This window comes from Rhinoraja longicauda, chromosome 5 (genome assembly GCF_053455715.1).
Source record: "Rhinoraja longicauda isolate Sanriku21f chromosome 5, sRhiLon1.1, whole genome shotgun sequence".
Classification (NCBI taxonomy): Eukaryota; Metazoa; Chordata; class Chondrichthyes; order Rajiformes; family Arhynchobatidae; genus Rhinoraja; species Rhinoraja longicauda.
This window is the reverse complement of record NC_135957.1, coordinates 51,386,694-51,675,051: the sequence shown is the minus strand read 5'-3', so window position 1 is coordinate 51,675,051 and position 288,358 is coordinate 51,386,694. Positions and strand designations below refer to the sequence as shown.

The following is a 288,358-nucleotide window of genomic DNA, read 5'->3' as shown; positions in this document are numbered from 1 at the left end:
AGAAATAGTAATTGATTTTTGAGTGATGTGAATTTTGGAGAAATAACAATCTGCTCTTCGGGTAGTTTATTAGATGTACGATTTGTTAAGATTGTAGTTGATATGAAACTTGTATTCCTCAATTCCTTAGGATTCTGGAGAAACAGCATTCATTCATCAACACAATTCACTATGTGAATGGGTGTGGGTGAGGAAAGCAGGAAGTTATTTATTTTATTTTAATAAATATAATTGCAAGAAATCATTGTGGCAACGTATATTCTGTCTTTTGCTAGCTCGTCCATTGATGGATAATTTCTGATTAGATTTTCTAATTTCTAAAATGGATCTACTTTGTGAACTTTGAAAATGTAAGAAACAAACATAGCAGTTGCACCAAGTTCCAAAATGGGATGTGACTGAGTTCTGCACTAAATTATGGGCAACATTAGCAACAGCTCACAAAGTACATGTTGCAATCCCACTGCTATCCTCTCACCAGCTATCATTAGTCCACAACCAAATATGTCATTGGTAATCCTAAATTTCACAAAGCACTTCAATGTATAGCAGTTTAACTTATTGTAGGAATCATGTGAAAAAAACACCGACTAATCATTGAACAGTAGATAATTTGTGGAGGAATGTCTTTAGCCAGAGGGTGGTGAATCTGTGGAATTCATTGCTACAGACGGCAGTGGAGGCCGTTATTAGGTATTTTTAAAGTGTAGATTGATAGGTTCTTGATTAGTGTGGGTGCCAGATGTTAGGAGGAGAAAGCAGGGAGAATAGGGTTGACAGTGAAAGATAGATCAGCCATGATTGAATTGCAGAGCAGACTCAAAGGGCTGAATGGCCTAGTTCTGCCCTGAGGTGTTATGAACATACTTATAATTTTTAGAGAAAATATTTGATTGTCTTCCTTAACTGTTCCAGATCTGATGCTCCAGAACAAAATGATATGGGCCTGCTCTCTTGGGAAATCAAACATACCAAATGTTAACTTCTCCCATAGTGGAAAAAAAAGTACAAAGTGGAATTGAGTACTAATTGATGAATGTCTTAAGGTTTTTGCCTAAGGTTTTTCTCCCATGTTTAATATTTGAGTAGGATCCAGAAAGTAAATCTTCTGGGGAACTATGCCTGCCATGAGCTGATCCTGTCTTATTGAATGTCACAAAACAAAATTACACAAGGTTGTGCAAAGATGATCTTCAATGTCCAATCTTTACTGTCCTTCTCTTCCATTTTCAGCATTTGTACCTTTCTAGACAATTTGTTCAAACATTTGCATTTGAAGGCGGCTTTAGTTTGCAAAAGATAGGTAAAAAATAGACTGTAGAATTAAATCTGGTCATAATCCCATCTCGGGTGTCAGAGGTTATGGGGAGAAGGCAGAAGAATGGGGTTAGGAGGGAGAGATAGATCAGCCATGATTGAATGGCGGAGTAGACTTGATGGGCCGAATGGTCTAATTCTGTCCTATCACTTATAATTATCTGTATGGAATAATGTGTTAACTAATCCCTAAATTGTGAATTAGTTATAATATATTTTTCTGGAGGATCCCTGTAGTAAACATTATGCCGACATTCTGTGCATGGCTTTCCTTTTGACAGGGATAATTTGATTAGATTTTATCACTTTAAGATTCCATGCACTTCATAAATTTGGAAGATCACAAGAAAGCAAACATAGCCCCATTAAGTTACAGAACAGATAAACTGGTCTCGACTAGATCAAAGCAAACATTAACAACAGTTCACAATGGTGCCTGTGACCTACTGTTGCTGTCATCTCACCAGTCCAAATATTTCACTGGTTATCCAAAATTACACGAGTCACTCTACCGTACATAACACCCAAGTCAGCGGAAAACAAACAATGCAAGATACCACCACGCTTCAGCTCCAAGCCATATTCGTGAGAGATAAAGCAATCACTTTCAAACTCAATCGTACAACGTCCCAATACCATCAGAAACATCCTACTTCGTGTTCCTGCAGGGTATACGCCGGCCCCAAACACAGATTTCCAAGCAAACGGATTCCCTCTCAGCCAGAGGATTATAAATGAGACATTTTAGGGAGAAGTCTCAAACACTTTGAAAGCAAAAACCTTACCTCAAGTGAAGGTAATGAACCAATTTGGTGACCATCTTGACCATTGTTGAGATTTCTCTTCCACCTTTCAGTGGATCAGAACATCGTCACTTTCCGAGTCCCCCTGCTTATTTTTCTAATCGTGGAACGTGACGAACTCTAATCCCCCTGGAAATCCTGTCTAAAAATACAAGCATGAACCAAGGCACTAATTAAACAAATACAATTAAAGGATGATAGTCATTACAGATGTTGCCATAGGTCAGAGTAAGGTGGTCTCCCGCCTGTACCCATGGAGTTGCATAGTTTGAAGTATCTGCTCGGTTTTGTTTTCATCCGACTACCGTTAAAGTCCAGTCAGGAGCCGCCTTTTCCCAGTGTAATATATGGGCGATTTCGATGACAAATGAACGAAAAATTGCAGAAGAGATTTGTTCCCGACGCATGCAATCTGATAACATCCTACGCTGCCTCCAGTGAGGGCGCTCAGGCATTTCCCCCCACTGCGCTTCCTCAACTAGATACTCCATTTCCCCCCTTTGGGCAGCATCTGATGCCGCCTGGAAAAGTTAGTGCAGCTCGCTGGTTGGGCGATATTTCTTTGTTGGTTCTATTCGTCGGTATAAAATGCAATGCAACCAAGTTGAAAAAAATATCGCAGCCCCTTCGTGTAAACAGACACACTTTCATTATTTAGAAAAATAAGCATGATCGTTAACTAATGTTTTGCTCTTTATGTTCAAACCGCCCGACAACTCATCTGCAATTAACATGCCTTTATCACAATTTCTCAGCAATATCACTATCGTTTGCATTATTTAGTCCATGTTGGTCTCCGCCCTATCACTTCTCTTCTCTCCGCCTTCTCCCCATTCCCTGCAACCTAAACATGCCCGTTATCTCGCTCTTCCAAATTAGAACCAGAGGTTATTGACCTGCAACGTTACCTTTGTGTGTCCTTCTCCACAAATGCAGGCTGACCTGCTGAGTGTTTCCAGCGTTTCATTTTTTTACATTTCAAATTTCCAGCATCTGCAGTTTTAGTTGCTTTTGAATATTTAAATTTTTTTATATCTCTTTTACAGATTTCAAAATATTCATCAATTGCCCAATGTTCAAAATAACATATAAAACTCTTTAAATAAACTCATATCAGTTTGACAGGATGTTTGAGTTCATTGAATTTTATTTTATGTTCTTAAATTAAATTTAAATTAAATTAAATTATAATGTTTTATTTTTAATGGTCTACTGTATATTGTGTTTTTATCCTTGCGAGCAAAGCACCAAGGCAAATTCCTTGTATGAAAGAGTGGGGATAAATGAGTCCCTTTCAGAATGGCAGGCAGTGACTAGTGGGGTACCGCAAGGCTCGATGCTGGGACCGCAGCTATTTACAATATACATTAATGACTTGGATGAAGGGATTAAAAGTACCATTAGCAAATTTGCAGATGATACAAAGCTGGGTGGTAGTGTGAACTGTGAGGAAAATGCTATGAGGTTGCAGGGTGACTCGGACAGGTTGTGTGAATGGACGGATGCATGGCAGATGCAGTTTAATGTGGATAAGTGTGAGGTTATCCACTTTGGTGGTAAGAATAGGAAGGCAGATTATTATCTGAATGGTGTCAAGTTAGGAAAAGGGGATGTACAACGAGATCTGGGTGTCCTGGTGCATCAGTTACTGAAAGGAAGCATGCAGGTACAGGGATCTGTTTTGGGGTAAGGGTGAATTGTACAAACGGTATGGGTTGCACCTTAACAGGCAGGGGACCAGCATTCTGGCAGGCAGGTTTGCCACTGCTACACGTGTGGGTTTAAACTAAATAGTGGGGGGGGGGGGGGGGGGGGGGGGGGGGGGGAGGAGACAAATTGGAAAGATGAGGATGTTAAAGGGAAAGAGAGTATAGGAAAAGTTAAGAAAGACCCCAGAATTAACGGGACAGAAAGCTCATGAAGGGATAGGAGAGTATGGCCAAGTGAAATAGGATCGATGTGAAAGGTGAGTGAGCAATGAATTAAAAGTATTATATATGAATGCGCGGAGTATAAGAAGTAAAGTGGATAAACTTGAGGCTCAGTTAGGGATTGGTAGATATGACATTGTGGGGATTACAGAGACATGGCTGCAGGAGGATCGGGACTGGGAACTGAATATTCTGGGTTATACGTCCTCCTTAAGGGACAGGCAGGTGGGCAGAGGAGGTGGGGTAGCTCTGTTGGTAAGGGATGAAATTCAGTCCCTTGCAAAGGGTGACATAGGGACTGATGATGTAGAGTCACTGTGGATAGAATTGAGGAATTGTAAAGGTAAAATACTAATGATAGTTATCTACAGGCCCCCTAACAGTAGCCTGGGTATAAGTTGCAGCAGGAGTTAAAATTGTCATGTAACAAAGGTAATGCCACTGAGGTTACGGAAGATTTTAATATGCAGGTAGACTGGGAAAATCAGGTTGGTTCTGGACCCCAAGAAAGGGAGTTTGTAGAGTGCTTCTGAGATGGATTCTTAGAGCAGCTTGTACTGGAGCCTACCAGGGAGAAGGCAATTCTGGATTTAGTGTTGTCCAATGAACCAGATTTAATAATGGAACTCAAGGTAAAGGAACCGCTAGGAGGTAATGACCATAATATGATAAGTTTTAATCTGCAATTTAAGAGGGAGAAGGTTAAATCAGAAGTGTCAGTGTTGCATTTGAACAAAGGGGACTATGAAAGCATGAGAGAGGAGCTGGCCAAGGTCGACTGGAAAAGGATCCTAGCAGGAATGACGGTGGAAGAGCAATGGCAAGAATTTCTGTGTGTAATCCAGAAGATGCAGGATCATTTTATTCCAAACTGGAAGAAAGATTCCAAGGGGAGCAAGAGGCAACCATGGCTGGCAAGGGAAGTTAGGGATGGAATAAAATTCAAAGAAAAGATGTATAACATAGCAAAGAGTAGCAGGAAGCCAGAGGATTGGGAAACTTTCAAAGGACAACAGAAGGTAACAAAAAGGGCAATACGGGGTGAAAAGAAGTACGAGGGTAAGCTGGCCAAGAACATAAAGAAGGACAGTAAAAGCTTCTTTAGGTATGTTAAGAGAAAAAGATTAGTAAAGACAAATGTGGGTCCTTTGAAGGCAGAAACGTGAAATTATTATGGGGAACAAGGAAATGGCAGAAGAGTTGAACAGATACTTTGGTTCTGTCTTCACTAAGGAAGACACAAACAATCTCACAGATGTACTTGAGGACGGAGGATCTAGCAGAGGAACTGAAAGAAATTTGCATGAGGTGGGAAATAGTATTGGGTAGACTGATGGGATTGATAAATCCCCAGGGCCTGATAGTCTGCATCCCAGGGTACTCAAGGAGGTGGCTCAAGAAATCGTGGATGCATTGATGATCATTTTCCAATGTTCTATAGATTCAGGATCGGTTCCTGTGGATTCGAGGGTAGATAAATGGCTTGTCCCACTTAGGCGATTTAAAGGCGACTGCCGGCGACTAGGCTGTCGTCGACAGTTCGCCGGGGTGTCGCAGGCATGATTACGAGGAGTTTTCCAAGAATCGTAGTGGATCTCAGCGCGTTGCTGAGAAATCATCCGGAGTGAAATTTCTCGGCGACAGCTGGCTTATCGCCAGGTATCGTTGCTTATTGCGGGCGCTGTCGCATGCTGTCCCCAGGTTTGCCAGTTTCTCTTAGATACATTTAGAAGCACATAATATTAAAATAAGTAAAGTCATTTCAAGATACCATAAAATACCTGTGTTTAACTAATTTATTTACCGTCAGGACATTTGACAGGTAGATTGGAGGGGACAGTTTGACGGTCAAGTAAGCGTGGAAATTTTCGCGATGTTTATGGCCATCAACAATCACATTTAAAGAAGGCTCACAACCCAGATATGCAACCCTGAAACCAGATATGCATCTCCCGTACATTTTCAAAGAATGCCCACACACTTTTCACAAAAATCCATTTAACCACTTTTAAAATTAAATTTCTTAATACTGCCATTAGTAAACTGGAAGTCAATCCAGTTTATGCCTTGTTACCGTGAAGCTTGGTTTTTAAGTAACCCATACAAGATGTTATAGTTCAAAACTCTCAAGTACTTGTCAGTGACTTCAGCAAAAATTAGGACGCCGGAGAAGCATTGACAGCATGGGAATTTCGCGATGTTTCCAAAGATGGTGTAATCTCGACCTGACTCGGCATTGTCGTGGTCATTGTCGTAGCGTAAAAGAAAATTTTGGTGATCTGCTACGACTTTGACAATCTCCGGCAGTCGCTTAAAAAATCGCCTAATGTTATCCCACTTTTCAAGAAAGGAGCGAGAGAGAAAACGGGGAATTATAGACCAGTTAGCCTGACGTCGGTGGTGGGAAGATGGTGGTGTCAATTATTAAAGAAGTAATAACGGCGCATTTGTATAGCAGTAAAAGGATTGGTCCAAGTCAGCATGGATTTATGAAGGGAAAATCCTACTTGACTAAACTTCTGGAATTTTTTTGAGGATGTGACAAGTAAAATGAATGAAGTAGAGCCAGTGGATGACGTGTATCTGGACTTTCAGAAAGCCTTTGATAAGGTCCCACACAGGAGATTAGTGGGCAAAATTAGATCACATGGTATTAGGGGTAGGGTATTGACATGGATAGAGAATTTGTTGGCAGACAGGAAGCAAAGAGTAGGAATAAACATCTCCTTTTCAGAAATGGCAGGCAGTGGCGAGTGGAGTGCCGCAAAGCTCGGTGCTGGGGCTGCAACTATTTAAAATATATATTAATGATTTGGGTGATGGAATTAAAAGTAACACTAGCAGGTTTGCAGATGACACAAAGCTGGGTGGCAGTGTGAACTGCGAAGTGGATGTTAGGAGGTTGCAGGGTGACTTGGACAGGTTGAGTGAGTGGACAGATGCATGGCAGATGCAGTATAATGTAGATAAATGTGAGGTTATCCACTTTGGTGGCAAAAACAAGGAGGCAGATTATAATCTCAATGGTGTCATATTAGGTAAAAGGGAAGTGCAACAAGACCTGGGTGTCCTTGTACACCAGTCACTGAAAGTAAGTGTGCAGGTACAGCAGGCAGTGAAGAAAGCTAATGGCATGTTGGCCTTCATAACAAGAGGATTTGAGTATAGGAGTAAAGAGGTCCTTCTGCACGTATAGGGCCCTGGTGAGACCACACCTGGAGTATTGTGTGCAGTTTTGGTCTCCTAATTTGAGGAAGGACATCCTTGCTATTGAGGCAGTGCAGCATAGGTTCATGAGGTTACTCACCGGGGTGGCGGGACTGTCATATGAGGAATGATTGGAAAGACTGGGCTTGTATTCACTGGAATTTAGAAGGTTGAGAAGGGATCTTATAGAGACGTTTTAAATTATAAAAGGACTAGATAAATCTAGATGCGGAAAAAATGTTTCCAATGTTGGGGGAGTCCAGAACCAGGGGCCACAGTCTAAGAATAAAGGGGAGGTCGTTTAAAACTAAGGTGCGAAAAAACCTTTTCACCCAGAGAGTTGTGAATTTGTGGGATTCTCTGCCACAGAAGTCAGTGGAGGTCAATTCACTGGATGAATTTAAAAGAGAGTTAGATAGAGCTCTAGGGGCTGGCGGAATCAAGGGAAATGGGGAGAAGGCAGGCACGGGTTCCTGATTGTGGATGATCAGCCATGATCACAATGAATGGCAGTGCTGGCTCGAAGGGCCAAATGGCCTCCTCCTGCACCTATTTTCTATGTTTCTTTGTTTCTATTCTATTCAATAACTTCAATCACCTTTTTAAAAAAAATTAAAAATGCAGATACTGGGAAGATGAAATAAAAACAAAACAAAAAGCAGGAAATTCTCAGCAGGTCAGGCATTAGATGTGGGAAAATAAACTGAGAATATTTCCGGTTAAAATTGATTGGTCAAATCCAGGAGAGACAACAAGTTAGTTTTAAATTGAAGGGAGGGTGGGGGCAGGATTTTAGGAAAAATGGACTATCTCTAATGAGGTGAAGTCTCAATTAACAAAAAAAATCATAGCAAGACAAAGGATGAAAGTAACAAATAAGATCATTTGGGTTCGATGTAATAATCTAATAAAGGTGTAATAATCTAATAAAGATGTAAGTGTATAATGACCATGAACTGAAACCAAATATTTGGATGTACCTGATATCGAGAAGGAAAAGACAAAATGGAATGGATTTGGTTTGGGTTGGGAAGAATAATTCTGATAACAAAAATTGGCGCAAAGAAACAGTAGTCAATGATTTTCTTTGGAAAGGTCGGAAAGTGAAATAAGTTTATGTGCAGAACAATAATCAGGGAGGAAATAAAACTCTGGAGGAAATCTTCTTAGGCCCCCTCGGTCATGGCTGACCATGGGTGATGCATCCTAGTTGGCTGCTTGCTCCACACCTCAGCTAGAGCAGCATTGCTTGTGGCTGAAGAATTGCAGTGATGTGTGGTCGGATGCAAGCCTGGGCGATGTCATATGAAGGACAGGCTGTTGCCCATGCAGCACGCCCCCCCTCTCCACGTCGCTGATTGACCCAAAGGAACAGCACAGCCATTACAGTTTGGCACCAGCGCAGGAGCTGCCAGAACGAGGTTGTAGAACTGCCTTCGGGACTCCGACTCCGGATTTTCTTGAGGTTTACTCCTGGAGCCTTTTCCATGACTGGATATAGCCACAAGGCAGTGGAGGTTTTAGATCAGAGTTTTCCCTCTCCGAGATGAACTGCCTTCCCAGGCTGACGAGCCTCATCTGCCCGAGACTCGTGGGGGCAGGAGCGTCTACCTTCCCGTGCAGGTCTATTAAACTTGGAGGAAATATAGACCTTATATCAGCAGTATTGTTTGAGGAACTATTATTTACACCATTACAGAAGCCTGTAGCAAGGCAAAGATGTAAGTGTCATATAGAATGAGCAATAATTACTAAAAGTATTTTGGAGTAAGAATTGTGACCATTCAGGAACAGGTAATTTTACATTTTGTATAATAAGGCAGAATTATTAAGGGACTTCTTCGTTGAAATAGACTGGAGGAAGAAAAATATTTTCCATGAAGTTTAGTTGTGACATATTTAAGTTGAAAACTGAAGCTTGAAATAAAAATGTTAATATTAATGGAGTATATGTTAATGAATATAATATCATTCAATAATAATAATTCAATGAATACAATTGAAACACAATTAATACTAATGGAGAGTCTTAAACATGACTCCAAATATTTTACTGTTGTTGATCTTTTGGTTGACTATAAAATTTAATTTCCAGGTTTACTATATTCCAACTTGCATTCTCACCTATCCAAGACCTATTCATTCTATTAAGATACCAAAGAACCCTGGGAAAATGAGGCATCCTATTCACACTAAGCCAAATGAGACAAATGTTATATCGTGCAGATGCACGAAATCTGCAAGAAAAAAATAAACACTGAAAATACTGTGTTCAGGGGGATTTTTAAAAAATGGTTAATATTTCAGGTGAATAACTTTTCATGAAGAAAAGTTAGAAATAAAAAATATGCTGAGAAAGGCAGAGTTGAGGGGAGAAAAAATAGAGAAGAGAACAGATTAAAAAAACAACAAATAGTGGTGAGCCTATCCAAATGTTGGCCCACTTAATCCGATCTCTTGTTCAAAATTAGAGTGTCCATTAATTACCTTCAACATTTCATCTTGACAAAAATAATACATCAAACTTATCTCTTGTTCAGATAAAGAAAAAAAGTGCTTACATTATAAATCAGTGTGTTGAATTATACATTGCGTTTAGTTGGCTATGTTCATTGTCCCTCTGCATTGAAAAATAATGGGCCTGAAGGTTTAACTCACTAGCTGATAGTTAGCGCCATTCATACTTCCATTAAAATTATGCATGGGATAGAGTGTATTAGAGAAGTTGGACAGACTTGGATTGTTTTCTCTGGAATGCCAAAAACCTGATTGAAGTAAATAAAAGTATGAGAGGTATAGACAAGGTAGACAGTCAGAAACTTTTTTCCAGGAAGTATCAAATACTGGAGGTCATAAGCTTAAGGTGGGAGGGGCAAAGTTTAAAGGAAATTTGTAAGGCATATTTTTTACCAGAGGGTGACGTGTCCCTGGAATGTGCTGCCAGGGTGGTGGGGGCAGATACGATAGTGGTTGTTTAAAAGGAACAGCAGCTCATTTTTCGCTTGGGAAGCTTATAACCCAGCGGTATAAATATTGATTTCTCTAACTTCAAGTAACTCTTGCATCCCCTCTATCTCCGTCCCTCCCCCACCCCAGTCGTTTTACTAGTTTCAAAGTTGTCTTTTTGAGTCTCATTGTCTGTAACTCGTTTTCACCTAGCCCACAGCTAACAATGGCCTGTTTCCTTTATTACTTTTTGCATATCTTTCATTCATTTGTTCTATGTCTCTGATGATGTTCAGTACTGTTCTCAGCAGAGGATGATTAAAGAATTTAGAAAGATTGTATTGAAAATATCTAATTATAGGTATTTTCTTATTTATTGAAATAAGAAAAATAAATATGCAGTATTAAAACACTTTATTCAGCAACTTATTTCAAATGTAGCAACTATATGCTCTGGCGGACATGTGTATCTGGTGAAAGAGTGTAAGTTTTACAGCAATTGTCATAGGTTGAAAATTAAAAATATACCGTAGAATTGAGAATATACTTTTATTCACAAAATGCTGGAGTAACTCAGCAGGTCAGGCAGCATCTCGGGAGAGAAGGAATGGGTGACGTTTAGGGTCGAGACCCTTCTTCAGTCTGAAGAAGGGTCCGACCCAAAACGTCACCCATTCCTTCTCTCGCGAGATGCTGCCTGACCTGCTGAGTTACTCCAGAATTTTGTGAATAAATCGATTTGTACCAGCATCTGCAGTTATTTTCGTATACTGAGAATATACTTTGTTCATTTAATTTGCATACTTCAGTTAAACGCACCAACCTTGTGAAATATCAAGTTTTCTATCGGAAGTAGCAACTCTGCTAGATCTGGTCATTTGGCATTGGGGACAAACTATTTTGATCTGTATCAAAAGCCCAACAAAAGTAAATTTTGACACATTAATATGACAAAGGATATATGAAAGGATATATGAAAAAAATATGAACAGGCATATTTATGCAATATTCATTGTGTTACTATGTATCAATTTTTAGGAAATAAAGCAGGAAACATTTATATCAACTAACTGAAAATAAAATAAACACGTCAATCTGCATTTCATCGGAGTCAGATTTATTTTATACGAACACTTGGTATTTTGTTAGACAATAGACAATAGGTGCAGGAGTAGGCCATTCGGCACTTCGAGCCAGCACCACCATTCAATGTGATCATGGCTGATCATTCTCAATCAGTACCCCGTTCCTGCCTTCTCCCCATACCCCCTGACTCCGCCATCCTTAAAAGCTCTATCCAACTCTCTCTTGAAAGCATTCAGAGAATTGGCCTCCACTGCCTTCTGAGGCAGAGAATTCCACAGATTTCCAACTCTCTGACTGAAAAAGCTTTTCCTCATCTCCGTTCCAAATGGCCTACCCCTTATTCTTAAACTGTGGCCCCTGGTTCTGGACTCCTCCACCATTGGGAACATGTTTCCTGTCTCTAACATGTCCAACCCCTTAATAATCTTATATGTTTCAATAAGATCCCCTCTCATCCTTCTAAATTCCAGTGTATACAAGCCTAGTCGCTCCAGTCTTTCAACACAGGACAGTCCCGCCATTCCAGGAATTAACCTAGTGAACCTACGCTGCACGCCCTTAATAGCAAGAATATCCTTCCTCAAATTTGGAGACCAAAACTGCAAACAGTACTCCAGGTGCGGTCTCACTAGGGCCCTGTACAACTGCAGAAGGACCTCTTTGCTCCTAGACTCAACTCCTCTTGTTATGAAGGCCAACATTCCATTGGCTTTCTTCACTGCCTGCTGTACCTGCATGCTTCCTTTCAGTGACTGATGCACAAGGACACCCAGATTTTATTGTATGTCCCCTTTTCCTAACTTAACACCATTCAGATAATAATCTGCCTTCCTATTCTTACCACCAAAGTGGATAACCTCACACTTATCCACATTAAACTGCATCTGCCATGCATCCGCCCACTCACACAACCTGTCCAATTCACCCTGCAACCTCATAGCATCTTCCTCACAGTTCACACTACCACCCACCATTGTGTAAACTGCAAATTTGCTAATGTTACTTCCAATCCCTTCATCCAAGTCATTAATGTATATTGTAAATAGCTGCGGTCCAGCATTGAGCCTTGCGGTACCCCACTAGTCACTGCCTGCCATTCTGAAAGGGACCCATTTATCCCCACTCTTTGCTTTCTGTCTGCCCCAATTTTCTATCCATGTCAGTACCCTACCCCCAATACTATGTGCTCCAATTTTGCCCACTAATCTCCTAGGAGGGACCTTGTCGAAGGCTTTCTGAAAGTCAAGGTACACTATATCCATCGGCTCTCCCCTGTCCATTTTCCTAGTTAAATCCTCAAAAAAATCCAGAAGATTAGTCAAGCATGATTGCCCCTTCATAAATCCATGCTGACTTGGAACGATCCTGTTACTGCTACCCAAATGCTTCGCAATTTCGTCTTTTATAATTGACTCCAGCATCTTCCCCACCACTGATGTCAGACTAACTGGTCTATAATTTCCTGTTTTCTCTCTCCCTCCTTTCTTAAAAGTGGGATAACATTAGCTACCCTCCAATCCACAGGAAATGATCCTGAATCTATAGAACATTGGAAAATGTTCACCAATGCGTCCATGATTTCTAGAGCCAACTCCTTAAGTACCCTGGGATGCAGACCATCAGGCCCTGGGGATTTATCAGCCTTCAGTCCCATCAAGTCTACCCAACACCATTTCCTACCTAATGTGAATTTCACACCATTTCCTGCCTAATGTGAATTTCACACCATTTCCTACATAATGTGAATTTACAACGTTATGAATGTACAACAAAGTGAAATGTTACAACGTTACTCACCGTATTTACCTGCATAATTAAACGGATATTATTTCTCAGCATAGATTTTATTTCTGAATGTTTTGACTATTGTGGCCTGGTTTAAAACAACATCTTCCAAACAATTAGTTTGCAATAACATTTCAGTCAATCTTGCAGCCCTGGTGCAAAATTAAAATATTGTTAAATTCAGTATTGTTCATTTTAGGTCAGGGTTTCATGTGATCTTTGTAAAGCAAATTATATAACTACATTAATCTCTACCTAAGCTATTCATTTCCTATTTGTTTACAAGATGAAATATGTACAGTATAATCCCTCCCAAATATTGTAATTAAACTTATCTGGTTTATTTAAAACCAGGGAATAATTGATGTTACAGTTAAAACTTGCAACGTGTAATAACATCATAATTTTTCTCCTGATATTAAAAAAAAGAAAAATTGGGAGAGGAGTAATCGGCAACAGCCAGTTTTTGACACACACCCAAAGTAATAAAGTAAACAAAGTAAGCAAATTATATTTATGATTTTGTCTCTTCACCTAATATGAATTAGATATATAGTTCATCAATTGTGTGCTTAAGTACCCTACTGCCACAAGATAAATCAGTAAAAATCATTACGGGTTTATGTTTTGATTCTTATAAATATAGCCAGTTAGGATCACTGCTGTTGTGGAATAGGCGTCCATGGTGTTGTTTTAATGATTCTTTTCTCACACAAAAAAGCAAACTGAAAGGATGTGAATTTTCAAAATAGCAAAGACAGCTGATAAGACCTAGAAAGCTTAATTTATGCCCAGCATGTGCATTTATGAACCGTGATCAATCCAGTTTCAGAACTAATTTTGAAAGTCAGAATTCAATGAACCTTCACCCAGAACACTCATTCACACTTCAATTAATTAACTCCCAATAATGAAAAGATTATAGAGATTTTCATTTTACCGCCTAACATGGAAGTTTATATAACTGCACACCTTATGCAGAGAAAGATCCCAACTCACTCCAACCACAATCAAAGTGAATGGCAAGTACAGTTCATCCAGTGTAACTTTGTTAAAAAGTGTCGTCCCTATTTAAAAATCCTCCGCACTTATATAAGATGGACACAAAATGCTGGAGTAACTCAGCAGGACAAGCAGCATCCCTTGTCCTGTTGTCATGTTGCCTGTCCCGCTGAGTTAATCCAGCATTTGTGTCTATCTACGGTTTAAACCAGCATCTGCAGTTCCTTCCTACACACTTGAATAAATAAGATTGTTTTGGAATATAAAATGCACAAGAGGTTGTCCAGTACAGACCATTATTAATACAGCACAGCCAGTATGGAAGAAAGAGGAAACTTAGTAACATACCAAGAAAGGCTTTAAAATCTAACTACATTTTGTTTTCACCAGCCAAGCAGCCACATTATTAGATTCAAAACAACCTAACGAAATGGTGTTTCTTATTTCTTCTCACAACATGGAAGTGAAATGTTCACTACCTTAAGGGTACAGCAATTATAAGGTTATTCAGAAGTTTGTTCATAACTTTGTAAGGAAAATCTAGAGAGGATTTTTTTTCCCCTTCATTTTATGTTCAATAAGCAATTGTAAGATTAGAATGGCATGACTTTGCTGCAAGGTTAAGTTATTACACTGCATAAAGAGGAACAGGATGCTAATTATCCACTAACACAGGAAACCCATGTATTTTAAACTGCTGTTAATAAAATTAAATTTAGTTACATTTCACGGATTACTTTACAACACATCTTCCAAAAGAATTTCTTCAGATTGTAACTAAACGCAGAGTCAGAAGCTCATTATGAATTTGAATTGATTGTTGTAACTATTTTTGTTATGGCATCTCATAGCACATTTCACGTAGTTAATAGAGATTTCAGTTAGATTCAGAAAGGAAAGTCATTTAGATTTTATTGTTACCATACAAAACACAAAACAATCTACTATATTATGGATTCTCATTCGACATAAAACATTTTAACACCAGCATGTGTTTAAGACTGCTGCTAGACACAAAAAACTGAGTAACTCAATGGAACAGGCAGCATCTCTGGAGAGGAATGGGTGACGTTTCGGGTCAAGACCCTTCTCCAGACTGAAAGTCACGGGAACGGGAAACGAGAGATATAGACAATGATGTAGTGAGATATCAAACGATGAATGAAAGATATGCAAAAAAGTAACAATGATAGAGGAAACAGGCCTTTGTTTGCTGTTTGTAGGGTGAAAACGAGAAGCTGGTGCGACTTAGGTGGGGGAGGGATGGAGAGAGAGGGAATGCCGGGGCTACCTGAAGTTAGAGAAATCAATATTCATACCACTGGGCTATAAGCTGCCCAAGCAAAATATGAGATGTTGTTACTCCAATTTGCGTTTAGCCTCACTGACAATGGAGGATAACTAGGTCAGAAAGGTCAGTGTGGGAATGGGAAGGAGAATTAAAGTGTTTAGCAACCGGGAGATCAGGTAGGTCCAGACGGACTGCACGAAGACTCCTGCTTCAGCTTATGCATGCCAGAGGCAGCCTTTTCTTCCATAAATTGTTTCCTATCCTTTCTTCCTCTACCTTGGCCCAGTGAATTCATTCGGATGGTCTAACTGATCACCACCTTTATAATTTGACTCCTACACCTTGTGTTCTATATTGATGGTATTGTCACATAATATCTGTCAAAAAATAATTAGCCAGTGTTTTCTTCATGTAAACATCCACCAACAAAATCCATTAGTTCATAAATGCCATTGCAGAATTATCACACTGGAGCAGGAATAAGATAGCAAATGCTTTGTAAACAAACAAAGTTTAAACCTATAAGCTGATATACTGGGGCATTGCACACAGTGAATGCAGATGTTTTGAGTCAAATGCTTATTGAGTAATGTTGGTGAAACCATCAATGTTTCTCATCCTGACTCTATGAAACCTTCAGAAACTCCTGGCTTTCCATCTATGCTAACACGAACCTGCTTGTTGCGTTCCGACTAAAATAAACAAAGAATACGGGCAAAGGAATATAGATATTACAATTTAAAAGATACATCAAGTGAAAATTACAGGCACTAAGTATAAGTATTTGACTGAATTGAGAGAAAAGGCAACAGAAATACGAGGAGCATAACTTCAAAGGAAATTAACAGAAAGATTTGAAATGAAATAATATACAGGAAAAGGAAGGAGCCTAGAAAATATAAAAGCCATGGGAGAGATGACAATGCAATGCAAGAGTAGAGTCATACAGTTCAGGAACAGACCCTTTAACCTACCATGTATATGATGGCAATCAATTAATCTCATTTACCAGAACATGTTTAGCTTATTCTGACTTGACAGTTCAAGTGGCCATTTAGGACTGAGATGAGGAAAAACATTTTCACCCAGAGAGTTATGAATCTGTGGAATTCTCTGCCACAGAAGGCTGAGCAGGCCAATTCACTGGATGTTTTCAAGAGTGAGTTAGATAGAGCTCATAGGGCTAACAGAATCAAGGGATATGGGGAAAAAGCAGGAATGGGGGACAGATTTTGGATGATCAGCCATGATCATATTGAATGGCGGTGCTGGCTCGAGGGGCTGAATGGCCTACTCCTGCACCTATTGTCTATGTTTCTAAGTGATCATTGAGTTGCTTCTTAAATGATGTGGTGGGGGGGGAGGGGATTTTCTTCCACCACCTGCTCAAGCAGCCTGTTCGTCATAACTGTAATATTCCATTCCAAGCAAGATCTTGGTGAGTCTCCCCTGCACCCTCTCAAGTGCAATCACATTTTTTTCTATAGTGTGATGACCAGGACTGCGCACAATGTTCCAGAAACTGCAACTACCGTCAGGGTGAAAAATTCTTCCTCAGACCCCTTCTAAACCTATTACTCCTCATCTTAGGAGTAAGAGGTCTCTGGTCTTAGAAGCCTTTGCCATGTCGAAAAGTTTCTTACTGTCCACTCTATGACTTTTATAATTTTGAAAACCTCTATCAGGTCCACTGCTCCAAAGAAAGCACACCTGGCCTCTCCAGTTTCTCCTCATTACTGTAACTCCTCATAACTGTAGTATTCCATTCCAAGCAAGATCTTGGTGAATCTCCCTGCACTCTCTCACGTGCCATCACATTATTCCTACAGTGTGATGACCAGTACTGCACACAATGTTCCAGGAACTTCAGATATTAGAATCTGGAGCTGAACACAATGTGTTGGAGGAACTCAATAGGTCAGGCAACATCTGTGAAGGAAATGAACAGGCACTGTTTCAGGTCGGGACCCTTCTTCAGACTGAGAATAGCGGGGAGGTGGGGGGGGAGAAAGCTGGATAAGGGAGGTGGGTGCAGGACAAAACCTAGCAATTGATAGGTGATAGGTAAGGGTTTAGAGATACAGCGCGGAAGCAGGCCCTTTCGGCCCACCAGCAATCCCCACACATTAATACTATCCTATACCCACAAGGGACAATTTTTTTAACATTTACCAAGCCAATTAACCTACAAACCAGTATGTCTTTGGAGTGTGGGAGGAAACCAAAGATCTCGGAGAAAACCCACGCAGGCATTGGGAGAACGCACAAACTCTGTACAGACAGCACCCGTAGTCGGGATCAAACCCGGGTCTCCGGCGCTGCATTTGCTATAAGGCAGCAACTCTACCGCTACGCCCATATGTAAGCTATCCAAGTGGAATAAAAGGAGCTGTTCCTCCAGTTTGCTTGTAGCCGCACACTGACAATGGGGGAGGGGAGAACAGGAATAGTTAGCAACGAATGGATCTAGCAGTCTTTGACAGACAAAGTGCAAGTGGTTGGCAAAACTGTTGCCTAGTCCATGCTTGGTCTTGTCAATATAATGGAGACCACATCAGGAGCACCAAATACAGTAGCTAAGGTTAGAGGAGGTGCACATGAACCTCTGTCTCTAGGTGGGTTGCTGGGGTCCCTGGATGGAGGTGAGGGAGGAGGTGTGGGGATAGGATCAGGAATCTTTAGATTTGTTTACCAAGGTTTCTTTGTTCCTCAATACTCCCCGGGGCTCCATCACTCATGGTCTATGTCCTGCCTAATTTACTCCTCCAATATGCATTACATCGCATTTTTGAGGGTTAATCCATTTACCAATGTTCAGTATTGAGCTGCTCAATATTATTTTATATACTACAATTATCCTCCTCACTATCAAAAACACCACCAATCTTCATGCCATCTGCAAACATATTAATCATGCCTCCTACATTCACATCTAATTTTGGTAATGTTTGTAACAAACAGCAACAGTTCAAGTGGTACACCACTAGCCAGTGACTACCAATCGGAAAAACAACCCTCCATCATCACCCTCCCTGCTTTCAGCAAATTAATTTTGGGATCCAATTTGCCAACTTGCAATGAATCTCATGGGTTCGAAACTTTTGGGCCAGTCTGCCATTTAAGACCTTGTCAAAGGTCCATCTAAAGTTCATCTAAACTGTGTCATCTGCACTGCCTTCATCAGAAAGGAACTCCCACCAACAAATCTGTGCTGAGCATCCCTGGTCAATTCTTGCCTCTGCAAGTGCAGAGTATTCTTTCACTCAGAATAATGATGTGTGGGCAAAGTTTTTTTTACAAAGAGTAGTAGGGGCCTGACCGATGTGTTGGTGGAAGCGGATAGGATAGTGGTGTTTAAGAGGCTTTTAGACAGACACATGAATGTGCAGGGAATGGAGTGCAGGCAGAAGAGATTTGTTTGCTTTGGCATCATGTTCAGCACAGACATTATGGGCCGAAGGGCCTGTCTGAGCTGTACCATTCTATGTTCCATTAACCTGTTATTTACCAGCAGTTTTAAGTATTAGGTATTTTAAATGATGATTCTATCAATTACGTGGACTGCGAATGGAAAATACCCTCTCTCTGCTGTTCCATTGTATTACAATTAATGACTGTAAAATTACAGCAATATTTCCCAAGGGATTTTCCTATTAGAATTAATTTAATAGTTCAACAATAAAATCTGGAAATGTTCTGGTAATAATATAACCCTGAAGCAGCAACCTAAATCTTGCGTTAAGAACGGCAAAAAATTAATTTGAGTGTACAACATCATGTCTCCTTCACAAGACGTTGGTAGGGAGGTCCAAATCAGTTTAGATCAAGGCTTCATTTAAGTTTAATCACTGTGTTACATGTGCTGCCATACTTTCCTACCTTCAGCTTTTGATAGTTTGATCCTATCAAAACTTCAGCACAAAAATATCTTGAAGGTAGTACCAATAGACAATAGACAATAGACAATAGACAATAGGTGCAGGAGTAGGCCATTCAGCCCTTCGAGCCAGCACCGCCATTCAATGTGATCATGGCTGATCACTCTCAATCAGTACCCCGTTCCTGCCTTCTCCCCATACCCCCTCACTCCGCTATCCTTAAGAGCTCTATCCAGCTCTCTCTTGAAAGCATCCAACGAACTGGCCTCCACTGCCTTCTGAGGCAGAGAATTCCACACCTTCACCACTCTCTGACAGAAAAAGTTCTTCCTCATCTCCGTTCTAAATGGCCTACCCCTTATTCTTAAACTGTGGCCCCTTGTTCTGGACTCCCCCAACATTGGGAACATGTTTCCTGCCTCTAATGTGTCCAATCCCCTAATTATCTTATATGTTTCAATAAGATCCCCCCTCATCCTTCTAAATTCCAGTGTATACAAGCCCAATCGCTCCAGCCTTTCAACATACGACAGTCCCGCCATTCCGGGAATTAACCTAGTGAACCTGCGCTGCACGCCCTCCATAGCAAGAATATCCTTCCTCAAATTTGGAGACCAAAACTGCACACAGTACTCCAGGTGCGGTCTCACCAGGGCCCGGTACAACTGTAGAAGGACCTCTTTGCTCCTATACTCAACTCCTCTTGTTACGAAGGCCAACATTCCATTGGCTTTCTTCACTGCCTGCTGTACCTGCATGCTTCCTTTCATTGACTGATGCACTAGGACACCCAGATCTCATTGAACTCCCCCTCCTCCTAACTTGACACCATTCAGATAATAATCTGCCTTTCTATTCTTACTTCCAAAGTGAATAACCTCACACTTATCTACATTAAACTGCATCTGCCATGTATCCGCCCACTCACACAACCTGTCCAAGTCACCCTGTAGCCTTATTGCATCTTCCTCACAATTCACACTACCCCCCAGCTTATTATCATCTGCAAATTTGCTAATGGTACTTTTAATCCCTTCGTCTAAGTCATTAATGTATATCAATGTATATTAGGAATGGGGAATAAACTCTGTGGCTGAGGAATTAGGGATAGGGATGCTAGTGATGTCTCCACTGGGGAGAAGGAATACACTGAAACAGGGCTGTTTTGATGATTTTAGTATGAGGGCCAATATTTGGTTTCACTGGCATTGGGTTAATATTATAGTACAAACAGCCTGTCAATATTGTTTGATGTATTTCTCAGAATAGTGGAATCAAAGGATATGGGGAGAAGGCAGGCACAGGTTACTGATTGTAGATGATCAGCCATGATCACAATGAATGGCAAAGCTGGCTTGAAGGGCCAAATGGCCTCTTCCTGCTCCTATTTTCAAAAAATAAAAAATAAACAAAAAATAAACCAATAAAAAGGAATCTACAAGTTAAACATGTTCCATATTAATATGGAATAATTAAATAATTTTTAGCTGCTGAAGAAGTATTTAGAACATAGAAAAGTATAACGACTCCCAGTGCCTCCACATGATCTGTATCCCTCTATTGCTTGCCTGTTCATGTGCCAGTCTAAATGTTTCTTAAGCATGCTGTCGTATCTGCTTCCACCACCCTGTGCAGCATGTTCCAGGCATCTACCACTCTCTGTGTAAAAAAAAAACTTGCCTCATAGATCTCCTTTAAACTTTCCCCCTCTCTCCTTAAAACAATGTCCTGCAGTGTTTGATATTTCCACCCTGGGAGAAAGATTGGTTATCTACCCTTACCATGCCTACCATAATTCTATACACTTCTAACAGGTTTCCCCACAGTATCCAACACACAAGGGAGAACAATTCAAGTCTGTCCAACTTCAAAGGAAATTTTTGCTTTTGGCAATATCAGAGGAATTGACTGAAAACCTACTCAATTTACTGTCTTCTACATAAACAATGTTTCCTTTGCACATGGTTAGCAATACTTACGTTCCATCTCTCTCACAATGCACTCGTTCTCTTATATTGTCAGTGTGTGCAGCCCCTATGAAGCCCATTGGGCTGGTTTGTTTTTTGTAATTCTAATTTTGCCCAGCAATATAAATTCTAAAGTGAAAGATACTGAGAGTTAAAAGAGATTATCTTTTGATGATTTAAAAATTCTCTCAACCATATCGTTATTTGAGTCAGGATGTTTAAAAGCTATGTTTAGCCAAAATAAATATTATCTAAAAAGCATAAACAAATTATTTCCGAAGGGCGGAAAACTATTTACTGAAAAGTGATTTGAGTTCTGATCTCTTGTTTGCATATACAAAAATTATAGTAAACCAAATGAAAAGATAATGAAAAAAACTTGTGCTGCATTAAATTAGTAAATACATTCACTTTGTCTGACTTGAACCTGACCATTGAATGGTGGCACTTGACTCCATTCTACAGCAGCAAAACAAGTAATGTGGTGATGAGCCAAACACAAAGTGCTGGAGTAACTCAGCAGGTCAGGAGCATTTGTGGAGCCAATGGATAGTTGACGTTTTGAAGAAGTATCCAACCTGAGCCGTCACCTATCCATTCCTTCCACAATGATGCCTGACCTGCTGAGTTACTCCAGCACTTGATGTTTTATTATAGATTCCAGCATTTGTGATTATTTGAGTGTCTAATAATGCCATGAATTGATGCAAATACATAACAAACATAATTTTGAAATTTCACTCAGCTATTTTGTAACACTAACATTTCCTTCAGTGGTAGCTACCACTTGGTATCATTAAACAGTGGTATCATTAAATAATTGCTTGGTTTGTGTAGGGTGTTTTGTATTATTGTTGCAGTGCAAAGCTCATATCATTCAAAAGCCAGTAGCTGAAGCTTCCAACCACTGAAACAGCCATTAGATTTGCATTGGCAAAGAACTTGGGAATTATGGATAAACATAAGAAGGTAACATCAACAATTGCCAGTTGCAGTCACATCATGCAGACCAACCTATCCACAATTGATTATATCTACATTTCATGCTGCTTTGGGAAAGCAGCCAACATAATCAAGGGCTAATTACACCCTGGTCTTTCCCTCTTTTCCCCTCTCCCGTCAATCAGTAGATACATAAACTTAAAAGCACTAGATTCAGGAACAGTTTCTTCCTCGTTGGACTCTTGAAAGGACCTCTCATATGCTAAGATGTGTTCCCATTCTTCTAATCTAGTAGAAGGGGGTTGCAGCCCTCATGCATTTTTTAAAATCTGCTCTTTCTCAGCAGTTGTGACACTCTAGTCTGCACTCTGTTTATTTTCTCTTTGCCCCACATACTATACTAGCATATGGTTTGTCTGTACTCATATTTGGTACAATATGCTGACAGTGTGTAAAACAAAGTGTTTCATAGTATCTAGGTACATGTGACAATAATAAATCAATACCAATACTGAAAAATCAATGTTTTTTACATTGTTTTAATATATAATTTTTAGATGTAGGAATTATCTTCTTGGGGAAAGAACTTTAATGTTAACTGAATTGTGAATGAAGCTGCTTTTCAGTGATTCATTCATCGATGGAATTGAAAATCCCTTCTGCTGGAAGGAACATTCTATAATGAACATTAAACACAATTCAGCTACAAATCTCCTGAAAAATATTAATGCAACCACAACAGTAATTCAGAATAGTAACAATAGCAAATAAGGATAGTGGTAAAAATAAACATTTTGTTTTTAAAAACAAATGACCATATTTCATATCTTGAAACCATCAGTTGCAGGTTCACAATAAAAGTTACATAAATGCACCACAAGATGGTACTATTCAACTCTTACACATACACATTCAATTTAAAGAAATATTAAATGAATGCTCGATTGAACATTCACCATTTTAACAAAATTAATAATTTTTATTGCTAGCCAATTTGCTAATTTTAATATATTTTGTTCATGGCTGTGACTTTTAGGATTCATGGGATTTTTGTTGAGAGGTGGGGAGAGTGTTGTATTTGGCCTTAGGTAAAAGCGAAAACTCCCGAACAGATGTGACACTTCAGACATGCAACACATGACCTTCATGCTGAAAGAAGGGAGAGGCCAGGTAAATTATCTTGCACAAGCACAATACTGTTTCACAATGTTTTTTACCAAGATTTAATATTAGAAATTGCTACGTCATTGTGTTGTCTGATTGTAATTGCTGATTCGGGATTCACTAGTCAAGCTGCTGCAGTCTCCTTTACTCCTCTTAAAGTATCCAGCCCATTGGCACATAATTTGTGGGAATGGAAATCAGATTGCAGAAAATTAGTTGAAAATAATACCTAATTTGAAAAAGTTTTTCTTCAGAAACTTGCTTCCTGATCTTCCAGAATACAATAATGCTAAACATCATAGATGCACTGCACACTCTGTCTGCCACACTCACTTCTCGTTAAACTCTCCCTAACATACTTGCATTCTCTTTTACTGTGAGAATTATGACAGGAGATTTCCTCAGATTTTATGGCTGGTAGCAAAATGTCAGCTTTCTGGAGAAAGCTGCTCGCCTCTGTCGTACGAACTTTCACTTTACCATCAGTGATTGCTGTCAGGTTACAGGGATCCCTTACGTCCAGAAGGTATGATATCATCAAATAGGGAGTCGAGCCTATCATGTTAAAGTGTTAAATGCAGAAAGACAAATGAGGAAGGGCAGTATATAGACAAGGCAAAAATCCTTAAGGGATACAACAACATAAATATCTGGGGTAAGTGTACATAAGTCACCGAAAACAACAGGCAGGCTGAGAGAGCAAATAAAATGAGCTGTAAATGCAAAAGCAAGGAAATTATGATGCATCTTTATAAAGCAATGTGAATACTCCGGCAGTATGAAGAAGGTCCCAACTCGAAACGCCCTCTGACCATTCCCACCAGACATGCAGCCTGCTCTTTCCTAAAGGACTTATTTTGCAATTTTTTTGGTTAAGAAAAATGCACTTTGAAACATTCTAAAAAAAACAATGAAGTCTGATATAAAGATAGGAACATACACGTGGGATGTAGGTAAACCAAATACATTTTAAATACTGTTTTAGAACATCGAACAGGAGAGTACAGGAACGGGCCTTTAGGCCCATAATGTCTGTATCGAAAACTAACTCTTATCTGTCTGCACATAATCCATATCCCTCCAATCCCTGCATATCCATATGCCTATCCAAAAGTCTCTTAAAGGCTACTATTATATCTGCCTCCACTATTACCCCCGTCAGCGTGTTCCAGACACTCATCATCCTCTATGTAAAAAAACTCGCCTCGCACATCTCCCTTAAACTTTGTAGTGATACTACACTCACCTCTAGTATTTGATTTTTCCATCCTGAGAAAAATGTTCTAACTTATCTTCCCCTCTCATAATTTTGTATATTTCTATCAGGTCTCGCTGCTATTTCCAGCATTCCAGAGAAAACAATCCACGTTTGTCCAACCCTGTAGCCAATAGCCCCTAATCCAAGCATCATTCTGGTAAACATTCTCTGCACCCTTTCCAAAACCTCTACTTTCTTTCTGAAATGGGATGACCAGAACTGCATACAATAATCCAAAAGCAGCCAAACTAAAGTCATATAAAGCTGCATCATGACTTCCTAATTCTTATACTCAATGCCATGATCAATGAAGGCAAGGATACCATAATGCCTTCTTTACCACTCTACTTGTTTTGCCACTATTAAGGCGTTATGGACCTGGAACTTAAGATCCCACTGTTCATCAATGCTGTTAAGGTTTATGCATTAATTGTATATTTTCCCCTTATGTTTGACCTCCCAAAGTGCAACACCTCACACTTGCCTGGATTAGATTCCATCTGCTATTTCTCCGTCATTTCTGTAGCTGATCTAGATTCTGTTGTGTATTTTTACACCCTTCATCATTGTCCACAACCTCAGCAATCTTGGTATCACCCGCAAACTTACTAACCAAACCATCTACATTTATGTCCAGGTCATTTATATATGTCACAAATAGCAGAGGTCCCAGCACAGATCCCTGTGGAACTACTTTGATCACAGACCTCTCGCCTGATTATTGCCCTCATTTTGAAAATGGTATTTTTAAATTGTTTACATTGAAAAAAAAGTGTGGAAAAAATATACCACTCACATAAAATAGTTTAACACCTTAAACATTGGCTTGGTGTTTAAAACAACCACTTTGACTTTAAGTAAGCAATGTAAATATTTTCTGGTATTTTACACCAAAAATATTTTGCATCTTGTGTTCATGTCAGTATTTCCCTCGATTCCAGACTGAAAAGTCTTGAGAAGACTGAAAAGCAGCACTAAAGGAAAAGGTGAATCACTGACAGGCTTCAGGATTTCAGCAATGAATTGTTTATGTACGGAAATCTTAAAGTTAGTAGTACTTTCATGGTGTAAGTTTTGTCATTTTCCATAAGCAGACAATGTTTTCCATCATTCATCCAATACTTTTAATATGCTGCATTAGCTAATGCAGTTTTATCTCATATCCACCCCCCACCCCACAAGAATTATCAACAGTTCTTAACATTGTACAAGTAATATTATGTTCAATCGTTCATGACGAGTGTGTATGCATGTGTTTACTTTTCGGCAACTTGAGTGGTTTTGCTGCAAAACTATTTTCTTGTTTATTTTAAGTTAGAATTTTTGATTACTCTTTTAAAAAAATTTCAACCCTACATTTTACTGCCAGATTTTAATATATCTTGAATTGTATTAATATTTATAAATTACAGGAATTACAATTTGCTTAAATGATACCAGGAGACTTTAATCATAGTTCATTTATTTATTATTTTTACAAAAAGTGTAATATTATATTGCCTGTTATAAAGAAAGTTCCTTGTTTGCAGTTATTTGACATTATGAATCTGTTTTTTAACTTTTGTTAATTTAACTAAACTAAACCTCCTAATATGTAGAAGGTTTTATAATCTCAGGTCATGCTAAAGTAGTTTTGAAGTGAATCTGTGTCTGATCAATGGGTCAGATAACTTGCATGTAGCAAGCTCCTACAAACAGTAATGTAATATTAATCAGATGTTATTTTTAGCTATTGGTCAAGAGATCATTAGGAATAATTTCTTTGCTTTTCTTCAAAATGTTTCTTCAATGTTTGTTTTCACTCCAGCAGAGAGAGCTTGTGGAGCCTTGATTTAAAGTTTTCATTCATAATGTGTACCTCTTATTTTCTCAGTACTACAATGGAGTATCAGTGCAATGATAATAATAAAGGTAATTGTAATGTATCACAAACTTCTTAAATGACATGTTTAACTCTTCACAAAATGCTGGAGTAACACAGCAGGTCAGGCAGCATCTCAGGAGAGAAGGAATGGGTAACGTTTCGGGTCGAGACCTGAAACTCTTCATTTTCTTTGACACTTTCTGAATTTTGTTAGTGACATTTTCAATTTTATGTAATGTAAAACAACTGAATTAAGGAAGAAACCTTGCACACATGGTGGAGTGGGTGGTTTTGCAGATAGTGAAGATGGATCGACTGGTCAGGTGAGCGGATGAATGGTTGATGGAATTTAACACAGAGAAGTGTGAGGTGTTGCATTTTGGGATGTCGAACAAGGGCAGGACCTACACAGTAAATGGTAGTCCTCTGGGTAGTGTTGTAGAGCAGAGGGAGTACAGATGCATGTTTCCTTGAAGGTCGAGTCGCAGGTAGATAAGGTGATCAAAAAGGCTTTTGGTACTTTGGCCATCAGTCAGAGTGTTGAGTATAAAGGTTGGGAGGTTATGTTGCAGTTGTATAAGACGTTGGTGAGACTACATTTAGAATATTGTGTTCAGTTCTGGGCACCATTTTATGGGAAAGATATTGTCAAGCTTGAAAGGGTTCAGAAAAGATTTACGAGGATGTTGCCAGGACTAGAGGGTGTGAGCTATAGGGAGAGGTTGAATAGGCTAGGTCTCTATTCCACGGAGTGCAGGAGGATGAGGGGGGATCTGAGAGGTGTACAAAATCATGGGAGGAATAGATCGGATAGATGCACAGAGTCTCTTGCCCAGAGTAGGAGAATCGAGGTCCAGAGGACATAGGTTCAAGGTGAAGGGGAAAAGATTTAATAGGAATCCGCAGGATAACTTTTTCACACAAAGGGTGGTGTGTGTACGGAACAAGCTGCCAGAGGAGGTAGTTGAGGCTGGGTTAGACACGTATATAGATAGGACAGGTTTAGAGGGATATGGACCACGTGCGGGGGAAAATGGGACTAGTGTTGCTTGGACATTGTTGGCCATTGTGGGCAAGCTGGACTGAAGGGCCTGTGTCCACACTGTATTGCTCTATGAATCAATAACTCTATGGCATTGCATAATTTAACAGAAGACATTTACTGGTCCATTGATCACTGATGTTAATTACATTGAAGAGCATGAGCATCACATTTTTCCCTCCTTCAACAGCACAGCACAGCAACACAAGCTCACCACACCGCTGCATTCACCACGCCGCTGCATTCACCACGCCGCTGCATTCACCACGCCGCTGCATTCACACCACTGCTGCATTCACCACACCGCTGCATTCACCACGCCGCTGCATTCACCATGCCACTGCATTCACCACACCGCTGCATTCACACCACTGCTGTATTCACCACACTGCTGTATTCACCACACTGCTGCATTCACCACACAGCTGCATTCACCACACTGCTGCATTCACCACACCACTGCTGCATTCACCACTCCACTGCATTCACCACACCGCTCATTCACCACACCGCTGCATTCACCACACGCTGCATTCACACCACAGCTGCATTCACCACACCGCTGCATTCACACCGCTGCATTCAACACTCCACTGCATTCACCACATCGCTGCATTCAGCACACCACTGCATTCACCATGCCGCTGCATTCACCACGCCGCTGTATTCACCACCACTGCTGTATTCACCACACTGCTGCATTCACCACACCGCTGCATTCACCACACCATTGCATTTCCAATCACGGCAGCAGCCAAATGGTCTTGCATGTATTATTATCCTACATATATTATTAACATGCAGTTAAGTCTATAGCCTTTCAAAAGTGTGACTGTCCAAAAGTTTTCAGTTGTGGGTATATGATCATGAAAGTCATTTTATTAATGTAAGCATAAATGGCATATCATCATTCAAATTTGTTTTAAAAGAGGTTTTTGAATCTAAGACATCACTGGCAGTATCTGAGTATTACTATACGAAGTAAATGTTCAGCAGATTAAAAGGAGCATTAGCTACTTGTTCCCTGATACATTACTCTACTTTGTGGTGAAGCAACTAACCATTTTAGTAACAGTGCTAAGGCTTTGTATAATTTGATCTTTAAAAATTATTCAACTATGATTTTAACAGAATGGAAACATTTACTACAAATGCAATGTTCAGAAAGAATCGGGCCTCTTGAGGACCAGAAAGATAAGTTAGATGTGGCAAAGGAGGACACAGATTAGACTCTGAAGGAATACTTTGCAACTGCCTTCATAAGAATGGAATAGGGTGTCAATATGATTAAAAAGAACAACTATGAAATTGTGATTAATAAATATTTACTTAAATAGGATAAATTTAGTGATTCAGTAACTTTGAAAGTTGATAAATGACCAGGCCTGGTCGAAATATATCCGAGGCTGTTACAGAAGCAGGAGGGGAAATTATGGTGGCACAGACCATTGTTTCCCAATCTTTCCTAGATACAAGAATGGTGCCGGAGAACTGCAGAATATATAAACGTGTCATTGCTTAAAAAGGGAGAAAGAGATCATCCACGTGGTCCATTTGGTCAACTTTGGCATTGAAGAATAACCTTCCAGATGAAGTGGTAGAGATGGATACAATACAACATTTATGTTACCTGGACAGGTACATGGATTGGAAAGGTTTGGAAGTTTATGGTCCAGGTGCAGACAAGTGGAGCCATCTTGTTTAGGCAATTGCTCAGCATGGACAAGTGGGCTACACTACCTGTTTCTGTGCTGTATCTGTATTGCTTTGACGCTTTGACCCTATGTAGTTTGGAGTTAAATACATATTAATCTGGATATAACTATCTTTGATAAGTAATGAAAACTGTAAAATTCCTTGCTGGAAATGCCCATTTGCGATGTCTGTTAAATGAAATGCTGCCTGGCAGTTTCCTTAAATTGTGCCACCTATTTTTGTTCTCAGGTCTTGCAAAAAATGTATTTGTTGCCACCTCCTGGCAGGCATTTTACACTTTTGTTTCCAGATTTGCAAATCAGTATACATTTATTTGCATCCAATTTCTACAGTTGTACCGCTGCTTCGTTATTTATTAAATACCGGATTCAACTACATATTCACTCATTTTTTTAGCCAGATATTTTTTGCCACTTGGACAGACTAAAATATGACTTTGAATTATTTGCAGCTTTCCAGCAGCTGCAGTAATTTTTCCTTCTGTAATTGACGTCTCGAAATGTCTCCTTGTCTTTTAAACTGCAGCATTTCATGTGTTCCCCTTTGTAGGTACCAAAGCAAATTGATTACAGGTGGATTATCCGCAATACATTTATTCTTTGGAATAGTTTTAGAAATCTCAAGATACTGGACTCATTGTGAAACTTTTATTTCGGTGCCAGGACTGTAAAATTCACCTTAATAGGAGAGTGGATGTTAAAGCATAATTTCAAGAGATTAAGAAATTCCTAATGAAAACATCATTAGCTTTAATTCAGCAACATCGAGAAAATTGAAGAATTAATACTTTTGTACCATCTAATACTTTAGCATAAGATTGGAACTCTTACCTAAAGCCAACCACCAGTGCCAGACTGGTGTAAATTCAGCCATAACTGAAAAAAATACATACATGTTTTTATTTTAGTGAGGCATTTTTAATTTGATCAGTTACAAAATAGTGTACCAATATTGGTTCTAAATAGAATTCAGTCATATATTTTCAGTCAATAACTCGAACCATTGGTAATTTATACGAAACAAGTCATTAATGAATACTACTTTTAACCAATATGATAAACTATTTCAGCCGCCAATGTATTTAAGAACTATATCCAAATAGGAAGTGCATTACATATATAGGTGGCATTCTCTGGATCATGGACATTTTTCTGGAGTGCTGTGTACAGTTGGACTGGCTCATAAGTCAAGAAACCATATACTTATCGGAGAGAGTGTGCAAAGATTAGGTTCATAGTCATACAGCACAGAAACAGGCCCTTCAGCCCAAATTGTATGTGCAAACTAAGATGCCCCATCTGAGCTAGACCTACTTACCCATGTTTGGCACATATCCCTCTTAACCTTTCCTATACCTGTCCACATACCTGTCCAAATGTATTTTAAAGGTTGTTTTTGTACCTGCCTCAACTACTTCATCTGCCAGCTCTTTCCGTATACCCACCACCGTCTGTGTGAGAAACCTGCCCCTCAGTTTCCTATGAACTCTTCTCCCTCTCATCTGAAATCTATGTCCTCTAGTTCTTGATTCCCCTACCCTGGGAAAGAGGCACTGTGCATGCTCGTCGATAATTCGTTTAAAGTATGATGAGCATTTGACAGCCCTGGGCCTCTATTTGCTGGAATTTAGAGGGATGACGGGAGACCTCATTGAAACTTACCAAACAGTGAAAGGCCTGGATAGAGTGAATGTGAAGAGGATATTTCCACTAGTGGGAGAATCTAGGACCAGAGGGCACAACCTCAGACTAAAAGGGCGTACCTTTAGAAAGTAGATGAGGAGGAATTTCTATAGTCAGAGGATGATGAATCTGTGGAATTCATTGCCACTGACAGCTGTGGAAGCCAAGTCATTCGATATTTTTAAGGTGGAGATTGACAGATCTTTGATTAGTAAGGATGTCAAAGGTTATGAGGAGAAGGCAGGAGAATGGGGTTGAGAGGAAAATATAGATCAGCCATGATTGAATGATGGAGTAGACTCTATGGACCAATGGCCTTATTCTGCTCCTATGACTTATGAACTGATTATGAAATTTTAGTAGTGCCTTTACTATATAATTTATTCACTTCAATTTCACTGACCAAACCCAAAAACATTGCTCCTACATCTTTACAAATATTATGTGCGTTATAACTTTTGTTTATTTACAGGCTGGTTGTTAATTCATAGACAGGCTAGCAAATTTTTTTTTAAAATTCAAGTGAATTTTGCCTTAAGAATTATTCAGGAAATTGGTTGAATCCAGCTATACCCAACTTCCTGACCCTGATGAAACTAGTCGACCAGAGTTAATTTCAAGTCACTGCCAAAATATCAAGAAATAAACCTCATTGCATAATGATAATTACATATCGTCCTCTCCCAAGCTAATTAGTCAATTGTCTCAATTCTCACCAGAATTCAAATGGAAGCAGGCATGTTTCTAGTTTCCTAAATTGTTCATTTAATCCTGCCCCTGCTCCTGTTACCAACCCTTACATTCCCTTCCTACATGTCATGGGATGATTAACATCCTCTTACTGGTGCATCTGTCACTCACATGGATGGAAGTTCTGTCTGAGAACGTCATATTTTAACTCTTCAGCCTTTAGGTTCACAGACACAAAATCAAAGGGAAAACTCGCCTGCATTACCAGCATTTGCTTCTTGTCGGCAAAATTCTTCATCGGACACTGGTTTGCAAATTTCCCTCCAATTTATAAGTTAACAGTCCTTGCAAAACCCTGATCATACACATATCCTCACATCAGAAAATTACTGGTTCATATATCCAATTGAATATCACAATTAACAATAGTGCAATTTTTATTGCTATTTACAAATACAGTGAATATTGAGTGCATGTATGCCTTTAAGAACATTGTAACATGTGGTGTGACATTTGTTAATTAAAGTTAGAAGGGCAAAATTGAAAGGAGATGTGTGACAATAGACAATAGACAATAGGTGCAGGAATAGGCCAGTCGGCCCTTCGAGCCAGCACCACCATTCAATGTGATCATGGCTGATCATTCTCAATCAGTACCCCGTTCCTGCCTTCTCCCCATACCACCTAACTTCGCTATCCTTAAGAGCTGTGGGGCAAATTTTTACACAGAGTGGTAGGAGCCTGGAACACGCTGTCAGGAGTTTTTCCCTTCTTTCCAATAGAACAGCATAGCAAAGCAACAGAAGCTCACTACGCCGCTGCATTCACCACACCGCTGCATTCACCACTCCATCGCATTCACCACTCCACTACATTCAACACACCACTGCATTCACCACACCGCTGCATTCACCACACCGCTGCATTCACCACACCGCTGCATTCACCACACTGCTGCATTCACAACACTGCATTCAGCACACCGTTGCATTCACCACACCACTGCATTTCCAATCACAGCAGCAGCCAAATGGTCTTGCATGTATTATTATCCTGCATATATTATTATCATGCAGCTGTCTATAGCTTTTTGAAAGTGTGACTGTCCTAATGGTTTCAGTTGTGGGTATATGATCATGAAAGTCATTTTACTAATGTAAGCAAAAATGACATATCTTCATTCAGTTAAAAAAAATAGATTTTCAAACTAAGACATCACTGGCAGTATCTAGGTATTACTATACAAAGTAAATGTTCAGCAGATTAAAAAGAGCATTAGCTACTTGTTCCCTGATACATTACACTTTTGTGTGGTGAAGCAACTAACTATTTTAGTAACAGTGCTAAGGCTTTGCATAATTTGATCTTTAAAAATTATTTAACTATGATTTTAACAGAATGGAAACATTTACTACAGATGCAATGTCCAGAAAGAATCGGGCCTCTTGGGGACCAGAAAGATAAGTTAGATGTTGCAAAGGACACAGGTTAGACTCTGAAGGAATACTTTGCAACTGCCTTCATAAGAATTGAATATCATATCAATCTGATTAGAAAGAACAACTATAAAATTTTGATTATGAAATATTTACTTAAAGAGGATAAATTAAGTGATTCAGTAACTTTGAAAGAAGATAAATCACCAGGCCTAGTCGAAATATATCCTAGGCTGTTAAAGAAGAATGGAGGGGAAATTATGGTGGCACTGGCTATTGTTTCCCAATCGTTCCTAGATACAAGAATGGTGCCGGAGACTGCAGAATATATAAATGTGTCATTGCTTAAAAAGGGAGAAAGAGATCATCCAAGTAATTGCATGTCCATTTGGTCAACTTTGGCATTGGAGAAATTATTTGAGTCAATTCTCAGGCCCAATGTAATTCTCTATCGAGAATTGGACAAATTAATGAGAAAGGGGATTTTGTAAGGAGGTCTAGTCAAGACTGACAGTTTTTGATTTTTTGAAGTGGCAATAAGGATGATCATTAATGGCAGTGCTTCAGCCTACATGGATTTGAAGAGTGATTTTTGCACAATTCCACATGACAGATTGGTGAAGAAAGTGAAAATCAAAGTGCTGGAGGAACAAAGTGAGTCAGGCAGTATTTGTAGTTGGAGTGTGGGGAGAAAACTGGAAAAGAGCTCTTGGTGTGACAAAGTAGCCTGGCAAATGATAGGTAGATACACAGAAGTGGAGTGGGCTGTGGAGACAATGACAAAGTTATAGGTGAAAAGGAAACAATCGGGTGTCAGATAATGATAGAAAAAGAGGAGTGAAATGTTAAAGGGAGGGTGAGATTTATGGGGAAGTAAACGGGGAAGGGGAAAGAGGGGAGATGTATGGGAAATGGGGGATGTTGGCGGGGAAGGGGAAAGAGGGGAGATGTATGGGAAATGGGGGATGTTGGCGGGGTGGGAGATGAGCATTTGAAGGAGGGAAAACAAACAGGATAACAGGGGTGATGGAAGTAATGTGCCTGCAGAAGGGGGAGGAGGTGTAAAAAAGAGGGGAGTTCAGGGGGTTTTACTTGAAATTGGAAAATTTAATGTTTTTACTATTTGGCTGTAGGCTACTCAAGCAGAATATGAGGTTTTGTTCCTCCAGTTTGCGATAGGCCTCACCCTGGCAGTGGAGGAAGATGAAGACAAAGAAGTCAATATAGGAATTGGAAAGTGAGTTAAAATGATTAGTAACTGGGAACTCCACTAGGCATTGGTAAGCAGAGTGCAAATGTGGATACAGATGATATAAAAATTGACTGTATGGTTAACATCAAAGAGAAAAGTATAAAATTGCAAGCAGTTATAAATAGTCTGGTAATTTGAGCAAAAAAAAGGTAAATTGGATTTAATTTAGAGAAACGTAATATAATGATTTGGCAGCAAGGCAAGCAGACATTAATTGGAAGGATATTGAGTGGTGTGGATTAATAAAGAGAGCTTGTACTTGATGTACTTCTATCAATCTTTAAGGATCTTTTCAAGAAAAATCAGGTGCTTAAAAGACAAAGATACTTTATTAGCCAAAGCGCAGAATGTAAAGATGGGCCTAATATACCCTAACCATATTGAACTCTTGTTCAGCCACAGCATGAGTGTTGTGTTGTCTACTGCCGGACCCTGACGTGAGAGGACGCTGGCGCTGTTTGTTCGCCGCTTCTCCGTCAGGATAGTTTGTCTGTTTGTTTTTATGTTATGACTGGAGCGATTGGGCTTGTATACACTGGAATTTAGAAGGATGAGGGGGGATCTTATTGAAACATATAAGATAATTAGGGGATTGGACACATTAGAGGCAGATAACATGTTCCCAATGTTGGGGGAGTCCAGAACAAGGGGCCACAGTTTGAGAATAAGGGGTAGGCCATTTAGAACGGAGATGAGGAAGAACTTTTTCAGTCAGAGGGTGGTGAAGGTGTGGAATTCTCTGCCTCAGAAGGCAGTGGAGGCCAGTTCGTTGGATGCTTTCAAGAGAGAGCTGGATAGAGCTCTTAAGGATAGCGGAGTGAGGGGGTATGGGGAGAAGGCAGGAACGGGGTACTGATTGATAGTGATCAGCCATGATCGCATTGAATGGCGGTGCTGGCTCGAAGGGCTGAATGGCCTACTCCTGCACCTATTGTCTATTGTCTATTGTCTATTGACTGTTTTTGTAAAGTGCTTTGAGCACCTGGTAAAGCGCTATATAAAATAAATGCTTATTATTATTATTATTATATCTCTGATTACCACTTCACAGAAATGATATGCAGAGAAAATGCAAGAGAAATTTTGAGGATGTTTCTGGAATTTGAAATTTGCAATTGTGAAAAAAGAATAGATAAACTAGTTTGTGTTGAGATAGGGGAGAAACATTTTGTCGAGATAGGGGTAAATACACACAGAGTAAATAGGAAGGATTGTTATACATCACAGCATTATCTTAAATTGATGAGCATTGATTAAAAAGGTAATCTGTAGAAAGAATAGTAATCACTAGAAATGATTTTACCCAGATGTTTGGAAGAGTGTGGATCTTACTGCCCATAGCATACAGAGGCAGAAACCCTCATCACATTTTAACTAAACTTCAATGTGCAATGCACACCTCTGACCTGGTACTGGATGTGGGAATTTGCCTGGATAGTACTTCTTTGACTGTCACAGACAAGATAGTACAAATAAAACAGAAAGCGAATAAAGAAATATTCTGGAAAGGCTATTCTTTAAGCCTGATATCCGTTTTAGGTTCAGATAAATGATGGAGATTTAGCAATCAATATTATGCATATTGACCCATAAACAAAGAAAACAGAGACCTCTTTTATCCATTTTAAGATGCTGATTGATTGTGTTGAATTTCTAATATTTTATTTATTTTATTTTGGATATCAAAATTGATTTCACAAAATTATCTTAATAATAATCTGATAATAAAATAATCAATAATTAAATATTGGTATTTTTCAAAGAAACTTTCTTTGATGCAAGATTAGATTTTCCTGTAATCCCCCAAGAATATTGTCTCTCCTCACCGCTTCCCTTTCTTCAGAATAGCAATATTAAGGATTTACATGCAGGATATTGAAATGGCAGAATGACATCTTTGGTGGAAATTAGAAATAACAGAGGGTGTTATAGTTTTAAGTATCCACAAAGTGATATTGCAGAAACATATAACGCTTTGTGAAAGTGTAAATAATTACTGAAACTCCCATTTCAAACATCATCATCATTAGCTAATCAACTATGTGCTATTGTGTCACAGTAGCATTTCCAAGAGCAAGCTATATTCAGACAGCATTCCAGCTGACAGACTGAAGATACATATACCAGAGCCAACAGCTTATTCGAGTACAACCAAGGTAGTTAAACTCAAATGAAAATATGAGACAGTGCCTGTGTGTCCTCTTGGCAATACCAGAATATATCCAACCAGAACAATTACCATCCATTGGTTTTCTCACAATAATTAGTAAAATGGTGAAAAAGATTATTAAGTGATAAATCACAAGATAATTTATTAATGATCTGATAATTAGAAGTGGAAGTGTTTTAACAATTCTGCAAAGCTCTTTTCAACTATTCCATACTTAATCCAATAGTTAGAATTGACAATTATCACTCTGGACAAAAATGAAAGTTAATTATATTTATGATAATAAATCTGATTTCCACAATCAGTAACCTGGGCCTGCCTTCTCCTCATATCCCTTGATTCCACTAGCCCCTAGAGCTCTATCAAACTCTATTTTAAATTCATCCAGTGAATTGGCCTTCAATGCCTTCTGTGGCAGAGAATTCCACAAATTCTCAACTCTCTGGGTGAAAAGGTTTCTTGTCACATCAGTCTTAAATGGCCTCCTCTTTATTCTTAGACTGTGGCCCCTGGTTCTGGACTCCCCCAACATTGGGAACATTTTTCCTGCATCTAGCTTGTCCAGTCCTTTTATAATTTTATACATCTCTATAAGATCCCCTCTCATCCTTCTAACTCCAGTAAATACAAGCCCAGTCTTTCCAATCTATCCTCATTTGATGGTCCAGCCATCCCAGGGATTAACCTCGTTGGTGATTCTCCCGTTCTCTGGAACTTTGCTTCTAGTGAGAGAAGATACAATGATCTATGTCAATGTCCCTGCAACCTCTCACAAATATAGTACTCAGGGACACTGAAAGTTTCCCTGACTTCCCACATCCTGCAGGAGGAACATACTAGTGCCCTAACCTGCCATCTTGACTAAGCTTAGGCCCAAAATCATGTATAAAATCATGAGAGGAGTAGATCGGGTCGATGCACAGAGTCTGTTGCCCAGAGTCGGTGAATCGAAAACCAGAGGACAGAGGTTTAAGGTGAAGGGGGAAAGATTTAATAGGAATCTGAGTGGCAACTTTTTCACACAAAGGGTGGTGGGTGTATGGAACAAGCTGCCAGAGGATGTATTTGAGGCAGGGAATATCCTAACATTTAAGAATCAGTTAGACAGGTACGTGGATAGGACAGGTTTGGAGGGATAGAGACCAAATGTGGGCAGGTGGGAATAGTGTAGCTGGGACATGTTGGCCGGTGTGGGCAAGATGGACCGAAGGGCCTGTCACTCTATGACTCTATGTCTCAAAGAAGAGCCATGAAAAAAAGACTTACCTTATCTTGCCTTCACCCTCTGCTCCGCCTGCTTGCTGAAGCCTCTCGAGTCACAGCCTCGACACGTACCCTCACACTCCAAAGACGTACAGGTATGTAGGTTAATTGGCTTGGTAAATGTAAAAATTGTCCCTAGTGGGTATAGGATAGTGTTAATGTGCGGGGATCGCTGGTCGGCGCAGACCCGGTGGGCTGAAAGGGCCTGTTTCCGCGCTGTATCTCTAAACTAAAACACAGCACTCCACCTCACTGTAGCCTCTCCCGAAATGGCTGCTCTTTATAAGCCTGTCCAGTATTGCCTACCTTCATGCAATACATCACTAAGAGCATCCACTCCTGGACACTAACAGCTGCTTTTTAAATCTCCTGCACTGGTCCTCCTCTCAGCTGCTCGCTCGACAGTGAAACTGAAGATAGAGGGAGCTGTCAATTATGCTGATCTGGTGCAATGATGTCAAATTTGATCTCAACTTGTATGGAGGCCAGGTAGTGATATCCACCACCATCAATTACGTGCAGTTTTGTTGCATTTGAATTTGGTGAATGCTCGTTGAAGTAAGTGCTGGGTTAGTTTTTGTCCAGAGGTAGCATTTATATTGCAGAGGATATTAATCTATATTGACTTTAAGCTTCTGCAGAGGATATTTTTCCCAGAACGTGCAATAATTTGTTGATTTCGCTCGGCATGCAGCATGATAGCAAGATTGAGGAGAGGGTGCATGGAGCAGGACACCTCTAATGGAGGAGAGGCCCTCAGCCACAGTCTCAGTCTAACGTGTGCTGAGAGACCAGTTCTATTCTCAGTTTATGGAGGGTGTTATGTATTCTTCTTACTATATTTTTATTATTTTGTGGGTGCCACATGTGAACGATGAGATGTTTTACAACCGCAAGACATTTTCTCCCTGAATGTGCACCTGGTTTTTTGACCACATCGGAGCATGATGATGGTCACAAGGCTTTACGTCGGCAGTGCCATTGGGTAGTCTGCCCACTACAGTTAAATAAATAGCAGAATGGACAAATTGTGAGATGTGTGTATGCTGTGTCTAGCAGTAAATATTTAAGGATTTGCTGCGTAGGAAGGAACTGCTGATGCTGGTTTACACCGAAGATACACACAAAATGCTGCAGTGACTTAGCGGGACAGGCAGCATCTCTGGATAGAAGGAATTGGTGACGTTTCGGGTCGAGACCATTCTTTCTATCCAGAGATGCTGCCTGCCCCGATGAGTTACTCCAGCATTTTGTGTCTATTTAGGGATTTGTTGTGTTCAATGAAAATGAGGTCCATTTTCGGAACATTCGAGATTGAAGATAACAGAGCGATAGTGGAAGGAAGTTTTGTCTGACGAGTGAAACAGGTGGTGCAGGTTGGTGGGAGAGAGCACTTGATGATGCACTTATTAACCTTGACTACATGTATAAAGTCACTGAGTTTGATAAGGCACAGCATCCATGTTATTGTAGCTGCAATCATGCCACTGTGTCTTCCTTTAGTTTAGTTTATGATACAGCATGGAAACAGACTCATTTCTACCATGAATTGAGCAAGCTAATGAGTTATTCGCAAAGAAGAATGCTGATGGTTTTGTCAAAAACCGGCAGAGTAAATATTGGTGCTTCCTAGGATCACAGCAAGAAGCTTCAGCCATTCCTCATCTGCTCACATCCACACATAAGGATTTTTTGTACCCATATAATTGGATCTGGCCCAATTCCCATCATCCCAGAAATAATAATGCACAGTCAGCCAATGATGAAACCTGGACCTCAGGAAGATTCAGGACTCACGCTGGAGTCATGAGATATGTCTCTCTCTTTTATGGTCACAACATCAAAATGAGCATATTGTCCTTGAGAGTCATTACTCTCTGGCATGTGGATATTCAATGCCATTAATTTTAAAAGTAGATTGAAAATACTCCAGCAAAACATCCAAAGACTATACCACACACAATTATACTGGGGGGACTTGTAGAATTGTATCTATAGAGAGAGCTTTATTCATATCCCCACAAAAATATGCATGCATGGCTATAATTTATTTAAAGGATAAAGGTATTTTCTAAGTGAACAGAATATAAAGAAATCTTGGGCACACCCTCTTCAATGTCTAATTTTAACATATAATTAACTTCAGTTGCATCAACTGTTTAATAAAATGGTGTCACTTGTTTGATTCTGTTTGCATCCAGAAGCTCTGATAATCAGGAACCAGGCCACATTTACAACAAAACAGATGCTTTAAATGTCAGAGAGTGGTGCATCCAGTCTAATCACCTAACAGGTGCTAGTTTAAAATTTTGTTGCTAAGTATCCGATACCCAAGAGCCAATTTTACAAATGTACATTCTCCCCAGGGAGGTCTTGCCCAGTGGGAGTGCAGAGGAGGAAAATTAATGGATGGAAAATCGTGTTATACATGATTTGTAACCTTGGAATAAAAAGATACTTGCCAATATTGTAAATTTCAAGAATAAATCTTCTAAAGCAAATATCCATTCCTTCAGGAATTATGTGATCCATCCCATCCAATCTGTGTTAGTTTCCTGAATGTGCAATTATTCTTGCAGACCATGCAAAAATAAAAATTTAACTGGGAATATTAGTAAATTGTCCACAACAATTTTGTGAAGCCTTCAGCATAACTATTTATAAGAAGATACATGCTGAACAAATAAAGCAACTGGGGCACGAATTCTACTCAGCAATAACAAGTAAAACTAATATAAACAATATACAATACACACCTTGTAATATCTTCTGCATAAATTTAATTCATTCGATCTACTGTATATTAATAACTACATTTAGCAAACAGTCACAAGCTTACAATAACAACTCATTTATCAACAGACCATATGGGAATCAAGTCTAGACTGGACTGCTCCTTATTTTAAATGACCAGTTGTGGCCTAATGAGAATGTTACAATCAGATAGAACATATGTTAGAGATTATTCTTTTTGCTCATTTTGTCTACTGATTTTTACATAACCGAGAGTCATGCTATTATTAATAAAATTGGAAAGGGCTTATTGCTGCCTGGCCTTTTGACTGTCTGTGGGTGCACTAGTGTGTGTAATTATGTCTGGTATTGTAGTCGATGACAGGTGTCATATCGTACCTTCAGGGCTGAAATCCGAAGTGTGAAGTGAATTGAAACAAGAGAAGCAATTATGAGTCAGACAGATATAATTTTGGAGATTTCAGACTGAAGATACTCCAAACCTCAGGCTTTGCAGCCCTAACTTGCCTTGCTCCAAGTGAGTGGCAAAGAATCGGCAGAACATTTGATGCCCAAGTCCACAGATGTTGGTTTGTGTTTCAATGATATCTGTTATTGCACTTCAATCCTCAGGACTAACTTGGAACAAGTTTGTAGTGAGCAATAAACTAGTCATTCAATGTAGAAAGAAGGAACAGCAGATGCTAGTTTATATCAAAGATAGTACTGGAATATCTCAGTCGGTCAGGCGGTCTAGAGGAAAAGCATGGGTGACGTTTCGGGTTGGGACCCTTCTTCAGACCAGCTATCACTTAATGGTTATTTCACTTCATAATTTCCAAAAAAATAAACAGAAGAAAATTGGAGCAGAAAGTTGTCATTAATTACTTGCACTAGACAAGCAATTTAGGAGCAGTGACTTATTGTCCTTCACTGCTGAAATTTGGATCGAGTGATTTCAGTGACAGTAAACAGTATAAAAAGAATTCTAGAAACAAACCAAATTGATCCTTCCACTAATGTGGATACTTGACTTCAGCCAGAAGTGCAGAACCGAGGATTGAACAGTGATGAAGGGTGAAAGGGAGAGAGGGATAAGAGACTGGGGAAAGATGTAGGAAAGCTGAGAGGAAGAGGGGCAAAGGGAATTGGAAGAGGAGAGATTCAGGAAGGGGGTGATTAGGAATACTGTAAGAGGAATGGGATGCAATGAACTCTGGGTGTGGCAAGAGCATGTGTGTCAGTGTTCATTTCCGTGCATATGCGATTGCTTAGAGTGCAAATGGGCATTGGTGTCTGATATGTCCACACAGGAGAGTCTGGTCTCTTATCATCTTGGGACTCCTCATCAAAGCACCAAGATATCAGGCTGATTTGTTGTAGGCTGATCAGGCTGGTAACGGGTGTGCAATGATTAATGCATAGTCTTCCAACCGTCCAAGGGAACATGTGGACACTCATGGTGAATTTCAACCTCCACAGACACGTTGGTCTATCTTGAGACACTTTGCCATTGACATCACCAAATGATTCACAGAGGACAGGAGAAGACCAGCTCAACGCAGCAGGTGATGGTCGCAACTTCTCTTGAAAAGCAGACAGAACAAAAAACACAGTTTCACAGACCAGAATGGGCTAATCTGACATCTCAGAACTCTCCCTAATGTTCTAGATGAATGTGTCATGAGCATCTAGATCACTCTAACATGGAACCACCATTATATGGTTCTCAGTGCACATTTCTCAATCTTGAAATCAATGAAAGATTCCAAAGACTAATTACAATCTGACTTTGAGTAATCCCTGGCCTCAATCCTAATGGAATACAAACTGATGTTCTTGATGACTTCAATGTCAGAGTCAGAAAGGACATAAGCCGTCGACCGGCAAAAGGAGTTAGAAAAGCTAACTCCACGAGGAGTTCTCTTCCTGATGAAATGCTTGGCATATAATCTTGTCAGAACAAACACCCTGTTTCATCACAAATGCAAGTACAAGATTTTATGACAACTCTGTACATCGAAGTTTGTCATCTGTTACATTACAGCATTGCCAGAATGAGAGACCAGGAGGCCGTCCTCATCATTAGCATTAGGATGCTGACAATGATTGCTGGACTAGCCATTGCCAAATCACCTTGCAGATTGCAGTCTGTCATCACCATCAATCTGTCCCTGAAATAGCAACTGAAACACTGCATTTAAAAAATAAATCAATGTTGAAAGTCCCGAAAAAAGAAAGCACTTCATAAAAATCATTATGTTTCGTCGCTTTAATTTCATGTTTCATGTATTTTGTGCTTTACGACAGTGGCAGATGAATTTCCCTCCTGGGATAAATAAAGTTCTATCGTATCATATTGTATCGTATCGATTCCAAACCAATGGGAGCTGCAGAATCATGATATCCTCAGGACTGCCTTGAAGTCCACCATAATTAGTACTTATGAAGAGGCTCTTGGTATCACTCTTGGTATCACCGATGGATGAGAAGAGAACCATCAGGAGTTGCAGGAGATACGTAACTGTAAACTGCAGGATGTTTATGGATGAGAAATATCATCATGTCTCAAGGGCAGAAGAAAACAGACTACTGTATAGGCATCTGAAAACTGAAGTCCGACAAAAACATCACAGTCGTGCAGAGGTAGTGCTGCTGCCTCACAGAGTGAGAGACTAGGATTCGATCCAGACTGTGGATACTATCTGTGCAAAGTTTGTAAGCTCTCCCTGTGATTGCGTGGGTTTTCCTCGGGTGCTCCGGTTTCTTCTGACATTCCAAAAACATGCAGGTTTGTAACGTAATTGCTTTCTGTAAAATTGCCCCTCGTATGCAGGATGCAAAAGTGGGATAACAGAATTAGTGTACGGGTGATCGATGGTCTGCGTGGACTTGGTCAGCTGAAGGGCCCGTTTCCACACGGTACTACTAAACTAAACTAAAACCCCATGATCAGAGTAGCAGATGGTGGATGAAACTGGAAATTGGGTTTTTGCTCATACCTATGCAAATGGATCCTTGTCACCAGGCCATAATCAGTATGAATTGGCAACAACATTTGCTCCTCGATGATCATCAACACAGGAGCACCTCAAGGCTGTGTCCTTAGTCCCGTGCTTTACTCTCTATATCCATGACAGTGTAGCCAGAAACAGCCAGAAACTTCATCTTTAAATTTGCCAACAATACCATGGATACTTAATTTATTACGGGTAACAATGAGTCAGAGTACAGCAGGGATATTGATTGAATAGTGCTAGAACAACAATCCTACTCTCAAAAGTAGCAAGACCAAGGACCTGATTGTTAACTTAAGGAAGAAAAAGTTGAGGATCCATGAACCTGTCTTCAATGACAGGATGGCAATGGTGCGCTAATATCTTTATGTTCCTGGGCATGCAATCTGTACTGGACCCAGCTCGTTGATATAATCACAAAGAAAGCTCATCAATACCTCTTAGAATATTGAGGAGATTTGGTATGTCACGAATACTCTTTGAAACCTCTGCAGATGTACTCTAGAGAGCATACTAACAGGTTGCATCATGGCCTAATTCAGTACTCAAACACCCAGGAATGAATGAGGCTGCAGAAAGTGGTAGACATGCCTGATTCACCACATTGACCTCCACATCATCGAAAGAATCCATGGGAGACGCTGCCTTAAGAGAGGGGAGGGTGCTGCAAAAATGCAGGAGAGGCACCCTAGGGGGGAGGGGGGGGGGAAGGGAGGGGGAGGGGGTGAGGGGAGGGTGAGGGGGGGAGGGGAGGGGGGAGTGGGGTGAGGAGAGGGTGCTGCCCCAATGCAGGAGTGGTTTGGGTCCACTTGGTCTAGTTTATACTAATTCTACATTTGTCCCTTTATTGTATTAAATTTATATTCCCATCAACTCCCCCCAGATTCTATGACTCACCTGCACACGATAGGCAATTTACAGTGTCCATTAACCTGCATGTCTTTGGGATCCAAACAGGGACAGTCAGAGTAACAAAGTCCACAAAGTCAAAGGAGAGCAATGCAAGCTCCATATAGGTAGCACCCAAGGATAAAAAGCAGAATCTAGTGCAGTGGTTGTACTACTTTTAAATTCTGGACCACCCCACAGCAGACTATCCAGTACAAATTTGATGCTGTCCCAGTTCAGCAAAAAGTTCAAAAGAACTCTGGAACAGATATTCTTGCTAATGTACTAAAACAGCTGCATAAGACTACAGAAAGAGGTTTACCTGAATGCTGACACTAGGAGCAGCAGAAGTTGGAATTTTCCATAAAACACATAGTGGTGGAGTAATTCAGCGGGTCAGGCAGTATCTCTGGAGGTCGTGGATAGGCAACGTTTCAGGTCGGGCTCCAACATTTCTACTTTACCAGAATGCTGCCTGTATTAGGAGGTATTAGCTACAAGAAGAGGTTGGACAAACTAGGATTTTTTTTCTCTGGCACAATGGTGGTTGAGGGGAGACGTGATAAAAGTATATACAATTATTAGAGGCATAGACAGGGTAGACATTCAGAACCTTTTTTTCAGGGTGGAAATTTCAAAGATGAAACAGCATAGCTTTAAAGTGAGAGGGGTAAAGTTTAAAGGCGATGTGCGGGATAGATTTATTTTACACAGAGAGTGATAGGTGTTTGTTATGCGCTGCCAGAGGTGGTGGTGGAGGCAATTAAAATAGTAGCGTTTAAGAGGCTTTTAGATAGTCACATAAATATTGCAGGAAATGGAGGATTATGGATCAAGTGCAGGCAGTTCAGATTAGTTTATCTTGGCATCATGTTCGTCACAGATACTGTGAGCTTGTTCCTTTGCTGCATTTTGCCAGGTTCTGTTCCCACCCTAGGTTGATGCTAAGCTTGTACTTGAGGCCCCACACACTGTTACCAATATCCTTGAAACAAAGTACCCCAAGGCCTTTTTTCATAATAGCTGGTGATTTCAATCTGGCCAACTTCAAAAGTGTGTGTCAAAAAACTATCAGCACCACAGCACAAGAGGCCCAAGCACCCTCGACCACAGTTACACAGTGATCAAAAATGCCTACCGCTCCATTCCCAGACCACACTTCGATAATACTGATCATCTAGCTGTGCTTCTACTCCCTGCTAATAAGTATAAACTGAAATGGGAGGATCCCCCGTTTTGGGAAGTGGATAGCATGCCCTGGAATGTCGAAGACATCATAATTGTGCCATCTTCGCCAAAGGAGGCAAGCACTATTGCCTCACTTAGATGTCTCTGCATTCTGCTGTCTGACACAAGAATTCTCCTTAACCATCTTCTCCTGTTGGTCAAAGAGCTCCTCCCAGAAACATAATGTGATGCTGCCCAACAAGATGTATGCACAATGGACAAGAATTGGTAACCCAGTTAAATTAAAGAGCAATATAGAGTGCCACACCATCCACTATGCTGGGAAAATTATTATGGTTTAGTTTATTTAGTTTAGTTTAGGGATACTGTGTGGAAACAGGCCCTTTGGCCTAACGAGTCCGCACCAACCAGCGATCCCCACACATTACTAACCCTACACACTAGGGACAATTTACACATACACCAAGCAAATTAACCTACATACCTGTACGTGCTTGGAATGTGGGAGGAAACCAAAGATCTCGGTAAAAACCCACGCAGTCACGTGAAGAATGTACAAACTCTGTACAGGCAGCACCCATAGTTGGGATCGAACCCGGGTCTCTGGCACTGCAAGCGCTGTAATGCAGCAACTCTACCACTGCACCACCGTGGCCGCCATGGGTTAGATGTAATACTGCAGCAAGAACAGAGGGTTAGTTTCATGAAAACATTACTCTGCTCTGAGCTGTCATTGCAATGGGTTCCCATGTGAACTGTGAAAATACATCAATTATGTTCTGAAAGTCTTCTTGAAATAATTGGCAATCAGCAACATTCCAAGCCATTTTTGACAGGACTTTCCAAACCTACCTATGTTATCCAACAGTTAAAATGTTAAAACTGACATAAATGCTTCCACCTGCAAGTCCCCTCTAAATCACACATGATTCTGACTTGAACATACATTACCACATGTCCATGACTGTTGAGTTAACTTCTTAAAACTCCCTTTATAATAGTATTATGGCATCTTTATTGTAAGGTTTACAAAAGATGATCCTATCACAATCCTCCCTCATTGCCACACATAACTCTTTAACTAAGGACAAGTAGGATTTCTTCCAGATTTTCTATGTTAATTGAAAGAATCTATGAGAATGTAGTGTGGATTTACGTATGTCATAGGAGCAGAAATAGGCCATTCAGCCCATCGAGTCTACTCCTGATAAGAGTTTCTTTGACTCCTTCACTGATAATATTTTAATTTATTTTTCTGAAAGCAATTTTCTATGCCCTCAGTGGTCTGTGCCCTCAAATGAGTGCACTAATATGGTATACAAATATAATAATTTACTCAAAGATGTAGATACCATTGAGAAAAGAAACTTCCTACATCAAATGCAAGTGAAGCAGCCTTAGATTTGAATGGATCACTCACTGTTGCGACAGAACACAAATATATCCAGAAATCCTTCACTCTATTTCCAAAATACCGTTGCCATGGTAAAAGCCTTTGGAATTGCTCATCATGCTTAAATACAGAAAGACTAAGGAGTAATACAAAGAGTTGATAAATGCATTAATATAACTACATATGCTAATCCAAATTATTTTTGTTTCAGTTTCAGGAAAAGTGTGAAAATCATATTACAGAAGTTCACTCTACAACAATGAATACATAGTCAACATGCTGAAATGGGTTTCAAATCAGGCTTTCTCTGAATATTGCTAACCTACTTGAACTGCAATGATGATTGGAACCAAAACACAGACAAACCATCTGAGGCAATGAAAACAAGTTGGCATGGTAAATACTTGGAATAAATTTAGGATTTTGATTTAGTTCTTTAAACATTAAGATCGTACAAGAAAAAGATTGTACAGAAATGGGACTTAGAAAACTGTGAGGCAGCCTGAAAGCCCATTTATTTCGTAAGGCCAGGACAGCTCATGAACCTGCAGCTGGTTGCAACTGCAATGTATAGCTGCCAGGCTCTTAATATCTGTCAACTGCAATCGGCAGAAAATCATTCAGAAACACTTTGCTACTGGTACTGCATTCTTTACAGCAACTATTAAGTTAACAAAAATAGCAGATTTTTTTAGATACTGATTTATCTCACAAAGTACAGCAGTTTCAACGTAATCTGTCTGCTAACTGTAGCAGATCAAGCTATAAGTCAAAGCGACAGAAAATTAACATAAAAGCAGATCAAACAATCTGGAAATTGAGATACTCAATAATTATTTTAGTACTGATTTTAACTCTCGACATGCAAGAGGCAGGTTTCACGTTTCTCATTAACCACCATTAAATCTGACAGTGTAAGTCAAACATCTCCTCAAAACGAACCAATTTCCATTAAAATGTATGAGTTTATATCAATATGTGACCTAGTTTTTTAATAGTTTAGAGGGGAAGAAGCTCTTCCTGAGTTTGGTGGTGTGCACTTTTATAGTTTAGTTGAAATCTAAACACGTGCCTTGTTATTGGTCCTTGAATTAAAAACAAGCCCAAGAAAACAAACCTCGAGGTCGGCAGTACGGGTCAATAGACAATAGGGTCCTATGTAAAATAAATTGAGCTGTCCCAAGCCAGCTTTCAATATATGAAACATTGCTGCACAGATCAGATCCCCTTTTCTCAGAGATGGACAATTTCACTTCGGGTGCAAGAACTAACAATGGTGTCCTATGGAGCAAAATGGATATGCCCTTTGCAAATGCAACAATTTAGGCCTACTGTTTCCTTTGTTTGGCTTCTTTTCACTCTTTTCTGATGGAATTCATATTTAAAATATTCAGATGTTTTTTGTTTCCTTTTCACCTCCATGACACAAATAAGCAATACTACAAAATAAATTTAGAAATGATTTTAGGAAAAAAATGTTGTTTACATAAATGTATATCTAAAACCTCTGAGCTAGAGTGATATTTGTTTGGAGAGCACCACAATTGGCAAGTAAATTAACTAATCACTGTCATACTTGTACATTACTAATTAAACACTGGATATACAGTACTAGGCCCACTGAGGTGAATAAGTGTGACCAAGAGATTAGATTACCTAATGCAAGTTTTTAAGTTCTCTGCAAATCAATAAAAAATGAAAAAATGAAGAAAATGGGGGGATTTCTTTGAATTATCCAGTTTGTATTATTTCTTCTGAGTCTTCCATGTATTTGTCTTGCTAGTACAAGGAGAGGTCAGGACCTTTGCAGTGGATCAAAAGCACACTTTACAAAGAGTTGGTATAAGACGTTGTGTAAGAAAATAACTGCAGATGCTGGTACAAATCGAAGGTATTTATTCACAAAATGCTGGAGTAACTCAGCAGGTCAGGCAGCATCTCAGGAGAGAAGGAATGGGCGACGTTTCGGGTCGAGACCCTTCTTCAGACTAAGACGTTGGCGAGACCGCATTTAGAATATTGTGTTCAGTTTTGTGCACCATGTTTAGATTTAGATTTAGAGATACAGCGGGGAAACAGGCCCTTCGGCCCACCGTGTCCACGCCGCCCAGCGATCCCCGCACATTAACACTATCATACACACACTAGGGACAATTTTTACATTTACCCAGTCAATTAACCTACATACCTGTACGTCTTTGGAGTGTGGGAGGAAACCGAAGATCTCAGAGAAAACCCACGCAGGTCACCGGGAGAACGTACAAACTCCGTACAGACAGCGCCCGTAGTCAGGATCGAACCTGTGTCTTCGGCGCTGCATTTGCTGTAAGGCAGCAACTCTACTGCTGCGCCACCATGCCACCGTTATAGGAAAGATATTGTCAAACCTGAAAGGGTTCAGAAAAGATTTACGAGGATATTGCCAGGACTAGAGGGTGTGAGCTATAGGGAGAGATTGAGTAGGCTGGGTCTCTATTCCATGGAGCGCAGGTGGATGAGGGGTGATCTTATAAAGGTGTATAAGATCATGAGAGGAATAGATTGGGTAGATGCACAGAGTCTTTTGCCCAGAGTAGGGGAATCAAGGACCAGAGGACTTAGGTTCAAGGTGAAGGGGAAAAGATTTAATAGGAATCTGAGGGGTAACTTTTTCATACAAAGGGTGGTGGGTGTATGGAACAAGCTACCAGAGGAGGTAGTTGAGGCTGGGACTATCCCATCGTTTAAGAAACAGTTAGACAGGTATATGGATAGGGCAGGTTTGGAGGGATATGGACCAAGTGCAGGCAAGTGGGACTAGTGTAGCTGGGACATTGTTGGCCGGTGTGGGCGAGTTGGGCCGAAAGGCCTGTTTCTACACTGTATCACTCTATGACTCTATGAGTTCTGTTTCCCACACGCTCTAACATGGGGCCTTCATATCTGACCTGTATCCCAGACCAACCTGATTCTCTTTGTGTGCTCAATAGTGATGGAGTGCACTATGAAAGGCCTTTGCTCTTGGAATATGGATTCAGCAGGTCACAATATCTTGGGCCTCATACATTACCTATTTCCTAATGACAGATCCTCAAACAAAATATTTGTTGGTCACCTATGAACTGATTTTTTAATGTCTCTAAAGTATACCTTTAAATTTTTAGGCAGAATTTTTTGGTGGATTCATTGTTAGGAATACTTTGGCAATAGTTGGAAGTAAAGGTAGTTAGTTATTACCATAACAATTTCAATATCTACTTAAATATAACCTATTGACCAACAACTACGACAAACCTACTGACTCCCATAGCTATCTAGACCACATTTCTTTCCATCCTGCTTCCTGTAAAGACTCTATTCCCTACTCCCAATTCCTCTGTCCACGCCGCAACTGTGCCCAGGATGAGGTTTTCCATTCTAGATCATCGGAGATATCCTCATTCTTTAGGAAACAGGGATTCCCCTCTTCCATTATAGATGAGGCTCTCACGAGGTTTTCCTTGATATCCTGCAGCTCCGCCCACTCCCTTGACATCAGTCTGAAGAAGGGTCTCGACCCAAAACGTCACCCATTCCTTCTCTCCAGAGACGCTGCCTGTCCCATTGAGTTACTCCAGCATTTTGTGTCTACCTATACATAACATTAGTCGGATGAAGAGCAAGCCCATATATTGCCTTTAATTCATATGGAGGTCAAATCATAAACATCAAATTTGGTTGTAGAACCACAAGGGATAGTAAATGCTGGAATCTTGAACGAAATACAAACTGATCAGTCTGAAGAAAGACTCTGACCTTAATCGTGTTTGTCCATTTCCCATCACAGATGTTGCCTGATCTGCTGAGTTCCCCCAGCACTTTGTTTTTTTCTCATTTGGGTGTGTTGACCTTTGTGATATAATACTCTATCTATTCTCCATTTCCAACTCAGATTAAAAATGATTGCTTGGGCAAAATGTAAAGATGAAAGAATATCATTGATGATGAACAGTGAATAGAATTATTGTTTGAGACCACTGATTTTGAAAGTGAATCTTCAGATTTGTCCAGTAGACACTAAATTCTCACCTGAAAAATTCCAAAAAATATGATACCCAAAACAGTGCAGAAGGTTGTCAGACACAACAGTAGCAGCAAGAGAAGAGTCTGCCAAAACCAAATCAAAGTAGTAGAGGTGTTAGATTAAATAAAAATGTTTAATTATGTTTAATTAATTTTGACATAAATTCAAAACCAAATACAATAATTTGCATGCAATAAATTTAAAAAAATCAACACAGACTTTTAACAGCACAGTAAAGCTGAAGCAGTCATGCTGGTGTACTGATTACTGAGTGCAGACAAAAATTATGCAAAGTGAATAATTTTGAGTTCAGTGGGAACTATAAACTATAAACAATGTTGAAGAACTACAGAGTACTTGTTCAGCTCAATTTGGCATTCAAATTCTGCAGTGCCATGTCAGTTAAATGTTTGTGTTTTTACATAGATACATAGACAATAGGTGCAGGAGTAGGCCATTCAGCCCTTCGAGCCAGCACCGCCATTCAATGTGATCATGGCTGATCATCCACAATCAGTACCCTGTTCCTGCCTTCTCCCCATATCCCTTGATTCCGGTAGCCCTAAGAGCTGTATTTAACTCTCTTTTGAATGCATCCAGTGAATCGGCCTCCACTGCCTTCTGAGGCAGAGAATTCCACAAATTTACAACTCTCTGGGTGAAAAAGTTTTTCCTCATCTCAGTTCTAAATGCCCTACCCCTTATTCTTAAACTGTGGCCCCTGGTTCTGGACTCCCCCAACATTGGGAACATGTTTCCTGCATCTACCCTGTCCAATCCCTTAATAATTTTATATGTTTCTATAAGATCCCCTCTCATCCTTCTAAATTCCAGTGAATACAAGCCCAGTCGCTCCATTCTTTCATCATATGACAGCCCGCCAACCCGGGAATTAACCTTGTGAACCTACGCTGCACTCCCTCTATAGCAAAAATGTTCATCCTCAAATTAGGAGACCAAAACTGCACACAATACTCCAAGTGTGGTCTCACCAGGGCCCTCTACAACTGCAGAAGGACCTCTTTGCTCCTATACTCCTCTCGTTATATAGGCCAACATGCCATTAGCTTTCTTCACAGCCTACTGTATCTGCATGCTTACTTTCAGTGACTGATGTACAAGGACACCCAGGTCTCGATGTACTTCCCCCTTACCTAACCTGACACCACTTCATCCAAATCTGAGGCGTAGCTATGGGTATTCGCATGGGCCCCAGCTGTGCCTGCCTCTTTGTAGGGTACGTCGAATAATCCCTGTTCCAGGGGTACACTGGCCCCATCTCCGAACTTTACCTCCGCTACATTGACGACTGCATTGGTGCTACCTCTTGTACCCATGCAGAACTCACTGACCATAAATTTCACCACTATTTTCCATCCTGCTCTTAGATATACTTGGACCATCTCCGACTTCTCCCTACCGTTTTTGGATCTCACCATCTCCATTACAGGAGACAGACTAGTGACCGACATCTACTACAAACCTATTGACTCCCAAAGCTATCTTGACTACACCTCTTCCCACCCTGTTTCCTGTAAAAAATCTATCCCTTGTTCCCAATTCCTCCGTCTACGCCGCATCTGCGCCCAGGATGAGGTGTTTCATATTAGGGCATCAGAGATGTCCTCATTCTTTAGGAAAAGGGGGTTCCCCTCTTCCATTATAGATGAGGCTCTCACTAGGGCCTCCTCTATCTCCCGCAGCTGCGCTCTTTCTCCCCCTCTCCCCATTTCCACCCCATCAGCCGTCGTATACAATAAATTATCCTCCAACATTTCCGCCACCTCCAACGGGATACCACCACTGGCCACATCTTCCCATCTCCACCTCTTTCTGCTTTCTGCAGAGACCGTTCCCTCGGTAACTCTCTGGTCCACTCGTCCCTTCCCACCCAAACTCTCCCCTCCCCAGGTACTTTCCACTGCAATGGCAGGAGATGCAACACCTGTCCCTTTACCTCCCCCATCGACTTCATCCAAGGACCCAAACAGTCATTCCAGGTGAGGCATTTCACCTGCACCTCCTCCAACTTCATCTATTGTATCCGCTGTTCCAGATGTCAACTTCTCTACATCGGCGAGACTAAGCGTAGGCTCGGTGATCATTTCGCTCAACACCTTCGCTCAGTCAGCCTTAATCAACCTGATCTCCCGGTGGCTCAGCACTTCAATTCCCCCTCCCATTCCCAATCTGACATTTCTGTCCTGGGCCTCCTCCATTGTCATAGTGAGGCCCAGCACAAATTGGAGGAACAGCATCTCATATTTCACGGGCAGTTTACACCCCAGCGGTATGAACATTGACTTCTCTAACTTCAGATAGTTCCTCTGTCCCTCTCTTTGCCCTCCCCTTCCCAGTTCTCCCACTAGTCTTCCTGTCTCCTATTACATCCTATCTTTGTCCCGCCCCCTCCCCTGACATCAGTCTGAAAAAGGGTCTCGACCCGAAACGTCACCCATTCTTTATCTCCCGAGATGCTGCCTGATCCGCTGAGTTACTCCAGCATTTTATGTTTACCATCCAGATAATAATCTGCCTTCCTGTTCTTGCCACCAAAGTGGATAACCTCACACTTATCCACATTATACTGCATCTTCCATGCATCTGCCCACTCAAGTCACCCTTCATCGTCCTAGCATCCTCTTCACAGTTCACACTGCCACCCAGCTTTTGATACAGTGATTGTAGATGCAAATGCAATGATATATAATACTTGATACGTTTCTAAATCTTTAAAACTTTTGAGAAACTGTAAATGTCCGGCCTTATCAAAGCGATAAAAATGCATCGCGTAGACTATTTACAATGTAATGAGTGGATTTTGGAGGTATACATGTAAGTATAGTTGCAGGATTAGGCACAACAGAGTAAGCTGTAATCACACTGCTTTTTACAGCACAAAGGTCTTGTACAAATCTCCAGGCATTTTTATGTGGCCTTTTAATCAGTAAGATAGGAGTGTTCCATAACAGTGAGGAACGTGGTGAATCCGCTGTTGTGGATGTTTATGTTAACTTTTATGTAGTTTTGTGTCTTGTTGCTTTTTTTGTATGGCTGTATGGTAATTCGCATATCACTGTACCTTAATTGGTACACGTGACAATGAAAGACCTTTGAAACCTTTGAAGCCTTTGAAACGTTATACAGGGACTGACAGTCAAAACATTGTGACTTTACCGGGTTTGGCTGAGAGTACACGGCCAACATTATTAGAATATTTAGCCCAAAAGTGGGTGGGTACCTGAGCTATCAGATCTTCCTGTAATGTCCTTTGAAGTGAGTATTCTGCTAGAGAGCGGAGTTCAGAAACAGAGTCGCATTCAATAGGTTGAATGTTTAATTGGAGAGCATTTGCATCTACAGTAGATCAGCTATCTTTCCTCCCAACAGTTGAAAATCCTTTATAATTATGCTCCTGGAAAGTTGCAGTACCAGAGGTCCCACAATTCTAGTCTTGTATCCTTTATTAACTATTGACATAGAGGATTACATGTGGTGTGGCGATCCCCATCCCAAATACAACAATTGCTATTCCAAGCGCGATTCTACTGCTGCAGCTACACCTTTTGGCCCACTGTACACGGAAGTAATTTTGAACAATTCACAGTCAACTAGGTACGGGGTTGCAGTTTAGGCATACATTCCATTTTGTCCCATAGGATCGTAAAAGGCTGTGCTGTGTAAATTGGTGCATCTCCAAAACTGGACAGTCTTTCAATCTGATGAAACAAATGGCTTGAAAGATCATCAGTCAATATATTCCAACACCAGACTTGAGGCCCTTGTTTTCTTTTTGATACTAAAAATGCCATAACATGACTTTTCTGTACATCAGGGATCTGAAGAGTCATTCCAGTCGGAGAACATATGATGATGCATTCCAGCTTGGTAGAAGAGGTCTCTCCCCAAATGATTAACTGTTACATCTTCTCCAATTAGAAACTAGTGCTCACTCTTTATGCCTTACGAGGCATACGAGGCTTTTTTTCTGATAGCGGCATGGATAACGGCTGACTGGTGAGGCCAACTACATTTATCATTGAGTTATATTTTGGCAAACGAGGAGGTCTGAAGGTCGTATGGTGCAGTGCGTTACTCCAGTGTCAATTAGGAATTCTTTACTGAGACCATTAATTGTACGAGTGTTCAGGGGCTCATTAGGAACTTGGTTCTGGATAGAAGTTGCGATGATGTCTCAGGGTTGGCATAGTCATTTGGAAGACAGACTTCAGTGCTGTCTGGGTCCAAAGGGATTATTCATGGTGTAGGGGTGGCCTGGCTTACGTCATTATTGTAACCATTAGGATGGTATCTCTAGCTTCTGTTTGAAATATATTGTTGTGGGCAGCTTCTAGCCAGCCCAGTGTCCACATCGACCACAATTAATGCTCACATTTCTTGCTTGCCTCCTTCCCGGTGACCTGCCTCTTCCCCTTCTATTTCCAGCCATCCTATCCTGCGAGGCATGGGAACCCGCAGAGTAGGATGTCTCCACCAGCACGCTTCATGGTCTCTCACTGACTCTGCTGCCGTTGTTCATTCTGGTGCTGACAATGGTGTAAAACAAGCAAAACATCATCTGCATTTTTTTGTTTCCCATTCTCTGCAAGTTATGCAGAACATCTGTTTTATACAAGGTTGACAGTGTACAATCGCACTAACTAGAGTGCACTTGCCTGGAACTAATTCTAAATCAGAATATTTTATAAAGGCATGATGGACACGATCAACATAATCCTCAACTTGCTTCTGAACAGTGGAATAAATCTTCAAATCTACTATGGGCGGATAGTATTCATGTAACACATCTTTCAAGGCATTCCAAAGTGCAGTTAGCTACTGCAAAACTGTACCAATCAAATCTTGTTTGAATAATTTTCCATTTAGGTGAATGAAGGGTCACATCGAGAGCCACGTCAATATCATTGGTAGTTGGATTATGAAATTTGTGCAATATGTCTAGTTTATGAATACATTTTGCAACATCATCTTTAGGGTTAGGCATCCCTTCAACTATAGCTGTCAACTCTGAGGGTGTCCAGCGTCTGTAAACTGTAATTGGATTTCCCTGGGGACCTGGAAAGGCCTGCATTGGTGTTTCTACATCAGGTTGAGCTGAGGCTTCATTGCGACTGTCCCTTGATTGGATTTTTGACTACGTATCTTTGGTGTTGTGAGATAGGAGGAAGAATCTGGTGTTGCATAGGTTGTATCTGTGGGTGATTGGTGTATGCACTGTTGAAGGGGTGCTCATGTGTTTTGTCCAACTGGGGGTTAGATGGAGATCGATTTGCGGGTTGAGGATATGTGGGAACCCAATCATCACAGTCATTGTCATCTTCATCGTTATTTGTCTTAATTTTAGTTCTAGAAACCATTACCCATTTTGTTGATAGAGAATAATGTGGGGGAATATGACCATGGCCATGGATTTGTAAACTGTATCAAGATTCTAAATTCAGCAGTTTCTGTTTCTGGCTATTATTCTGATGCCCCACTACTTTATGTTTTTGGGCCTCATTTTCTCTACTCTTCCATCTAGACTCTTCTTTTCTGCCTCGTTATGCTAGTCCATATATTGGGACCGGGCTACCTCCTTACAACCACACTTTTCCTTAACTAGCAACACTTCTCGAAAATATTCTTATTCGATCCCAATTAAATGTCCCTCAGGAGGAAATCTTTTTTCTCTCTTCTGTGTCCACTCTACCCATTTCTGTACCTTCTTTACACTTTTTCATCCTTATTGAATGTACAGTACATATACTCTATTGGAGTTCTTCTGCCATGGCTTCTTTTCGACTCTGAATTACCCATTTTAGCTAACCTCAATGGGACTCTTACCCACTTAACCAAAACCACCTTCGAAACCACACTCCAACAGTGGGACAGGGACCCACTCTCACAGGAACCTGACTTACTCTTGTAGTGGGACATGAACCCACTCTCTCAGGACTTAAACCTGAAGAACTAATCCGGGTGAGATTGAAACCCACCCAAGCAGGAACCTGACTTGCTCTCAGGATCACTCACATTTATTCCAGCTTTGGCAGCGCCCTTTGCCCATATGGATTCAAATGGGTACAAGCAGCAGAAAAAAACACCCATTACTTTGTATCTTGTATCTTGTGGTCATCACTTCCGAAGAGTCCACCAGGGATATACTGGTAGTATTCTGTACCCACTAGGGACAATTGTTAACTCTATCCTATACCCACTAGGGACAATTTTTACCTTTAGATTTTTTAGATTTAGAGATGCAGGGCAGAAACAGGCCCTTCGGCCCACCGGGTCCGCGCCGCCCAGCGATCCCCGCACACTAACACTATCCTACACCTACTAGGGACTATTTTTACATTTGCCCAGCCAATTAACCTACATACGTACGTCTTTGGAGTGTGGGAGGAAACTGAAGATCTCGGGGAAAACCCACGCGGGTCAATAGACAATAGACAATAGACAATAGGTGCAGGAGTAGGCCATTCAGCCCTTCGAGCCAGCACCGCCATTCAATGCGATCATGGCTGATCACTCTCAATCAGTACCCCGTTCCTGCCTTCTCCCCATACCCCCTCACTCCGCTATCCTTAAGAGCTCTATCCAGCTCTCTCTTGAAAGCATCCAACGAACTGGCCTCCACTGCCTTCTGAGGCAGAGAATTCCACACCTTCACCACCCTCTGACTGAAAAAGTTCTTCCTCATCTCCGTCCAAAATGGCCTACCCCTTATTCTTAAACTGTGGCCCCTTGTTCTGGACTCCCCCAACATTGGGAACATGTTATCTGCCTCTAATGTGTCCAATCCCCTAATTATCTTATATGTTTCAATAAGATCCCCCCTCATCCTTCTAAATTCCAGTGTATACAAGCCCAATCGCTCCAGCCTTTCAACATACGACAGTTCCGCCATTCCGGGAATTAACCTAGTGAACCTACGCTGCACGCCCTCCATAGCAAGAATATCCTTCCTCAAATTTGGAGACCATAACTGCACACAGTACTCCAGGTGCGGTCTCACCAGGGCCCGGTACAACTGTAGAAGGACCTCTTTGCTCCTATACTCAACTCCTCTTGTTACGGGGAGAACGTACAAACTCCATACAGACGGCGCCCGTAGTTTACCAAGCCAATTAACCTACAAAGCTGTATGTCTTTGGAGTGTGGGAGGAAACCGAAGATCTCGGAGAAAATCCTCGCAGATCACGGGGAGAACGTATAAACTCCGTACAGACAGCACCCGTAGTCAGGATCGAACCCGGGTCTCCAGCGCTGCATTCGGTGTAAGGCAGCAACTCTACCACTGCACCACCGTGACTTTTTATATGCCTGGCCGAGTCGTCTGTCGCCAGCTCTTAGTTTTCTTGAAACCTGGTCGGGGGAGTGAAACTTGTCAGAATAATTTACACGAGGTCTTGCACTTGTTCATTTGCTGAGAAATTGCCAATGAAATTGAACATTGTGCAATCAACAGCAAACATCTCCACTTCTGCCCCCTTGACGCCACTCAATCAAATTCTAATGGTAACAAGGGAATTCGTTTTCAGATCAAGTTGCTAATTCAACTCTGTACATGTTTAGATAAAAGTTATGAGGTCTGGAATAAAGTGGGCCAGGTACATCCCAAACTCAGCATTGGTGAGCAGGTTATTGGTGAATACATGCAACATGGTAATTCTAACAAGAGTGCCTCCCATTGCTTTGCTGATGATTAAACATGGACTGATTGGGTTTTAGTGCATTTAGTTTTGGAGATATAGCATTTAAACAGGCCCTTCAACCCATCGAATCTGTGCGGACCAATGATCAGCTGTACACTAGTTCTATCCTACACACTACAGAAAATTTACAGAAGCCAATTACCTACAAACCTGCACGTCTTCAGAATGTGGGAGGAAACGGGAGCACCCAGAGGAAATCCATTTGGTCACAGGGAGGACATACAAACTCCAGATAGATAGTACCGATAGACAGGAGTGAATCCAGGTCTCTGGTGTTGTAAGGCAGCAGCTTTACCACTGTGCCATTGTGCTGCCCTGGTAATTAGCCAGAATGGATTTGACCTACGTTTTTGCGAACAAAACCTCATATTGGGCAATTTTTCATATTGCTGGATTGATGCCAGTGTTGTAATTATACTGGAAAAGCTAGTCTAGAGATTCATCTGGTTCTGCAATGGTGATATTCAGTAATACAGCTGGTATCTTACCTGGTCCCATTGCTTTTGCTGTATTCAGTACTCTCAGTCATTTCTTGATATCATCTGAAGTGAATCTAATTGCTGACGACTGGCTTCTGTGATGATGGGGATCTCAAGAGGAAGTTGAGATGTATCATCTTTTCAGCACCTCATTAGCTGTGTATTGAGCACAGAGGTGCTGGGCTATGTTGAAGAATGAGGATATTCTTGGAGTCTCTTCTCCTGTTAACTGTTTAATTGTCTTTCACCATTCATAATTAAATATTATAGGAATGGAGAACAATCTAATCAATTGGTTATTGGTTTGCTTAGCTCTTTCTATTACATACTGTATGATTGTTTAGCTTGCTTGAGGTCCTGTGTTGCAGCTTCATGTAGCTGACACCTCATTATTTCTAAAGGTGCCTGGTTTAACTCCTAGCATACCTTTCTGTACTCCTTACTGAACTGGTATTGATCTCGTGGCTTGATACTAATGATAGAATTTAAAAATTGCAAGGCCATGAGGTTACAGACTGTGTTGCCATATATTTCTGCTGCTGCTAAAGGTCTAATGTTTTCATGACTACCTATTTTGAGCTTTCAATTCTATTCTGTTATGCCACACAATTTGATGAAGATACTCCAGGTATGAAGACAGGATTTTATCTCGTCAAAAAATATCTAGTGCCATTTCTACCAATACTATCACAAAGGGATGCATCTGTCAAAGATATGAATAAGGTAAAGTAGTATTATCTCTCCTGTTCACTCACTATTTGCCACAGAGCAGCTTGGTTAGTGGTGGCATTATTAACCTAGAGCTTCTGATGGATAATGAAGACCCTATCCAGAGTGAATTATGTGCTTTATGGATAATGAACATTATTTTTTTGAGGAAACTGAATTTTCTTAGCTTTCGTAATTTATTATTTAATCCAGGTTACAGATAACATTGAAATTAATTATTATCAGAAAGTTAGATTGTGTAACACTCTACAGGATATTATAATCTATCTGTAATGGTAATTATATACCAATGTTTTAATTGCTATATTTCTCTCTTTAAAAAGGTACCTGCCTACAATGTTAATCAAAGGTTTAGGAATATCCTGACGCTTCAAAGAACATGCCTTGATCAGAATCCAAACTGAAAAGAGCTTCAGTTCCATATTTGATGTTGTTATATTAGAATGTATTCGTGGGCCTATAGCCTCAAAATGTTAAGGCTACTCTGAAGAACTACTGGCTGCTACTGGAGAAAATGAAGATTTAGTGATAAATGTAAAGTGCCACTTGGTCACTCTAGGATTTTGTTTCATAATACACCGGTTCTTCCTAGGTTAAAGTATCTTTTCCATAAACTAATTTGATAATTGGGTCAAAGAAAATTACCCACATTCTCAACAGTCCAGAAGGAACATAGCAATTGAGACCAGCAAATGCTCACTATAGGAGAGAAAAATAGAATAATCATCACCAGTTTATGCTTCTGCAGTCCATCCAATTATAATTAATACCAGATACATAAGCATCGGTGGAGTTTACAATGTCACTGTCGGAGAAATGGTTTACAATGTCACTGTCGGAGAAATAGGTCAAACTGACCCATTGGGTCAGAATGGGTCAGAAGACCTAAATGTCTTCTGACTTGAATATGTCTAAACCTTGCTGTCTTTCTCATTTGCACAGACAACCACTGGATTGCCACTCAGATTAATGCAAATATCAATTGATGAATCAGAAACATTATTTGACAATTTGTGATCATCATTTGACCAAATAATACATAATTTGACCAAACTTAGTATGACGTGGTAAAGAGAGAACATCTATTGAATAGGGCTGGGAATACACCTATATAATGGAAAACAACTTGTGAGTTGTTGCAAGTCTTAAAGGACATCACCACTGCACTTTGCCTAAAGATTTTCTCTCTTTAATTTGCTAAGACCAATATTATTCAAATGCCTCCCGGTATTCTTCCATCCAGGCTGCAAAAGTATAGAATAAATCTTACTAGTGATTGAGGAATTTAAAATCAGCTTTTGATCTCCTTTTTTTCTGCATAGGCTAATGGCATCAGTAACCTATTCCACACCTACGCATGTCCTTACAGTCCCTGACAACCCTGTGATCTCAGTTGCTGAGGCTGACATCAGAGCATCCTTCAAGAGCATGAATTCACACCAAGTGTTGCTGACCGGTGAGGACCAACGGGCTGGAGTATTCAAGGTCATCTTCAACCTCTCACATCTCCAATCTGAGGCTTCTGCCTGCTTCAAATGGCCATCTATTGTTTTGATGCTGAAGAAGAGCATGGTCTCTTGACTCAATGACTACTGTCTAGTAGCACTTACATCCACCGTTATGAAGTGCTTCATAAGGTTGGTTATGATGTGAAGCAACTCCTTACTGTGAAATAACCTGGATCTGGTTCGGTTTGCCTACCTCCTCAACAGATCAACAGCAGATACCATCATCTAGCTCTCCACTGTGCTGTGGATCACCGGGATAAAAGTAGCACATACATCAGGCAACGACTAAGGCACAGCATTCATCAAAAATCATCACCTCCAAACCTAACAACAATCTCCAAGACTGGGCCTCCCTACCTCTGCAATTGGATCCCTGACTTCCTCATTGGCAGACCTTAATCATGCAGATTGCTAACAACGTCTTCTCCTCTCTGACTGCACTTCAAGGCTGTCGGTGAGGCCTTTCTTCCTGCTATATTCTCTTTACACCCATGATTGTGTGGCTAAGCACAGCTTCAATGCCATTTTCATAACTTTGCAGACAACACAACTGTTCTATTTTTGTCAGCATACAGGCAGGGAGAGATAGAACACCTGGTTGAATGATGCCACGACAAAAACTCTCGCTCATTGCCAAGAAACTAAAAAACTAATCGTTGACTTCAGAAAGGGAAGTTAGGAGACTACATGCCAGTTTTCATTGGTGGGTCAAGCATGAAAAAAGTTAGCAACTTCAAATTCCTAGATGTTAAAATTTTGGATGATCTCTCCTGAAACGCTTGCAAAGTCATACGTTTGCTCAACAACCACAGTGGCTTTAATAACCACCGACAAAGTACTCCTCACTCTGTTCTGAGCATGGTGTTTTGAGTGGACCAGGTAGTATTTTTCATTGAGGATACCTGGACATTTTTCTAATAGTGTTTTTCGCTAATATCTTGTTTATTACACAGTCTTATTCATTTTGCTGTCTTGCGGAATTTATGTATAATTTAAATATAATTTATGTTTGTGTGTCTTGCTGAGTCTATGTGCCTGTGATTCTGCTGTAAGCAAGATTTTCATTGTATCTGTACATCATCTTACTTGTGCATATTGCAGTAATAATTGACTCAGCTTGACTCTGGATACTGTTCAGGTTAATTTCCAGGAAAATAAAATGGGATTATGCATAACTTGACATGAAATTTAAATAATCTTGCTGATCACCTCCTCTCAATAAGGATTAAAGTCAGAAGAGAGTCCTCACTCCAAATATTTCCATCCTAATACCTTGAATGTGCACAATTGGTTTTTAGAGGAAGAAAGGTGTTTTGGTTCTCTCCCCATCTTCAGGTTAATTGAAATAGAATTCAGTCTTCTAAGAAGAGGATCAGATTAAACCATAGGGTACAGAATATCATACTTCTTCCTCTGCTTATTGGGTAGTTATGCAAGGATGTGGAATCCCTTTTGGTTGCAGCACAGATCTAGTTTACCATACAGCTACTGCAATTTGATCTGCCTGCAATTAATGGAACCCTGCACCTTGAAAAGCCTTCAGGAATCACATGCTTGTTCACAACCACAGTGGCTTTAATAACCACTGACAAAGTACTCTTCACTCAGTTCTAAGCATTGTGTTTTGAGCACAGGTGGTATTTGTCATTGAACAGCACCTTTATTCAACCACATTTCTTTCCCCGGTATAGTTCATATTGAAGAATTGCTGGGAATACTCTAGATATATGTTCTCCATGCGAGAGCCAGGTTGTCCTGTTCTCTGTTCACATTTCAAGACAAACTGTATTCCAAGCGAAAAGTCAGCTAATGAGACTATGTAAGACAGCAATTCATTAACTGGTTCAAACTGACCCAGGACTTAGTAGTTGGCATCTTCAAACAAATGTAGAAAGGTCTGAATAATGTAGAATCATAGCAATAGCCAGCAGAAACCAATCAGTAAATCAGTAACTGATTTGCAAGCAGTTGATGGACCCTCTAAATAGTCTTGATTAGGTATTGGTATTGGTTTATTATTGTCACAAATACTAATAAAAATAGTGAAAAGCTTTGTTTTGAGTGCTATCCATTCAAACTATGCGATACATGAATATATCAGGTGGTTCAAAAGAGAACAAAAAAGGGTGTAGAAAATAGTGTCACAGCTACTGAGAAAGTGCAGATAAAAAAGGGCAAGGCCCACAACAAGGTAGATTGGAAGATCAGGAATTAATCCTCAGCATTTGAAAGATGTGTTCTCGAGTCCGATAACAGTGGGGAAGAAGCTGTCCTTCAATCTGATGGTATGTGCTTTCAAGCTTTTGTAGCTTTTGCCCCATGGGAGGGAAGAAGCGGAGAGAATGACTGCAGTGTGTGGTCCTTAGTTAAGTTAGCTGTTTTCCTGAGGCAGCCTGAAGTGTGGATGGAGTCAAGAGATGGAGGGGCGGCAGGAAACTGGTCTGTGTGATAGACTGGGATGCATTGACGACTCTGCAATTTCCTGTGCCTTGGACTGAGCAGTTGCCCACCAAGGTATGATGTATCTGAATAGGATGCTTTCTATGGTACAACTGTAGAAATTGATAAGAGTTCCAGGAGACATGCCAAACTTCCTTAGTCTTCTGAAGAAGTAAAGGCATTGGTATGCTTTCTTGGTGACAGCAACAATGTGGCTCGACCAGGAGAAATTGTTGGTGTTATTTACACCTATGAGCTTTAAGCTTTCGACCATCTCCACGTCAGTACCATTGAGACAGACAGGGCTGTACACACAACCTCTTTTCCTGAAGTTGATGACCATCTTCTTGGTTTTGCTGACATTGTGGGAGAGGTTGTTGCCTTGACACCATGTTATTAAGCACTTGATCTCTTTCTATACTCCGTTTCCTCATTGTCTGAGATCTGGCCCACTATAGTGTAGAATTTGGCTGCACAGTCATGAGTGTACAGTATATATTGTATAGGGAGTACAGTAAGAGGCTTAATATGCAGCCTTGTGGGGCACAGGTGTTGAGAATTAGTGTGGAGGATGTTTTGTCATCTAACCTATTGATTGTGTTCCATTGGTCAAGAAGTCAAGGATCCAATTGCAGAGGGGGGGGGGGGCTGAATCCTAGATCCATGCACTTTGAAGAGTTTTGTTGGAATTATGGTGTGGAAGTTGGAGTTATAGTGAATAACAGGAGTGTGACGTAGGTGTCCTTATGATCCAGTTGATCCAAGGATGCATGTAGGGAAAGGGAGATGGTGTCTGCCGTGGATCTGTTGCGATGGTAGGTGAATTTGCAGTGGATTGAGAATCTCTGAGAGGCTAGAATTGACGTGAGATTTGACCACCTGCCAAAGCACTTCATGGCAGTGGATGATGGAGACATCATGCAGTGTTCTTCTAAAAGCAGATGGGAACCATAAATGAGCATAGGGAGAGGTGAAACATGTCCATGAATACTCCTACTAGCTGGTCCGCACATGTTCTGAGGACACAGCCAGGGCTTCCATCAGGAAGGTGATCTGACATCTGCAACACGCCCATATGTACAGGTGCACCTGAGGCTTTTGGGGCAGGTGACATCATTCCTCTGTTCAAATTGAGAAAAAAATGCATTGTTCATGAAGGAGAGATGCATTATTGCTAGCGATATTGCCCAACTTCACTTTGTAACCTGTTATAGCATGCAGGAGAAGAGTTGGGCTCTTCCTGTCACTGATATCCAATTTAGCAATGAACATACAATCATAATTCCATGCTGATTATTGCAATCATCGTACTCAATTTCAGTGACTGAAACAATGCATATAAACAATGCATTAAAGTGAAACTTATGTGAGGATCTGAAGGAGAAGGAAGAGAGATTTATACTGATAAAGAAGGCCAGTAGGTAAAAGTGGAGCCATAAATACTGGCATGAACAGGCTTTGCCAAATGGCTAGTTTCTGGTCTCTATGTAGAATTATTTCTATTTTAAAATTAATTTGCATTTATATAATTAATGAACCTCAAAAGGCCTTGGAACTTTTGCAATAATATTGCAGGAGAGCTACATTATTGAAGTCAAGGTTCAAATGTCGGCATGTAATTCAGATGTACGAGAGTTACACGACTTTTAAAACCAAGGAGAGTAGAATTTCCATGGAAATTCCCCAAACACCAGATATATTAAGTTTATGACAGTTCCCAACATTTTCTGGCTTTTGCATTGACCACCTGTTAAAGTTAGAGCTCAAACCCAAAGTTGGGGTGGTGCGGTGGTGCGGTAGCGCAGCGGTAGAGTTGTTGTTTTACAGCACCAGAGACCCATGTTCGATCCTGACTATGGGTGCTGTCTGTATGGAGTTTGTACATTCTCCTGCATGGGTTTTCTCCGGATGCTCCGGTTTTCTCCCATACTCCAAAGACATATAGCTTTGTAGGTTAATTGGCTTCCGTAAATTCGTAAATTGTCCCCAGTGTGTAAGATAGTGCTAGTGCATGGGAATTACCGGTCGTCATGGACTCGGTGGGCCGAGGGGCCTGTTTCCACGCTCTATCTCTAAACTTAACTAAACTAAACTTGTGCTAATTTGTAAATACTATGGCAAAAACTCTTGACCCAGGAATTCTCCCTAGCAGAAATCACACATGACTTAAAGTAAACTGGTACAAAATGCCAAACCAGGAAGTGGTTAAAACATTTTACAGTCTACAGACGCAGCCTGAAATATCACCTTTGACTGAAGTGGTTAGTAAAATCTTGTGAGCTATGCAACTCAGGAAAAATTCTGCAAACTGTCTCTCAGCTATTTGAAGCATCCCATCGTTGAGTCACACAGCTTTTAGCATAGAGCTAATTATTACCTTTGCCTGGTGTGCTTGTTGATAGAGGTAGAACAGGACCTAAAGGAAATGGGAAGGACAGAACCACGAAGGATAATGGTTAACAGTGCAGTTAACAGAGCTGTTGCCTCACAGTTCCAGCAATCCTTGTGGTGTTTTATCACACTCCCCATAATTGTGTTTCCTCTGGCTGTTCTGTTTATTCTGATGTTCCAATGACATGCTGGTTGGCAGAATAATTTGCCTGTGAAAATTGCCCCTAGTCTGTACGTGAGTGGTAGAATCAATAAATAGTTGATGGTTTAGGTTCATTATTGTCACATGTACGGAGGTACAATGAAAATATTTGTTTTGCATGCTATCCAAACAGATCAGATATACTATAGATAAATGCAATCAAGTCAATCTCCAGTATAATAGATCAAACAAAGGAGAAGATACAGCATGCAAAGTATAGTTTTCAGCACTGTAGCACATCAGTTCCATAGACAAAGTTCAGCAACCAATTGTATTATTTAGCTATACTTTCTGTTCCATTGAAATCAACTGTACAAGAAGTGGTTAGTACAGTTGGAACCCAATGCAATAACACTCATTTAATGCTAGAAACAAAACTCAAATTTCTCCAACTCCTCCCATGCCTATCTCTAATATTAATCTAATCTCCAAGCACATACAAGCAACATAAAAGAGGAACTGTCCTTATAGCTTTCTATTTAGAGTTTAGCTGATTGCCTACTTTATTCTATATCTATATTTTTAATATCAACAATCTGGAAGAAACAGTAACCTCCCAATGTAGAGGATGTGACAAGTTCATCGATTGTTAAGAATAACTACTAACTTGCTTGTTATTTACTAACCCTGAGGGAAATAACATTAAATCTTTTCTCGTTTATATCATAGCTTTCCTGTCATTTCAATTTGTGCCTTTTTCATTCAAAAGCCTGACATAATAATAATCCCCATTTTTCCCCATAGTCCAATCTATTGAAAAATGATTTAAAAAATCCTAAAATATGTTCCTTAATCTCAAATGCGATATTACTCCTGCTCTGTTCGAAGAGCATACTAGTTTTATGTTCTGTTCCTGAAACGTGTCTCTGGCTTTCTATTGGGTTTCTGCCTCTCTTTGAGGTATTTTCTTATTTTCTTCGAGATACTTTCCAGGTTTAATTTAGCTCCATCTCCCATTAAGGTATTTTCTCTTTGCTAGCCATTCCCATCCTATCTGAGGCATGTGAAGAAATATGTTTGCAACATATGTAAATTTCAAAATATAACTGGCCATAGCTTATTTTATTACATTACAGGGACCCATAAATTACAGCTGTTATGGTTTTAACGGCAATGCAGCAAGTCAAAATGAATGAATTTTGGGTCACAATTGCCAATGGAGAAATGCCCATAAATCAGGCTATCCCAGAGATGGTTGGTGTTTAGCTCTGCAGACCCTTTGTACCACTGTCCCTTTGGATCCATTGCAGCCTTTATATGAAAATTAGCTGCCTTGCAATTGGTTGAAAAATTAAGAGCATAATGGCATTGCACCAAGCACAATGTCCACAGACAATAAATTAATATACTTTACTCTGAGCATCAAAAGCATCATACATGATGCTTTTAAAAATATTGAAACCACACAACAACAAAAAAAATAAGGAATTCCAAAATGCAATTTTAGTAATTCTACACCAAGTTTCATTCTTTATTTGACAACATCACTGATAAAACAACAATTTGCATTTATGTGATGCTTTTAAAGAAATAAAATATTTGAAGCCCAGTCACAATAGCATCTTCAAATAAAACTTGACAATGAATGCAAGCCATGTAATAATAGGGCAGATAACTGCATTTTTGGCAAAAGGGATGTGCTTTAAATAATATCTTAAAGAGAGAAAGAGAGGTACAGAAGTGGAACCATTAACAGAAAGAATTCCAAAACTTTGGACCTTGGCAGCTGAAGGCATACCCACTTAGAGCAAAGCAATTACATTTGTGAGGGACAAGAGGCAGAGTTGGAGTAGCATATGTCTATTGGTGAATTTGTTGAACTCGAGAATGTTACAAATATAGGTAGGGGCAAGGCAATGAATAGATTTTAAAAGATTTAAAAAAATTAAATCTGAGGGAGTATTTTCCCAGATATAAAATAAAATAGCAACTGCAGGAGTGACAAGAATACAGGATTTGGTGCAAGTTAAGGCAGAGGCACCAATGTTTTTGGCAAGCATGATTTATGTAGGTTGAAAGATGTCAGACATATCTTTATCCTGCAATGCAGGAATGAGAAAAGTGTAGGCATAAAACATAAATAACTTCAAGTGCTTTAAGTTCAGAGAGTAAAGAAGTGCAGGAGTGGGCTGTGCAACTAAGTGGGAACAACTCCCGTGTCTTCAGGCTATATGGTTATAAGAGAATATCACAAATTATGGGGAGGGTGAGAGCTTAGCAAGCCATGGCATCTGACTTCCTGGTCATCCTTTGATGAGAAAGCACTGTGGATAGTGGTAAAGAATCATCTCTTTGATTTTAATACCACGTTATTTATAGCTCAGTCTCTCTTGCTTTTTCTACTACTAATTAACATCTCAGCTAGCCAATGGCTCACACTGAAAGCTCCAAATAACTGGCCGAGAAAATGAGAGGAAAGGTACCTCAAAGACCATTTATGCACTGGAATATTGGTGATGTAAGACAGACTTTGTAATATTAGTGTTTGTAAAAATATTTAGTTAGGCAGCATCTTTTAGTCAACAGCGATTCAACAAATGTATAATTGAGGGACTGAGTAGGCAGTAGGATGTTTTCAGCTGGAGTCTTTACAGGGAGTGGAGAGCAGGAGGGTAATCTTTGAGAGGTACTGGGCAAAGATTGTTCTTCCCATGTTTTCTTAATCTTGACTTGCAGTGTTGACAGCACCAGGAGCATTGCCTTCCCCAATTACGTTTACACCCGAGCAGTTATTGCACCAAACTGAATTTGACTAAATCTTCCCCTACTCATGCTTGTACACTGAGCGTGATTACCAGCCTCACTTACCCACAATTCAAATCTTACTTAGACGATAGATAGGGTAGATGCACAGAGTCTCTTGCTTAGAGTAGGTGAATTGAAGACCAGAGGATATAGGTTTAAGGTGAAGGGGAAAAGATTTAATAGGAATCTGAGGGGTAACCTGTTCACACAAAGAGTGGTGGGTGTATGGAACAAGCTGTCAGATGAGGTAGTTGAGGCTGGGACTATCCCAACATTTAAGAAACAGACAGGGACATGGATAGGACAGGTTTGGAGGGATATGGACCAAACGCGGACAGGTGGGACTAGTGTAGCTGGGACATGTTGGCTGCTGTGGGCAAATTGGGCCGATGGGCCTGTTTCCACTCTGTATCACTCTATTAAATCAATGACTCTATGGCAATTCTACCATGACAGCTACATTCTCCCAGCCCTTTATAAGCATGGAAAAGAGTTCTCTAGCCCAACTCGTCCATGCCAACTAAGATGTCCCCTCTAAGCTAGTGCCGCATTTGGCTCATATCCCTCTAAACCTTTCCTCTCCATGTACCTTGTTCAAGTGCCTTTTGAATGCTGATAATCTATCTCAAATACCTCCACTGGCAGCTAGTTCCATATATCATCCTCTGAGTGAAAAAGTTGCCCCTCAAGGGCGGCACGGTAGCGCAGCGGTAGAGTTGCTGCTTTACAGCGAATGCAGCGCCGGAGACTCAGGTTCGATCCTGACTACGGGTGCTGCACTGTAAGGAGTTTGTACGTTCTCCCCTTGACCTGCGTGGGTTTTCTCCGAGATCTTCGGTTTCCTCCCACACTCCAAAGTTGTACAGGTATGTAGGTTAATTGGCTGGGTAAATGTAAAAATTGTCCATAGTGCGTGTAGGATAGTGTTAATGTACGGGGATCGCTGGGCGGCACGGACTTGGTGGGCCGAAAAGGCCTGTTTCCGGCTGTATATATATGATGATATGATATGATATGATATGATATGATTAAACCTATATCTTCTGAATTTTGATTCCAATAACCTGGGTAAATGCATTCACGATATTAACTTCATGATATTTATACACTTCTATAAGATCACCCCTCAGCCCGAGAATCCTCACCTGCCCTTTTCCTTTAGCTCAGCCCTTCAAGTGCAGCCTTACTAACGTCTTGTGCAACTGTAAAATAACATCCCAACTTCCATATGCATTTCTCTCTTTTCCCTTCCACCTGTTTCTTTCTATCTATATTCTTGCGACTGCTTCACATTTTGAGCCTCTTCTATATATTAAGCCAATGTACAGTGTAATGGTGTGGTGGGAATGAATTCATTTCCTGCTGCTATCTTTCACCAAAGCACTTCACAAATGAGCACTTGTCAGGTTTAGGTCAACAGGATGACAGAACATAACTTCAGAGTGACTCTAATGTGAAGGTATTGAGCAGATGTTAAAGAAAACGCTTCTGCAGGCTTGATGTGGTGATAGAGACACCCAAGGTTAAAAAATAAAACATCTGAAGGCTTTGTTGCTGATGATTGGATTCATGGTGAATATTTCTGCACAGCTAGAAAGTTGCAATTTATAACTAAACTTTCAGAAATTCTGATAGTTCGCAAAACAATCATTTTGTCACTGGGTTCCCAAGGAAATGGGAACAAAGGATTTACACCAGCAAACAAGATATTCCATTTATGTAATGACCTTAGTATTCCCAAGCTTTTTCTTCATGACCCATATAGAGAAAGATCAGTAAAGATGATAAGTGGGTCTGAAATTGATGAGTTACAGGAGCACAGGAAGGGAGATGGAGATTAAGTGATTGAGGAGAAAATAAAAAAACTACAGATGCTCAAATAAAAGAAAAACAGAAAATGCTGGAAATGCCTAGCAGGTCAGGCAGCATCTATGGGCAGAGAAATAGCATTAATGTTTCAGGTCAAAGACCCTTTGTTAATATGCTGAGTATTTGAAGATTTTCTATTTTTATATACTTGATTTAGGAAGCAAGCTCCAGAGCTTTAAGCTGCCAAAAGCATTGTCATCAATTGTGGGGATTCATGAGATACCACTCTAGGAGTATAAGGAGGTCAAGAGGAGACTTTAGAGGTGCGAGGAAGAATCCACAGAGGGATTAAAATGCTAAGATTTGGAGTTTAGAATTGAGGCACTACAAGACAAAATGTGTGGGCCATCAAGCACGAGAAGTACAGGTGCACTATTAGCAGTAGAGTTTTGATGGTCACTGTTAATATTTGATTGACGATGGCACACTGGCAAGAGAGTGGTAGAACAAACAGTTCTGGAGGTAACATTAGCATGATGGGGGCCTCAGAAGCAAGTAGATTTAGCTGGAGTCTGGGGTGGCAATATATAATGGAGTAAAACTGAAGGAATTTTTCCCCCACTTTCCCACTGTATCATCAAAACTAGTTTTTTATCATCAACTCGTGGATGGCACTGTGGCGAAGCGGTAGAGTTGTTGCCTTACAGCACCAGAAATCTGGGTTTGATCCTGATGACGGGTGCTGTCTGTGCAGAGTTTGTATGTTCTCCCTGTGGGTTTTCTCTGGGTGCTCCAGTTTCCTCCAACACTGCAAAGACGTACAGGTTTGTAGATTAATTGACTGATAAAATTGTTGCTAGTGTGTAGGATGGTGCTAGTGTATGGGGTGATCGCTTTTCGACGCAGACTTGGTGGACTAAAAGTCCTGTTTCTGTGCTGTGTCGCTAAAACCTAAATGGCATTGGAATTCAGGTTACTACCTGTAGTAACAAGCACAGTAGTTAGTTTCAGGAAAGTACCGATGACAGCAAACTTGAAAAGATATGGTACAGTACTTGAGAAGAGGAAGTTACCAACAAATCATTGTACATTATGTATCGGATAGGAAGCTAGCAGGTTAAAATGAATTTGAAGAAAGCTGAACTGAAAATAGGAAAGAGACTAGAGAAAGATATGAATTTAGGGCTAGGGCACCAGACAACATGAGACTGTCTGGGTTAAAGGAAGCAAGGAAGGGAGGGGAAAAGTAAATGTGTGAGTCCAATATCAGTCCTCAGGAGGTTGCCTTTAAATATTTGTGGGACAGAATTAATCTACATTTGGAAAGGCAGGGTTAAATTAATGATAGCAAACATGACTTTATTAAGGATAGGTTCCATCTGGCCAATTTGGATGAATTTTTAGAAGAGGAAACCAAGCATTTTGATGGATGCGGTATGGTTGATATAATCTGCAATGACCAATAATGTCTTTGGCAAGCTTTCATGTGGGAGACTACCCCAAACTTTAGAACTATGAGATCCAAAAGAACCTGGATCCAAATGTGTCTTTATTAATTGTTAGTTGATTTTTTTAAAAAATGAATTGAAGTTAAGCGGAGGGTTGTTTTTGTTTTAGTGATTGAAAGCCTGAGAACAGTGATGTGCCACAGTGAACAGCACTGATACCCTTACTGTTTAATTTTTATATTAACAGTTTGGATATGAAAGTGGAAAATATGATTAGGTATATACAGTTGACTCAAAATTGACAATGTTGCTGATAGTGCAAAGGGTAGTCTTAGGCTACAGGACACTACTGATGATTTGGTGAAATTGATGGAATGGGCAGATGAAATTTACTCAAATAAGGATGAGGATTAATTTTGGGAGAACTACGATGGCTAAGACAAACACAATGTATAGTAGGGTTTAAGGGAGCTTTGAGGAACAGTGGAACTTTGCTGTACAAATCCGAGGATCCCTGAAGGTGGTATCACAAAGACTTGGAAAGCAAATAGAACATTTGCCTTCATTAGCCAGGAAACAGAATATAAGAGCAAATTGGTTAGGCCTCAACTGGAGTTCTTCCTTTTGTCAAAAATCCAACCCACTTACAATAAAAAGCCAGGATGCCTTTGGCAGTCATAACCATGCTGCACCTGCCTACTATTTGTTTTGCAATTCATGCACAAGAACAGCTAGATATCTCTGCACTTCACTAATCTACAATTTTCTCCATTTACCTAATAGTCAATGTTTAGATTCCGCTTACCAAACAACATGTCCTCACATTTGTGTAGGAGGGAACTGCAGATGCTGGTTTAAACCAAAGATAGACACAAAATGCTGGAGTAACTCAGCGGGACAGGCAGCATCTCTGGAGGAAAGGAGACTCTGAGTCTGAGGAAGGGTCTCGACCCGAAACGTCACCCACTCCTTCTCTCCAGAGATGCTACCTGTCCTGCTGAGTCACACCAGCATTGTGTGTCTACCTATGGCCACACATTATCCCAGAGTAAGTATCTAGATGATCACTGTAATCACCAAGGCATTGAAGGGTACAAGCCATGTGCTGTCAAATGAGATTACTGTGGATGGGTATCCAGTGGTTGGCATGGACATGGTAGGCTGAAGGGCCTATCTCTGTGCTTTATGTCTCTATAGCTCAAGAAAGCAGAAGCTGGTCACATCTTTTAGCACAATATATTCCTTGCACTTATTTCTTGGGCAGAGGGTAAAGTATGTATAAGAGGGCAGTTTAAGAATTTAGTTTGTGATAGGGATTATAAAGTGAAGATTGTTTTAGCATAGAGCAGCAGTATGGAGTGGTTGTTTACATTGTCTTAACAGATCGGCAATGGACTTCATTGACAAGGATATGACAGAGTAATGGTTGTCATGGAGACAAGTATTAAAAGTGGAAAAGAAGGGTGAATTTAGTTAATTGTTAGCTGCAGAAATGTTATAATAATCAGAGAGGATCAGGAATTGGACATTTGGGAATTTCTACTTGCATAGGAAAGTGATTTAAAGGAGCATCTTTGTCCAGTCAGATAACAAAGAAAATAGGCTTTGAAGAGGAAAAGGGAAATGTTTATGGAGAGCACAGCAAAGAGATCAGAGTTGGCCTTAACGTTGACAGTCATCTCTATGTAAAATTGTCACCAGACATGGTGAGACTAATTTTGTTTAGCTATGAATGGTGATAGAATTGTATATTGTGGTATAAGATCAGCTTGGTAATGTTCCTTTTCCTCCCTTACCTTCAAAATATACAGAGAATCTAGTCATCCATAACCCCTTTCATTTCAAGTTTACTCTGTCAAGACTGTAATTGCTTTATATCGTTATGAATTGTCACAAGTGTAAATTAAATGATAACAAATGTTAATGTGATTATTGGGCACCAAATTAATATTGTTTAATTTCAATATGACTTCATGGTTAAGCAATCCTGCCTCATTTCCTTCCCACACTAGTCCCATTTACGTCACCATTATGACACTAAACAGGACAATAACCTAGGCTATTAAACTTACATGTACTTTGTGGCATTAGGGTGAACAATGTAGTAGGTCACTCGAAAGAGGTAATCTGAGATATCAGAGAATGAAGGATTTGGTATCTTTAGCTGTGTGGTAGCAGGGTAAAGAATACTGATGAGTATAATATACCTGTCCACTTTACTGATGTGAGTGAAGACCTTTTGATTTTAGGAAGTAAACTCATGGGAAATATTTTACATATGAAACACTCCTGCCCTGATCAATTTGACTATTCTTCAGGCCTATTGCGATCTTGTTACAACGTAGCATTGTTTGGTTAGTGTTACCGGTGCTGTGGTGAATGTCCAGTAAGGAATGCAATATGTTACTATTTAGTTACATGCTAATTGAGAAGCTAAGTGATATCTAACGATACAGACTTTTCTAGGTGAGGTGGAACAGGGTTTGCCCAGATATTTACTGTAAGAATCTTCATAGAGGAACTATCAAGATGACAGATTTATGTCCGTGATCCATGGAAATATAAATTTCTAAAACATTTAGCTATTAGGGCCAGTTTGATAAGAGCATAATTCTACAATAAGCCCCAATCATCAAGAGGATACTAAACCACTGTGTATGTGCTCTGCCCTATGTGTGGTTGGAAATTTATCATGAGGTTAAGTTTATTTAAAAATTCACAATTTGTATTATTGTTGTTCAACGATATCAGGAGTTGTAGAACTGATGGAGACAGTGGCATTGAGGGAGGTAAAGGTATTTTCTAAAACTTAGCCCTTTCATGTGTGAACTTTGGAAACACCAACAGACATGGGAGAATACAAAATGCTTCATTGCAAATGGAAATTCGTGCTAGGCCAATGTTAATTTATTACAGAGATATTTGTAAACGTTTTCCTTGAAAGTGGCGTCACAGGTAGTCTAAAAGGCTTTTGGCACATTGGCCTTCATCTGTCAGAGTTGAGAGCATAGTTGGGAGGCCATGTTGCAGTTACAAAAGGTGTTAGTGAGACCACATTTAGAGTATTGTGTTCAGTTTTGGGCACCATGTAAGAGGAAAGATGTTGTCAAGCTAGAAATGGTGCGGAGAACCAAGGAGGTTGCCAAGACTCGAGAGCCTGAGCTATAGCGAGAGGTTGAGTAGGCTTAGACTCTATTTCTTGTAGCACCGGAAGATGATGGGTGATCTTATAGAGGTGTACAAAATCATGAGCGGAATAGATTGGGTAAATACACAGTCCCTTCCCCAGAGTAGGAAAATCGACGACGAGAAGACATAGGTTTATGGCGAGTGGGTAAAAATTTAATAGAAATCTGAGGAGTAACTATTTTTACACTGGTGGGTGCATGGAACGAAATGCCAGAGGAGGTAGTTGAGGCAGGTATATCGCAACATTTGAGAAACATTTGGACAAGTACATGGATAGGATAGGCCAAGGTGAGATTGGTGTAGATTGGACATTTTGGTCGCTGTTGGGCGAGTTGGGCTGATGGGCCTGTTTCCACGCTGTATGACTCTACAACGCTATAACTATTAGTATTAAGCAATTGGGAAAAGGGCAGGCAAATGGAATTAGTCACAGATCAGCTATTGAGTATAAATTTCTAATACACCACATGGCGCTGAACGATGGCTGCCTCGCAAACTACATTGTAAATAGGCAGAGGGTACATTCCAAACAAGACCTCCACTGGGGTTTCCATAAAACATTTCTTAAATGAAAATTTCATTTACTTCCAAAAGATTCGTTTATGAAGAAGGAATGGAATTGCAGAGCTGTTGCCAAGTTTGCAGAGACTTTGCTGGAGAACTAAATAGAAGAGAGGTTGAAAATGGTAACCTGTTCTCCACATATTACTTGAGGATATCTCGAGAAAATTATGCCAGTTTGGAAATGTGGAACTTCCCAGGCAAGTCCTAGATTCAATGTGAGGATTGTAATGTACACAAAAGAGCAATCTCTTTAGTACCTGCCTCTACATATGTTGCAGAAGCTTATATGTAATTGTTTCTTAATTTATGGTTTTTATGTGTTGTCTGAGTCATAGAAACATAGAAACATAGAAAATAGGTGCAGGAGTAGGCCATTCGGCCCTTCGAGCCTGCACCGCCATTCAATATGATCATGGCTGATCATTCAGCTCAGTAGCCTGTACCTGCCTTCTCTCCATACCCCCTGATCCCTTTAGCAAAAGGGCCACATCTGACTCCCTGTTAAATATAGCCAATGAACTGGCCTCAACTACCTTCTGTGGCAGAGAATTCCACAGACTCACCACTCTCTGTGTGAAGAAATGTTTTCTCATCTCGGTCCTAAAAGACTTCCCCCTTATCCTTAAGCTGTGACCCCTGGTTCTGGACTCCCCCAACATCGGGAACAATCTTCCCGCATCTAGCCTCTCCAACCCCTTAAGAATTTTATATGCTTCTATAAGATCCCCCCTCAGTCTTCTAAATTCCAGCGAGTACAAGCCCAGTCTATCCAGTCTTTCCTCATATGTAAGTCCCGCCATCCCAGGGATCAATCTGGTGAACCTTCTCTGTACTCCCTCTAAGGCAAGAACGTCTTTCCTCAGGTTAGGAGACCAAAACTGCACACAATACTCCAGGTGCGGTCTCACCAAGGCCCTGTACAACTGCAGCAGAACATCCCTGCTCCTAAACTCAAATCCTCTAGCTATGAATGCCAACATACCATTCGCTTTCTTCACTGCCTGCTGCACCTGCATGCTTGCTTTCAATGACTGGTGCACCATGACACCCAGGTCACGTTGCATCTCCCCTTCTCCCAATCGGTCACCATTCAGGTAATACTCTGCTTTCCTGTTCTTGCCGCCAAAGTGGATAACCTCACATTTATCCACATTATATTGCATCTGCCATGCATTTGCCCACTCGCCTAATCTATCCAAGTCACTCTGCAGCCTCCTAGCATCCTCCTCGCAGCTAACACTGCCACCCAGCTTCGTGTCATCCGCAAACTTAGAGATGTTGCACTCAATTCCCTCGTCCAAATCATTAATAAACACTGTAAATAACTGGGGTCCCAGCACTGAGCCTTGCGGTACCCCACTAGTCACTGCCTGCCATTCCAAAAAGGACCCGTTTATTCCTACTCTTTGCTTCCTGTCCGCCAACCAATTTTCTATCCACCTGAACACTGAACCCTCAATACCGTGTGCTTTAAGTTTGTACACCAATCTCCTATGTGGGACCTTGTCGAAGGCCTTCTGAAAGTCCAGATATAACACATCGACTGGTTCTCCCTTATCCACTCTACTAGTTACATCCTCGAAAAATTCTATAAGATTCGTCAGACATGATTTGCCTTTGGTAAATCCATGCTGACTTTGTCCGATGATATCACCACTTTCCAAATGTAATGCTATCACATCTTTAATAACTGACTCTAGCATTTTCCCCACTACCGATGTTAGGCTAACTGGTCTATAATTCCCCGTTTTCTCTCTCCCTCCCTTTTTAAAAAGTGGGGTTACATTAGCTACCCACCAGTCCTCAGGAACTACTCCAGAATCTAAAGAGTTTTGAAAAATTATCACTAATGCATCCACTATTTCTGAGGCTACTTCCTTAAGCACTCTGGGATGCAGCCTATCTGGCCCTGGGGATTTATCTGCCTTTAATCCATTTAATTTACCTAACACCACTTCCCGACTAACCTGGATTTCCCTCAGTTCCTCCATCTCATTAGACCCCCGGTCCCCCGCTATTTCCGGCAGACGGTTTATGTCTTCCTTAGTGAAGACAGAACCAAAGTATTTGTTCAATTGGTCTGCCATCTCCTTGTTCCCTATGATCAATTCACCTGTTTCCGACTGCAAGGGACCTACATTTGCCTTAACTAATCTTTTCCTCTTGACATATCTATAAAAGCTTTTGCAGTCTGTTTTTATGTTCCTTGCCAGTCTTCCCTCATAATCTATTTTCCCTTTCCTAATTAAGCCCTTTGTCCTCCTCTGCTGGACTCTGAATTTCTCCCAGTCCTCTGGTATGCTACTTTTTCTGGCTAATCTGTATAATAATAATAATAATGCATTTTATTTATATAGCGCTTTTCATATACTCAAAGACGCTTTACAGAGATTTTGAGAACATAGGGAAATGAATAAATAGATAAATAAGTAAATAAATAAATGAACAGAGAAAGGAGACAGAAGGTGAGGTGACCTTCAGTGGTTGAAGGCAGTACTGAACAGGTGAGACTTCAGCGATGTTTTGAATGTGGTGAATGTATGCTTCATCTTTTGTTTTAATACTATCCTTGATTTCCCTTGTTAGCCACGGATGCACTACCTTTCCTGGTTTGTTCTTTTGCCAAACTGGGATGAACACTTGTTGTAGTTCATCCATGCGACCTTTAAATGCCTTCCATTGCATGTCCACCGTCAACCCTTTCAGCATCAATCGCCAGTCTGTCTTGGACAATTCACGCCTCATACCCTCAAAGTTACCTTTCTTTAAGTTCAGAACACTTGTTTCTGTATCGACTTTGTCACTCTCCATCCTAATGAAGAACTCTACCATATTATGATCACTCTTGCCCAAGGGGCCTCGCACAACAAGACTGCTAACTAACCCTTCCTCATTACTCAATACCCAGTCTAGAATGGCCTGTTCTCTCGTTGGTTCCTCGACATGTTGGTTTAGAAAACCATCTCTCAAACATTCCAAGAAATCCTCTTCCTCAGCACCCCTGCCAGTTTGGTTCACCCAATCTATATGTAGATTGAAGTCACCCATTATAACTGCTGCGCCTTTAGTGCATGCATTTCTAATTTCCTGCTTGATGCCATCCCCAACCTCCCTACTGCTGTTAGGTGGCCTGTACACAACTCCCACTAGCGTTTTCTGCCCCTTAGTGTTTCGTAGCTCTACCCATATCGATTCCACTTCCTCCAAGCTAATGTCCTTCCTTTCCACTGCTTTAATCTCCTCTCTAACCAGTAACGCTACCCCACCTCCTTTTCCTTTCTGTCTATCCCGCCTGAATATAGAATATCCCTGGATGTTGAGCTCCCAGCCTTGGTCACCCTGGAGCCATGTCTCCGTAATCCCAACTATATCATAATCATTAATAACTATCTCCACATTTAATTCATCCACCTTATTACGTATACTCCTTGCATTGAGACACAAAGCCTTCAGGCTTGTTTTTACAACTCTCTTACCCCTTGTACGATTATGTTGAAAAGTGGCCCTTTTTGATTTTTGCCCTGGATTTGTCTGCCTGCCACTTTTACTTTTCACCTTGCTACCTGTTGCTTCTACCCTCATTTTACACCCCTCTGTCTCTCTGCTCCAGCTCCCATCCTCCTGCCACATTAGTTTAAATCCTCCCCGACAGCACTAGCAAACACTCCCCCTAGGACATTGGTTCCATTCCAGCTCAGGTGCAGACCGTCCTGTTTGTACTGGTTCCACCTCTCCCAGAACTGGTTCCAATGTCCTAAATATTTGAATCCCTCCCCCTTGCACCATTTTTCAAGCCACGTATTCATATGAAATATCCTCCTATTCCTACTCTGACTAGCACGTGGCTTTGCTGCTGCTGCACCTCACAATACTTGTGCATATGATAATAAGCTGGACTTGGCTTAATTACATCTGTCCCTCCCAACAATTTATGTTTGTAAACTTCTTACTTCATCACTATGAACTGATAATTTCATGGCAATCACACCCTTCACCACCAATCACAAGCCATTTTAATTGTTCTTTGAAACAAACTACTTCAGATTCCAAATATTGACCCCTTTTGAATTCAGGGTTTCCTGCATGCCTGAGGCACATGGTTGCAAGAGCTTTACTCTGACACAATATATATGATGGGTCCATCTCCAATTGCTCTTCTAGACCATACATCTGACCACTTGAACCTGTGCTTCAGGAAGCTAGTTCTGAATGTGCTGAATGATGTTACTGCTGGTCATTAGGCTCTAATGGAATTGTGAGTGCCAACCAGTATGTATGGAATGGCTAGAAACATATCCCCAGGTATCTATCCCCTTACAACCACATAATAGTGGGGTAATGACTGTTACAGGGGAAAAGAATTGTGGTTAAAAAAAAAAGAATACCAGTAAGATCATTCAGCTGCCTCTGAAACTGGCATAGGCATAAATATTTTGCTCTGATCACAGTCTAGCTAGTTACTAATGCAGTGAAAACTTATCCTCTAGAGCAAGGCTCTTTATCTGGTGCCTTGATGGCTATGCAAGTACAATTGACAAATTCCTGCCAAAGAACCCATTCATTGTTAATCTAAAATTCAGCATTTTGACCATGGCTAAATACAGTAAAGACAATGCATTGATTAACCCCAACAGATAGAGTAACAGTGATCAGCCAGCGGGCTCCTCAAACAATTTAAACAGTGTGGAGTTGAAGTCATGGGTAGAGTGAAAAGAGTATCAGGTGATGTGAACCATGCACTGCCCCCCTTCCTATCAAGGTTAATAACAAACCCTCCTTCCTATAAGTTTTTACACAGGATATTTTATCTTTTTGGAGAAACAATAAAATTTCAGTAGTCCAACACTCACAAGAGACTGATGGTGCCAGACCAGCAGATTGTCTCGACTATTGGCTATTACTCCTATTAGTAGCACAACACATTCTTATTTCAATTTTTTTTTACATGTTACACAATTAGCATAACACATTTTCCAGTTAAGTGGTGAGTTTAAATGGAGCAGGAAACTTTTTAAGGTCCCACGTGGTAAATTGGCCTGGAAGGTAAGATCACATGGAATCCAGGGTGACTAGCCAATTGAATACAAAGTTGGTTTCGAGTCAGTTATAGAGTCATACTGCATGGAAACAGGCCCTTGCTGACCAAAAAGCCCATCTACGCCAGTCCCATCTACTCAAAATTGACCCATGTCCCTCTGAACCTTTTCCATCCACCTACCAGTTCAAATGTCTTTTAAATGATGTTATAGTACCTGCCTCAATCACCACCTCTGCAATATTCCTCTTTCCTTATGCACACCACCCTCTGTGCAAAAATGTTACCTCTCAGGTTCCTATTAAATCTTTCCCCTCTAGTTATTGATTCCCCAACTCTGGGAAAAAGACTGTATGAGTTGGTGGAAAGAGTCAGGGTGTGATAATGGAGGCTTATTTTCACATTGGAGGCCTGTGACCAATGGTGTGTTGCATGGATCAGTGCAGGATCCTCTGTTGTTTACGATGTATATTAACGAATTGGACGAGAACATCGGTGGCATGATTAGTAAGCTTGTGGATGACACTAAAATTGGTGGTGTGGTGGACAATGAGTAAGGTGACTATAGGATTTACATCATCTGGGAATGTGGGCAAAATAAAGGCAGATGGGATTTAACTTAGACAATTGCGAACTGATGTATTTTGGGAAGTTAGATCAAAGCCGGACCGACAGTAAATGGCAGAGCCCTGGGAAGTATTGTTGACCAGATCAAACTCTGTTTCCAGAAATGGGTAGAAAATGGTGAAGAAGGTGTATGGTATGATTACCTTCAACAAACAGGTCATTGAGTGCAAGAGCTGGGATGTGATGTTTCACCTGTACAAGATGTTGGTGAATATTGTGTGCAGTTCTGATTACCGTACTACAAAAAGTATGCGATTAAGCTAGAGAGTTTGCAAAAAAGATTTACAAGTATGTTACTGGGACTGGGGGACTTGAGTGATAGGGAGAGACTGGATAGGCTGGGACTGTTTTTCCTGGAGCTTTGGGGGATGAGGGCTGACCTTGTAGGGATATATAAAATCATAAGTTGCATGGATAAGGTGAATGGTCCCAGTCCTTTCCCTAGGGAATCTATAGTTAACAATCATAGGTTTAAGTTGAGTGGGGAAAGATTTAGAAAGGATTTGGGGGGCAAATGTTTTGCACAGAGTGTGGTGGGTGTATGGAACAAGCTGCTAGAGGAAGTGGTAAAGTGGTTACAATTACAATGTTTAAAAGACATTTGGACAGATTCACAGATATGAAAAATGTTAATGAATATGGGTTAGATGAAGGCGAATGGGAGTAGCCTGAGGAAGACATTTTGGTTGGCATGGTTTAGCTGGGCTGAAAGGCCTACTACCGTGCTGTCCGTGACTCAATACCAACACTCCTGTCCCTTGCTCAAGCAACAAACCTATCTGTGCTCCTGTCTCCGGTGTTCCAGATCCTGGTTCAGGCCACACACCTGGTCCACAATCCCGACCATGCCCCCCCCCCCTGCACTCGACCGCCGGCTCTGACCACATGCTTTGCCTGCACTCAAGAACCTCTGAACGAATGAGCAGCTCAGATGCTGAACTGTCAGACCAATTTCTGAACAATTTGATACTGCATTATCAGAGCTTAAGTATATTTTGAAAATTTGTCCAGGGCTACATGTACTAGTGGTGCACGTATAGAAGCTTATCATGTTGAACGTATACTCTGAAGTTTTGTTCCATTTAAATTAGTTTAGTTTTAGTTTAGTGTAGAGATACAGCGCGTAAACAGCTCTTACAGCCCACCGAGTCCACGCCAACCAGCGATCCACACACACTTATAAACTCTAGGTATAATTTACAATTTTACCAAAGCCAATTAACCTACAAACCTACAAGTCTTTGGAGTGTGGGAGGAAACCGGAGCACCCTGAGAAAACCCATGCAGGTCACAGAGAGAACGTACAAACTCCGTACAGACGGCACCTGTAGCCACGATCGAATCCGGGTCTCTGGCGCTGTAAGGCAGCAACTCTACCTCTGCGTAACTGTGCTGCAGAAGGACAGAATTTCAGATGGCAAGGACAAAACATATCCACCACATTTTTGCATTTTTGTTCACTGACTGAAAGCATCTGGTTGAAATTCTACACCTCTATTTTTTGTCTTAGAAATTGAATGATTTCCTAATGGCTTCCTTCAAGTATAGGTTTAGCTTTATTATTGTCACAAGGACCAAAGTGCAGTGAAAAGCTTTGTTTACATGCTACCCAAACAAATCAGATAAAACTACACACAAATACAACTAAACCAAACACAAGTACAAAAGATAGAGCAAAGAGAAAAAATACCAGGGTGCAGAATATAGTTTCTCAGCATTGTGGCATAACTATTCCAGTGGGAAAGTTCAATGTCCAGAATGAAGTAGAGTGGAAAATCTGGACTTCTGAAAGACTCACTACTTCTGAGCTTCTGAAAGGACCATTCAGAAGTCAGATTACAGAGGGTAACTGAGAACAGATAACATAAGCTGTTCCTAGGTCTGGTGGTAGGCGCTTTCAAGCTTCTGTATCTGTTCCCCATCGGGAGTGGGGAAAGGAAGGAATGACTGGGGTGGGAAAGGTACTTGATTATGATGGCTACTTTCCTGAGCCAGTGCGAAGCACAGGTGGAGTCAATGGTGGGGAGTCTGTGTGATGGACTGGGCCATATCCACAACTCTCTGCAAATCTTTGCAGTCTTGGGCAGAGCTGTTCCCAAATTAAGAAGTAATGCAACCTTATAGTACAATTCTATGTTGCATCTGTAGAAGTTTGCAAGAGCCATTGGAGACATGGAAAATTTCCTGAGCAAGAAGTGCCCAGTGTGCCTTTTTGGCTGTAGCTTCAATGTGTTTCATCCAGCACAGATTGATGGTAATATTTACACCGAGGACCTTAGAAACATAGAAACATAGAAACTAGGTGCAAGAGTAGGCTATTCGGCCCTTCGAGCCAGCACCTATCCAAGCACCCTGCAGCCTCATAGCATCCTCCTTGCAGTTCACACTGCCACCCAACTTTGTGCCATCCGCAAACTTGGAGATTTTATATTTAATTCCTTTGTCTAAATCGTTAATATATATTGTAAATAACTGGGGTCCCAGCAGTTGGGACTTGAACCACCTTGCACCACCTTGGTGCTGATTGGGGCATGTTCGTTCTGCACTACATTCATGAAGTTAATAACTAGCTCCTTCATCTTGATGACATTGAGGGAGAGGTTGTTGTCCTGACATCATGTTACTAAGCGCTTTGCCTCCTTCCTTTACTCCATGTCATCATTGTTTGAGATTGGCCCACTATAATGAAGCCATTTGCAAACTTGTAGATGAAGTTAGATCAGAATTTGCCAAACAAATGAGTATAGTGAGTGCACAGGGAGTATAGTAGGAGGCTGAGAATGCAACCTGTGTTGAAAATTATTGTGGAGGACACGTTTCACTGATTGTGGTCCATACATCATGAACATTGAGGATCCAATAGGCAGATGGGGATGCTAACTCCTAGATCCAGGCGTTTAGAGATGGGTTTGGGTGTAAATCCAGAATATCCAATGGTATCATTTTAGAATGCTCTGGTTACTTATGTACTTCCGCAATCAATAATGGCAAAGGATTTATTGGAACGAAGAGTACGTTGCAATAATGGAACAAAGTTAGACAAGGCTTGGTTTGGAAGAGATTAACTCTCATAACATGACATGTACTCTCAGGTACATGTACAACATCTCAATGTCTTGGGTTCACATTTGTCCCTTAATGAACCTTCCAAAAACAGATCTTCTGGTCAGTTCTTTTTATTGATGTGTGGGGAGACTATTGCAGCCAATTTGGCAGCTATGTTTTTCCCCACAGACTAACACTTCATTGTTGTAAAGTGCTTTGAGCATCCTAAGGTCATGAGAAATATTAATTAAATGCAAAATCCTTCCATTATTCTTCAAATGAATATATCATGATTGTTACCTTGGAGTCAGCAGTTATAGACTTAGTTCTTCGCATGTTGTCACAGAGCAAATTGAATAAAATGTTTTTCCCATCATGATTGATATGTGATTGAAAGCAAAGCCCACTTTGGTTAAAGGAGTGCCATTTGCAATGTCTAGCCACACGGATCTTTTTAGCTGCTGGTGACTTTCCATTTAGAAAATAATGAATAAATCAGTAGTTTCTGCAGTTTTCTGCAATTATACATTGTGAAGTTTGGGATATTTCCCTTGTTTAATGGTGTAGGGAATTCAATGATATGGCCATGTGCTAAAAGGAAAGGTTTGCACTTCTACAGCATCCAAAAATGTCTCGAGCTTTACAGGCATGGAAGAACTTTGAAGGTATACCAATGTAGACCTTTTGGATCATTGTCACAAATGAAAACCGGCAGCCAGTTTTATGCTCAGATAATCCTAAAGGCAGCAAATGATAAAGGACTAGATAATCACTTTTTTGTGATTTATATTGAAGGGTATCTTTAAAGCAGAGATTGGCAGATTCTTGATTAGCAAGGATATCAAAGGTTACAGTGTGAAGGCAGGAGAAAGGGGTTGAGAGGGAAAGATAGATCAGCCATGATTGAATGACAGAGTAGATCTTATGGGCCAAATGGCCTAATTCTGCTCCGATTACATGAATTTATGAAGATGAACAGGATTAACAGTGACTTGGTTATATGGATTCATAACTGGCTTACTGATAGAAGACAGAGAGTTGTGGCGGAAGGATGATATTCAGGCTGCAGATCTGTGACCAGTGGTGTTCCGCAGAGATCTGTGCGGGGACCTCTGTGTTTTGTGTCACTTATGAATGATGGGCATAAATGTGGATAGTTTGGTTAGTAAGTTTGCAGATGACACCAAGATTGTTGGAGTCATGTACTTTGAGGTAGGCTTAAAAGGTATACAGCAGGATATAGATCAGCTGCAGAAATGGGCAGAGAAATGGCAGAGGAGTTTAATCCAAACAAGTGTGAGGAATTGTACTTTGGGAGGTTCAATGTAAATATACAATTGATGGCATGACCCTTCACCACATTGTTTGCAGAGAGATCTTGGTGTCCACGTCCATAGTTCCCTGAAAGTGACAATATAAGTAGAAACAATGGTTAAACAGACATATGGTAGCTTGCCTTCAATGGTTGAGGCATTGAGAGGGGTATTAGCGATCGGGAGAGGTTAGACAAACTTGGATTGTTTTCTCTGCTTTTTCAGCAGATGAGGGGAGACCTGAAAGAAGTATATGAAATTATGAGAGGTATAGATATGGTAGATAGTCAAAACCTTTATCCCAGGTTGGAAATATCAAACACTGGAGGGCATAGCTTTAAGGCGAGAGTTTAAAGGAGATGTTTGGGGCATGTTTTTTTGTACACAGAGGGTGGTGGGTGCCTGGAACGCACTACTGGAGTGGTGGTGGAGGTAGATATGATAGTAGCATTAGAGAGACCTTTGGATTGGCACGTGGATATGTGAGGAATGGAGGGATATGGATCATGTGCAGGTAGATAAGAGTTTGTCTTGGCATCATGTTCGGCACAGGCATTGGAGGTCAAAGGGCCTGTTCCTTTGCTGTACTGTTCTATGTACTACCATTTAGCTCTAACCAATGCTAGCAAAGTTTAAATGGTTGCTCATTAAAATGGTGTATTCCCTGATCTGCTCATGGAACAATAAATTACCATATAATATTTTTAATACTTCATATTTAAAATGTTAATATTTGTCCCACATGAAGTGTTCCAATCTATTTCAATTCCAGCACAATTGGGTCGGAGAATGAGCAATACTAAACTTGTTTTCCTTCTTATTTCATATTGCTGCATTCACTGCATTCACAACTATTTTATTGTCATTCTAGTGCTCATGTCAGGAATGCTACATTTGCAACAAAGAAAGTCCAGTGAGGTTCGCCAGCGATTTATGAGTATTGTAGTTACATTGAAGCTGATTTAACTGTGGATCATTTTGAGATAAGTGGGCTCATAGGTAATTTAGTTTTTTTTAAAAAGCTGAATAGAATTGATGGGAGACTATTTTAATTCTGGAAGAAATGAAGAATATAATGGGGGGGTAATATCTTAAATTGTAAAGTTGAATCCTTTACATAATGGATCATCAATGCATGGCACCAGAATAGGACACTGACACTCATTGGGCAGATAATGGCATCTATATACTAAAACCCTCATTTGTTCGATTGTTCCTGAACTATAGCCAAAACAGTACACGATAGCATGACAATTTTAGGCCCACCTCATTCACCATTGGCCCGTGGTCCCATGGAAGACGTTTCATTGAAACCGGTGTTATATTTTTAGTTATTCACATTTTAAAGTTTAAAAAACTGCACATGCGCAGTTGGGGGAGGGGGGAGGGAGGGGGGAGGGAGGAGGAGGAGAGGGGGAGAGGGGGAGAGGGGGAGAGGGGAGGGGGAGAGGGAGGGAGATGGGAGGGGGGAATGGGGATGGGGGAATGGGGGAAGAGGGAGTGGGGGAGGAAAGGGTGCTGCACCAATGCAGGAGAGGCAACCCGAGGGGTGAGGGGGAGGGGGGAGAGGGGGAAGGGGGGCCAGGGAGAGGGGAGGAGGGGGAAGAGGGAGAGAGGAGGTGGTGGGGGGAGGGGTAGAGGGAGGGGGAGAGGGAGAGGGAGAGGGAGAGGGAGAGGGGGGGAGAGGGGGAGAGGGTGGGAGGGAGGGGAGGGAGGGAGGGGAGGAGGGGGGAGTGGTGGAGGAGAGGGTGATGCACCAATGCAGGAATGGTTTGGGCCCAACGGGTCAACTTGGTCTAGTAAAAACTTAAAATCAGGAACAAAGAGGAATTCCTTTAAATGGAGCATTCCTGAGTGACAAAATGGCTCAGTGGACATGATTCTTCCTATTCTGTCTGTAACAGAACCAAATAAGCAGGCCAAGATTGCAGGAATTGGAGGTGCATTTAAGTAGATATGATAGGAATCACCTGGGAAGCCTTGAACACATAGAAAGCATTTACGTCACATTAAAATCCAGCACAGTTGAATTGCTGGACTGAAAAAGTTGATTTTTGATTATACTTTCAATCATTTGTTTTAAAAGAGCAATTAACTGAAAATGAAATCACCTAAGCCTCCATATTATGAAGAGGAAATCATTGACACAGTTGGCTAGATAACATTTCAGGCTGATGCCACCACAGAACATATTTTCCTAAATGATCAAATAATCATACTTCCAGCATGACACAATAACTTAACAGATGCCACATTCTTTCAGTCCTATTATCATACAGTTAACAGAGCATTCATTATATGAATTTTATGCATGAATAACATGCAAGTTCCTGCTTCCCTTTTTAGATTATCTGTAGAAGAAAAAACATTACAATCTCTTCACAGCTGATTTCACCACAAACAAGGATGGCTCCAGATACACGCATTTAAAACGATCTGAGCAATATGCCAGAGAATGATCACAATGTCATGCACCTAAACAAGATGGAGAAGAGTCAGAAATAAGTACCTAGGAAGGAGAATCCAGTTGACGGAGAACTTATATCACCACTGTGATATAATCATTGTACTACAGAAGTCATTTTAACTCATCAATCCATATCACCTTCATGCAGAGTAATACCTTCAGTCTCATTCACGTACTCTTTCTAAATTATTTTCCCTTGAGTACCTTGGATACACTCTTTTATCACCTTTTCCATCTACTTTAAATCTGGGTTCTGTGATTTTTGAACAATCCATGAAAGTCCATAAGCACAGAGATTAGAGTCATAATAGAGTCAAACAGCACAGAAAAATGCCCTGAGGCCCAACTCATCTCTGCCGAATAAGATGCTTCATCTAAGCTAGTCCTATTTGCCCCTGTTTGGTCCATAGCCCAGCAGATGATACTAAGCTGGGGGGTAGTGTGAATTGTGAGGAAGATGCAATAAGGCTGCAGGGTGACTTGGACAGGTTGTATGAGTGGGCGGATACATGGCAGATGCAGTTTAATGTAGATAAGTGTGAGGTTATTCACTTTGGAAGTAAGAATAGAAAGGCAGATTATTATCTGAATGGTGTCAAGTTAGGAGGAGGGGGAGTTCAACGAGATCTGGGTGTCCTAGTGCATCAGTCAATGAAAGGAAGCATGCAGGTACAGCAGGCAGTGAAGAAAGCCAATGGAATGTTGGCCTTCGTAACAAGAGGAGTTGAGTATAGGAGCAAAGAGGTCCTTCTACAGTTGTACCGGGCCCTGGTGAGACCGCACCTGGAGTACTGTGTGCAGTTTTGGTCTCCAAATTTGAGGAAGGATATTCTTGCTATGGAGGGCGTGCAGCGCAGGTTCACTAGGTTAATTCCCGGAATGGCGGGACTGTCGTATGTTGAAAGGCTGGAGCGATTGGGCTTGTATACACTGGAATTTAGAAGGATGAGGGGGGATCTTATTGAAACATATAAGATAATTAGGGGATTGGACACATTAGAGGCAGGAAACATGTTCCCAATGTTGGGGGAGTCCAGAACAAGGGGCCACAGTTTAAGAATAAGGGGTAGGCCATTTAGAACGGAGATGAGGAAGAACTTTTTCAGTCAGAGAGTGGTGAAGGTGTGGAATTCTCTGCCTCAGAAGGCAGTGGAGGCCAGTTCGTTGGATGCTTTCAAGAGAGAGCTGGATAGAGCTCTTAAGGATAGCGGAGAGAGGGGGTATGGGGAGAAGGCAGGAACGGGGTACTGATTGAGAGTGATCAGCCATGATCGCATTGAATGGCGGTGCTGGCTCGAAGGGCTGAATGGCCTACTCCTGCACCTATTGTCTATTGTCTATTGTCTATTGTCTATCCATGTATTTGTTCAAATGCCTTTTAAATTATTATTGTATCTGTATCAATACATACTCTGGCAGCTCATTCCAAATTCATACCACCCTCTGTGTGAAACAATTGCCGCTTAAGTTTCTATTAAGTCCTGCCCATCTCACCTCAAACCTGTACCCTCTAGTTCTTGATTCCCCTACACTGGGAAAGAGATTGTAGGGTTTGATGGATGGAGTAAATCCTCACTGCACTCTTTCCACCTTAATGCCATCTAGCAAGTTCACGCAAACCAAACACAATACTTCAAGTGTGGCCTCATCAAGTCTTAGTACAATCACAACTGTAACTGTGGAAACATGGAACTGCAGGCACTGGTTTACAAAAATAAGAGATGAAGTGCTGGAGTATGCTGCCTGACTCACTAAGTTACTCCCTTTGTATCTTTTCTTTACAGCTGTAACATAACATCTCAACTTCCAAACTCATTTTCCTGACTGATGAAGGCCAGTATACCAAAACCCTTCCTCACCACTGTCTAACTGTGATACCACTTTCAGGGATCTATGTATGTGCACTCCAAGATCCCTCTGCTCTACAACACTCCCCAGGAACCTACCGTTCACTGTGTATATTCTGTCATGCTTTGACTTCCCAAAATGCAGACCTCACACTGATCTGAATTAAACTCATCAGCCATTTCTCAACCTACTTGCCCAGGACCAGGACCATGGATCAACATCCTACTGTAATTTTTTAATAACCATCTTTACTGTCTATGATACCGTCTACTTTACCGTCATCTGCAAACTTTCTACATTCTCATCCAAATTATTGATGCAAACCACAAACAGAAATGGGCCGAGCATCAATCCCTGAGCCACCCCATTAGTTACAGGCCTCCAGTCCATAAAACTACCTTCCACCACCACCCTCCACTTCCTACCATGCAACCAATTCTGTTCTCCCTGAATCCCATACAATCTAACTTTCCATGCAGAACCTTATCAAAAATCTTGTCGGTCCTTATAGACTACATGTACAACCCTGCCCTTATGAACCTTCTTGATCACTTCTTCAAAAAACTCAATCACATTCATGATACATGATCACCCACACACAACACCATGATGACTATCCCTAATCAACCCGTCTTTCCAAATACATATTATTCTTAACCCACAGAATCCTTTCCAGAAATGTTCCTGCCACAGATGCTAGATTTACAATTCGCAAGTTTTTTCATTGCAGCTATTCTTGAATACAACAATTCTTGAATACCACAATGACCATCCTCCAGTCTTCCAGTACCTTATCAGTGTCCAATGATGAATCATATATCTCAGCCAGGACTCCTGCATTTCTTCTAAAGCTTCTCACAGTGTCCTTGGATATATCTGATCATGCCCAAGAGATTTTTTTACCTTCATACCGCCTCAGACATACAGAGCCTCCTTGACTGTAATACGGACTGTCCACAAAACATTACCATTACTTTTCCTTGTCATAATGTCTTTATCCACATTAAAAATCAAGAGAAATATTCATTGAAGATCATGTCCACCTGCTGCAGCTTTACAGATTGATAACCACTTTGGTTTCTGAGGAACCCTATTCTCTTTCTAGTCATCTTTTTTCCCTGAATATAAAAATTCTCTTTGTATTTTCCTTATTATCTGCCAGAAATATCCAATCACCCTTATTTGCACTCCTGATTCGCTTCTTAAGTGTGCTCCTCAATTCCCTATATTCCCTGGTAGATATACTTGATTCCAACTGCCTATACCTGAAATATGCCTTCCTCAATTTATTTCATCATCTAGGGTTCGTTACACCTACCTCATTGCCCTTCACTCTGATGAGGAGGCATACCTTGAACTCTCACTACTTTTAAAATCATCCCACTTTCCGAACATCACTTTCCTCACAAACAAGCTACTACAACCACATATTTGCAAGCTCTTGTCTAATACCATCAAAGTTAGCCTTGCCCCAATTTGAAACTTTAACTTGTGGGTCAGCCTGGTCTTATCTGTAACTATTTTAAAGCGAACAGAACTCCCAAAAGGCTCGCCCACAATGAACGTCAACTATGAAATTCTATGAACTGTATTTGGTTGCACTAAAGACTATGGGATTTTTAAAAATTGTAGTTATTAATTTATTGAGTTTTTGCTTATTATATATTATCTATGGTTATTGTGCCTCCCAGCCTGTTATGCTGCTTCATTGTTCGGTTGTTAATACCAATGACAAACACTCATGGCTCTCGACACACTGACACTTCAGTCACTTGCTTTGCCCAATTCCCTAACAAGAGGTCAAACTTTGCCCTCTCCCTTGTAGATCCATCTACAAATCGCCTGAGGAAACTTTCCTGAACAAACCTGACAAATTCCACCCCATCTAAGCCCTTGGAACTATGGCAGTCCCAGTCTATATTGGGAAATTTAAAATCCCCTACTATGACAATCCTATTAGTGCTGCAGCTGCCTGCAATCTCCCTGCACATTTGCTCCTCTGTTTCACTTTGAATATTTGAGGATCATTCCCTTTTTATTTCTCAGCTCCACCCATATAGCCTCACTGGATAATCCCTCAGTAATGTCATCTCAGAATACTGCCGTGAAGTTATCCTTCATCAATAAAGGACCTCTCCTTCCTCTTTTATTTCTAATTTCATTTTGCATGGCATTAAGATGCTAGTCCAGACTCTCCCGTATCTGTAATGGCTGTAACTGCTCACTTTCATATACCTATCCAGACCTCTTGTACATCTGTCTTACCTGTCAGGTTTCCAGCATTGAAATATATGCAATTGAATTAATCTGTCTTTCCCTGCTCCTGGCCATGCTCAAAAACTAATACTATCTTCTGAACTTGCTGTCATTGCCTTCTATACTGACTTCCATTTTCCCACCTGTCTCCCTATGCATTCTATCCCATGTCGCTTGCCAATCTAGATGAAACCCTTCTGAGAAGCATTGGCAAACCTGCCCTGTCAGGCTCGGTCCCCTGCTCCCAATTCAGACGCAACCTGTCCCTCTGGTATAGGCCACCTCTGCTCCAGAAGATATCCCAATGGTCCAAAAGTATGAATCTTTGCCCCCTACACAAACTCCTCAACCAACCCTTCATTTGTCCCATCTTCCTATACGGCAGCGGTAGAGTTGCTGCTTGAAGCGCCGGAGGCTCGGGTTCGAACCCGATTACGGGTGCTGTCTGTACGGAGTTTGTGTGTTCTCCCCATGACCACATGGGTTTTCTCCAAGATCTTCGGTTTCCCCCCACACTCCAAAGACGTACAGATTTGTAGGTCAATTGGCTTGGTATTTGTCCCTAGTGTGTGTAGGATAGTGTTAGTGTGCGGGGATCACTGGTCAGTGCAGACTTGGTGGGCCGAAGGGCCTGTTTTTGCGCTGTATCTCTAAACTAAATTAAACTAAACTAAACCTATCACAGGCAGACTCAATGGTCCAAATGGCTTAATTCTATGTCTTATGATCTATCTTCACTAACACGAGGCACCGGGAGTAATCTGGAGATTACTACACGAGGTCCTGCTTTTTAATATGTTTTCCAATTCCCTGTATTCAGTCTGCAGGACCTCATCCCTTTTCCTATTTATGTTATTTGTGCCAAGGTGCACAACGACTTCTGGCTGAACAAGCCTTTGTAAATATTCTGCAGCCGTTCCAAGACATCCTGGATATGGGCACCAAGGAGGCAACACACCATGCTGGAATCCTATTTGCTGCCACAGTATTTGCTGTCTGTTCCCAAACTAATCAGTCTCCTATCACTATCCCCCTATTTGTCTTCACTGTAACCCACTGTGCCTCACAGAGCCATTCCTGATGCCATTGGCCTGACTGCTGCTGCTGTTGCTCTTCTCTGAATGGTCACCCCCTAGCAGTAACCAAAAGGGTATACTTATTTTTGAGGAGAAGGGCCAAATGGGATTCCTGCACCCTCTGCCTACTACCTTTCGTGGTGGTCACTCATCTACTTTCTGCTTGTGTATGAGATGCGACCACCTCACTGTAATCCGATCTATAACCTCAGGGCGGTAGAGATGCTGCCTTACAGCGAATGCAGCGCCGGAGACTCATGTTCGATCCTGACTACGGGCGACGTATGTACGGAGTTTCTACGTTCTCCCCGAGACCTGCGTGGGTTTTCTCCGAGATCTTCGGTTTCCTCCCACACTCCAAAGACGTACAGGTTTGTAGGTTAATTGGCTGGGCAAATGTAAAAATTGTCCCTAGTGGGTGTAGGATAGTTAGTGTGCGGGGATCGCTGGGCGGCGCGGACCCGGTGGGCCGAAGGGCCTGTTTCTGCGCTGTATCTCTAAATCTAAATCCCATATCAGTCTCCTCTGATCCAGCCGTGGTCATCCAGCTGCAGCTCCAATTTCCCCACCTGATCTGTCAGGACCTGCACTGCTCCAGGAACAGTTACTCCCAGGCACTGAAGGCTGCAGTGTAAATCTCCCACACTGCTCCTCCTCTCTTAATAGGAACCATTCATGAAGAGAATTGCTCATTCAACATTATCAAATTTCCTCCCAACCCCGGTTGCTGCTCAATGAACCCATGCTCAGCACAGGAGCACCTCAAGGTTGTGTGCTCAGCCCCCTGCTCTACTCACTCCATGCACAAAACTGTGTAGCTGGACACAGTTCCAACTCCATCTTCAAATTCGTCGATGACACAACCATTATATTATGGATGATGATGAGTATAAGAGGGAGATCGATCGACTGACCGAATGGTGCCAGAACAACAACCATGCTCTCGACATCAGTAAAACCAAGGAGCTGATTGTTAACTATAGAAGCGGTAGACTGAGGATCCGCAAACCTGTCTTCATCGACGGAATGGTTGTCAACTTATTTTTTGTTGTTGATTCTCATGTTTACAGATTACTATGTTTACATACCTGTTGTGCTGCTGCAAGTAAGAATATAATTGTACTGTTTAGGACATATGACAATGAAAAACTTTTAATTCTCTCTTGTAAGAATTATTTTTCCACTCTTTGTAGATGAAATTGTTTAAATTGGAAGCCATTTTAATAAATATTTTCTGTACCTTCACTGGAACATCCACCAACGTCCCAAAAGTGTGGAGTCCAGGACTAAGCTTAGGTCAATCCAATGTACTATGAAGATTCAATATAACCACTCTTGTGCTCTGTGTGTCATTTTATGAAGCCCATGATCCCACATGCTTTCCTAACCATTCTATCAACATGTCCTGTGACTCTCAAAGAACACCCAGACCTTTTCAGCCAACACAGTCTCTTCTGATTCTCGCATCATCTAATGCTTCCTTTTATTAATTTTCATCTGTCACTTGTCTGACCATTTGCAGTCTACTAACCTCCTCACAACTTACTGCACCTTCATTTAAAAAAAAAAAATTGTGTCCCCAACCCCCTTCCCGCCCACTCACACGTGCACACACAAGCCATTGATATGAGCAGAAATAATTGTGTTCTTTGCGCAGATCCCTGAAGAATGTCACTGTCTACCATCTTTCATTCTGAAGAGCAACTATATCCCGCAAATATCTACTTTCTGTCCTCATGCTAATCTTTTATTTATGTTTCCACTGACCCTTTTATTCCTTGGGTGCTTAGGGATTCAAAACACTTGCTTTAAAAAGGAAGTTTCTGCTTCTGCTCCCTCTATCACCTACTGGATAATGGAAAAAGTGATGCATTTGAATCATATGTTCAGGTCACAACACCCAGACCTAGGCTACAGATTTCATCAGTGTATAACATATAACATATAACAACTACAGCATGGAAACAGGCCTGTCCGGCCCTACCAGTCCACGCCGACCATTCTCCCTGACCTAGTCTCATCTACCTGCACTCAGACCATAACCCTCTAATCCCCTCTTATCCATATACCTATCCAATTTACTCTTAAATAATAAAATCGAGCCAGCCTCCACCACTTCCACCGGAAGCCCATTCCATACAGCCACAACCCTCTGAGTAAAGAAGTTCCCCCTCATGTTACCCCTAAACCTTTGTCCCTCAATTCTGAAGCTATGTCCCCTTGTTGGAATCTTCCCCACTCTCAAAGGGAAAAGCCTACCCACGTCAACTCTGTCCGTCCCTCTCAAAATTTTAAAAACCTCTATCAAGTCCCCCCTCAACCTTCTACGCTCCAAAGAATAAAGACCCAACCTGTTCAACCTCTCTCTGTAGCCTAAGTGCTGAAACCCAGGCAACATTCTAGTAAATCTCCTCTGTACCCTCTCCATTTTGTCGACATCCTTCCTATAATTTGGCGACCAGAACTGCACACCATACTCCAGATTCGGCCTCACCAATGCCCTGTACAATTTTAACATTACATCCCAACTTCTATACTCGATGCTCTGATTTATAAAGGCAAGCATACCAAACGCCTTCTTCACCACCCTATCCACATGAGATTCCACCTTCAGGGAACAATGCACAGTTATTCCCAGATCCCTCTGTTCCACTGCATTCCTCAATTCCCTACCATTTACCCTGTACGTCCTATTTTGATTTGTCCTACCAAAATGCAGCACCTCACACTTATCAGCATTAAACTCCATCTGCCATCTTTCAGCCCACCCTTCCAAAAGGCCCAAGTCTCTCTGTAGACTTTGAAAATCTACCTCACTATCAACTACTCCACCTATCTTAGTATCATCTGCATATTTACTAATCCAATTTGCCACACCATCATCCAGATCATTAATGTAAATGACAAACAACAGTGGACCCAACACAGACCCTTGGCACACTCCACTAGACACTGGCCTCCAACCTGACATACAATTGTCAACCGTTACCCTCTGGTATCTCCCATTCAGCCATTGTTGAATCCATCTTGCAACCTCACTATTAATACCCAACGATTTAACCTTCTTAATCAACCTTCCATGTGGAACCTTGTCAAATGCCTTACTAAAGTCCATATAGACAACATCCACAGCCTTGCCCTTATCAATTTCCCTGGTAACCTCTTCAAAAAATTCAAGAAGATTAGTCAAACATGACCTTCCAGGCACAAATCCATGTTGACTGTTTCTAATCAGGCCTTGATTATCCAAATAATTATATATATTGTCCCTAAGTATCTTTTCCATTAATTTTCCCACCACAGACGTCAAACTAATAGGTCTATAATTGCTAGGTTTACTTTTAGAACCTTTTTTAAACAAAGGCACAACATGCGCAATGCGCCAATCTTCCGGCACCATCCCCGTTTCTAATGACGATTGAAATATTTCCGTCATAGCCCCTGCTATTTCTGCACTAACTTCCCTCAATGTCCTAGGGAATATCCTATCAGGACCTGGAGACTTATCCACTTTTATATTTTTCAAAAGTGTCCGTACCTCCTCTTCTTTAATCCTCCTAATTTCCATCACTACTCTACTTGTTTCGCTTACCTCACATAATTCAATATCCTTCTCCTCGGTAAATACCGAAGAAAAGAAATTGTTTAATATCTCCCCCATTTCTTCCGGCTCAGCACATAGCTGTCCACTCTGACTCTCTAATGGACCAATTTTGTGTGCCTGCCTGGTGTTAAAGCTAATGGTGGGTGAGCTGTCACCTGGTGGAAAGGTTTAGAGCGAAAAAACGAGGTTGCTGAATGTTTTGCTGCTAATATTGAACCAGCGGGAGACGAGGACATTCACCGGGAAACGCAGATTGTATGATTTATGGATGAAGAGGTTGCAAAGAGCCTGCTATGGCAGAATTGCAGATAGTGTCACACTGGTTGCATAACTGGATTGGTGTTCCTGGCCAGAAGCCTGTTCTAATAAACCAATGATGAGTTCAAATCTCAGCATGGCAATTAGAAGTTTAAAATCATGCTATTGAAAACATCAAAATGGTAATTAGAAAACAACTAGATTGTTTTTTTTAAACCCTCCAATTTATTTGTTTACTAATTATCTGCTCCTATTGGGATTTATGCATATTGACATATGATGAAAGAATGGGTCGACTGGGCTTGTATTCACTGGAATTTAGATGAGAGGGGATCTTATTGAAACATATAAAATTCTTAAAGGATTGGACAGGCTAAATGCAGGAAAAATGTTCCTGATGTTGGGTGAGTCCAGAACCAGGGGTCTCAGTTTAAGAATAAGGAGTAGGACATTTAGGACTGAGTTGAGGAAAAACATTTTCAGGCAGAGAGTTGTGAATCTGTGAAATCTCTGTCATAGAAGGCAGTGGAGGCCAATTCACTGGATGCTTTCAAGAGAGATTTAGATTTAGCTCAGAGCTAAAGAGATATGGGGAAAAAGCAGGAACGGGGTACGGATTTTAGATGATCAGCCATGATCATATTGAATGCGGTGCTGGCTCGAAGGGCCGAATGGCCTCCTCCTGCACCTATTGTCTATTGTCTATTGAATGGCGGTGCTGGCTCGAAGGGCCGAATGGCCTACTCCACCTATTTTTTTGTGTGTAGGAAGAAGGTCTGAAGAAGGATGTCGACCCGAAACATCACCCATTCCTTCTCTCCGCTGAGTTACTCCAGCATTTTGTGTCTACCTTATTTTATTTTCTATGTTTCTAATGTTTCTATTAGTGCTTTTTGAGGAAAATAATATTTGTGGCGCAAAGCACAGGTGGACTCTATATCTCTCCATATATTTCCTCCTAGATGTTTTCCCATCTACATGCAATTTCAGATTGAATCATTATGAAAAATCATATTCATGTTGTGTATGAACAAATCTCTGATGGAAATTCATCTGACACTAGATCTCTTGTTATCTTATTAACATATCAGCACTTTTCCCATCAGTGATTTTATTTGTTGTAAAACAAGAACTTAACGTGACACAAACAAAGTGACACGAATATTGACATAAAATAAATGTTTTTGAAGTACAAAATGGGACAAATCAAAGTACTGCAGACTTAATTTGCAATTTGTAGTCCCTTCTGGTAAAACAATCAAAATCAAAAGGTTGTAATATTTGCATACTTATTGTGCAAACTTCAACATTTAGTCAGGTATTAAATGTAAAATTAAAGTATTAATCTTTGTAGGAGCCATTTATGTTTAGGCTAGCTACTGTTGGCATATTATATTATTTTGTCTAGATATATCTTGCCGAATTATTTTGTTCACTCGGGTGCGGTCACTAGATGTACAGGGTGGTGTATATATATGGGCATAAGGGACTGGGAGTGGCCAGATAAAGGGAGGGAGAGTATACAGATCTTACCAGATCTGGGAACAGACCTGGAGACAGACCTGGGAACAGACCTGGAGAGAGACCTGGGAACAGACCATCGACTGGAAAGTCCCGAGACTTGGGACCAGACCAGGGACAGAGCAGCCAGCTACAACTTGTATGCAAAATAAGTATAGGCTGGTATGTTCATCTCCTTCTTTGTACAACTACTTCAATAAACTAATTAAACTGGAAAACGACTGGAAGATCTGTTCTGGGTTTGCATAAGATCGCTCTGACTCCCTGTGTAGTAATGCCAATTGGAAAATAAGTTATTGGAAAAGTCGGAAAGTTGCCATTACACCTTAAGTAAGACCTGGCTCTATGAGTGAGACTGGAGCTTGTGAATCAACTGGACGGAACAATGATTGTTTTATTTCAAAATCCTGATGCCAAATCCCACAGACTAGACAAGGTCGCCACCTGCGCTAATCTGACTAATGGAGATTGAAAACCTCGAAAGCCAACGCGCAGGGAAAGTGAGTACGTACAGCATTAAGCTTTATTGGAGAAGCTATATGTGATAAGCTGTATTGGAAAACGGCTACTGTAATGGAGAATTGAGAATACAAAGAAGTGGCCTTGAGAATCGCACAATATCAGTTGTTTTGAATACTTGTGCTGCCACGATTTTACGTCAACGCGTCTTAAAGGGATAGTGTACAAGCATGTCTGTGGTTAGATCTGATGCTCAGCCACAAGAAAGGATTCTGAAAAGGAAAAAATGGTTACGGCCAAAGGAAAAAAGGGTCACTGCCAAAGGCTTGGAATCGCTCATTGAAAAGCACCAGAAGACAAAAACCTCGAGATATAAACAAGCTATCAAGTTAATGGAAATGCTGAAAGAGCTTATGGAATCAAGGGAAATGTAAATGAAGTACAATCTAACCTGATTCAATTAATCAAGCTCTGTGATGGTCAAAGAAAATTACGAGGCATTGGTGAAGTTACCATTGCCTGAAGATGAACTCGAAAAGCAAAATCAATGGGTTCAACAAACAATGGAAGCTTTTATCGGGTTTATGCAAGATGTAAAGGTGTGGTTATCTCAGGTTGGTCAGCAAACTATGCACTCCATTGCTGAGAGTGCCAATACACAGCGTGTTGTAAACTCAGATGACATTAGACCTGATGACATTGTTTCAAATGTCTTAAAACCTAAATTGAGCCACAAATTCAGTTCTTCATTATGTGCATCTTCAACATTCTCTGCTTGCATGAAAGCTCAGGCAGATAAGGTTGCTCTCATGAAACGGATTGCCACCCTGAAAGGCAAGATTGAGGAACAAGAACAATTAGAGGAAGAACAGAAGAGAAGACAATTGGAAATAGAGGAGGAACAGAAAAGACAAAAAGAACAGCTGAGAAGAAAGAAAGCACAACTGGAACTAGATGCTGAACTGGCATCAACCATTGCAAGAATCAATGTTCTAAAGGCCATGAGATCAAGAATCAGCTCTAGAGTATCTGATAGGATGAACACTTATTTGAGAAAAGGAACTGCTCAAAAGGAAACATCAGCTAAATTAGATCCACATGCAGATGAATACTTGCCTGATCAAGTGCAACAAAGACAGAATGTGTTGATGGGAACTGAATCTTCCTCCCAGCAACAGGTTGTTAGACCAAAGCAAACAAATCATGGACCATCTGTTAGAGCTCATGATATGACCCATCTAACTCAATACTCCCTTCAAGGGCAAGATGTACAGACTCATATGCAAAAGGGTGTGCAGGGGCATGTTCGCACTACACCCCCCCCCCCCCCCCCCACCGAATGATGGAAACCAAGTTCATACCTGTAACCTAATTCAGAAGCAAAATGACATCACTGTTCTTCTGCCTCAACAAAATCTCTCTTCTACTTTACCACCAAGAAATATTCCTGTTTATGATGGTGATCCTTTGCAGTATGAAGTTTTCATCACGGATGACAGAGGAGTGGAAAGAAAGACTAATGATGACAGTGACTGCTCACATTTTCTAGAGCAAGACATGAGGGCATCCAAAAGACTTAGTCCACAGCTGCCAACACTTGCCTCAAGCCCAGGGCTAGCAAAGAGCAAAAGATCTGCTTAAGGAGCATTTTGGTAATGAACAAAAGATTGTCACTGCATACATGGTCAAGGCATTTGCCTGGTCAGTGATCAGATCAGAGGATGTGAACGTGTAGCAAGCGTTCTCACTGTTCCTTAGAGGTTGTTGCAATGCAACGGAACATCTCAGCTATATGGAGGAAATGAATGTCGCTTCCAATGTGAAGACCATCCTTCTAAAACTGCCTTACAAGCTCAGAGACAAGTGGAGGGATAGGGCATGTCAGCTACAGGAGCAGCAGACATCAAGCTAGATTTTCTGACCTGGGAGACTGTGCTGTAGAAGCACAGGTGCAAGAAAATCTGGCAACAAATGGAATGAAAAGAGATGTGTCTGCCACCAAGCCACAAGGTTCTTGTTCGTCCTGCAATAAAAGTGGTTACACATTGGGGCGGTGTCCACAGATCAAGAATAAGGGGCACAAAGAAAAGATAGACTTCTGAAAGGAGAAGGTAGTCTGTTTTGGATGTTTGAAAATAGGTCACATGAGCAAAGACTGCAAGAGTTGTTTGGCTTGTGATGTGTGCAACCAAAATAATTCTGAAATACTTCACATTGAACAAAAGGACAACGGAAAGAAGCCAGAACATACAGAACAGAATGAAAAAACAATTGTGAGTAATGTTGTTCTCTCACCTCAAATGTGTGGGCATATTGGGGCCGGTGATGAAACCTGCATCTTCCCCATTGTACCAGTACAAGTAAAGAGCCACAAGGGGAGCGCAGTGTTGCAAACATACGCAATTTTGTATCATGGAAGTTCATCTACCTTTTGCACAGAAAGCTTGATGAGAAGGCTGAACATTACCGGACAAAAGACAAAAATTCACTTGCCTACCATGAACCAAGTGAAGCCTGTGATCAGTCATCATATCTCAGGTTTGGAAATATGTAGTCTGGACAAAGACGATTTTATTCAACTATTTTGTGTGTTCACACATAAGACCATGCCTTCGGATCTGGAAACAGTTCAGATGGTAAAAGACCTGACTGCCATCTGCCAAAATGGGAGGATTCATGCTGTCAAAATGGATCAGCAACAGCCGTGCTGTATTGGTATCCATTCCACAAGAAAATTGAACCAAGGAGATCAAGGAGTTGGAGTTAGACAAAGAAAATCTGCCAATGGAAGGAGCACTGGGATTGCGCTGGTGCGTTGAAACAAATGTGTTCAAGTTAAGAATTGTTGCACAGGAGCGATCATACATTAGACGTGGCATCTTGTCCATGGGCAGATCGTCATACTATCCTTTAGGATTTCTAGCACCATTTACTCTGCCAGCCAAGCTGATTATGCAGGAGCTCTGCAAGGAAAACCTTGAATGGGATGAAAACATACCCCAAACCTTCTCTCAGCGATGGACAGGATGGCTAGCAGATCTCAACAAGACTGCGGAGTTTAAGGTGGACTGGTGCATGAAGCTCACAAGCTTTGGTCAAATCAGATATGCACAGATTAATCTCTTTTCAGATGCCAGCGAAAGTGGCTACGGTACTGTTTCGTATCTAAGACTGGAAAACGATAGCAAAGAAGTGCATGTTGCATTCATAATGGGAAAATCCAGAGTGGCACCATTAAAACAAATGACGATTCCCAGAATGGAGCTTACAGCTGCAGTCCTAGCTGTCAGAGGTGACACAATGCTGCAAAAGGAATTACAGCTTCAACTGGACAAATCCACCTTCTGGACCGATAGCACAACAGTGCTTAAGTATATCAACAACTAAATCAAATATTTCTAGCAAACATTATCTCTTTTGTAAGGGATGCTTCTGATGTATCATAACAAAGATATGTCTGCTCCAATAAGCTGAGAGCTGAGTACAGCAAAGACTGGTGGACCTAAAGATTGATGAATCACTAAAGTAGATTAGATGCCAACACATAATACATACCTTTTTGTTGATAAGCTGTAAAGTTTTTATAGCTCCTTTTAATGTTACTGTACCTAGTGGATCTGTTGGGCCCAAACCTCTCCTGCATTGGTACAGCACCCTCTCCTTCTGCACTCCTCCCTCCCCCCTCTCCCCCTCCCTCCTCCCTCCCTCTCCCCTCCCTCCCTCCTCCCCTCCCTCCTCCCCTCCCCCTCCCCTTTCCCTCCCTCCTCCCTCTTCCCCCTCACATCCCTCTCCCCCCTCCCTATATCCCCCTCCCTCCTCTCCTCCCCCTCCATCCCCCTCAACTGCCCCTTATCCTCCCCCTCCCCCCCTCCCTCCCTCCCTCCCTCCCTCCCTCCCTCCCTCCCTCCCTCGGAGACAGATTTAAACTTTAAATAACTTTTAAAATATAACACCGATTTCAATAAAATTTCCTCCATTAGCACCAAAGGGACGACGGTGAGTAAGGTGGGCCTAGAATTGTCGCACTATCATGTACCGTTTTCGCTGTAGTTCAGGAACAAACAAACAAACAGACGAGAGTTTTAGTATATAGATCGGTAATTGTTTCGTTATTTACGTAGAACAATAAGGGGCCGATGTGTAGGAGCCATTTACGTTTAGTCTAGCTACTGTCGGCATATTATATTATTTTGTCTAGATATATCTTGCCGTATTATTTTGGACACTTGGGGATGGTCACTAGATGTACATGGTGGTATATATGGGCATAAGAGACTGGGAGTGGCCAGATACAGGGAGGGAATGTTTCCAGTTCTTACCAGACCTGGGAACAGATCTGTGAACAGACCTGGGAACCAAAGATACTAGAGGAACAAGATAGACCACTCGACCCTAAAAACCCTAGTACGTCATGGCGCCATTTTAGTAGGCAGAAACTTGCAGAAACATTTAAAAAGAAAAGTAACAAAAAATCTGTGAATTGATAGATGAGATATATTCTGCATTTTTATGGTATCATCACACATACTGTTCCCCCAAAACACTGATTACACTGCGAGAGGCATAGCGAACGGCGGGTTTTTCCTACTAAAATGGCGGACGTTCCGCTCCTTTGCTTACTACGCTTCAGTATAGGCGATTTCAACAGAGTGGTTCATCTTGTCCCTCTAGTATCTTTGCTGGGAACAGACCTGGGAACATACCTGGGAACATACCTGGGAACAGACCATTGACTGGAAAGACCTGAGGCCAGGGACCAGACCAGGGACAGAGCAGCCAGCTACAACTTGCATGCGAAATACGTATAGCCTGGTATGTTCATCTCCTTGTTTGTACAACTACAATAAACAACTAATTAAACTGGAAAACGACCGGAAGATCTGTTCTGTTGGGTTTGCGTAAGATCACTCTGGCTCCCTGTGTAGTAATGGCAATTGGAAAATAAGTTATTGGAAAAGTCGGAGAGTTGCCATTACAACCTTTTTCAAACTGTTGGAATCATAGAATCAGAGTGATACAGTGTGGAAACGGACCCTTTGGCCCAACTTGCCCACACTGGCCAACATGTTCCAGCCACACTAGTCCCACCTGATCGCTTTTGGTCCATATCCCTCCAAACCTGTCCCATCCATGTCCCTGTCTAACTGTTTCTTAAACGTTGGTATAGTCCCTGTCCATTTGAAACCTCCTACATACAAAATTGATGAGTGGATATTAAGAAATGATTTCATTATTTCTGCAAGGAGACAATTTAAAATGTTCTCAAAATTTTGCTTGTTGAAGTTTCTGATTCTATAATTATGCAAATAATTTTAAAATTCTTCAATGAACTAAGGTAATTCGGCAGTGTAACAAAATGTTTTTTGCCTTTAAACAGTATTATTTGCGTTATTTAAATGTGATAATTGCTGCAGTTTTATTGTTGAAAGGAAATATAATTTAATTACAAAAAAATTAAAACTTTGAACAATGGCTGGTACCAGACATGGTAACGCTTTGTTTTGAAATCAACTAACATTAACTAAAAACTATAATAAACTATTTACTAGATTCTTAGAATTTTATTGTGAATAAACTGTTAAAACATGTCTTAATGTCTTTGAATTGAAGAGATCAAATACTGGTTGAATACATTCCTTAACTAAAATCTAGCAATGTCATTGGCCTATTTTGCTGATAACGCCCAGGTCCGAGGATTCTACACAGAAATAGGCCCTCCAGCCCATCATGTCCATACCAACCTTTTCCCCACATTTGGTTGTATTGTTCTGCACCTTCCCTATGTAAGTGCCTATATAAGTATCTTTTAAAATTAGTAAATGTGCCTGATTCCACCACTTCCTCTGGCAGTAAGTTCCAGATATCAACTACACTGTGCAAAAAATATTTTCCATCAAATCTCCTTGAAACTCATTACTCTTACTTTAAACCTATCCATTGTTTTTGATACCCCTACAATGGGGAAAGATTCTGACCATTTGTCCTTTCTATGCCTCTTATAAATCACTGTCTGGTCACTACTCACCATCCCTAGGCAAATTGAGATTTAAACCAGCATAAATGGTCGCATAAACAAAATCTTCCTTGCCTAGTTTGATAATAACTTAATGTCTGTGTTCCCTGATTTCTGATCCTTCTGACAAACTTCTCTGTCAGTTCAATCTATCCATATGCATGTCTCTTTTTACTGGAACCATTCTAATAAATTCTCTTGGTATCCCCTACCTTGTAAGATCTTCACATGTTTGCCAAAATGCAGCCCAAAACTGGACGAAATATTTAGATGTGGAAGAAACAGTGTTTTATGGAGATCCAACATAATCTTTGTTTTAGTACTTATTAGAATATCAATGCAACACTTGTTCACTTTTTAAATCATGCTCTGAATCTGTCTTGCGACATTCATAAATTTGTGCACATTCCTCGCAGATTTCTCTGCTGCTGCACCGTTTTGAAAATGTTGCACTTTCAGATTATATTGCCTCCGCTTACTTTACCCCCTAGATGTATACATGATTTACACTTTCGTGCATTGAATTTCACCTGATCGCATGTCAGCTCATTCCATCAGCCCATGCACAAATTTTGAAGCTGTCCAAATAATTCATCTAAATTTTAAAAAGCAGTGGTTGTCGTCTTGAGAAATACCAATGTACACCTTCCTTTATTCAAAAGCAGTCACGTACTGTTGTTCTTGATTTTCTATCCCTTTTCTGTCCCAAAATTATTGCAAATGTGCCACCACTGCCACATGGGCTTGATGTGTGCTGACAAGTTTATTCCATGGTAGCTTAAAATATCTTTAAAGTATTTATGCTTACAATATCAACAGCTTGCTTTCATCATCTCTCTTTCTTACCTCATCAAAAGACTCAATTAAATTAGTTTAAAGCAATATTAAATAATTCATAGGTAGGCACAAAATACTGGAGTAACTCAGCAGGTCCGGCAGCATCTCTGGAGAGAATGAATGGGTGACGTTTTGGGTTGAAACTCTTCTTCAGGCTGATGTCAGGGGAGGGGGCGGGACAAAGATAGAATGTAGTTGGAGACAGTAAGAACAGTGGGAGAACTGGGAAGGGGAGGGGATGAAGAGGGAAAGCAAGGGCTATCTGAAGTTAGAGAACTCAATGTTCATACCGCTGGGGTGTAAACTACCCAAGCAAAATATGAGGTGCTGTTCCTCCAATTTACGCTGGGCCTCACACTGACAATGGAGGAGGCCCAGGACAGAAAGGTCAGATTGGGAATGGGAGGGGGAGTTGAAGTGTTGAGCCACCGGGAGATCAGGTACGTTAAGACAGATTGAGCAGAGGTGTTCAGCGAAACAATCGCTGAGCCTGCGCTTGGTCTCGCCGATGTAGAGAAACTGACACCTGGAGCAGCGGATACAGTAGATGAGGTTGGAGGGTGTGCAAGTGAACCTCTGCCTCACCTGGAAAGACTGTTTGGGTCCTTGGATGGAATCGAGGGAGGAGGTAAAGGGACAGGTGTTGCATCTCCTGCAGTTGCTGGGGAAAGTACCTGGGGAGGGTGTGGTTTGGATGGGAAGGGCTTAGTTGACCAGGGAGTTTCGGAGGGAACGGTCTCTGCGGAAAGGGGTGGAGATGGGAAGATGTGGTCAGTAGTGGGATCCTGTTGGAGGTGGCAAAAATGTTGGAGGATTATATGCTGTATGCGATGGCTGATGGGGTGGAAGGTGAGGACAAGGGAGACTTTGTCCTTGTTACAAATGGGGGGAGGGGGAGCAAGAGCAGAGCAGTGGGATATCGAGGAGACCCTAGTGAGAGCCTCATCTACAATGGAAGAGGGGAACCCCCGTTTCCTAAAGAATGAGGACATCTCCGAAGCCCTGGTATGGAGCACCTCATCCTGGGCGCAGATGCAGCATAGACGGAGGAATTGGGAGTAGGGGATAGAGTCTTTACAGGAAGCAGTGTGGGAAGAGATGTAGTTAAGATTGCTATGAGTCAGTAGTTTTGTAGTGGATGTCAGTCAATAGTCTGTTTCCTGTGATGGAGATGGTGAGATCTAGAAATGGTAGGCAGATGTCGGAGATGGTCCAAGTGAATTTGAGTGCAGGTTGGAAATTAGTGGTGAAGTTGATGAAGTCAGTGAGTTCTGCGCGGGTGCAGGAGGTAACACCAAAGCAGTCGTCAATGAGCGGAGGTAGAGTTTGGGGATAGGGCCAGCGTCTGGAACAGGGATTGTTTGACGTACCCTAAAAAGAGGCAGGCATAGCTTGGGCCCATGCAAGTGCCCATAGATATGCCTTGGATTTGGAGGAAGTGGGAGGAGTCAAAGGAGAAGTTGTTGAGGGTAAGGACCAGCTCTGCTAGGCGTAGGAGGGTATTGATAGACAGAAATTGGCTGGAAATAATTTGTTCTTGTTTTACTTTGTTTATTCACACACGTTTAAGTGACTATTCATTTTATTCTGCATTTTTGTTTCTTGGGATTGTGGGCTGGAATTTGAATTTCACTACTCTTGGGGGACCACTTTAGATAGACATATATTATACACATCCATGCATAACCTTAACATATATAATGATTATTGGGGATCTTATTCCTCTGTTACCCACCTCACTTCATATTCCCCTAATCTTAGTTTAGTTTAATATTGTCACGTGTCCTGAGGTACATTAAAAAAGTTTTTTTAGCATGCTATCGACTCAAGGAAAAGACTATAATCAAGCACAGATAAAGGATAAATGATACAACATACCCACTAGTTGCTGGTTTTATTTTTATATGAATCTATGCAAATAATAATATAATACAAGGGGAAATTATATGACCCCATTGTCTCTCAAGGTTGAGTTGGCATCCAGCAAGATAGTCTCATTCTTAGGCCGGAAAACTACCATTGTGCCAGAGAGTCAGGAGAACTTTGCATTGCCAAGTTTGGAAAGCCGGACAAGAGGTGACCGGAGTACCAGTTCTGCATACTGGTTGGGCATTTAATGCTGTGTTTCCACCCGATTGGTGTAGTGGACTTGCTGCTATAAGAATAGGTTTGGTTGTAGAACATACTCTGAGGATTTTTAAAAAAAGAATGAAATCATTTCAACCGCTGTTCAACAGTAAGTGGCTCAGGAATCTCAAATTCAAAACTTGAGTTGAGACTTGTCCACAGGGAACAACGCGAAGGATGGACGACTGTAATCAATAGATTGGTTCTCAAAACCTTGCCAAGCAGTCTATCATCTTGGAAGGATCCACAGTGAAATATGTTTTCTTCATTAATAAGAAACTTTAAAACTTCTTTTTGTGATTTACTATTTTTAAAAGACATGTATTTGTTTGAAAAATTACAAACGTGTGAAAATGGACTAACAGTTTCTATCTAAAAATGTAGATTTTTGCTGATTTCATCAAAAACCAGGCAACCTGTTTTGATTTTCACTAATATTATTACAGGTAATTCTCAATTATTGAACATTTAACATGAATATTTACCATAATACAATTTTGGGTATACGTCTTGATTTACAAATCTATTTTCTTTGTTTAAGGAATAGCTTGCAACTCTCCGCCCACAGAAATATATGAAGCAAATTACTCATAATTTATTTTACCTAGCCTTTACCATTTATGGAATTTTACTCAAGAAACCATTTTCTAGGAATTGCCCCTTCGTATACTGAGGAAAGGTTGTATTGCTAAATGGGTGTTTAGTTGTCATTCACCCACTCACTTCTGCCCTAACAATAGTAATTATGTTCGCAAAAATATCCACAAAAAAAATCGTTTTACACGTGGAATGACGAACAGTAAAATCGACCCGGAAAATAAATTAGTCTTTCCACCAAAAACAACTTAGCCCAACACACAAGAAATATGCGTCAGAGACATCATTGTCTTCAAATAACTCAACATTAAATGCAAGTTCCTTCCTTCCAAAAGACATTATATAAACGTAGTCCAGATCTAGATCTGGTAATATGCTCCAATAAAATTACGACCACTTATTAGGCGGATAAAGTTTAGAGTGGAAATAACACAGCAATAATATGCAAATGAGAAATGAGCGACTGAAAAGCAGACGTTTAGAAGAAAGCTCACAGAAGGTGGCTGAGTGTCTAGTTTTTTTTCCTCTCTGCAGTTCCTTGCTAGCAGCTGTCCTGCGCGCCTGCGCATTCTCGCCCTGGAAATTTGTCTGCTACTCGTGACAGAATTTGGGTAAGAAACGGTGCAATTTTTAATTAAAATAAATAAATTGGGACCACAGGTTTCTGACAATGAATGGTTCTTTCTGTGCGTTTCCTTCACCTGAACTGGTATTTAACTCTACTCCACCTAACACCCTCTTCTTTCTTCTTTCCCGACGTTTATCCTAATTGCATTTGCTGTAACTTAAATAAAGTAGTTGCAGAGAAGCGAGTGGCCGGGACTCTCTCTTTCTCGCTGGGTATGTGTCTGCCTGCGAGAGCAGCAAAGTAAAACCCCCTCCTCCCCAGCAGTCAGAAAGAAATTGTTAATGGTAGAAAAAAACAGGATAGAGGGGGGAAAACAATGCAAATGGAAGTGGAAAGGGATTGTTTGACTTTTTTGCTGGTAAATAACGAGTGATGGTATTTTGCAGTTTGGTATTATTGAGGATTATTCCAAACAGTGTGACACACACACACACACACACACACACAGACCATTTTGTGGCTCCGAGCAAAGTGCGAGGGTTGCAGAGGAATGGCAGCGAGCTGCCTGCCGCTCGACACGATGTTTCTGGCCGACTCGTGTTCTGCTCTCTCATCTCTCTTTCTGTTTCTTTTTTCTTGTGTGGGGGGAGAAAAATGCCACAAATTCACGTTTGAATGCAACGTGTCTCCTTTTAGGCCCTTTTCATGAATATAGACTCCGCCATTTTGAGAAACTGCCCAAATAAAATAACAAGAAGTGTTTGAGGAAGAGAAATCTCAGGGTGGATTCTGACTGCGTGAGAGAGAGAGAGAGAGAGGAGGGAGAGAGAGAGAGAGAGAGAGAGAGAAAGAGTGAGCAGGCAGGGGAGATATCACACACAGAAATACACATTGCGCTCAAAGGGACGAGGTTTGAAGAGGTCGGTGAGCGAATTTCAGGAAGTCCGCACGCGATTGTGCTTCAAATTTAAATTAATACATTTTTCCAGTAGGTTTAAGTTTTTTAATTTTTTTTTATTGTTACGGGGAACCTTATTGACAGTGTAAGCATTTAGTTGTAGAAATATGATCTGCGGCGGGTTTGAAATTCAATAAGTTGAATTTCTGTCAAATGTTGGACCCATCGGACCTGACCTGAGTGACAGTAAGAAAGTCCGACGACGATTTGTTTAAGCTTCGTTTATTTATTTACTCAAACGGTTTATAGTAACGTTAGTTGCTACTCGTTATTTAAAGTGAGATGGTATAAACGCGGATAAAAGGTGCGCTGGTCGTGCAACTAAGATGTATTTTCTTTTGTATTCATTATTTGAAACTACTGTACATAGTTGAGTGAATTCAGGAAACTTTCAAGTACAAAACATGTTTTTTAAAAGGTGATGCAGAGCGACCTCAAATGGTTTTTGTCTAGAGGTGCAGGAGAGGATACTGCACTTGGCTGTCAAGTGTTCTCCGGCAAGGATAGGGATTTAATTGTTCACATTTAAAGGGACTGTACTTGTCTAAATGTTTGCTTTTGTTCTTCATTGAAATGGTTTCTCTGATTCTTCCTCCTCCGCCCTTTTGTTGAAATGTTTGTGAATCATTTTCTTAATCGTGGCAGTTCTGCCCAGCATTCATTTTCTCGCTATTACTTGATCTGGTTACTGTAATAAAGGGTTTAATGAATGTACCTCTAGTTATATGCTTGTTGAGAAATCTTTTCTGCCACAAATTTGAGGGTCAAGAAATGACTGCCAAAACATTTATTTAGCATTTTATGATATTTTGTAAATTACTTTACGAAAAAGTGAATTTAATTTTCGAATAGATTTCTGTCAATATTATCATTACTGTTGGGTGATAAAACAATTTCCAGAGGAAGACGAGCAAACTGCAGTATACTAATCTTGCTCCAATATTTTTGAACAGGACAAAGAAATGGGATAACTTATTATTTTTAATTGTCATGCTGTATGACTGAAAAAGTATGATTGTACTAAAAAAAAAACTTAAAAAAAAAAAAAGTATTAATTGAAAACTGAAGACCTTTAGTTAATTTTCTTACATACCTGTATGGAAGCCTGTCAAGAAGAGATTCACAAGACTAATTACTGTGATGAGAGGGGTGTCCTATCGCAAATGTTTTAAAACATTATATTCCCTCCCTGGTGTTTAGAAGGAGAGGTGTTCTTATTGAAACAAATACCATCCTTCATAATCATGGTAGGGTAGGCATTGAGATGTTTTCACTGGCGTGCGAGTCTCAAACAAGGGAACATAGTTACAAGCTAAAAGGGTGGCGGTTTAAATCTGACGACAATGGATGTTTTTCTCATAGGGTGATGAAATTCTGGTATTCTACCCTGGAGGGTTGGGGAGATTAAGTCGATGAAGATATTTGAAGAATAATTAGATGTAATTGGATAATAATTTGAAACATTGAGGACAATGTGGAACTGGCACAGATGGATGCATTGAATCCAGAACAGATTATCCATGACTATGTTGAATGATGGATTAGACTAAATGGGTCCGATAACCTGCATTCATTCTGATTTTCTTATGTTCGGTGTTTTGAAGGATTCACCTGTGGCATTAAAAAAGATACGTGCTACACTTTTCTGGTAACATGTCTAACAAAGGATTTGTATGGTCAATGTTGTCTAGAATTGATTCCAATAAAAGGTGCACTACAGTCATGAAGCATTGAAATTTGTTCTTTAACTTAGTTGAGCTGATGTGACTCATACTATTAAATATACAGGTAGTGGGTGTTGCTGATCTGTAAAATGCTTACTGAACTCCCAGTGCTTAATGGATCTAACTGACTGCTTTTGAGGTTGTATAATGTTGGCAATGGTACCCAAAAGGATCTTGGTATTGGCAAACTGATTTCTTGGAGGACTAATATCTAGTATACTTTGTGTAAGATGTTCTTCTGTCAATTTGTAGCTTTTCAGTGCTTCAAAGCACTGAGCTGATCTTTTCAGACAATTTTTCAGAAGTTATTTTTCTTCTATTCCTCTGTCTGGGTTCCTTTCTTTTATTTGTATATTGATTTTTGGAAGAGGTTGACAGTGCCTTTGATTGCAGGGACTGCCAGAATACAGTTTGAAATTGGTTGTAAAAAGTATTATTTTCACCATGTCGATCATTATTTGAAAAAGTTTTTAAAGAACAGTTTGAACTGAACAATTGTCTTTTGAGCATTTTGGTAGAATGATGGATCAGGAGCACAACCTGTAAGAAACAAAAACAAAAAAAACTTTGCAAATCCTTATAGGAATATTAAAGGACAATGTTATGTATACCCGTGATAACTGAGGCATACCAAAAACGCTATAATTATGTTGGATGGGCACAATCTCAGTTTAATCATGCATCAGAAATGTGTTGCAAGGGGGAAAATTAAAAGTCATTTGCTTTAGGTTATTGGAATGCAATTTTGTTACACAAAATTGGGATCCTGCACCTGTTTATTAGTTTTCATTGAAAAATAAGTTTTCAATAGTGCATATTTAGCAATAGCTAAATTAGAGATATTATGCCATATATTTAGTGATTTGACATCTGTAACATTGTAATAAATTAATCTGTGATCATACTGATTGAAGTGTTTCATAACTTTTTAATGTACTACCCTTTAAACGTGCAGATTAGAATATTTTCCATTGTTTAAAAAAATTCATGTTATGGAAAAGAGGAAGGCTGCTGTTATAATATATTACAGTTTTTGCCTGCTCATGCATACTGGGATGTAACACCTAGATATCTATGTTTCAGAAGAATAACGCAAATATCACATAAAGTAACTTTGTCATTTCTCTAGAGAGAAACAAATTGATTGTTATTACTTTAGCCTTATTTTGTGTTTTAGTTATTATTTTTACACGATTATCTTTGTGAAAATCCACTTAATGATGATATTGAGGTACTTAATAGTACCAAATTCAGCACTCATGTGAAGTGAAGCGAAGCATGATAAATTGATAGAAAATAACAAGGGGAGAATATGAGCATTTTGCAGAATTACACGGATAATGCTCCCTATGTTCTTGTTACAGAACCAATAAGCTGATAATTTCTAGTTTGATTAAATTAATCAATAATAAGTTATTTAATTGCATTCTTAAATTGAACTAGTTCTCCCAACAGAGGAAATATTTGTGATCTGTTTCTGCCAATTGATTGAAAGAGTGGAAGATTAAAAATCAAAGGGCACAGGCCGAGTTTGATTAGTTAATACATTGATGTGCATTTTCTTGTTGCAACATGCTGGGTAGAGACGATTGTTAAATGAGTGTATTATTGAAGTCTTGTGTTTTACATATTATATGCAGAAGTTTTCAAAAACAAACTATTTAAAAATATTTACATAATTTGGGGGGGGGGTGAAGGGTGTAGTTTCTACAAAAAATAGTTGACAATAGTTAAATTGTGCGACCTCCTACCCCTCAAAATTGCTGATTTAGATAGATTAGCCCATAATCATTTGGAGGACCAAAGTTGTTTTTATCACTTCTGCTTTTCAAATATGACAACGTTGTGATTGATATCACTTCTGAAATTTCCTGTAATTATTAAACAAAATGTTTTTAGTAAATTATTTTTACTCCCTAGTTATCAAGAATTGTTTTTACTGTGGAAACCTATGGATAATTGAAATGTTGATCACTGTATAGCTGAGAAATGGGAATATTTCACATCTCTATTCGGATACGAGAGCTGTCTCTTGCGTTGAGCCAAATGCTTCATGATTTTGTTTTTTGTTCTTGACACACACTGAGTACACACAAATTATGCAGTATAGTTCTTTACTTGACCATAGGAACATGACAATATTTTGTAATGCATGGTATTTCTTGCAGTTGACAATGCAAGTTTGCATTCGATAATGAAGCTGTTCAATACTTGCAGCCACCAGCTGAACTTAATCACTGTTATCAAAACCTTATCAGTAACTAAGAGTCTACGAACAATTGTGTGAAGGTGCAAGTTCAAATCCTAACACAGCAGAATGTAAGTTGAAATTCCAGATAGTTTAATTTTCTAGAGGTAAAAACCTAGTATGGTTAATAGTTGTCATGAAAATGAATGAATTGTTATGAAAACCCGTAACAGCTATCCACCTTTCACTTGCCAGGCTTTGTCCTGTTATCACCATAGACACAAAATGCTGCAGTAACTCAGCGGGACAGGCAGCATCTCTGGAGAGAAGGAATGGGTGACGTTTTGGGTCAAAACCCTTCTTCAGACTCTCAGGGGAGAGGGAGATACAGAGATAAGGAAGTGTACGGTGTGAAAAGGGGAATGGAGATCAAGGAAAATGTACAATGGATCATTGTTAGGAGAAGGTAACAATCAAGCAAACAGAGATAAAATGTAACCAGGGACAGTCAGAGTGGTCGGAGAACTGAGAAGGGGGGAGGGATGGAGAGAGAGAGGGAAAACAATGGTTATGAATTTACAGAAGTCAATGTTCATACTGCTGGGGTGTCAGCTACCCAAGCGAAATATGAGGTGTTGTTCCTTCAATTTGTGCTGGGCCTCACTCTGACAATGGTAGAGGCCCAGGATGGAAAGGTCAGTGTGGGAATGGGAGGGGGAGTTAGTGTTTAGCAACTGAGAGATCGGGTAGGTTTAGGCGGACTGAGCGGAGGTGTTCAGTACTACCACAATCAGTCTAAAGAAGTATTCTGACCAGAAACGTCATCTACCCAAGTTCTTCAGAGATTCTGTGTACCTTCTGAGTTGTGCCAGCACTTTGTGTACTTTCTTTGTACCAGATGGGTTTTCATAACCAATGTACTCTCAAGAAGAAATATACTCCAAGGAAGAAATTTGCCATTCTGTGGTCTGACCTATAAATGACACTGGAACTGAGTAATGTGCTTTATTTTAACTGCCCTAAGAAATGGTCTTGTAATCTACAAAATTGTATCAGTTAGGAAAACTATTAAGAAAACTGAACAAACCATTTGAAATCTGTCTGGGTACTAATGATGACATAGCCTGACAATTGAGCCGCCAAAATCTTCATCTTGAACATCTGTGGATTTATTTTGTTAAGTAACTTTTTGTATTGTTTACTATTATCATGTGTACTGATAAACAATGACAAGTTTGTTGCATGCTATCCAATCAAATCATACTATACAGGAGGTAGGTTGAAAGATTGGGACTACTACCCTAGCTTAGGTTTAAGTTTAGGTTTATTATTGTCTGATGCACTGAGGTACAGTGAAAAGCTTTGTTTTGCATGCTATCCAATATATGAGGTAATGTGTTTTATTTTAACTAGCATAAGAAGTTTGCTGATAATCTAAGGATTTTGGGGCAGAAATTGAGGGAGATAAATGCACATTGCCAAGAATGGGCTATGTGATGACAAGATTGGGTAAGTCCTAAATGCATGTTTCCGACTGAGCCTGTTAACCAACTCTCCATGTTTGTAACGAAAAGTAGGAAGAGGATCCATGAACTATTCCATTAACATCACTGTTAAAGCCTACCATGTGACGAGAGAAGACAATGTTGAAGCATTCACAACTGCATTCAGCTAGAAGAGTTATGCATATGATTCATGCTCCTCCAGATGCCCCATAAGCACACATTAGATTCAACCTGCACAATATCTAGAAATCAAGAGCAAAATCTATGGGTGAGGGAAACATAGAAACAGAGAACTGCAAATGCTGGCTAATGCACAAAAGGAAACAAGGATAGGAAACAAGGGGTCTTGACCCAAAATGTCACTTATCCACGTTCTCCAGAAATGCTGCCTGACCTGTTGAGTTACTCAAAACGTTGTGTCCATTTGATGGGGGAAACATAGCAGCTGTAGTCCCGAAGATTCAGAATTCAGAACGACTGAGGTCTCAACCAGTACTGTTGCATGGATGGAGTACCCGGCAACTTGTACAAATATTGTTTGTCCTGGTCACAAAGCAGGATGGTTCCAATGTATTGCTGTCTTTAGTCAACAATTAATCATCAGCAAAATGATGGAAGATGTCATCTATAGTATAGTCAGGCGCCCTTCATTAAAAATCTGTCTATCAATAATGTTTTTTTGAGAAAATAAAAAATCCAGATGTAAGCTGAAATTGACTGCCTTTGATACAAATGTAGTACAGCCATAGTGAACTGAAGTTCATAGAAAACCCTCCACTGATTTGGAAGATGGTTGTGGTTATCGAAGGTCAATCTTCTGGACATGGTTGCAGGAATTCCTCAGCAGTATGCCAGACCTGACCATCTTAAGCCATCATCAAATACCCTTTTTATCATAAGATCAAAGTTTAGTTCCATTCTGAATTCCTCGGCAAATGAAGCAGTCCAGCTTGCAGGCGAGTAGATTGTCAAAATATCATCTGTTGATAGTGGCAAGTAAATTCATTACTCTCAAGTGCCAGGAAATTATAATTTTCAAGAAAGAGAGCATTTTAACTACTCATCCTTGAAGTTCAGTTGTCATTTTCCCACTCCCCATCATTAACATCATAACCATATAAATATTTCTTGCTGCAAGAATAGTTTAAAGGCTGAGTATCCTGCAATGAATAGCAATATATTTTCAGTTTCCTTGCCCTTCCTTGTTTAAAATGTGTAAATTTGGAACATGCTGATGAAATAACCCGGGTGAGTAACTTCAATGTAATTTGCAAATCCTAATTTGACTCCTGGCTTGTCAATGCTGTTCCAGTATCTGCAAAACACAAGTGAAAAGTGTGATAGAATGTTCCTACCTGAATGAGTGCTGCCACAACAATACTGACACCACTCATGGCAAAGCAGCACTATTGTGATTAGTATTCACTATCCCCTGCCCCCACAAGCAGTGCACATGTATAGAATTTGATCTGAATTGTTTTAATATCCCCAACATTATGAAATCAGATTCTGGCTCTCTTCAAGTCCCCAGAGATAAACCTCCAAATGCTGTGTCAATCTATATATGGCAGGCAGCCAGGAAACCTATGGCAAATATGTAAACAATTTCAACCATGGTTCAGCCGAGCTTGGAATAATCTACGTGCAATAAAAGGCAGACCCGTAGCCTTTCTAATGTTGTTACAGTTCAATGGATTTTGAGTGCACATTTTGGAAGTGCTGGGCCACCGGGAGATCAGTTGTGTTAATGCGGACCGAGCGCAGGTGTTCTGCGAAGCGATCGCCGAGCCTGCGATTGGTTTCGCCGATATAGATAAGTTGACATCTAGAGCAGCGGATGCAATAGATGAGGTTGGAGGAGGTGCAGGTGAACCTCTGTCTCACCTGGAAAGAATGTTTGGGTCCTTTGATGGAGTTGAGGGGGGAGGTAAAGGAACGTCGACTTCTCCAATTTCAGATAGCTCCTCTGTCCCTCCCTTCCCCTCCTCCTTCCCAGATCTCCCTCTATCTTCCTGTCTCCACCTATATCCTTCCTTTGTCCCACCCCCGACATCAGTCTGAAGAAGGGTCTCGACCCAAAACGTCACCCATTCCTTCTCTCCCGAGATGCTGCCTGACCTGCTGAGTTACTCCAGCATTTTGTGAATAAATCGATTTGTACCAGCATCTGCAGTTATTTTCTTATACTTCAGTTTCACTGGTGATGGATTCGTTTAATTTTCCACCATTGACAAAAACTAGAGTTCTCTGTGGAACTGTTTTTTTTCAGCAATTACTTTGGTTGAAACGTTTTCAAGGTGTGCTGGGTTTTCTGGTGCAGGACCCCGTGATGTTTCCAATTCTATCATTTCTTGATCCGATGATTCATGATTTTCTGATGCTACTTCAACTGAATGCAACAGCGATCTATTCTCCAGCACTTAATACGGTGGTTGTGGATTAACATTAGTATCCCGAACAAAACTCTCAACTGCTTCATCGTACACAGTCAGTTTAACATCTGGTATTAGTTCAAAGTTGGTCTCAGTCATCTCTGTGCTCGGATGAGTATTTTCAGGACCAAATTCTCCAGTCAATGGATCAGCTTGGACTGCTTTGGAGGAATGCAGGTTTCATCACCGGCCCCATTATGCCCACACGTATTAGATGGGAGAACAGCATCACTCGTAATTGGCCTTTCCTTCTGTTCTGTGTGTTCTGGTTTCTTTTCCTTGTCCTTTTGTTCAATATGAAGTATAGGATGGTTTTCTTGCACTTGTGCTTCTACAGGTTCTGCAGTCATTGCAAAACTGCTTTTGGCTGTTTGCGGCTTTTCTCTTGCCTTATCAAAGGTAGGGCCTTTGACAGTTCCTATTTCCACACAAGATTTTCATCCCGTCAGATACTATCGAGCTGTATCTTGAGTTCACAGCATCAAGTACATTGAGTCTTGTCTTGGTTGCTGCCATTGCAGCATCTGGTTCCAATTGTTCCTTCCGTTTTCTAGCTGTTCCTTCTTTCTCTTCTGCTCTCTTCCATTTCCAATTGTCTTCTCTTCTGTTCTTCCTCCATTTCCTCTTCTTGTGCCTCAATCATGCCTGCCTTTCATGAAGGCAACCTGTTCTTCGAGAACGCCCAGATCTGCCTTAGCTTTTATGCGCGCAGAAAGCGTTGACGATGCACACGATGAACAACGAGATTTGAGGCTCAATTTAAAGTTTGAGACATTTGAAGCACTGTCTTCAGGTCTAATGATGTCTAAGTTTACACCACTGTCGTGAAGCACTCCTGACAATGCAGTGTATAGTTTTGATGACCAGTCTTGCATAGCCATGCATTGGTATCTTGTGTAACACATTAAAAGCGTCCCTTGTTCGGTGCATCCACTGATCTTGCTTTTGTAGTTCATCTTCAGGTAGTGATAACTGTTTCAATGCTTCGTATTCTTCATTGATTTCATCATTAAGATGGTTAAACTGAATCAAGTTGAATTGTACCTCATCTTCATTTTCACTTTATTTCATTAGCTCTTTCATTGCTTCCATTAACCTGCCAGCTTGTTTATATATTTTCTTTTTCTTCTTGTGCTTCTCAAAAAGCAATTCGCAGTCTTTGGATGTGAGTTTGACAATCCTTTTTTCCACCTTTTCAGAATCTTTTCTGATGTCGCCACCTTGTGACTGAACATCAGTTTTGACTACAGACATATTTGCACACTATCCCTTTAAGCCGTGTGGAGGTAAAGTCATATCTTCAAAGAAATTCAAAACAAGCTGACAACTTGCGATGCTGAAGGTCACTTCTTTGTTCTCAGCATTTCCATAATTTTTCAGTGGTAGCTTTCCAATACAACTTCTGAAAACCAGCATTTTCTTTGTCCACATCACAAGCCAAACGACTCTTGCAGTCTTTGCTCATGACCTATTTTTAAACATTCAAAACAGATTTTATTCCAATTATAACTTAAAATGACTTTAGAGATATCTACTTTATCTTCATTCACCGAGGATAGCTCTTGATTAATTCACTCCGGCTGAGGTAATTTTTTACTATGTAGCAGCAACTTAGTCCTTCCCAATAAAGTCCTTAAGCTTACCACTTTCATAAAAGTAGTGGAGTGAACATTCTTGACACAAACAACAACAGAGCGATCTTCACGACGATCTGTTAAACTAGTCGTTTATTGAAGTAGTAATACAAACAGATTAGTATATCTCTAGTCATAGATCTGGTAAGAATCTTGCCAGGTTCCTCTCGTGTGTCGCACATAACGGCACTGCCTTCCTAATTATACTCATAATTCTGGCTCCTCCCTGTCCATATATGCACATATGCCCCTATATGTAAGCCTAGTATTCATCGAACGACAACCCCCAAGTGCCAAAAATAATACAGCAGGATACAAAATAATATAACATGCTAAGACAGCTAGTAAACACACATGGCTCCTACACTCGCAATAGCGATTTCAAACATATTTGTCAAAATGTATAACTCTCACTACATCAGAAGAAATTTGGCTTGAACAGAGGTGTATTACAAACTATTCAACTGGTTAAGTCAATGGCAATGTAAAGCATGAGATTTGACTATCTTTAACAGATAGTATTGAACCTGAAAATATACGTTCTTGTTTTGGTATTTAGGAATATTCTGATTCTTGTATTCAATGTCCATCTTGATTACTGGTGCTTTTCTGAAATGTGTGAAATTTCAGGGTGTATTGTAGCTATGGACAAAGATTGCATCAGTTCAGCTCCAAATCCATGACCTTCATGATGAGAAGAATGTAAGCACGAATGCCGCTAAAACATTTTTCTTTCCCAGTCCACATACTGACTCAACATGGATTTATTTCGCCATTGCCTTGTAACATCCTTTTTATCAGTCCTTGTGGCATTGTATAGGTCCTCATTACACATATTTTTGAAGGCAGTCCAGCAACACCGTGGGAATACAGGAGATGAAAAATGTGCTTTTATTCTTAGTTTACATTAAATATTTTAGTTTCCATTGTCTTCAAATTTAAATAGACGATAGTGAGCCTTTTCAACAAAACTCTGGGTTTTCATGATCCAGTGCATTTCAGCTTTTTTTTCCTCAATGTTATGAGTCCTGTTCTGTAACTATTCCATAGAAACCTAGTTTTTCTTTCCTTGGCTAAAGATTGACCATTGGACAGTACCTGGAGGCCCTGATATCTCGCTGATTTGACTAATTAGTCAACAAAGTTTGCACTCAATGATTTAATACACTGATATATTTTCTGAAATAATTAATTTCCACAGTTCAATCGTGTTTTCTTTGTACTTCCATGTTCATATTACAGTTTACGGTCATATTACAATTACAGTCAGTATGTCAAAAATATGCAATGCTTTCCTCTCCATTAACTGATTTATTAGTGCTCCTGATTTATTAATTCTATGAAATTGTTGTGATTTAATTCCCTTGGGATCATGAAGGCTATCCGTTTAAGGAAGCAGTTATTTCAGAAGAGACCAATTCTGACAGTTTTGTTTATATTAACAAGGAAAGCTAAGAATTTTAGAAACAGGAGCAGGTGTTTTGGCTAGTTGGTCCCTGAAGCCTGGGGATCTGCCATTCAGTCAGTTTATGGTTGATCCAATCTTGGCCTCAATACCATTTTCCTGCTCTTTTCTTTAATTCCCTTGACTCCCATGTAGTTTTAATTGACTGGCAATCTCTTGTGCTGAATAGCCCAACATAAGAGCTCTCCGGGATAGAGAATTCAACCTCTGATTTTCAGCCTCTGACAGAAGTTATTCCTGCTCATCTTTATTTCATCCTCTATTTTGAAACCTAGTTGTGGATAGTTCTGCTCAGGGGTGTATCTTTTCAGTAAACACCCCAACAAGCTCCCTCATTTCAATGAAACGTCTCATTTTTCTACATTGCAGCGAGCACAGGGGTGATCTACACAGTTTCATTCCACACATCAACCTTGTACATCACTGTTTTCAATGCATACAAATCCTCTAAATATTGAGATCAAAATTATGTACAGTACTCTCGGTATGGTTTTGCTTGCAATGTTTTAAAATTGCATCAACATTTTCCTGCTTCCTATCCCTTGCATAAAGGCCAATATCCCTGGAGCGTTTCTAATTATTTGCTTTACCTGCATTCAAACTTTTCATGTACTAGGACTCAAATGTTTTAGTCTTATTCCATTTAAATAATTAGCATTTTAGTCTTATTCCATTTAAATAATTAGTTGTGGGTGGGTGAGAATGGACAGGGAGAAAGCACTGACCTCTGCCCCAATTCTCCTGCGGGCCGGCCGTGAAGCAGAAGCCTCTCCTGCAGCTCGGCTGTGATCAGCGGGCATGCCGGGACAGGTGCTAGTCCTCTGGGGGGGGGGGGGGGGGGGGGGAGAGCATTTATTAAAGTTTATAAGGTAAATAGTTTGGGGCGTTACTCATCCAAAACGGTACACAATAGCACCACAATTCTACACCCACCTTACTACCCATGCACGGTGGAATGGGTAGTAAGGTGGGTGTAGAATTGTGGTGCTATTGTGTACCGTTTTGGATGAGTAACCCCCCAAACTATTTTTGTCCACAAACGTCCCCAGAGTTTTAGTAATATATATATGTCCTGACCCGAAGCGCCACCTATCCATGTTCTCCAGAGATGCTGCCTGACCTGCTGAGTTACTCTAACACTTTAGAAACATAGCAAATAGGTGCAGGACGATGCCATTTGGCCCTTCGAGCCAGCACCGACATTCATTGTGATCATGGCTGATCATCTACCTGTGCCTGCCTTCTCCCCATATCCCTTAATTCCACTACTACTAGAGCTCTATCCAACTCTTTTTTAAATTCAACCAGTGAATTGGCCTCCACTGCCTTCTGTGGCAAAGATTTCCACAAATTCACAACTCTCTGGGTGAAAAGGTTTCTTCTCACCTCAGTTTTAAATGGCCTCCCCTTTATTCTTAGACTATGTCCCCTGTTTCTGAACTTCCCCAACATTGGGAACATTTTTCCTGCATCTGGCTTGTCTAGTCCTTTTATAATTTTATACGTTTCTATAAGATCCCCTCTCATCCTTCTAAACTCCAGTGAATACAAGCCCAGTCGTTCCAATCTTTCCTCGTATGACAGTTCCTCGATCCCAGGGATTAACCTCATGAACCTACTGCCTCAATAGCAAGGATGTCCTTCCTCAAATTAGACCAAAACTGCACACTATACTCCAGATGTGGTCTCACCAGGGCTCTATACAACAGCAGAAGGACTTCTTTGTTCCTGTACTCAAATCCTCTCATTATGAAGCTTTCTTCACTGCCTGCTGTACCTGCACGCTTACTTTCAGCGACTGGTGTACAAGGACACCAAGGTCTCATTGCACTTCCCCTTTACCTAATCTGACACCATTGAGATAATAATCTGCCTCCTTGTTTTTGCCTCCAAAGTGGATAACCTCTCATTATACTGCATCTGCCATGCATCTGCCCACTCACTCAACCTGTCCAAGTCACCCTGCAACCTCCTAATATCCTCTTCGCAGTTCACACTGCCACCCAGCTTTTGTCATCAGCAAACTTGCTAGTGTTACTTCTAATTCCATCATCCAAATCATTAATATATATTGTAAATATTTGCGACCCTAGCACCGAGCCTTGCGGCACTCCACTCTCCACTGCCTGCCATTCTGAAAAGGACCCGTTTATTCCTACTCTTTGCTTTCTGTCTGCCAACCAATCCATGTCAATACCCGACCCTCAATACCATGTGCTCTAATTTTGCTCACCAACCTCCCGTGTGGGACCTTACCAAAGGCATTCTGAAAGTCTAGATACACAACATCCACTGGCTCTCCTTCATCCATTTTACTTGTCACATCCTCAAAAAAATTCCTGATTAGTCGAGCAGGATTTTCCCTTCATAAATCCATGCTGAACTGGACCAATCCTTTTACCGCTATTCAAATGTGCCATTATTACCTCTTTAATAATTGACTCCAGCATCTTCTCCACCGCCGATGTCAGGCTAACTGGTCTATAATTCCCTGTTGTCTCTCTCACTCCTTTCTTGAAAAGTGGGATAACATTAGCTACCTTCCAATCCACAGGAACTGATCATGAATTTATTGAACATTAGAAAACGATCACCAATGCATCCACGATTTCTTGAACCACCTCCTTGATGCAGACCATCAGGCCCCGGGGCTTTATCAGCCTTCAGTCCCATCAGTCTACCCAATACTATTTCTCGCCTAATGCAAATTTCTTTCAGTTCCTCTGTCTCCCTTGATCCTCTGTCCACTATTACATCTGGGAGATTGTTTGTGTCTTCCTTAGTGAAGACAGTTCCGAAGTACCTTTTCAACTCTTCCGCTATTTCCTTGTTACCCATAATAATTTCACCCGTTTCTGCCTTCAAGGGACCCACATTTGTCTTTACTAACCTTTTTCTCTTAACATACCTAATGAAGCTTTTACTGTCCTACTTTATATTTATGGCCAGCTTCGCTTCGTACCTCATCTTTTCAGCCCGTATTGCCCTTTTTGTTACCTTCTGTTGTCCTTTGAAAGTTGTCCACTCCTCTGGCTTTCCGCTACTGTTTGCTATGTTTTACATCTTTTCTTTTAGTTTTATTCCATCTCTAACTTCCCTTGTCAGCCACGGTTGCCTCTTACTCCCCTTAGAATCTTTCTTCCTCTTAGGAATGAAATGATCCTGCATCTTCTATCTTTAAGACAATCTGTTGGTTTCTCCCAGGTATGTTGTGGTGGGATATTTGACTGCATATTTCTGGTTGAGTAGTCCCCACTTCTGAATTACTGAACCACAGCTAAGTCGCAGTATGATCAATCAGGATGGCTTGGGGTTTGAGTCCATGATCCAGATTAACATTTCATAAAAGTATTCAGACAGAGTTGCATTTTTGGTCTTTGGCCTCTTAACTGTAATTTTTTAGTCAAGATCTGATCCATGAGTTCATGATCGATCTGGTGTGACTTTTTAAAAGTAGCATTGAATTCTACACATACGTGAACAACAGTCAATCCCTTAACCAGCACCATAAATTTGGTCATTTATCTTTTGGCAAAGTGTGAGAATTTGCTGCAAATTGTCAGTTGTTTTCTCAACAAATAAAAATACTGTAGTGACAGCATTTCAAAAATAATGTATTGGTTTAGAGAAATGTCTTGAGTTTTCATTAAATGTAGGTCACATACATTTAAATGCATGTTCTTTTGAGCTGAAGTCTGCTTATGAATGAACTTGACAATAATTCAATTTTTAAAACACATTAGAAAATTGTTGTTAGTGGTGAATTTAATATATATAAAATAAATGCATGACCTAGATCTGGTGATTATGATGATGACATGCATTGTAACCAACATCATTACTTTGGGAAACAGATGATTCTAGTCAAATAAAACAAACCAGAATTTATTGACGGTGATATACCCTGCAGAAGGTCAATTTCTTTTGCATCTGTAATAAACAGACTTGTTAACATGCTGGAGTAATTCAGCGGGTCAGGCAGCATCTCTGGAGAACATGGTAGGCGATGTTCTGGGTCGGTACCCTTCTTCAGACTGATTGTAGTGGGGGAGGGGTGTTGTGAGAAAGCTGGAAGAGAGATGGGGATGGGATAAACTCTGGCAAATGAAAAGTAAATGCTTGGGAAGGGGGTTTTCATTGCCAGAGTTGAAAAGATGAAAAAGTGTGGGATGAGGATAGAAGATGTGCAAAATGTAAAGCCGGAGCGAGGAATATAGGTGGAGGGGGAAGGGGAAAGAGAGAAATAGGTGTACATCCAAGTGGGGCACATGGAAATGCGGTGTGGGGGGGGGGGAAATAAAGGAGGGAGGGGTGTTAGTAGGTTAGTTCCCTAAAATTGGAGAGTTTAATGTTGAGTGTTGGATTGCACGCTATCAAAGCAGATTATGAGGTGCTGTCACTCCAGTTTGTATGCGGACTCGCTTTGACAATAGAGTCGTCGGTATGTCAGTATGGGAAGTCTTTGTGATATATTATAAATATTGATGAGTAAAAATTTTGATCCGGAAAATAACTTGTATCGTTGATGTATATAGTCATAAACTCAATCCCATGATAAATATTCCTTACATTTTTATTTATGAAACTTGGTCATTTATATACCTTTCTGCACTACTGTTTTCAGAACTGTTAAAAAAACAAACTGTTGCATTGCTATTGATGTGGCAACCTTTATATCGGTGAGACCGAGCGCAGACAAGGAGTATGCAGAGCGCTTGCTCCACCATTGCCATCTGAGGCTATTTGAATTCCTCTTCCCATTTCTAAATCAACCTACCAGTCCTTGACCTCTCCCACTGCTAGGGCGAGACCAAATGTAATCTAGAGGAACAACACTTCGTATTCCACGTGGGTAGTCTAAATCCCAATGCTATGAACATTGAATTTGCCCAATTTCACCCACACCCCCCTCCCCTCTGTCCCTTTCACTTTCCTATGTCTATCCATGACCTCGCTTTTAATCCTGTATTTTACCCGCTCCCCCACACCCCGACCCCATACCACCCAGTCTCGGGTGAAGAGTCCCAACACAAAAGACTTGTCCATTTCCCTCCCCTGATGCTGCCTGACCCGCTGAGTTCCACCAGCAGATTGTTGGTCTGGTTGCTCATTCTGAGTAATCATATAATTGTTTTGGAAAATCGCAGGTTCTTTTATAATGGGTTCCACAGCTTCCTTTTTATAATGGATTCCAGACTACAATGAGTCAGAATATGTAAACGCAATCCATGAGTTATGCAAAACACCTTTGCTGGCTTTTTTTGGGTTGAGTGACTAGCGCTGCAAAATTTTTCATTCACTGCAGAATCTCAGCCAGTTAGAAATTGGCTAATGGGTTTTGTGTTGACCAATTTCTGGAGAATAACTAACGACATTTGGACAGCATAATTAAGGAACTGCAGATGACACAAAATGCTGCGCAGCCTGCACAATCTGCACAATAGGACCTTAATTGGTTGTGCAGGTGGGTTGAGGAATGGTTGGTTGAGGAATGTTTGATTAAATTTAATACAGAGGGAAGTATAACATTGGCAGGGCCTTCACTGAATGATTGGGTTCTGGGGATTATTGTAGAACAGAAGGACCGAGAAGTGCATGTGCGTCACAGGTAAGGTGTTCAAAATGGCTTTCAGCACATTGGCCTTCATCAGAGTATTGGGTGTAAACGTTGTGAGGTCGTGCTGCAATTACATAAGATGTTGGTGACGCCACATTTATAGGTTGTGTTCTGTTTTGGTCAACATGTTATACGAAAGATGTCAAGCTGGATAGGGTGCAGAGAAGACTTATGAGGATGTTGCCAAGACATTCCAATGGTTGAAAACTTCCAATTCCTAGGAGTAAATATCACCAATGACTTCTTCTGGACCACCCATATTGAAGCAACAACCAATAAATCACACCAACGCCTCTACTTCCTAAGAAGGCATGGGAAGTTTGGCATGTCCCCTACAACCCTCACCAACTTCTCCAAATACGCCATAGAAAGCATTTTATGGGGATGCATCACAGCTTGGTTTGGGAACAGCTCCATCAAAGACTGCAAGACATTGCAGCGAATTGTGGATGCAGACCAGACCATCACACAATCCAACCTCTAGCTTTTAGTGTCTCCCTCCCATCGACTCCATTTATATCTTGCACTGTCTCGGCAAGGCCAGCAGCATAATCAAGGACAAGTCGCACCCTGGCCTCTCCCTCTTCTCCCCTCTCCCATCGGGGAAAAAAGTATAGAAGTGTGAAAACGCACACCTTCAGATTCAGGGACAGTTTTTTTTCCCCAGCTGTTATCAGGCAACTGAACTATCCTACTGCAACCAGAGAGCAGACCTGAACTACTATCTCCCTCATCAGGGACCCTCGGACTATCTTTGATTGGACCTTACTGGCTTTACCTTGCACTAAAAGTTATTCCCTTATGTACCTGCACACTGCGAATGGCACTATTGTGATCATTTATGGTCTTTCCTCTGGCTGGTTAGCACACAACAAAAGCTTTTCACTGTACCTCTGTACACATGACGATAACCTAAACTGAGGATTCGATCGTCTGAACTATAGGGAGTGGTTGAGCAGGCTAGGACTTTATTCCTTGGAGCGGAGGAGGATGAGGGGTGGAATGGAATGAGCTGCCAGAGGAGATAGTTGAGGCAGGGACAATCGCAATGTTTAAGAAGCATTTAGACAGATACATGGATAGGATAGGTTTGGAAGGATATGCGCCGAATGGGGGCAGGTGGGACTCGTGTAGATGAGGCATGTTGATCAGCATGGGGAAGTTGGGCAGAAGGGCCTGTTTCCACACTCTATGACTCTATGTTGGAGTAACTAAGGGAGTTAGGCAACATCTCTGGTGAACGTGGAACGATGGCATGTTATGTCCGGATCATTCCTCGGGCTGATTACACTTGAACTGGAGCTATGCTGAACCAAGTTATGTTATTGAGTAATACGGCACAAAAATAGTCTAGTATGTCGTAATTTAACCAATCAATATGTGTCACCTAAGCCAATCTCATTTGCCTGCATTTGGCTGAAATTCCTCTACATCTTTTCTATCCATGAAACTGTCCAAATGCCTTTTTAAATATTATTATTGTACCTGCCTCAACTTCTTCCTCTGGCAGCTTGTTCCATATACGTACCGTCTTTTGCGTGAAAAGGTGCTCCTTGGGTTCCAATTAAACCTTTAGCCTCTCACTTTAAATCTATGCCATCTGGTTTTTGATTCCCGTACCCCAGGAAAAAGACATGTGAGTTAAGTTATATTGGCACTAAGATGCAGCAGAAAACTTCAGTTGGCATGGAAGAGAGAATTGATTATGATTCCTAATGCATACTCACTTATTGACGTGAATCTAACAGATTGCTGAGGTTGGGTTTGGTTTGATTACTCTCCTCCACATACGAATCATTGCCAATACTCACCAGACCATTTAAATAGCAGTTTTAAAAAAAGGTGGTAATGCTATTGACCGAAGATAAACACACAAAGCTGGAGTAACTCAGCAGGTCAGATAGCATCTCTGGAGAGAAGGAATAGATGACGTTTTGGGTCGGAACCCTTCTTCAGACAGAGTCGGGGTAAGCAAGCAGCTTGTAAGTTGTGAAAGACACCTTTCCATCAGCATTTCATATATGACTACTTGGCACACTTATTTGCATTATAAATATTCCCCCACAAAAGAAGCACTAATAATATTTTTAAAGAAAAAATCATGTATCAATGTAGCATGCATGATTAAGACATTGCACATTACCCAACTGAAGGATGTACTTCAAGCCAGTGCTGGAACACTTTCAGATAAAAGATTTCAGAAGCTGAGTTTTATTTTATGGATCTGCATTAATTTCACACTAATGCTGTTGTTTTTGGCCACTCAACTTTTTCCTAAATCATGTTGAGTCCACATTTGAGAAATTAACTTTAATGTTCTTTCCAAATTTTTTGATTGCCAGAAACGCTCAATTAATCTTTTTTTCCCGCTGTTATTTGATTACTATTTAATTGGAGCATCTGAACTGTAAAGATTGGATACCGTTTGGTGAGAAATTGGTACTTTCCATGCTTTCCAAATTTGAACGTGATACTATTTTTTGATGGGGAACAATAGACAATAGGTGCAGGAGAAGGCCATTCGGCTCTTCGAGCCAGCACCGCCATTCAATGTGATCATGGCTGATCATTCTCAATCAGTACCCCGTTCCTGCCTTCTCCCCATACCCCCTGACTCCGCTATCCTTAAGAGCTCTATCGAGCTCTCTTGAATGTATTCAGAGAATTGGCCTCCACTGCCCTCTGAGGCAGAGAATTCCACAGATTCACAACTCTCTGACTAAAAAAGTTTTTCCTCATCTCTGTTCTAAATGGCCTACCCATTATTCTTAAACTGTGGCCCCTGGTTCTGGACTCCCCAACATTGGGAACATGTTTCCTGCCTCTAACGTGTCCAACCCCTTAATAATTTTATACGTTTCGATAAGATCCCCTCTCATCCTTCTAAATTCCAGTGTATACAAACCTAGTCGCTCCAGTCTTTCAACATATGACAGTCCCGCCATTCCGGGAATTAACCTAGTAAACCTACGCTGCACGCCCTCAATAGCAAGAATATCCTTCCTCAAATTTGGAGACCAAAACTGCAGAACGTGATGGAAACCTGGATACTTTGAGTATTTTACGTTGAAACATAGCCAAATGAAAGTAAGAGAGTGAGATACAAGGAACTGTATGTGCTGGTGTACAAAAGAAGACGCAAAGTGCTGGAGGAACTCAGTGGGTCAGGCAGCATATCTGGAGAACATGGATGGGTGATGTTTTTGGTCAGGACCTTCAGACTGAAAGTAACGTCTCTTTGAAAATAAAGCCAAACGTTAAAAGAAAAGTAGACCGCCATCTTCCTTCACAGATGACCTCCTAGCAGAACAGAGCTGGAACCCTGAAAGAGATTTTGGGGGGGAAAGAAAAATGATCTATTTTGCCCACTGATAAAAATTCTTAAATACATCTGACTATTTGTTTCTCACAGTAATGCCAATTATATACTATGTCTGTTTCCTATGAGGAAGAGGTGAAGACTACAAGGGATACCTGGAAGATTATGTTATGCCGTTTACACTCTAGGCTGTAAATCTTGTAAAGCTTGTAAATCAGGCTGTGTATCTGAAGTGCAGTATCTTGGGTTACTGCACATCTGGGAGGAGGCTGTGACAACCTTGCCTCAAGCTGATATGTTGCTTTCCTAATTGGTGAAATGAAGATCACCAATGCCTTTTGATTTCTACAGGTTAGGATCTTAACAAGTGCCTGTTGGGATATTGCCCACCTTCACACCTCTGCATCGATGTGTTACTATATAATTACCACAACATTGTGCAGTGAGATTCATCATACCAGAGGATTCTCTCTAGTTAAGGAGTTGTAGATAAAACATGTTACCCTTTGGGCATGAATCATTAGGAATATAATTACTGAAATGTGCCACTGGATTAGAATATGAGCATTTTGTTGAGCTGCATTTCTAAATGGAGTTACTTTTTATCCGAGGCAAGTCCAAAGATTGTCTATTCTTTAGAATTGTTTAAAAAAGTTTGTGGATTTGGCAGTTAGGAACAACATGCACTTCACAGACACAATAAAAAAACAAAGATGGATTTTGCAGTATCTGACTCAACAACTCAGATTGTCACTATTATGTATATCCAACCAGTAGGATCACAAGCATCCCAAAAATACTAAAGCAATATAATGCAGCTGCAATTTCACCCTGGGCCTATCCATTGATAATTCCCTGCAGTCATGAATTGAGAAATTCGGATCTGTATTTGCCATTTCCTTAATCGCCTTGCTTTCTTTGTCAATTAGCCTGGCATGAAAAGAACATGAACTGGACAAATTGAGGTTAATTTTGTTTTGGGGTAATTTATTTAATTTTTGTTTCCAAAGATCCTATAAGAAAATCTTTGGGCGTGACCTTTCCAAAAGCTTGCTTTCCCCTTGTGACTTCAGCCCATTCTCACCCATTGTGACTATTTAAGTGCTATTTTTTAAAGATTTGGGCATTCTTGGCAAGGTCAATATTTATTGTCAATTTGCACTTGCCTTAAAAGGTGATAGTGCACTAAATTCTTGAACTGCTGCAGTCCTTCTGATAGGCACTTCCAGGATTTGGACCTAGAAAAGGAGGAGGTGCAGCGAGACCTGGGTGTCCTTGTACACCAGTCACTGAAAGTTGGCGTGCAGGTACAGCAGGCAGTGAAGAAAGCTAATGGAATGTTGGCCTTCATAACAAGAGGATTTCAGTATAGGAGTAAAGAGGTTCTGCAGTTGTATAGGGCCCTGGTAAGACCACATCTGGAGTATTGTGTGCAGTTTTGGTCTCCTAATTTGAGGAAGGACATCCTTGTAATTGAGGCAGTGCAGCGTAGGTTCACGAGATTGATCCCTGGGATGGTGGGACTGTCATATGAGGAAAGATTGAAAAGACTTGGCTTGTATTCACTGGAGTTTAGAAGGATGAGAGGGGATCTTATAGAAACATATAAAATTATAAAAGGACTGGACAAGCTAGATGCAGGAAAAATGTTCCCAATGTTGGGCGAGTCCAGAACCAGGGGACACAGTCTTAGAATAAAGGGGAGGCCATTTAAAACTGAGGTGAGAAAAAACTTTTTCACCCAGAGAGTTGTGAATTTGTGGAATTCTCTGCCACAGAGGGCATTGGAAGCCAAATCACTGGATGGATTTAAGAGAGTTAGATAGAACTCTAGGGGCTAGTGGAATTGAGGGATATGGGGAGAAGGCAGGCACGGGTTATTGATTGGGGACGATCAGCCATGATCACAATGAATGGGCCGAATGGCCTCCTCCTGCACCTATTTTCAAATCAAAAAACACCAAGGGATAGTGACATGTCTCCATGTCAAGACTTGGAGGGGAGCATGTAGATGGTATGTTCCTGTGCCTGAAACTTGAACTCTACCATCAAGAGCAGGGAGTGGGTGCTGTTATCAGAGTAGCCTTGGTGAATGGTGGAGGAGTTGAATATTTGTGGTGGTAAATGAGATATTAGTCAAGTGGGTTGCATTGCCCTTGGTGGTTGTGTTAAGCTGCCACTTTGGCAAGTACAGCATATTCCATGAAATTCCCAACTTGTGCCTTTGCAGATGATAGAAAGAACTTGAGGTGACAGGAAGTAAGTCACTTGTCTCAGAATGCACAACCTGTGCCTTGCTCTTGTAGTCACACTGTTTATGTGGGTAGTCCTGGTGGGTTTCTGGTCAATGACGACGCTCAGTATATTCATATTGCATCATTTGCCGATGTTAATGCTATTGACCAACAAGGGCAGGTGATTGAATTCCCTTGTGTTGGAGATGGTCATTACTTGGCATTTTTGAGGCATGAGTAAGTGTCGGCATCTGATTCTTTGCGGCTAGGAGCTTCTAGTACCTTGGAATCTTATTACTTTTTCCCTGTATCTCCTCACCAGTATTTCACTTAAGTGGCCTATCTAACTGTGTGGCATGGGGTTTAAGGGGCCCCATGGCTGGGTGGACTAGCAATGGTTGCCATCTAAGCCATTGTGCAGGTATTTTCCTTGAGATAAGAACAAATATTGGGTGGAATGAGGTAAAGAAGTAAATGAATGTTTCCAATAGGCATTTGGTCAAAGATTTTTTAATATATTAATTTCACTGTCAGTCAAAATCATGTGTCATACAAATCTGTTTTATTTTTTTCCTTGAATAGATTTCGCAACAATAATAACTGTGATGGAGAAAAGCATTGTGAGTGACTGCTCTCCTGCTACTGGTAGTCAGGATTTTGATGTTTTCAGTGCTATGGATTGGAAGGATGGAATAGCTACACTTCCAGGGAGTGATTTAAAGGTAAAACTTGTATAAAAGTCTAAAAATAATATTGAAATGTTTTTAACTGCCAGATTAGGAAACTTTATCCACTGCTGATATGTACCGAGGATTACCTGTCGCAAATGGACATAATTAGTGTAGGAAAAGCATTTTCCTGGGTTTTTAGAAACTTGTTATTTGTGATTGACATTATGAATGACGAATGATATTATTAACATCTTTTGACTTTAGTTCAGAATAAATGAGTTTGGTGCATTGGAGATCATCACAGATGAAACAGAAGTAGATAGAATAAAAAAGGCAACTGCAACAACAACATGGAATGTGCCCACTGCACAAGAAGGTCAGTGCAGTATTTTGAGATGATCGTCCATGGGTTTTTTTTTACTGTGGTATTTTGTGCAATAACTTAATTTTGGATTATATTCCTAAAACTGACCTTTGTTTTTAGCAAGGTAATATTTTGTAGCCTAAATTCCTTGAGCAACTAAACTTCTAGTGTTAATCAGCAGGAAGCATAATTTCATATTCAACACTGAACATGAATTTTCATTTGATAGCTTTTGCTAGTTTTTTCATGAATGGGAATTTTTGTCACTTGTAATTTTGCATTTTTGGTTTGACTATTAATTAATAATATTGATGTGTAGTTTATCAATTACATATGTGACATTATTTTATGTTCATGATATTAAAAAGCACTGCATTTTTGTCATTTAGTTTTATCTAGAAATTTCATTCCATCAAACACGGAGGAGCCACCCAGTATGGAGGGCATACTTTGCTGTGAGAATTGCGGTCATTATGGGATGACTGAGGAGTTTAGGCATGGAAGTAAATTTTGCAGTGAAAAGTGTATGCAGCAAGCAAAGGACAAGTAAGTTCTTAGTTTTTAGGTTTACTAAAAGATTTTTATTTTTTGCTTTGCGATCGAGTAGGCACAAAATTTGATCTTTTGAAAAACAAATATGATATACTTAATTTCTGAAGGGAAAATTCTGCAAGAATTCTGAGACAAAAATAATAAATAGCTGCTGGAGAAATGGATAGGTCTTGAGTGAAGATGGACAAAGTAATTTTGAGGAGGCAAAATAAAAGCCTCTACTGTTTTATGCAAGAGCCAAGAAGAAGTCCAGGGCTCCTATGAAATACTGATTTGTTGCATCACTGGTTATAGTTTTAAGCATTAAGCCACAGAAAGTTGCACAGGAAATTTAGGCGTTCCTGTGCCTGTCTTTTTGAACTTGGACCAAAGTTTTAAATTGAACTTATTTCCATATTCTGGCATGTAGCTATTAAAAACAGCAAAAAAACAAATATCACCAATAAGGTCATAAGGAAATCCTGGTGGACCTCTGAAGAAGCAGTAAATTTAAATATTCTTGGTGAGTGATGCTTTAGCTATTTAAAAAAAAATAAAAAATGGTGGTGTTTCTAGCATCTGAAGTACCCATTCAATTGACCAATTGCAACATCTACTTTGGCAATAGAGAGAATGTAGCTCTTTAGTGTTAAGGCCATCCTGGCTTGCTGAAACAGTGACTATACAAGGCTGGCTACAAGAGAGCAGACATGTTAAGTGATGTTGAATAGGGTTTTATGACACTGGTATTGATTTCTCCTCTGATTGAATGATGTGCTATCTATTTCCTCTGGCACCATCATTGACTCTAAAAACAACACTTATATTACCCTATTATGTAGGATGTATGCAGGACCAACATTCTTACTGAACTATAGTTGTTTAGTTAAAGCTCCAAATATTTTGACACCTTTGTGCACTACAGTCTATGACGGTGTATTCAGTGAGAAATGACAAGTCATCTCTGTCAGCCACGTTTGCAAACGACATGTGATTGTCTTAATCCTAGGGTTCCAGAGTGATGTGTTTAATGCGTAAAACAGGATCTCTAAATCGAGCTTTAAGGGAAAGCCACCCAGCATTTGTGTGGAAATGGGTTGGCCATAGTAGAAGTTGTGACCAGCAACACTTCCACCCTTAACACAGATTCAACTTTCACTACTCTGTAAAGATTGTATATCAAAAGGAATATCCACAACCATTCTAACACGATTCTTCTATCTAAAGATCCAAGAAGGTCTAAATTACCAATTTTGAAGGAGACAGAAAAAAGGAACAGAGATGGGTCACCATTTTTCTGCAGGCCTTAATTTTTGCCATTAATGTAGCAAAAAAAGGGCTTCATTTCTTCCTCCTTGGCTTGTTGAGTGTCATTATGAGTGTCTCCATCCTGCCCATCTCATGATTAGTCTTATTTTGTTTCTCTTGGCTAGTTGTAAGCATATACATTTGCAGAATGTAGAACAATTTACAACAGAGACAGAAGTTATTTAACCCTATTATGCTGGTGGAGAAAATAGCTGCCGAACCTGATCCCATCTACAAACACTTGTCTGTTGTTCTTGAAGTAGACATCAATGTGCCCTTCAAATGTGATGAGCTTTTGCAGTGTATTCCAAACCCCATGTTTCTCTGGGTGAAATTAATTTCCTTTATCTCTTCAATTCTTTAAATCTGTACTCGCTCGTTCTAGTCACATCTGTAAAGAGTAATTGATCTATTTTGCTCTGCCTCAGTCTCTTTATATATATTTTTTAATTCCCTTGCTAAATTTTTTTTTGTCTTTTGTACAATCTGTCATCATATTTAACATATTCCAGTCTTAACAATGCTCCGTAAATTTCCTCTGAACCCTTTTCAATCAATCTTTTCGGTAATATGTGACCAATACTCATACTGTGGCCTATTATTTCCAAGAATGCTCAACAGCCAATAAACTTATAAAACAATACAATAGTTTGGGGACATATGCAACTGCAGATGCTGGAATCCTAACACCTTTTTCGACCTGAAACTTTGCCTGTCCATATTCCCTGGCATGTCATTGTGTAATTTGCTTTGCTATGGTTTGACATTATGCCACTAGAATTCCATGAAATTCCATTGTTCCACATACAAACTGCAATATATTTATGCACTTTGAGCACTAAGCCTCGTCACTCGTCCCTTGATTTTGTAAAGTGGTTTCTCATCTATTATGTCTTAAATTACCCCTTTTAGTTTCTAGTTATTTAACCTTCGAGGTTACAGTCAAATGGGAAACGAGCTACATAAATGGATCAGTCAACTTTACTCAGTTGCTGAAAGCAAGTGTTCTTGTGGAGTAAGGAGGCTGATGCATTATTTTACTGCACAAGCCACCTAATTCTCCCTTCGGAGAAATAAGAAGGTACTGAACAAGTCCTCTTATAATCCAGGCAATTTAAGGGCATTGTCTTTTTGAACAGGTATTGCCTCTCATGCCACAGACTCACAATTAAGGACATCCTAGTGCTAAATGTTCCTCACTAGCTTGAATCAGATTCCATGATTGTGAACTGGAGTTGTCGAGTGCATTTCCTGATGTATTTGTGTGTACAGTGGAATGTCCCTAGCACATCTAATATGTAATTAATTTTTTGGAATCCAAATAAATTTTCTCACATTCAGTCAGAAATCATGAATTACCAATTTTTCTCAACTCCTGGCATGTCTTTGCCATTACAGAATCAGTCTTCTACCAATTTGAAATTGGAATAGATGGAAATCACAGGAAAATTCTGCGTTAGCCAGTCAAGCCTCAATTTAAAAAGGGTGGTTGTAGTTGATGGTGGCCAGTTCTTGCCTCCAGAACGAAGAGTGAAGGTGGTCAATTTCTGAAGAAAGAGTGTTTTAAAATCTTGCAGCAAATACATATTTATTTCTGTGCTCTTTCTGCCACAATTCTCTCACTGCTTTTTCCTCTTGTATTTCTGCATCGGACATGTATTGACGAGAACAAAAGGAAGACGGAATACAAACTGTGCTGTAATGTAAATGCAGTGAGGCAGGCAGTAATGGGAAGGCTACTAATATTAGCTTTAGCTAGGTGTCTTAGAGAGGCATGTAGGAAATGGGTAGCAGGCCATGATAGGAGCATGCTTTAAAAAAAAGATCTTGGCAGAGGTGCAGGTGGAAAACTATAGGAAGGTTTACCAGATGGTAGATTGGGAAAGAATAATGCACAACAGTATTATAGTTACAGGAGGTAGAACTGGAGGAGGTTGCAGAAACCAGGAATGAACTGTGGAGAATATTTTTTTTAAAAAATGTTTACGTAGGCAGGAGACATATCAGGGGTGTTTTCTGGGTTAGATTCATTTCTTGTATGATTACCAACAATGCAATTCTTTTTAAGAGATGCTGCTGAGCAGTGAGCAATGCACGGCAGCTTTAACTGGAATTTGACACTCCCTTTTGCAGGTCCCATGCAGAAGTAAGCAGTGGCAGTCACGGTAAAGTTGGCATGCTGCCTGAATTGCAATCCAGGGCCTCAGGATAGTTTCCCTTTATGATCCTTGCACCTGGTTACGGCTCTTGAATTTACCCCCCCCCCCCCCCCCCCCATTGACTTTCTGTTGATTTTTTAAAATTATTTTGCTGCAGGGTATCTATGTCAAAAAAGGAACTACCAACATGCAACAGCGAAGAGGTTTCTAAATACAATCGAAAAAAAAGACAAAAGCCAGCCCTGTCTTTAAAAGGAGATATTAAAGAAAATGGAGTGATGGTGAAGGAAGAGGAGGAAGACATTGTATGTATTAGTTTCTTCTTTTTTCTGTTTGGGAGAACCTATAGCAGAGACCAATCAAAATTTAGTGTTCAAAGAATAAATGCTGAATACCTGCTAGATTTATATTTTCTGAGCATGTTGACACTTTAAAAATATCACTGTAGCTCATCAAAGACCAGGGATACAACATGAGATATTCCCGGAGAAACTCAGTGAGTTGTCGGGGAGTTCTGCCATCTACCAAATGTGTAAATAATTTTCCTCAAACTCTTAAACCATGTGGAGTTAACTAGAATTAAATCAACCCTTCTTAGGACCACTAAATGAAAATAATATAGCTTGTCTGTCTCAAATCTTCATTGTTAGCTGGAGATGATTAGGTTCTTTTGAAAAGGAGGAAATGTTGCAAATAAACTAACATTATAATTATCAATTGGAATGTTGTGCTACATTTCACATCTTTGACATATTTTTCTCTAAAGTATATCCTGTCCTAGTAACATGGAAAATGGGCACTCAACCAATTGGGTCTATTTGAACCTAATCTGTATGTAGGGTTTTGTAGTTTGAGTTATGGAACCGCAGTGTATTTTTTGGGACCAAACGGCCACCTATTAGGTCCAATAGTGCCCTGACCTTCTGGCATTTAGCTTTTCTACGTTGTTACCATAATGTTAGAGGTCTGGAACTGAGTGACCATAGGCAAATCCAAATTGATCATTGAGGGATTGATAGATAAAGGGAAAGGTTTTGAGCTTGGGATTTATGATGCAGGTCTGAAAAATGGAGAGTGTTGGAGACTTGAAGGAGAACAAGTAAGGAAATAAAGCAAAGGTATCCTACACAACTCATATTTTCAATGTTGAACAACTGTAGAGCAAAAACAATCATTAAAAGTTAGTTGAATTGAAATGTCCCTGGATTGGGCTTGTGTGAACTGATTTCTCTTGAAAGGTTTTGAAAGAGTGTTGTCCAAGAAATGACCTGCCCATCTGACATGGGAAAATGGCTGATTCAAATGCAAGCACGATTCCTGACAGAATGTGTCATGTAGAAATATTGGAGTGTTCATTCAACATGGAAAGCATTTCAGTCAGACTCCACAATGGATTAATTAGAATGTTCACATAATTTCAGTTACTTTTAGTTGCTGGGACTAAAGTTATATAATAAATAACAAAATCAAAGTTCAATTACTGCCAGTGTGAAAATGCAGTTTAAAATAATTTGTGCTGTGAACAAAACAAATTTCGGCTTTGAAAATTCCTGCCGGTGTAACTGCTGATTTTCATCTGTTAAAACTAATTAATCCGACACTTGCAAGAATGCAGTGTGAAATGGGGACGTCCAGAATTAATTGCCGTTTTAATGGATAGCAAACTTGGAAGACAGAATACATGAGTTCAATGAAAATCAAATTATTGGAAATCTGAAATAAAAACATCAGAAGGGTTGAAGCATTCAGCAGGCTAGGCAGGTGTGGAAGGAGAAAGTGTTCACATTTGGGGTCAGAGACCCTTTGTTAGAGCTGGGAAAAAGAGATGTTAGTTTACATTAGTAGACAAGTCGCCATGCAGGGTCAAAGGTCAGGGTCTTTTCTGGATAAAATTCTTCACTCTCCTGCTGGTAAGTTGACTCTCATCCTGCTGAAGATCAGACCTGAAGCAATATTCAAAACCTCACTGATTTGGCTGGAAATTGTAGCGTGAAGAATAGGTGGTTATTTTTTTTAAAGCTTGAACAGTTTTAAACCTTAATGTATCAATTACTTGTGTGGGTTTTTTTGTTAACCATTCTAAAAAAGACTAAATACAGATTTTTTTTTAAATGTTGCCATCCAGACCATGATTCTGGGCTACAGTTTGCCATTGAGATTGGCTGACTATATCCAGATAGACTAAGTGGGGTGGATGAGGGAACTGCAGGCACAATTGTGGGTGGGGAAGAGGGGTCAGCAAGGTCTAGCCCTTTTAACTCCTAAGTTTCTACCAAAATTTGTATTTGTACAATGTGAGACTTGTGCACTGAGTTCAAGGTAAGATACCCTCTGCCATAGGATTTAAAAGATCGGAAACAATTTTTGAAATAGTCATGTTTAACTTAATAGTACAACAACATTTTTTTGTCTTCTCTGAAATTCTCTTGTGAGGTGGAATTTGATTGCAGGCAGTGGTGAACCTAATTCCTTTTCAAGGACTGTTCTTGTTCAAAGCATGGAGGTTTTGAGCAGTAGATCAGTGTGCACAGGTGGCTCAGCAGGTGGGGTTATGGAAAATCCAGTAACTCTACTGTGTAGTCAATTTATCAATCTATTATTCAGAAGGTGAAAATGTTTGAGAGCAGATAAATACAGATGAGTGGCAGCAGGCTAGAAGATTTAGAATGCTAATTGACCAACAAATCTCTTGTTAAAGAATGTTAATATAGCTGCTACACTGAGCCTATTTGCAGCTCAAATTTTCTTAATATTGCTTTATTCACAACGTTACAAATTTTAAATAGCCTTCTGCCAGAAGTAAGACAGCATCAGCCAGTGTCATGAAAGTCCTTATGGACGGAATATCTTGGTAAACCGAGAGTGCGAAAAAGTGTTGATGCTGGCACTTTCTGTTGTGTGCTTCCTTGCGTGTTAGGACCAATGTATATTCTGCATACATGTGTGGAGGTGCTTGATCTTTCCAGTACATTTGGCATGAGTGAATTTGGCTGGAAGCATTGTAACCCACTTTATTGCCTTGTTTTCCGAGGATTAGTTTGGACGGGTTGGGCAAGGTTCTGCTTACTGGTCATTGTATTTTAAGTATGGTGACCGCCATGGTTAGGAGAATTTTCAAACCAAAAGAAGGCCTTGCTAGTTAATGAAGTGACTGGTTTAACATAATTTCATTTATGCATTTTAGGAAGAGAAACCGGGAGAGCTGAAGATGCTCAAAGTAACACAGAACAGCCAAACTCGTGCTCGGAGAAAAAGAAAATGTGACTCTGGATTATTAAAACAAAGTAAGTTGCTGAATAAAAAAATTAGGGCCAAGATTCAATTAATAATCAATTAATGACCAAATAACCCTGGGGAAGTGCAGAGCTTCCTTTTCTACTTTCTTGTTCGTACTAGTAGATTTAAGTCATTTAAAATATTATAAAATTTAGAATTGTACTAAAAAGATAATTAATTTATATTCTTCCGATATTTACTGCAAGCATGCAGCTAAATCTATCTTCTTTGTTTAAAATTGTTTACTTTGTAAATAAAAACTGCCTGAAGTTGAAGCCCCGTGCTACAGGAAAACCAGAGGAAATTAATCCCATAGGTCTTCTAATATCACATAATAGAATACTTTTATGCTTTTAAGACTATGGCAGTTTTACTTAATGGGCAATGTGGTCATCTAATTGTTGCAAATGTTGGACAGGTAACCAAGTTTGCTCCTAAGTCTTGATTGATAATATGAGTTTACAGTTAACCATTTTCATTAGATTGGCTGGGATACCATTTTGTAATGTGTGGAATAAAATAGGGTCCAAAGGCAGGGTTGGATAAGTGAGTTGTATTTAAAAGTGCTCTAATTTTTTGACCCAAATTTGTGGGCTTTTTTTCTGGACCATTGGATGAAATATTTTTCTAGTAAATAGATTTGGAAAAATAAAACTTTAAGGTGTTATTGGACAGTACAATAGCTCTTAAGACAGACATTCAAATTGAATATCAAAGCTTTATTTACCACATATAAATAGTTGTTGGGTAACTTAGTTTTGTGTAATTTAAACCTGTTTTATAAGATACTGCCAATATATATTATGCATTTAGAAACTAATTTGCCCAACATGTTCTATAACTTATTGTTACTTTACAGCTTTAACGTTTGGAGGAAAGAGAAAAAACTGGTGTTGGGCTTCTTATTTGGAAGAGGAGAAATCTGTGGCGGCACCTGCTAAGCTTTTTAGAGAGGTTAGAATTATACAACTATTAAATGATATATCGGGTCATGGGGTATGCACAGTGTGTGGTTCAATTTACATGCCATTGCTTTAGAGATTGTGCATCCTAATCAACGCATTAGATGTAGCAGCAATATGTCAGTCATTATTACAACATCAAGAAAATGCCATCCTGTCCTCTGTTTTAAAGTTTGGATTTTGCACCTTCATTGGCTTTGGAGACAATTGGGTAGAGATGGAGGCTTCAGAGCCTGGTGTACTGGATGGATAATCATAGCTGGCTGTGGGTGGGCTTTTGTGCAGGTAGTTGGAATCCCATCATGCATATGTGGGTAGACTGAACAGTCTGAAGAAGGTTCTGACCTGAAACGTCACCCATCCTTTTTCTCCAGAGAGACCTGCTGAGTTACTCCAGCACTTTGTGTCCGATATAAACCAGCATCTGTAGTTCCTTCCTATGCACACCTGGGTATCTGGAAGAGGAGCAAAATTAAGAAACACTTGGATGATTGGGTGGTGGTGGTAATATCTGGAAAGTAGTTGATTTTTTAATGGTTGTAGATCAAGTCTTGGACTTTGGTATGTCCATGATCCATATTGGGATTACGGCCAGGGACTTGGGGGTCGCTAGATTTCGGGGAAGTGGAGAGGGGGAAAAGTGGCAAATTCAGGAGGTGTAGCAGGAAGGAAATGGCAATGTCAATGCACAATTGGGGATGAAGTAAAGTGGGTGGTCTGAAGGATGAGTTGTTATTCCTGGCAGATGTCCCAGTCTAACATTGTTCAGGAAGACCATGCAGTTCTAGGAATGTCCAAAATTGATTGCTCAAGTTCCCCTGAAATGTTGCATGAGGAACAAGTATTACATGAGGAATAATGCTAAAATTACAGAACTTCTGTGCACAAGTATCTATTTGAGTTCCTAGAATGTTACATCACCGTTATGATATGATCTAAACTGGGATGGGGAAAAGGGTGGGGGGATGGGGAAGGGTAGTGGAATTGACTTTAAATTGCACAATGCTGAAACAAAAGTCTAATGCAATTAATTTTCTTGCAATAAAATGTGAGCCACAATTTGCAGGCTTGATATGCAACTGTGTCAAGTAAAACAAACCATGTGATTTTAACCAAACTGAGTACCATTACACTCCTTCATCTGCAACAGACCAATTTCATTATGTATGCTCTTTACTATATATAAAAGTGTAAAGCTTATCTCCCTAAAAGTACCAAAAACATGTTTGAGCAATTCTGCAATCAATAGATAATTAGCAGCAATAAAATATGTAATTGAATAGAGATTAGTCTATGGAGACATAGAAATTTTGGACAAATGTAGAAAAATCGTATATTGAGCAAGTTTAGCTGCTCCAACTCAGAGCCACATAAATGGGGACTCTGCTCATCCATCAAGCTTGCCCTTGGTGATTATCAGCACCACGGACTGATATATCAATCACTATAACATAGGAGTAGATTTCCACACACAGAGTATTGGTAAATTGAATAACCCTGATGCCAAATCAATGGGGGAAGCAAATCAAATAACATGATTACTGAACTATATAAAAAAAGGTTATTGGAATAGGTGGGGGATCTGAGACTTCTGGTCAGTAGTCACCTCAAGTATTGTGATTGTCCAAGTACCAGTGGACGCTTGCGCCCAAGGTGTGGAAAAACTAATCTTTCTGAAATTTGCTGTTATTTCATTTCTCTCCTCTTTTATGATGATTCTTTAAAATGTTCCTTCTATCCTTTTGGCTTGGGGCCAGTTTCAAACTGATTTGGATCTAGTAAAGCACTTTATGTTTGCTGTTTTTCAAAAACTAGCCTTATCCTTTGTTTAGAATGTTCTTGTTTTGCTTCTGTAGACCAGTGTTACTTTGTACCATGAAAGTGTATGTTTCTAACATTCTTTCATTTTATTTCAGTATCAATCATTTCCACAGAGCAAAAATGGATTTAAAGTTGGAATGAAACTAGAAGGGGTTGACCCAGAACATCCATCCATGTACTGTGTTCTTACTGTGGCTGAGGTATGGCATTTAATATCAATTACTAGTAACATAATTGGAAATGGAAAGCATTACCTTGGTAATCATAATGGAGTAGACAGCAGGGGAGTAACAGCAAACTCTATTTTCAAAATGTTTATGATGTTTCATTTTGGTTCCAATGAGGTCTTCGCTTCATTTTATATAATTCTTCAAACCATGATGATTGAAAGTTGTCAGCAAGTTGTGGCTTATTATCAATTAAGAATTGAAATTTAGCTAAACATGTTTTTCAATATGTTGTGTTATTTCAAGTGCAATAATTTATTTCCATTATTATTTACCATCAGGAAATGTTTAATAAATTCATCCAGCAACATTTTCTGGTGCTCTTCTTGCTCTCATCCATATTTCTGGGATTATCTCTCTCTCTCTCTCTCTCTATATATATATATATATATATATATAGCAAATCTCATCTTGTATGTGTGTATATATACATATATGTATGTCCCCGAAATACAGCCAAAACGGAGCATGAAAGCGCAACAATTTTAGGGCCACCTTACTCGCCATTCACCTGTGGTGTGCAGTATCAAGTTTTGTTATATTTTTTAAGTAATTCACCTTATAAACTTTATACAGTGAATGGGCCAAGTTTCAATGTGGCAGTCGTGCCTACGCAGTGTGCTCCCACTGGCCGGGCCCAGCAGCCGCGCCTGCACAGTTGAGGGAGGGTTACCAGGCCCGGCGGCGGCGCGCCCAGAAGGAATGAAGAGATGGAATTTGAAATAACTCAACGTCTCTTGCATCACAATGGGAACCCAACAGGTCCACGGTCATCGAGTTTTGTTATATTTTAAAAGTAACTCACTTTATAAACTTTAATAAACTTTATACTGTGAATGGGCCTGGCAGCCCCACCTGCACAGTTGGGGGAGGGTTTCTGGGCCTGGCAGCGGCGCGCCTGCGCAGCAGCGCCTGGAGGACCAGCACCCATCGCCTGACCTTCCTCCCGTGGTGCAGCGTGGCGGTAGAGTGAAGGTCGAAGAAGATGGCCGCTGGCAGGACGAACATGGGGCAGTGCCTTGCCGCTCTCCTACTGCTGGCCGCTGCGATGGCCACCCGGGGCAGGGATGAGTTGCTCCCTCTCCCCTTTCCTCGCCCGCCCCCGGCCCCAGAGCTGTCGCAACGGGAACCCAACAGGTCCACGGGTTGTGTTTCCTTCAAATTGTTGCACTATCGTATACCATTTTGGCTGCTTTCTGCCCAACCAATTGTTCAAGTGCTTTTGATTGCAACATGCGCTTTAACTTAGTTCAACTCGGAAACTGACAAGTTACTAAAGAACCTTTAGTAACAACGGGAACCCAATGGGTCCACGGGTCATCTAGTGCTTCATAAATTTATCACCTTAATGTTTATCAAACTCTGACCTGTCATAATTCACTCCAAGAGAGGGTTCTGCAGTGGTGTACGTTTAGCAGTGGTTACATGATCTTTAACTCCTTTATCTGTTTCTAATTGATGTAGACAACACCCCAGATAGTGGATTCCATCACAACTTTTCTGCAATAGAAATGAGCAGATAAATAGTCGATGGAGTTTAATCCGAGCAAGTGTGAAGTGCTGCACTAATGGGAAGTTGAATGTAAGGGGAAAATGTATAATTAATGGCAGGACCATTAACAACATTGATGTACAGTCGGATCTTGGGCTCAAAGTCCATAACTCCCGGGAAGTGACAACACAAGTAGATGGAAGGGTAAAGAAGGCATATGTTATGCTTGCCTTCATTGGATAGGCATTTGATATGTCAGGAAATCATAATGCAGCTTTATAGGACTTTAGTTAGGCCACGTTTGGATTATTGCGTACAGTTCTGGTTACCCCATTACAAGAATGATGTGGAGGCTTTGAAAAGGGTGCAGAGGAAGTTTACCAGAATGATCCATGGATTAAGGAGTATTAGCTAGAGGGAACAGGTGGACGGACTTGGATTGTATTCTTTGGAATGCCAGAGGTAGCAGGGAGGCCTGATAGAAGTACATAATGTTATGAGCCATGAATAGGGTAGAGGGTCATAAACTTTACCTCAGGATGGAATTATCGAATACTAGGGGGCATAACTTTTAGGGTGAAAGGGGCAAAGTTTAATGGAGATGTGCGAGGAAAGTTTTTTTACAAAGTGTGGAGAGTGCCTGGAACGCACTGCCGGGGTTGGTGGTGGAGGCATAATTGATCGTTGCATTAAGGACACTTTTGGATAAAAACCGGAAATGGAGGGATATGGATAATGTGCAGGCAGATAAAAGTTGGTCTTGGCATCATGCTTGGTACAGACATTGTGGGCTGAAGGACCTATTTCTGTGGTATTGTTCTACAGGGTCTGAAGAAGAGTCTCGACCCGAAACGGCACCCATTCCTTCTCTCCAGAGATGCTGCCTGTCCCACTGAGTTACTCCAGCATTTTGTGTCTTTCGTAAACTAGCACGTGCAGTCTATCTTCGGTTTAAACCAGCATCTGCAGTTCCTTCCTACATGTGTACTGTTTTGTGTTCTCTACAAATAGCAGGGAAAAATTAAATTTGGTCATGTTTTGTCATGTTTGCACATTTCCTGGTGAATTTCCAAATATTGGGAAATTGGACATGGCATTTCCTGCTGTGATTCATCCTAACACATCATATCATCTTCCCATTGTACTTTGCATATATTGCAACATCAACAATGAGCACAACTTGTATCATTTACTTAACATCATAACTTGGATCAAAAGTTCATGATTTATACCCCGCATAATTTACACAGATCAACAAACAGAGCATCACAATTAGAAGCAATATACAATGTGTGATATCATATGCTGCACGCCTTCTCCACATTCCCCTTATCTATTCTCCTAACAACTCTTTACTGCTCCACCCTATGGATATCACTTGTGTGTTAAGAAACATCCCTTGTTTTTTTCATTTGTGTAATTTAAATGTGGCAGCCCTCTGTTTAGCTCAATGTTCTATGAATTGATTACAGCAGATCAACTGCTTTAATCTAATCCAATGCTGCTGCTAATCATGGAGGGCTCTTCCCTCAACATTATTGGTAGGAGGCCTGTCTGGTTCTGAAAATCTATTCACTGTTAAGCCACACCTTTCAGGTTAAAATCCTTCTTCCATAACCCCCATCTCTCATATATTTGTGTACTGACCTGCTTTCCAGAGGTCAGTACACAAATCCTTGTCTAGCATGCAGTAGTGTGGAAAGCATAGTTTTGATGTTAGCATGGGATTGAATCAAAATAACTTTTTGCTACAGCAAGAATGTCTCAATATTGTGATTTTCTTGACTACATATGGTTTGGTGTTTGAGCGATGTATCGTGTGCCAGAAAGGAGTGAAATAAAATTTCCATCATCATAATGAAAAGAAAAACTGCATGCTTGTGATATTCTGGTTACAGAATAAAGTCTGTGCAATATATTTTAATCAAACGTAGACGTTGTTATTTTTTTAATGCAAAGGAAATTGTGCTTTCAGTTGGATCTCTCGGCATTAAAAAAAAAGAATTTAGACAACACAATGTTGTCTTGTATAAAGGCTTTATATTTGGTTTGAAATTTTCATTATACCCATTACAATACGAATTAAACTTAGTTTTTCATTGTGGATGTTAAATGGATTTGGGTCTAAGTTTGATTGGCGATGTTAAATTTCTTTGGTATCTGAAAACAGACACACTTACATTAATTGGGTTGATGTCTGCTATTCACCTATGTTTTATGTTTTCACTCTTAGTAACCACACCTTTGCAGACCATACTAATTGTGAGTGACAAGGCAAATTACTCCTGACATTCTCCCTGTGGAATGTCAGCTATTGTAGGCGTTAGAATCCAGGAGTCAAACCTCAAGCATTTTTTATTGCAATGTACGTAACTATGTGAGAAGCTTTATTAAAATACATTGGCATAAAATTACTGATGAAAATAATGGTGAGTCATCAGCCTACACCATTACAGTGGATGAAAAAAACAACCAGGTGGTGCCCGCAGTGGCCGCCTCGCCAACAGTCTGTCTCGTCCCTTCCTTCTTTGTTTTTTAGTATGTGTTGGATGTATGTTTTAGTTTTCTTTAGCTTGTTTTATGTGGGGGGTTGGGGGAAACTTTGTTTTAATCTCTTACCTCGACGGAGATGCATTTTTTTTCTTTGTGAACGCTGCGGCCTCACATTGTGGAGTTGGTGGCCTCTTGCTGGAGACCGACTTCGGGAGCTCCAACCACGAGAGCCTGCGGACTTAACATCGTGGAGCTGGTGATCCCTGTCGGGGATCGACCTTGGAGCTCCAACCGCGGGAGCCTGTGGAGTTTAACATTGTTGGAGACTGACTTCGGGAGCTCCAAGCCGTCCGCGGGAGCTTCGATCGCCCCAAGTCGGGAGCTTCGATCGCCCCGAGGCAGGAGCTTCGATCGCCCTCACCGCGGGAGAATAAAGAGGAAGAACATTAGACTTTATTGCCTTCCATCATCGTGAGGAATGTGGGGAATCCGCTGTAGTGGATGTTTATGTTAACTTTTATGTTGTTGTGTTTTTTGTTGCTTTTTTTAGCTGTTTGGTAATTCGAGTTTCACTGTACCTTAATTGGTATATGTGACAATAAACTGACCTTTGAACCTTTGAAATTTGACTACAACTTGTAGAATAACAGGTGCAATTAAATGCGGAACATTCCTCAGACTATTCCAGTATGGGTGAATTAATATGATCTTTACCACAGCAAACAATAGAAAATGGGAAGAGTTGTGGTTTGAGTGGATGATAATGGAAGTTTGGTTGTCATGGATGAGGGATTATCAGCCAGTGGTTATACTTGCTGTGTGCCATTTGGTTCATTTTTTCTCCCCTGCTGAACTGATACGAACTTCAACCTGTTAAGTGCTAAACTTTCAAAGAAAAGCTGAAAATGCCTGCCTTTTACTTGTGCAATAAATCAGAATTGTAGCCGAACCACCTTTCTGTTCCTGAAAATTATTTCATTTTATGTGGATTTTCAACCCTCTGCATAATTTCAAAATCATTTATATCTTGTTTTTGTTATCTGTTTAAGCCATCAATAAGTTCCATTCTTTATTTCTCTCTCTAATCTATTCAAGAAGTTGATTATGTTCTTACTTCCTGGTTTGTCATCTGTCAGAAGGTTTCAATTTCATTAGCTGTTCAATAAGTTTTAATGACATAATTGTTGCAGGACAGTACAGGTTCCCTTCCAATAGCACCAGGCAATAACTTGGGTCGGAGAAGGAGACCTTCAGTATTTCAGGAATTTTGTTGCACACAGCTTTTGTTAAAATTAGATACTATGTAATTAGAGAGAATTGAAGCAGGATATAGATTATTTGGAAGTATGGGTGGAGAAATGACAGGTGTTTAATCTGGAAAAGTCCAAGGTATTGCACTTTGGGATGGTAAATGTAAAGGGAAATTATACAATAAATGGTAGGACCCTTGGGAGCATTGCTTTGCAGAGAGATCTTTGGATGCAATTATCATATCATATCATATCATATATATACAGCGCGGAAACAGGCCTTTTTGGCCCACCAAGTCCGCGCCGCCCAGCGATCCCCGCACACTAACACTATTAACACACTATCCTACACACACTATGGACAATGTTTACATTTACCCAGCCAATTTACCTACATACCTGTACGTCTTTGGAGTGTGGGAGGAAACCGAAGATCTCGGAGAAAACCCACGCAGGTCACGGGGAGAACGTACAAACTCCTTACAGTACAGCACCCGTAGTCAGGATCGAACCTGAGTCTCCGGCGCTGCATTCGCTGTAAAGCAGCAACTCTACCGCTGCGCTACCGTGCCGCCCTACAATTCTATAAGTAGGTTGGATAAAGGTATATTTATACTTGCCATCATCAGTTAGGGCATTGAATATAAAAGTTGGGAAGTTATGTTGCAGCTGTATAAAACTTTGGTTAGGCAGTGTTTGGAATATTATTTACTTGTGCAGAAGGAGAGCTACACATTCCCAATTACTGTACTACTCCGAAATTCCAATCAAAACGGTCAACATTTTATACAGATTTTGACCATTAAAATTGTGCGCACTTTCTAATTTCTTATCAACAATAACAACATGTTCTCAAAACATTAATATACAAATGCAATAACACTAATGCAAGTAAACCTACATGCTATTTAATCCTTTATGTGATTTTCAATATCAAGAACCTTTATAGTGTGTATCAAGGAATACCCATCCCAAGTCAAGTCAATCAATACCTATCAGGAACATTGATGTGCGTCAATGAATGCCTAAAGATTGTTGTGCTGTACAGCTATCCTAACCTTTGGCATACTGCAGATTCCACATTGTGCTGTGCAGCAATCCTAACCTTTGTCATACTGCAGCTTCCACACTACATTACAATAAGGACGTGGAGTCTGGAGCGGGTGAAGAAGAGGTTTTCCAGGTGTGGACTAGATTGGAGAGTATTAGCTATGAGGAGAGGTTGGACAAACCCGGATAATTCTCTCTGGATTGTCAGAGGCTGAGGGGTGATGGAAAATATGAAATTCTGAAAGGCATAGGTAAGGTAGATAGTCTTGTACCATGATTGCAAATGGTAGAGGGTACAACTTTATGGTGAGATGGGCAAACATTAAAGGAGATTTATGACACAATTTTATATATTTTTTACAATGATAGGTGCCAGGACCTGGTGGAAGTAGATACAAAAGCAATGTTTAAGAACCATCTAAACACACATAAACAGGAAGAGAATGGAGGGCTAATAGACCATTTGAAGGTAGATGGCATTAGTTTAAATAGGCAATATGGTCGGCACAAACAACATGGGCCAAATGCCTAGATTCACTAGAATTGAGCTGGGGCCAGCATCCTAGCAAATTAATTAGAACTGTGGATAATATTTCAAGTTAAATATTGTGGGGTGTCTCTGGTGAGGGGAAATTTAGGATGTTAAAGAGAAAGGACAAGATGATAGTGTCAGGGAGTGATTGATGATAATCAGGATTTGTCAGATGGGTCAGTGTATACCCCATTCAGGTATAATGCCAATTAAAAACAATATTTTATTAGCACAATGCATTTACAGCAAGATTGATGAATTAAAATAATAGAAATAAATTTGCACAATCAAATAACCATACTGGAGATGGTAATGCAAAGTGACCAGGTTATTAATGAAATATTCCATAATTATTCAAATGGTGATGACAAATAGAACATGCTGGACCTTTTTATATCTCTAGTTTCACTCTCCCCTGACTGTCAGTTTGAAGAAGGGTCTCGACCCGAAACGTCACCTATTCCTTTTCTCCAGAGATGCTGCCTGACCAGCAGAGTTACTCAGCATTTTGTTTCTATTTTCACTTACACCATTTAATTCACTCCATGGATATCTTCAGGAGTGCTGAAAGCCAGATTTTTGAATGAATATCTTTGTCCATGCATTTGTGCCTTGCAGAGGATGAGGGGAAGATGGAGGCAAGAGAGGCATTTTGACAACTAGTAGACCTTTGTTGCAAAGAAGATTCCTCTCATATTGCTACTTTTCTCATATTTCCACTTGTTATTAGTTCCATGCAATGTACCAAAAAGTTATGCGTTAGTAGTTCAGGATTTGTGGTGCATGATGCCATCTGATATCAATGTGAGTGTTGCAGATTTATGGATGCTTGACCCCTCCAAACGTTGTGAAATAAGGGCAAAAATTAGAGTCTTCATGGAACTGGAAACACCTTTTCAAATTCCTTTCACCTTCCTTACTCACTCACTTAAGTGTGCTATTTTTTTCAGATTAAGAATTAAAATAATTTAAAGGGTTGATGCTTTTATGTTTAATGTTTGATCTATAAATGATTTAACTTCTCAGGTGTGTGGCTACAGAATAAGACTCCACTTTGATAAATACTCTGACTGCTATGACTTCTGGGTGAATGCAGACTCGCCAGATATTCACCCTGTGGGATGGTGCGAGAAAACTGGACACAAGCTTAATCCTCCCAGAGGTAGGTTTCAGGCATGCCTTGTGTGGATCATTTTCAAGTGTTTTTTTCTAATAAACAATGATCAAATATTACTGTCAAACATGGGAAATCGCTGTCTTTAATCACTCAAAATGTGTTGCCAAATCCGTTAAACAAACATTTGAATCATGTTCTCTTTTGACTTGAAGTTTAATAGGATACTGAATGTCAACCAAGCAGAATGTGCCATATGGTATACAATGCTAAAAATCCTAATGAACCACAACTTTATGGTTTTAATCGCTACCTTGTTTTGAACTTGAGCTCAGTGAAAGTTTCAAACTCAACAGAAACGACCACCTAGTTCATTACATCTGTCCTATTGCAGCATTGATGTTGGTTTATTATTGTCACGAGTACTGCGATACACTGAAATGCTTTGTTTTGTGTGCTATCCATTCAAATCACACTCGACATGAGGCCAATCAAGCCATTCAGAACAGCAACAGGTTGTGCAGAGGAAAAATACCAGGGCACAGAATATAGTGTTACAGCATAATAGTGTTAGAGTTACAGGGGAAAGTGCTAACAAATAAAGTCCAAGGGCCACAATGGGGTAGGTTGGAAAATTGGGACTACAATCCTAATTTATGGCAGAAACATTCAGAGTCTGATAACATTTGAAGCTCTTCCTGAATTTGATGGTATGTATTTTAAAACATTTATATCTTATGCCTGGCGGGAGAGGGGAGATCAAGGAATGACATGAGTGAAAATAGACTTTGATCACATTGGCTGCTTTCCTTAAGCAGCATAAATTGCAAATGATCGGTGATATTTACACCAAGAAAGCCGAAGCCCTTGACCATCTCCACTTTGGTACCATTGATGCTGAAGGGTATGTACACCACCTCGCTTCCTGAGTCAATAACTATCTCTCGTGTCTTGCTGACATTGAAAGAGAGGTTGTGTCGTGGCACCATGTTACTGTGCTATCTTTTTCCTGAAAACCATCTTATCATTGTTTGAGATCTGGTCCACTGCAGTGGTGTCATCTGCAATATTGTAAATGGAGTTGGAGCAGAATTTGGTTGCACAGTCATGTGTTTATAGAACGTATAGAAAGAGTGCTGGAAATGCATCTTTCCGAGGCACTGTTGTTCAGAATCAATATGCATCTTCATACTATTAAATTTGTATCATTTTTGATTCGAGTACAGCTATGGAATGCTTTATGTTTATCATTTATGGCCTCGTTTTTTGTTGTTAATATTGCTAGTGGGTCTAATTATCTGGCTGGCTGTTGAACAAGCAGCTGGGGAGCAGAGCAAAGCAAAGTCTGACAAGTGTGTAAGAGTGGATGGAAGGTCAGCGAAAGGGGTGGGGGTGGGGGGGGGGGATTGGTCTAATGTGGGATCTGTTCAAACCAATGTAATTCTGATGGGTCATTTCAGAGCAGATACTCCTGCTGTTTCTGGTTGACAACCAATGCTGTAAAGGCAATGTTTTCAGCTATTTGTGCTTCCATTCAGCAGGCAGATTCCCCAAGGTAAGGGAAAGCATAAAGTGTAAAGAATATGTAGTGATTGACTCACTCCTGCCCTGTAATGAAAGGAAAACCAGTACCTGAAAGTAACAAAAAACTTCAGGGTTGGAAATCTGAAATAAAATCAAAAACTCAATAGATCAGGTAACATTTGTGAGAAGATAACGTTAATATTCTAGGTCAAGGGTCTTTACATTTTGGAGAGCAAGTACAGTTGAATTTCCACTGTGTTTAACATTCAACCCTCCAGCTGTACTGGAATGTTAAAATTATCAAGACAGTTATAACGATATTCAGATATTCTAAACATTTTTAGTTCAATTATAAGAAAAAAATAGAGGAACTCTTGTATTTTTGTGAAAAATAATTTCTTTTCATTTTTTGTGATCATGAAATGAGTAATATTTTAGCTGTACCTGGTTTGAAAATGAAGTGTAATTGGGAAGTGAAAAACATTTCTATCTTAGATCAATTTTCTTTTTATGAACTTGTTAATGTTTTGGAAGTGAATTAAATCAGTTTATTGCGAGTTAAAATTGTTTGTGAAATCTGAAAAAATCAGATGCTGAAATTGGCATGTCTTCATTCAAGGATTGATAATTAGTTGTCTGCAGATATACTTTCGTTCCCATCATTCAAATGTTACATCACTATCATCGTCTGTCCTGATAAGGGCGCAAGCTTCCGGCGACAATCAGTGGGAGCCTCACTTGTACAGTAGACGATGGTGCTAGCAGAATTAGCTCAGGACACTTCCAGTTTCCAGCCCCGCGAAGTGGACGCTTTACAGATATACTTAGAATAGCTTAATAAATATTCCTAGCACCAAGAAACAGAAGGAATCACTTCAATGACATTTCGAAGGCGTGAGAAACAGAGAATAGGCTCTTTTAAATGGTAAAACGCAGTGCTGAAGGAATTCAGCAAGGAAGGCAGTAACTGTGTAGGAAATGGATAGATGATGTTTCTTATCAGGACCCTTCTTCACATTCATGGAGTGGGGAGAGGAGGCTGGAAAAGAGAGGCGAGGGTGGGGTAAAGCTTGGTAAGTGATTGGTGGATAAGGTGAGGGGGTGCCTGCCTTCTCCCCATATCCCTTGATTCCACCAGCCCCTAGAGCTCTATCTAACTCTCGTTTAAATTCATCCAGTGAATTGGCCTCCACTGCCTTCTGTGGCAGAGAATTCCACAAATTCACAACTCTCTGGGTGAAAAGGTTTCTTCTCACCTCAGTTTTAAATGGCCTCCCCTTTATTCTTAGACTGTGTCCCCTGGTTCTGGACATTCCCCAAACATTGGGAACAGTTTTCCTGCATCTAGCTTGTCTAGTCCTTTTATAATTTTATATGTTTCTATAAGATCCCCTCTCATCCTTCTAAACTCCAGTGAATACAAGCCTAGTCTTTCCTCATGACATCCATCCCAGGGATTAACCTCATGATCTTATGCTGCACTGCCTCAATAGCAAGGAATTCCTTCTTCAAATTAGGAGACCAAAACTGCACACAATACTCCAGATGTGGTCTCACCAGGGCCCTATACAACTGCAGAAGGACTTCTTTGCTCCTGTACTCAAATCCTCTCGTTATGAAGGCCAACATGCCGTTAGCATTCTTCACTGCCTGCTGTACCTGCAGGTAATCATTGGGTTGTGGGCCACCCAAGTGAAATACGAGGTGCTGTTCTTCCTGTTCATTTATGTATTAACGCTCCATGTTATTGGAAAAACAACAAAGATATTTTCTGTAAATTTGTACAAAAAGCATGCAGCTGATTAAAAAAATTAATTGGATCAGTCAGGGCATTGACTACAGAGATGCTGCTGACCTGAGTTACTCCAGCACTTTGTCTTTTTTTTTGTAAATTAGTATCCACAGTTCCTTATTTCTACATTCAATACAGGAGTTAAGACATTGTGTTGAAACTGTACAAGTCATTGGTGACCGTACACCTGGGGTATTGTGTACAGTTCTGGTTGCCCAGTAATAGGAAGGATATTATTAAGCTGGAAAGGGTGCATAAAAATTCACAAGGATGGAACTGGGACTAGAGGGTTTTAGTAACAATAAGAATCTGGATAGGTTTGGAGTTTATCCCCCGGAGCATAGTAAGTTGAGGGAGTCCTTGTAACCGTACATAAAATCATGAAGGATTAAATGAGTTAAGTGGTCATGATCTTTTTCCCAGGGTAGAGACATCAAAAAGTAAAGGGCATAGGTTGTATTTGAGGGGAAAGATTTAAAAGGGACTTGAGGGGCAAGTTTTTCCACAGTGATGGTGGTGGGCATATGGAACCAGCTGCCAGAGGAAGCTGTGGAGGTTGGTACAATTACACATTTTAAAAAAACACATTAGAAAAGGTTTAGCAAGATAGGGGCCAAATGTAGGCAGATAAGACTAGCTCAGTTGGCATGGATTGGTTGCGTCTGTTTCAGTGACTCTAGTATTTGCAATAAAATTGCAATGACATAACTTCACTTGGAGATTTATTATCTTGGAAATGCAGGTACTGTAGACTATTATGCTTATTTTGAATAATAAATGCTTATTTTGAATAATAAATACATGCACACTAACGTGTGCAATTTGTATTGACTAATTGTTGGATGAGCATTTTAGGATAGCATCTATATTCAATGCTTATGTGACACCAATTGTGGAAATTTTGATGGATATTTCTGTCAATTTTCACAAGAATCAACAATTCAAAAACTTATGCACATTCATGTTGGGTCAGGTCTCCTTGAGTGGCTATTTTTCATGAACTGATGGCCACAATAAGAGCCATTTACTTGCTCATTATCCTTGCCAAACTGACAATGTGGCTCAGCAAGCAGCTTGTCAGGTGAATCAAATGTGATACAGATCTCATTATTTGAGGATATGCGTGCTAAAGATGTCACCTTCACATTGAGTTTTTATTTATTTTTCTGTTAAAAATGATTAGTGTATGTATTTTTTAAATGATTTTTAAAAAAAATTGTAATCGTATTGCATTGAATAGAATTTCTGCATTGTGTTGAATAGAAATGTTCCTTCAGATCTCCTTTGCATTCTGAAGAGTGTCATGGAGTTTCTTGATCTCATTCATATGCCACTTAATTATGATCACTTTTAAATAGATCTTTACTAAAATAGATTTCCTGTGGTCTGGCCCCAGTCAGGTCCCAAGAGTGCTGGATCAGAGAGTTTCAACCTGTGTTTTCAAACAATTAACAAGTGCGCTATTTTGCATACTACAATCATCTACATGTTATAATCTGTTTTATGGCACGTTAATAGATTTTGTATGCTGTAAATCTTTATGCAGACACACCTGTTTTAGTGATTGGAGCCCATGTCAGAACAAATTAAATGGATGGAGTAAGAAAGATTTATAGTGTAGTTCGCAAGGCATAATGGAGTGAAACCCAGAATTTTCCAGAAGACGTGCTGAGTTTGTTCTTTAATCATCCTGTAAATGTTGTTTTCTGTGCTATATGCTCCTTTTAGTGAACAAATAAGGATTTGTTGATGGCTTGTGCACATATGAGTTTGTGCAAAGCTGAGTGTTAATTTTATTTGCTTCAGGCTACAGAGAAGATGAGTTTAACTGGCCGTCATACTTAAAGATGTGCAAGGCTCAAGCAGTGCCCAAATCTCTGTTTGAAAACCAAAACACGGTAAGAAGCAGCAGGTTTTATAACATAGTGAATGGAAAACTGATGGCATGTCAACAACTGCCCTATTATAAATCGTTTCTTTTGTGAATTACACTGCCACCACTAAGTGGAATGATATTTCTTGCAAATCGAAAATTGAGTTGAAGTTGACGATGTTGGTAAATTTGATCAATTTTCCTGGTATAACAATTAATGTTAAATGTTAAATCAATATTAAATGTTAACTGCTTTGCTCCTCAGAAGTCAGAAATGACTTGTTTCCTATTTAAAACAACTCTCAGATAGAAGAAAAAAAAATGTTTTAGGAGGAAAAGAAGTCACCATTAAGTTCCACAAAGAATAATTAACTGGTTAATGAATTTGTTTTGTATATAAATACAATAAAACAACACCATACTTTCAAATAAAGATTATTTAGTCTCTTCAAGCATAGAAAAAAAGTTAGATCACTTTCATATTTTAATGGCCACCTATAGCACCCATTTTTTATTGTTGCTTATATTTTATCCAAATTCATAATTTTTTCATTAAACCTTTAATGATTTCAGAATGTGTACACTGTATATTTCAGCTGTCTTGGGATGTGATTGCGAGTTTAACTTGATTACCCTGTTTGATCTTTAGGAAAGAAACCCAGTTTCCCCAATCTTCTAAAGATGAACTGCCTACAAATGAAGTTCAGGACATAAAAAATTGAGTTGGCAAGAGACCCTGCTACTTATGTAGGATAAGATGAGGTTCCACTCATTTCTGTAGGGAAGTTTAGTTCCCTTTCAAGACTAGTATCTAGTCCAATCCTAAATTCTATCTCTTTTGTCATTACAGTGGAGGTCTAGCAGAAATATGCTGGAGTATATAATTTTAGTTCCGATGTGTTTTACATACACTTTAGCCACACATTGTATAATTTGGAATTGACTTTTCACTTGTCCTATTGGTTCTCATCTAAAAATCCATGTACAACAACTCCCGTTGCTGACTATTATATGAAATGCAGTGGGGAGCCTCAACTTTCAAAAGTCTTGTGCAATGCAGCTAAGATTTGAAAGTAATTGAAGTCGATATTTGCCACTCCGTTTTGATAAATATTGGTGCTCCCATTTTGTATTTAAAGTATTGTAATTTATCGCATCAAATGAAGCAACTTGTAAGAAATTACAGTATGTAAACTTCAGTTCCTCAAATGGAATCACAGGATATGGTGAAACTGCTTCAAAGTGGAATGACGGGTAGAATACCACCTGGTTTGTTTTCAGCAAAGAATATGTATCTCTGGTATTATAATGTGAAAAGCTTTTACTCATTTCCTTCCTACCTCAACATCTTATTTTAAGTAAAAATCATGTGTTTAGTATTAAAGGAAACCAAAGTCTATTTACTTCCTAGGTTTATATTTGATTAAAGCAATAAAATACAGTTTGGCTGATAGAAATATGATTCCAGAATAGACAAATCATTGATCAAAAAACTGTCAGGTTTCGTGATCTATGCCCTCACTAAGCTATTACAGAGTTTAGTTTAGTTTCGAGATATAGCAAGGAAACAGACCCTTCGGCCCACTGAGTCCGCGCCGACCAGCGATCCCCGCACCCCAACACTATCCTACACACAAGGGGAAATATGCAATTATACCAAAGCCAATTAGCTTACAAACCTCTACATCTTTGGAGTGTGGTAGGAAACTGGAGATCCCACAGAAAACCCCTGCAGGTCACAGGGAGAACGAACACCAACTTTGTACAGATAAGCACCCATAGTCAGGATTGAACCGGGGTCTCCGGCGATGTTAGGCAGCAACTCTCCCGCTGTGCCACCGTGCCCCCGCGCCACTGCTGAGTGGGAAATTTGCAGAAACCAAGAACATTTATGATGGTATTTCTGCTGTTGCAGAATAAATATGATTCATTATTGTACTTGAAGCAAATATCTTTTTTAATCTCTTTGTTTTAGACAATTACCCCTTTGGGCTTTCGATTGGGTATGAAACTGGAAGCTGTTGATAAAAAGAATCCAGAATTTATTTGTGTGGCAACAGTATCCGACATGGTTGATAACCGATTCCTGGTGCATTTTGACAACTGGGATGAAAGTTATGATTACTGGTGAGAAGATTGTACCTTTGTATAGAAGCTTTGCGAATGTTTTGACCACAAGAGGGCAATAGTACTCTAGTTTTATATAGTTGTACAATTATTCAAGGATCGAAGGACAGGTATATTGTATGTTCAAAGCTGACCGGTTCAGAACATTTTCTTGAACAAATAACATAGACTTCTCTACTCTCATTTGGCTCATGAAAGACGGAGATCATCTTGCGGATCATTCCAATAGTTGATCACTCCTTCCATAAAATAATAATCTTTCTCATTTGTCCCTTTGAGTGTTATCCTACGATGAGTACAAATCCACCCTTTTGAAAATGCTAAGTTTTGCAATAAACCATTACACCCTTTCTGTGAAAAAGTCACTCCTCAGATTCCTATTAAGTCTTCCCCCTTCACCATAAACAATGTCCTCTGGATCGATCGCAAGAAGCCTGTTTTGCAGCCCAAAGTTAGTTTTGGCTTCAATTCTGTCAAACAGATTGCAATATGTTCTGTGTTGATAATTATTTTTATATTGTTTGTAAATATTATAAGATTAGCAGAGTTTATAGTGCCATCCTGATAGAATAAATAAATGCCCTTGCTTGACACTCATCTTAAAGCACAGTTCTCCTTTCCTACATAAAGAGAGCAAATCTATGCTGCAAACAGCAAGATTATTGATAACTAGAATAGGGTGGACCCGTTGGGTCCAAACCACTCCTGAGGGAGCCAATCACCCCGGCCCTGGCCCTGGGCGGCCATCACGGCGGGTCCTGCCTCCTCTGCTCTCCTCCCCCTCATTGGCTGACACTCCCGTCACTTGGCCGGGCCTGTCGAGTGGAAAAGGGATTTAAGGGATTTATTAAAGTTTAAAATGTCAGGAACTTTTAAAATATAACCCCAATTTGAACGAAACTAGCTACTGCACACCCCAGGATCTCTCCTGTGGGCCCGACAACCCTCCCTCAACTGACGACACTCACTTCATTCCCCTCAACTCCCCTCACCCCCCCCACTCCTCCCCTCCCCCCCTCGATCCCCTCGCCCCCCTCGCCCCCCTCGATCTCCTCGCCCCCCCGCGCTCCCCTTGCCCCCTCCTCCCCGCGCCCCCCTCGATCCCCTCGCCCCCCTCCTCCCCTCTCCCCTCGCCCCCTCCTCCCCTCGCCCCCTCCTCCCCTCGCCCCCTCCTCCCCTCGCCCCCTCCTCCCCTCGCCCCCTCCTCCCCTCGCCCCCTCCTCCCCTCGCCCCCTCCTCCCCTCGCCCCCTCCTCCCCTCGCCCCCTCCTCCCCTCGCCCCCTCCTCCCCTCGCCCCCTCCTCCCCTCGCCCCCCTCCTCCCCTCGCCCCCCACCTCCCCTCGCCCCCCTCCTCCCCTCGCCCCCCTCGCCCCCCTCCTCCCCTCGCCCCCCTCCTCCCCTCGCCCCCCTCCTCCCCTCGCCCCCCTCCTCCCCTCGCCCCCTCCTCCCCTCGCCCCCCTCCTCCCCTCGCCCCCCTCCTCCCCTCGCCCCCCTCCTCCCCTCGCCCCCCTCCTCCCCTCGCCCCCCTCCTCCCCTCGCCCCCCTCCTCCCCTCGCCCCCCTCCTCCCCTCGCCCCCTCCTCCCCTCGCCCCCTCCTCCCCTCGCCCCCCTCCTCCCCTCGCCCCCCTCCTCCCCTCCTCCCCTCCTCCCCTCCTCCCCTCGCCCCCCTCCTCCCCTCGCCCCCCTCCTCCCCTCGCCCCCCTCCTCCCCTCGCCCCCCTCCTCCCCTCGCCCCCCTCCTCCCCTCGCCCCCCTCCTCCCCTCGCCCCCCTCCTCCCCTCGCCCCCCTCCTCCCCTCGCCCCCCTCCTCCCCTCGCCCCCCTCCTCCCCTCGCCCCCCTCCTCCCCTCGCCCCCTCCTCCTCCCCTCGCCCCCTCCTCCTCCCCTCGCCCCCTCCTCCTCCCCTCGCCCCCCCTCGCCCCCCCTCCTCCCCTCGCCCCCCCCCCTCCTCCCCTCGCCCCCCCTCCTCCCCTCGCCCCCCCTCCTCCCCTCGCCCCCCCTCCTCCCCTCGCCTCCCCTCGCCCCCCCTCCTCCCCTCGCCCCCCCTCCTCCCCTCGCCCCCCCCTCCTCCCCTCGCCCCCCTCCTCCCCTCGCCCCCTCCTCCCCTCGCCCCCCTCCTCCCCTCGCCCCCCTCCTCCCCTCGCCCCCCTCCTCCCCTCGCCCCCTCCTCCTCCCCTCGCCCCCTCCTCCTCCCCTCGCCCCCCCTCCTCCCCTCGCCCCCTCCTCCTCCCCTCGCCCCCCCTCCTCCCCTCGCCCCCCCTCCTCCCCTCGCCCCCCCTCCTCCCCTCGCCCCCCCTCCTCCCCTCGCCCCCCCTCCTCCCCTCGCCCCCCCTCCTCCCCTCGCCCCCCTCCTCCCCTCGCCCCCCCTCCTCCCCTCGACCCCCCTCCTCCCCTCGCCCCCCCCTCCTCCCCTCGCCCCCTCTCCCCTCGCCTCCCCTCGCCCCCCCCTCCTCCCCTCGCCCCCCTCCTCCCCTCGCCCCCCCCTCCTCCCCTCGCCCCCCCCTCCTCCCCTCGCCCCCCCCCCCCTCCTCCCCTCGCCCCCCCTCCTCCCCTCGCCCCCCCTCCTCCCCTCGCCCCCCCTCCTCCCCTCGCCCCCCTCCTCCCCTCGCCCCCCCTCCTCCCCTCGCCCCCCCTCCTCCCCTCGCCCCCCTCCTCCCCTCGCTCCCCTCGCCCCCCTCCTCCCCTCGCCCCCCTCCTCCCCTCGCCCCCCCTCCTCCCCTCGCCCCCCTCCTCCCCTCGCTCCCCTCGCCCCCCTCCTCCCCTCGCCCCCCCTCCTCCCCTCGCCCCCCCTCCTCCCCTCGCCCCCCCCTCCTCCCCTCGCCCCCCCTCCTCCCCTCGCCCCCCCCTCCTCCCCTCGCCCCCCCCTCCTCCCCTCGCCCCCCCCTCCTCCCCTCGCCCCCCCCCTCCTCCCCTCGCCCCCCCCTCCTCCCCTCGCGCCCCCCTCCTCCCCTCGCCCCCCCTCCTCCCCTCGCCCCCCCTCCTCCCCTCGCCCCCCCCCCCTCCTCCCCTCGCCTCCTCCTCCTCCCCTCGCCCCCCCTTCCTTCTCCCCTCGCCCCCCCCTCCTCCTCCCCTCGCCCCCCTTGCCTTTTTAGGAGATAGTTGTCTGTGATACAGCCTACACATGTGAAATTAAACTTTTCTCATTTATCTTATCTTATGGTGATGATGATGCTGTTGGATTTCTAACAATAATGTTGTCCCTTCACCTGGGTGAACTGTTTATTCTACAGGTGCGATGCCACAAGTCCTTACATTCACCCTGTTGGATGGTGCCAGCAGCACGGGAAAGTCCTCACAACCCCTCCAGGTGAATGTCTTCAAGATCTAGATTGTTCAGAAAAATTATGTGGAGTAGGTTTTATGACCTAGTTGTCTTGTCAAGGAGCACATCCAGCAGGTCAAACCATTAGGAATTCCTATCCGTAAATTTTAATGAATGTAAAATCTTCCTGAATTTACTGATCTGTGCCCAGGTTGTGTGAACAAATCTCTCACCCAGAGCACTGTTTTTTCTTTTTTTTTAAATTCTATCGAGTTAATCTCAAATTCTCCAATGAAAATTCACAAAGCATCTGAAAAGATCTGTGTGTGTGTGTGTGTGTGTGTATTTTGATTTTAAAAATAATTTCATATTAAAACAAAAAGACTGTCAATGCTTAAATACTATAATTTACCATCAACATTTGGTAAATGTTTTATTAAGCTGCTTTAAATTATTGCATTTAACCTTAAGTAAAAATGATATCACTGACATCTCGTGGTTATATTTTAGCATTTAAAGACCGCTACCTTTGTGATCTGGGCTTAAAAATACAAAGCAATTGTACTTCAATGCTAGTTTCCCTGTATCAATTTTTTCCATTCACATTATAGATTCACAATATGCATATGGAAGTGGAAAATAGATGAGCTAGTGAAAAGAATTAATATAAAATTGGAAAGTTTATTGATAAGTTCAGACATTGTAGTTTTTCGTTAAAAGATTAGACTTATTCTAACACAGAATAAGTTATCTCAAGTATTTTAATGGAATGATAATACACATCTATCAGTTGTACTGGCAGTGAACAAGCTGAAAACTGAGACTGCTTGCTTGTCCCAATATTCTGAATCTTAATTGAAGAACTGCGACAATTTAAAGAAATCATTTTGGATTGCTCATGAAATGTTTATTTAATTTATTTAGATTATCATGACCCAAAACATTTTTCATGGGAGAAATACTTAGAAGAAACAAACTCTCTACCTGCACCTGCACGGGCTTTTAAATCAGTAAGTAATGCCAGAATAAATTAGTCATGATCAGTGTTAAATAGTATATACGATAATAGTGTATAGTAATACTGAATTATGACAAATGAAATCTCTGTTGGCCACGGTGTACATTTTGATCATGCACAAATCAATGCCAAATTTAATTCTGTAGTGTTCATCAAATCTTAATGGTTTTTGCCCAGTCTCTGAAACCCATTCCTGTGGCTGATATGTATGAAAATCTTGTAAACCTGAATTAAAATCAATCGTATAATGCTAATTCGTCGCGTTTTGTTGATTTATACAATGAAATATGATGACCTAGAAAGGCGTTGGTGCCAGGGAAGATGTTAAATGAATGATGCATGATGGGTTTTGGATTTAAAATGTTGTTGCACACAAAGCTCAAGATAATGCAAGGCTCGCTGTATTGTGTCCATGTTTAACAGGGTCACATTTTTTCTTCCGTTTTTACTTCAGAGCAAGGAGAGAGAAACATCACCTAGGTCTTGGGTTGGGTTGCTGCAGACTTACAGTCAGGTCATCAGTCATTGAGAGGAAGGAGGATGGAAGATTGGACATCAAAGATAAGATCATGATTCACTGTGAGGGAGAGATTTAAGTTTGGAGTGTGGGAAAGATTGAGATGTGAAGATGAGAGGAAATGCTCTGTTTGGAGAAGAGAGTGGAGATTTTGCAATAAAGGATTTGTTAACTTGAAGGGCATTTTAACTTGAAGGGCACCTTTGTGCAGCAGATAACGTGTGCCATTTTCCACAAGATTAGAACTTATCCAGTCATTTCCCCTTTAAATCTCGCCATGTCAACCTTGCATTTGTTAGCGCAGTCCTGCCTCTGCATGAGTTATCTGTGCCAGTTAATTTCATGGAAATGTTGTACTAAGAAGCATTGTGTGCTATTGATGCCACTGCATTTGTTTGTTGAAAGGCTCAGGTGCATAAGGAACTAGGAAACAATTAATTAATTTTGAGATTAATGTAGTGAGTTCCTGATCTAATTCATTGATAAATTCAAGTAACATACTTAAAAATAGCACCTTACAATAAATGTTATTTTGAATGCAGTTATTAAATTCAACTCCATTTTAAATCACTTCTTCAAATTTAAAGTTTGAGGTTAAAGTTGGAATTCATATAGTGTGATTTAGGCATCAGATTTTGTGAAGGTTGCCTATGAAAAGCAAATCTAATAAGTCTTTGCTTCTTTGTTTTGTTTCAGCGGCCCGCACATGGATTTCTCCCAAACGTGAAATTTGAGGTGGTTGACAAACGGAATCCAATGCTTATCAGAGTAGCATCAGTCATAGACACTGATGATCACCGAGTAATGGTGGGTTGCTGCAAAAGACATTTATTCTAATTTAATTATGGTTGAAATATACAGTTATTTAATCATTCTTCTAATTGCACAATTTTTAAAAGATGGTTCTGTTGATCCAATGGATAATTCTTTAGTAACTTGTCAGTTTCTTTGTTGAACTAAATTAAGGCGCATGTTGCAATCAAAAGCGCTTGAACAATTGGTTGTTGGCATTTATAACCCGAGTAAGGTATTATTTCCTGTTAAGTATATTGAACACATCTGAAGCAAAATTGATTTCCCTGTGAATCAGTGTTTTTCCCGTTCTTATCACAATGTATATTTGGATTTTATAAAGAGCACATGTCAGAAAAGGTATAAATTTAAGTAGCAAACATAATGGATAATGTATCTCTACATGGCCCTTAGTGCAATTTTTTATTAGTGTTCTATTAGAAATCTTATGTTAATTACATTAATCATCCACATATAGTTTTGACAAACTTACTTATCAGTTTTTGCTCGGTGCAGATTCATGTCATGTTTCAAACTAAAGTTTCTGGTAATTGGTACCATTAATGTGCAATGTTATTGCTGTTCTTTAAACGCTTGGAGTTTCCATTCATATATAGTTAAAACATATATTTTGGACATTTAAGAAATTTTATAAATGTTTTGTTCAATTTAGCGTCATAAAATATATCCATCCAATGACCATTTGTGTCATCAATACAATTTCTATTTTCAGGTTTTTAAAACAAAGAGGGGTTGAATTTAGAATATGTACTCTTTCGCCCTACCCCCTCCAACATACAAAAGATGAACTTTTAACTGATCAAGCTTTCTAAGCATGTGTAATGTGCACTTTTTTCAAGCGTCCAATAATAAATAGCCTTAAGCATTTAGAAGGATGAGAGGAGATCTTATCGAAACGTATAAGATTATTAAGGGGTTGGACACGTTAGAGGCAGGAAACATGTTCCCAATGTTGGGGGAGTCCAGAACAAGGGGCCACAGTTTAAGAATAAGGGGTAAGCCATTTAGAACTGAGATGAGGAAAAACTTTTTCAGTCAGAGAGTTGTGAATCTGTGGAATTTTCTGCCTCAGAAGGCAGTGGAGGCCAATTCTCTGAATGCATTCAAGAGAGAGCTAGATAGAGCTCTTAAGGATAGCGGAGTAAGGGGGTATGGGGAGAAGGCAGGGGTACTGATTGAGAATGATCAGCCATGATCACATTGAATGGCGGTGCTGGCTCGAAGGGCCGAATGGCCTCCTCCTGCACCTATTGTCTATTGAAATGATGGAATGCTGTTCACTCACGCTGTGGTTTAGATGCATGCCTATTTCCCATAATTATAGGGGTGATAGGTGCAGAAGTTAATGTTATACTACAGAATACTTTTACCCTAATTAATATTTCAAACAAGTGAGGCGAGGGCATTGGTGAGGGGAGTATGATAGACATTGTGTACATTCGGGTTAGCCAGGTACTGCATAGAAGGCTGAACTGGAAGGTGAGGACACATGGAATCGTGGGCAAGCTAGCAATTGGATACAAAGTTGGCTTGATTGTAGGAAGTGGAGGGTGGTGGTAGAGAGTTGTTCTTTTCAGACTGGAGGCCTGTAACAAGTGATGTACCACAGGGATCAGTGCTGGGTCCACTGATGTTCATTATTTACATTGACAATTTGCATGTGAATATAGGTGGCATGATTAGTATTTTTATGAATCATATATATATATATATATCATATCATATCATACATATACAGCCGGAAACAGGCCTTTTCGGCCCACCAAGTCCGTGCCGCCCAGCGATCCCCGCACATTAACACTATCCTACACCCACTACGGACAATTTTTACATTTTACCCAGCCAATTAACCTACATACCGTGCCGCCCTCTAAAATGTCCCTCTCTCTCTCTCTAAAATGTCTCTAAAATGGTGGTATAGTGGACAGTGAAGAAGATTATCTTGGATTACAACAAGATCTTGATAACTGGGCCATTAGACCAAGGAATGTCGAATGGAGTTTAATTCAAATAAATGTAAGGTGGTGCATTTTGGTAGGACAAACCAGGGAACGATTTCCACAGTAAATGGCAGGACCCAGGTGAGAGTTATAAAACAGAGACCAAAGGGTGGAAGTTCATAGATCTGTTAATACAGGGTGGTGAAGAAGCCATTTGGCACTTTTGCCCTGGTCGGTCAGGGTATTCAGTACAGGAGTTGGAACACCATGTTACAGCTGCATAAGATGTTGGGAAGGCCACAGATAGAGAACAATATACAGTTTGGCCACCCTGCTATAAGAATGATGCTATTAAACTGGAAAGGTGCAAAAAATTATTTAAATTTATTACTAGGTCTGGAGAGTTTGAGCTACAGTGAGAAGCTGATTAGGCTGGAATTTATTTCCCCCGAATATAGGAAACTGAAGGGTGACCTTTATAGAGGTGTATAAAATTATGAGGGGCATAGGCGTGAACAGGTACAGTCTTTTCAACAGGGTAGGAGTCTAAAACCTGAGGGTCTAGTTTTAAATGAGAGGGGGAAAGATTTAAAAGAGACCCAAAGGTAACTTTTTCACAACTCAACAGAAATGGAAGGTGCAGAAGGACTGTGGTCAGAGTCCCTTTCTACTGAAATAAAAACAGATGCTAAACATACTCAACAGGGCACATGGTATCAATGGAGAGAAAAACAGTGAAAGTTTCAGACCCAGAAAGTCCAAAATCTGGACTTTCAAAAAGCCATTGACAAGGTCCCACGCAGAAGATTAGTGTGCAAAATTAGAGCACATGGTAATGGGGAGGTGCAACGAGACCTGGGTGGTCACTGAAAGTGAATGTGCAGGTACAGCAGGCAGTGAAGAAAGCTAATAGCATGTTGGCCTTCATTGCGAGAGGATTTGAGTTTCAGAGCAAGGAGGTCCTACTGCAGTTGTACAGGGCCCTGGTGAGACCATACCTGGAGTATTGTGTGCAATTTTGATCTCCTAATTTGGGGAAGAACATTAATGCTATTGAGGGAGTGCAGTGAAGGTTCACCAGGTTAATCAGGATGGCGGGACTGACATATGATGAAAGAATGTGTTGACTGGGCTTGAATTCACTGGCATTTAGAAGGATGAGAGGGGATCTTATAAACATATAGAATTCTTAAAGAATTGGACAGGCTAGATCCAGGAAAAATGTTCCCGATGTTGGGGGAATCCAGAATCATGGGTCACAGTTTAAGAATAAGGGGTAGGCCATTTAGGACTGAGATGAGGAAAAACTTCTTCACCCAGATAGTTGTGAATCTGTGCCACAGAAGGCAGTGGAGGCCAATTCACTGGATGTTTTCAAGAGAGAGTTAGATGTAGCTCTTGGGGCTAACAAAATCAAGGGATATGGGGAAAAAGCAGGAACAGGGTATTGATTTTAGATGATCAGCTATGATCATATTGAATGGCGGTGCTGGCTCGAAGGGTCGAATGGCACTCCTGCACCTATTTTTCTATGTTTCTAAAATGCTGGAGTAACTCAGTAAGACAGGCAGCATCTCTGGAGCAAAGGAATAGGTGACATTTCGGGATGAGACATTCTCTCCAGAGATGCTGTTTGTCCCGCTGAGTTACTCCAGCATTTTGTGTCTACCTTCGATTTAAACCAGCATCTGCAGTTCTTTCCTACACACTTTTTCAGACCCATTACATTTTTAATCAGAAGCGATATTCTTTATTCTACATAATTAATCTTTGAGAGTAAACATAGTCTTTCAAAGAAAAACAATTGGACAGGAAGGAGAAGGGTAAAAGATTTCCTCTGGCTTCTTGTCTCCTCTGGGAATTGTGAGTGATATCTGAGGGCTGATGTGGAGGTTTTGGATCCAGAACATGTAAAAGTATCAGTGAGTGAAAGAATAGATTACTAGAATAGAATAGTGCAACATAATTAGCAAAGTAACAAACACATATCCGGTAATGTAAATGATACCGTAACAAATTCTAAAATCGCTGAAAGATTATTTCACCACTAAATTTGAAACTTTTGACCCTTTAACATAAATTGGTATTTCAGGTGAACATGGATCTTAGAACAAAATATTTACTGTTAAAGGTATTTACTGTGTTTGGCAAATAATGTGATGTTTTGATTTGATTGTAAACTTATTGTTTATCTAGATACACTTTGATGGATGGAACCATGATTATGATTACTGGATTGATGCCGACAGTGCTGATATCCATCCTGCGGGCTGGTGCGCTAAAACTGGTCACCCTCTTCAGCCACCCATCAGTAAGTTCCATCTATTAAATCTTCCACCACCTGAGATTCATGTTCATCTTATTTGTGGGTGTTAGAAAAATAATCAAGTAATGATTTTCATTCCTAGCAAATGTTTATTAATCAATAGAGCTGTCATTTGCACAATTGCTCTTTGTACCCTCCAGAACTTTGTTTTTAGCATTATCTGTTAGAAACGTACAAAAACAATTTTGGTGATTGTTTAATCCTACCTTTAACTTAACCTCTCATGTTGGGCATGTATAGGGAAGGCATGAAATCTAGAATAAGAAAATACGTAATAAATTGTTATCTGGGAAATATTTGTTTTAAACTTTTTATGTGAAGAGGTTTGTGAACTGTTTAAAAATGATTATTGACATTTTAAGGCAACTGGTGGTCAAGCCCTTTCTGTAATCCGGACAAAATCTTTCCTCCCCACCCAAGAAAATGTGGCGCTTAGGCCAGTTGAGGCTGATCTCAACCTCATCAGGACTTCCTTGCTGTATTTGCCCCCTGCAGCTGGGGTTCTGGAACTCCAGCCCGGACGGAGTCAGTGGATAAGTTCTCATGCATAGGACTCTGGAACTCAGGCAGATCTGTAACTCAGCCCCCCAAGGCCATTACCCCTGTTGGATCGGCAAAACGGGTAATCTAGTAAGGCTCTGGAACCAAGGGTGCCGGAAAATCGATGGTGGACCTGTATCCTGAAGATGTGCATATTTGCTCATAAGATTGCTTAATTGGCGACTGTGTTTAGGTAAATGCTAGAATCTAGGTGGCATTGATGAGAATATGGGGAGAGTAGGTTAGGAAAATTGGTGAGGATTAGAGCCAGTATCGAATCGATGAGGTGAAATTACCTTTTATGGCCGATTTGCAGAGTTAACTGTGTTTTACTACAAATAGGCCCATTGGATCTGGTGGAAGCCTCGGAACAAGGAGGATGCCCTACTCCTGGCTGTAAAGGCATCGGCCACATTAAAGGAGTGAAACATTCTGGCCATCACAGGTAAAAGAGCAGTGCTTGAAAAGAGAACACTTTTGTTACTATATTCAGAGTTGAATTTAGTCTTATAATTAGTTTTATGGGAATCCAGAGACTTCAGCACAAATTCCAGGAATTCCAATGCATTGCAGGCATCAATTCTCTCTTTTGGGTTGGTTCATCTCAGGCCCATCTGGATGGAAACAAAAGTTCCCTTCGCACTATTTCAAAAAAAAGTTGGAGACCTTAGCATTTTTATTATTCCTCAAACAACAGTACTGAAATAAATTAATTGGAGGTCATCTTAGTGCCTGTTCCTTGGAGCTCATGGTGCTTAAACTGATCTCTGAAGAAGGGTCTCGACCCGAAACGTCACCCATTCCTTCTCTCCCGAGATGCTGCCTGACCTGCTGAGTTACTCCAGCATTTTGTGAATAACTCACATTTTACATTGCAGCTACATTTCAAAAACCGTTTGATTGGCTGTTATCAATTTTAGTAGTTTATATAAATGTAATTTGTATTATGATATTTATAAACCATCTTCTTTCCATGTTATCTTATCCAGAGTGTTGTTTATAGCTAATGTACACTTTCTACGGACTGCAATGCTCCACTGACTTGGCCTCCACAGCCTTCTGTGGCAAAGAATTCCACAGATTCACCACCCTCTGACTAAAGAGATTTCTCATCTCCTTCCGAAAAGAACATCCTCTAGTCCTAGTCTCTCCCACTAGTGGAGACATCCTCTCCACATCCACTCTATCCAAGCCTTTCATTATTCTGTACGTTTCAATGAGATCCCCCCTCATTCTTCTAAACTCCAGTGAATACAGGCCCAGTGCCGACAAACGCTCATCATAGGTTAACGTACGCATTCCTGAGATCATTCTTTTAAACCTCCTCTGGATCCTCTCCAGAGCCAGCATATCCTTCCTCAGTTATGGTGCCCAAAATTGCTCACAATATTAGGTCATTCATAACACAGTGAACACCCATGCCCATGAATGTCAAATTCAATTGCAGGTTTGGAAAAAAACAATGCTCCACCTCTGCCTGAGATCCAGTTCGTCATTGTTTAGAACTTGTTGATCAGGGCGATGTGAAAAGGCAGCAAGCTATGTCCTCCGAAGCCAACTCAGAAAGGTTCAGAGCAGACTGCTAATGAGAATTCGAGACAGTGGGCTTGCTAAGATTTTATAATATGCAGCATAAGATGACAAGGTATCTGCTGGAGAGCAATAGTAGAAGGGGCAGCACGGTGGCGCAGCGGTAGAGTTGCTGCCTTACAGCGAATGCAGCGCCGGAGACTCAGGTTCGATCCTGACTACGGGCGCCGTCTGTACGGAGTTTGTACGTTCTCCCCGTGACCTGCGTGGGTTTTCTCCGAGATCTTCGGTTTCCTCCCACACTCCAAAGACGTACAGGTATGTAGGTTAATTGACTGGGTAAATGTAAAAATTGTCCCTAGTGTGTGTAGGATAGTGTTAATGTGCGGGGATCGCTGGACGGCGCGGACTCGGTGGGCCGAAGGGCCTCTTTCCGCGCTGTATCTCTAAAAAAAAAATCTAAGACAAATAGTGCTTTACGATACGATATAACTTTAATTAACCCAGGAGGGAAATTGAGCTGCCAACAGTCATAAAACACAAAAACCACAAAATACATGAAACATGAAATTAAAGTGACAAGTGAAAAGAATTGGGGATGTGCAATGATTGGGCGGGGGGAGGAGTCAGTCTCAGTCTCAGTCTACCCCACGACAGAAGAGGGATGAGTTGTACAGTTTGATAGCTACAGGGAAGAAGGATCTCCTGGGGCATTCTGTCCTGCATCTTGGTGGAGCCCGTCTGTTGCTGAAGGTGCTCCTCAGGTTGACCAGTGTGTCATGGAAGGGGTGAGCTGCATTGTCCAGGATGCTCCGCAGTTTGAGGAGTATTGTCCCCTCCAAGACCACCTCCCATGAATCCAACCGCCTCGAGGACGGAGCCAGCCTTCCTGATGAGTTTGTTAATTCTATTGGCGTCCGCGGCCTTCGCCCTGCTGCCCCAGCACACGGCAGCGAAGAAGATGGCACTGACTACCACCGATAGGCCGGGACGAGAGAGTGAGGCCGACGATCTGCGCAACTCCCCCTCACTTAAATCCAAGTCAAGCGCAAGTCATGACTTCAACCTCGGCCAGCATACCACGGCTGGCGGGGATCCCAATCAGCGGTCGAAATAATAAGATTGAAAGTGAAGTCATGGTCATCTTCGAACCCGAAGGACAAACACCAACATACCCATTTATGTAAAACACAGTTAGCCCAGGAAATGGTGACACCAGTAGGGTGGTGAAGAAGGCATTTGGTATTTGCTTTCATTGATCAAGCTATTGAGTTCAGTAGTTTGGATTTCATTGGTAAGGCCTCATTGGGGGACTGTGCAAAGTGCTAGCTGCTCTGCTTTTGGAAGGATACCATTTAACTGAAAGGGTGCAAAAAGATTTAAGAGGATGTTACTTGATCTGGAAAGTTTGTATTATACACAGATGCTGGGTAAGGTAGGAATCAACCCTCAGCCTGGAGCTTAGCAGGCTGAGGGGTAAATCTGTGGGGATATATAAAAACATGTGGGCAGAGATAAAGTAAATAGCCACTGCCTTTTCCCCAGGGTAGAGGAGTCTAAAACTAGAGAGCAAAGGTTTAAGGTGAGTGGGAAAAGATTTAAAAGGGACCTGGGACATCTGTTTCCTAACTGAGGCTGATGTGCATATGGAACGTGCAGCTAGAGGGTGGTAGAGACGGGTACAATCACAACATTTAAAAGACACTTGGGCTGGTACATGGATAGGAAAGGTTTGGGGGAAGTGGGACTAATTCGGTTGGCCAATTTGGTCAACACATACAAGTTTGAGCGAAGGGCTTGTTAGTTGTGCTGTGTAGCTCTATGACTTCAACTATAATGGTGTCCAACTGGAAAAGCTGTAATTTCATAGGGCGCTGCAGGATTCCTATATTTGTGGATGGGCTTGCACTACAAAAACTGAAATATATCTAAATAGTACAGATGAACTATGGCACAGATAGTGCTGTTATATTAGAGATGGCATTCTTGTATTCTGCTTTGTCAATGGCCTTGTTTATACTTGAATATTAGAAGTGTCCATCCAAACTACATCTCCAGATTATGTTGATTCTGCAGGCAGTGCCAGAGGTGCTTCTTGAGGCAGTTAAATAATCTCTAAAACTAGTTACAGATAATACCAGCCAATTAATGTTAATATTTATATTGACTCCAGGACTCTTAAATCACATGTTTTTAAGTCCAGGAATAATGTATTCTAATTTCTCTGGAGTGTATTTGTGTTAAATTCCTTAAAAGCTAAATTGATTCCCTGAAGTACATGGTGGTCTTTTTTCTGTAAACCTTCCCAGAGCCTGTCATTTCTCTCACTGTAAATGTCCCCTATTGGGGAAGCTTAAATATAGTTGAGCTGTAAATACGTGCGATATTGTTACAGGTTCACCCACTTGTCCTGAAGCATAATATTATGTCAAGATATTTGGTCACATGATAATGCTTTTTTTTTTGTCTTCTGCATATGAAAAAATACTTATCTATATTTATTTACACAATTATTCCTATTCCCCATCCCCCATCTCCTCAACCACCCCCCTTGCTGCATCCAGATCTATGTGCTTTTTTTAGGTGAAATTGCCACTGCAAATCCAACCAAACATTTCCTGTTTTAATCACATTTAAGTGGATGAGCTGTAGACCGATGACATAATTCATGCAATATTCACTCAGAGTATTGTCAGGAGAAATTAGTCACATTGATCCAGAGTGTGTTTGCTGCCAGTCACTCAACCGGAACCAGGTTTTCCTAGCGCTGTTTGCACTGCAGCTGTGCGATTTTTTTTCTCTCTCAAAAGAACTGTCTTGAGCAATCTACCCCTGATTCTTGAACACTTTGCTAGCCAGGCACCACAAGCCCCACTTCAGTAGGACATCCTAAGTTTATCTTTCCTGATACTTCCACTTCCCCCAGAAAAGAATTCAATTTAGTTTATTGTCACCTGTACAGAGGTACAATGAAAAGCTTTTGTTGCGTGCTAATCAATCAGCAGAAAGACAGTACATGATTACAATTGAGCCATTTACAGTGTCTAGATATACGATAAGTGAATAATGTTTAGTGGAAGGTAAAGCCAGCAAAGGATAATCCAAGGGTCACCATAAAGGTAGATAGCAGTTCAGCACTACTCTCTGATTGTGCTAGGATGATTCAGTTGTCTGACAATAGCTGGGAAGAAACTGCATAAGTCTGGAGGTGTTCGCTTTCGCACCTATACCTTTTGCCTGCTGCGAGAGGGTTGAAGAGGGAGTGGCCAGGATGCAATTTGTCCTTGATTATGCTGCTGGTCCTGTTGAGGCAGCGTGAGATATAAATGGAGTCAATAGGAGGAGGTTGGTTTGTGAGATGGTCTGGGCTGTGTCCATAATCTGTTGCAATTTCTTGAGGGCTTGGATGGATCTGTTCCCAAACAAAGCTGTGATGCATCCCGATGAAATGTTTTCTATGGTGCATCTGTAGAAGTTGGTGAGAGTTGTCGGGGACAACCTGAACTTCTTAAGTCTTCTAAGGAAGTAGAAGCATTGATGTGCATTCATGGTCATTGCTTCAAAATGGGTGGTCCAGGAGAAGTTGTTGGTGATATTGACTCCCAGGAATTTGAAGTTTTCAACCATCTCTACTTTAATACCGTCAATGGAAACTGGGGTATGTGTAATGCTTCGCTTCCTGAAACCTATACACCTCTGGCTCACCATTCACACTTGAACTTCCATCTACCGGCCCTGCAAGCTCCAGTCACTTGACACCTCATCCCTAACCACTGACTACATGGCACGAGACCCCATCTTTCCACTGCCAGTCACTGCCTCCTGACTCACTTAATTAATCCTTTGCAAGCTTCTCTGTCATCAATCCTCACCCTGTCACCTACATCCAATCTACCCCTGATTGCACTGATTTCAATACAGACTGCGTGCAGTTGCAGTGAATGAATAGTCATTTCAACCCAGCACTCTGTCAAGTAGCAAGTTACAACCAAAGTAGTTGTTGGAGCACCATACAGTGGGTAATTGACGTCCTGTTGCCCGTTCCAAGAAAATCCTAGCCAGCAGCCATATTTTGGGATATGGGGGTGGGCAACCAAAAAAAAGAGAATTCGTTATTTATCTGTAATTGCTCTCGAGAAGTTTAAACTGAATCACATTGCTTGCTAATTTGGGTGTACATTTTGAGGCAATTAAGTCTCCTTTGTTCTTAAGGGAAAATCTAAGGTATGTGGAGGGTGGGTGGGTGGGTGGGGGAGGTCTATTGAAGCATGAGTACAATGCACAAATAGCTTTTTGTATATTGTTTATTTCCTTGTTATAGATTTTCTATAATATTGATCTTCAAAATCAAGACAGAGCAAGGAATGCAATGTATGTTGGAGGCAATCATTGCTAACACTAAATTGTGTTCAGCAGAACCAACTGTGGGACATGATTCAGGAAATGATATTTTATTATTATTATTGATTAAATTCAGACCCTTGTCAATATTTTTTGGGGGAAAAATTCTCTTGGAAGAACTCTGAATCAAACCGCATCTGTGGAGGCAAAAAGGATGTGTTTAGTTTTATTGTCACGTGTACCAAGGTACAGTGAAAAGCTATCCAGTCAGTGGAAAGACTATACATGACTACAGTCAAGCCGTCCACAGTGTACATATACAGAATAAAGAGAATAAGGTTTAGGGCAAGGTAAAGTCTGATTAAAGATGTACGAGGGTCTCCAATGAGGTAGATGGAAGGTCAGGATCGCTCTGTAGTTGGTGCTAGGAGAGGTTCAGTTGTCTAATCAGGCTGGGGAGAAACTGTCCCTGAATCTGGAGGTATGAGTTTTTGCACTTCTGAAATTCTTGCCTGACGGGAGAGGGGAGAAGAGCGTGAGTGTCTGGAGTGAGACTCATCTTTGATTATACCGGTGGCCTTGCCAAGACAGTGTAGATGAAGTCAATGGAAGGGAGGGTGGTTTGTGTGATGATTTGGGCTACATCCACAGCAATTTCCTGCAGTCTTGATGGAGCTGTTCCATGCTTTGCTTTGATGCATCCCGATAAAATGCTTTAAATGTAGCATCTGTGGAAGTTGGTGAGAGTTGTTTGGGACATGCTCCTTAGGGACATGTCAATATGTCAACCCAGATCTATTTATTTGGGAAGAAATCCTCCCCTTCCACTGATAATTTCACCTCAGCTCCAATCTTTGCTGTGTCTTCACCATTTCTTTGCCATCTTGACCTCCCTTACCCTGCCACTAAGCAGTCAGAGGGCTCACTTTTATATACCTGCATTCTTACATCGGTGAATTCCAGACCCAATATGATATTGAGCTCTTCTTCCTCTGCCTCCATGTCCATTTCTTTGGCAAGAAATCCTCATCCTGTTAGTTTCCCCACTCCAACTAGTCCAGCAGGTTCTCTCTCCCTTTATGCACCTTTCCCATCCCTCCACTTCTTTCAACCTAGAATCATCACCCTACCCCACATGCTTATCATCCACATGCCTTATCACCTCGGTTTCTTTTCCTTTGGCTCACGTTTCCTATCCCCTCCACCAGGTTTCACCTACCTATCATCCATCCCTCATCTGATTCTACCTATCGCCTACCAGCCTCTGTCTCCCTTTCCTACTGCATACGATCCATCTGCCTATATTTTTGTTTCCATCCATCATCTAACCAGCGTCATCTCCTCGCTTTGTGCTCCTGCCCATAAAGAATAAGTTAAAGGTGTAGTACCTTATCAGGCCAGAGCATTAAATTCAGATGACACAGAAATAAATTTAATCACCAAGACTCAAAAGTGAAATAACCATGGTTCAAACCCACTGTATCTTGTGTAGAGACACACGATACTTGCAGGAAGTAATTTTTGGATTATTCAATTCTGGCATCTTTCTTTATAAGATAATGATAGCAAGAGAAGAAATATTTTGTTCATTGTTTATTCATCAGTAAGAAATGATATTCCTTTTATAGTGCATTAGGTTGTCCTTACTCTGAGATCAACCTCAACAGAGAAAATGTGCTACAGGATCGTTTGAATGGAGAAATGCCCATCTCCAGTCTTGGTATACCAAGGAACAAAAAGGTCGAAGCAGATGGAACAGAAACAATCCCTTGTTCATCTACCATCACATCTCAAGGGTCTGAGATTATTTTTCATGTTGTTTTGTAGCTGATTGTTTTTAGATATGTTTTATTTCTCTAAATTATTATCCTCTTTGACCTCTGCTTCCCAGTTCAGAGTTATAGACTTTAAGTCAATGTATCTATGATTGACAATAATTAATCTTTAAACACTGTTGCTTGTGTCTTTTTTATACATTTTATTGTATTTTGCTTTATTATGTTTAACATTTATTAATTGTGCTGCTTTCATTTTCTATTATCACTATGTTAATTTCATTTGTTTAATTGACTTTTTCTTTGTTTTCTGGCAGTTTTTATATAATTTCTTTTTTTTTCCTTAAACATTACATTTGGTTTATCACCTCTTGCAATGTGTTGTTATTTATTTCACTTCCTTTGCATTCATTTCCTGCGCCCTAATTGAATCATATTTCATGTGACAACATTTAGTTTTGTTTGCTAATATTGAGTTTTGCCTAGATGTTTACTAACTCACCTCAGCCTTCCATCCATCTGCACAGATATCCCATTCATTCCCTCCATCCCCTCCCCATGTCAAGAAGTGTGACTTGATCTAAAATCCTGATCTAAAATTGTTGCTCTTTCATAGAATCGCATGAGTTATTTCTCTAAAAATTACATGACCAGATCGAGTCACATTTCTATTTTGGTGTACTGTGAATTTTAAGTACAATTTTAGTCTCCATACCCAAAATCTATTTGCTTTGCTATCGAAATAGTGTAAAGTACTGTAACGGCATATATGCCTCAGCATTTGATGCTAGGGCCATCGCTGTTAGTCCAAAACATGTTTAGTAAATTTGTAGATAACATTAAAATTGGTACTATTAGAGATAGTGAATTTGGATATCAAGAATCACAGCATCCTGATGAGCTGGGCAAATGGGCGGAGGAATGGCAAATGGAGTTTAATAAGTATGAGGTATTGCATTTTGTGAAGTCAAATCAGAGCAGGACCTTCACAATGAATAGTAGGGCCCTGGAGAGTGTTGCAGAGCAGGAGGATGTAGGAGTACAAGTACGTTGTTTCCTAAAAGTAGTGCTGCTGTGCAATGCAGATTGGTACTTCCTAGAGGTCGGAGGTAAGCCGACTGCTCATTTTGAAACAATATCATTGATCTAGCTATGCAAAATAGAATTTCCAAGTTAATTTTTTTGCATAAAACAGCAAGCCAATGCTGAACGCTTTGGGAAGAGACAGATAGACTGGTAAAATGGATAGATGTGTCGCAGATGAAATTGAATGCAGGAAAGTGTAAACTGGTGTGGTTTCTTAGAAGGGAAGTGAAATAATGTAAAATAAATATGCAATTTTAAAGCACGGCTCAACAGGCACAAACAGCATGACCTGGGGCTGCACCTTTGATGGTGGGGGACGAGTTAAGAATGCGGTTACAAGTGCTAATTGGACTCTTGCCTTTATAGTAGGGGACTTTTTTAGAAGTTTAATTAGTATGGTATAATTAAACAAGGTATTTATTTTGATTTAGTAGAACAATATTGTAGCTTGGTTTAAATGGATTATTTAATGGTTTAAAGAAATAGCTTATTGGTTAAAACAAAAGTCCTTGCCTCTGGTGCTTGTCGACAATTGACCACATGCTGTTAGAATAGGAGTCTCATCTGCTGGCAGTAGGATAAATGTAAAATGGGGCTTCAAGTAACCTTAATGAAGTTGCTAGTTAACTCGCTTCCACAGTGTAAAATAATCTGACACACATTGGCAATCACTCCTAGAAACTTGATATGAACAATGGCAAAAAAGCTTAATTGGTATTTTGGGGTATGTTTCTCTTCCAGTGTTGACTAAAATGAATTGCCGAATCAGAGGGAAAAATTTGTTCTTTGACTAACTATGGGCACGACACCATCTGATGCCTTGGTGAATGAAAAAGCATTCAATCTGCAACACGAATTTCCACTTGTTGAGCACAAAATTAACTTTTTTTAAAAATTGAATGAATTCAAATTTAAATGGAATAATGTTTGGTCTACAGAAAATGCTCAAAGGACAGTTGGCTCTCAGAAGTAGCTGTTCAAGGAAAAAGAAGTGCTGAGGATTCTGTCTCTGATGAAGAATCGCCATGCAAAAAATCTCTCTTGTTTGCTGGCAAAGGAAGAAAATGTCCCAGGTCAGAATTACACACAAATGTAAACTGTAGCATATTTTCTATAAAAGACATAATATTCTTGTTAATTGCAATGTGATTACTTTGGATTGAAATCAGTGCAATTTGTGAATTGTTTTGTTTACTCCACTCTATCCTTCATGTAAGCACCTATTTGCCTGTTCGTCCCTGCTCATAGCTATCTTGCAGCAGCAAAAAAAACATTCCCCTTTAATGAGGGAAATGGAACCAGTTTGCAAAAGCACAGTACTAATTAGAGATAGAATTTTAGGCAACTGAACAACATTGCAACATGGTCATTTATTCAACAATTTAGAAAATTGCTCAGATATACCCCCAAAACGCAGGACTGATCCAACCTAATAATTGCTCTCGTCAGTCCATACGCAACCATAATGGGAAGGTGTCACTGACCATGTTATCAATTGTCTACCAGGATTGGTGATTGAGGTAGATATGATAATGGCGTTTAATAGGCTTTTGGATAGGCATAAGGATATGCAGGGAAATAGAGTGATATGGATTATGTGCAGGTAGATAATAGATGGTCTTGCCATAATGTTCAGTACAGACACTGGGCAGAAGGGCCTGTTCTGCATAATGTTCAGTACAGACACTCTGGGCAGAAGGGCCTGTTCTTGTGCTGCACCGTTCTATGTTCTAGTGCTTAATGAATAGATTTACTGCTCAACCGAGAATCTACCAAAAGTTCAGGACTTGCAGTGCTTCAAAAATTATCTTTGCAGAAATGAAAATTGGATTATGTTCTGCAGACATCGATCATTTTCACAGAGATTAGTCTGAACCCATGATATTTAGTTATGCCATAAAATTTGCAAACTCCATAGTAAATTATGACAACTTGTGGAAAAATTAATCGCATGCAGGCGGATCATAAGTTAGTTTAAAAAATAAGGTTTATTGTACTCCTTTTCAAAAATCTTTAGTGAGATGAAAATATATAAATACATAGCTATTTTATTCGGGTATATTGTAGGAATACCTGTTGAAGATGAGCATTGAAATGCCACTCACTCCAGTGCATGAAATGCATGGCCTGGAAATTGTGACCTAGAAACTAATGAGTTGTATTTTGTTTTTGCATCATGGAATTGAAGCATTGATAGTTTAAAATTGATAACTAAATGCAGTTGGGTTCTTTCAGAATGCATGCAACTTTTAAATGTGTGCATGAAGAAATTGGTGTATGACAGTGATATCAATCCTCATGCCATGCATAGCTAACTACTCCCCTGTGAAGCTCATTGAGACGTTTAGTTTAGACTTTAGACATACAGTGTGGAAACAGGCTCTTGGGCCCAATGAGTCTGTGCCGATCAGTGATCCCCGTACACGAACACTGTCCTACAGACTAGGGACAATTTACAATTTTTACCGAAGCTAATTAACCTACACACCTGAACATTTTTGGAATGGTGGGAGGAAACTGAAGAAAACCCACATGATCACAGGGAAAATGTATAAGCCGTAGTCAGGATTGAACCCGGTCCTTAACCCTGTAAGGCAGCAACTCTACCGCTGCGCCACAGTATAGTTGCCGTTGGGGCTGATGCTAAGGGAACTGGGTCTTAGCAGCATACTTAACACCTGCACTTGGAATACATTTCAAAAGGGAATTGGATATTGGAATGGGAATTTAAATTAATTTAGAGAGTAGTAGAGAAGACGTTATGATCTAAATTCATAGCCTTTTCAAATAGCTGGGCAAGATTGTTCATCAGTTACTTTCTGTGCCGTATGATTCAATAATAAGCATTCAAATTATAATTTGTGGTTGTGAATCGCAGAAAGTGTATCCTGGGGAGATGTTCGCAGTAATTCTTGAGAGAATGCTCTAAGCGAAGAAGCAATTATTCATGTGGATTGGGATTCATTTTGGAAAGATAATGGAAGTGAGAGAACTTAGAGGAAAAACTGGGAGACATTTGTGTTTGGATAGTTTGAACATGTATCAATAATTTATGTTACATCTTTAAAAATCAATCTTTCATAACAATGCTGAAAAGTTCACCCAACCTTTCTGTTCAACCCCACAGGGAATCTAGTTGTTAGCATGGGATAGGCAAGAACAAATTATTTTGCACTATAAAAGTGAAATGTTCTCCTTCTTCTAGCAGCAAGTTGCAAGGAAAAAATTAGATTCAAAATGTATTTCTATCATCTGCTTTTTCAAGGGTGTTTAATTGTCATACGTACAGGCAATAGAACAATGAAATGCTTACCCCCAGCAGCTTTACAATCCCATTGAGGCAGTAACACACTAAAATGTACAATAATCAATAATACAAAATAATAAAATGTCTCTCTTCTTACTTGATATGTGATGCTTAAATGATTTTGGGTTGCATTGCTTGTTGATAAACTGGCCACAACAAATCAGCTACACGTTGCTCTGCTAGATGTTGTGACCACTTATTTGTCACATAGCACTGAATTTTTTTTTAAATTGTGTACTGTACTTTAATCTCACCTGATTCACTGTTTCGCCTTTTTTTTAAACATCTACATGGAATCTAGGCATTGTTGCCAGATCACTAATTTATTGCACATTATTAATTGCCTTGGAGTAATTGTTGATGAATTGTCCTTAAGAGTTGTTGATGCCCATGTAATGAAGGTATTCTGAGAGTGCTTCCGACAGGGTATCCCAGGATTATTACTGTTATTGGAATGGCAGTTCATGCTATGGTGGTGTATAATTGGGAAGCAGTGGTACTCCTTGCCTAGTTTGGGGTGGAGGTATTGTGTTTGAGATATCCTATTGAGGAAGATTTGGTGAATACATAGTGCAACAACAATATATCAGTGAAACTAATGTTAAAGTTGGTAAATGGTGTGTGATAATCAAATGGCTTGCCTTCTTTCAAATGATGTTAAACTCAGAGCTGCATATATCCAGGAGATTAAAGGTTATGCCATCACACTGATGACTTGTGCCTTGTACTTGGGCTTTAGGGAATTGGGAGGCAGCACAGAACACCCAGCCTTCTACCCGCTGTCTTGTAGCTATAGTATTTATGTGGCTGATTCAATTATGTTTCGGGTCAATAATGACCTTCACAGGGATGATATCACAGGTATCATTATTATTATATTAGACAATAGACAATAGACAATAGGTGCAGGAGTAGGCCATTCAGCCCTTCGAGCCAGCACCGCCATTCAATGCGATCATGGCTGATCACTATCAATCAGTACCCCGTTCCTGCCTTCTCCCCATACCCCCTCACTCCGCTATCCTTAAGAGCTCTATCCAGCTCTCTCTTGAAAGCATCCAACGAACTGGCCTCCACTGCCTTCTGAGGCAGAGAATTCCACACCTTCACCACCCTCTGACTGAAAAAGTTCTTCCTCATCTCCGTTCTAAATGGCCTACCCCTTATTCTCAAACTGTGGCCCCTTGTTCTGGACTCCCCCAACATTGGGAACATGTTATCTGCCTCTAATGTGTCCAATCCCCTAATTATCTTATATGTTTCAATAAGATCCCCCCTCATCCTTCTAAATTCCAGTGTATACAAGCCCAATCGCTCCAGCCTTTCAACATACGACAGTCCCGCCATTCCGGGAATTAATCTAGTGAACCTACGCTGCACGCCCTCCATAGCAAGAATATCCTTCCTCAAATTTGGAGACCAAAACTGCACACAGTACTCCAGGTGCGGTCTCACCAGGGCCCGGTACAACTGTAGAAGGACCTCTTTGCTCCTATACTCAACTCCTCTTGTTACGAAGGCCAACATTCCATTGGCTTTCTTCACTGCCTGCTGAACCTGCATGCTTCCTTTCATTGACTGATGCACTAGGACACCCAGATCTCGTTGAACTCCCCCTCCTCCTAACTTGACACCATTCAGATAATAATCTGCCTTTCTATTCTTACTTCCAAAGTGAATAACCTCACACTTATCTACATTAAACTGCATCTGCCATGTATCCGCCCACTCACACAACCTGTCCAGGTCACCCTGCAGCCTTATTGCATCTTCCTCACAATTCACACTACCCCCCAACTTAGTATCATCTGCAAATTTGCTAATGGTACTTTTAATCCCTTCGTCTAAGTCATTAATGTATATCGTAAATAGCTGGGGTCCCAGCACCGAACCTTGCGGTACCCCACTGGTCACTGCCTGCCATTCCGAAAGGGACCCATTTATCCCCACTCTTTGCTTTCTGTCTGTTAACCAATTTTCTATCCATGTCAGTACCCTACCCCCAATACCATGTGCCCTAATTTTGCCCACTAATCTCCTATGTGGGACCTTGTCGAAGGCTTTCTGAAAGTCGAGGTACACCACATCCACTGACTCTCCCTTGTCAATTTTCCTAGTTACATCCTCAAAAAATTCCAGTAGATTTGTCAAGCATGATTTCCCCTTCGTAAATCCATGCTGACTCGGAACGATCCCGTTACTGCTATCCAAATGCTCAGCAATTTCGTCTTTTATAATTGACTCCAGCATTTTCCCCACCACTGATGTCAGACTAACTGGTCTATAATTACCCGTTTTCTCTCTCCCTCCTTTCTTAAAAAGTGGGATAACATTTGCTATTCTCCAATCCACAGGAACTGATCCTGAATCTATAGAACATTGAAAAATGATCTCCAATGCTTCCACTATTTCTAGAGCCACCTCCTTAAGTACTCTGGGATGCAGACCATCAGGCCCTGGGGATTTATCAGCCTTCAGTCCCATCAGTCTACCCAAAACCATTTCCTGCCTAATGTGGATTTCCTTCAGTTCCTCCATCACCCTAGGTTCTCCAGCCCCTAGAACATTTGGGAGATTGTGTGTATCTTCCTCAGTGAAGACAGATCCAAAGTAACGGTTTAACTCGTCTGCCATTTCTTTGTTCCCCATAATAAATTCCCCTGCTTCTGTCTTCAAGGGACCCACATTTGCCTTGACTATTTTTTTCCTCTTCACGTACCTAAAAAAACTTTTGCTATCCTCCTTTATTACTGTGATTTCTTCACAGGGATGATATCAATCTTAGAGTTACATGTTTCCCGTTTGCCAACAAACAATGCAAATTTAAATCCATCCATAATATTTAAGCATGTATCAGGGGAAGCAAGAGGAAAAGAGACATTTTAACAAAACCAATTTATGTAACATACAAATCGTAGAAATAGCTTGCAACGATATTCATTAACATATTTTTTAAAGTGATTAAATTGGCTTTTTCAATATGTAGAATGATGTTGAATGTTATGGATACGTACTTTGACCTGTTGGAAATGCTCATTACTTGTGCAATGCGGATGATCTTTGCCATTTGCGCTTTCAAATTGGGCTAAATACAGTTGAGATTTCTGCATTTGGGCATAGGGTACTTTATCTAGGGGGTTGAAATCATTTTCATGGATCTTTCTGAATTAATGATAAAGTAATGGTCAACAATGAAGCAGCTGGATATTGTTAGGTCTGGGCACTATTTTAGGCATATCCAACACCATGTCATTGATTGGGAATATTTGGTGTACAAATTGATTGCCAAGATTTTCAAACTGGTAGCATTATGTGACAGTACACTTGCATAACTGAAGCCATCATAAAAGTTTTTAAATTAAATTCTTTGCATTTGTTAATTTATATCAAATATTTAAACATTTTAGGGCTATTTGATCTTATGATGATACATTTATTATCAATTCAGAGGTATCTTTCTGCGAAATGTACCTATCTTTGTAAGATTTAGCGAACTAAATTTGGTTGAATTGCTACTAGCAAAAAAATGAACGTTAGGATATCGAGGCTATTTGTAATTGCTAACATTATTCAATATTTAATTTTACTGAAGTCAACGTACCCCAAATAAATTTGTTAAGAGGATGGCTTATTAGGATTACATGCGTTTAGAAAAGCAGTATCAGTTAGCAATCATAAAATACAATTTGGCGTATTTATTGTTGCAGTTCAATTTGTACTCTTAACTTTTTCAATTAAAGATCCTCAAGTTTTAGTTTGTGCTATTATTTTTTAAAAAGTAATCCAAGATCCATCATCTCCTTGTTTTTGAAATGCAAAAATAAGAAAATGATTGTCATAGGTAGAGTAATGTATTTTGTTTTGACCAGTAAACACCCAGAAAGATGTTGAGTTTCGTGGAGATCAAGATTATTAGATGTACTAAAATTATACTGACTCGAGTGATAATTTAAGAAAGGTTGCTTTAACTTGGATTGGATTCCATTGGTTTTAAGTAGTCCAAAGGGTGGTTAAAATCAAACTGTTCAGATTATTAATGATACTGGTTAACCTAGAGCAAGAAAATAGTAACAAGATTTTTTAAAAGGAGTTTGCAAATGCAGAAAATACTTGAATGGATGCTCAAAATGTAAAGATGTTTTTGTATTCATGTTCCCATTAGGATTTCTTTCAGATGGCTGCACATTAAATTGTTTCCAGAGTGAAGTTTTTAATTTAATTCCTTATATAAATATTGACAAGTAGTTTGATGCTACAAACTCACATTGTGAATGATTGATCCAAATTCATCCATAATTGTATAGCTGTAATCTGTTTTTGCAATTAATAAAAATTATTATTTAATTCAAAATTAGTAGCACTATGAAAATGGAAGGTATTTATACAGTATATTGACTTTCTATTTGAAATTCTTGTGCTACAAAGTTTGAAACACTTATAACACTTTTAGGTCTTTGTTAATGCACTTGCAATATTTTTTTTCAACATATATTTTGACAAAGTGCATTTAGGGATGGTTATAGAATGGTTATATGAAGTGTAGTTATTTCTTTAAGATCAATCAAATTCTATATCAAGCAGAAATATAAATTGTAACTTTTTACAACAAATATGCTTAATATAACAAAAATATATTCTCACACTTACATCAGTAAAGATTGTCGGTAATCTTTACCAATATAATTTCTCCCTATGTGCTTTTGTCTTTAACACTGAGGGAGCTCCCCTCCCTTCGAAACGGCTGGCACCTGTCACTATATGTGCTATGTAGTAGCAGCAGCACCAGTTGTTTTACTACCAAAAATTGGATGAATTTCCTTAAGTAAAACAATTTGGAAGCATAGGTGGGTGATATCTGGAGATGATTACTTCAAGCAAAATTATAAATGCTTTCCAATATCGTAAATTAAAGATTATTTTTAAGAATTTGATCACAGCTGGCTTTAAGTATGCAGACCAGTTCCAACAAGTGAAACTATTTCACTTTTTTTGTTGTTATTGTAACATAATGACAAATTTCAATTTTCATTTCATAATTATTTTTAACTTTGCTCGGTTTTAAACAGTGCTCACTTTACTTTATCTCATCTTCTAGAGCGGGTAGGCCATTGAAGCATCCAAGGTTAAAGGAGGAGGACGACATTGCCAATAAAGTTAACTGTCAAAATGGAAACAAGGGTAAGAGATGTGAACATGTGACATCAGATGCAAATCATCAGTAAATTTAGTAACACATTAGTAAAGACAAATGTGGGTCCCTTGAAGGCAGAAATGGGTGAAATTATTATGGGGAACAAGGAAATGGCAGAAGAGTTGAACAGGTACTTCAGATCTGAATTCACTAAGGAAGACACAAACAATCCCAGATGTACTAGAGGACGGAAGATCTAGGGAGATAGAGGAACTGAAAGAAATTTGCATTAGGTGAGAAATAGTATTGGGTAGACTGATGGGACTGAAGGCTGATAAATCCCCAGGGCCTAATGGTCTGCATCCCAGGGTACTCAGGGAGGTGGCTCTAGAAATAGTGGACACATTGGTGATCATTTTCCAATGTTCAATAGATTCAGGATCGGTTGTGTATCTAGACTTTCAGAAAGCCTTTGATAAGGTCTCCCACGGGAGATTGGTGAGCAAAATTAGAGCACATGGTTTGGGGGTAGGGTATTGACATGGATAGAGAATAGGTTGGCAGACAGGAAGCAAAGAGTAGGAATAAACGGGTCCTTTTCAGAATGGCAGGCAGTGGTGAGTGGAGTGCCGCAAGGCTCAGTGCTTGGGCCACTACTATTTACAATATATATTAATGATTTTTGTTAGGAGGTTGCAGGGTGACTTGGACAGGTTGAGTGAGTGGGCAGATGTATGGCAGATGCAGTATAATGTAGAAAAAATGTGAGGTTATCCACTTTGGTGGCAAAAACAAGGAGGCTGATTATTAACTCAATGGTGTCAGATTAGGTAAAGGGGAAGTGCAATGAGACCTGGGTGTTGTGGTACACCAGTCAGCGAATGTAAGCATGCAGGTACAGAAGGGAATGAATAAAGCTAATGGCATGTTGGCATTTATAACGAGAGGATTTGAGTGTAGGAGTAAAGAGGTCCTTCTGGAGTTGTATAGGGCCCTGGTGAGACCACATCTGGAGTATTGTGTGCCGTTTTGGTCTCCTAATTTGAGGAAGGACATCCTTGCTATTGAGGCAGTGTAGCGTAGGTTCACGAGGTTAATCCCCGAGATGGCGGGACTGTCATATGAGGAAAGATTGGAAAGACTGGCCTTGTATTCACTGAAGTTTAGAAGGATGAGAGGGGATCTTATAGAGACGTATAAAATTATAAAAGGACTGGACAAGCTAGATGCAAGAAAAATGTTCCCAATGTTGGAGTCCAGAACCAGGGGCCACAGTCTAAGAATAAATCATTTAATACTGAGGTGAGAGGAAACCTTTTCACCTAGAGAGTTGTGAATTTGTGGAATTCTCTGCCACAGAAGACAGTGGAGGCCAATTCACTGGATTAATTTAAAAGAGAATTAGATAGAGCTCTAGGGGCTAGTAGAATCAAGGGATATGGGGAGAAGGCAGGCACAGTTTACTGATTGTGGAATGTCACAATGAATGGTGGTGCTGGTTCGAAGGGCCAAATGGCCTCCTGCACCTCTTTTCTATGTTTCTATGTTTCTAAATCAATCAAAATTAGTTTTTGAATAGTTGAAATGGGTGTGTTAATATTTCTTGGTGTATACGTTTTAAAGAATAATTTGTCAATATAGAACTTTGCACGTCCTACAAGCAGAATTAGGCCATTCAGTCCATCAAGTCTACTCCGCCATTCAATCATAGCTAATCTATCTTTCTCTCTCAACCCCTGACACCCTTACTAATCAAAATGCCAATCTCCACCATTAACTTGGCCTCCACAGCCGTCTGTGGAAATGATTCACCACCCACTAAATAAAGAAATTTCTCATTTTTCTCGTAACAAATTTTTAAAGGTACATCCGTTTATTCTGAGACAGTGGCCTTTGGTCCTAGATTTCCCACTAGTGGAAACATCCACTCCACATTCACTCAAACCGATCCTTTCACTATTTGGCAATTAGGTTAGTTATGCATCAGAAAAAACACCCAACTCTGACGATTTTACTACATTGTGACATAGATGGAACACTGGAGAATAATGGAATAATAGAATATGGTGACCCATATTTGGACACCCCGGGTGAAATTACCTTGTTCAGTTTATTAATAGTGATAAGTTTTATGAATGCTTGCATGTTAATAAAATAACCTCGGAGTCTGCCTTTAACTCTAATTCTAATGTAGATGAGTCCTTCTCACAGAATATCAACAAATTATGTAAATGAGTCTATTTATATACATGGATAGACAAAGTTGAGGTATGGTGTAGACCCCCATGTGACACCACCAGTCACAAACTGCAAATCAGTGCACCTGCGTATTATCCTTGCTATAGAAGCATAGGAAATAGGTGTAGGAGGAGACCATTCAGCCCTTTGAGCCAGCACCATCATTCATTGTGATCATGGCTGAGATAATAATCTGCCTCCTTGTTCTTGCTGCCAAATCTCATGTTTATCTACATTATACTGCATCTGCCCACTCACTCAACCTGTCCAAGTCACCCTGCAACCTCCTAGCATCCTCTTCGCAGTTCACACTGCCACCCAGCTTTGTGTCCTCAGCATGCCAAGTCTGCCTCTGTGCTGGGAACAAGGCAGCAAACTATTACCTGGAGTTGCTGGCATCAATGCTTTTTGTCGTCTTCCATTCTAACCAGATCAATAATTTGCCAAATCCCATGACCAACTTCAGGTAACAGTTTCAAATGAGAAATTTTACCAAATGCCTTCTGGAAATCCTTCGCAGTGGCTTTCGGAGGCATTCTCCCTTCAATTACTCAAGTAATCTCTTTAATAAAAATCAGTAAGGCCTGTCGAGCATAAACTACGTGTGTTTTGGAACAAAGTTATATTGGGTATTTAAGTGTGACTATATAAAGTTGAGTTGTTTCTAAATTTTAATTTTGTGGTTAAAACATAAATTTGCTTTAATTTTGTGAGAGATTATTATTGCTTCTACTTTATTTTGAAATGCATAATTAAGGGAATTGCTCATCTAATATTTGCTGTTATTTTTAAAGTGAATCTGTAACATAAAATGTACTCTCTACAGAAAATGATGATTTCAGCCTGCAGCAAGCATTGCACCAGTCAGTGTTTATGTCCTCGGCATGCCCGGTGCCCAGTCTGCCTCTCTGCTGGGAACAACACAGCAAACTATTACCTGGAGTTGCTGGCATCACTGCCAGAAAAGTAGCAAAGTGGACTATTGATGAGGTAAATAGGAAGTAACTTTTTAAATTACATTATAGTATGTTATCTTCATGTTAAATGTTTTGAGCAAATAAGTTCCATTGATGATTCAGTTACTTCCACTATGGTTTGTGAATTGGTTAATTTTTATTACATTTTAAATCCCCGTTTTAGCACCAAGTTACATCATGGGTTATCAGGTTTGAGTGATGGGAGGGGTACGCCTTGAAGGAAACATTAATACCAAGCTTCGAATGTATCCTAACTTCATTCAACCTAATTTGCCAACACGGCACCATTAAAAAATTAGGAAAGGACATAGCCTCAATATTAATGCAAAATTGAAGCAGAACATTAATATTACCAGTAGGAACCATCCAAACCATTAAAATTGCAAAGCATTTTAATGCGATTTTCTGACTTCAGATAACCATGCACTAATGATGGCCTCTCAAATGGCATGGTAACATGCACACAATCCGAGTATGTGCGTCTAATTCCCAGTATCCTGCAGCAGTCATGAAAATTTCCAAAAAGGCGTGTTGCAAGAAAAGACTGAAAACAAGATGTTGATTTTCTTTAAAGTGTCTTTCATTGGGTAGCAAGATAAGAAGTGCGCATTATGGAGTAATGTGTGCAGTTCTGGTTGTCCAACTATAGAAAGGAAGTCATTAAGTTGAATTAAATGAATTAAGATTCATCAAGATGTTACCTGGACTCGCAGGCTTGAGTTATAGGGAGAGGTTGGTTAGGCTGTGGGATTTTTTTCCGTGGAGGGGTTCGGGGTCACCTTATTGAGGTACAGAAGATCATGAGGGACATGAATAAAGTGAACACTCAGTCTTTTTCCCAGGGTAGAAGATTCTAAAAGAGGACAAGGGCATAAGGTGAAAGGGGAGATATTTAAGAGGGACATTGAAGGGCAACTTTTTCACTTGGAGGGAAGACTGTATCGGGAATGAGCTGGCAGAGAAAGTGGATAGAATTATGACTTTTAAAAGAAACGGCTAGATATATGAATAGGAAGGATTGAGGACTATGGGCCTGCAGCAGGCAGATGTGACTAGCTCTGTATGACAAATTGGACAAAGTGGACTGAAAGGGCTGTTTCAGTGCTGTATAAACTCTGACCCCCTCACCCATTCTGAGACCTTGGGTCTCTCTTGCCTTAGAACAGCCCATCTCCGTGATCACAATTTTCCACAAACAATTCAAAATATATACAAGATAAATTGCACCTTAGTAAACTAATGCAAAGAACAAGGTTTACAAAATATTTTAATGCTCAATCCAATTTGGGAGATTTCACAACAGAAATCTGTTGAACGCATTAATGTTCAAAACATATTACAGGTGTGAATTTTGCTGCAAGGCTAAAACAAGTGAAGATGGAACTAATTTCTAGGCAGCTGCCATTTCATACATTTGATTTTAAGCTAAGAAACTCTTTGGCCCATATTTGCTCTCAAATTAATAGTAATGCAGTCAGTTATTTTTTCTCCAATGGTATAAAGGTCAGATGCCTGATCCTTATGATTTATGTTGGAATCAAATGTTGCTCTGAGTGCAATGGTCAGCCATCAATTCCATGGAAACAAATCACATTTTCTCCCTCACAGTTGCAGAGTATTGACTGAAATAAATCTGTGTTGTGTTTGCAGTGTAGAAATTAACTTGTCGAGTTAAATCACTTAGTGGGGTCAAAGGCAACATCAATAATAATAAAGTTACATGGAATGATCATGAAGGTGGTACTAAAAGAGATGGAAAAAATGAGCGAGAGAGGAAAAGGAATTTTTTTTAATGCAGAAACTTTAGATTTTTAAATTCTAAAACAAATTGAACATCAGGAAGGTCACACGTTTTAGTGACAGATGAGTTGATTACAGTAATCAACAATAAGGCTAATGATGCTTCTGCCTTCAGCCTGTGCATCATTACTAGGGACCTGATGCACCATCTGCAGGGAGAGGAGCTTTGTTAAATGTTAATGGTAAATATTGATTATTCTAAATATGTTACTGTTCTGTGTGCACTGTTTGCTACATAATGATTTATTATTGTGTCTGGTAATATTTGTAGGTATCTGAATTTATACTGAGTTTGCCAGGTTGTGAAGAACAAGCCAAAGCTTTTAAGCATGAGGTAAGCCTGAGATAATAATAGATAATGAAAGTTAATGAAATGCCTCAAAGAAAGTATATATAAAAATTGATATCTACTACCCCTTTTTGTGCAGAAAAGAATGCCACAATAATCATCTACTGAATGAGGCAACATATCATTATTTTCAGTTCATTCTGTAATTCTAGATGGTCACAAAAAAGTTGGATTAATTCAGCAGGACTGGCAGCATCTCTGGAGAGAAGGAACGGGTGACGTTTTGTCTCGACCCGAAACATCATCCATTCCTTCTCGCCAGAGATGCTGCCTGTCCCACTGAGTTCCTCCAGCATTTTGTCTATCTGCAGTTCCTTCCTACACATTCTGGAACTCTGATTTGTATCCACCAAATATCTAGTTAGCAGACAATATGTGTGTGAACAGGACTAAAATCATCAAAATTGCTGCTTTTTCTTGTGCTAGTAAGGCTAGTGCTGTATGACAATGTGCAATGGAGTGAATCATTGTATTTGAAATATTTTGAATATTTATCGTGCAAACTCTTGAAATTATTGAAAAACAAAGATTCAAGATTATGTAATTGGGAGGAACATGTTCATTTATATAAAATATTAAAATAAGCTCTAAATTCAAAATGAAAAAAATCATTTTTAACGTGACACGGACCATTTGTTACATGAAAGAAGTAAAATGTGATTTAGAAAGTCTCTTCTAAATCACCATATAATTTTGCATGTTTAATTATTGAATGACAACGAAAGTCATAGCTCCATTTTTAGATGCATTCATTCTTTTGAAGTGTGTCTGTTTTGATTGAGGACTTTTGTTGCTGCTTCTGATTAATATTTGATGATTTCTTAAAACAAGGAGACAAAATGTATTCCTCCATAAAAATCATGTCATCTGTTTGGGTCTTTTTCTAGTATGAAACAGAATCATTGTGGGAATGATAATGTAGCATCTCTGACCTTCCAAGTTTTGGATTGTCACAAATTCTTTCTTTGACATCTCTTGTTTATTTTATGAGCAGATCATAAAATAGTCTTGCATAAGGTGTGATTTCTGTTACATATTCTTTTCTGTTGATGGTATTCTCTTTGTCTTACAAATAGCACACCAACATGTTTAAACATTTAGCAAACCTCTTATGGAGTTATTCACAGTAGATTAGAGGGAACACTGTTTATAACAAAAGGAGTGCCATGTAGATTAAAACATTGGAGCTGCAGGAGGAATCGTAGAGTAGGAGGAACGACCCGAAACATCACCCATTCCTTCTCTCCAGAGATGCTGCCTGACCCGCTGAGTTACTCCAGCATTTTGTGATACCTTCAAAACATTGGAGCTGATAAGTTCTAGTGAGAGTGCATAATGCGTACAATCAGTCTGAAGAAGGGTCTCCACCCAAAACATCACCTATCCATGTTCTCCAGAAATGTTGCCTTAATTGCTGAGTTACTTCAGCAATTTGTGTCCAATCTGTGTAAATATCAGCAGTATAGTCTGCCAGCGTACAATTTGCTCCTGGTCAAGAAAGCAACGGTGGTTAAGAACTTAAAACTGGACCCTAAGTTGGCCAAGGAGTTTTATTTAGCCTCTCAGGCCTGCTTTATCTATCTATATATATTACTAAAGCTCTCGGTTTGTTTGTTTGTATGTGTGCACCATGCCCTTGTGCTTCTACACAGCCAAAACGGTACACGATAGCGCCACAATTTTTGGCCCACCCTACTCACCACTTTTGTTACTTTTAAACTTATAAACTTTAATAAATCCGTCCTCTGTCGTCGTCGTCGTCCCCCCCTCCCCCCCCCCCCCCCCCCGGACAACCGGCGCCCGTCCCGGTCTGCCCCACGCCTGACCTTCCTCCCATACTGCAGCGCGCCGCAGAGGGTCCAACAAGATGGCTGTCACCCGCCGCTCGCAGCAGGAGAAATGCGGCCGAGGTCACACTCTCCCTGTCCACTCTCGCCCGCCCGGCAACGGGTCCATGCCGTCCTCCCCGTTCCCCACCGCAGATTGCAGCCGAGCTGCAGGAGACGCTTCGGAGAAACGGGGCCGACGTCACTGCTTTTCCCCTCTACCCCCCCCCCCTCCCCGCTGGCACATGGCCACGGGGGCATTCCCCGCCCGGCAACGGCTCCACGGTTGGGCCGGGGTGGGCGGGACGCAGGGAGAGAGGCGAGGGAGAGGGTAAGGGGGAGAGGGGTGATGGGGAGGGGAGGGTGCTGCACCAATGCAGGAGAGGTTTGGACCCAATGGGTCCACCTGATACTATATTTCATGTCCTTTTTCCCTGCCCACTCCACAAATTCCTTTCCTTGGGGGCCAAAACATTTGAATAAACTTAATCTGAGCAGTTGAAGATTTACAATCTTTGTATGAAGATTTTTTTTCTCACTTCAATTCTTTATGAAATTTGAACCTCATCCAGTATAGTATTTCCAAGATCTGAAACTCTTTCACTATCAGTCCCGAACATGCCCACTTATAGTTTTAATGGAGGCGGATTAAGATTTGGTAGACTAAACTGCTCTACAGTGATGGGTCAGGTTATTTAACAGTAATGAGTGCTAGACTTACAGATTTAATGATGAGGTTGGAGAGTGACACCGAGATCTGGAGACACAATGCCACTTTGCCTCATGGGTCTTGGAGTGGAAGTTTTAAGTACCCTAACCCCTCCCCAAGCTTTAGAGCAATTAAATTACATCAGTGGATCTGGAAAGAGAAATATTACCCCACTCTTTCCCCCCTCCCATTTCTGTGGACAATCTAATTTGCCATGCTGTTATCCTGCCCAATGAGCTCCAGCTTCTGAATCTGGCTGTCGACAAAGCTCAAAGTTGTTCAAGTGAAGCATTGCCAACGTGTGCATAGACATCTCGAAGCTCCTGGAACTCTGTGTTTCTCAACTGCTACCTTCGGCTTTCTCTCTGTAAATATCATGACCCACTTGCTAGTTCCCTGTTGTTTTTCAAATGAATGAACATCTCTGAATGACAACCTGTTTTTTCACCACTTGGGTGTGATGCTAATCAATGAACATAAAAGAAAACAGGACAGAAATAAATAGGGCTCAAACAAACAGGAGTCAAGATGAAACTGAATTCTGAATTTTATTAGGATGAGATTAATGGGGCTCCATCTTTGTTCATAATGTAATCTGCGGGATCCTCTAAGATCTGAAGCGTGTGCTTACAGAAGGTGTAATCGTTCAAAATGCAATTTCCATGGTGTCAATGCCGCTGTCCTGTGACTTCAGCTCCACTTTCTGACAGATTACATCTGACAATCACCTGCATGATCAATGTGATATTTTAGAATCCCCTGTCAATAGTGCAGCAATTTGATCTTTCCAGAACATCTATTTGAAATCAAATCTGAATAATAGAACAGAAATCAATTTCATAAATTAAAATCAGAAATTTCGAAGCGAGAAAAAAAGAATAAATGTTAATTAAAAAATAAACATGAAATCCCAAATTAAATTATCAATAATTTTAAATTTTCAACATTATATATAAGACCTAAAATAGTTAAATATGATACAGTGGTGATAAATCACCCGATTATCTAGCTTGCAGTGGCCAGGATAAACTCAGGCCATGTCCGAGTCTTCAAGTGAAGGTCAATAAAGATTAAATTTTTAAAGAACAAATGATCCTTGTCTATAATTCATAAGTAAATATCGTAATTATCAACATGTATAGATAGCTAATAATTAACTGTTCTAAGTGATCTATTCCAGATCATGTGCTATTGTCTTGTCAAATATTGTGACACGGAACTTCTCTTCTGTGTAATTAGTTTCATTCGACAATGTGCATAATCTATCCCATTAGGGAATAGGCACAGTTTGCTAATTGCATTAATTCACTAGTCCATCAAAATTAACCTTCTGTATGACCAGAGATACACAGTCTGTTTCATGCTTGAGGCGTGAAATGTTAAATATAAAATTGTGCAATGCTTTTAAAATTGGTTCTGAAAAAAAAAAAAAGGCAAACTGCATTCCATCTGAGGAAGTGTCAGTCAATGCATTTGGGAAGGTCAAACAAGGCAGAGGAACTAAATAGTAGGTTGCTAAGAGAGATCAATAAATCGAGGGATCTTGCTGCACATATCCACAAATCCCTGAAAATAGATAGTGTTTATTAGGTAAGACAATGATCAATAGTAGGGAGGTCACTACTAAACCTGCATTAAATAGTAATTAGGTTACAGATTTAGGGCGGCACGGTGACATAATGGTAGAGCTCCTGCCTTACAAGGCCAGAGATCCGGGTTCGATCCTGACCACGGGCGCTGTCTGTATGAGGTTTGCAGGTTAATTGGCTTGGTATAAATGTAAAATTGTCCCTAGTGTGTGTAGGGTAGTGTTAATGTGCGGGGATCACTGGTCGGTACGGACTTGGTGGGCCAAAGGGCCTGTTTCCGAGCTGAATCTCTAAGTTCGAATGCTGTGTGCAATTTTGGTTACCACACCACAGGAAAGATTTGCCAGCCTGACGGTGAAGAGGAAATGTACAAAAAAGTTTCTAGAGCTGGAGAGTTAATGTTACAAAAAGAGACCACAAGAAATGAGGGAAAAGGGATTTTGTAATCATGTATAGTCTTTGCTTTGATGGGATAGCAGGCAAACAAAAACTTTTTGCTGTACACTAATAAAATAAACTAAAAGTGAAAAATGAAAGGAGATTTAATTGTTCCCTTTAATTCTGAGAGGTCTAGACAGGCTGAACTGGAAACCGTTTCCCTTGGTAGCAATGTTAAAGCTGTGGGAAGTAGATACAAATTAATTGGTTTGAGGAGATTTGAAAACTTTTTTTGCACAAAGACTAATAAGTGGATGGGCGTTTGGAATTTACCATTGAAAAACTGATGAAGGCCAAAAGCCTCACCATGTCTTAATAGCTACCTTTTTGATAACTACAGATAGTGGGAACTCCCATTAAAATTCACTTTGTATAATGTGTTCAAGTGCTGTGCGATGCTGCCTCGTATCTGATTGTACTCAAATATACCCCAGGTATTCATACAAGTATCTACTTCTGATCTTAACTGTACTGTGACTTTAATTGATGCTTTTATATCAAGGGGGCTGAAATTCATTTTAGTGAGGCCTGTGAATATGAATCAGTAATGTGCACTAATTCTTGCAGTTCTGTAAGATGGAAGCAAGTTTTCCAATTTATGGCACTGCCAGAAGTTTCATCTTCTTATACATTAAAACTGAAGGCCAAAAAAGGTATTGCCTTGATATGATCCAAGTGACATTGTTTGGATTTTCTCAAACTAAGTTTAATATTGATTTAAAGTACCTATTCTTTAAATTTCTGGTGCAGATTTATGGTCATTCGATCCTAATGATTAAATATTCTGAATGATAGAAACGATCATAGTAGGTTTAGATTTATTATTGTCATGTGTTCCAAGGTACAGTGAAAAGCTTTGTTTTTGCATGCTATCCACAAATCATATACTATACATAAACACAATCAAATCAAATTTGACAACGGGTAGAGAGAAAAGGGAAGATACAGAGTGTAGAATATACTTTTCGGCATTGTGGCACATCTGTTCCATAGACAAAATCCAATGGAATAGGCGTGAATCAGTCAGTACCCCCAGCTTAGTAATAGACTGTTTGAATGCCTGATATGAGGGGAAGAAGCTGTTCCTGATTCTGGTGGTTCACACTTTCAGGATTCTGTACCTTCTGCCGAATGGGAGTAGGATACTGGGGTGGGACAAGTCTTTGATTATGCGGCTGCTTTTCTGAGGTAGTGTGCAGTGTAGATAGTGTCAATGGTGGAAAGTCTGATCTGTGTGAGGAACTGGGCTACAAGGCAGAACACCTGGACGATAGTTATTAAGGCACTTACTTTGGTGTCAGGATGATACTGGTCATCTTGAAACAGGTGGGGACCTCAATAGAGTAGTGCGAGGTTAATGACATCTATAACTACCTCTGCCAGCTGATCTGCATAGGTCCCGAGGATGCGGCCAAGGACTTCATCCGAACCGAGTGCTTTTCGCAGATTCACTCTCAGGAAAGCCGATCTTGCATCTGTCGCTAACTATTGATGCAGGAACACCTGAACTAGCAGCACAGGTGCTGTGCCTCTACACCACATCCTCCTGTTCAAAGCGGGTGTAGAATGCATTGAGTTGAAATGGGAGGAACCCATTGTTTTCAGTGATACCGCCAGTCTTTGCTATGTAGCCCGTCTAAAGTGCAACCCTTGTCGCAGACTACAGGTGTCCATGTTATTGTCTTGGGCCTCCAGCTTGGTCCAGAATTCCCTCTCTGCATCCTTAATGACTCTGATTTCTTGTACCACACAGGATCGTTAGACTTGTATGCTACAGACTTTGACTTGGAAGTGGACCTTGTCGTTCATCCATGATTTCCGTTAAGGAACACATATCATTTTCTTTGGTACACAGTCCTCTACACACTTGCTGATTTAGACTGTGATAGCAGTGGCATATTCATCTAGGTTAACTGCAGTTTCCTTGAATACTTATCAGTCCACCAACTCAAAGCTATCACATAACGGCAGCGGCTGACTAGCAGTCTGTCCGTCTTTTTATTTTCCTTTTTTTGTTGTGTGTCGGTGTTGGGATGGTTTTTATATATATTTTTTTGGTTGTGTATGTGTGGGAGGGGGTGGTGGTGTGGGTGGGTGTGGGGGGGGGGAACTTTTCTCTTCCTCACGGCGCGGGGTGCGGCTCGGATGCGGGGCCTAACATCCCCCGGTGCGGCTTGGCCGCTGGACTTTACATCGCCCGGTGCGGCTTGGCCGCTGGACTTAACAGTGCCCGGTGCAGACCGGCTGCGGGGCTTAACATCGCCCGGTGCAGCTCGGCTGCGGGGCTTAACACCGCCCGGTGCAGCTCGGCTGCGGGGCTTAACACCGCCCGGTGCAGCTCGGCTGCGGGGCTTTACATCGCTGGTGCGGCTCGGCTGCGGGACTTAACATCGCCCGGTGCGGCTCGGCCGCGGGGCTTTACATCGCCCGGTGCGGCTCGGCTGCGGGACTTTTCACCGCTGGTGCGGCTCGGCTGCGGGACTTGACATCGCCCGGTGCGGCTCGACCACGGGACTTAGCTGCGCAAGGCTTGGTCGCGGGCCTTTCATCGCCCGGTTCGGCCGCGAGACGTTTCAGCGCCCGGTGCGGGGACTGTGCGGGTCGATCGGGGACGCGCTGTCTGTCCGTGGGCGTGGGGAAGAGAGTGGAAGTTTTGTTGCCTCCATCACAGTGAGGGGGTGTTTGGAGTCACTGTGATGGACGTTTGTGTTGGGGTTATGTGTCTTGTGTTCTTTTTTTTTTTCTATGACTGCTATGTAGTTTCGTTCGGTACTTCGGTACCGAACGACAAATAAAGCTCTGTTATACCTGTTATGTTATATACCTGTTATCTGTTTCCTGGGATCAGCACTGCATGACTTTCTGTACCAGATCCTCCCACTTCAGTTTCTGCTTGTAAGCAGGGAGTGGAAACACAGCCAGGTGATCAGATTTACTAAAGTGCAGTCTGGGAATGGATAGGTAGGCATTTTTGATGACTGTGTAGCAGTGGTTGAGTGCACTTGGGCCTCTGGTTGGGCATGAAACACGCTGATAATATATTGGCAACACGCTCATGATTGAACTCCCCGGCCTTTATGAACAAGGTCTCAGGGTACTTAGTTTTAAGGCTGTTGGTGGCAGTGTGTAATTCTTCAAGTACAAGCTTAGCATTGGCCTGGGGTAGGATGTAGACTGGTGTCAGGATAGCCAAAGTGAATTTCCACAGCTGGTGGACAACACCTCTGTCAGATATTCTAGTTCTGGGGAGCAGGAGCTCGGCCGACCAGACTGGGCATCAAGCCCCAAGGGAGAGGAACCGCAGACTCAACCGCTCCATTGAGCCAGGGCCCTGACGTTGAGAAACCAACCTGACCTGACCAATGGCAAGGCCTGATCAGCAAACATGCAGCAGAGACCGTAACAGTATGGTTTCAGGTCTCTCTGAACCTCCCTCCCCACCCAGCAATTAAACAGGCTATTGTGAACAACCTGGATGAACTGAAAGTTAGACAAACCTATCTTACAGAACTGAGGGACTGCTGTGTGATCTTGTCTTACTGAGACATGGCTCACCCCTACCTCACCTGACTGTGCCATTCAAACTGATGGACCATATTGAATCGTTGGGCAAGGTGCATTGCTGCTTTTAGATTCACCGTTATCCTTCTTCCCTGAAAACGCCATCATGCATCCAGTTTGTGAAACAATACAGTGGATGTAAAAGCCCTTTTGATTTGAATCTTCTGTCCAACATGGTTGTCTGTTCAGTTCAAACTAAAGTGTTGATATATAACATGCCTCTCAGCATTCATCCATTTCACTGGCCGTTTTTTTTTTCTCAATGGTGTTATCAAACGTGATAATAGAAAATGGCACAGATACCAGCTAGTGTCCTGGTCTTGATTCTGGAAGGATGGAGAAATTATTGTCAGAGGATGAATAAGTCATGACATTTCCCATGCATGTTGGGCAGTGATGTGCAAACAATCCCTGCCTGTTATTGGACATTAGGGAATGGATTTTCTTTTTTGTTGACTAAATGGTATGTGCTGATAGACTTGTTGGGCCAGGCAAATGCAGTCGATTGTTAGCACTCGTGGAAATCCAGTGAACAGATTTAAAAATTAATAACAGCAGGCTTGTTTGTCTTGCTCCAGTAGAAATGTCATATCTGAGCATCCCCTGTGGACAGGGAACATATAACTTGCCTTGTTTAAGAAAGGACAGCAAAATGACAGGTCTTGCAACAGTCGCTTTTTGCTGAGGCCAGAAAATGAGTGCAGTAGCGACTTTGAGTAAATGGTGTCTTGTAAATGGAGTAAATGGTGTTTGCAGATGTCCCGACAGAATAAACACAGCTCTCCCTGCAGTTTTGTGGTGAACCAGTCTCCAAATGATTTTCAAGAAATGCCTGAAGGGGAACTGGATCATCTGTTGTACTGTATAAACCTGATTTTGCCTCTTCCTCTCAGATATCATGGATATGAATATACACTGGGAAACATGTACCAAAGTCTTGGAGTAATTTTTAAGATTTTTTCAAAAGAAAACAGTCCTGAGGAATAATGCTTGGGAATGCAAATGTAAAATTCAAAAAGTCTAGTCACAATGAAATTATGTTTGCCTATAATTGCATTAGTAAATATCAATTACCTTTTAATAATTCTCATTCTGGAATTATTGCCTTTTATCTGGTGGATGATCTTTAGGGGATGAGCTGCACCGAGAGGACATTTAATTTCCTCATGATTCAAAGAAAAAGAACAGAAGCATGTCAGGTTAATGAATTAACTCTGATAAACATCATAATGGATGTGTCTGTTTTGAATAGATTGTTAAATAAAAATTGGTGCATGGTTTGCAAATATGTAACCTATTCGTCTTTAATTTATGTAGACCTGGTCTCTTCAGTGTACACTGTTAGATGGATGACAGCCAATTACCAACCTGGTGATTTGTTGCAGCAGATTCCAGCATCTGCAGTCTCTTTATCTTTCCAACCTGGTTTACATTATTTCATAAAAATCACCTATTCACTTTACATAATAGTACAAAATCAAAATCTGCTTCCTATACTTATCTTCTAATTGTTTATTACCTTTACAATGTCTTAAGTAGGAATTGCTTACTCAATCTCATTCTCTTGGAAGATTTATTTCCTTAAATATTTCACAGTCAAATGACGAGGTGATTTTAATTGTTACAATGAACTGATGAATCAGTTCAACTCGCTTTCATTCCCCTTGGACTGCAAACTAAATTGTTAATTGGTGGCCAGTGTGCTATAAGGTGCAATAAATGTACCTTAGGTGCATAAGGTACATTTATGCAAGATTGGAGTAAGGTGAAGCTCAGCTGGAGCAGATGTTCCTGACTGAAGGTCTGCTGGCCATGGTTTAATAGATTGTTGGTCATTGGCAGTATTTTATGACAAGTTGAGTATCTGTTCACAGATGGGTCATGGGGGAGAAATGCAAAGGAGGTGCTTGGTGTTTTCCAAAGAGAGGGAAAGCTGGAGAATGATTGTTTTCTCAGCTGTTCTTTTGGCAGCATGGGGAAAGCAAATCAGCAGGCGTCCCCATGTAAAGCTGTAGGGATCATGAAAAGAAACAAAAATCTAAAAATGCAGTGGATGAATTTAAAAAAAAATTCCCTTGTGGTTTGTCTCAGTTAAGGTAAGTACACAACATGGATGAGGAGGTGGTATTTAATAAATAGCCATGATAATGTAATATTAGAGCTAGAGCATTGTTTCCGACATTGTAAGTAACAAAATCTCAGCGCTATAATTTGCATCCTGAATCATGTTTAGATAACAGGCTATAACTTAGTATATTTTACAGAAAATTGTTGACTTGATAAGATATTTTAAATATTGCAATAAATCATTAAAAGATTTGTAACCCAGAGATCATTGTCATCTTAAATTACAGCTCACTAGATATGAATCACTAGTATTGTTACATAATTCGTTGCACTGAACATTTTATATTTTTGTCTTCAGCAAATTGATGGAGAAGCATTTCTACTACTGACTCAGACAGATATTGTGAAGATAATGAGCATTAAACTAGGGCCTGCTCTGAAAATCTACAACTCTATCCTTATGTTCAAAACTGCAGAGGAAAATGGACAAAATGAGCTTTGAAACAACTGAAGGTACAGCACCACAGCTGTCGATCACATTTCTCAATTAAACCTCATCTTTAATTCAAAGCACAAGAACTCTATATTAGAATGGACTTCCAAAACAGTACTACTGGAATATTTACTGTTGACACAGCAGACTCATTTAGAGTGTTTGTATGTTCAGCAGTTCTGAAAATTGAGCTCATCTCCCATCCATTTCCTCAGGACTTAATTATGCAAATACCTGCCCAAGTGATTGACCTTTGAATTGTATATTTAAATATGGCTGAAGGGTTTCTTCCAAGAACTGGACATTTAATGTATCAGACACTAAATGGATTAATTGTGTTCTTTTTTTACTCTTATTTGCGGTGGAATGATTTGGTTTTGTTGGTTGTGTATAGAATTGTTTGATAAATCACAGAAATATCTGGCCATGTAACATTTCATTTACCAAAGTAATGAAATGTGCATAAGGATATATATTTTCAAAAGTTAGCATAGCTGAATTTAATTTAACTCTTTGATTGTATGTATCTTAATTTAATATCCAAAGTTTCCAGAAGTTTAATTATGACAAACACAATTGACTTTCTCAGCTTTAATATGTTTTTTTTGTTTATTCAGTATTGTGTTAATGTTTGATACAATAACCATTTTATGTAAATTGCATAAATTAAAGGATGAATGAACTACAGGTAAAGTCAAACAATGTTGTGACAAACTTGTATTAGTAAACTCTGACATAGATCCTCTGCACATTGGGCACTAACTGGATTGGAGCATCAGGCCCATGCCCATGTCAAAAAATTAATAACATTCTGCTCATTGCAGTGAGTGACTGGAGAATTTGGATTACTAAACCAACCTTTCCAGTAAGTATGCCTCTCTTTTAAACAACTCAATAATTCTAAACCTTCAACCAAAAGGAACCATGCCTTCCATTTCTTGACAATCCTTTGAAGTCATCACTCCTGCAAATAAAATACATTTTTCATATCAAAAGTAATTAGCCTAGCACTAATGTAATTTAAATTATTATCACAAGTTGAACATTTGTGCAATAATAGTTTTAATTGGAACTAGTTGAGTTGTTAATAATGGGAGGTTTGCTGCTGAACATTGCAATACATCAACAAAAAACATTTAATATTGTGCCTTTAAGTTAGCAATGTCAGAAGGCACTTCAGAGGAATATTGCCATATAATAGTGACACCAAGTCACACAATATTTGAGCAGATGGCTAAGCCAAGTTCACTTTTAAGAAGTTTTTTCTAAACAATAGTTGTGGGGCACAGAGACTCGGGATGGGAATTTAGGAGTTTGTGTGCTGTTTAAGACACCATTAACAGGTGGGGGGGGGGGGGGGGTGATTACATTTTAGAATTATCAAGAGGCCAAATTGAGAGGGTTGTAAATTAGAGGGGTGTGCAAGCAAGGATGAGATTGATTTTTTTTTAATGGAGGCAATGTGAATTCGGAAGCCAGCATAACTGTGCATAAAACGTCTAGATTAGTACATGGGTGGCAGTTTTCAACATCCTCTGGTTTATACAGGGCTAAAAGAGGTCAGCCAGAACTCACTGGATTAGTGAAATCTAGAGGCAACAAAGGGTTAAGTGATTTAGCTGAAGATGAATTGGAAAAAGAGTAGACTTTTAGAGATGGAAATGGGTTCATGGTCAGATATGACACTAAGGCTCTAAACTGCCTGGTTCTGTTTCAGATGGATACCAGGGATTGGGATGCAATCTAGTGGCAAAGGAACAGTTTGCAGTAGCCACCAAACGTGATGCCTTCAATCCTGACATTTAGCTGGAGATATGCTGGGTGTCATAACAGGGCTAAATAGTTGAATGTTTGTTTTGAATCATAAAAGACTGCAGATGCTAGAAATCTGAAATCAAAATAGAAAATGCTAGAAATGCAGGTTTAGGCAGTATCAGTGGAGAGATATACAGATAGACTTAATGCTCCAGGTCAATGGCCTTAGTTCTGGCTTAATTGATTGATTGAAACATTAACTCTGAGTTGTTGTTGTTACTCAACATTAAATTATGTTTAAGCTTTAACTGAAATATTAACTTGATTAATGAGTTGAGTTACAACTGAAAATTAACTCAATTTCTTGCTGTGTGGCTGCAGCCTGACCTGCTGAGTATTTCCTGCTTGCAGTCACTAATTTCTTAATGTTATCTTCAAAATAGAAACAGTACTGTTTCAATTGCATCCTACCATTTTTGTTTTCAAATTGAGAATTTGATTTTTTTGGGGTCTAAAAAGTCAAAAGTAGCTCATTTTAGCAAACATTGAGCCATTGCCATGATTGCGACCCACTGTGAGAAAATTAAGACCGACAGTTCACTCATCCTTAAATACATGGTCCATTATTCTTTGAAGCCTAAAGGTTTGCTGTGAGAGGTAATCAATGCGAAAAATTGGCAACATTAGCTAACTCAAATGGTACCGTTTAAAGCCTTTGCACTACAGCACAGTAAGTTTTATGGCAGATAAATTACCTCATAGCAGATTTCATTCATATTACCCTTTAATCCAATGTGGGGAAACTGTGTGCTATCCTTTTACTGAAACAAATAAAGAACATTTGAATGTTAAGTTAACTGTGTGTCTGATTGTATAATGCCATTGTCAGCTTACAGAGATGCTTCAATACATCCATTATACCCGGATTGTCACATTTGCTCTACTCTATCAATGCACTGGTATTTTTCTGATGGGTGCTCATTTAACATGAAGATACTGCTCTAGATACCACTTTTGGCTACAATTGGCATTTTCCAAACTTGTACCTGTGCACTGCAACACAGCAGAGCAGAACATACTGGAAATTGGATGTAGGGACCATTTGACCTCCCCTGCTGCCCTGAGCCTTGCTACCAAGGCCAGGCACATTCTATAAGCTGAAGTCAAATACATCAATGATTTGGATGAGAACATACGGGGCAAAATTAGCAAGTTTGCTGATGATACAAAAGTGGGTGGTTATGCAGATAGTGAAGATGGACTGTATAACCACATGGTATGCCAGCTGCTCAGAAAAGGACAGGGAGGCCCTTCAGAGGGTCATCACGACGGCCCAGAAGATCATCGGCTGCTCACTGCCCTCCCTGGAGCACCTGTTCAGCCTGCGCTGCCTCAGTAGAGCAGGAAAAATAATAAAAGACCCATCCCACCCCGGCCACCGTCTGTTTGTTCTTCTGCCCTCTGGTCGACGTTTCAGGTCGATCAAATCCCGAACAAACAGACTCAAGAACAGTTTTTACCCCAGGGCCATACGAGAAGTGAACACTACTTTCTGCAATAGGTCACACTGTTAAAACTTTTGTATGTAATATATTGGTATTTATTTATTTTGCATTTATTGCATATGTTTTTTACGCACCGTCAGGATTGCTATTTTTTAATTTTGTTGCACTTGTTGCAACGACAATAAATGAATATTATTATTATTATTATTATGGTTGTGAAAGATTGCCACAGGATCTGAATCGATTGGCCAGGTGAGCTGAGGAATGGTTGATGGAATTTAATACAGAGGTGTGAGGTGTTTTGGGATGTCTAACAACGGCAGGACCTACACAGTGAATGGTGGGCCTCTGGGGAGTGTTGCGGAGCAGAGGGATCTAGGAGTGCAGTGGCATGGGTCCTTGAAGGTCGAGTCGCAGGTAGATAAGGTGGTCAAAAAGGCGTTTGGCACATTGGCCTTCATCAGTCAGAGTATTGAGTATAGAAGTTGGGGGGTCATGTTGCAGTTGTATTAGACGTTGGTGAGACCGCATTTAGAATATTGTGTTCAGTTCTGGGCACCATGTTATAGGAAAGATATTGTCAAGCTTGAAAGGGTTCAAACTCCATCATCAAGTTTGCTGATGACACTGTGATGGTGGGCCGGATCTCCGACTACGATGAGAAGGCCTACCGGGAGGAGGTGGCTGATCTGGCACTCTGGTGTCGGGACAATAGCCTCCTTTTGAATGTCAAAAAAACTAAGGAGCTGATTGTGGAATTTAGAAGGGCTCAACATCCAAGGACGTACACGCCACTGGAAATAAATGGGTCTACTGTGGATAGGGTGAGCAGTTTTAAATACCTGGGAGTCCACATCAAAGAGGATCTGACATGGACAACACACATTGCCGCACTGGTGGGTAAGGCAAAGCAGAGTGTCTCTGAGGATCCTTCAATGCTTCTATTCTGGGGGCGTAGAGAGCATCCTGTCCGGCAACATCACAGTTTGGTTTGGGAATAGCTCTGCCCAGGACAGGAAGGCCCTGCAGAGAGTAGTGCATTTGGTAGTACACTCGCCCCCCTGCAGGACCTATACATCAGGAGGTGCAGATCAAGAGCAAGCAAGATTATGAGGGACCCCTACCACCCCAGCAACGGACTGTTCCAGCTGCTACGGTCAGGCAAATGCCTCCGCTGTCATGCTGTGAAAATGGAGAGGATGAGACAGAGTTTCTTCCCACAGGCCATCAGGACTGTTAACTATTATAACTCCAGCGACTACATTTTCTTTTCTGTATTAATTTTAATTTATATGCTGTAATTGTAACTTTTTTTTGCACAATCCGCAGGCATTGCCACTTTCATTTCACTGCACATCGTGTATGTGACAAATAAACTTGACTTGACTTGACAAGATTTATGAGGATGTTGCCAGGACTGGTGTCAAGGGTTATGAGGAAAAGACAGGGGAATGGGGTTGCGAGGGAAAGATAGATCAGCTATGATTGAATGGTAGAGTAGACTCAATAGGCCAAATTGTCTAATTCTGCTCCTATGACTAATGAACTCATGGAACAGACACACTTAAATAAAGACAAAGTTCCACTTCGTCTTACTCTCCCCTCCTAATGTTGCAACAAATATGGATCTATGAGCATTTAATTTTAGTTTAGTTTAGAGATACAGTATGGAAACAGGCCCTTTGGTCCACGGAGTCAGCTCTGAGCAGCAATCCCCGCAACTAACAGGACACTACAATTTTACCAAAGCTATTTAACCTACAAACTTGTACATCTTTAGAGTGTGGGAGGAAACTGGAGATCCTGGGTAAAACCCACGCAGATCACAGGGAGAACGTGCAAACCGTACAGGCAGCACCCATAATCAGGATCGAACCAGGTTCTCTGGCATTGTATGGCAGCAACACTACCACTGTGCCACCATGCTGCCTAACAGCTTAAAGAATAGATTTTTGTATCTATTGCCTTTAATAATGGCTTTGAAAATATTTTATTTTCCAGATTCAATTATTGCAGGCTCTGGCTGGCCTCGATCTGCTCTCCATAAAGTTGAGCTCATCCAAAATTCTCTTTGCCTTAATGTGTTTTTCCTAATATGTTTGCTAATTGCATGAGTGCCTATTCGCCTTCACTGGGGCACCGTGATTTAAGAATTTTCAAATCCCTCTCTGGTCTATTGCCTCTTTAGCTCTGTAACTTCTACAGCACAATAACCTGATGTATGGGTCTGACAAACATCCTTGATTTTGACCATTTCCTCTTTGGAAATCATGTGTTTAGTTGACCTGGTACAAACCCATGGAACTTCCTCTCTGTACCTCTATTCTTTTACCACTGCCTTCTTTGAATTTTGCTTAAAATCTACCCTTTGACCACATTTATGGTCACCTTCGCCAATCGTTCTGTTCACACTGTATGTGATCAATCTGGCGAGCAGTTCTATTTACTTTCCAGTAAATAATTGGCCTCTAGGTTCCTCATCAGCCACCTGACATCGTGGAGCTTCTGCCTAGTGGTTAAAACCCTCTGAACCTATATACTGGAGCATCAGGGATATAAAGATTGAACTTGTGAAATATAATAAAATATAAATGACATTCATTTGACACAGACTAAATTAACAGCAGTTTATGAATGATTTAGAGTGAATCCATGTGAAATTCCAAGATTAGAATTATTCAAAATAAAAATGTGAGGGTCAACAGAAGAAAAGACAGATTCAAGCCTTGGTGTACTAATGCAGATCATTAACTCCTCTTTCCACTGCTATTTACAGCATTTGTTCATATTTCAAGATATTGTGTTTGGTTTCTTTGACCCTTAACTAGTATCAGTGTTGCCAAATTATTAATAAACTAAGCTCCATGAACATGATAATCAGTAATAAAGAGCTTTCTAGTGCATTATAAGCAGTTGTGACAGTTGTGTTTGAAAGAGGCAAGTTTGTAGACAATCTCCAGTAATTGTGCAGATTCATACCACAAAACCTTAATTGAGAATTTCTATTGACAGCATCAAAAGAATGTGCAGGAATGGCAAAGTCCAAACTGAACTAGGTGCTGCCTCCTGCTAACGTCACAAATATGTTTCAGTACAACAATAAAAAGTTATTGGAAATAGTTGGTACAAAGAATATCGCTAAAGCACTATTGCTGATGTACTGCAGGGAACTAACTTTAGAAAGTATAATTATGACTTTTTCTGATTGTGACATAATTATAACAGAAAATTCTGGAAACACTTTGACCTGAACCATTAACTCTGGTCCTTTTTTTCCCCAGGTGCATCCTGATCTGTTGAGTATTTTATAGTATTTTCTGTTTTTATTTCAGATTTCCAGCATCCAGATATTATGCATTGGGATAGATATGGGGCGATTGGGAATAGACAGCATGGTTTTGTGTCTTACAAATCTGATCAAGTTTTTTGAAGAAGTAACTAAAAAGGTTGTCATGGGCATAGACGTTGTCTATATGGACCTCAGCAAGGCATTTGATAAGGTTCTGCTTGGAAGGTTGGATCGCATGGGATCCAGTGAAAGCCAGCCGACTGGATAGAGAATTGGCTTCGTAGAAGGAAGCAGAGGATGATGGTGGAAGGCTGTTTTTCAGACTGGAGGCCTGTAACTAGTGGTGTGCCTCAGGTATCAGTATTGGGCCATTGCTGTTTGTGGCTTATAACAATGATTAGGATGAGAATGTACAAGGCATAATTAGTAAGTTTGCAGATGATACTAAAGTGGGTAGTATCGCAAATAGCAAAAATGGTTATCATAAATCACATCAGTTGGGCAAGTGGGCTGATGAATGGTTAATGGAGTTTAATACAGATAAGTGTGAGGTGTTGCATTTTGGGAAGTCAAACCATGCAGGACTTTCACAGTAAATGGCAGGGCCCAGGGAAGTATTGGTGAGCAGGGGGGTCTAGGACTGCAGGTATATAGTTGCCTGAAAGTGGCTTCACAAGTAGATAGGGTGGTCAAGAAGGTTTTCAGTACATTGGCCTTCATCAGTCAGGGTATTGAGTACAGGAGTTGGGATGTTAGATTACAGGTGTACAAGAATTGATGAGGCAACATTTGGAGTATTGTGTTCAGTGTTGGTCACCCTGTTATAGAAAGAATGTCATTAAGCTGGAAAGAGCACTGAGAAGATTTCCAAGAATGTTGCCAGGATGAGGGGCTGAGCTATCGGGAAAGGTTGGGTAAGCTAGCCAATTCCTTGGAGTGCATGAGGCTGAGGTGCGATCTTATAGAAGTGTATAAGATCATGAAGGGAAAGCTAGGGTGAATATACAGAGTCTTTTACCCAGAATAAGGGACATAGGTTTAAGGTGAAAGGGGAAAGGTTTAATAGGAACCCGAGGCAATTTTTTTTTCCACACAGTGGGTGGTGGATATATGGAACAAGCTGCCAGAGGAGGTAATTGAGGCAGGTATAATAACAACATTTAAAAGACACTTGGACAGGTACATGGATAGGAAAGCTTAAGAAGGATATGGACCAAAAGTGGGGAGGTGGACCAGCGTAGATGGGACATCTTGGTTGGCATGAACAATCTGGGCCGAAGAGCTTTTTTCCATGCTGTATAACTCTCTGACAATATATTGTTCATTTACCGTGACATAATAGTGCTCAGTTTTAGTTTCAGTGTTTCAATTTGCTTATAACAATAATATGATACAAATATTTTTAATAATTCAAGATTTTGTCACGGCCGATATTATCAGCATCATCCTTAACACCCTTGAAAAGGTTGACCGGAGTACAAGCAATGAAACTTCTTGGCCTCCCACCCACCTTCGACCCACACCAGTTTGCCTACAGAGCAAATAGGTCTACAGGGGATGCCATCGACACTGCTCTTCACACTGCACTGACCCACCTTGAACACCAGGGGAGCTATGTGAGGATGCTCTTCCTCGACTTCAGCTCTGCCTTTAACACGGTCATCCCGAGCAGACTGGTCACCAAACTTTCCGACCTTGGATTTTCCCAAACCATCTGCCAATGGATCAAGGACTTCCTGACCAACCGCCCCCAGACAGTCAAAATAGGCCCTCACCTCTCCTCCACCATTACACTGAGCACCGGCTCACCACAGGGCTGTGTGTTGAGCCCCATCCTTTACTCCCTCTACACTCACGACTGCGCCCCCACCCATCCCACCAACACCATCATCAAGTTCGCGGATGACACGACTGTGGTTGGACTCATCTCAGAAGGAGATGAGACAGCCTATAGGGATGAAATCCAAAGGCTGGCAGCATGGTGTTCAGTGAACAATCTGGTCCTGAACTCCTCCAAAACAAAGGAACTTATAATTGACTTTAGAAAAACCAGTGGAGATTACGACCCACTCTACATCAATGGGGTCTGTGTGGAAAGGGTACCAGCTTTCAGATTCCTGGGTACGCACATCGCAGAGGATCTCACCTGGTCTACCAACACCATCACCACAGTAAAGAAGGCACAGCAGAGACTCCACTTCCTGAGGATCCTCAGGAAAACCAACCTGCAGGAGAAGCTCATGTTGTCCTTCTATCGCTGCTCCATCGAGAGTGTGCTGGCATACTGTATAACCACATGGTATGCCAGCTGCTCAGAAAAGGACAGGAAGGCCCTTCAGAGGGTCATCACGACGGCCCAGAAAATCATCGGCTGCTCACTGCCCTCCCTGGAGCACCTGTTCAGCCTACGCTGCCTCAGTAGAGCAGGCAAAATAATAAAAGATCCATCCCACCCCGGCCACCGTCTGTTTGTTCATCTGCCCTCTGGTCGACGTTTCAGGTCGATCAAATCCCGAACAAACAGACTTAAGAACAGTTTTTACCCCAGGGCCATACGAGAACTGAACACTACCTTGCACTAGGCAACACCGTTAAAAAATCGGTCATATAATTGTATTTAATTGTATTTATGTATTTATTTGTTTTTGCATTTATTGCATATATGTTTGTACGCACCGTCAGGATTGGCTATTTTTTAATTTCGTTGTACTCGTTGCAATGACAATAAATGAATATTATTATTATTATTATTTCTTCAATGCTATTTGGAAGAGAGCTCCAGAACTTTGGCCAGCACTCATTTTCCTAGTTTGCCATACTGTAAATAAACACAGTTCAGTTTGTTCAGTTCTATTTCCACCCTTCATGCTTAAAAAGATCAGTCCAATAATTACATCCAAGAATATGAGACAGTTAGATAACTGGAGTGTGAGATACTCCAGCCTACATTAGCTTTTCACAGCATGCTGATGTTCCAGTGGTCTGGGCTCTTGCACTCATGTACAGCGCCGCTGAGTATGCCGCCCCAGCATGGTGCCGCAGTGCTCATACCAGCAAGCTGGACACCACCCTCAACGACACCATGCGGATCATCACTTGCTGTCTACACCCTACTCCGACGGATCTCCTGCTGGTGCTCGCAGGTATCGCACCCGCCAAGCTTCGCGGAGAGTTCTTTACTTATCGGGTGGTGCGCAAGGCCCCATCGGACGCCAAACATCCTTTGCACCACCTCGCCCAGGATTCACAGCAACAGGGACCTCAACGTTGTCATCTCATCACCCTTTCTCCCGTCATGCAGCGACCCTCTGTGGCTCCGGTTTCAACATACCAGGAGCATGGAGAACCAGCTGGGAACAGACATCGCGACCTCCTCAATTCACTGTCTCACCGAACACCACAGCCCTACCCGGCTCGGACATGCCCCGCAAAGAGTGGACCAGTTCCGCACAGGGGTCGGCCAGTTCAACGCCAACATGCATCAACGTTCATCAAAAGCCTGCATGTGTGGAGCAGACCAGCAAACTGCGCAGTGCATCATTTTCAACTGCGCTGTCCTCCGTCCCCCTGGTGGAGGGGTAGACCTCACGGCCCTCAACAACAGCACATTGCACTGGCTACAGCGCCTGAAGGGTGTTACATAACTTCTGCTGCCTCAAACGCAAGAAGAAGAAGAAGTGGTCTGGGCCTTAGGGATACCGAGAACATTTATGATTAGTGGTCTGCCTCATCTTTAATACTTGGCCAAGAATAAGAAGAGGAGATGGTTATAAAATTTTAACGCCTATTATCTTTCAATCTCTTATACTGCCAAGAAAAGATGAGTGAAAGGCAGTAATTTATCTACAATATGCACTTTCCCTTTCTTTACATCCATTCTCTCTCACCATTATAGCAGGTTCTTTAGAGTCACAGACATTATCCCACCAAAAATGTACATTTGGTCCATTGTCTTGATGCTTTACACATTTTAACAGCTACCATTGTAATCCTAGCTCCTTCACATCTTTTAACTTTCCTTATACATGGACAGAATCACTTTGAGGACAGAGAATGGGTTAAATAGAATGAATTAACTGCACTGATAAGCAATAGATATTTAACTATGCTGCAGATAATTCCCAAGATAAATAGATATGAAACTGTTGGTAGGGTACAGAAAACTGGGTCAATTAAAGAGAAATAGATTGGTTACATAGAAGAGTAAGTCAGGGAATGAGAGAACAGTATTGGGATTCTTACAGTCTCCACAGACATTTTCTTTGCTTTCTCTGCCCCTCCTCTCTGCAACTTAAAGCTTATTTTCTTGCTTCTCGTATACTGGTAAAAATGACTGAGACAATTACTCTGTTTTTCTTTCCACGGTGCTGTCTGAGCCACTGAATATCTCCTACATTTTCAGTTTTTGATCCATTATTTTTTCTTGGTTTACTGCTGCAGGATCTATGCGTCTCTTAACTTTTCAGGCTCCTCTCTACACATCCAACTAAAATATAACCTCCACCATTGTTCCATAAGCAATGCCATAGGAGATAAACATAAATATCTAATTGAATTATACACAGAAATTCTACTGATCATCATAGTGCAACAGGCGCTCATACTGTTAAGAGTTTGACCCGATGGAAGGGATTACTATTCTATTTACATACTGCTCCTTCATGTTGAAAGATTTATTTTTGATAGGGTGTCAGGGGTTTTGGAGAGTAGGGCAGGAGAATGGATTTAAGAGGGGAAGATAGATCAGACATGATTGATTGGTGGAGTTGGCTTGATGGGCCAAATGGCTAATTCTGCTCCTATCACCTATGAAGATGAAAGCATGAGGTGACACACTATTTAGGTAAGCAGAAAATTCTCACAAGATCTAAAAGGGAAATGGATTGAATAAATGCTTTAGTGTGAAAAGTAAGGAAACTCCAAGAAAGAGGAAAAAATAATGACCTCAAATAATCAGTGGAAAAGTATTTCTTCATTTAAAATTACAGCTGGAACTGCAACTTGAAGAAAATGCTGGGGATATTAAATTAGTGCTCATTTCTAACATGTCATAAGGATATTTCTTAATTAAAAGTTGAATCGGGTTGGGGTTCAGTCACTGCCAAGGAACTTCAGCCACAATATCCTGGAGCACTTCGTTAGCAACCATAACAATCTCCCTATTTGAAAAATATGACTTCATATGCCAATTGAAGTTTTTCATTTGGATCAAAGCTGAGATTAAATCTAGAGCCAGATGGTCCCATCAAAATCCAAACTAGGCAGTGGTGTGCCATTGCCACTGACGGATTCCATCATTTTGCTGATCATTGAGAAGAGACTGAGTCAATGGCAATTAGCTAGATTTGTTTTATCCTCCTCTAAACAGGATATGCCTGGGCAATTTTCCACATTATCTAGCAGATGCCAACAATGTAATTATATTGGAACAGTTTGGGTGGTTTTACAGCTCGCTCTGGAGTGCAAATTCACCATATCACAGCAGGGCTGTTGTCTAGTCCCATAGCCTCAGATCAGTTTCAGCTTTCACTTTTAAGTTTGATATTATGGTTAAATTCGATATTTTGACACTGCATTCTGTTTTCTGTCCTTAAGTATAGATCATAGAATAGTACTCACAGGGCAGGCCCTTTGCCCTGCCATGTCCGTACTCAACATGATGCCAGCACCATGGAGCACATAATCCATACAGCTCCATTCCCTGCATATCCATATGCCTATCCCAAAGTCTTCTAAATGCCACTAATGTATCTGATGAACTTTGATCAAAAGGCCTTTAAATCACTCCCACACGTCAGATGTTGACTCATTATACAAACAACTGCTCCCAATGTAACCCAGTGTAACCTTCCCAGCTCCTGCCTAATAACGTTGTCATGTGTAGGAAGAAACTGCAGATGCTGATTTACACTGAAGATAGACACAAAAAGGAATAGGTGACATTTCGAGTCGATAGGCTTTGTTTGCCTTACCCCTTCTTGCTATTCGAAATAATCTTAAAACTTATGGACTTCTTATCGCTAGCCCCCAAATGTTTTTTCACTGAAAACCAGTCATCTGGCCAGGCTCAGATCCCAACACAGGTCCAATATGTTCCCTTCTCGAGTTGGACTATAATCATACTGTTTCAAGAAACTCTCTTGGATACACCTCACAAATTCTGCCTTGTATGAACTTTTGACACTGAGCAAGTCCCAGATAACATTGGGGAGGTTGAAGTTACCCACTAGGTCTCCCTGATTAGTAGAGCAAGTCCTCTAATTCCTCTGTCTTTTACCTCTCGCTCGATCACATCTGAAACTTAAAAAGCCCAGAACTTTGAGCTGGCAGTTGTGCCCCTCTCACAACCACATTTCTGCAATGGTCACAACATCATACACTGATACTGAGTTAATCTGCTTTCTCCACAGTCTGCATTGAAATAAAAACATTTCAGCCCATCAGCATTATCATTTTCCCTCACCTTTCCCTGCCTGCCCTTCCATTGAGACTTACTGGTTCTAACCTCTAACTTCACTCCTTCCAATTTATAACCTTCTGCCCTGGTTCCTACACCCATGCCTCTCTAGTTTAATTCCTCCTGAGTAAGCCAGTTCCTTTTGCAAAGCGACACTGCCCTATTGTCTTCCTATTTCATTAGTCTTAATTTTATTAGCCTTTCATAAATTATACATTAATAAAATCCATGGCAATCACATTCTCATATTTCACAGTTCCTTATGACATGAGAGGTAATTCAGCCCATTGAATCCATGCCACACTCAGTCAGATATCACCTTCACGCTAAAGGCAATCACTTTCACCTTGTCTCTGAAATTCAAGTCTTTCCAATCCCATCTGTTCCGTTTCCTGATTTATTTCCCAGTAAACTATTCTCTCTCACTATTCCCTCAAAATCAATGCCCCCTGATTTTCCTAAAACATATCTATATTAGGAATAATTTACACTACCCAATTAACCTAACAAACAGTTCATCTTTGGGGTGTGGGAGGCAACTGAAGCACATGGAGTTATTTGTTATCTGGAGGAGGTATAAAAATCAGGTAGTTACTACATAGTCATAGAGTGATACAGTGTGGAAACAGGCCCTTCAGTGCAACTTGCCCACACCAGCCAACATGTCCCAGCTACACTAGTCCCACCTGCCTGCATTTGGTCCATATCCCTCCAAACTTGTCCTATCCATGCACTGTACCTGTCTAACAGTTTCTTAAATGTTGGGATAGTCCCAGCCTCAACTACCACCTCTGGAAGCTTGTTCCATACACCCACCACCTGTTGTGTGAAAAATGTACTCCTCAGATTCCCCTACTCTAAGCAAGAGATTCTGTGCATCTACCCGATCTATTCCTCTCATGATCTTATACACCTCTATAAGATCACCCCTCATCCTCCTGCACTCCAAGGAATAGAGACCCAGCCTACTAACCTCTCCCTATAGCTCAGACCCTCTAGTCCTGGCAACATCCTTGTAAATCTTCTCTGAACCCTTTCAAGATTGATAATATCTTTCCTATAAAGGTGCCCAGAACTGAACATAATACTCTAAATACGGTTCACCAATGTCTTATTCAACAGCAACATGACCTCTCAACTTCTATACATGTATGAAGAATTTAGACAGACAATTAAACAGGCAAGGCACAGAAGGATCCCGTTCTAATGCAGGAAATGGGATGAATGTAGAATAGCAAAAAGGGTCGGCATGGATGTAGTGGGGCGAAGGACCAGTTTCTGTGTCATATTATGCTACCTGGGGAAACCCATGCAGTCATAAGGAGAACATGCAAAGTTCACACAGCCACCTGCCCATGGGATTAGGATCAAACTCGAGTGGCTGAAGCTGTGAGAAGGCTGCACCATCTGTGGTGTCACTGAGTTGTCCTCTGTTACCTCATCAAAAAACAAACATGGGTTTGGCCAGCATGACTTTCCATTTACAAATCAATTTTGGCTCTCCTTAATTATTCATTTCGTTCCATGTGCACATTATTATTAATGAGTCCATGAATATTGTTTGTAAAACCTTATCCACCCACCCATTGGGAATGATGAGACTTCAAAGGAGTGCAGTCCATACTTTGGCACAATTTAGCAATGACACATCATAGAGGAATGAACAAAGCATGTAAATGAAGTTGTTCTCGGGCATTAGGGGGCCTGTGATGACTAGTAACATTTCTACTCTCATGAACAAGTTTGCTACACATGCAAGACCCACCACAGCACCAGAGACCCATATTTGATCCTAACCATGGGTGTTTGTACATTCCCTGTGACCTGCATGGGTTTTCTCCAGGAACTCTGGTTTCCTCCAACAGTCCAAAGAGTTGTAGGTTCTCCTACAGGTTTGTAGGTTAATTAACTTAATAAAATTGTAAATTGTCCCTAGTGTGTGTAGGATAGTGTTAGTGTGCGGGGATCACAGATCAGCTTGGACAGTGGGCCAAAGGGCCTGTTTCCACGCTGTATCTCTAAACTAAACAGAGCTTTTTAATCATTTGGCACCTTCTCTGTATTTGGGGAAGATTGGAAGGTAATGGCAAGTCGTTTCGTTTCTCCACCACAATTCATTAGCATCCAGTGATTCACTCTATCCAGACCAGGCAACATATCCACCTGAAGCTAGCCAATGCTACCATATCACACGCCTAACAATTTTCACCCCTTCCATTGCCTGTGCCAATATGTTGTCAGCATCATTTTCCTGACTGAACACAATATTTTCTTCCAGCTGGATCCTCTCTCTTCTCCATCCAGCCCTTTTCTAGTGCAAATTGCCCTTTTTGGAGGTATCTCTGGCCCCAGAATGCCCTAAATGAAAAGAACGCGAAGACCTCTTGAACCATACCACAAGCCATCTTCCTTAACTTCCTGTGACACCTCCTACCAGCACACTATGTGGGAATATGCATAGATTACTCCTGTCAGAATTCTGTTTGTTTTTTAATTTAACTGGTTGTCTAGCTCCATTAATTCTTCATTAGACGTCCTCACCATGTCATTGGTATTATCATGCACCATGACTTCTGGCTTGCTTTCTTCCTTCTGCAGAATAATCTATAGCCCCCAAATACCTTTGAATAATTTCATTTACATGCTTTCTCGGTTACCTTGTGCCATTCCTTGGTGCCGAAGTATGGACTTCACTACTTTGAAGTCCCATCACTCCCAGCAGTCGACAGTACTAAGCACCATTGCAAGACTCCTACACTCTCTACATTTTCCTTTCTCTCAGATGTCCATTAATTACCAACTCAAACTCTTTCTGTCTGAGGGTTGGTCAAACCCTGGATCCAGGACATCCTCAGACCCTGATACTCCAAAGTGACTACATCTGCCCCTCAGGCTTGGGAACCTGAAGCTTGTGTGTTTTTTTCCTATATTCATCATTCTCCAGAACACATGGTGCTTATGTTGCTTATGACTCAGGAATTGCAAACAAGATACCTTGGCTGCTGATCCATGATCTAAAACAAAATTAGTTTCCTCTTTTAGAATGCAGTTAGTATCTTCTTCAATTATTAATTTTAATTATTGCCTGCACACTTCACTAATTCCTTCTCCTCCCACAACATCTTGTTTTATTAAATATTCGAACCGCACCTCATTCCTCAACTTCCTCACTCATCAACCTCAACATTGGGTATTCTGTAGAATTGGGCTTAATGGACTAACTCTCTGGCTTACCAAACACTCTGTGCTGTATTGCCTTTGACGTGATTAAGTAGAGCAAAAGAGAAGTTGAGCAATGGGAAAGCCCTTGCACATTCATTATTTCTCGTACCGCCATGAAAAACATGTCCAAATTTAAAATATAGTTTTTGTCACTTAGACATAACCAAAACCTGTTATCAATAGACTAATTAAATAGAGCGATGCTGGGTGGAATTCCATGAACCTACATAGTCACAGTAACTCATAGCAACCCGTCATTGTTTCAAGCATCAAAACAGGTTGAATGATAATTAAGTTGGAAAGGACGCAGAGAATATTTGCCAGGATATTGCTAGGACTCAAAGGCCTGAGCTATAAGGAGAGCTTGGGCAGGCTAGGATTTTATGCCTTGGAGTGCAGGAGGCTAAGAGATGTTCTTATAGATATGCATAAAATCATGACGAGAATAGATAGCATGAACGCAGTCTTTTTTTCTCAAGAAAGGGGAATCAAGAACTAGAGGGCATAGGTTTTAGGAGACAGGGGAAATATATAATAGTCCCAAGGGACTACCTTTTCCACTCAGGACATGATGGGTATATGGAACAAAGTGTCAGAGGACGCAGTTGATGCAGGTGCAGTAACAACATTTAAAAGATATTTGGGCATGTACTTGGATAGAAAAGGTTTAGAGGGATATGGGCCAAATGCAGACAAATGGGCCTACTTTAGATGGACATGTTGGGCTGAAGGATCAGTTTCCATACTGCATAACTCTATGTCTCTCTATAATTCATCTAACAGTAATTCAGATTACTACCTTGGCAACATTCATTGTAGTTTCATATCCTTTTTCTTCAGTTCTCCTGCCATTCGTTTGTGTTTACATTACATTCTCCCGGATAATATCACCACTGTCCAACCCTTAATCCCCCAATTCATACTTATTTTCCTTTAATCCTGCCCCAGGATTAAAGTGATAATTAACATTATCACTTCCAAACACATTGATATTCAAGCCAGCTGTCACACTGATCCTGCTCTTTCATCGTCTGCACCATTTCAGCTGCAGATTCAACAACTGTTTCTGTTTTACTTTTATTCTAACTTTCTTTGCATGAATTATCCCCATTTGCCAACTTCCCATCCAGTCAGGAAAACAGGAGTGTTGAACTGAAAATAATTTCAGGATTAACTGAAAAGAATTAAGAAAATATCACAACTTTATCGCTCCACAAAATGCAATCAACCGAATCATGGAAATGAAGAAACTTAACAGTGCGAAAGAGGGCCCCTTGGCCTATTGATCCAATGCCTGTTCTCTACACGAGCATTCAGCAGAGAAATTCCCCAGCTCTTTCCCCGCAGTCCTGCATTTTTCTCTCCACTGACCAACTGTAAAGTGGATGGATTATTTCGGGTTAATAACTGAACAATTTAAAATTTGGTACTTACTAATTTAAACTATCCATCCACAGCTTAAACAACAAAATTGTTGCTTTATTTAAAACAAATATATTTACTGGTAGGGTGTGTCATTCTAGGACTGGTATTCTAAGTATTCTGATACGTATTTCTGCTAGCCTCTGTTTGCTTGTCATTAAAGCTGAAATTACACTAGACCAGGGTTCACCTCCAGCTGAAAATTCCTTTGTATTCCATGATCGACTTCCCTGTCAAACCTCTCCGGCTACCATCCTGCAGACTACAGAATCATCCCAATGATACATTCTTTGAGAGGTGGAATTTGCTTTCTACAACTACTATTCTGGAGACAGATCCATCATCTTTCATAAGACGATATGGTGGGCATGTGCCACTGTTAGTAACCCTAGTCTCATCTCTAATCCTAGCCCTGCCTCTGCTCCACATTCTGGTTTCATCGGTTGTATAAAGTATGGCTGAAGACCAAGTGTGAATTCCTAAATTAGGAGAGGATTCTGATTCTGCTCAAACTTTCAGCTCTTCCACAGTTATAGGAGGAGTGTTATGCAAGGGAGTTCAGCTCCTACTGTTTCCAAAGACAGATGGCAGATTGCAATTGTGAAATTACCCCTTTTTAGTCCTACAGCAAAGAGAATGTCTGAAAATAACTGCAATAAATTAACAGCCTTTACTGTTTATAGCTTTATTATTTAGACAATGTAATTTTCCTGTTTAATTGAGACCTTGTATAATCAAATATAGGAGCTTGCATGAGGTTTATTTGAAGGTTACTGCAGGGGTGGTGTTGGGGATTGTGTGGCAGTGAAAGTGGCCTTGGGGCTGGTGTTTAATAGTATTATTGTAATTAATACATCATCAGTGATGTGGTTCCTTTCTCCTTCAAAGAAAAAGAAGCCAGTATAAATTCGGCAGGCAGAATCAGAAGAAACAATATAATTTACAAACCACAATTCTACAGGGGAGCCAGGAGCAACAAGACCTGGGGTGAGTGCACATAGTTTCTTGAAAATAGCAAGCTGGGTTGAGAAAGTGGTGAATAAAAAACATATGGAATGTTGGCCTTTATAAATAAAGCCAGAATGTGCAAGAGCAAGGAAGCACTGATGGATCTTTATAAAAAAACTAGTTCAAACACCATTGAACTACTTTGCCCCGCTCTGGATACTTTGCCCCTCTCAAGATAGATATAAAGGCAGGAATTACCAAGATTTTATATCAATGATTTAGATGAGAATGTACAAAGCAAGTATGTTTGCAGATGACACAAAAGTAGGTGGCATCATAGATAGCGAAGACAGTTATCAAAAATGATCAGTTGGGCAGGTGGGGTGAGGAATGGTTAATAGAGTTTTATACAGACAATTGCAAGATGTTGCATTTTGGGAAGTCAAACGAGGGCAGGACCTACACAGTGAACGGCAGTGCTCTGGAGAGTGCATAGAGCAGAGGGATGTTGTCGTGCAGGTACATAGTTCCATGAAAGTGGAGTCACAGGGAAGATGAGTGGGGGGGAGTTGGAGAGGGGAGTGGAGTGCGGGGGGAGGGGGGAGGGGAGAGTGGGGGGGGGGGGGGAGTGGGAGAGGAGAGGGGAGTGGGGGAGGAGAGGGGAGTGGGGGAGGAGAGGGGAGTGGGGGAGGAGAGGGGAGTGGGGGAGGAGAGGGTGCTGCACCAATGCAGGAGAGGTTTGGGCCCAACGGGTCCACTTGGTCTAGTATATTACTAAAGCTCTCATCTTGTTAGTTTGTTGGTTTGTCAGTTTGCTTGATCCCGAAATACAGCCAAAACGGTACACGATAGAGCAACAATTTCAGACCCACATTACTCACCATTGTCATGGGGTGGGCTGGAGAAAGTTTCATTCAAATTGGTGTTATATTTTTTAAGTTATTGACTTTTAAAAGTCTTTAAAAATCACTTTTCCATTTATCCGTCAGCCGCGTTCGACGTCACAATGGGACCCGCCTGAGTGACGGGAGTGGCAGCCAATGAGGGTGGGGGCTGCTGAGTCGTCAAGCTGCTGCTGCTGCTGCTGCTGAGCCGTCGAGCTGAACCTTTAATAAATGCGTTTCTCCCCGCCGAGAGGACCGGCGCCCATCCCGGCGTGCCCCATGCCTGATCTTCCTCCCGTGATGCAGCGCGGCAGCAGAGGGTCAAACAAGATGGCCATGCCAGCCAGCTGAGCTGCAGGAAAGGTTTCCACCCAACTGGCCCACGGCTCACTCTGGGCGATGCAATGGCCACCCGGGGCCGAGGTGAGTGGCTCCCTCTCCCCTTTTCTGTCCCCCCTTGCCCACCCATGGCCCCGGGGGACACTCCCCGGCTGCCAACGGGTCCACGGATCATCAGTTGGGAAGGTTTGCCGGGCCCGCAGGAGAGATTTGCACCCAACGGGGGTTGCCGCGCCCGCAGAAGCGCCCACAGGAAAGATTTGTACCCAACGGGTCCACGCCCGTCTAGTATTGGCTAAACGCAAGCAGATGGAACTAGTGTACAAGGGCATGTTGGGCAGAATGGCCTGTTTCCAGCTGTAAGACTATGAGAAATTGTTTTCATTGATGGAAGGATCAAGAACTAGAGGACATGGAGGGTCAAAAAGACCAGAAGTGGCACAAGGACACTTTTCTTTCACAGCAAGTGAAATGCACTTCCAGGGGTAGCAGTGCAACGAAATACAAGTGAAATGTTACTAAGCTCGCTGTGAAAGGGAAGAATCCATTCGGTTATGGAGAACGGATGGGAAAGTGGGACCAGCTGTATTGGTATTACATGGAACAAACATGTTTTATGTTTGGCCAAATGCCCTGCTTCTTGGTACAATTATTCTTAAATTCCAAAACATCCCCAAGTCTGTGTTTGCAAGTTGAACTGATCCCAAGAGTGGTGGGGTTTTCCAGTATAAAAGATATATTGGAGATATAAATTCAACATTTGACCCTGTAAAATCCTTGTTACTGAATGTATCAATCCACTGAAAAAAAATTAGATGATGAGCAATTAGCAAACAATGAGAAACAAAGTGAAGATGACAGCTGATTAGATTTGTGTAAGGGTACAATTACAACAAAATAAATCCTGAGACATGGATAATAGGTTGCTGCTGTTTACCTCTGTATCAGACAATTCCCTTTCTTCTTTTTGTGTAAATATTAATCTGTATATTTTTCTTCTGTGGTAGGAAGAACTGCAGATGCTGGTTTAAATCAAAGGTAGACACAAAAAGCTGGAGTAACTCAGCGGGACAGGCAGCATCTCTAGAGAGAAGGAATGGGTGACGTTTCGGGTCGAGACCTTTCTTCAGACTGATGTCAGGGGAGTGGGCTGTCAGGGGAGTGGGCGGGACAAAGATAGAATGTAGTCGGAGACAGTAAGACTGGTGGGTGACTTGGGAAGGGGGAGGGGATAAAGAGGGAAAGAAAGGGCTATAAATAGCCTGACATCAATCTGAAGAAGGGTCTCGACCCGAAACGTCACCCATTCCTTCTCTCCAGAGATGGTGCCTGTCCCGCTGAGTTACTCCAGCATTTTGTGTCTTTCATCTGTGGTGCCTGATCCCCAAGATATTCTAGATCACCATCTTCTATTTGTTTAAAACTAGTGTCCCTTAAAAATTAGTGCACTTCAAAGAGTTGCAAACTGAGAGCATCCATGACATGCTTGTGTGGTTACAAGCAGGTTTTGTATAGTTAATTATTATACTTATATCGTAATTTCCCAATTTTTTTTTAAAAAGGCAGATGTATGTGTCTCTTGCTGTGCTGTTTCCCCTAAGTTTTGGTCAAAATCTAAAATTAGCTTGTTGAATTAAGTCATCTTAGCAAAGGCCATTATCATTATTAATGAATGCACAAGTAGACTGAGGTAGTTGATCAACATCTTGTTTTCAAACATATGTTCTCCTGCTGTAATGTTCTCTAAATTGATTATATATTTTATTATTGAAGTCTTGATATTAGGGCACAAAGATGAATAGAATCGAGGTGTCTTTTTAAAGAAAAACAAATCATGCTTTGATAGTATTAATATAATATTCTTCATCTTGTGCCAACATAAAGGAATGTTGGTTTAAATTGCACATTTTAATGCAAAAGCCTGACGGGTAAAGCAGATGAGCTTAGGGCATAGATAGGTACATGTAACTGGGACATAGCCATTATGAAAACCTGGTCAAGAGAAGGGCAGGGCTGGCAGCTCAATGTTCCAGGGTACAGGTGCTTCAGGAGATAGAGAAGTGAGGGTAAAAGAGGAGGGGGGTGGTGTCATTGGTCAAGGAGGATGTCAAGGCAGTGGTCAGAGGTGATATTACAGACGATTCGTCTAATGAGGCTATATGGGTAGAGCTGAGGAACATGAAAGGGATGATCACCTTGTTGGGGGTGTACTCCAGGGTGTACCTAAATAGTCCACGAGAATTAGAAGAGCTAGGAGATTGAAGGCAGCTGCAGGTCTGTTGTAGTAGGATTTTAACTTTCCCAATATTGACTGGGAATATCATAGTGTGAAAGGTTTAGGCGGGGTGGAATTTGTGAAATGTGTTTAGATGAGGGCAATGATCTAGTATTGAGAAATTGGGAGGGGCAATGAATGAAGAGTTTGTGGATGAGCCTTTTGGGATCAGCGACCACTGTCCTATTAGGTTTAAGATAGTTATGGATAGGGACAGAGCGGGCCCACGAGTTAAAATGCTAAAATTGGTGCAAGGCCAACTTTGAGGGTTGATAGAGGAACTCGCTCAGTTTGATTGAAGTAGGTTGTTTGAACATCAGGAAAGTGGGATGTTTTTAAAAGAGTGCTGACAGGAGTTCAGGACATGCTTATTCCCTGTTAGAGTGAAGGGCAAGGCAGGCAAACATAATGAAGCATGGCTGATGAGAGAAATTGAGGCTTTGGTCAAGAGTAAGAAGGAGGCATGGGACAGGTATAGGCAGCTGGGATCAAGTGTATCTCCGAAGGAGTTTTGGGAACTATGGAGCAAGCTAAAAAAAGATCGGAAGAGCAAAAAGGGGACAGGAGATAGACAATAGACAATAGGTGCAGGAGTAGGCAATTCAGCCCTTCGAGCCAGCACCGCCATTCAATGCGATCATGGCTGATCACCCTCAATCAGTACCCCGTTCCTGCCTTCTCCCCATACCCCCTCACTCCGCTATCCTTAAGAGCTCTATCCAGCTCTCTCTTGAAAGCATCCAACGAACTGGCCTCCATTGCCTTCTGAGGCAGAGAATTCCACACCTTCACCACTCTCTGACTGAAAAAGTTATTCCTCATCTCCGTTCTAAATGGCCTACCCCTTATTCTTAAACTGTGGCCCCTTGTTCTGGACTCCCCCAACATTGGGAACATGTTTCCTGCCTCTATTGTGTCCAATCCCCTAATTATCTTATATGTTTCAATAAGATCCCCCCTCATCCTTCTAAATTCCAGTGTATACAAACCTAATTGCTCCAGATAGCTCTGGTAGATAACATTAAGGATAATCCCAAGAGATTTTATGTATTTATAGGAAAAAGGGGTAACCAGAGAGAGAGCGGGACCTCTCAGGAATCAAAGCGGTCAACTCTGCATGTAGCCACAGGAGATGGGCAAGGTCCTCAATGAGTATTTCTCCTCTGTTTTTACCGAGGAAAAAGAAAGGGGGATGGAGGAACTTGGGGCAGTCACTGGAATTTTGAACTTGATGAAATGGCACTAAACATGGCGGTGCGGCATTATATACAAAATGAATTTCACTATGTAATGTTTAATTGCAAATGTGACAATAAATATCTATTGAACCATTAAAGTATCCTGAGAGCAGTCAGTATTACAGTCAGGGAGGTGCTGAGGTCCTGATGCATATGAAGGTAGACAAATCTCCCGGGCCTGATCAGATATATCGGAGGACACTGTGGAAATTGCACGAGCCCTGGTGAGATTTACAAGCCATCATTAAATACAGGCAAGGTGCCAGAAGACTGGAGGGTGGCAAATGTTGTGCCTCTATTCAAGGAGGGCTGCAGGGAAAAGGCTGGGAATTTCAGGCCAGTGAGCATGTCTGTGGTCATTAAGCTACTGTAGCGACCATAGAGAATGGTCCGGGTCGTCGAACCCTCAGATTGGCCAGCAAGGTCACGTGTGAGCGCGACCGTAGGGATTGGTCCAGAGAGCGACATCGCTGATTGGCCAGCGTTGTCATGTGCGCTTTTGGCGCCCGAAATGTTAGTTCGGCGAAGTCTTCGAAGAAGACAGTAAGTTTTTGATGGTTGTCCTTTACCTTGTTGTTTAACTTTGTATTCGAATATTGCGGCTGCAATAAACTTCTTCTACAACCAACAAGTTTTCGGACTCGCCATATTGGTGACCCCGACGTGATCTGGACGATCACCGACTATGCAGGAACACGACGCCTCGTTGTTGATTGCCGTGCCTGGCACACCGGAGTTAAGCGCGGTAAGCGTTCACCTTCCGTTGTTTTGGACACATTCACCGCAATCTTGGTTTGTCCACACCGAAGCCCAATTTCATATAAAGAACATATCGGCCAACTCGACGAAGTATTACTACCTCGTCAGCGCTCTATCACCGGAGACGACCACACGCGTGATGCGGTTCATCGTTAATCCGCCTGCGGAAAGCAAGTACGAGGCAATGAAGAAATTGTTACTGCGAACCTTCGGGTTTAATAGGCATGATTGCGCTGAAAGACTTCTGCACCTACCGGACCTCGGAGATCGACGGCCGTCCGTTCTCATGGACGAGATGATGATGCTAGCCGGTGAGCATACGGATTGCCTTATGTTCGAACAGGCATTCCGAGAGAAGCTTCCTGAGGATGTCCGGCTGCTGCTCACGGATTGTTCTTTTAAGGACCCCGAAGCATATGCAGCGAAAGCGGACGCGCTCATAGCGGCTAAAAACAAGGCAAGCGGTTCGATCAACAAGGTCTCGACATCAGTGACCACGCCACAGCGACATCAAGATGGCGCCGCGTCTCCCGCCAGTTCTCCGAAAGCCCGCCAAAAAGATCCGCACAAGCGCGGCTGGTGCTATTATCACCTACGATGGGGTAGAGAATCCCGCAACTGCCGCTCACCTTGTACCTTCGCGGGAAATGCCTCGGCCGATCGTACATAGGGGCAGTTGCGATTGGCCAGAACCGACGCCTCTACGTCCACGATCGATTCACGGACACAGAATTTTTGGTAGACACGGGAGCCATCGTCAGTATAGTGCCGCCGACCGACCTCGAAACCAGAACGGGTAAGACAGGTCCCACCCTCATCGCGGTTAATGGCAGCCCCATTCGCACTTTCGGTATACGGAAGATGTCCCTTGTGTTAGGCCTCCGCACGTACGAATGGCCATTCATCATAGCAGACGTCAGACAAGCGATCCTAGGCGCAGATTTTCTCTGGGCTTTTTCACTGGTCCCTGATGTCCACGGTAACGACCTCCGACCCTCCGCCAGCGAGGAGCCCGATGCTCCGACAATCGCCTCCCCGCCCAGCCCTACTGTCCAGGCCGTCGTCGCGGCCCCTGACTCGTATGCTGAGATCCTGGCGGAGTTTCCAGAGCTGCTCATCCAACGTTTTGACACGCCTTCGGCCAAGCACGGCGTGGTCCATCACATCCGCACCGAGGGCCCTCCCGTTTTCGCTCGGGCCAGGAGACTACCGCCAGACAAACTGGTGGTGGCACGGGCGGAATTTAGGAAGATGGAGGAAATGGGCATTGTCCGTCAGTCCGACAGCCCGTGGGCCTCGCCGTTGCATATGGTCTCCAAGGCATCTGGGGGGTGGAGACCATGTGGCGATTATCGGCGTCTCAATGCTGTCACCACGGCTGATCGCTACCCCATACCGCACCTACAGGACTTTTCGTCTGGGCTGGAAGGAGCGGTGGTGTTCTCCAAAATCGATTTGGTGCGAGGATACCACCAGATTCCGGTGCGTCCGGAGGACATACAGAAAACTGCCACGATTACTCCGTTCGGGTTGTTTGAATGGTTGCGTATGCCTTTCGGTTTAAAGAACGCGGCACAGGCTTTCCAACGACTGATGGACCGTGTGGGTCGGGTTTTACCCTTTTTGTTTATTTATTTAGACGACATCCTGGTCGCCAGCCCCTCAGTGCAGGAACACCAGGTCCACTTGCGGACTGTGTTCCAGCGGCTCCAAGACCACGGGCTCATTATCCAACCCTCCAAGTGTCAATTCGGCCTCCCTTCTCTTGATTTTTTAGGGCACAGAATTACCCCTGCCGGCGCCTCCCCTTTGCCCGAGAAGGTGGAGGCTATCCGGGCATTTCCCAGGCCCACCACAGTAAAAGGACTACAGGAGTTCGTAGGCATGGTTAACTTCTACCATAGGTTCGTTCCGGCAGCTGCGCGGGTCATGCGCCCGCTCTTCCAGTGCCTTGCGGGAAAACCGGTAGAGTTGATATGGTCCCCGGCCGCAGAGTCGGCTTTCACAGCAGCTAAGGCAGCATTAGCAGACGCCACCATGTTGGTCCACCCGAGCCCCTCCGCCCTGACGGTTGACGCCTCTGACGTGGCGGTGGGCGGGGTCTTGGAGCAGCAGGTCGGTGGCCGTTGGCAGCCCTTGGCGTTTTTCAGCCGGCAACTAAATTCGGCTGAGCTGAAGTATAGCGCATTTGACCGAGAGCTTCTGGCCCTCTATTTAGCTGTTCGTCATTTCATGTATTTCCTTGAGGGCCGCCCATTTGTGTCCTTTACGGACCACAAACCATTAACATTTGCATTTTTCAAATTGTCTGACCCATGGTCGGCCCGCCAGCAGCGGCACCTGACTGCTATCTCCGAATTTACCACCGATGTCCGTCATGTCGCGGGTAAGCTTAATGCCGTTGCTGACGCCCTGTCTAGACCTGCTTTTTCCCCTATTTCGGCGGTGGACTGCGAGGTGGATCCCCAGGAGCTTGCGGAGGCACAGCTTCTAGCGGATACCGCCTCGGCATACCAGTCCACCACTTCGGGATTGAAGTTGGCTCAGGTAGCCTGCGGGTCGGAAGGCACAAAAGTCTGGTGTGATGTTTCCCTTCCCCGTCCCAGGCCGGTAGTACCGCCCTCCCTTCAGCGCCGGGTTTTTGATGCCATTCATGGGCTGGCGCACCCGTCCATCCGCTCCACCTCTGCTTTAGTAGCAGCTCGGTTTGTCTGGCATGGCCTACGGAAACAGGTAGCGGGTTGGGCGCGTTCCTGCGTTCCCTGTCAGATCGCTAAAGTCCAGCGCCATGTCCAGCCCCCCGTACTGGAGTTCGAGGTCCCAGCAGTTCGTTTTTTCCACATCCACGTGGATTTGGTCGGGCCTTTGCCTTCCTCCCTGGGCTACACCCACCTCCTCACGGTGGTGGATCGGTTCACCCGGTGGCCAGAGGCTTTCCCATTATCTGATATTTCGTCAGCCTCCTGTGCCAGGACTTTGGCCCTCCATTGGGTAGCTCGTTTCGGGGTCCCGGCAGTTATTACCACTGACAGGGGGCCGCAGTTCACTTCGTCCCTCTGGGCCGCGCTCGCAGAACTGTACGGTTCCAAGTTACAACCCACTACTGCATATCACCCCCAGGCAAATGGACTTGTAGAAAGGTTCCACCGTCAACTTAAGGCGTCCCTCAGTGCAAGGCTTGAAGGCCCGGACTGGGTAGACCAACTCCCCTGGGTTCTTCTGGGCATCCGGACTGCTCCTAAGCAAGATCTCGGTGCGTCGTCCGCGGAGCTAGTATATGGCTCGACACTTCGAGTACCCGGAGATTTGTTTCCGGACCCCTCAGACCAGCTGCCTCCAGTCCCATCAGTCTTAGCATCTCTCCGGGCACGGGTGGGTTCCCTGACTCCAGTTCCGACTTCACGTCATGGGTGTCCCATGGTACATGAACCGCCTTCCCTGAAGGACTGTGAGTTTGTGTTTCTGCGAAAAGATTCCCATCGTGCCCCATTGCAGAGGGTCTATCAAGGGCCGTTCCGGGTTTTGCGTAAGGGAACGGCTACCTTCACCTTAGACATGTGCGGCAGGAGTGAGCTCGTCTCGGTGTCCCGGCTCAAACCTGCACACTTGGATCCGGATCAACCAGTCCTGGTCGGCCAAACCCCTAGGAGAGGCCGACCTCCGTCAGTTCCGCTCAGTCCAGGACCCCCCGTTCCGGCAGTTCCTCCAGGACCCCCCGTTCCGGCAGTTCCTCCAAGTCCGGAACCCCCGGCTCCTGTGGTTCAGGCTGCCCCTCTCCTTACTCGTTATGGTCGCGAAATCCGGCTCCCTGCTAGGTTCCGTACCTCGGGTTCTGGGGGGGGTCATGTAGCGACCATAGAGAATGGTCCGGGTCGTCGAACCCTCAGATTGGCCAGCAAGGTCACGTGTGAGCGCGACCGTAGGGATTGGTCCAGAGAGCGACATCGCTGATTGGCCAGCGTTGTCATGTGCGTTTTTGGCGCCCGAAATGTTAGTTCGGCGAAGTCTTCGAAGAAGACAGTAAGTTTTTGATGGTTGTCCTTTACCTTGTTGTTTAACTTTGTATTCGAATATTGCGGCTGCAATAAACTTCTTCTACAACCAACAAGTTTTCGGACTCGCCATACTACTAGAGAATGTTCTGAGGGATAGGATATATACACATTTAGATGGACAAGGGCTGATGGAAACAGACTCTTCAGCCCACCAGGTCCATGTCGACCACCGACCACCCTTTCATATCGTTACGTGTTATCCCACTTTCACATTTACTGCATTCACACGAGGGGCAATTTACAAACCCGAACACCTTTGGATTGTGGGACAAAACCAGAGCACATAGAGAAAACCCATGCAGTCACAGGGAGAACATGCAAACGTCACACAGACAGCACTCGAGGTCAGGATCAAACCCGGGTCTCTGGTGATGCAAGGCAACAGCTCTACCAACTATGCCACTATGCTGCCCCATAGTGCCTTCTCACTAAGATTTGAGAGACAGGATTTCCCACAAGCAGTGCTATACTGACTATCAATAGTCAACCTCTGTCTCTCCAAATGCAGATGTCCTGCCCTCCTTTATATATTTTTTTCCAGTAATTTCCTTACGATTGATTTAATGCTCATCAACTTTCAGTTACCTGACTATTTTCTGCAGCCCTTCTTAAATAAAGAAATAACATTAGTTATGCTTCAGTCTGTAGGTACCATGCTTTGGCTAACAAAATTGCCAAGATCTCTGCCTGGGTCCCAGCAATCTCTCCCTTACTTCAAAATATATTCTGGGAGAAGGAATTAGGTATGATTCCCTTCATAGGGTGAGGCCTTGAGTAGAAGAGTTGGGACACCATGTTGCAACTGTACAAACCATTGGCTATACCGCACCAAGAATACTGTGTACAGTTCCGGTCGCCACAGTACAGGAAGGATGTGGTGGAAGTAGAGAGATATTCACTGCCTGCAGAAGAGATTCACCAGGATGTTGAAATTGGATAGGTTGGGTTTATTCCCATTAGAACATAGGAGACTAAAGGGTGACCTGAGAGGTTGTAAATATTAGGAGGGGCATAGATAGAATAGGCAATCAAGGTGGGAAGTCTAATACTAAAGACACAGGGTTCACAGTGAGAGGGGAGAAAGTCAAAGGAGATCTGAGGGCATATTTCTTTACACCGAGTGTGTGAATTTCTGGAAAGAGCTGGCAGTGGAGGTAGTACACGTAGACACAATTAAAATGTTTTAAAGGCATGCAATAGTTACTTGGATAGGAAAGTCATGAAAGATACGGGACTATTGCAGGCAAACGGAATTGGTGTTAGATGGGCATCATGGAGGGTGTGGCCATGGCGGGTTGCCTCTGCCATACGATTCAGTGATCTCATCTTCCCTGGTAATTTATTTACTCATGTCTTTCCAAAGACTTCTAACACCTTCACCTTCTTAATATCCTTCATATCCTTCTCCTCGGAGAATATAGACAAGAAGTTACAATTTGTTTCGTTGGGTTGCTGTTGTTTAAATTAACTAAATTATTGCATCGTATGGGAGGCGCATTCCCAATCTCGTTGTACCCCTGTACAATGACAATAAAGATATATTGTATTGTATTGTATACACTTAGGTCCTCACTCACACCCCCTTGCTCCACACATACATTACCAGTGTGGCTCCCGAAGAGGACTTACACTTTCCCGACCTACCCTCTTGCTCCTAATATATGCAAAATGGCTAAATCTTACCTGCCAAAGATATATCTTCTTAATCTTACCTGCCAAGAATATTTCAGGATCTCTTTTTTACCCACCTAATTTTCTTAAGTTTAAAAAATATATATAATTGAACAGATAGCTTGATTTAATGCCTGAAAAATGTCATTACTAGATTATAGTTTGGTCACTAAATTGTGTAGCACGAGAAAAGAGAATTTCACATTAGCTGAGCATAAATCTACTCAGGAAATTTGCTCAATAGTCCGTAAGGCAAAGTGATCTAAGTGGGGCGTCTAATGAGGTCGATAATGATTTGGTCCAATTTTAGGCAGATGGAAAAATCAGATGAGAATCCTGCTGCTGATCATAAAATGTGTGCATTTCAGATTGGGAAGAATCAGGGTTAATTTTGCTTATTCACAGATTAATTTGTTACGAACTTTTAAATTGCTATCATACTAGTATGCTGCTACTATATGTGGAACTGTATCCCAATTTGAATTGTCAATCTCATGATGCTGGGCAAAAGGGAAAATATTCAAGAAAAATCTTGAGGAAAGAGGAAGAAATAGTATTACTGTTACTCTGGTTTCACTTATGGTATAAGACTGCTAACGGTATGAAGGTTATGTTGGAGCCCATTACACACACTGACCTCATAAATCTTGGGACGCAAACATCAGTTAATTCACACTAAGAAAACTTACACCTGAGGACACCTTGATAAATGGAATTTCATCTCTTCAGAGTTGATTTGAAGATGCAGATTGCTGTCATAACTACATGAGAGAGTTTTAGTTGTCTCTTACGACACATTGTGTGAACTATGTTCAGACCTGTAATTGTCTGTTAAAGAACAGCAAGATCCTATGAACTATTAAATCCTTCTGGAGAGGTGTTGAGGTAATTCAGAGACCGAGGTAAAGTCAAAGGCTGAGCCAACCCCCACTAGTCTCGTTCATCTCCTAGCAACTGACTCACAGCAGCATCAGCAGTGACCTCAGAACAAGTTGTCTGGCTGCACACAAGTGGGATGAAATGACGGATTCAACACAGCGTGACATCTGTGGCATGTGGAGAAAGTACGGAGGTTAATACATTGTTAAAAGAAAATCTTAATTGAACATGTTTAATGGTATAAGTTAGCTGGATAAAACCGAGAAAGCTCATAGCACATGTGGCAAATAAAACAACTGGACAGCCTTGTAAATGCTGAATAGAATTTCCATAATTGAGGGTTATTTGCCACTGCTTAACAGTTCTTTGAAAAACACACAGATTTAAATTCAAAATTAGCAACCACTGTTAATCCAATTAACTATTGCAAATTGCAAGAAATTTGCTGGACTAGATGGCAATTATATATTTGACCTTGCTAATCATGACCTCCAAATATTCACGTTGATTTCAAAATTTCTGTTTCAACATGTTAGGCATATTATTTTCTCTAACAAACACTTCTGTTATTTAATATTTTTTGATCCAGTAAAATTTTGAATTGAGCAAATATTTGCTTGCCACAAGCAATTGGAGTAGTTCATCTTCTTCTGTGATTTGACTGAGCAAGTTGTCGAGGGTATTCTAGCAATGTCCTTGACACCACAAAAAAATCCCTCAACATCATAAATTTACCAGAATAACAGTGAAAGCAATTTAGGCAATACTTGAATTACTGAACAAGAAATCAAAGGGTCTAGATTGTGATTCGAAGATAAAGTTCAATATACAACATGGTCATTGGGAAAATAAATGTATTTAATAAATAAATGTGGAATATTGAATTAGTATCAGTGGTGAAACATTCAGCAGTAAAAACCCACTTAGGCACAGCAAAGCTGTGCATCTGGGCTTGCATTTAGGCCATGAGAATGATTTCTCTCTCTGAAGGATGCCAGGGAAACTGATTTTTAATGCACAATGTTTTACCATTGATACTAGTTCTGTATTCCACATTTGACCCTCAGAGGCCTCTGAAACAACATGGCCATTTATTGCAACCATGCCCTACGAGGGAAATTATTTTATTCATTCCTGCCACTTCAAAGTGAAGGTGAACAAATAAACAGCCAACAAAAGGAAGAGACTCCAAGAACATCCCCTTCTTTAGGTGGTGTCAACATGAACACACCAAAGAGAGAGTGGAAGCATTTGCGACCATGTGAAGCTCGAGATGCTGAGCGGGTGAGCCATCTTAGTTCCCTCCCAAGATCGCACCACTGTAGAATCCAGTCTTCAACCTGTTCTATTCACTCTACATGACTTCAAGAAGCAGTTAAGAGCACTGGGTATGACAAGGAAACTTGGTACCAGATAACATCCCAGCTGTTGAGACTGTTCCTAATGGGCAACGTACAATTTAATAACAAACCTGCTTCCCCTCGGCTATTTCCCAATAATAGCCTGAAATGCTCTGCTTAAATCGGGAAGCTGATGATTTCAAGTCAGCTTTTTAGTGCAGCAGTGTCATCTTTTATGGATCTAAGCTCTCAGTCATTATAATCATTTACAGTTTGCCTGCAGGAAATGAACGCGTTACATGCTGCTCTGTGACGCAAGAAAGATTAGCTGTGCAAAATATTTTTAAATTTCTACGCATCAATATTTTCAGGTTGAATTTATGATGTGCTCACAGCAATCTGGCTTTACGCAACTATAGCCAGTAAATGAAGCTTAAGGTAATTGAAAGCATTTGGTTGCATCATCAGCATTAGATTATGAGGAGTTACTATCTACCATTAGGGCATAATCTAGGTGTTACTTAACAAAAGGAAGTGTTGCCTAATTTACCCAACCTTGCATAACCTATGCTCACACCTCAACGTGTTCTGGGCCCACCATGATGTAGAACTCTTCTTCTGCCTCATCCACACACAAGCCTTTTTCCAGGGGAAGGAGTCCTCACCTTTGTGTTGAACCCTTCTCCCATCTGCAAAAGTCACCCTCCTCTTGGAAGTCTGAAGAAGGATCCCGGCCTGAAACGTCATCTATCCATGTTCTCCAGAGAAGCTGCCTCACCCACTAATTTACTACAGAACTTTGTGCTTTTTTTGCCTAATTTGATAGAGGGGCCCTCTGCAGAACGGCTGGGTTCTTCCATATGTCTTCTATGTATTACTTGTGTTGCCTGTTCTGCACTACCAGACTTGCAGAGTGATTCTTTTTGGAAATGGTGCACTTCATTGACAAAATTAAGTTTCTTTGTTGGCCTTATTTTATTCAGGATGAATTAAAAAAAATAGGATTCGTGAACCTAGTCATCCATGAACTGGAGTCTCTATGGAAGTTATCAAGAGTCCTAAATCAGACATGAATGCGGCTATTGGATTGACTTATTCCGACCATTTACAGTTTCTCTCCTAGTTCACTTGCTGTTCAGAAGCAACAAAGTGAATTAAATATGCAGATTTAACAAGCAATTGATCAAATCACCGATCACCAATTGATGACCAGCACGGTGGCGCAGCGGTAGAGTTGCTGCCTTACAGCGAATGCAGCGCCGGAGACTCAGGTTCGATCCTGACTACAGGCACCGTCTGTACGGAGTTTGTACGTTCTCCCCGTGACCTGCGTGGGTTTTCTCCGAGATCTTCGGTTTCCTCCCACACTCCAAAGACGTACAGGCATGTAGGTTAATTGGCTGGGCAAATGTAAAAATTGTCCCTAGTGGGGTGTAGGATAGTGTTAGTGTGCTGGGATCGCTGGGCGGCGCGGACCCGGTGGGCCGAAGGGCCTGTTTCTGCGCTGTATCTCCAAATCTAAAAATAAATTAAAAAATCAAATGGTGTGTTGGCGTTTATTACATGTCGAATCGAGTGGGAGTCGAGGTGTCAAGTGCCAATTGTATAAAGGCCTGATGAGACAACATTTAGAAAGGTCCAGTTTCCTTATGGATGGAAGGATAGAGGGAATGTTATCGAGGTTTCTCGCATGAGGAGAGATTAAGCAAAATGGACTTGAGTCTTAAGAAGGGTCCCGATGCGAAACATCACATCCATATGTAGGAAGGAACTGCAGATGCTGGTTTAAACTGAAGATAGACACAAAATGCTGGAGTAACTCAGCGGGCCAGGCAACATCTCTGGAGAGAAGGAATGGGTCGAGACCTTTCTTCAGTCTATCACTTATCCATTTCTCAAGAGATGCTGCCTGATCCATTCAGTTACTCCATCACTTTGTGTCTTTGTTGTAAACCAGCACCTGCAGTTTCTTGTGTCTAGCACTGTATTCCCTAAATTTGGAAGAATGAGAGGTGATCATACTAAAAAAAATACATTTTTCTTGTGGGTTTGTCCAGGACAGATGTGGAAATAGTGTTTTTGTACTAAAAGTCTCACGTTGAAGTTGGTCACTCGGAACAGAGATGATAATATTTTTTTTATCCAGAGTATCCAGAGTTTTTGAAGGCTCATTCATGACAAAAGTCGAGAGATTTTGAGATATTAGGAGAACTGTGGTATTGGACATGATTTTTGTAGTAATATTCATGTAAGGATCATGGTGCTTTTGGGAATTATGTTAATGTTACTGTTTTGATCTTTGGCAGATACCATTTTGGTTAATCCCTGTAAGTAATGTACACACAGATATGTCCTTTCAGAAGGCTTGAAGAAAATAAGTAAACTTACAAGAGATTAAACTCAACCTCTGTCATTTAGTATGTTAAGATATAATGGGAAACAAGGGACAAAGGGATTTTAGTTGAGGAAAATGGTGCAGAGACAAAAAGTTAGTCTGCTCTTATTGAACAGCAGAGGGACCAAATGGCCTGCTTCTGTTTTTATTTCTCATGAGAGTACAAATGCCAAATGATACAATTAATTTTGGTGTTTATAAATAAGTAGCAATAAAAGGAACACAATCTGATATTCGCAAATTAAAAACCGAAAATGCCGGAAATGTTGCTGCTTTCAGATTAATTAAAAATCCTGGTTCTAGTTTTGCTTAATTTGCATTCTTTGTACCAGAGTAACATTTCTATAGAGCTGCTGACATCTTCCATAGCTTCAGAGTATTTGTTGCACTCATTTATGCCTTACTAGACGTGTTAAGTAACTCTTTCTGGAGAAGGTGATCGTCATTAACAATGGAAGGACCCTTTCTTTCCCCCACTTTATTCGGAACGAATTCAGAAGTAGAATTTGTGAATACATTTTGCTGTCACCAATAACACCAAAGACATCAAGGAATCGTGCAGAGTGGAAACAAGAAGATATTCTGGCCTGCTAGAGAGAAGTTCAGAGATATGTTTAATGAACCTGCGAACTGTACGTTAGCTTTTTTTCCCCCTGTTTCTGACTGTAACTTGAAACTAAACATTTCAGGAACGCGTGTCTTTGAATTCCATCTCTATATTAGAAACATATGGATCAAAATAAACATTGAGCGGGATCTTGCCATTGCGCGTTCACATATACATGCCCTAGTGCCTCTTACTGAATCTGTGCACATGTTATATAGATGTCAATTGGGTGGATATCTGTAGTCAAAGACTTTCCATGCTAGTCAAAAGGTACATATCTAAAGGTACAGATAAAGGTGCAAAGAAATGTAAGGTAGCATGCCTAAATGACTACTATCCAGTGGCTCTGACATCACCATCATGAAGTGCTTTGAGATACTGGTGATGGCGTACATTAGCTCCAGCTATCCTTCATGCACTGCAGTTTGTTTACCATTTTAACAGGTCAACAGTTAACTCCAACTCCCTAAACTCATCTCGGGAACACCTAGACAACAAGGACCACTACATTAGCCTCTTACAAATCAATATAGCTCCACCTTCAATGCCATAATCCCATTCAAACATCTCCAAATTAATCTCCAAACACCTGGACTTTTCAGTTGGGACTCTTCTACAGCATCCCCTCTCCACTGGATACTTGACTTTCTGACCCACAGACCACAATCAGTGAGGATCGGTGACAACACCTCCCCCTCAATAATGTCCTGCAGGGATGCATTCACAGACCTCTTCTGCCCTTGCTATACATTCACGATTATGCAGCCAAATTCAGCTCTAACTCTATCCGCAAGTTTGCAGATGACATCACTGTGGTAACATAGTGTCAGGACAACATCCTCCCTCTCAATGTCAGCAAGATGAAGCAGCTAGTTTTTGACTTCAGGCAGTGTGGTGGAGAACATGCTCAAATCTGCATCAACAGTGCAAAGGTGGAAATAGTTTAGAGTTTCAAGTTCCTTCTCATTCATATGGCCAACAATTTTGTGGACAAAACATATTGAAGTGACATCCCAGAAAGCACTACATCCTTGGGAGATTGAGGAAATTTGGTATGTCTCCCACGACTCTTGCAAACTTCTACAGTTGCACAATAGAAAACAATGTTGGTTTGCATCACAGCTTGTTTTGGGAACCATTGTGCCCAAGAAATTGCAGCGAGTTGTAGATATGGCCCAGTCCATCACACAAAAGATCCCACACCCTCCTCTCTCTCCCCAATTGACTCTATCTACACCTCACACTACGAAAAAAAACCAACCAAAATAATCAAAGACGTCCCACCCCAGTCATTCCTTCATCTTCCTGCCCTCATCAGGCAGAAGATATAGTAGCTTGAACGCATGCACCACAAGGCTAAGTAACAGTTTTCTCACATCTGTTAACAGGCTTCTGAACAGTCCTTCCATAAGCTAAGGTACTGTTCAATTCACCTCTATCCCATTGTGGGCATTGGACTTTGTCTATGGAACTGGTGCACTACAATGCTGAGAACTCTATTCTGCACTCCATAACCTCCCGTTTGCTCTACCTATTATACTTGAGTTTGGCCTGTGTATTTATGTATAGTTTTATCTGAACTGATTGGATAGCTCGCAAAACAAAGCTTTTCACTCCACCTCTGTAAACGTGTAAATAATAAACCTAAACATCTTGTATTCCATTCAATGCACCATATTTCTCTCCAAAAATATAACAATACACCCAAAGAAAACTGTATGCATTCACACTGGAAACCACTACAAATGGAATGTAATAATAATAATATTTTTTTACTTTCAGAGTAATAAGACACAGATCATTTCAGATCAACCACACATTAACACAATCCAGCGTAGGGGGCTGCCAAGACCAGTGTGGAGGGCCGCCAAGAGAACAAAGAGGAACCCGGTGTGGGGGGGGGGGCACCGGGAGAATAAAGAGAGACCCATTGTGGGGGGCCGTCGAGAATGAAGAGGGACTATCGGGACTACAATTAACACGTTGTAACTTTGTTGGCATACTTTGTGAATTGAATGCAAAACAAAAAGAATTCCCTGTACCGAGTATATGTAACAATAAAGTATCATCATCATCAACCCTTCTGATCTATTGACCACAATGGGAAGCAAAATCTGACTGGTGAATAATTGAAAGTTAATTCATTGCTATCAGATTCCTGCCTCCAGTTGAAGAATAAAACTGCTCTTAGAAACATAGAAAATAGGTGCAGGAGGAAGCCATTCGCCCCTTCGAGCCAGCACCGCCATTCATTGTGATCATGGCTGATCATCCACAATCAGTAACCCCTGCCTGCCTTCTCCCCATATCCCTTGATTCCACTAGCCCCTAGAGCTCTACCTAACTCTCTCTTAAATCCATCCAGTGATTTGGCTTCCACTGCCCTCTGTGACAGAGAATTCCACAAATTCACAACTCTCTGGGTAAAAAAGTTCCTTCTCACCTCAGTTTCAAATGGCCTCCCCTTTATTCTAAGACTGTGGCCCCTGGTTTTGGACTCCCCCAACATTGGGAACATTTTTCCTGCATCTAGCTTGTCCAGTCCTTTTATAATTGTATATGTCTCTATAAGATCCCCTCTCATCCTTCTAAACTCCAGTGAATACAAGCCTAGTCTTTTCAATGTTTCCTCATATGACCGTCCCGCCATCCCAGGGATCAATCTCGTGAACCTTGATCTCTACATCTCTTGATCTCTGTAAAATGACAATTCATCAGAACTAGGAATATATAGAAATTGGGGATCTTTTAAGTTGCAGAGAAGGGGGAGAGGTGAAGAGGAATAAGAGGAATTCTCATTATTCTGATTAAATGCCATTGGCCCAAAACATTAACTGTTTCTCTCTCCACAGATGCTGCCTGGCCCGTTTTGTATTTCCAGCATTTTCTATTTTTATTTCAAAAGTCAGGTGAAACTTTGAATTTCTTTTTTAATTTTTCATACAAACCACTGCCAAACTTCAGTATTGCAATTATAACCACCGGCAAACTAGTGCAGCAGAAACCTGCTGGAAATCTCTGTTACAGGCACATCAACTGATGTTAGCATGGCACCTTGTTCCACAAAAGTTAGAGTGATGTGACTTTATGTATAAAGATTGCACGAGAAGTTTGATAAAAGGTTTCACGGTGCTATGAAGACTGGACAGATATATGGATGTGGCTTGGAGGATAACAATGAGTTCTAACCGTCTCTGTTTAGTGTCTCTTCATCTAGCAAACATCTTCCTTCTACTCTTATTATTCCAAACAACAGAAGGTCTGTAGGGAAACCTATATGCTACCACAAATTGGACCTATTGAAATTGGTGCAATATTTTTTTTTTTAAGTATTTCTCAAATAAACAAGTAATTTCCCCCAAAAAATCATTTAAAAGAAGATTGGCAGCTCTTCAGTCACATCGACTTCCTTAATTAGTCATTGATTGACAATCATTTGAAAGGACTCCAGCAGTACTACTAAATGACTTGAACACAATTTGGCTTCAAAACTTTACAAAGTATTTTTCTGGGGAAAAAAATAATGTTGATGCATCTGGAGAGATATAAGAGCAGATGATCAAAAGATTGGTCAAAGAGGAGGGATTGAAGGGCAACGAGGAACAAAGCAGAGAGATTTGTGGGGAGAACTGTATACATAGACCCCAGCGATGGAGCAATTAGGTCCAGGATGTACAAGAGAGCACAAATGACGATTTCTCAAGAAGTTGCAGGGCTGAAGGAAATTATAGAAGTAGGGAGAGCCAATACAAATCAAATATTTGAAAACACCGTGAATTTTAAATCTGAGGGGTTGTTTAAGTGATTTTTCTATGTAGTATAGAAGAACAGTGAATGTTTGCAAATGTGGATACTCCTAATTAAAGGTTCGTAGTAGATTAAATTACTGCTGTATAATACACAGTATCATTGTTCATGACAAAAAAATGAAAATCTGTACTTCTCAATAATTTTCCATTGCCAAGCAACTAGTTATTACTTGAAGCTTGTTGAATACTACTTCAACTACGTGTTGTTAATTCCAGCATTTGGTTGTGTCCGGCTGTGTTCTATATAAAGAAAAACTCGAAGTGTTGGAGGAACTAATGGCATCTGAATAATCCATCAGTTTGAAGAATGGCCCCAACCCAAAATGTCTCCTGTCCATTCCCTCCACAAATGATGCTCGACCTATTGAGTTCCTCCAATACTTTGCAAAAGATTCGAGAATCTGCAGACTCTTGTGTTTTTGTGTTCTATAATAATGGACTTCAGAGATGGGACCAGTTGGGATACTTTAGGCTGGTGGCCATTTGGATGAATCAGAATTTTGGACTAGTGACAACTAGTCAGAATGGGTACAGTGGTGGTGCAGTGGTTAAATTATTGGTCTTGCAATACAGAGGTTCTGGACTAATTCAGAAACCTGACTACAAATTAAACTATGGCAGTTGTGGAATTTTACAGGTGACACAATGGCCAAGAATCTGAAGCAAGTGATTTTTTTTAATTTCAGTTTTGCAAAAGGAAGCAAACGTGATCTGATAAAGTCCCTCTCATGTTGCTGACTTTCTGCTTGCCGACACATACTGCGCACAACCCTCTCAACATCATCAGTCACTTCACCTGAAGACTCATATGTGCTCTCCACTGATGGCACAAACAACCCAAGGTGACATTATTATGCCAACTTCAGGCAAGTGTCAAACCTGGGCATGAATTTAAGTGAAAATTGCCTAAATGTCATTACATTGTGGTGTTAAGTTTGCCATCGGGTTTATAAACGGTAATGAAGCTCTCTGGCATTTCATATAAAAGATTAAGGGAGAGAATGAGAGGGAAGAAGGGACAGACAAGAAGTAAGAAAGAAGAGGGTGAGAGAGACAAGCAAAAGGACTGCAACAATGTCAGCAATACCAGAAACTGAATTTGTTTACATTTCTGCTTTGAGTGCCAAAATTTTCCATCTTATGTTTTTTGAAGTTCTTGACAGATTTTATGATCGTACTTACACATACAAGCTTCAAAATGTGATACGCTTCAGTGGAGTGTATGTAAAAACAATCATTTTCACATTAACTTTTATAAGATATTTTGGGTCGTTCTGACTTTTTAACATTGCCTTGCTCTGGAAAGTACTTAGATGAAGAGAAATCAAGAATTCTTTCCCAATGATTCTCTAAATTATTTTACATTTTGACTCCCATTACTTCCCTCAAAACTGCTGCTTATGCTTGTAACATAATTAGGTCTGGTAAAGCTAGCAAGAAACCACTTTTCAAAATATACTATTGTACTGTTATATGGTCATAGAGATATATAGCACAGAAACGGGCCCTTCAGCCCAACTTGTCCATGCCAACCAAGGTGCTTCCCCGAGCTGGCCACATTTGCCTGCATTTGGACCATCTATATACAAAAACTCTCATTTGTTTGTTCCTGAACTACAGCCAAAACGGTACACGATAGCGCAACAATTTTAGGCCCACCTTACTCACCGTCGTCCCTTTGGTGCTAATGGAAGAAATTTCATTGAAATCGGTGTTATATTTTTAAAGCTATTCACATTTTAAAGTTTAAATCTATCTCCTAGAGAGGAAGAGGGGAGGGAGGGAGGGGGTGGAGGAAGGGGAGGGGGAGGGAGGGAGGGGGAAAGAGGGGAGAGGGGGAGGAGATGGTGCTATACCAATGCAGGTTTGGGCCCAATGGGTCCACTTAGTCTAGTATCCCTTTAAAACTTTCCTATACATGAACCTGAACAAATGTCTTATAAGTGTTGCTATTGTACTCTCCTCTACCACATCTTCTTGCAGCTTGGTCCATACTAACCACCCTCTGTGTGAAAAACTTGCCTCTCAGGTCCCTCTTAAATCTCTCTCATCTCACCTTAAACCTATGCTCTCAAGTTTAAGACTCTTCACCCAAAGAAATAAGCATCCATCTTATGTCATGATTTTGTAAATCTTTACAAGGTCATCCTTCAGTCTCCTTTGCTCAGGGGAAAAACAAAGCCAGCCAATCCAGTCTCTTCAGTCTCTCATGTAGGCCCTGCACACCCAACAACATCCTTGTGAATCTACCCTGCACTCTCTCTAGCATAATTAAACCTTCCAACAGTACGGCGATCAGAACTGCACACTATATTCCACTTGTGGTCTCATCTATGACTTGTACAACTTTAACATGAAGTCCCAACTTTGTATAGTGTCCTGACCAATGAAGGGAAGCATGCCATATGTATTCTCTCACCACCTTGTCAACCTGTGTCGTCACATTCAGGAAACTAGTCTCTGTTCTATAATGCTTCACCAGAGCCCTGCCATTTACTGTGCAACTCCTGCCCTGGTTTAACATTGCATTATGTTGCACTTTTCCAAGTTAAATTCCATCTGTCATTTCACTTGCATCTCCTCCAACTTCACCTACTGTATCCTCTATTCCAGGTGTCAACTCCTGTGCATCGGCGAGACCAAGCACAGGCTTGGCGATTGTTTTGCTGAACACCTCTGCTCAGTCCGCCTTAACCTACCTGATCTCCTGGTTGCTCAGCACTTTAACTCCCCCTCCCATTCTGACCTTTCTGTCCTGGGCCTCCTCCATTGTCAGAGTGAGGCCCAGTGCAAATTGGAGAAAAAGCACCTCATATTTTGCTTGGGTAGCTTACACCCCAGCAGTATGAACATTGACTTCTCTAACTTCAAATAGTCCTTGCTTTTCCTCTCTCTCCATCCCCTCCCCCTTCCCAGTTCTCCCACCAGTCTTACTGTGTCCGACTACATTCTATCACTGTCACACCTACTCCCCTGACATCAGTCGAAAGAAGTGTCTCGACCCAAAACTTCACCCATTCCTTCTCTCCAGATATGCTGCCTGTCCCGCTGAGTTACACCAGCATTTTATGTCTACCTTCCATCTGTCATTCTTTGGCCTTGATCCTGTTGTAATCTTAAAGAACCTTCTTCATTCTCCATCACACCATCAGTTTTGGTGTCATCTGCAAACTTACCAGTCATTACTCGTCATACCACCTGCATTCACATGCAAATTGTTAATATATATGACAAACAACAGTGAATCTAGCATTAATCCCTCACAAGGTCCAGTATGGTAGGCTAGTCCAGAAGGTTCAATCATGTGGGATTTTGGCAGCAGAGGTCGGAGCATGGTAGAGAATTGTTTTTCAAATTGGAGGCCTGTGACCAGAGATGTAAAACTGAAAACCTAGCCAAGATCCATGTAGATAATGTCCACTGCCTTTGCTCTTGTCATCCTCATCACTTCTTCAAGTAACTCTGAACTCTGAGGTGAGAAGAAACTTTTTCACCCAGAGAGTTGTGAATTTGTGGAATTCTCTGCCACATGGGGCAGTGGAAGGCAAATCACTGGATGGATTTAAGAGAGAGTTAGATAGAGCTCTAGGGGCTAGTGGAATCAAGGGATATGGAGAGAAGGCAGGCACGGGTTATTGATTGTGGACGATCAGCCATGATCACAATGAATGGTGGTGCTGGCTCGAAGGGCCGAATGGTCTCCTCCTGCACCTATTTTCTATGTTTCTATGTCTATGTAACTCAAATTTGTGAGACAAAGTCATGCTGACTATCCCGAATCACTCATCATGACTGCCTTTCCCAATGCAGATAGATCAGTTCTCTCAAAAACTTCCCACCATTGACATTTGTGCACAGGCCTGCAAGTCCTTGGCTTGTCCTAGCAGTGCTTAACATAAGCCATCCCCCAGTTTCCCAGTACCTCTTCCTTTCTGAGGATGATACTAAAACCACTGGCAAAGCCACTGCAATTTCTTCCTTTGCTTCCCACAGCATCCGAGGATACATTTTTTTCAGGCCCCTTGGATTTATTCATTTTTGTACACCTCAACACCACCAGCAATTCCCCTTTCCTAATGTCAATATGTTTCACAACATTATTGTTCTCTTTCTCGAATTTCCTTGCTTCCACCACCTTCTCCATTGTAAATAAGGTGAAAATTAATTTAAAACCTTGCACATCTCTCATGGATCTATATTTAGATTAATCCTCAAGGAGGCCTACTCTCGCCCTAGTTTAACCTTTTGCTTTTAACATACTTATAGAAACTCTTTGGATTCCCTTTTACCTTACCTTACCTCATTGTCCTTTTAATTCATTGTCACAGACGGCTGTGTAGGCCAAGTCTTTGGATATTTTAAGAATGGAAATTGAGATGTTTGTGTTTAGTAAGTGTGTCAAAGGTTATGGGGAAAGGCAGGAGAACAGGATTGAGAGGAAACGATAGATCAGCCATAATTGAATGGCGGAGTAGACTCATTGGGCCAAATGGCCTAATTCTACTACTTTGACTTATGAACATAACTTACATTAGTGTACTCCTATATGCCTTAAACTACAAGAGATTTGCTTGATCCCAGCTGCCTATGCCTGACATATGCCTCTTTCATTTTCCTGACCAGAGCCTCAAAATCTTTCCTTAGTCAGTATTCCCTATTCTCGTCAACTTCGTCCTTCACTCTAACAGGACCTTATTAGTCCTGAACTCTCACTAACTCACTTTGAAAAGCCTTCCACTTGCCAGATGTCCCTTTACTTGTTTACAGCTTTTCCCAAGTACCTTTCTAATGCCATCAAAATCAGCCTTCTCCCATTTCATGACTTTAACATGTAAATCAGGACAGTAACAGGTAAATCAGGCCTTTCCCCTCCCATAACTATTTAAAAACTAATAGAATTATGGTCACTGGTCCAGAGGTGCTTTCCCACTGACATGTCAGCCACTTGCCAAGCCTAATTTCCGAATAGATAGTTGAGTGTTGCTCTCTCTCTCTCGTGTAGGGCACCTACATATTGCTTCAAAAACTTCCCTGGACACACTCGTCAAATTCTGTCCCATTCAAACCCTTAGCACTATGGCAGTTCCAGTCAATATTTGTGAAGATAAATTTACCAACGTGATACCAATTTACAAATTAGTGATGTTATCAAGCTGCTGTTTTGTGATCTTCAGCATTTTATCACCAGTGCTGAAGCTTGCATTTCTGTCATCCCTGTTATGTAGTACTGGAACATCCAAATAATTTACTATTAAGGAGAAAGACACAAAAATCTGGAGTAACTCAGTGGGACAGGCAGCATCTCTGGGGAGAAGGAATGGGTGATGTTTCGGATTGAGATCTTTATTATTAAATTTTTGTGCTGTTGTCTTCAATGTCCATCACCTCTAAAAAAGTTCCTGTTGCATTGCTATGTTTTAATGCTGATATGGCTAGTTTGTTAAATTAAGTGTTTATAATAATCATCAGTCATTCTGGCTTTCAGGACTTTTCACCCAATTCAAATTGACGTGTTTGACCTTCTACATTTTGATTTATAACTCTTTCCTCACTCAAAACAGATGGAGCATTGTCCCTGGGGGAAATGAGGACGGCAAATTCTTTTTTTCACCATCACTTGAAGTAAATGGAATCACAAATGCGTTTATGTAGTAAATTGCATGGAAGTTTATCTCACAGCCTTTTGCAAGGTTTTGCTGAAAGCATTTTGGCTGGCAACATTTGTCAGTGTAAAACAATTGTGGCTACACTGCGACAAAAATATTTTATTGCCTGCAAAGTGATGTGGTATGCCCTGAAGAGCTGAAAGAAGCCACATAAATGCAGGGCTGTTACTCGCCTTACTTATTAAAAGAGCTGGCTTCAGTGCCTACCAAAGACTGGCAATAAAACCCTTTTGCTTTACATTTTTAGTTTCTGTACAGATTATTTTTCCTTTCTCAAAGTCAGTTTTATTAAAATCCACTAAAATACCAATGTATTATATTCTCTCATGAAACCATTGATTGTATCCTAGCTTAATATCTCTTTCAAAGTTGTATACTGATGAATATCTCATCTTCAAAGTGACGGTGTTCAGATGCTAACCATAATATTCACAACCTTAAGTCTGCCATGTATAATACAATATTTTGTAGGTCAAGTAAAATAATGTGATCATCTGGAGCAATGAATGCCTCTATATCTGACTTTCATATTGAGCTGGATCCATTTAAAAAAGTGGCATAATTGCAGTTTATCAAGGACAAAATAAAATAAAACAGCATGACCACTAGAATACTGGACGGCACAGTGGCGCAGCAGTAGAGTTGCTGCATTACAGCCCAGAGACCTGGGTTTGATACTGATTATGGGTGCTGTCTGTATGGAGTTTGGACATTCTCCCCATGACCTGCTGTTAGTGTGCAGGGATTGCTAATCGACGCAGACTCGATGGGCTGAAGGGTCTGTTTCTGCTCTCTATCTCTAAACTAAAAAACTAAACTAGATCCAGAGACAGAGCTATGGCAGAAATTTTAATTGTTCCACTTATTTCTATTAAATAGGGGACACAAATTTGAGGACTGGACAATTTTTCAGAAATCACAAAGTCAATAATAGTATAAAACAATTTCTCTTTGTAGCCTGCTTTAAATCTAGAAACATAGAAAATAGGTGCTGGAGGAGGCCATTTGGCCCTTCGAGCCAGCACCGCCATTCATTGTGATCATGGCAGATCATCCACAATCCGTAACCGGTGCCTGCTTTCTCCCCATATCCCTTGATTCCACTAGCCCCTAGAACTCTATCGAACTCTCTTTTAAATTCATCCAGTGAATTGGCCTCCACTGTCTTCTGTGGAAAAGAATTCCACAAATTCACAACTCCCTGGGTGAAAAAGTTTCTTCTCACCTCAGTTTTAAATGGCCTCCCCTTTATTCTTAGAATCTGTCCCCTGGTTCTGGACTCCCCCAATATTAGTAACATTTTTTCCTGCATCTAGCTTGTCCAGTCCTTTTATAATTTTAGATGTTTCTATAAGATCCCCTCTCATCCTTCTAAACTCCAGTGAGTACAAACCCAGTCTTTCCAACCTTTCCTCATTTGACAGTCCGTCCATCCCAGGGATTAGCCTCAATAGCAAGGACGTCCTTCCTCAAATTAGACCAAAACTGCACACAATACTCCAGATGTCGTCTCACCAGGGCCCTATACAACTGCAGAAGGACCTCTTTGCTCCTATACTCAAATCCCATTGTTATGAAGGCCAACATGCCATTAGCTTTCTTCACTGCCTGCTGTACCTGCACGCTTACTTTCAGTGACTGGTGTACAAGGACACCCAGGTCTCGTTGCACTTCCCGTTTACCTAACCTGACACCATTGCGATTATAATCTGCCTCCTTGTTATTGCCACCAAAGTGGATAACCTCACATTTATCTACATTTTACTGCATCTGCCATGCATCTGCCCACTCACTCAACCAGTCGTCACCCGGTCACCAAGTCAACCTGCAACCTCCTAACATCCTCTTCGCAGTTCACACTGCCACCCAGCTTTGTGTCATCCGCAAACTTGCTAGTGTTACTTCTAATTCCATCATCCAAATCATTAATATATATTGTAAATAGTTGCAGCCCCAGCACCGAGCCTTGCGGCACTCCACTCGCCACTGCCTGCCATTCTGAAAAGGACCCGTTTATTTCTACTCTTTGCTTCCTATATGCCATCCAATTCTCTATCCATGTCAATACCCTACCCCCAATACCACGTGCTCTAATTTTGCTCACCAATCTCCCGTGTGGGACCTTATCAAAAGCTTTCTGAAAGTCTAGATATACTATGTCCACTGGCTCTCCTTCATCCATTTTACTTGTCACATCAAAAAATTCCAGAAGATTAGTCGAGCAGGATTTCCCCTTCATAAATCCATGCTGACTTGGACCAAATCTACTCTGTCTTCTATTCCAGAAAAAGGGATCAGAGCCAGGGCTTCGGAGAGAGAGCTGGAAGAGGGAACGTTTGGGTTTGGGTGTCGCAAGGTGACTAGTTTCTCTAACATAGGGCAGAACGAGCCTTAAGCAAGGTGTCATATTATCTATTAAAGCTTTCCATTTATATTATAATAAAGGAACATATAGTAGCTATGTTAACAAAGCAGGATTATTAATCTGCTGGTGATCAAGAAAGAAAAATAAAGTGTAATATTATACTTTTAATTCAACAGTTGTTGGCAAGGGTGTCACACTATTAATAATTCTATCAGCAACTAACACGGAGCAAACTTGTCATGATCATCCTAATCACAATATTAGTCGGTCGGCACAGTGGCACAAAGATAGAGTTGCTGCCTTTCAGTGCTAGAGACCTTGGTTCAATCCTGACTAACCAGTGCTATGAAGTATTTACGTTCTCCCTGTGACTGCGTGGGTTTTCTCCGGGTACTCCGGTTTCCTCCCATATCCTAAAGATGTATAGGTTTATTCAGTAGTTTAATTGGCTTCGGTAAGTTGTAAAAATTGTCCCGAGCGTGTGTAGGTTAGTGTAAGGGTCGGCTGATCGGCTCGGACTCGGTGGGCCAAAGGGCCTGTTTTTGCGCTGTATCTTTAAAGTCTAGAGGATACATTACGGCATGAACATAGTAAGATCTGTTGTTTTTCTTGCTCGTGTTTCCTTGTTTCCCCAATCTTACTAAAATTCCAGCTTATTTTAATATTTTTAAGTTTTCATTTGAAAGTCTTAATCAGATTTCCATTATTTTCAGTTTTCATAATTTTCTAATGGCCTTTGCATTAATCGTCTTGATCTTTTGAAAGATGCATCTATATTTGTTTATTCAAAACTATTTCTTTTTTTTGTTTCTTACATAGCTTTATCTGTTTTTTCATGAACTTGGTCAACAATTTCAAAATAATGAATAAACTAGAAATAATAGAAAGTTATTGGGAGGAAAATTCACTCCTCCTCTGCTTTTATACCTTCCTTCTGGCAGTTGATCACTTCCACTAGAATAATTTAGGAATCATTTACATTTGACAAGAAGCAATTCCAAAAAGAAATTTTGATACATGGTTATGTTAAAATATATTACAAGATACACTCTTAAATACACAGAGACTAATCTTATTTTATTTTGTCTTTAGCGTCAACAGGACAAATAAAATTCTGAATATAAACTACATTGTTTTGCTGGGGAATAGACTACACTGTTATTAACATGATTTCTTCCACAGATTCTGAACAGTCCAAATGATTGGAGACAGTGGCAATAAATAGGCTCAATCAGTACTGTAAGTGAAATGGCTTGATTCCTCCAACTATTCATGAGCTACTTTGTCAGTGTCAATTTTTAACACATTTTTTGTCACATAAAATGGAATGAAATATTTGACTGACGGACTGAGGAGGATTTACTGTAAATTCATTGCATTTCTATTAAGTGCAAAGGTTCGGCGACACATTGCAACAGTCTACATACACTTGACAATTCTAGAAATCTATTCTCAGTGCAACAATTCAACTTGTTTTTCTCAGGTCTTAAGATTAATAGATTACTATTTTCCAATGAAAGCAAAAGATATATTTAGTAGAAATTTACAACACAGCATCATTTCTGGTAACTATCCCAGAATTGATTTACAAAAATATGCATAAAACTGAAGTGATTAGCACAACAGAAAAATATAAGCTAGTGAGAATTTGGCAGGTTAATATAAATTGTATTATTTGTGTAAAGTTAACCACCAACATATGTGACAAAAACATGAAAATGGGCTGCTTGTAAGTGGAAGTTCTGGATTATGTGAAATTGAAGGAAGTTGATGATAATGTTAGATCTTGACCAGTGGAGATATTGGTTGTTCCTTGACTCCATGGTACTCCAGTTCAATACAGTGTTCACAGTAGAGTTAAGTGTTGTGGACTATAGTGTAGAATCTCAAAAAAATTATACAAACTGCTACTTACTCCACCACATTTGTAAGCAGGCTTTGAGGCTTCAAATCTCTGGGGTCAGTACATCACTCTTCAGCTGATCAGATGGGTCACTTCTAAGCTGGTGTTTCCTTATTATTGTTCTATTCTTCTGTGTGCTGTCTTGTGAATCACTGTAAAACAAAGGGAAATATGATATTATCTATGAAATCTGAGAAAAGACTCAGATTTTCAGGCCCCTTGCATTTATATCTACAATACCACCCACTTTAGTGTTATCTGCAAACTTGTTAATCATGCCATGTACATTCTCATTCAAACCGTTGTTACAGATGACAAACAGCTATGGGCCCAGCACTGAACCCTGAGGCACACCACTAGTCACAGGAATGATCAGAAACTAGATCAGATGGAGCCCAGGGTAAACTAGAGAATTGAATACAAAATTGTCTTTGTAGTAGAGGCCAGAGCATGGTCGTGGAGGACTGTTTTACATATGATCAGTGGTAATCACACTGGAGTTTAGAAGGTGGAGGTTGATAGTGTTAAGATTATGAGAACCATTGGTAGGGTCCATAGATTATTTCCCCCAGGGTATGGGATGTCTGAGACACGAGGGCACAGATTTAAGGAGAGGGGAGGGGATATATTAGGGATAAGTTTTTCCTCACAGAGTGGTGGTTATATGGAATGAGCTGCCAGAGGAGGTGGTAGAGGCAGAAAAAATTACAATGTTTAAAAGACATTTGAATAGGTACAGTGTTTTAAGGAACTGCAGATGCTGGTTTACACTGAAAATAGACACAAAATGCTAGTAACTCAGTGGGAAAGACAGCATCTCTGGAGAGAAGGAATGGGTGATGTTTCGGGTCGAGACCCTTCTTCAGACTGAAAGTCAGGGGAAAGGGGAACGAGAGATATAGACAACGATGTAGAGAGATATAGAACAAATGAATTAAATATATCAAAAAACTAACATTGATAAAGGAAACAGGTCATTGTTAGCTGTAGCTAGGTGAGAATGAAAACTTGGGTGGGGGAGGGGTGGAGAGAGAGGGAATGCCGGGGCCACTTGAAGTTAGAGAAATCAATGTTCATATCCTTGGGTTGTAAGCTGCCCAAGCGAAATATGAGATGCTGTCCTCCAATTTGCATTTAGCCTCACTCTGACAATGGAGGAGGCCTAGGACAGAAAGGTCAGTGTGGGAATGGGAAGGGGAATTAAAGTGTTTAGCAACCGGGAGGTCAAGTAGGTCAAGGTGGACTGAGCGAAGGTGTTCAGTGAAACGATTGCCCAGTTTACGTTTTGTCTCGCCGATATACAAGTGTCCGCATCTTGAACAACGGCTACAGTAGATGAGGTTGGAGGAAGTGCAAGTGAACCTCTGCCCAACCTGAAAGGACTGTCGGGGTCCATGGACAGAGTAGAGGAAGGAAGTATAGGGACAGGTGTTATATCTCCTGCGGTTGCAGGAGAAGGTACCTGGGGAGGGGGTGGTTTGGGTGGGAAGGGATGAGTTAACCAGGGAGTTACGGAGGGAACAGTCTCTGTGGAAGGTGGAAAGGAGTGGAGATGGGAAGATGCCAAGTCAATCTAGAGCAATAAAAGACATAAATCATCCAGAGGGTGACTACTCTACTATGATTATACAGGATCTCATCATTCGTTCCCATATGTATTAGCTAGCATAAACTAAGTGGCGCAATTCATTGTTTGTAACATTTTAGATATCTTTGTTGAATTCAATATTTTCTTAATTTCTTTCATCACACTTAACTAACAATAAGCGATTAGATTGGTTTTCGGATGTGTGGCATTCCTACATTACAATTCTTTTGACTTAATAAATCAAAGCTATAAACTTCATGATATACTCAATATTTCCATTGCAATAAGTAACCTGATCTCATCTGTTGGGCATTTATGGATGCAGGGCTGCAGCAACTGCTGTTTCACAACTAGCATATGGGAAAACATTCAAGAGCTAAATGTCAATGTCAAATTCTGTTAGTTATGAGGGAGCTTGCGGAGACTGTATAATTTTGCTGCTACTCTCCCCCACCCCTCCCCCTTCCTCCTTCCCCCTTGAAAGAATGTATATTGTGATATTTGGTCCATGGTTGGACTGTGGTGGCATGGTTTATTTACAGAGAAGATGTGCACAACAATCTATTGATATTCCAAAGCAGTTGATGACAGATCATTGACAGAAAGGAATGTAAAGCTAGGAAGTGCAATGTTTGTGTTTGAATCAGATATTTGTTTGGGATATCTATAAGTTCTTGGATCAAGTTGCAATTGTTTCAATTATTTTTTTGTGGAACAATTGCTCTTAAGATAAATTATGGATTCTGATCAGCACAGCATGTTGCATGAGAATGGACAATTTTGATGCAGTATATTCAGCAAAGGTCAGGCTTGGTGCTTACCCATACTAGAGCTGATAGCCAAGAAAATCAATATTACATTGAATTACTTTGAAAATACGTTGACAATTTATTTTTTACTGTCCATGTGGATCTCTTTGCATTCTACAAGTAATCTTTGCATTCTACATCACTGCTATAACACGTGTTTTCACAACACTGATTGGATATGATGCAATTGATGAATCAGTGAACTCAATTTGTATTGTACAAACTAAATCGGTTTCAGCACAATTGTTTTTGAAATTGACTAGCTGAAAAAACCCCGCTGAAAAACAGGTAATAAAATGTGTTCATGTAACTTCCCTGCAGTAATCAGACATTGTTGTCTCTTGAGAATATACCTGGTACTTTCACCAACAGTGGGTAATGATATAAACAAGCAATTAGTTAGATAGAGCTCTAGGGACTAGTGGATTCAAGGGATATGGGGAGAAGGCAGGCACGGGTTATTGATTGGGAACGATCAGCCATGATCACAATGCACGGTGGTGCTGGCTCGAAGGGCCGAATGGCCTCCTCCATAGAAACATTTTCTATGTTTCTATGTTTCTAATCACTTCTATTGACATGTGCAATGATACCTTATTAAACAATGTAACATACAGCCTTCAGCATTTTAGCTTGCAGTAACAAAATTAAACACACCTATTAAAAAGACCCCTACTTTAGAAAATTACACAGGAAAAATCTCTAGCCCCTAACTTTATTTTCCCGTTGCCACAACTGTTTTAAAAAAAATAAAAAGTGATTTTCTATGACAAAGTTTATTAGAAACAATGAAATTGCATTATAGCTGAACTACACATACCAGTTGATTGCCATTGAGCCTCCCTCTCTATATCTTCCCTCTCCTCCCCCACCCCCCTTCCCCCCACATCATGTCCAGTTTCCGCTTGTAAATATGTAAATCATCTGCCGCAACCACTTCCTGTGACTGAGAGTTTCACAATCTAAGACTCTGCTGAATTTTTCCCTTGAAATTTATCAGTAACTATCTATATTTATTCCCTTTAGTTTGGATTTTCTGACATGTGGAAACATTCTTTCCACGTCTCATGTCATATTTTTAAAGTGCTCTAATGAGTGAATTCAGGGGTCATTTTTAAGGAGAGAAACCACATCTGTAATGTAATCTCTCTTAGACAATCCTCATAAATCTCCTTTACCTTGTTCAGTCTTCGCTGTGCATTTCAAAATTCTGCAATCAAATCTGTGTGGTTTATCTGGCCTGACTGAGCCCTATACAAGTTTAACATCTGTGCTTTTGAATTCAATGCCCCGAGAAGTAAATCCCAACAATTCTTTTAATATTTTCAATTTGCTTTGACGACTCCAAATCTGGGTCATATTTGTGATAGGAAAAAACCATGTCCATTGGGTTAAGGAGGTAGATAGAGAGTGATTACAATTCTTTATCAGTGTTAAGTGTTACTAAAAGCATGGCTGTGGGTTAGGTTGTATTACTGGAAAAAGAGAATCTGTGTTAATAACACAGGTGGGCGAGTTACAACTAAAAATAGCCACACGCAGAAAATTCACGCAGAAAACCAATCATCTGGAGTTGAATTATTTTACATTAGTAAAACAGGATTCCATAGAGAGAATTCAGGTGTGATGGACAACTAACTGTGGTAGACAGATTGATTAGTAGGACTAGATGTTACAATCCCTAAGGTTTGCACTACAATTGACTGGTGTTGTTCTTGGGGGTGACCACTAGGTGATGTTGCTACCATTCAGACACATCTTCAGTTGTGTACCTCAACGTCACTGGGTGTTTCGGCCTTTTATCACAAGACACCCTCAGTCAAGGCAGGCCCACCGCAGGGTGATCAGACCTGGGTGTGTGTCTTATGGTTATAGCCTCTAGATGGTCACGTGGCAGCCCAGACAGTATCTTTTCTTTTCAGCCACAGCCAGTGACTGCTCCATTCGGCGGCATTTGCAAGTTCTTTGATTGCCCTCCTTTGCGCCTGCCCTCTGACTCCAACTTCCCTCAGGAGCCTTGCAGTGGAACTGGCTACAAAGACCCTGCACCCCACCTCCACTGGACGCACTCTTACACTCCAACCTCGCTCCTCTGCCTCTACTGCAAGGTTGAAATATCTCAGCCTTTTCCTTTCAAATGCCTCGTCCACAGCCTCCTCCCAGGGCACCGTCAGCTCAATGATGTAAACACGCCGACAGGAGTTGGACCAGAGGACCAGGTCTGGTCGCAGGTTGGTAGCTGCGATTTCAACTGGGAAGGAAAGCCTCTGGCCTAGGTCAACCCGCATTTCCCAGTCTCTGGCTGCGCTCAGTGGGCATGAGTTGAGAGGCGAGGTGGTAGTCTTCCGTTTCTCTCCTTCCCGGATGAACGATGGGATTTGCAGGAATGTTAGCTGGGTATTGATAGGCATGGCGTTGGTGGTAACTCTCTTGCACTCGAGTGCAGCTGCCAAACACCTCAGCACCTGGTTGTGTCGCCAGGTGTATCTGCCTTGTGTTAGGCTGGTCTTACAACCGACCAGGATGTGCTTGAGGTTTGCTGGAACTGCACACAGGGGGCAGGCTGGATCCTCTCCCAGCCAAAGATTTAGGTTTGTGGGAGAGGGAAGGACATCATATGTGGCTTTGATAATAAAGCTCAAAATACTTGACTCCATGTTCCACAGCTCACTCCATGTGAACTTCCTCCTCTCAATGCCATCCCACCTCATCCAGCGGCCTTGCTTGGCTTGAGATATAGCTTTGGCACACCTGGCTGCTTCTTCTTGGCGGCGCACCTCCTCCACCACCAGGTGCTGGAGTAGCCTTTTGCCAGGTAGGTTTCATTGCTCCTAGGCCAAAGCCCCCTCGGCCTTGTTGGACATGGCCCACTATGTCCCGGTGTCGGAGGGCAGATTTTGCATCCTGTACCACTGCTGCTGGAGTCCATTTCCTCCCTGTTGCTAGGGTTGGAGCGACACCTCTAACTATTGGGTCCCGGGATTCTGTTAGTGTCATGTCCAGCCTTGCTTTGGTGCATTTGAATTCCTCCACCAGGCTTGAGACTGGCAGTGAGAGGGCTCCATTCCCATAGAGTCCTATGCTGCTAAGGCATCTCGGTAGCCCAAGCCACTTCCTCACTTGTGAGTTCACAAGTCTCTCCAGCTGGTTGATATGGGATAAAGTGACCTCGTAGATGGTAATTGGCCACATGAGTCGGGGCAGCAGACCGAATTGAAGGCACCAAAGCTTCAGCTTCCCTGGGAGAGCAGTGTTGTTGATTTGCTTGAGGCCACTGATTGTACCCTGCCTGAGTTGTTCCACCTGCTCTGCGTCCTTGAGGTGAGCGGTGTACCATCGCCCGAGGCTTTTGACAGGCTTCTCCAGGACAGTTGGTATTGTCTCGTTGCTGATGTGGAACCTTTCGTCAGTCAGCCGTCCTTTGACGATGGAAATACTGCAGGATTTGCTGGGTTTAATCTCCATCCGTGCCCATTTGATGTTTTCCTGGAGTTTATCCAGCAGGCGTTTGGTGCATGCTTTTGTTGTTGTTATAGTGGTCATGTCATCCATGTACGTCATTTACCTAAAACATTGACTAATTCTCTCTCTGGAGATGCTGCCCAACTTGCTGAATATCTGTGGCGCTTTCATTTTTATTTCAGATTTACATAATCTGCAGCTTTTTGTGCTTCTATGTTGTTATTGCCAAGTATTAATAACATTTATTGTTGGATTAAAAAAAATTATATTGAGCTATTTAGCCATGCCCAAATTAATGCAAATTATGAATAATTATCACATCAGCCACAATACTGAACTACTTGGAAAACTATCTTGTATCCTGTCATTTTGAATAATTACATTGATCTCCTAATCCAGGCTTTCTAGTCAGATTGCTATCCATCCCCTGTGTTCACATTTCCTAACTATCATCATGAACCTCCAAAGTGGCCCTTTAACGAAAGCTTTTTGGACATCTGAGAAAATGCACTGCCCTCAATTATTATTTCTAATATACTTTCAAAACACATCCAAAAGCTTTATGAAGCATAAAAATCTTTGAGAATCCATGCTAACAATTTTCTTAAGTGTTTTATAGATTATCATTTCTTATAGAGTTTTGGTTATTGATTTTTCATTCCCTAATTGCTTGAAATCCTTTTCTTCTCCCGGGCCTCCAGCATTACATATCTGCCATTGAACCTAGGTGAAAATAGTGCATTTGCTATCCTTGTCATTGTGTCAAATGAAATGAGTGAGTATATTTCATCTAGAATAAAGTTTTTTAAATTCTTTTAAGTTTTACTATTTTGTCAACTCCTTTCATCACTATTTCATTCTCTAGTCATGTGTTGGGGAACAACTAAAGCAAGTGTGTGTATACCTGAAATGCCATATCACGGCATATAATTCTCTGTATCCGTCCACAGACATCACGGCTTTCATTCAATGAGCAGAGGTGATCAAAATCTTTGTTTAGTTGCCCACAGAACATCACTGGCAAGGCCAGCATTTATTGTCTAAAACCAATTGCCCCAGGGCCATTTTGAGGGTGGGTCTTGTGTATAGTCCAGAGAAGGTGTGCAAATCACACTTCATGAAGGACTTTTATCAAGTGGGCACATTAATCACAATCCAATTATTCATAATCCACTTAGGATGTTACAATTATAATTTCAGATTTTTATTAAATTTGTTGATTTTAAATTCTCCAGTTGCCACAGTGCGATTGAAAATTCACAACAAAGGGGGATTAAAAATTCATCATTAGTCCAGCCCTCTGGATATTGAAGTAATATCTACTATGCCACTGTGAACAAATACAGTTTCAGAATGCACTTATTATTTTTTTAACATACTATAATTGAGTGGCAGGTATAGAATCTCGGTTACAAAGCCCATTTGCCCTCCTCTGTGAGATGCATAAAAATAGGGTAAGACGAGGGAATCCATCCAGGGTTGCATGCAGTGCATTAGGAAGCATCTCAAGTTATCTTTGGTCGTTAGCACTGGAACTGAAGTGCAATATGTTAATTTCACTTTGCAAAACACTTTCAAATGACAATATTCTGCAAAGCATCACCCGTAAGGGTGCAATGGGGCTGCTAATACAAGACAAAAAGATTACTCATGCTATGAGAGCATTTCTCAGTAAAGATGTGATCAAACTGATCAAACCAATTTCACCACATTTTTTTGAACAAAGTATTAAAGAAAGAATATTTTGATATTGCTCCCAGATGAGTTGCTAGTAATTGGGATTCCTAAATATTTATGATGCAGCAAGCAGCCTTTCCTCAAAGCAGTAAAACCAACATGGAACAATTCAAATTTAGATTTATATAAAGCCATTGATGTAAAGTCCCAAAGCACTTCACAAAAATCTGAAGAAAATGAATGCTGTGCCAAAGAGATTAGGAACCTACAAAGCTTGGTGAAAGGTCAAGAAAGGACTTAAAGACATTGACAGGGATTTGGAGCAGTGATAAAAAAAATGTTTCACCGAGCATTGGGAGGAGGTGGAATGTATTATGTGAGTTATTGACTGAAGCAAAGACCATGTCAATATTTTAGAATAGGTTAGATAGATGGTTAATAGAAGAGGGTTTAGTGAGAGAAAACCAGAACTGCAGCTCATAGGGAGAGTAAACAACAGCTTACTTGTAGTTACAATGCAATTCTAAACAAATTCCACTGTTATCTTGAAACGTCAAGATCGTTCCACGATATGTGTCCACTCATCTCTCTCTACGTTTTGTAATCCTACCGACTTGAGATTACTTCATTCTCCATGCCACGATAACCTACCCAATCACTCAAATCTCAATTATTTTGAATTATCTTCTATTTTTGACGTTTTATTCCAAAGCACTGGCTTTTTTTCTGCATTATTGCATAACATTGGCTTGGAACGTTTGCTGTTCTTATTTTATCTGTCCTCCACCTTGCGGTGAGGCAAGAATATAAAAGCATTCCCCTGGTTCCCAAACTCAGCCGTCATTTTGACACAAAATCATCTGTGAAATTCTGCCCATGCTCATTTGTGCATTCCATGAGATTTTTTGTTAATTGAGAAGCTTTGTTTCAGCATCTCCCAGGACACATAATTAAATATGATAGTGTAAGAAAATAACTGCAGATGCTGGTACAAATCAAAGGTATTTATTTCACAAAATGCTGGAGTAACTCAGCAGGTCAGGCAGCATCTCAGGAGAGAAGGAATGGGTGACATTTCGGGTCGAGACCCTTTTTCAGACTGATGTCAGGGGGGCGGGACAATGGAAGGATATAGGTGGAGACAGGAAAATAGAGGGAGAATTGGGAAGGGGAGGGGAAGAGAGGGACAGAGGAACTATCTAAAGTTGGAGAAGTCAATGTTCATACCGCTGGGCTGCAAGCTGCCCAAGCGAAATATGAGGTGCTGTTCCTCCAATTTCCGGTGGGCCTCACTATGGCACTGGAGGAGGCCCATGACAGAAAGGTCAGACTGGGAGTCGGAGGGGGAGTTGAAGTGCTCAGCCACCGAGAGATCAGGTTGGTTAAGGCAGACTGAGCGAAGATGTTGAGCGAAACGATCGCCGAGCCTGCATTTGGTTTCGCCGATGTAAAGAAGTTGACATCTAGAGCAGTGGATACAATAGATAAGGTTGGAGGAGGTGCAGGTGAACCTCTGTCTCACCTGGAAAGACTGTTTGAGTCCTTGGATGGAATTGAAGGGGGAGGTAAAGGGACAGGTGTTGCATCTCCTGCGGTTGCAGGGGAAAGTGCCCGGGGATGGGGTGGTTTGGGTAGGAAGGGACGAGTGGACCAGGGAGTTACGGAGGGAGCGGTCTCTGCGGAATGCAGAAAGGGAAGGGGATGGGAAGATGTGGCCAGTAGTGGGGTCCCGTTGTAGGTGAAGGAAATGTTGGAGGATGATTTGTTGGATACGCTGGCTGATGGGGTGGAAAGTGGAAGGTGGATAGTTCCTCTGTCCCTCTCTTCCCCCCCCCCCCTTCCCAGTTCTCCCTCTATCTGCCTGTCTCCACCTATATCCTTCCTTTGTCCCACCCCCCTGACATCAGTCTGAAGAAGGGTCTCGATTCAAAATATCACCCATTCCTTCTCTCCTGAGATGCTGCCTGACCTGCTGATTTACTCCAGCATTTTGTGAAATAATTAAATATGATAACTTCCAACTACTCACTTGAAATAAAAGGAACATTTGTGAAGTTATCTTTGCATTACGTTTCTTTCAGGAGGACAATTATGGTCTGAGCTCGATGATCGCAAATAGTTTTGATAATACGTTCATCCAGGCCATTATTATCCTTTTGCAATAGATCTGACAGTTCAGAGTATTCACTTATGTTAAAACAATTGTAATGGCAGTTTCTATACCTTCTCAAAGTCCAACTTTGATAGCCATTATTGCTTGGGGATGTGGAGGTATAGCTTACGCACACACGGCACTCTGAGATACAAAAAATGAATCTTCCAAACACTGTTTCTTGATTAATTGGTCTTTATTAAAGTAGCACAAATCAAAAGAGTAATTCATACCTTTTCGTTCTTATCACCTGTTTCTTCTTCAAACAATACAGTCGAGACCGTGTAGTCGTTACTGTGTGGTCGTATGGTCGTGGTAAAAAACTGTATTCTCTCCATCCTCCGAGACTAAACTGACCCCCAATCTCTGTGGCTATGCTAGCATCCTCAGATGTAGACACTCCCCATTACATATCAAATCACACCCGCAAGCATGCAAAAAAGACAGAAACTAGAAATATTAAACATGGCCATAATATAACAACAGTAACTAATTTAAGCGTAAATGGCTCCTACAACAATCGTAGCTTGGAAGTCAATAATCCTGTGTACTAACAAATATATCATTAATGGCTGCCCATTCAACTATCTGGAAAACATCAAAGGCTTGATAAGTAGCATCATAATACAATGGATATATTTTCTTCTAATAGTTTTTCTTACTTATTGATTTTTGACATGTATTCACAATTATGCCAAATTGTGAAATGTAAGTGTGCTCTTAATTGACGCCATGCAGTATAAATCTCTGGGCTGAAGATAACATAATTAACTATCATACATTCCCTCTGATATTGGCATTTCTCAAGCTTTCCATTTTTTTCCAAGAAAACATGCACAATTTGTTGGTTAATTGCTCACTGAACTCTTTATGTTGTCACTACAAACCATTTCTAGGTGGTTTAGGTAAACAGTTTTATTTTCATATAATTAGATTACTTGCGTGTATCTGTTCGGGCAGTTATCCAAAGTCTGGTCACTATTCGCTAGTTTTTATCCTTTCTCTCTGAAAGCTTTGTATCATTTTATAAGGAACAGGGTTCTTAGCACTGGAACTGAAGATCACCATTTTAATTTCACTCTGCAAAACACATTCTAATGATAATATTCTGCACAGCAAGACATTTAAGGGTGCAATGTGGTTGCCAATAGGATTCAAAAAGATTACTCATGCTATGGGAGCATTTCTCAGTAAAGGTGGGATCAAACTGATCAAACCAGTCTCACGACTTTTTTTGATCAAAGTATTAAAGAAAGAATATTTTGAATTTGCTCCCAGACGAGCTGCTGGCAATTGGGATTCCTAAATATTTTTGATGCAGCACTGGCAGCCTTTCCACAAAGCAGTAAATCCAACCTGGAACAATGGAAATTTAAATTTATATGAGCCCATTGATGTAAAGTCCCAAAGTGATGGAAATACGAACACACTCACAAATACTGGGGTACAGCTCAGAATTTCTTTGCTTGCCCACCCAAATTTCAGTTAAAGGGATGTAGGATGCCTTCATTTCACTCAAAGAGGTTCTTGAAGTTCCTTATGAGGAATGTGGTCAGTATCCCACCATGGAGCCACAAGGCACCGGTTGTATTAGATGCCAGTTTTGGAAACCAGGAGATCTTGATATTGGTTTATTATTATCATATGCACCGAGATACAGTGAAAAGCATTGTTTTGGGGGCAACCTGAGAAAATCATACCTTATCTGATTACAATCAAACCTTGCCCAAGTACAGCAAATAATGCAAAAAGAGGAAGGAAAATAGCAGAATATGGTGCTACATCTACAAAGAAAGTGCAAGGATCACGTTCTCAAAACCTGCATAGACCAACTGGCTGGAGTTTTTGCAGATGTCTTCAACCTCTTATTACTGATTCTGAACTTCCCACCTGCTTTAAAAGGTCATCAATAATACCGGTGCACAATAAGAGTAAGGTGACATGCCTCAATGGCTCCAGGTGGCACTAATGTCCATGGTGAAGTGCTTTGAGAGATTAATTATGGTACATATCAACTCCAACCTTAGTAAGAACCTGGACCAACTCTAATTTTCCTACCACCACAACAGACCAATCTCGCTGGCTCTCCACTCCGCAATTGACCACTTGCACAATAAAACACAAACGTCAGACTGTTGTTCATAGACTACAGCTCGGCATTCAACACCATCATCCCCTCCAAAAATATCACCAAACTCAGGGAACTTGGTCTCTGCATATCCCTTTGCAAATGGATCTTGGACTTCCTTATCAACAGAAAACAATCGGTTCGAGTCGGCAGCAACACTTCCTCCTTGATAAACATTAGTACCGGGGCACCTCAAAGGCTGTGTGTTAATCCTCTGCTCTACTCACTCTATACCCATGACAGCATAGCCAGACAAAGCTCCAACTCCATCTTTAAATTCACCAATGACAGCACTGTTGTTGGACAAATTACAGCTAATGATGAGTCAGAGTGCAGGAACTGCCAAATGGCAGAGTATGACAATGGTGGCAAGACAACAATCTTGTTCTCAATGTTAGTAAAGTCACTGGAAGAAACTAGATGGTGTCATTAGCAAGGGGATTCTTTAATTTTGTTTTAGCAATGTACTTATTTTGTGAGGTATCCAACACATAATCGCCACTAGTAGGCCCAGCTGGGGTAAATGGTCTTGGAGGGGAGGATACTCCTCAAACTGCAGAGCATCTTGGACAATACAGATCACTCCCTCCATGACACTGGCTTTGAGAAATAGACAATAGACAATAGGTGCAGGAGGAGGCCATTTGGCCCTTCGAGCCAGCACCGCCATTCAATGTGATCATGGCTGATCATTCTCAATCAGTACCCCGTTCCTGCCTTCTCCCCATACCCCCTGACTCCGCTATCCTTAAGAGCTCCATCTAGCTCTCTCTTGAATGCATTCAGAGAATTGGCCTCCATTGCCTTCTGAGGTAGAGAATTCCACAGATTCACAACTCTCTGAGTGAAAAGGTTTTTCCTCATCTCAGTTCTAAATGGCCTACCCCTTATTCGTAAACTGTGGCCCCTTGTTCTGGACTCCCCCAACATTAGGAACATGTTTCCTGCCTCTAATGTGTCCAACCCCTTAATAATCTTATACGTTTCGATAAGATTCACCTCTCATCCTTCTAAATTCCAGTGTATACAAGCCTAGTCGCTCCAGTCTTTCAACATATGACAGTCCCGCCATTCCGGGAATTAACCTAGTAAACCTATGCTGCACGCTGCAAGAATATCCTTCCTCAAATTTGGAGACCAAAACTGCACACAGTACTCCAGGTGCGGTCTCACTAGGGCCCTGTACAACTGCAGAAGGACCTCTTTGCTCCTATACTCAACTCCTCTTGTTATGAAGGCCAACATTCCATTGGCTTTCTTCACTGCCTGCTGTACCTGCATGCTTCCTTTCAGTGAAAGCTTCTAAAGATGCAAAGTAATACGTAGTCAGCAGAATAGGAAAATGTAATATAGATGGAACAGTCTAAGGAGAAAGTGCATGGCATTAATTATAGTGTGGAGACATCAATTAAATACTTGAGCTGGAGGACTTAGAGTGCAGAAGCTAAGAATCAGATGCACAGATAAGGCAAGGCAACATGAAAGAGGAATTGACATTTGGGAGATAGAATTTTAAATTTACTGGGTAGAAAAAAGAATCAATGGAGAAAAGAAAGGGGACAGTAAAGTAATTTCCCCAAGGTTCACTTGAGGGGCCTCTCATTCAAGTGCTCATGACACAAACGTTGGGCATCGACAGCTTTTCTGCATTCATTTAAATTCTCATTGTAGATGCAATGTATAAAATGCTCTCCTGATGGATGAGTGGAAGCTATCTGCCATGCATGACAATCATTCATAAACTAATAAAGATTGCCTTTGACTATTTTGACATGTTACCAAAAATCTTTGCATCCCTGGTCAAAATTAATCGCAGTTCTGACTTACTCAAACTAACCGATGGCCATTGTTCAAGAATGTTATGTTCCTAAATAATAACCTGTAAACTATCTATTCTTTGGTAGAGGGAGATGAACAGGAATAGTCACCATCTTCGGCAAGTTGATAGTACATGGTCAGGACATGTACACATTTCAAAATCATCTTGATTAATCCATGTATATATTTGAAAGCAAGTTATATTTGAAAGCAGAAACAGTAAAACTCCAATGTGCTTTTCAATGTTTGCCAGCGAAGAGTAAAGGCATTAAAATGTTATTGCAGCCATTAATTGAAGAGCAAAACAACTTTTCATTACTAAATGTAAAATATTTTAACTAGTAGGTAAATAAAACCAATTGCATTTGTTATGAGGATCAATGCATATTTGAGTGACATCTGAGAATAAATTTGCATGAACTAAGCCCTTTTACAATAACTGTGACCTAATTCCAACCTTACTGTTAAAACAATTGTCAAGAAGCCATGATCCATCCCTTTCTCTAATCTCAAAGACAATATTCCCTAATTAATTACCTTCTATTAAAATAGAGAGAATTTTAAAATCGAGTTTCAGGACAGCCCTGCCTGAAATATCAACAACCGACTCCTGACCTATATCTAGATTGAAAAAATAATAAAGTTGGACACCAACCAATAGAACATAGATTTTTGTAAGGAGGGGTTAAAGATGGCTGTGTTTTCAGGAGATTTTTAAAGGAAGAGAAAAAGACAGAGGTTTGGCAGGAAATTCCAGACTATGATGCCTGGTTGGCTGAAGGCAAGACCACCTTGTGGAACAATTGATCTGTGGCTTCCATTGATTTGAGGTATGGCATTCAGAGCAGTGCTTGAGGTCAGATGTCAACAAATCTGACCCATCACTCCACTTCTCAACTAAACAATCAATACAGCACCAGAGTACGAAGTGCTGAGAGCTGTGATTTATACCAGGGGTGGCTAGTGTCGGGTCAGAAACTTTGATTAAAACATTTTGGGCAGTGATTCTTCCCCTTCTGATTCTTTCTGAGTCAGAGACTTCTTGCAGCAGGTAACTAAGAGGTTGATGAGAGAAAACCAGTATGTTTTCTAAAAAATAACACAGTTGTGCAATTAGTAGAGCCACTGCTTCACAATGTCAGAGACATGGGTATAATGCTGACCTTGGGTGCTGTCAATGTAGAGTTTGCATGTTTCCCCATGACCTCTTGGGTTTCCTCCAGGTGCTCTGGCTTCATCCCACATCAATAATTGGTCATTGTAAATTGCCCCTGATGTGCAAGTGATAGAATTTGAGAGGGTGGGTGGGAGGCAGGAATTGATGAGAATATGGGGAGAATAAAATAATGGATTCATATAGGAGCAGTGTAAATGGATGCTTAAGTAGTCAGTGCAGACTTGGTGGGCCAAAGAGACTGTTTTGTGATTATTACTCTGTGACATATTGTTTAACAAAATGTTTCTTGATGACATAAGGAAATGTGATTTGTCTAGTAAATATGGCCTTTCAAAGGGCATTTCATATTGTGCTACGTAATAGGCCTATTATTAACATTAAATGCCATAGAGTAAAATGAGATGTAGCAGAATTAATATAACATTGGCTAAAGACCAAGAAACTGAGAGCAGTGTAAAAGGTCGTTTTTGACAAGTATGGTTCCCTCAGGGGCCTGTACCAATTCTCTTTTTTTAGTTCATGTTAATTGCAAGGGGACATCTTTCAAATCAGTAAATGTGACAATACACAGAGGCCTAGCGAGCGAGGTGGAGATAGTACAGGCGGATGGAGTGAGTGGATAGGAAGCAGATGAAATCTTGCTCAGAAAGGTTACTTTTTGGTGGCAAGAATAGGAGGCAGTATAACCTAAAGGACACCATTTGAAAAGTACAGGAACAGAAAGATTTGGGGGATAAATGTGCATAGTTTATTGTAAGTGGCTGGGTAAGTTGAGAAAGTGGTTGAACAGACATGCATAATCCTGGGGTTTATAAATAGAGGCGTGAGTACAAGAGCAACAAAATTGTCTAAGTGTCAAAAAACAATACACAGAGGGTGGCGAGTGCCTGGAAAATGCAACAACTTCACGTTCCTGGGCGTGCACTTCTCTGAAGATTTGTACTTGCCCCAGCACGTTGATGCCATCACAAAGAAAGCTCAAGAATGCTTCTACTTCCTTAGAAGATTGAGGAGATTCAGTATATCAATACTCTAATGAACCGACAGGTGTACAGTAGAGAGCTTATGGACTGGTTGGCCTGGTTCAGCAACTCAAACACTCAGAAATGACAGTGACACTGCCTAGTCTTTCACATGTTGCTCCCCATCACTGAAGGGACCCCTAGGAAATTCTGCCTCAAAAGGCAGCCAATATCGGCAACACCACCCTGTTCACCTTCTTATTTCACTACTACAATCAGGAAAGTGGCAGAGAAGCCCCAAAACTGTGAGCATATTATACTATAGGCTGCACAAAAATGGCTAGGATTATTAATATTGAGATTATGAATTTATTGCATTTTTGATTCATATATTATCTGTATGGTATTGCATTTACAGGCCTGTTAAGCTGCAGCAAATTAAGGTATCATTGTTCCATTTGGTACATTTGACAATTGAACTCTCTTGACACTTGTTGCAGCTCCACTCAACTATGTTTTCTATCTGAGGGGAGATTCTATCATAGCATTCAAAAGGAAAATTGATGGAAAGAATTTGTGAGCCATGGGGAAGTGAGACCAGTTGGATTGCACCTAGCAAATCAAATGGACTCCTTGCATGCTATACCCATACTGTGGTTCAATCCAGAGTCTAAAGCAATGGGAGATAAAATGTGGTGCATAATGTTTGGCTACAATATACTCAGATGGCAAATTAGAATCCAAAGGTTTTCCATTAATGTGCAACCTAAATATATTCATGATGTGAAACTGCTAAAATATTTGAAGTTTCAAAGGTTATTTTTCATAGACCTACATGTGTGGGATACACATAAAATGATCATGGAAATCCGTTTCTTCTAGAAGGACACAAAAGTAAGATAAATATATTTTTGAGTTCCTATAGACTACGATAAAAGAGATTTCAAAATTATAACATTTCACTAAAATATCATCCGGTGAAGAGATTTCAAGCTGCGTAAACCTTTTGCATTTAGTCATTCAACTCTCTCAGGAGATTCAAAAGGATAGTGAAACTTTGATGGGCTATACGTGGAATTGGGATGAGATCACAAAATCAAAGCTGGTACAGCAGCAGCTGAGTGGTGCAGCTAGTAGAGCTGCTGCCTCACAGCTCCAACAACCCAGGTTTGATCTTGGTGTTGTCTCTGTGTTGTTTGCACACTCTCTCTCACTCTGAGCATGCAAGTTCCCTCCAGGTTCCCTCCAACTTTCCTCCCATAACCCAAACAGATGTTCCCTAACAAATTTCCCTAAGTGTGTAGGTGAGTGGTACAATCAGGAGTGAGTTGACTGAAAAGTGGTGAGAAGAGGTTACAGGAAATATTAGAGTGGGAGAGGAGAGAATGGTATCGCTCCGTAAAGTGCCATGGACTGCAAGGACTGAATGGATAAATTGGAGATGGAAACAGACCTAGAATTGGGAAATAGGCCTAGAATTGGGAAATTGTTCAGGTGTACTTGAGTGTTTGCATTTGGTGACTGGGAAATTTGATTCTTAGCAGCATTTTTTCATTCTCAGGAAAATCGAACATTTGCTGCCTATCCTAATTATCTTGAAATTGAGTGATTTTTTTAAAGTCATTTCAAAGGCTGAAATATTGGCTGAGATGATCAAAGTAATCCAAGACATGGAAATGATCAAAGGCAGCAACATGTACTGATGACAATATCTCAAAATTCCGAGGAATTAATGTGTTCCTTAGGGCTGCAGCTGTATCATCACAGACAAAGTTTTTATTTATTGGTTAGTTTTGACAACAAAATTTAGTCAATACCTGGAGTATGAGTGGCCTGGTTGTAGTATTTAGAATGAAGTTTTGTGAAATTTCCATTGAATACCATTTAGAAATGATCTTGGGCTTCTTTCCTCATCAAACAACAATCTCTTTCCTGGATTTCCCAGAAATCTTCCTTACCTGGTTAAGAGCATTTCATAGACAAACTCTGGGGGAATAATTACACAAGCAGATCTTCAGCCCAAAATTCCATGAATTATAAATCAGAGATGTAGGAATTAATTGGAACCACCTGGAAGCACATAGAGATAAAATGCATGTGTGCTTCCAATCAATTAGAAGCACACAGAGATATATTTTCCATTTGTTTATGATATCAAAGCATCATGGCGAATTAAAATAATTCCATGCAGAAGAATGGAGAATTTTCAAAATACATGAGTAAGGCCCAAACAGGTATATCTGTAATCTCCACAAGTTTATGATTCAATTCCAGTGTTTGATATTACCATCACCAATTGAACCTTTTTGTAATATTAGGCTGAAAAAGTCAAATGCAGAATCCTCCTGCTAAAATACATCATATGCGCATCTTGAATGATGGCATCAAGTGCAAAGTGGCCAAATTGGTGATGAAATAAACACAGTCTATTTAGCAATATGTGAGCAGGGTACAAAGAGCCTGAAAAGAGCTAAAGGCAGGCTAAGCTATATGGGCAAGATGTTGGCAGATAGTATTTCAATGTGGGAAAATGTAAGGTTTGGCACTATGGACGAAGAGTGAAGAATGAGTGAAGAATGTTGTACTCCATTGGATCTGGGGGCTTCCAGTGCAAAAGATTGGCATGCAAATAATTAGGAGGGCTAATATAAAATTGGTCTTTATTGCATGGTCTACAGGTGATATAAATTGGGGAGTTTACAACTGTACAGGTCTACGACTGTTTACAAATCTACACATTGCTGGTGAGACTGCTCCTGGCTTATTGGGTACAGATTTAGTCTCCACATTTAAAGAGTGATGGACTTGCGTTGGAGGCAGCGCAGAGAAGGTTCAATTAATTCTGGATTGGCTGGAATTGACATGAGGAGAGGATGAGCAGGCTGGTACTCATTGAAGGTGATTACATTGAAACGTACAAGATTCTGGTGAATCTGACAAGGATTGACAGGGTAGATACTGAAAAGATGTTTCCCCAGTGAAGGATTCTACAACTAATAGATATTGTTTCAGAAGAAGTAACTTCCCATTTAGGACAGAGGTTAGAAGAAATTACTTCTCTCCAAGGATCATGACGCATAAGAATTCCTAACGCCAGAAAGCATGGATGTAGTCTTTGAATAGATTTGAGACTAATTCAACAAAACTTTGAAATATAAGGGAGAATAATACGGCAGGGAAACAAGGACCTCCTGCTCACAAACTCCAAGCGAAACATCAAGCAACAAATTCTTCCTTCACTACTCCCATTTTATTCTCCTCAGTATCCTTCCACCCTGGCCTCCACATTAGGGAAACCTCATTACAGCAAATTAACCTACCAACTAAATGTCTTTGTGATGTGCAGGTAGACATACAATACAATACAATACAATATATCTTTATTGTCATTGTACAGGGGTACAACGAGATTGGGAATGCGCCTCCCAAATGATGCAATAAATTAATTAGTCAGTATTAATTTAAACAATCCAATGAAACAAATTAGAATAGTTTGATATAGATCACACATAGATGAAATATAGATGAAACTCCCACTGTCACAGGGAAAACATACACATTTTTACATGGACAGCATTGGAGGTTAGGATTGAATCTGGGCCACTGGAACTGTAAGGCAGCAGTTCTATTCATTGCTCTACTGTGCTGCTCTTAAAGAGGAAGCAAGATATCAGCAGTAAATTAGGCATGATCTTGTTGAATCTTGAAGATGCAAGGGGCTGATTAGCTTACTCCTACTCCTGGTGTTTTTATTCTAACATCCTCCTCAATCCAAAGATTCTGCAGCACTATACAAACAAGGTGATGTTCTGCTGTTTCTAGATCCTGCCCCAGTAGCCACCTGCCCTGGAAACATTGAGATAACAAAGCAATCTTCATACCTAGAATAAATGATATCCCAGTGAGCATTGAACTTCTGTTACAATGAGGTGAAGTTTTTACAAGGTATCAGGTTGCAATGTATTTTTTTAATGATTGCAATATAAGCTGCTGCAACTGATTCTAGATGAATCATTGACCCACAGGGAAATGTTACGAGGCAGAGGATTGCTTTGGTTTCAAAGAAGTGTTTTATCTTTAATAGATAATAAGTCACATGTTAGTAAAATTTAAATGGCTATCTTGGTCTTGATATGAACCCCTTCTACACAGCTCCTTTTAAAGAATTGGATGCTTTTTAAAATAGTAATGAGCTTCCCTGTTTGAAATGGTGTGTATAAATGGAAAAATAATCAGCGCATCCACTGGATCTAAGCAACAGGATGTAATTTCAAATCCCTAAAGAGGAGCCAGGAAACAACAGCTGGGAGAGAAATGACAACAAACTAAAAGATTCTGAAGGACTATTATAGTCATACAGCACAGAACTGGTAACTCAAATCTCACTGTACCATCGACTTCTCTAACTTTAGATAGTTCCTCTGTCCCTCCCTTCCCCTCCTCCTTCCCAGATCTCCCTCTATCTTCCTGTCTCCACCTATATCCTTCCTTTATCCTGCCCCCCTGACATCAGTCTGAAGAAGGGTCTCGACCCGAAACGTCACCCATTCCTTCTCTCCCGAGATGCCGCCTGACCTGCTGAGTTACTCCAGCATTTTGTGAATAAATCGATTTGTACCAGCATCTGCAGTTATTTTCTTATCTCACTGTACCTTAATTGGTCCATGTGACAATAAACTGATCTTGAAACCTTGAAACTGGCTCTTCACCTCAATTTGCCCCTGCCGGCCAAGCTGCTCCATCTACACTAGTCCCACCTGCCCATATTTGGCCCATATCCCTCAAAACCTTTCCTGTCCATGTACATGTCCAAATGTATTTTAAATGTTGTTATAGTATCTGCCTCAACAAACTCCTCTGGAAGCTTGTTCCATATCCCCACTACCCTCTGAATTAAATATATATTCCTATTAAACCTTTCCACTCTCACCTTAAACCTATGTCCTCTCATTCTTGATTCCCCTATTCTAGGTTAAAGACAGTACATCTACCCTAGCTATCCCCTTCGTGAACTTATACACCTCCGTAAAATCACCCCTCATCCTCCTGCACTCCAAGGAATAAAATCCTAGTGTGCCCAAACTCTCCTTATACCTCAGACCCTCAAGTCCTGGCAACACCCTCATAAATCTTCTCTGTATTCTTTCCTACTTAACAACATTTTTCCTATAACAGGGTGACCAAAACTAAACACGATACTCCAAATGTGGCCTCACCAATGTCATGTACAACTACAACATAACATCACAACTTCTATATTCAATACGCTGACTAATGGTTATTGTTCAGGATTTAACTTTGGCTCCTTTTGGTTTCAGAGACTGATATTCTATGTCTTTCTTATCTTTATTTCCCTACATTAGAAAGAAATAGCAAGCACTGAAAGGAAGGGAAGAAAAACAGTCCTATGAATTGTTGGAATCAACCCATCTATCCTAACATTTAAAGTGGCGGATAGATACTGATTAAGCCAAAAATGTTACCTTGAAAATCCACTGTGTTATTCCTTTGTTACACTCCCTTTAAGCTAACAAAGCCAACTTGTTGTTGATTAAATACACATATCATTCAGAGTTTAATGTTTATTTGGCCAGGGGAATTTAAAGACTGGAGAATAGTTCATAATTTACTTCTGAGATAACATCAGTAGACATAGAAATGCCTAAATATTCTATCAGGAGCACAGGGCATAGTTTGTAGATCCACTGTCTCAGAGCACCAGGCCATTAGATTTAATCCTGACCTCAGGTACTGCAGGTGCAGAGTTTGCATGTTCTGTGGGTGTTCCAGTTTTCTCCCACATCCCAAAGATGTGCGGGTTGTTAGGTTTATGTAGGCGAGTGGTAGTGTCTGTGGGGAGGGGGAGGGGGGGGGGGGGGGAGAGAGAATGCTAGTTTGGAGAGAATTAAAAAATTATTAATGAAGGATTAGTGTAAATGGGTGGCAAACAGTTGATGCAGATTTAGTGGGGTGAAGGCCCTGTTTCCATACTGTATCTATGCATGGCTTTATGTGCAATCATTATCTCTCTCTCTCTCTCCGTCATAACAGGTAGTGATTGTGGCAAGTCAGAGGCTATTGAATTCTGTATTAGATCCTCGTGATCTTGTGTGCGCGGTGGGTGTTGCTGACTAAGACAGCAGTCATTGCCCATCCCTTATTGCCATGGGAGTTGGCATGGAAACAGACCCGTATGCCAACTCAATCTGTACCAACCAAGTGTCCCATCTATGCTAGTTCATCTCACTGCATTTGACCTACATCCCTCCAAATATTTCCTATCCTTGTGCCTGTCCAAATGTCTTTTAAATGTTGTCATTATACATGCCTCAACCACCTCATTAGGCAGCTTGTTCCATATACCCACCAACCGCCGTGTGGAAAAGTTCCCCAACAAGTTCCTATTAAATCTTTTCCCTCTCACCTTAAACCAATGTCCTCCGACCCTGAGAAAAGACGGTGTGTATTTGCCCTATGTACGTCCCTCATGATTTTATACACCTTGATAATATCATCCCTCAGTCACCTGCTCTCCAGGGAATAAAATCCTAGTCTGGCTAACTTTTCCCTATAACTTAGTCCCATGCAAGGCGGGATAGGAAAAGGCATGGTGCCACAGCTCCTCGAACAACTACAGTTTTTGGATTGAAAGCATTCTCATTATAAAATGTGAAAGATGATCCAAGAATTTGACAATGTTAATGAAAGTTCAGCAACATATTTCCAAATCAGGGTAGAATGCGATTTGGAGAAGAAAACAGTGGTACTCCCACATGCCTGCTGCTCTAGTCCTTCAACTCGACAGAAGTCATGAGTGTCTTACAATCAATACATAGAAACATAGAAAATAGGTACAGGAGTAGGCCATTCAGTCCTTAACACAGACAGTTACCACAGATGAAGAGAAGCCAGATGTTTAAGATGGTGGATAAATGCTGGCCCATCAGGCAGCGTTTTCTTGACTATACACTGTATTTTTCTGCTGCTACACGCCCAAAGCCTAATTGCTGGTAGGTAAATACATATGACATTTTGTGTTAATTATCTGGCAAGGGGGATTTAAAGACAGGAGAGTGTTTACATTTACCTCAGGGATAAAAATAAAATATGTTACATTGTTAGCTCAGCAGGGCAAAGTCGTCGGTTTCCTCCGGGGAACTGGATTATAAAACTTGTACCATTGGATGCACTTCATGGACCGAGTGCTGACCAGTGAATTCACACCCTAGTCAACTCTCGCAGAAGGAAACTTCAAGCAGAGAAGAGTGAAGAAACCACAGATGCCGGTTTACACCGAAGATATAGACACAAAATGCTGGAGTAGCTCAGCGGGACAGGCGGGCAGCATCTCCGGAGAGAAGGAATGCGTGATGTTTCGGGACGAGACCCTTCTTCAGACCCAAAACGCCACCCATTCCTTGTCTCCAGAGACATAGAAACATAGAAAATAGGTGCAGGAGTAGGCCATTCGGCCCTTCGAGCCTGCACCGCCATTCAATATGATCATGGCCGATCATTCAACTCAGTATCCCGTACCTGCCTTCTCTCCATACCCCCTGATCCCTTTAGCCACAAGGGCCACATCTAACTCCCTCTTAAATATAGCCAATGAACTGGCCTCAACTACCTTCTGTGGCAGAGAATTCCACAGATTCACCACTCTCTGTGTGAAAAAAAACGTTCTCATCTCGGTCCTAAAAGACTCCCTCCTTATCCTTAAACTGTGACCCCTTGTTCTGGACTTCCCCAACATCGGGAACAATCTTCCTGCATCTAGCCTGTCTAACCCCTTAAGAATTTTGTAAGTTTCTATAAGATCCCCCCTCAATCTTCTAAATTCCAGCGAGACGCTGCCTGCCTCCCTGCCCCGCGGAGTTACTCCAGCATTTGGTGCCTACCTTCAAGCAGGGGTGTTTTTAACAATGCAAATAAGACGGAACATATCGGAGGAGCCAATGAGCGTCCAATCCAAGGTGGATAAGTGCCGGGGAAGGAAGAGTGAGAGAAACAGAAAGCTCTCAGCTCTGCTGTGCGTCACATTCCTGGTCAGGGAAAGATCACGTGGCTACAGAAGACCTAGTTTTCTTTGGCGTCTGACACTTCCAGTTTCAGCTTTGGGTCCCAGCAAGACTTTATCCAAAAGATGAGTCCAGAGAAGAGGAACCGCCTCCTTCGCTAAGTAGGAAATAGCAGCGATGGGGGAGAAAAAAAAAAGTTAAATAAGAATAAATGTCTTTGTATCTTGATGGGGGTTCGCCCTTTGATAATAATTTACCAGTAGAGTTGGTAATCGTCGGCTTTGAGATTTTCTCAACTGGAAGATCTGAAATTAAGTGAAGTCAACTTTCCCACTGCTGGGGTAGTTGTGGGAGCCGAGTGCCGGAGTGCGAGGGTCCTGTGACAGGTCGTCCCGTCGGCACCACCCCCCTCCCCCCCCCCCCCCCCCCTCACACTTGCATCCTTTGTGAATCCGAGTGGAGGAGCTCAGGGAGCCGCTGCCGACCCAGCACTCTCGGACAGGACCATGAGATGAACCAAGACGAAGGGGCTCAGAGGTGTTTCAAGACACGACGTCCACCCAGTGAAAGGAACCTGGGCGGCTTCGGTGCCGTCTGAACAAGGCGGACATGTAACAGCAGTCAACCAGAGAGAGCGAGAGAGAGAGAGAGTGAGAGATAAAGTTCAAACAATAGTGGAGATGGTGACTGACTGGACAAGCTCGGTTGGTTCTTCCTCCTGGCGATGTTGAAATAGGGTCGGTGCAGTCTCCGGCTGCGATCTGCTGAGACAAGATTTAATCCTCTTCTCGTTGCTTCATTCAGGTGAAATTACAAATTAAGCCTCTCCGTAAACCTTAAAACCTCTCGCTTCGGTCTTTTTTCCCTGCCAGGGATAGAGCGCTCCGTGTTTAACCGTGTTGAGCATACTGTTATCGGGGTGCAAATGTTGTCATCTGCATGCCAATTATCTAGCGAAAGGACACGAAATTGACGAGATCGCCGCTGTAAATGTACCATGGGTTTACAAAGTTGATACATTGAAAGGCTTCAAAGGCAAACTGCATCTGTACTTGTTGCAAATGTATATCTATCACCGCGAACGACTTGTAGAGACGCTGAGTGAAATGAGACTTTACGGCTCCGTACTAAATAACGGGACTAATAGGAATGTAGCCATTTGAGACAGCATCCGAATAGTCAGCTACACTAGTTCTCGATCAAATTTGAGCGTTTGCTTAAAGAGACAAAATTAGACATTTCAGGCGTTCATGGGGATATGAGCACAGTTGTGGCGGTAGGAACTGAGTTTCAGACAATGTCTCAATTCTGATGTTTTCTTTGTCCTTATAACGGTGCACATGTTTAACACATAGGGATATCTCTTCTCGGATTTGATCTTAAACCAAGGGACATTTTCCAGGTTATAGCTCAATTTTCCTTTTTTTTGGTATTAGAACGCGAAATGAACCAGGGAAAGAACACGGAAATGTTGGAACTAAAGAGAGGCTCAATTCGCCTTTTATCTTTAATGGACTCAATTAAAAAAACAATAGAATCCCGGAACAGTTCAGGATGAGAGATGATGTTGCTGTGTCATGTAATATTAAAAAGATTGCCCACAAATCCATGTGGGGCACTAGCGGAGGCTAATAGTCTCAGTGTTCCGAGCAATGGCATATTCTAAAAATGATTTACGTTGCAATGCCTCAATTCTGATTATGGCAACCATAATCTCCATGCTAACTTTCAAACTCCGAACTGTTCTCTAAAACCAATAAAGGTTGCAAATAATTAATGTGGTCTCTTCCAGTACATTGCATTTCAATCAGTCCCACAACCACGTGGAATTTATCTCATTCCTGTTTAGTGCTGCTCTGGAGCTTCAAACATTAGTCTCCGGGGAAAAACATCCAATTAACGCCGTCTCTGTTAACTTAAATCTATTGTCAATGCAAATACAGTACTGTAAAAGGCGAGTGCCTTGATAACTCCCCCCCCCCCCCCCCCCCCCCCCCCCACAGCACAATTAGCATAATTTCACTGGAGGCAGGACGATGGCTTAGTTTCTCTACTGTTGTCCGGCTGACTGGCATTTTCAGATACTCTCCTACCTATTTAATCATAGCCAGAATATTCCCTGGAATGGTTTCTAATCAACCCCCTTGTATGATCTTATAGAAGAGGTGTTCAAAATCATGAGAGGAATTGATCGGCTACATGCACAGTGTCTCTTCCCCAGAATAGGAGAATCCAGAACCAGAGGACATAGGTTTAAGGTGAGGGGGAAAGATTTAATAGGAACCTGTGGGAGAACCTTTTCACGCAAAAGGTGGTGGGTGCATGGAACAAGCTGCCAGGTACAGCAGGCAGTGAAGAATCCTAATGGCATGTTGGCCTTCATTGCAAAAGGATTTGAGTTTAGCAGCAAGGAGGTCCTACTGCTGTTGTACAGGGCCCTGGTGAGACCGCACCTGGAGTATTGTGTGCAATTTTGGTGTCCTAATTACAGTATTGCTATTGAGGGAGTGCAGCGTAGGTTCACCAGGTTAATTCCCGGGATAGCGGGACTGACATATGATGAAAGAATGGGTCGACTGGGCTTGTATTCACTGGAATTTAGAAGGATGATAGGGGATCTTATAGAAACATATAAAGTTCTTAAGGGATTGGACAGGCTAGATGTAGGAAAAAAAATTCCCGATGTTGGGGGAGTCGAGACCCAGAGGTCACAGTTTAAGAATAAGGGGTAGGCCATTTAGGACTGAGTAATGAAAAACGTTTTCTCCCACAGTGTTATGAATCTGTGGAATTCTCTGCCACAGAAGGCAGTGGAGGCCAATTCACTGGATGTTTTCAAGAGAGTTAGATTTAGCACTTAGGGCTAATGGAATCAAGGGATATGGGAAAAAAGCAGGAACCGGGTACTGATTTTAGATGATCAGCCATGATAATTTTGAATGGCGATGCTGGCTCGAAGGGCCGAATGGCCTACTCTTGCACCTATTTTTTAATGTTTTCTGTTTCTAAGAGGTAGATGAGGGAGGGACTATTGTAACGTATAAGAAACATTTAGACAGGTGCATGGAGTGGACAGGTTTAGAAGGATATTGGCCAAATGCAGGCAGTTGGGATTAGTGTAGATGGGACATATTGGCCAGTGTGGGCAAGTTGGGGCCGAAAGGCCTGTTTCCACGCTGTAAGACTCAAAGATACTAGAGGAGCCAGATGAACCACCGTTTAAATCACCTATACAGAAGTGTAGTACGCAAATCACCTATACTGAAGTGCAGTCCGTCATTTTAGTAGGCAAAACCCACCGTCAGTTATGCCCCTTGCAGTGTAATCAGTGTTTTGGGGGAACAGTATGTCTGATGATACCATAAAAATGCAGAATATATCTCATCTATCAATTCATAGATTTTTATTATTTTTCTTTTTAAATGTTTCTGGACGTTTCTGCCTACTAAAATGGCGCCATGACATACTATGGTTTTTAGGGTCGAGTGGTCTATCTTGCTCTGCTCTATTATCTTTGGTAAGACTTTATGTCCTCTAGAATTGCCTAACTACTTATCATTGGCCCGTTCCTTTCTTTTTAAACTAATATGCTGTTCCTCAAAGGCATCATCTGGGGGTGTTACATCAACTTCTACATTCATTGTTGACACACCACTCAAACACTTGGTCCCCCCCAGTACCTTTCTGACACCCAGTCCTAGATGATGGGCCCCAATTTCTTCCAGTTGGACACTCTGAAAGCTACCATCTTCAATCATGTCAATAAACACCATACTCTCCATCTCCCTCCACTGGCACTGTCCCAGATTGAACGAGATTGCTGGTTTCTAGATCATCAATGTCTTAAATACAAGATTTCCATCTTTTCTCCCCAACCACAAAATATTGCTGAAGCCATGTCCTCTTCTTTTCAAAAATCAATCTTTTAAGCTTTTTATGTCATCCTCCTGGGAACCTCAGAGGCTTTTGCAATGTTTTTTTATGGCACAGGAAACTACCTTTTGTTCTGTGTTAAAAGCATTTTTTCAAAGTACAGCATTCTAATGAATAATGTGGCTACATATCTGCAACAAATCAAAGAATAATCAAACCACACAGTAAAAGGATGGAAATTTAAATTCCCAAGACAAATGGCAAAATAATATTATGGCAAGGCCATCTCCAAAATTTACTCAAACCCCTCTGGAAAAAGTTCCGTGTGCCTCACATTCGTGGGACTTGTGTTTAGCAAAAGATTCTTTTGGAAAATTTAAAATGTCAAATCTCGTGTTCTGGGTTAGTCTGAATATATCTTGTCTTGAAGATACTGAATGTTTATAATATGGTTTGAATTCAGATTCTCCTGTAGAAAGCAGCACTGCAACAAAGTCCGTCATAGGTTCAGACACGCCGTGTCCATAGAAGGGTTTACCCGTGAACTTTAGTGCAAAGTACATCAGGCCTGGTCTTTTGTTGGATATCAAGATATAAAATAGTGTCAGAATACCAATTATTCAATGGCAGCCACAGACAGAAGTATGAGAAAATATTGGATGGATATATTAAGCTGTTGCAATAAGATAAATCTGAAAATTATTTATTAAACACTCATTTGTCTCATGTGCTTTACAGTATGTGCAATAATCTCAGTCAGAGATATACATTAATTCAAATATTTCAACAATTAGAAAGAGGACAATATTTAATCAAAGGTGAGAATGGAATGGGGTTAAACAGATTTCAATTCCTTGGTAGTATTCTCAAAATAAAGAGTTGGCTATTCAAGACAGATGAGAAGTAATTTCTTTACCCAGAGAGAAATGAATCTTTGGGATTTTCCATCCAAGAAGGCGGTAGTGGTTCAGTCACAAGTACATCCAAGGTAGACTTAAGTATAAGGACATCAATGGGTATGGGACTAGTGCAGAAAAGCGGCATTGGGGTGAAAGATCAGCTGTGGTTCTACTGAATAACAGAACAAGAATGAGGAGGTGCATAACCTACTGCGGCTTCTATTTCTTAAACTCACTAGTCATGTACTAAATTGAATTATCACATTAGTTAATCAAATTTCAGAATGGCTGACATTTTTTAATATGGACTACTATATACAAACTTAGAATAATTGTCAAAATGTAGCCTATGGATTATATTCATGCATCGTTTCTTCTCAAGAAAGTGGTTTGACAAACTATACAAATATTAAAAAAGCTCGCTCCACATATTCCCACTGTATCTATGTTCTAGTTTGAGACTTCTATTTCTAGCTCAAGACAGGCTCTTTCTTCTGTTCACACAAAAATGCAGTAATATAAACTTTGTGATCTGTAATCCTACCAGTCAAGACACTTGACTTTATTGCAGTTTTCTTTTCCAATGTTCTGTTCCTAATGGCCCATAAGTTAAAATATTTATTTGACCAATCATTATAACTAAAGATACAGAATCAGCATCTACCAAAATAGACTGTACAGAGAAAGCTTATTAAAATCCTCCCTGCACTTGCCCTGCACCACTTAGTATGGCTGTTATTAAAAGCCCATGCTGGGATGATAATTTTTAACATACTTTGATGATGCAATAAATGATTTGTGAAGAATAAACTAATATTTACACTGAAGTCAGAGTTGGAAAAAAAACCCAGTACATACTTGCATTTCTGGTGTTTTACTCCCAGTTATATTCACGAGTAGAATTACTGAAGGGAGAGAAATGCCTGGGGTGGGGGGGTTGAAAGGTGTGTCTGTAACTACAGAAAAAATTCACAAGATACTGTATTGACAATTTGGAACTGAATGCAGAAAATGATTCTTTGCTCAACGTTTTGCGGAAATGATGACTGAGGCAGACAAGATTAAATAAAAAGTGAGCGACTAGACAAAAAAACTGCAAGATATTACAGAATGATTTTACAAAGTGCTGATATAGATAGTGTCAGGACAAAAGTGACTTCTTCCATGCTGTATCAATTATATCATTCTAAGAAATTGGATACAAGAATAGGGTAGATAAATCTATTAAAACTATTTGTTCTAATTAAAGTATTTCCTAACATGGACTGATTAGACAAGCCTGAGGAAGATCCCTGCTCTTGCATTCATCTTGTCTATTTCAAATATTCCATCATTTTAAAATGAAGTTTGGAAAAGTAACAGCAAACAACTGGTATATTCAAAATTCCCAATGTAACATTTTCTGATACTTGTAAATTGCATATTTTATATCCATTGCAATGTAGAATAAAAACTTGCAAATTTCCTAATTCCTATATCTCCTGGAAAAATAGCATTCCGATTTATTTTGTATGTATTCAAACCTATTTCCCAACAATTATGTTCCTCTATCACTCATTCATTTCCATAATTACAATTGGATTGCAAATATTCTTAAGGAAAAAAACCCAATGATGCCTGTATACACGGCAACCAGCTTCATTCTATCTTTGAATCATGGGCAGAGGTTTTATTAATGGCTGTTTTTCATTGTTGCTGCCTCTATTGACCATAATAAAACTTAACCATTTTATCAAAACTTAAAGAAATTGGTGGATGTGGGGTTTGTTTGATTGCTAATGTGCAATTCTTTGATCAATGTTAATATGAGTCTTGTGAAACTAGTTGATGATTCTCTCTTAAAATTGCTCCATTTGCCTGAAAGAATACTATTTGAGTTATTTGTTCATGATTTTGTGGAATTACCTCATAGCCGTTAACAGAACTTCAGCTGTCATTCTCAAATTGTACTATCCTATTCTTGACTTTTAAGGAAGACGACAGCACTATGATAGCGACAGGTGGTGTAATAACGGGACTTGCAGCCCTGAAAAGACAGGACTCTGCTCGATCACAGCATCTTCATCATCCTCCACCTGCTCCAGAGAAAAGGAGAGTCAAACGTAAGCCGAAACCTGATGTTGTTGTTGTGAGAGGCAAAATCAGACTGTATTCCCCTTCAGGATTTTTCCTTTTCCTTGGAATTTTAATTTCAATGGTTGGGATTGCAATGGCAGTTCTTGGTTATTGGCCACAGGAGATGGACAAGAAACATCCTGTAATGTCCAAATCTGGGATGTCAGATAATGTGTCTCATGTAATATTAGACCATGCTGGAGTATTAGTGGAATTTTTTGAACAGCACTTACACTCTGATAAAATGAAAATGATTGGCCCTTTCACAATGGGGATTGGAATATTTATATTTATTTGTGCTAATGCTATACTGCATGAAAATAGGGACAAAGAAACAAAAGTGATACATATGCAAGATATTTATTCCACAGTCATTGATATCCATAGCCAAAGAATTAAAGAGCAAAGACATATGAATGGGGCTTGGACTGGCCACTCTGGGGATTCTAATATCAAATGTTATGACAACCAATGTACAGCTAAACTGGCTGCAAATGTACTGCTGTCATTTTCTGGATCATCGAAGGATAGAATCGCTGCAACAAAATCGATCTCTTATGATGAAGAGGATGGACTACCCAAGGAAATCAATATGCTTTTACACCCCAAAACCTCAACAGCATTAGGCTCCTTCCATAGGATGCAGACAGAAACTCAGAAAGAGAAATGCAGCAATTCTAAAAAGTGTGAGACCAAGTCTATTGTCTCATCATCTATCAACGCTTTCACTCTCCCTGTTATTAAACTGAACAACTGTGTGATTGATGAGCCCGAACTTGACAATATCACAGAGGATTCTGAGTTCAGTAAAGGTAGGGCAAGACACTCTTCTATGGCTTCCTTAACAGTACCATCAACCGATATCAATGACTCTTACAAACCACCTAATCCACGTCTATCAAGAAGCAACACTACGGCAGGAGGTGGAAACTGCACTTTCCCACCTTGTGCACCTTCTGAAACACCCATGGGAAAATTTCTATCACCTGGTTTTCCCAAGAAAGAGTTTGGATCAAACAATTCCCTTCACATATTGTCCTGTCACTCAAAGTCCTTGGACTTGGAGAGAGGACCGTTAACACTTACAGTTCAAACAGAACAAAGAAAGCATCCAAGTTGGCCAAGACTTGATCGTAGTAACAGCAAGGGTTATGTGAAACTGGAGAATAAAGAGGATCCTATGGACACACTAACTGCACCACAGACCTCTGTAAAAGGTGGCTATACAAATAAAGAGAAATTACTAATGATCTCAAGATCTCATAATAACCTAAGTTTTGAAAACAATGAATTTTTAGATAACAAGTTAAGACATGGAGCTTCAGAAACAAGATTTTGAAGGTGTACTGCTTTCTATCATGTTTATATTTTAAAGTACTTCTAAGAAATGTATTTGTGAGAAATGCATGTCTATTTTAAAGAGACATTATTTTCAGTTTAAAAAAATGAATATTTGTAGATTATGATCTGAACGGACATTTTTAGTTCCATGTTTTTTTCATGCTGGTATGGAGCATTGTTGACATATTTCATGCTTGTTGTCAGTTCTGTATTAACCAGCTGCTCAGGTATTGACTGAGTTCAAGTCTTTGTCCAGACTGACAATAACATCAAACATCATTACTTTTTGTTTATCCCTCAATCCATGATGGACAGGCTTAATTCATCTTTGAAGTATTAAATCTACACCAAGGAAGTATTATACTAATTAAGATATATGAACATCAATTGAATGATAAATTGAGATGCAGGTATTTGCTTTTCCAGTACAAGATTTGAACTTATATATTGGATGGCAAATTATAAGATTTTGCTGTAACTCCATATTAATGTCCATAATATATATTTTGCTATTTAAAAAAAATAAAAGTGCGCATCATTCAATTTTTCTGTGTTTCTATTTTGTCAATTGTTGATCATTTGACAGGATGGTAGAAATTTCTGCAAAATCACCAACAGAAATTCAACCTGCTGAGAATGAAAAGTTAGGAAATGCGAAGGTCACCTTTCAATTCCACGGAGTCAATAAGATTCCCAACCAGATGCCCTGCAGTTGTCACCTCATTTGAAAATAATCCATGAGAAGTTGGTTTCAACTCCTGGAATAATAAAGAAGGTTTTGTTTTCTGACTGTCCAGCCCAACATCCATTTATTTTTCCTTTAATTCCATTGCAAAAATGGCTTTAATCTATCACCAATGTTGTATCAGAAGCAGAATAAATTATGATTTGCTGAAGTTATCACTCATACCAGACCACTTGTATATTCAACTGTATTTACATGCCCAGGCAGACTTAATTAGCAATCATGCCAAAGACATACCTCCATAAACTTGCATTGATCAGGGTGTTGCGTGCAATTGCTCATAGCATTGGAAATTGGGGGAACCTTGCTTTCTCCAAACTTCCTAGCTCGTTTCAAGTATGCTGACATTGCCAGTCAATTTGCTACCAAGAGATGTATGGATCAAGCACTACCTGCATTGTCAAGAAGGATCATTACTTTCACATGTTTCCATAGCAGAACAACAGGGACACCAAGTCATGGCTTTATCTTATCTTTGCTATAATGTCAAATTTCACAAAACACAATGGGTTTTCTGATGCCAACAAAGTTGCTTGCTTCATCAGTTGGTGCCTCTCAGCTGGGATTACCATTTACTCAGTCACTAACTCTCTCATTACTACCTCCTCAAACACACTGCACAGGGTTGCATCCTTTAATGACTAAAATCCAAAATCAAAATACTGCAGTAATTTTTTTTTAAAACAGGGAATGAAGCATCAGTGGAAAGAGAAACCTGTCATTGATGTAGCTTCTGCTTTGCTCTCCACAGTTGCTGACAGATGCAAACTTCACAGCAATTTGTTTTTATTTCCTTTGTGAATAATACAGTTGTGTCATTGCTGGGAGGACCAACGGACGCAGCCAAATATTGTGTAGGAGGGAACTGCAGATGCTGGTTTACACCTCAGATAGACACAAAATGCTGGAGTAACTCAGCGGGACAGGCAGAATATTGATGTGTTCAGAGTCACTCCCGGTTGTTCCTGCACATCCCCAGTAACAGGATGCAAAGCACATCAGAATTACACCTGTAAACTGGTTTCAACAAGAAAATGGTTTGCAATATGATTGGGGTTTTTTGTGTGGTCTGAGAAAAGAGAGAGAGAAAACATGATAGGAGCATTCCGCCAATCACCAATCTCTCAAATAGGAAGTGTTCAGTGATTCCATGCCAGTGTTTAGTCGCCTCACATTCTTTTCATCTCTCCCATCAGCATAACAATCTGTTCTTTTCTTCATATGTTTAGCTGGCAAAATTAGAATGTCTTTGGCAAGGAAATTTCTGCCGAAAATCATCATTGAATTTCAGTGACTACCTTATTTACAAACTAGTCCTGATCTCCTAAATTACTAACAAAATGGAAAGGTCCAATTTTGGACAGAAACATTCACAAGAAATTTTGGAATGAGGATTGGATCTGGCTGTTAGTGATTGTTTGATGCCTGATGAAGACATTACTAATTTTATTAGAAATGAGGACCGAGTAGAGCTGTCTCTGGGCCTATTCTCCTCAGGTTTTGTTTTGGATTGGATTTTAATGGGGTCTAATCTGCGGGCTTGAAATGGGTGCTGGAAACTGCCACTAAAAGGGTCAAATATTTTCCCCTTTTTTTGGTGCTGGCTTTTGTCAAGAATTAGTTGGTGAGGCAGTAGGAATAGGGTTGTTTATTTCACTTTGAAGAGGCAACCATTTTCCCCTTAAAAGCAAAAAATGCTGAAAACAGTTGATCAGGCAGCTTGGTTAATATTCAGCTCAAAGGGACTGTTAGAATCAAGAAGCACTAATAAAAAATTAGCACAGTGCTTCAAGGAATTGAAATTAGGCACCAATTGCACATGCAAAAGTTCTGACCCCCATCAAAGCAATCCACTGCTTGGGTGGGCTCAGAGGTGCTAAGGAATCTCCAGCTAGTAAACACTGATAGGTGAGAGTGTCAGAGGGTGCAGCATGAATGGAATAGCTGTAGAAAATAATTCAATTAATACTATACAACTACACAAGAACAATATTCACACAAAAGCATCCATTTACACAAATCCAATACGTATCCAACCTTTTAATTCTCCCCAACATTACACAGCTGGTAGAACTGTTGGATCACAGCACAAGAGACCTGGGGATTCGATCCCTACCTCGACGCTGACTGTGGAGCTTGCAAGTTCTCCTTGCGACCATGCGGATTTATTCCAGGTGCTTTTGTTTTCTCTAAAATCCCAAAGACATGTGGGCTTGTCGGTCTCCATAAATTAGCCTTGGAATGTCAGGAGTGGATGAGAAAGTGAGATAAATAATATGAATGGAATATCGATGGTCAGGATGGATTAGGTAGGCCATAGGCCCTGTTTCCATGCTGCATCTCTAAACTAAACATTTTCATCAACTCACCATTTACCTACACATTCGGGGCAATTTAAGATGCCCAATTATCCTCCCAGCCCACACATCTTTGAGATACAGCAGGAAACCAGAGCACCCAAAGAAAACTCACAAGATCACAGGAAAAATGAACAAACATCACACGAAGAGCACCATTATGACCTCCCCACCAATTATGGGATCTACTGGAGTTGCTGCATCAAAAAAGGCAGCCAGCATCATTAAGAATCTTCACAACCCTGGCCACTCTCTCATTTTACTCCTGCCATTGCAAAGCAGGTATATATCTGTGACCTCTGGGTTCAGGAACAGCTTCTTCATAACAACCATCAAGTTCTTGCAAACTGATTTTGGCTTATTTTTAATTTATTGTATTTTCTTTTATTTATTGTGTTATTTATGTGTGCTGCATTTACAGACTTGTTATGCTGCTGGAAGTAAGAAACCCGTTGTTCTGTTTTCAGTACATATGACAATTAAACACATGACCAGAAGTCAGGATTGAATCTGTGTTCCTGTAGCTGTGAAACATCAACTCTCTTAGTTGCTTCATTGGTAAAAATAACCGTGAAAGGCATGAGCTATTTAATTCAATTTATTAAATTTACTGAATTTTAATTACTGAGTTGGTATCCAAACTTATGTTCCAAGATTAATTGCTCAATCCAAACAGCTTGAGCAGAATAGGTGAAGACAATACAATCACTACTGAATCTACAAGCAAGCAATGTTGGAAAATTTGAACCAGATCTATTAATGGTCTTTTGCAATGCTCTCCAAATGATACACAATCTGGGATTAGGACACTGTGATCTCCAGTGTCCACAACAACTTCAAGTTCCTGACCATGCATATTTTTTGAAGATCTGCCCTGGACCCAGCAAATTGATGAAAGAAAAGCCATCACCTACTCCCCAAGGAGATTGAGGAGATTCGGTATGTCATCTCTATTGAACTTCTACAAAGAGGTAGACAGCATATTGACTTGCTGCTTCATGGCGAGATTCGGCAACTCGAACACCCAGGATTGAAGGACAGCACAAAAAGTGATGGACACTGACTGATCCATTATGGGTACTGACCTCCCCACCATCAAAGAAATCTAAAGGAGGCTCTTTCTCAAAAAGCCAGCATGATCTAGGACCCATACAACCCTCACCCACGCTCTCATTTCATTCTTGCCACCGGGATGAAGTTATGGGAGTCTGAAAACCATGAGCTCTAGGTTCAGGAACAGCTTATTCCCAACAACCATCAGACTCTTGAACACCATAAACACCAACTAAGCTTCAAATTATGAGCTATTTTTTTGTTTTGTACTACATATTGGATTTTTTAGTTACTGAACTTCTT

At 41.0% G+C, this 288,358-nt stretch overlaps 2 protein-coding genes and 1 long non-coding RNA gene across 5 annotated transcripts; 2 read left to right on the top strand and 1 right to left on the bottom strand.

Moving 5' to 3' along the window:
- The first annotated feature begins 109,819 nt into the window (after nt 1-109,819).
- l3mbtl3 (L3MBTL histone methyl-lysine binding protein 3) lies at nt 109,820-204,453 on the top strand. 3 transcript variants are annotated; one of them, XM_078399538.1, is made up of 22 exons: nt 109,820-109,868; nt 133,484-133,623; nt 133,837-133,948; nt 134,326-134,482; nt 138,092-138,239; nt 141,119-141,218; nt 142,070-142,164; nt 144,089-144,193; nt 152,064-152,199; nt 157,274-157,365; nt 159,316-159,467; nt 162,696-162,772; nt 163,652-163,737; nt 164,959-165,069; nt 169,212-169,326; nt 170,224-170,326; nt 177,381-177,548; nt 179,552-179,686; nt 187,016-187,098; nt 190,116-190,279; nt 192,338-192,400; nt 202,964-204,453. In XM_078399538.1, exons 2-22 carry the CDS (start codon nt 133,507-133,509, stop codon nt 203,105-203,107), a joined length of 2,463 nt encoding a protein of 820 aa, XP_078255664.1. In that variant the 5' UTR covers nt 109,820-109,868; nt 133,484-133,506; the 3' UTR covers nt 203,108-204,453. The 3 variants fall into 3 exon arrangements, with proteins under 3 accessions (XP_078255664.1, XP_078255665.1, XP_078255666.1); XM_078399539.1 differs by lacking the exon at nt 109,820-109,868 and adding an exon at nt 110,690-110,813; XM_078399540.1 differs by lacking the exon at nt 109,820-109,868 and adding an exon at nt 110,850-110,969.
- Nucleotides 195,523-275,638, bottom strand: LOC144593645 (uncharacterized). The gene is made up of 4 exons (XR_013547274.1): nt 275,553-275,638; nt 251,894-252,033; nt 201,613-201,701; nt 195,523-195,762 (listed from the first exon to the last, which is right to left on the bottom strand). It is a non-coding gene; the product is annotated as an uncharacterized LOC144593645 (long non-coding RNA).
- Nucleotides 275,639-275,664: 26 nt separating this feature from the next.
- On the top strand, nt 275,665-284,443 carry tmem200a (transmembrane protein 200A). The gene is made up of 2 exons (XM_078399537.1): nt 275,665-276,476; nt 282,417-284,443. Exon 2 carries the CDS (start codon nt 282,432-282,434, stop codon nt 283,896-283,898), a length of 1,467 nt encoding a protein of 488 aa, XP_078255663.1. The 5' UTR covers nt 275,665-276,476; nt 282,417-282,431; the 3' UTR covers nt 283,899-284,443.
- The last annotated feature ends 3,915 nt before the right edge of the window (nt 284,444-288,358 follow it).

Bases quoted from the DNA above. Each gene is read 5' to 3' on its own strand.
- tmem200a (XM_078399537.1), top strand. From the start codon at position 282,432: ATGATAGCGACAGGTGGTGTAATAACGGGACTTGCAGCCCTGAAAAGA.
- l3mbtl3 (XM_078399538.1), top strand. From the start codon at position 133,507: ATGGAGAAAAGCATTGTGAGTGACTGCTCTCCTGCTACTGGTAGTCAG. The intron at 133,624-133,836 runs GTAAAACTTGTA...TTTTGACTTTAG, and splicing joins TTCCAGGGAGTGATTTAAAG to TTCAGAATAAATGAGTTTGG. The intron at 157,366-159,315 runs GTAAGAAGCAGC...TCTTTGTTTTAG, and splicing joins TGTTTGAAAACCAAAACACG to ACAATTACCCCTTTGGGCTT.